This window comes from Oxyura jamaicensis, chromosome 1, assembly GCF_011077185.1.
Source record: "Oxyura jamaicensis isolate SHBP4307 breed ruddy duck chromosome 1, BPBGC_Ojam_1.0, whole genome shotgun sequence".
NCBI lineage: Eukaryota > Metazoa > Chordata > Aves > Anseriformes > Anatidae > Oxyura > Oxyura jamaicensis.
The window spans coordinates 188060147-188279885 of record NC_048893.1 but is presented as its reverse complement, the minus strand read 5'-3'; the positions used below and the strand labels follow the sequence as shown (position 1 = coordinate 188279885).

The following is a 219739-nucleotide window of genomic DNA, read 5'->3' as shown; positions in this document are numbered from 1 at the left end:
TGCTCCACATTGCTGCCACAGCTCTGCACAGGGACCTGGCGGTTCGGAGCCTCTGGGCTAGCATTTGGCTTCAGTACCTGGCAGGTTGTCAGCTGCTTGTGATGTGCCTGCATGAGAGAGGGAAATTTAAAAAGGTGCTTACAAGTTGCAGTTGGCCAACAGTATTTGACAGGGCAGGTATATCTCAGGTGAAACAAACATGCTTCCAAGACATAATTTATTTGGGATGAGATCAGAGTATTATTAATGTGTGTCTGACACCAAACGCGTTCACAGTTGCCAAGTAATAACGTTATTTAGGTACAGGTCTGAGCAAAGCATTTGGGTAATTTGTTAGCTATTTGCATCGGACAATATGTTTTCAAAGTGATAACAGTAATTTAATCATCATCTTTGTGGTGGTATTAAGTGCGTAAATTGCATTTGCATCTTTATGCTGTGTTTGATTTATGCTGTGACAGCTAACAACATCTCAAAAAAAACTGTCATAGATCATCCCTAGGTAGAGAATGATAACTGATAGAGCTTCATAAGCATTGTTTGGCAAAGTGGTACAAGAACCTCCTCTGGGGAGCCACCTACAAAGGAAACAGATGGATACAAAAGACATTCCAGCAGGATTGGCAAATGCCATGCTCACTCCATAGCTATCTGAAGCCAAGTACACTGGTTGCGAGAGGAGAAGCAAGGTAAGTGTATGCTTGGCTCAGTCAGTAAGGAAAGCCTCTTCTTTGACCATGATGTGCTCTTTTTTACAGCCGAACTGTTTTCTCTCCCTCCCAGCTCCAGACAACCCCAGAGCAGGTCAGGTGGGTGCTCCCTAATTCACTCCACGCAGTCAGGCATATTTACCAAATAGATTTATATTGACGCTAAACAGCAAATTGATAGCCCATGAGTTGATCTGACTACTTTTGACTGAATCAGTTTAGGAGGTACTTGGAAGAGCTACAGGAGAATAGAAAGCCTGGTAACTGACAGAAATGTGGTTAGCAACAGCTGTGGACAATTCCTTCTTCCAGGAGCAATAGTGAGAGCAGGGAATGCGTTTTCTACAGCAGAAGGTTACAGACAAAGAGAACTCAAAGCAGTGTGTGAGCTTCTGCAGTATTTGTTGTTATTTTTGACACCCGTAATCCTCCATCCACATCACTAATAAAGCAGCACTGTGACTTTTCATTTAAATCCAAGTTTCCACTACTCACAATTTTAGAAGAGAAACAATGATACAAATGCATTCTGGAATCTCAAAATCTGAAGAACAGTTAAAGATATTTTACAAATGTGATCATTCTGCTGTTGGTTTGTTTGAGAGGTGACTTTAATTCTGAGGTCAGCCATTAGGAAAAGGATAACATAATATAATCTCATTTCCTCTCCTCATCCAAGGAAAGGATTTTTTTCAGAGGAAGCAAGCAAAAAAATGAAACTTTAGTCTGATTTCTTTCAAGATATTACTGTCTGAGGACTTCTCACATATTCAGAAATCTCCAGTTCTTGGTACACCACTTCTAATGGTCAGCAGGGCACCTCTGCTCAGTCATCTCATTCCCACTGCCAACATTAAACACACTAATCAAACGATAATGGTGTGGAGATACTGATCTTTGCCGAACTCTGCTGACCTTGCAGAATGAATTATTTCCTATTTAATGGTGCATTTTACACTTTCCCTGAAAGAAGCTGGTGACTCTTCAGCTGAACTGTTTTATAAACATTCATACAGCTAACTTTCACTGCTTGCCTTCAGTGCTCTGATATTTTATTTTGATATGAAAAAGGCAGAAAAAAAATCCTCTCTGCTCAGTGTGATCCTACACAGTTTTTTTTTTAAAACTGAAAGGTAATGGCTCAATAGGGACAAGAGGCTCTTTACTGTGAGAATATGGACATTTTTTTCTGCAGTGGTGAAGAAGCTGCAAGCACATGGGTAAATCCTGCATGCAGTTGGAGAGAATTTCTTACCTTAATTTTAACAAAACATTTTGAAGTGTTCATATCAAAGAAGCACAGCATCCAGCAGGATGGTGGGGAGAGGACAGAGTGGGTACAAACAAGTCAAAAGGGTCTATGTTTTAGTTAATTCTCATTCTGCTCATTTTTTAAACCATCTGGTTGTCACTGGTACTGCTGAGCAGTCGTTTAGATTTGATTCTGAAGGATCATATAGACCAGGATGGGAATTTTCAATGGCTTGTCTAATAAAAGTGGCAGTCCCTTGAGAAATTATAGGGAAAAAAATGACACAATTATGGGAAAATGCGTATTTCTTTTATAGAAATTTCATGATGTCTCCTCAGCAGAAAATTAAAGTTGCTGTGTCTAAACTCAGTGTCATAAAATGATGGAACACCTTGCCCAAAAATCAATGCAGTAGCCATGGCCGGGTTATTAGTTGCTTATGCCTGAATTGTGCAGTGAGGTCCCGAATTGAAAACCAAGATGACTTTCCACTGTCTGTCAAAAAGAGCGTTCTGGGCAGCAGCAAAAGAGCTCCATGACACTGAGGATCCTGACAGCCTGCTTCAGGAATAGGAGCTGAGTTCACAACAAAAATGGAGACTGGTGAATCGAAGAATGATTCACCCTTTGTTCCATATTCAATAGCAAACCATGTGGGGTCTGCCCCTAAGCACTTATTTGGTTAATTTGCTCAGCTACATTGAAAACAAGTGATCTCTTCAAATATAGTACAGCAGAGCAGGGGTGAGGTTTACAAACACATCCCCTTTCTCTCTCCCCACCCCAGCTTCATGACTGATAATGAGAATTGTTCATCTGACAAATTCTCTAGTGACAACTACTAGCTAATAAATGTTTTGTGAGGAAGCTATATAAGTTCAAATTGCATTGTTACACATGTGAAATGATAAGATGTTCAGTTTATTTCTTGCCTTTTTTTTTTATATTTTGAGACTTTGAAAACAAAGGCTCTTATCAGTTGGCAAGCACAGAGCAGTGATAACACCTTTCCTGTCCTTTCTTTATGGAGTCTGATAACACATCTTCTTAAAAATCATTTACTTGAAGGAAATGGAGAGGCTTTTTCTATGCCTGCTCAACTTGGAGAGGTCCAGCAGTGCACATGACAGGGAGCTTCAAGTCAGCTACTTCCAAAACAAGACATACATACTGATTCAGACCACCTGGCTGGGGCAGAAATGAAAGCCTCAGGGCTTTAGGGCATCAGACCAATGCAACAAGAACTCAAACAACCTTAAGCAGAGCTTCAGTGCAGTGCAATGGGTTTGTCTGGTCTGTTTTTAAAGTGAGATCGAAGTATATCTTTGCTTTCGAAAGCCAGGCCAGTTGCATAAGGGAGCTTGTAGCCCAGTCCCACAGGCAGTTGTATCAGGCTGATAGTTACAAGAGCAAGAACACCTTAAGCTGGTATTACAGACACCCTGTACTGAGAAATCACAGCCTTTGGCTGCTCCTGCTGTTTCCCCATCAGCAGCCACCTTCCAGAATCACAGAATCACAGAATATCCGAGCTGGAAGGGACCCACAGAGACCTTGAGGCTGTCTGCCCTTTTCTCCTGCAGTGCTTTTGCTCATTCCAGTGCACACTCACATGGCCAGCACCCAGCAAAGAAAAGGAAGCTTCTGCCACACTCCTGGTTGGACTCAGGGTGTAGAGTATTTATTGTAGGAGAGCCTCCTCTTTTCATTGCAATCGAGAATCAGAAAACAGGTGGGGATGAGAGTTTTTCTTTCTCTAATGAGATGGTGAACACATCTCATTCAGTGAACACACTGAAAAAAAAATACTGAGACCACTGAAGTTGTGCTCCATGGAAAGGGCTCCGAGTACTACAGCACCATAACGAAAATTGTAAAGAGAATTTGACTGCCACCGAGAGTGCCTGTAATTGTCTCTTTTGGCAGCAACTTGAGCAATTTGCTTCTCTTCAATTTTCACCCCACAATTCATGAAATTGCTTTTCATTTTTCTTTATTTTACAGTACTGTGTTAAGAGGGAAGGGTAATTTCATACCCAACCCTTGCCTGAGCCCTTGACCCAGAAATAGCTGTATATATCGAGTAATTCCTCTAACTCAAAGCATATGGGTAAACTTTGTGATCAGCATTGCTTCATTAAAAAGAATTGATGTGAATGTGTGGCACTGCAGATCACTTTCTAATTTACATCCTTGCCACATACAGCCTGAGACCCAAGTGCACAATAAGTAAGCGTGTCTTTTTTCTATCTTCTTCATAGCATTGCCTCAGAAAGATGGGTTAAAGATCTTTTATAGTAAAAACAAGGAAAAAATCCAAGCCCATTTTTTAAAACATGCCTCCTGTACACTGACACAAGAACTATTCATGCAAAGAAAGGTTCAGCTTTAATGAACAGTATGGTAAATCACTGCTTTCGCTGAACGTGTTTGCAATGCAGAGTAAGTTGACATGGGCTAGAGATATCTTAATATGCAACTCATCTCTTTTCATTTAACTTTCATTGAATACAGACAACGTGATGCTGCGACTCCCTAGGAAATTTTGTTTCTCCATTGTAGGCTTAGGTTAATCTGGATGAGAAAGAGACCATATTACTTTGAGAGGAAGCAGAGGGAAAAATATTGCATTGAAGTTTTCTGGTCTGCATAAGCATGAAATCAAGTGAAGTCCAGGGACAGGACTCACATTCCTCTCACATTTTGGGTACCAACAGAAGCGCTGGCTGCACTTAGCCAGAAAATAGGGACCATTTGCTATCTGACAGGAACATCACATGGTGACCAGGCTTTCTGTGACCTCCACCTTGGATGTTTGTACTAGGCACTGCCTTTAGGCCCACATGTAATGTTAAAAGTTGCAGGTGACAGCCTTCTCTTGCCAGTGCCGTAGAAGTTCTTGAACCAAACTGCCTTCCACAACCAGATGCCTTTTAATGTGTCGTCTAAGGTGCTGTCTACAAATCCCAGTGCCACAGAGGCCAGAGTATGGAGCTTTGTTACTGGAGAAGAGTAATTCATTTTGATTAAAGAAGACATTAGACTAGTTGGAGGACTCAAAAATAATTCTTAGAGCTCTGAATATGGATGCTAGTTTCCAGTGTCTCTGCAGTAATTTAACTTCAAGGCAGTTTGAGAGAACATAATTTGAAGGAAGACAGAGAACCAAACAATTGGGCCAGATGAAATACACCCTCTCATTCTGCTGCCCAGGTGAGAGGCAGTGGTGAACTCTAAATAAAATGTCCTCTTTTGTCCATCCTTAAAATATGAGATGCAGGGTGAGGTAAGAGAGGTTTGAAATGAGTAGAGAGCAGAAATCACTAGAGTAGCAATTAATAAATAAATAAATAAATAAATAAATAAAAAAGAAACCATGTTTACAGAAGGGCATAAACCTTCAGGAAAAAGATCTTGCTAGAAACAGCTAAAAAGTGGGTTTTGTAGTAAATGAAAAACAGAATTAGCCTAGCTTTCAGACAGGATATTTACTAAAGGGCTTTGTGTCAAAACTGCACAACCTGAGATGGGGTTCTATATTTCAGGAAGCAAAAATTATTCTCTGAAGATTCATACAGATGTAAAGCTTAATTGTTAAATTCTAGATTAATTCCTTTAAGCTTTGTGGAAGTCAAGTCTTTGGTCATGCTTGACTCCTGTGTGGATACAGAATCACAGAATCGTCTAGGTTGGAAAAGACCTCTGACCTAACACTAACAAGTCCTCCACTAAACCATATCCCTAAGCTCTACATCTAAATGTCTTTTAAAGACCTCCAGGGATGGTGACTCAACCACTTCCCTGGGCAGCCCATTCCAATGCCTAACAACCCTTTCAGTAAAGAATTTTGTCCTAATATCCAACCTAAACCTCCCCTGGCACAACTTTAGCCCATTTCCCAGCTGACCCAAAGTGGCCAAAGGGGTATTCCATACCATCTGACGTCATGATAAACAATACATAGGGGTGGCTAGATGGGGTGGGGGGCCAGCTGCTCGGGGATAGGCTGGGCATCAGTCAGTGGGTGGTGAGCAATTACATTGTGCATCACTTGCTTTGTACATATTATTATTATTATTTTATTTTCTGTCCTAATAAACTATCTCAGCCCACAGGCTTCAGTTTTTCTCATTTCTCTCCTACTCCCAGAGAGGGAGGGGAGAGGGTGAGCAAACGGCTGTGTGGTGTTTAGCTGCCAGCCAGGTTAAACCACAATAACAAGCCAGGATGCTGTTGGCCTTCTTGGCCGCCTGAGCACACTGCTGGCTCATATTCAGCCGACTGTCAACCAATACTCCCAGGTCCTTCTCTGCCACGCAGCTTTCTAACCACACATCTCCCAGCCTGTAGCTCTGCTTGGGGTTGTTGTGCCCCAGGTGCAGGACCCGGCACTTGGCCTTGTTGAACTTCATACCGTTGACCTCGGCCCATTGGTCCAGCCTATCCAGATCCTCCTGCAGAGCCTTCCTACCCTCGAGCAGATCGACACACGCACCTAACTTGGCGTCGTCTGCAAACTTGCTGAGGGTGCACTCGATCCCCTCATCCAGATCATCGATGAAGATGTTAAAGAGGACAGGTCCCAGTACCGAGCCCTGGCGGACGCCACTAGTGACCGGCCTCCAACTGGATTTGACTCCATTCACCACAGCTCTTTGAGCCCGGCTACCCAGCCAGTTTCTAACCCAACGAAGTGTACGCCTGTCCAAGCCATGAATAGCCAGTTTCTTGAGGAGAATTTTGTGGAAAACTGTGTCAAAAGCCTTACTGAAATACCTAAAGATAGATACCTAAGACAGAGAGAGGTTTCAAGGACTCATCCAGCAAGTGATCAGCATTTAACCATTTTTGAGGCTTATGAGTAACCCACCCTTCCAGAGGAGTGCAGAACTGGAGATGGCCTTTTCTTTGAAGCTCAAGAATTCAGCATCTCATATAATTCCCCTACACAGAGCCCTCTCTAGGATGGCCAATATTCTTTCAAAAGCCACTGCTTGATTTAAACAGAACCAAATAAAAGCATATATGGAAACGATTGCATAAAGTCCTGCAGCAAGGAATAATCTGAGCATTTGAATGGGAAATATCAAGTATTATGAGTTTCAAGGGACTTAGACAAGACATTACTTGCTTTGTGAGTCAGAGGATCATTTTAGTTCTTGTATATTAGGAAATCTGATGCAGGGGAGAGTTTATAGGCCATGAGGCCCGAGAGAGGAAACCCGTATATTAATCAAGCTGCATAGACAGACAGCGCACACAAACAAGTCCTCAGACAGGGATGTTGTGCACAGAAGATTGATTTGGAAAGAGAAAACCATCAGATTTGTGTTGCTAGATTTAGAGAGAACAAAAGAATATATCAAGACTATATACTGTGAAAATCACATTCAGAAAATAAGAAAAATGTGGGGGGGAATAAGGGGGAAGAACGAACAACCAGGTTATCATCCTTGCCATCTTTAAGTAAAAGAATACAGCAGTGTGAAAAGCTGGGGAATTTTGAAAATTGAAACCTGAAGGCAGGATTTGCCTTTCAATAGCAGGAGTACAGGATTCACTGTAATTATCCTAAGAGATTTAGATATTGTCAGATTGCAACTTGAGTGATTGCTGAAGAGAGCTGCAGCATCCTGTGAAGGACTGCCTCCCTGAGATGAATGCTTTAGCAGTTCCACAGTTGAAAGTTTATATTCTGAACTCATCCAAGGGTATGAGAAGTCTGACATTAGGGACTGATATGTGTTTGAGCAGTAGAGTGTGATGAGAAATGTGCTTCTCTATCTTCTGCTTTGCAGAAGGCATCAAAGATGATCTAGCTGAGGAGACAGGACGGCTCAGAAGCAGACTATTTTAAATGTTAATAATTTCTAAATTCTGTCTAGGACTTGGAATCTATTTCAGGTTTGATCTAGATTCTAAAACAAAACATCATGTGAAGAAGCACAAGATCATTTATAAAAATATATATTTTGCACTTATTCTACTGCATTACACTTCAGCTCAATAGTTTTCCTTTTAATTTAAATGTCAGTACAAATATAAGACAAAGACATAGTTAAGAATAAATATGCCATTTGATATTGTTGATTGCTGAGATAGAACACTGATATTCCTTTATTTTTGTAGATATACATATCTTTTACAGCAAAGATCAGCTTGCCATCATGCTAGAGTGATAATACAGGGTATTTCCGCATTGGAGAAAGTTACTTACTAATATTACAGTGAGACAGATCTCCATCTTATTTGCTTGTGAATTCTTTTTTTTTTTTTTTTTTTTTTTTTTTTTGCCTTTGCTTTTGCAAAATCAAAAGAAAATCAACTGCAGTCATTGGGGTTGCTGTTTTGTAATGGTGATGCACAGACAGCCCACTCAAGAGGGAGAAATGAGTTTCATGTCAGACAGCGGTCTGTGTGTGTCTGATTCAGTCCGTATTTCCTAGATGTATTTCCATAAAGCTGCCAATGTGGAGGGGCTGCCCATGATGAGGTTGTGGTGCCCTCAGACCTACAACCACAAAATTGGTGTTGCTGGCCTCTTGTATCACATAGGCTATTTTTCTTCACTCCCGGGACTTAAGATCTTCTTTATCTTTCACTTAACATTGTGGTTCGTGATACATCCCGAAGATCTTGAAAACAATGAAAAACTGGGGTGAGATAAAGAGGGGGTTAGTGAAGGAACACAAGGAGTGTGGCAAGACAAAATGAGAATCTGGGAAGATAATCTGCAGTAGCACACTGGATACAGGTATCTAACCAGATATAAATGTGGTAACATTGCATTCCTGAGGCCAAAAGAAAATAAATGTTGCAGCACACCAGCCATGAAAATGTGCAGCCTGAGAGAAGGTAACAAACTTTATTTTAGCCACAGTGAGTTGTGTCTGATCCAAAGGAGAGACCATGAGTTTAATGTCACAAAGAAACAAGCCTGGAATGGAGAGTTTGACCTGCAAGTTGTCTGCATACCAATGATAATTACATTTGTATTTGTGGGTGAGACAACATCATGATAAGGAGAAGAGATGAACAAGGGCAGAGCCTTATGAAGCCCATCTAAAGGAAGGGAAGGAAGAAAAAACTCACTCAAGGACATGCACAGAGTGACTGGAAATGCAGGAGGCTCAGGAAGGAAAAGCACCACAGGAGCAAGGGGAGGAGAAGATTTCAAAATAAGAACATAGCTGGCATTCTCAAAGGTAAAATGAATGTCAGTGATGAGAATCAAGATCAGACTGCAACACTACTTCGAGATATGTCTGAGAAAAAGTCTTAGTTTTGTAACCCCGATGGGGTTCAGCCTCTGACAGGAGACATATTGAGCATTATGTTCAAAATAAATTCAGCCAGATAAATAACACCATCAAGTCCCTATTTGTCTCTGATAACTATTCAGAGTCTAGATGTTGACCTGAGAGGTAGGCGTCAACACCAGTGTCTTTCAAAGTTAGATGAGGTGGCTCAGCCTAGAAACCTGTAGATGAGAACACCTTCAGGCAGAGGCTGTCTGCATTCAGCAAGCACTCCTGCAGCAAATACCTGGTAAGGAAGCAGGCACGAGAAAGAAAACGATTCATTTTTGGCCACTCGAGATGTCAGGTATGGCCTTTCAGAGCAGTTTGGACAAAGCCATGCAATTTTGATTCTGCCCCAGGAGGACACATATTAGTCAATGCCAGGCAAGTTATTTGCATAATAAATTAGGGTCCAAATGCTGCTGTTGACAGCATAATCACTTCATATAAAGTGCATTAGCTCACATAAAAGAAATTTGCAATGATGAATTAAATGTCTTTCCCTCTTTTCTCCCCAGTAAATTATATAAAACCATAGTGACACACAAAGCAGTTATGAAGAAGTCCTTAATTGTAGTAGCAAGAAGAATACACAAAACAAAGCACGCTGGAGACAGTAACTATTAATCTTCTTCAGTTTTTCTATACAGATCTTTACCCTTTGCAAGTGCAAATTTTTCAGATGAACAGAACTGAAATTCTGAGACTAAATGTCATCTGTATTCCAGTAAACCTGAAAATCCTCTATGGAGGGAAAACATTGTTGCTCTAGATCTCTCATTATATAAGTGTTTGGGATGGCTCCCCATCCACCCAGTATCTCCCATACTTTGTCAGGGGGATATCTGGCGTAATTCAGAACATTTGCTATTTGCTATATGTAGTGACAGCTGCATGACAATAATTTCTGGCTCATGGTTCCCCAGACATGCTCATCGTCTTCTACTTCATGCGGATCATGCCCGAGCTCTGCTCAGGAGAGATTTACCTATGCAGCTGACTTTCTCTTTTGTTTTTCGGGAGTTCTCTTCATCCTGTATGCACACTAGCAGCCTGCTATCACTCACACTGATTGCTGTTTTTCCTAGCCTATATTTAATATCTCTGATAGACATTTACTTTAATTGTTCCTGTTGGGATCACGCCATTTAACTGATCACTATTGGTTTCCATTCTCCACTCTCATGCTCTGTTGTTATTAAGTCATAGTTTATAAGCTCTTTCCTATAAACTGTTCTTACAATTTCTCTGCTCTTATATCTCTTAATATATTAAAGCAACTTCCTGACTTCCTTCACTGACTTATCTCTTAAAGGCTGAAATGCACTCTAGTTACTTTATATCCAGTATCAACATAGATGTGATAGATGTCAACTCTCTTGGTCAACTTTAATCTCACTTGCATGTATGAAGCACATTCTTATTTGTATATATGTGGACTATAAGGTCCAGCACATGGAAAAGTTTCACATTCTGTAGTGGTTCTGCCAAGAAGAGATGACTAATCCTGGCATAAGAACAGGACATCACTATTTCCCAAGGCATGAAGAAAGATAATATCTCAAAGGAACAAATATTAAAAGTCAATAAAATAAATTTTAAAAGTGAGTAAAGGAAGGGAGATTATTTCAGTGAGAACCAAAGCAAGTTCCAGATATGGTTTAGGGCATAAAAGCACTGCTCTTCATGGTTCTTCACTCAAAAGGAAAAGCTCAGAAGAGCTCAAGTGGTCCATGGCTACATGAGTGAGGTAAACACCTCCAGGAGAAGAGGACTGAAACCTTTTACATCTAAATTCAGGAAATTGCATTGAATGTGGTTTCTTCCTTCTGGTAGTTTTCACGATGCCCAACTATAGCCACCCTTTAGGATACAGAAATGTAATAGGATACACTTCCTTGGAGCTGCATGAATTATTTCAGGAACTGGTAATACAGTCTCCTCAATGGAAAAAGTTTCTTACTGGTAATCAGCCCTATCAGAAAGCATCTCTGGTCTGCATCAAGGTTAATGGAGAAATGCCCACAGAAGTCACAGAACCTCAATCTTTGAAATTTTTTTGAAGTTAGCTGGACAAAGCCCTGAGAGCATCTTCCTCTAACTGAAATTGTCTGGTTTGAGCACTATGTTGGATTACATGGCTCCAGAGGTCCATGAATCTTTCTATGATCCTATGCCTGGCCTTCAGGCACTTTGTAACCCCCTCCATCAGCCATTTGCAGTACTTTGTTATTTCTACCTTCTGCCTTCCCAGCTATGTGTGTTTCATTTCTGCCTCTGACTCAGAGCTTCCATCCACATCTCCTTTTCATCCTCTGTCTCTCCGTTGTTACACTGCACTGGGCAAGAAGAGACCGGTAACATACGTTCAGCATTCCTCTTCACTCTCTGACCAACACCTTTCTCCTTTCCAGTTTTTGACTTGCAGCTTTTCAAGCATGAAGACAAGGTGCCCATTACATATAAGACAATGTTTTAGATCTTTCCACCTCACTGGCACCATTGCTTGTCAATTTTTGAGGGAGTCTCTGCATATACCTTCTTTAAAGCACACTTGCCTACACTTAACCACACAGCTCTCCCTCCTTCTGGTCATCATTCCTCCTACCCAGGTCTGTTTTGCTCTTTTGTACTCTCCCAGCACTTGGAATCTCACTAATGGCATAGGAAACAATTTCTCTCTTGGTTCCTCTTCTTTTTTTCTTTTTTCTTTTTTTTTTTTTTTCTGTAGGTCCTATCAATCATTGACCCCTTTACCACCTTTCTTTTCTTTCTTTAGTGTCTCCTGCAGGCAGCTGATCAAGCAACACCCATCCTTTAGAGGCTTGCTGTATTATATAGGGCAGGCCTTCCACCTGGCTCAGGGTGTCTGGATCTAAGGGCAGGGTGAGCTGAGAGGGGTACTGCCAGATCATCTGTCATAACCAGACAGATGCTGGAAGGAAATCCACTATTCCTTGACAAGAACCATGATTTCTCTACACCCCACTGTCCAAGTAAGAGGGAGAGGTGCCTGGGGGGAACAGGCTCTTAGTCCACATTGTGGACAGCACCAGGACACACAGCTCCTCAACCCCCAGCATGTGGCAGACAGAAAGTCATAGCCTTTTCTGTGTGACATGGCAGAGACGCCTGACTCCCACTGAAACCTGTTTGAACTGTTCTGGTGTTGAGAGGTCCCAAAACCAAGTTGTATAACAAGTCCAGAGGTTCAGCAGAACAGGGAAGTCCTTGGCTGTTCTATCAGTTATGGCAGGGAACGTGAGAGAGTTAGGAGGAATCAGCATCACCATTTGCATTACAGGAACTCCTGCTAACCAGCACAATCTCCCACAGCATTCTCCTGAAGAAACTGGCTGCTCATGGTTTGGACGGGCGTACATTTCATTGGGTTAAAAATTGGCTGGGTGACCATGGTGAATGGAGTTAAAAGCAGCTGATTGCTGGTCACTAGTGGTGTCCCCCGAGGGTCAGCATTGGGACCAGTTCTCTTAAGTATCTTTACCAATTATCTGGATGAGGTGATGAATGTACCCCCAGTAAGTTCACAGGTGACACTAAGTTAGGTGCGTGTGTTGATGTGCTCAATGGCAGAAGGGTTCTACAGAGGGATCTGAATGGGCTGGACCAATGGGCTGAGACCAACTGCATGAGGTTCAACAATGGCAAGTGCCAGTCTTGCAACTGTTTTGGGGGCACAACAACCACATGCAACACTACAGGCTATGGGGAGAGTGACTGGAAAGCTGCCTGGTGAAAAGGGACCTGGGATATTGGTCAATAGCCGACTGAATATGAGCCAGCAGTGTGCTCCGGTGGACAAGAAGGCCAACTGCATCCTGGCTTGTATCAGGAATAGCGTAGCCAGCAGGACCAGGGAAGTGATTGTCCCCCGTACTCTGCTCTGGTGAGGCCACACCATGAGTACTATGTTCAGCTTTGGGCCCCTTGCTACTAGAAGGACATTGAGGTGCTTGAGTGAGTCCAGAGCAGAGCAACAAAGCTGGTGAGGGGTCTGGAGAACAAGTCCTATGAGTAGCAGCTGAGGGAACTGGGCTTGTTTAGTCTGGAGAAGAGGAAGCCCAGGGAAGACTTCATTGCACTCTACAACTATCTGAAAGGAGGTTGTGGGGAGCTCGGTGTCAGCCTCTTCTCGCAAGCAACAAGCAATAGGACAAGAGGGAATGGCCTCAAGTTGCACCAAGGAAGCTTTAGTTTGGATATTGGGGAAAAATTCTTCACTGAAATGGTTGTAAAACATTGGAACAGGCTGCCCAGGGAAGTGGTTGAGACACCATTGCTGGGGGGATGCAAAAGACACATAGATGTGATGCTTAGGGACATGGTTTAGTGATAGGCAGTGCTAGGATAACCAGTTGGACTTGATGATCTTAGAGGTCTTTTCCAACCTAAACGATTCCATGATTCTATGAATTTAGCACTGACTCCCCCTAGCTGTGGCTTTACAGTCAAAGCATGCTGTCCACAGCATTGTGTAGACAGGTTTACAGGCACAAAGACCCACAGCCACTGCAGTCCCAGTTGGGCAGAGAGGAAGAGCAAAGTACAATATTGCCCGCAACATATTGGTTATTCGTTTGGATTATTGATTTTTCTGGCCCATAAGCCATTGTCATTTAAAAAAAAAAAAAAAAAAAAAAAAAAAAAAAAAAGCATAGCTCTAGAGCAACCTTGTAATTGATTAAAATAGTCCTTTAAGAGACAGGAGTTGGGGATATTTAGCAGCGGAGAAGAGTAGTATAGCATACAGTTATCTTTTTCTCCTTTTTCACCAAGTTGCAGTAATTCAATCCTCTGCTGTGTTTCAGACACTAAGACTACGTCGAACTGGCAGCATTTTCACCCATTCTTTATTCTCCTAGTCTACATTCAGAAATGCCTTTAAAAAAAATCTTCCTAGTAGAGCTTCATAGGAAGAAGTGAGCAGCAGCAACTCACAGAATTTTAAGAACCTACAGCCACTTGCCTAAGCCCAAACCCACACACATATCTGAGTTATTTCATTTCAGTTTTCGAATCTCCCTGGAACTATACAGAGAGCTTGCGGACCAAGTACCAGACTGATTCACCCAGCACAGGGCACCGCTGAATGGAGCAAGTGCAGTGCACAGAGATAAATCAGTTGGCAGCAGCCAGGTGTGACAGCAACTTTTGACACAGTGCCATGTAAACACCTCTGGGAAGACTTGCCAGGGACGTTCTCTCACCAATTAAGGAAATGTTACACACACTGAATGTTTGCTTTTGCCTTAATCTGCAAATATGTTAGCCAAGGTAAATGCCAAGGTGTTGGTTTGTTTGTTTATTTTTGTCTCTTCATTTGTTCTGATATTAGCAGGGAGGGTCTGGGAACCATTACACCATGCAGATGCTGATCCCTTTTAATAAACTGCTTGTATGTTCAAGCATTTTCATTGTGTGAGAAAAATCTCAAATAATTTTCTTCAGACAGGATCTTCTGTGAAGCTATTTTATTCGCGATTGCAATGGCGGGCGTCCTGTCAATCAGGAGCGCATTTCAGTAAACACATCGTAACCTTTTATTCCCTATTACCTGATGCCTGATCACCTCCCCTGTTTCTTCATTGGCTGAGTACTACAGGTTCACAAGCTACTTGATGCTCCTCTATACCATATATGTACAATTTTTCTTTTTTTCGACACTTTAATTTCTCCTTTCTTATGTTTTGAGAACTTGCGATCTTTGTTTTACTGTTCCCACACTGCTCATCCTCTTTTACTCAAGCTTCTGCCTTATTTTGGAACAGTGAGGACTTCTACTGTCCACTTATCTACTTAGTATTTCTCCTTATTATGACTACACATCTACCTTGGAATAAAGAAAAATAATTCTCTACTGCAAAAACACAACTTTGTTTCTCACAATTGTCCTGGTGGCTTCATGCAAAGCAGCGCCTCTGTGTCTGTCTCATTAAAGGGGGCAGAAATCGATGACCATCAGCCAGCACAGACCAGACCTGGGCAGAGGGAAAGAAACAGAGGGAAAGAGCTTTTATTGCAGCTTTCCTTCAGTGGGACAGAAATGCTGGAATTGCCTGGGGAGCAAAACAAGGAATCATGTCAAAATGGGCAAATTTCTAAACACAATTCAGAGTCAGATCAGGAATGCAGAATAAAAGAAATGTGTTAGACTAGCACAGCAGGCTGCTTCTGATTGCACAGAAATGCATGCATTTCTGTAGAGCAGAAAGCCACACTAACTGTTCCTGCTGGAGCAGAATCTGGGCACTTCCAAGGACTTTGCCCTAAATTCTGAAAATGTTCTACAGCAGTGAAAGGACTCATTGCCAAGAAAAAGGAGTGTATTTTTCCATCTGCTTCTCACATAATTCAACATCCCATGGAGGTCTGTAAACCTTTTTGAAGGCTGTAACTCTATCACCTGAAGTACCACACATCCCTGAGGAAAGGCAAATTGTGAAGAACAGGTCCTCACCCAGCCACCCCTGGAGAAGCATCCCAGACACAGTTGCCCTTTGTCAAGTGGCCACACTTTCTAAAGACATACCAGGGACTCATTTCAGATGATGTCTTGACCCCATGCTTGAGAAAAACAGACATCTGACTCAATGCCATACAAGACACCTATCCCTGTGGGGTTACCAGCCTTGTTCCCTCTCCTGCAGTTAAATCAGGCAGAAGGGGTCTGGCAGCCCACTGTAGCCATTTTCCTGGGCAGAAAGCAGTGAGGCCTCACCAGCGCAGAGCAGAGCAGGACAACCCCTTCCCTCGCCCGACTGGTAGTGCTGTGCCTGATGCACCCCAGGGTACGGTTGGCCCTCCTGGCTGCCAAGGCACACTGCTGGCTCATGTTCAGCTTTTGGGGATCAAAACCCCCAGATCCCTTTCTGTGGAGCTGCTCTCCAGCATCTTGTCCTCCCAGTCTGTACATAAAACCAAGGTTGCCCCTTCCCAGGTGCAGAACCCAGCCCCTGATCTTGTTAATCTTCATATTGTTGGTGATTGCCCAGCTCTCTAATTTGTCCAAATCTCTCTGCAAGGCCTCCCCAACCTTGACAGACTCAACTGCTCCACCCAATTTGGTATCGTCTGTGAACTTGCTCCAACAACCTTCAATTCCTTTATCAAAATCATTAATGAAAACACTGAAGAGGACTGGCCCTAAAACAGAGGCCTGGGGAGCCCCACTAGGGACAGGTCACCAGCTTGATGTAACCCCATTTACAAGAACCCTCTGGGCCCGACCCATCAGCCAACTGTTCACCCATCTTATTATACTTTTATCTAACCAGATTCTGGTCATTTTGTCCCAAAGGATATTGTGAGGGACAGTATCAAAAGTTATACTGAAATCCAGAAAGTCTACATTGCCTGGCTTCCTTTGGTCAACTAGCTGGGTGACCTTGCCGTAGAAAGAAATAGTCTGTTAGACGTGACTTTCCCCTAGTTAAACCATATTGGCTCTGACCAATGATTGCATTGTCCTTTAGGTGTTTTTCAGTAACTCCCTGAATAATCTTCTCCATAATTTTACCAAGCACTGAAGTGAGACTGACAGGCTTGTAATTGCCAGGATCATCTTTCTTGCCCCTATGCCCTTTCCTTCTGTCAGTTTTGAAACACAATGAGCCCTTTCTTCTGAATTCCTTATTTCACAGTCCAAAAGTTCTTTCTGAGGCCTTTGACTTGGCCTCCTCTGACTGACTCTAACATCAAGCTGGTCCAAGGGCACCTAACCCATAGCAGGCTGTTCTGCTAGTAGGCATGCGTTGCACCTCAATTCCCAGCAACAAGGAAACAGGGAGGACTGGGATGGTTGCAAAATAACACGACTAAAATTGCAGTGAGGAAACCTTCCATGTCATAGCCTTGCAGGCCTAAACATATGCACTGAGTAGTTGGAGTTCTGCTTTGTGTATTCCTCCTATCTGTATCTCAAGGCAGCGCCCAAACCTCACAAGTTGGCCATTTCTCAAAGCATCCTTATCACTGCCCCTCCTGTGCAGCATGGCCCACTTTGTTTGCAGAAGTCCTCAACCTCCTTGAAGCTCAGAGATAGTTCAAGCTTTTCTGGATGAAAGCACGATCAGTCATAGCATGGAAGGATTTAAGAGACCCAGCCCTGTTCAGGCCAGAGAGATGCAGGCCACAGCAGCAGCTAGGCCTGCTCTGGACCCATCATGTATGTTCAGGACAAATAATGCTATCTGCTCAGGAGGTCCTTTATTTTCAACATGAACTACGGCCGAAACCCCTCTGCCCCAGCACTGGACTACCACTCTGTTTGTCAAACCTTCACTAAAATACTGCCCCTCTGAACAAGTCTGTGACATGTCTGAGACAAGATGAATTACCCTCAGCTCCAGACATTTTGTTCCTGTACCTCTCAAACTGCTCTGAGTACATAAATTGGGAGAAAAGACCTTGACCTACATATCTGCATCTCTTGTACAGATTAATTGCTTTGTCTGCAAGGAGCAGACTGATGTCTGCGGGATTAAAGGGGACTACCTGCCAGGTTCTTCTGAAGTGCACATCTTCCTCCGTCTTCACTCGGCTTCACCATTTCCCGTCATGCAGCAGCTTTTCCAGAAGCAAGAAAATGGAGTGTTGTTTGCCAACACAGCAATTTCGGTTTGAATTTCATTCCCTTGATGGTTTGTAATTCATCTGTCACTTTTTGAAAAAGCTTATTATAAACACGTCATCACGCGCATAAAACAAACAAATGAACAACAACAACAAAAAACAGAGAGATCCGGCAAAGCAAAACCTTAGGAGCGGGTCAAACTGCATCTTCTGCTGTGTGGGCCCACAGGACAGATCTGCAGGAATAACCTTCATGTGGGGAATCTCCGCTGTCTCAGACCTCTTTTCTCCTGTAGATTATGCAGCTCATGCACTTTTTCATCTGTGCAGCTCTCTCAAGCAGTTTTCAGCACAGCTGAGGGATGGGATCTGCAGTGTAACAGAGGACACACCTCAGTGGGCCTTCGCCAGCAAAGAACATGCACCGTGGAACCAAACCTAATGAATACAGCCGCAGACGAGGAACCAGCAACACTTGCACTACACAAAGAGCGCACGCTCCAGAGAAGGTACAGAACGAGACAGCAGGAAATAGGGACGCAGACGAGGGGAGCAATGAGTCAGCCAGCTGTGTGGCAGGGAATAACTATTCATAGCACCCTGTTCCAGTGTTTTCTAGGCATCACTGCAAAGGAGAGAAACAAGGGGACAAGGCAGTACATACTACTAACCGTGTAGAAGGCAAGGCAGAGAAGGCAACCAAATCCCACTTTGGAAGCTTTCGTAAATACAGTCCCCCGTAAAAAAAGGAAATTTGTACATTTTGTGCATTGAAACCTCTCACAGATTCACGCAAAACAGGTAGAAAAATATCAGGCTAACCAGAAAGTCCAAGAGCAGAAGCATGACTTACTCTGAGGGAGAGAATTAGGATTTTTCTATATCTGCTTTTTATTTTCATATTTCGTGAGCAAGGAATTTACCTAAAATGAAAGTTTAAAGTTTCTTGCATGTGGAAGTGGCATTTTGTTCACACGTAGAACTTCTCACTGACCACATATTTCATCATAGATTTCACTAAAATTGTCTTGGAAATTGTGCACAGAAAAAAAAAATCCTGTCAAACTTCACTAAAAGTATGGCAACAGCTTGTTTAGTTGTTTTTTTAAAGCAACTAACAAGTAACACACTTAAGACTTCTATTGCTCAGTAAGGACCTGAACATTCTCTTAGAACGCTCTTTTGGAATCACCAGAGATAGGTTCCCAAGCAGATTTTGATGCTTTGATCAAGGACTGATATATGAATCTATCAAGAATTCTTCCATCATAACAAAATTACTGGTGAAGTTCCAAAATGGGGAAATTGCCTTTCCCACTGCTTTCCCCTCTCTGCTGAATTCAGTGGCCATGAGAAGCAGTACGGGAGCTCATACGAAAGAACTTCTTCACAGTGAGGGTGACAGAGCACTGGAACAGGCTGCCCAGGGAGGCCGTGGAGTCTCCTTCTCTGGAGATATTGAAGGCCCATCTGGATGCCCACCTGGGCAGCCTGCTCTAGGGAACCTGCTCTGGCAGGGGGGTTGGACCTGATGATCTCTTGAGGTCCCTTCCAACCCCTGCAGTTCTGTGATTCTGTGTGATTCATCTTCTGCTTACTCTGCTGAGGCCAGTCCTTCAAGCTCTCTGGGAAGAGGCTGAGGTCCCCACACCGCTCAGTATGCCACCCCTTGCCATCTGCTCTCCTAAGCCTCTGCCCACAAAGCTGAAGTTGAGCACTTCCAGACAAACCCAGCCTCCCTGAGACCCGGGGGAGGTTTGTCACAGGCACCACCGCACCAGGACGTGCCCTTGGTGCTTTGCAGGTTTCATTTTCTTGTCTGTCCCCAGGACAGCAAATGACATCATTTGCACACTTAGCTTCCAGCATGCCAACATTCTGCTGCTCTGGAGTGCTTGTTTTGCCAAGGCAGGACAAGGCGAGACATGAGCGGACAGATGTGTCTGATGGGGTGGGGTGGCCTTGGGGGTCCATGGAACCAAAGACTGGGAACAAGGGGGACAGTGACCCCCAAAACAAATTGCCACCTCTGGTCCCCACACCAGGTGTTTGCCTACATGTGTCAAGGGCTAAAAAAAACGGTGGTATTTGGGGCAGAGCAGGAATCCCCACCTGCAGGCTGCACTGAGAGGCATTTTGAGGATGCCTGCCTGGCCCTGGGGGAGGACTGCAGTAGCAGATGCACTGGCATTCAGAGCACAGGTCGTACCCACGTGGAGCTCTGCCTTCCCTTTATCTTCTAGACCACAAATGAATAACCATTTAAGCACATCTGTTATTTAAATAAGGCCAAAAAACGGATCACGGTTATTATGAAAACCACTGCACTGTGAAACCTGTAACATTTAAATCCAACTGTTGACCCAAAAGAGCTTCAGCTCATTACGCTTCCAGGAAGAAAACAGGGGTGAGCGAGAGCTGCAGAGGGCATCGGTGGTGGCACGTAATTCTGGTCTGTAATGAGCTCCTCAATAAAGCTCCGCAATAGATTTTGTTAACACCTACCTGTCGTCCTCCCTCATCATTTTCTCCATCAGCATTTGCATCCTCTCTGAGCATCTAAAGAGACTGTCTGGCTTTAATCAAATATATATTTCAGAATATTTCCAAGCCTTGGAGGATGTCAGAGTCATTTCAACTCTTCACACGTCTTTGAAGAGCTGCTGTGCTGCTGGGACCAGGCCTCCAGCTCACAGCCCTCGCAGATGAGCAGCACCCTGCTCTCTGTGCAGAACTGCCCTGGGAATGCCAGGAAAACCCCCTCTGGTAAGGAATTATGGCAAGTTTAACCTGCCAGCCAGCATTTCCCAAGGTGGCATTCTCCATGTGAGAGTCTGCTTTCACAACCAGTAACATCACTTTGCTACACGAAGTCCATGCTCAACTTCCAGGGTTTGTTTGCTGCAGTAGGGCCCTTGATTAGAAGTGTTTAAGTCCATGCTCAGCTCAGCACCGGCGGTGAATTTGGAGGCACCACCTCACAACAAGAGTACTTTGTGCCTTTGAGTAATGGAGCACTACCACAAAGCCACTTTCAGAATTTCACACAAGGTCATGATATGGCAGCTTTGGACTATTTCAAGCAGTTTTTCTTGCCAGCACCTTATATATCCTTATGGAAATGCACTCACAAGCAAGCAGAAAAGCTGCTGTGTGCTCAGCAGGCATCCAGGCACCCGTAAACACATGGCTACACAGATGAGGAGCATAAGCAATGCGGTCCTCCTCCCTTGTCCCGAATGAATACAATACAGAGTAACCTGAAATGACAAGGCAGCCCAGTTTAGTCAGTCCCTGCCCTCTGTCACCATCCTGAGGCCACCCGGGAGCTGTGTGTGCTGCTGCACCCAGGCCCCAGCAGCCGGAGCCTGCGGGGTGCCCTGCACCGAGCCCCTGCTCACACCATGCCCCACTGCCAGAGCAGCACACAGAGAGGGTCCTTCTGAAAACTGGCCCTGTTGGGAATAAAAGCTCGTTGGAAACTGTCCCAGAGGGAAGAAAGCATGCTGGAGCAATCCTGCAAAAATACATCATTAACAACCAGCAGGCAGGTTTCTCTGCAGCAGGTCATGCCAAGTAAAACACCAACCATGTTCTCACAGCTAACTGCCACAACTCCTTAGGTTTTCTTAGCTTGAACATATATTACTCAGTGTTTCTCTTTACTCGTGATGTAAGTAACTACCAGCACAGCACACTCCGGCATGTCTTCCCAGCACTGCCCTCTGCCCATGACATGTCAGCTGTGAGCAGAAGCAAGGATAAGAAAGTTCCCCTCTTGGCCAAGGGTCTGAGCTCAGCTTCTTGTCCTCTGTGGCTCTGCTGGGACACAAACCAAGCTGAAACGCCCAGCAAAGACCCAAGCTCCTACATGGGTACGTCTTCAGTTTTCACCTACACATCTCACCTGAGGGCACCAGGACTTGCTCACGTCACTCCTACAAGCAGGCTGACCACAGATGTTACCAAGGAGCAAACAAGGCTTCTCCTGCAGAAGTTCTCCTGCAGAAGTTCACAAACACACATGAAGACCTTGCTTACCAGCTACGTGGTATGTGTTGAATATATGCAAAACAACTCCCAAGCATGCCCACGAGGGCTCACCTGCCAAGGATGTGCCTCTTTGCCTCCATGTGGCTCAAACAAAAGAAATCAGCTAGGACAAGGCTGCTGCTCCAGCGACAGTACGTGCAGCTGAGGAACAAAATCATCTTCTCCAAGTGCTCTTTGGGAGCAGACACTGAGCAAGGCACAGGCCAGATGAATTGTGGTAGTAGCAAGCTCCTCTCTCACTCGCTGTCCTTTCCCTGAGATTTTCTCTGTTATATGATGGGGGAAAAATATCAGAACCTAGGGGAAATGGTAACTGGGAGGAGGCTGCCAGCACAGCAACCCCTTCAGCCAGCAAGCCTAAGGCAGCCAGGAGAAGGCCAAGGGTACACAGCTGACCTCTAAGTCCTCACAATTTGGGATAGAATCATGGAATGGTTTGGGTTGGAAAGGACCTTTCAAGACGATCTAGTCCAACCCCCTGCCATAGGGAGCTCACTAGGTCAGGTCACTCAAAGCCCTGCCAACCTCATTTTCCACACTTCCAGGGATGGGGCACCCACAACTTCTCTGGGCAACCTGTTCCAGGGCCTCACCACCCTCACTGTGAAAATTTTCTTCCTGATATCCAATTCAAATCTATTCCATTTCAGATGAAAAACATTGTCCCTTGTCCTGTCGCTACAGACACCTTGGTTCAGATGCCATTAATTACAGCAGCCATGACCTGCTTATCCTGTAGAGCTATCCACACGCAATGCATCAGTGAAAAGGGCAATGAAGGCATAAACTTGCAGTTCTGGGTTTCAGAGACACCAATAGCCATTCACCCTGAAAAAGCGAGTCCATTATATTTTAATTCTGGAAAGGCATTGCAGGTGGCGTGCCCCTTTGATAGCACGAGGGCTGTGTTAAATAAATCTTGCTGTGATTCTGTGCTGGTCACTGCAGGCAACGGCAGCAGCGGCTGCGTAACTATGAGTCAGCCAGCTCAGCGTCAGTTCTTCTGGAGCACAAATAAATAAAACTTGTTCCGCTACCAGCATTTATGGATTGAAACCATCCTGCAGAAAATTTGCACTGTTTCTGCCCTTAATTTACTCTTTTTCCTGAATTTTTCAGGGGCACCTAAGCTGGCACTACACCACAAGCTCTGGTGCTGCAGGGGCAGAGCCCTGTGCTCCCAGGAAGGCGGGCGTTTAGCTGAGCTGCTCTGGTAAGTCCCACTGGGCAACCTTACAGCTCAGAGGAGCTTTCAAACGACATTAGAATGAAGAACTAGAGGAACCTGGGGAGTGACAGCATGAATTGAGGGTGCTTGAAAGAGAAAAAACAATTGTGGTATCGCCACTGGCTTTCCAATTCCCCTTGAGGAAATTATTAGTATCACGACTCTGAAAAGAGAGTAAATTGCAAGCTGCAAGATATTTGTGACCCCTTGACAGACGCAAAACCAGGCAGGACCCTCTGCTAGACTTCAGGCAATGATTTGGCTCTTCAGCCAAACTGCTTCACAGGCCATTCATTCCCTCCTGTCTGACCCAAAGTTTATACTGCAAACAGTTTTGTACTTCCTGGTTGCAGTGATCAGCTCAGAGCTCCACTTCAAATAACTGGTGGTTTGCAGAGAGGCCACTACAGCTATATCAGCATAAATTGGTGTAACAGAAAGGAGAACCAGGCCGTTCTCTTTAAAAGCTCAACCCTGGCCTTACTGACTTCCATGGCCAGTATTTTACTTGTTGCATCCTCTTCCCTGTAATTCACAGAAGTGAAATAAACACTCCAAGGAGGTAATATCTGAGTTTGGTCATTATTTCGTTAACACAGGCACACAGAGCTAGTTATTAATTCAATAAACAATCTTTTATTCTGTTATTTTAAAAGAGGTAATGGCTATAGCCTGCACTAAAAGTACTTCAGAAAAAACAGGTAACAGAGGAAATACCACAGACTACAACTTTTCTAGAACCACACACCAGTTTCCCTGATCATAGTAACTCTTTTGAACCCTCACACCATCCAGGGATCTGCACGCTGCTTCCAGTTCACCTTCACAGAAGACATGGTAATAGCGGTGGAAAACAGGGCTGGGTCCTTGCAATTCCTTAGAGCCAGCTGGAAACAACACCGTATCAATGCTTTCCCCTCTCTTTTTAGTGCCAGCTTTGAGGTGCCAGGGAACCAGCAAATCTTGAGAGTGAAAGGAGGTTCGGTTGGTGTGAACAGGCAGTCTGGAGTCTGGCACTGGCTTTGCACCACAGCCTTTGTCCTTTGAGTCGTCAAGGAGTTGGTCAGTACACGCTGAGTCCTGGCTGCTGCTATCAGGCATCTGATCATCAAGCAGTCTCTGGGCCACGCCAGAACTGATTTCCTCCTCCTTGTCTTTATTGCCATGTTTTTCCTTAAGGTATTTAGACTTCTGGTTTTTGTATTCTTGTTCCATTGCCCAGACATAAATGAGTGCTGTTCCACCAGGTCTCAGAAGCCGGGCTAGCTCACGGATAGCTGCCAGCCTCCTTTCCTACAAAAGGAAAGCAGAAGTGGGAAGTTGGTATATAAACAGACAGACATAATAACAGACCTGGCAGTACGTCCTGCTTACTGTCATCCATCTGCCCACCCCCCAAATACAATGAAGACCAGAGGAATTTTTTCCACTCTGCATTTTGGGCAACGTCCATTTCTGTCCGACATGCATGAGTACAGAACACCATAATCCACTAATGGCCAAGCACTGGTAAATAACTCACAGAATCATTTAGGTTGGAAAAGACCTCTAAGATCATCTGGTCCAACCTTTAACCTAATACTGCCAGGTCCACCATTAAACCAAGTCCCTAAGCACTACATCTACACATTTCTTGAAGACCTCCATGGATGGTGACTCAACAGCTCACCTGGGCAGCCTGTTCCAATGCTTCACAACCCCATCCGTGAAGAAATTTTTCATAATATCCAACCTAAATTTTCCCCTGCTGCAACTTGAGGCCATTTCCTCTTGTCTTATCACTTAGTGCTTAGGAGAAGAGACTGACCTCCATCCCACTACAAGCTCCTTTAAGATCATTGTAGAGAGCAACAAGGTCTCCCCTGAGCCCCCTCTTCTCCAGGCTAAACAACGCCAGCTCCTTCAGCTGCTCCTCATAAGAATTGTTCTCTAGACCCTTCCCCAGCTTCGTTGCCCTTCTCTGGACATGCTTCAGGGCCTCGATGTCCTCCTTGTAGTGAGGCGCCCAAAACTGAACACAGTACTTGAGGTGCGGCCTCACCAGGGACAAGTACAGAGAGACAATTACAGGCTAAGCCATTTTCCTGAACACAGTTCTCCTGCCATTTGAAAACAGTGCTGTGTTGACCCAAATTTTCTGGACATTTCAGCCCAGTTTGAAATGACACACCGTCTCTTCAAGGAAGCTGATCGATATCTAAAACCCTAGATCCAAATCTACCATACCTAACAATACCTACACCAAGTTAGCAGCTGAAGGAGTTAGATTTACAGCTCAAACACAGTTCCTCTAACTACCCCAATAAAGATACACCAGTCTTCTCCAAAAACAGACCACTTCCTAATTTTTATACTGCATTTGGAAGCATTCACTTCATTTCTGGTACCAGAAATGGGCTTGCTGTACAGTTCCTCCAGGAGAAGCTTACACAACCCAGAGATAAGGCAGACTAATGACCACTGTCCCTGTTGATCTTTGTAGATGAAGAATGAAAGCACAGAGGAAAAATCATGAGATCTGTTCAAGATCTGAGCTAGGAAGTAACATATCTTCTGATTCCCAAAGCAAAGCCCCTTCTTAAAGTCATTAATTTTAAGCAGACAAGAATGAAACACAAACACCCAGAGATCCAAGTGCCAGGAGGAGCAAGTGCACCTGACAGGGAGAAGGAGAACCTAAAGAGAATGTCTCAAACTCTGATGACAAATCCTTATACCAATCACTAGTCTTTAATTTCACCCCATTTGTTCTTCCCTTTTGCTCCCATGAGCCCAAACCAGCATTTTTTTTTTTATACCATTAGTAGTTGTGCACAGCAATACAGCAGCACATCGGAGCACAGAGGGGCGACTTACTGCTGTTGAGAAATGGTGAATGACAGCGATAGAGATGCAGGCGTCACAAGAACCACTTCGGATTGGCACTGACAGGGCATCACCGACAAAAGCCTGGAATTTTTTTTCTCCACAAATATCCACAAGGTTTTTGCTGCGATCACAGCCAATCTGTAACAGAAAGCGTTTCATTAAGCTTTTCCTAAGAGGATAATTACAAGACTGGAAAATGATTTTCACTCGATGCTTACACTAATAGAGTCATCACAGTCTCCTACCAAGGTAACACAGTTTAGTTCAAAACAAAACCACAAGTGAGCATGAGAAAAGAGTGTCAAATAAGCAGCATATATGACTCCTGGGTACAGACAAAAATAATTTAAAAAAGTGTTTATTTAAAACCGAAAGATAACAGATGGGCTACTAGACAGCTCATTATAGCACCTTGATTTTTAACCAGCATAAGACAGAGCAGATTTAGCCTAACATTTCTCAAAACTGGTCTCAAAATAGCAGAACGGCCAGAAAATAGCAAAGGAAGAGATGACCCAACCTAACCTCAGTATTCTTGTTTCCTTACAACTGCCACTTGTAATCCGATGACATTTTAAGCAGCCAAATTCTGAACTCACAAATGCTGAATCTACAAGTATAAACACGAAACTGTCGACTTCAGTGGCATCTCTGAGGTATGTCACACAGCTTCATTAATCATACAGCTTTCGTCATTTCAGTGTAAGAAAGTACTTAGGTACAGTCCTTTTCAACCTCAGCACCAAAATGCACAAAAGTTAAGCTTTCATATTCAGCACAACATAATTTTCAATGTTCCTGTACAGTCCAAACAAAACGATCCCCAGAAAGCATTTCAGAACACCTCATTAAGTGTTTCTTTTGCCCTTTTAATCTTACCCAATGTCCAAGTCAAAGATAGTAGGAAAAAGCATCTAGAAAGTTTTTTACATGCTTGCATAAAAACAATAAATCCAAACCAGTCAAGACTCTTCTGTAAGAACAAAAGAAGCGAGGCATGTACCACTCTCATTTGCATGTCTGCCACGCACATTCACTACTCAAACCAAAGCCCCGCTACCAAGCCATATATATCAAACTCAGCCTGCATTAGAATATTACATTTATTTTGATTTTCAATGATCAGCAACGAGCAAATACCAGAGCACAGATTCAGGTTCCTAAATAAATAATTCTGACGGTGTTTATTTTGTTTGACGCGAAAAGAATACTAAGCTATCCTCGATGCAAGAAGAATAGCAAATTGCTCTGGCTAATCAACCCAGCAGAGACATCAGTATTGCTAAAATTAAAAATGTCTTTTGCAATAATTAGTAAAAATAAATATATTTTCCAACATAACTTCTCATTTTACCAGTTCAATTTATTTTAGCTTTCCACCTACCATCACAATTTTGAAGAAAACCAGGATTCTGTTCCAGTCAGCTGTCCTGAAAGCTTCCAAGTGGGCTTCTACCTACTGATGCCCCTGACTTTTGGTCCAAAGTAAATGAAACTGTTGTGGAAATGCCAGTCTGACTACCCAGGATCGTTTTCCACAAAACCAGAACTATGGTTATGTACATATCATCCTGCCAACTAGTTCTGAATGGACCTGAAAAGATCAAGATCAATCCTAGTACTGCTTCCTTCCCATTTATTTCTTGGCCTCTTCTCAGAATTTACTGAAGCACAAAGTGAATAAAAGAGGGAACTCTTGTTTACTTGGAAGTAAACATAAATCCCCACCATTTCACGCTGGAAACCAACTGAAGTGTCTTTAAATTACCCTCATCATGAGGCAGGTTTAGCTGACTACCTGCATGTTGGTGATTCCACGCCTCATTACCAGTGCCTTCAACTACTTTTGCAATTAAGACATTAGCATGGGGTACTTAATAAGACTCAAAGGGTCCAATCTGATGCAGACCAAAAAAGAAGGAAGAGCATTTTCAACTTCCACAGGCTTTTGCAGAAAGAACTGCTTGGGCCCTACACAGTAAAAACAGGCTGGAGAGTGAAGCTTGATCCTCCCCTCCTAAAATGACCTTGAAAAGGACTACCTTGTATATTGATGAAATTCAGTGAACTGAGAACAAGAACAAAGGCATGACTGCCAGAATGTGAAGTCCTCATTTGCATCTAAATTACATCAAATAATTATGAAGTCAGGCTTCCCTCTAATGTCATACTTGTTAAAGTGGATCTACATCCAAGCAAAAAGATTCCATTTTGCAACAAAAATGGAAGCCTTGAAATGGATCAGTTTGGATACAGAGCTGCTCTAAAACAGGTATATTAGGCTTACCTTTAAACTGGTTTTAATGTTTACCTTATAATAGGTGCTACATATACATGCATAAATGCTGAACATGGGGAGTCACCACAAAGCTGCCTGGTGCTGGAGCTAACCAAATTTAGCACCCTTATTAGCAATAACCTCCCCATGATATTTTAACAAGACTTCTAGTCACCACATTTCTGTATTTTGTAGCTTACAAGAAATATGCATTCATTCAAAACCAGTATCTATTGGCTTCAGTGTCTTAGAAACCAGTAACCTAGCAAAAAGCAGCTAACTTCAGTGGTGTAGTGCCAGCTTACAGGTAGAAATCGAGCCTATCTATGGTTTTTAACCTCATATGGGGCATTTTCCAAAACAAGATGAACATCCCATAAGAAAGCATTTACAGCAAGAGACAGAGACCTCAAACTCAACTTCTCCCAATCCTGTTACTAACTGATTTCTAGTTCTGAAGCAAGTAGAAGCTTTGATGTGATGAAGCTTCATTTACAGAAAACAGTTCAAATAAATGTTTTGACTCAGAATAGTTTTATTTTTTCTCTCTCCAAATTAAACAATCAAATCATTTAAAAAAATCTCAAAATGTAACTGGAACACTTTAAATTTCGCCAGTTCGTATTTCTAATGTTGATGTTTAGCACAGGATAATGTCCTTGCTAAGCTCTTCTAGAACTATGTAGAAAGGTAGAGGAATTGCTATTAGTTCAGTGTCCAAAAAGAAAAGAATCTCAATCTAGTACATTCGTTGATGAGTCACGTTGTATACATTTTAAGGTTCCCTGTATCTTGTTACCTTTGAGTCTTCTCTAACATTTCTTACACCTTTTCTCCGAGTTTTCCAGATCAAACTCCTTGCTTCAGCCATGCTATTTCTTTCATGTATCTCCAACAGCATGGCTGACTGTTCGGCTGAACCCAGCTCTAAGCCAGTCCACCTCTAAGGAAGTTGTTCTACTCCTTTTAGTATTCCCCCAGAGGAGGTCTGCTTCTCGGGTTTCATCAATTTTATTCCAGGCAGCAATTCCCTACATCCCTGCCTTTTTGGCAGGCACCTACAAACTTCTTCACTGTTTTTTTGTGATCACAGGAGCTCCAGTGGCCACTGACACCTATTTATCTGGGCTCACAATACACTTTTTTTTTTTTTTTACAGGTATATCTGCCATTGATTTTCATTTCATCTGGATAAAACCATCTACATCCAACTCTTGTTTTAAGCCAGGAAATGTGTATTATCAAACCTTTAGACAAACTAAACAAGCATCAAAAAAGACTAAGATAAAAGATGTGAAGGAAAGGGAGAAAGAAATGCAAAACCTGTGATTTGTTTGAGTTTCCAGCAGCTCTGCACTGGGTTCCTTGGAAATGGATAAGACAGGCAGAAATCCCATCCCGATCCCTCAGGTTCTCAGGCAACGTCACCTACACCATTTCAGCTAGAAGTAGCTAAACTAAATTTTATAAAATCCTGTTAATGCAGTGGTTTGGAATTGATCATTAGGGACCAAAAGACACTAGATAAATAGCTTGTTTTGTAATGGTACTGCAAATCTGCAACAGATAAATCTTCTTGCAGGCTTAAATAAAGATAGGTAAAGACAGGTCACCGGTGCCCAACGTTATGTATTTTCTTTCTGTGTTATCTCATTATTACTAACTCTACCTGGTTGAATTAGCTCACTTAAGTATCTGGGAACCTGATTGATTCAGCATATTAGGAACTGATGAAGAAAACTACATCTAATTCTGAAATCCAACTACCAAATGGAATTATGTGGCTCCCCAGAGAAACACCTCAACTATAACTAATAGTGTCAGAGCCTCAAGGAACCAAATTACATTCCAGCACACATGCACACACATAGGAAAAAAGAGACCAGCACAGACACAGCAAGGAAGACAAATCTTCTTGCTCCAGTTGGTCTGCCAGGCCTTCAGCATTCTCTTCACGCAGTGGTTTTTCCATTGCATGCAGTCAGGGTGCCTGTGGAAACTGCTATGACTAAAACGGGAAGCTCATTTCTCAATTACACAGCAACAGAGCCAAGTTGAGCGAGTCAGTGTTCATTCTGGTTTTGTGTTGCTCTTGCCCAGTTCCTTCTAAGCCCAGAACTCCCATCACTTTAATGGCTCCTATTCAGTGAGAGAAAAGGACAGAAGTTCCTCTGCCTCACCCTTCAATCACTGTAATATACAGTGACCTGGCTCTAGGTATACCTTTGTCAGCTAGTTTTGTCCTTCCAATTTTTACCTACTACTAAGTCCTTCAGATCGGTATCTGTATTCAAGCAACATTAATGTAGCTGATCTTCAAACGTCCTCTTCCCCACACCCTCACAAAATCAAACTTACCTAGTTCCAGCTGATAACAGTTTGGGACAATAATGGGGGGGAAGGGGGGCGGAATAAAGACGGATACGCACCTCACTGCAATGCGGTGACTTACAAGGTCCCATGAAATACAAGCAACATTACTGACTGCCTTTGAATGACACAGTACAGAAATAGGAATGTCTGTATTAAAACAAACCGTTTGGGCTCCTGTGTTGCTCCTGTATTTCTTCCTAGCATCAGTATTCTGGCAAGTAGAGTTATTTCTTTTTATTTAAGAAAAATAGCTACCGAATGCATGGTCAGTTATTACTGGATTTCCCACCAGTTTATCAGTTCAACTGCAAGTGTAAACCACAAAACTGAAAGGCTTCAATGTCTTCCACTCACACCCTAGCCCCACTGGGATTCTGCACACTCCTGTGGCAATTTACACATCACCACACCTGCTTGGACACTGGGAGACAGAGCTACAGCTCATAAAAATGGATGAGATACACTGCAACGATGTCAACAGGCGCTGGAAGGAAACCCTTGTGGTGATGGGCAGACAGGTAAGGCTGAAATACTGCATTCTGTAAAAATAAAAGCTCTGCTTATACATATGAACATTAAAGTTGAAAACACTGAAATTTATGCTGTTAAAGTAATTAATTCCCCTGAATGAGGTTGGGTAGGAAAACAAACAAACTATAGACATTTCTATTTGCATTCCTTCCAACAATAAACATAGCTGGGAGAGACAGAGAAATAAAAGTAATCTGAGACTAAAAGTCTGAGATCCTTCTCCAGTCTTTGCCCTAACTACATCAGACATGGATTTTCTCTCTCTCTCTAAGACTCTTAACCTGGACTTGTGCTTGTCATGAAGCTGCTGTTCCTTGACTGTGTCAGAACAATGCACCCATTGCAGTGCTGTCATTTTCGCTGAGTGTGGCTGGACTCACACGCATTTCACTGTAACGCAATGACACCCGGGTAGGTAAGGCTATATGTAATCATCTAAAGAAACTGAAGCAAATTCAACAGCTCAGGCCGGAGTGGAGACATTTTCAGGCAGTGCCCGAAGATTAAAACATCAAGAGAGATACCTTAGCTGTGACCCACCATTAGAGCTGCTACTTGAAGCATCCTGTCTAAATAAGTACAGTAACCTTTCAAGTACATCACTTGACCTCAGAAAGTGCTTGCCTCAGGTCCCTCTGCCTAATTTTCAGTATTTCAGAGAAAAACACTCCCAAGCTGCACAGCTGTACTGTTTTTTGCTTCTTTCCCAACTAGACTCAGAGCTCCAGTGCACTGTGCATAAAAACTTACCACGAGCCACAGCAATGCTGTGAAGGAAGAATGCAAATGAGTAAGTTTCTGCCTTGACTTTATGCTCACAAGCTAAGAGGAATAAACGAGGGAGGAAACGGATGCCCTGTATCTAGAGACCATCCTCTTACCCCAACAATGCACCTGGTATGTGAAGCATGAAGTACCCCCTCAGCCTCAGATCTGTGCCTAACCCATAGTCAATGGCCAACTGAAGGAAACCATCTCCAGATGCTATTTTTCAACTGTCTCAACTGCTTTAAAAGTTCCCTCTCTTTCACTGTTACTTTCCACTTCTGGGACTTCTGCAGGCATGTATGAAATGAGTTAACTCCTAAGGGAACAGAAGGGAAGGGCTGGCATTCAGCTGAATGCCAGCAGATGCACGAACTTTATTTCCCTCCGTTGATTAACTGTGGGCTCCAAAACACAGACTGGTCCTGGGAATTTCTGAATACAGCAACTCACAGAGATTTCACCTGAGAAGCCTACCACAAACCTATACAGCAGCAATTTCCCAAATTCATTCTAGTACTAGGTGACCTACATGAAGCACTGGAAAACTTTTTTTCCCCTCTAGTTAGGTTTGCTGATTTTTCTTACAGGAAAGTGGTTACTCGGGAGCAAAAGACTGAAATGTATTGAACATTAATAATTATTTTCAGGCCACTGCAGTCAGGCACAAACATGCCTACTTATAAATCAGTTGTTGTTTTTTTCCTAGCTTATAAGAACAGTAATGAAAATAAATGCATTACAAATACAGACAGGGCTGTAAATAACAACTTATGTCTTATAGCTGAATATAAATAGCAGTACAGAAACTCTTGTTTCTCTGTTGCAACAGACAAACAAGTCTGAATTTTATTATTGATAATGAATGTTTTGCCTTGCATAGAATTTTTCAAGCTTGATGGATTTTTAAGTGTTTCATAGCACAAACGCATGAAAGAATCAGTTCTGGAACAGGGGACAGCTTAAGGCACACCTCTCAAAGTCTTGTTTTGGGTAAAACAACAGAAAGTTTGACCCTGCAAAAAAGTCGTTGAAATATTTGCAGTAAAAACAGTCTGTTGGCCCACATTTGTATATGCTTCATGTTCCCATAATAGGAAAGGAGAGAAGGAAAACTGAGCTAAGCACAGACTCTGCGAGAGGCAAGGTGACGAGAACGCAGGAACAATGACATCAGGGCTATCGAAAAGTGAGGAAAAGGAGTGAGAGAGAAATTATAGAAATCTGTGCTGAAGTTGAGACTCCGCCACGCATTTTATGTTGCTGTATTTATTGGGACTATGCGCAGATTCAGGTGAGAAGGCCAAACGCGGTTGGTTATCATTCACAAATGAGCCATACCATCAGGCCAAAGGGAACTGAAGAGGATGTATTAAAACAAGTACTGTCCGTGAAGACTTCAGCAACCTGTACACTGCATTTCCCACGTCAGCCATTCTCCCATTAATAATCTTACTTAATAACAACAACAAAAAACAAAAACATCAATTACAAATTTTCAATCCACTATACCCATCACTACTTTTTAATTAACATATTCTGACTTGCAAAGCAAAAATTGTTTTGAAATACAGGTTAACACACATGGTGAATGGATCAGGAAGCCTAACACAATTGGTAATTGATCTTGGATCAGGCAACGGCTTTCTATTCTTGGCACTCCTCCTACAGTTGAAGCTCCAATGTAGTACAATTGCACAATGGAATAAACACTAGTACTAATGAAAACAAATGAAAACAAATGACATTGGCTACTACTTACCATGTACAGATCCTTGTTGATGCCTAGATATTTCCCATTACCACAACCAACATCAGCAACTATTGACCCTTCTGGTAGTGACCTGAGAAACTCCACAATTCGGGGCCATGGGCTATGCCTGGTACTACTGAAGTGTGTGGCAATCTCTTCATACACCTTGTGGACATATTCTTGCTCCAGCTCCGAGGCTTCCGTCTCATTATGGGGAAATGATGGCTGTACCTGTCTTTGCTGTCCTTTCTGGCTGTCACAGACAGATGGGTAAACTAGATGTAGCAACAGATATGCAAACAAGAACATTCTTCTTAAACAAAGTCATTCCATATTAAACTTAATTAGCAAAACAAAACAAAAGTAAAAGCAAAATATTAAATTGCAACAAGTGTTTCATTCCCTCTTTTACCTTTTAAGAACTGAAACACAGGTCAAACTGCAGCACTGTTTGATGATTTTATGGCAAGCAACCTGCCCATGTGTACCAGAGGCTGTCTACAGCGATCATTCATCCTACTCTATTAACAAGGTTTGTGTTTTCAAAACTGAGACAGTGCCCCTAGCATCAAAGACCATGCCATTGCAATTCTGCCTCTGAAATTCCCATGAAATGCTGTTCTGACGGCACAATTGGACTTCAGGTTCCACATAACGATTGAGCCATCTATCAATTATCTGTACTGCCCTAAGGCACTTACATGGTTCTATCAGTGTGGATCTGACTGCTTTTCCCTCTCTAATGTACTTATTTTCACAAAACTACAATCCCCTTAAAATACCCAGAACTGATAAAAATCTGAAGAATAGTAGCTACTTCTGTTATATTACATTCTTCCTGTACTTAAGGTCCCAATAAAATACAAGATTCTGTATTAATCATTTGACTCAAGTGTTAGGCAAATGCCTTCCTGTATACTGAAACTCCAGCAACCACGTGGATGCAACTAATTCAACCCATACGGTATGGCTAACCCCGCAGTGTTTAGAAACACCTACCAGGACAGCCAAAACTGTCTAACGGGATAAACCAATTTGCTCAAGAAATGTGCTTACATATTGACAATACGCAAATACCAGTTTTGACTGGGAGATCACCTCAAGACACTTACTGCAGTTGCAAGGGCTTCTCCTCACTTTCCTGAACGTAAACGATGTCCTTGTTTTCCTTTGATGTAGTGTTAAATCTCCCACATCAGCAGTGATTGTTCCAACTTTCTGTCCCAGCTCAGAGGCTTGAATGATATCATATTTTCTGGGTGTAATCCTAAAACAAAGTAACACAAAATCAAAGAATAATTAATTTAATTTGTATCAGAAAAAATAAACAATCCATCTTTATAACAAGGCAATTCTTAAATACTCCAACAAGTGTGATTACAACATGCCATTTAATGTACTGCTGCTTCTATTTTCAGCTTATTCAATTTCAGAGAACAAAAAAAGAAGTGCTGACACAAACTAATGATGTTAATTAAAGTGTTATTTAATTGAAAGGAACTACATTTCCCTTCCCTTACTTCCTTTCCCCGTAAGTTCAATTATTTTTTAGGCCTTTATCTGAAATACATTCGTTAAAGATAAAATACACTAGTAAAAATGGAGGCTATGGACTTAGAATAGTATTGACTAGCTCTAAACTAGCAGATTGAAGTTTCTTGTTACAAATGAGCCTTTTCACAAAGCCTGCTTTGCAACAGAATTGCTTTTCCATTTATTGACTGCAGAAGATGCAAAGACTAGCACTTCGGAGATTTGCAAAAATGCCTGAAGGGTGCAGCTCTGCTGTACATCTTTCTTGACCAAAATCTATCAATCAAGCGAACTGGGAACAGAGCTTCGTAAGCTACTTCTGGATATGACACAGATCTTAATGGAAAATAAAAACATTTTTGGAAGCATAAAATTCATAAAACGAAAGCAGCTTGGAACATTTTTTTGGAGATGAAAAAAGTTTCAAACAATTTGATGAAGAGATTTACATTGCAAAAAGGTACCAAAATGTAGAATTTTTAATAGCTCTACAGTAGATCTCTCTCAAAGTTGACAAGAGGAAAATGAGAAAGTAAAATGGGAAACACGACATGAGAGAAGAGATACTGCACCCACATGTGGCTTCCTATCACTTGCACATAGGATGAAGTAGATACTCTTCGAAGAAAACTGAAACTCTTTAGGGAAATAGCTTAGTACTTCAAAGCTGTTACTGTCACTGATACATTTCCCTTTCCTGAACTTAGTCATCAAGGAGATGAATGCAGAAATTTTCCCAAGGAAATAAAAATAATAAATTATCTCTACGGAATTGGCCTCTCAGTGAAGCCTCTTCAGAGCTGCTGACTTCAAAGTCCTTGATTCCCAGAAGGAAAAACTCTCAGTATAAAACTGACTTCCATATTGGTTAGCTGAGTTTAACCCTCATAAGCTGAGCTAGAAGCAGGGGGGAAAGTCTCTGGTATTTTTAATAAAGCAGAGCAGTCAATCTCAACTCACATTGTGACTGGAACTTTTTTGCAGGTCACACTAAACTGCTGATCAGTGCCTGTACTTAACCATGCAGAAGAATGATCTGAATGCCAAGAAGGCAGCCTGATCAGCACGTCAGTACTTTGTTCTGTGTCACCTTTCCTACCGCAGGGAAGCCAATCTTTAGTCCCATCAGAGAAAGAGTGCAGGTCTGTCCTGTCTGGAAATCACTGATGGTCCACGGAGATCTTGCACAGGGCAGACCTGGTAGAAATCTCCCAGAGACAGCCATGGGAAGGATGGGATCTAATAAAAAAAACTGAAACTGCCTTGTCCATGGCAGTTAATGAAACTATGATGAAATAACCAGCTGACGATGGCCAAGATTCCCTTGACAGCAGAACTTCAAATCCCAAGTTTGCAGATTTGTTATTTGATTTTCTGTTTACATAAAGTATTTTTTGTATCTGCAGCAATAAGCTGTGAATACTAGCAGCTAATATTTTCAGATATAAGTCTTCTTTCTCTGGGTTCTGTGGTTCCAATCTACATTTCTCCTTTTGTCCATGCTACAAGAAAGAATGCTAGATAAAGGCTGGACTGAAAACAATATTCTCAATGTTGACAATAAAATGCTGTAAAAAAACTTTTCCTGTGCACCTTTTGTTAACAGGGTTAATTAAAATAAAATCTCTAGTTCTCTTGGCATCCAAACATACGACATGAATACATTCCCAGAATTATTCAAAAAACGAACCTTTTGCTCTCTAATTTGATTTCTGGGGAATAGATAAGAGGCATCACAAATGATCTTAAATACATTTTGATGTTTGTATGCAAGTGAATTAACTCCACTTGTTTGCTGGATTATTCATCTCATTAATTGCAACAGTATGTTTCACTAGAATGAGAGAAAACTTGCTTTTTACTGGCAAACTATGCAAGCCCACCCTATTATCTCTGTTCTCCTTGGTTTCAGAAGATGCCTATTAAATAACAAAGTGCACCAGGTGAAGCTGTGATCTGAGAAATATCTGATGTTGCAACAAAGGTATTTCAGAAAAAAAAAAAATAGAAGAAAGGTAAAAGAACAACATAAAAATCACTACTCATTCCAATACCCATCTACCCCAGTTCAGTATCTGGACCCAGTACTGCTTTTAAAAATATTTATCATAGAGAAAAACTATTTTTAAGGAAGGCAGACAAGTACCAGGAATGGGAATATATGGGTAGAAAGTCCCGAGATCTCCATTTTTAATGTAGACTACTTCCTTGGTTCCTAAAACACAACCATAATTGAAAGTACAAGTGAATTAAGCGATTACTTCTTTCCATTTCTTAGTAGACAGATAAACTACCCCAGACTGAATGCCTGTTGGAAATCACTGCAAATGCACTGCACACGTCCTTCCCCCTCCTGGAAGTCTGACTGCCCGGGCACTGGGCCAGCTTGGAAAGAGCAGTGCTGGTGGCCTTGGAGAAAGCTCTTGTGAAGCAAGCCAGAGGCCTCAGCAAGGACTGTCTCTCCTTCCCCTGGGAGCTGCTTTTAAGCAGAAGCTGTCCCACAGCACCATGCCCAAGCCACAGCCCAGATGTGTCACAGCTGCGTCTGTGCATGGCCACGGCCCTGCTGCTCTGGGTCCAGACCCCTGGCTGATGCCCCTGCCTGGCCTCAGCCTGCCCTCATGAAGGTGCCTCCCCAGCCTGCCCCACACCACAGCTGGGGCAATGCAACATAGTTGGATACACCCTGCCAGCTCCCCGGGGCCACTCCTGGTCCCCAGGCCAGCAACATCACTGACATTGAAGCAACTATGCTCTCAGAGTTGTAGATAACACTTCCAAAAAAGGCTGACAGTATTTGACAGAAAAGAATAAGAAGTTTATAATGCTGGACTTCATTGCTGGACTTCTTTCAGGTTGGAAATGGAGACATTTCTTCTCAGAAAGAGCAGTCAGGCATTGGGACGGGTGGCCCAGGGAAGTGGTGGCATCACCGTCCCTGGGGGTGTTCAAGGAAAGGTTGGACGTGGTGCTGAGGGACATGGTTTAGTGGGTGACATTGGTGGTTGGGGGATAGTAAGACCAGATGATCTTGAGGGTATTTTCCAACCTTAATGGCTCTGTGATTCTATAACAAGACATATCAGGAGTACCAGCTTCTTTTTACATTTATTTAATTTAATGAGGGAATATACAGGTAGTGTAAGTGCTCTGTAAAAACAATGTAAGCGTCGTTGGGGAGTTCATATTCACCCTTCTTCATAATAAAAATTAACCGGTAAAATTAAAAGGCAGAAAGTCTGCCAATAAAAGGATTTGATGTTTAATTTACACAATGTAATTAGTCTCTCCAATTCACTGCTGTAACCCGTGACTGCTTGGGTCAAACAAAGGAAGAAACATTTACCATGGGCATTTCTGTCCAATATGAGGGTTTACATATTATTCTTCTGAAGTGCACTACCATCATTCTCAAAGCTCGCCCGCCAAGTTTTTAGCCTTTTTGTCAATTTCAGTGCTCCTATTGTAAGTATTTCCCAGTGGTGTATGATTTAAAATCTTATTGAAACTCTACAATAAGCAAAGCCTCAAGACACCTTTCAAGAAATCTCTTTTCCTAGTATCCCAAATTTGTTCTCTATACTGAAGCCTTATCAGTAGTTAAAGTGGTGCTAAATCAATGGGAAAGAGCCCAGGAAGACTTCCCTTTTTGACCTTGTGGACTGACAACTAGCTTCCTAAAATTCCCATTTTTTTCCTTCAGTTTAACCTGAGCAGAATCTAGACAGAGGAGGGAATGTGTATAGTTATTTTCAAACCTCTTGGTTTCTTTCAGAGTAACTTTAAATACAGAATATCATTATCAAAGCAAATGAATAATATACTTTCTCCTATTATCAGCATGCAGGGGCTCTTACACATACCCATGTGTCCACAGGTATCTGGATTCTCCAGACATCACCAATAAACTGCATCGGGGCAGCATAACTGCCACTGTATGGCCATCGGGGTGTTTGAAATCCATCACAATCTAAAAAGAAACAAAAACAACCACCACCAATGAGCATAGCTTACAGAGCATCACATACGTGCCAGGCATTTTCAAGTCTCAAGCTTTGTTTGTCTCCTCATTGTGTTAATCAGAATATTGCCACAAAACAGCTACATATTACCTAAAGAAACAAAAGCCTCTAGGTTTCTATCCTGAATCCTTAAGATCTCTTCCTTTGAGCAATGTGTTCAGAAATATAAGGCTGTCACAAAAATTTTATAAATATAATCTTATAAATAATACAATTGAAATACTAAAAAAAAAAATTTATTTTCACAATAACAACTTCATTTGCAAGATCATGGGAGTACTGTTTAATCTTAATATGTACCTGTGATGTAGGAAGAGATTACTACCTTACAACTAAAGGCAACTGCCTAAGGAGAGGGGTCACTTGCTAAGTTACACATCTGGGCTAAGGCAGTCAGCTACTATCTTTTCGTGAGGTTTTTGTAGAGAGAAACAAATTGTCTCCACAGGCAATTCATCATAGTCTAAAATGCAGCTAAGTGATGTGGGATGGCCCCATGCCCTCTGGAAATGCCCATTTATTCTCAGCAGATTGAGTTGAGACAATTAACTCAGGGTAGATACATAACATTTAAAGAACCACTATTAGAGCAGATAAATCATTTCCAACCTGCCCACGTTCTTAGAGGTCTGCAGCACAAAAAGGACAAGGAGTCTCCCAAGATCCTGACTAAGATGCCAACTACCAGAGCAGCCTTTTCTTATGTGCCACCTGGCTTCTAGCCATGGCAATATACTGAGGTAATGCTTTCAGCTTTACAAAATTTCCCAAATGAGAGAAAATCCTGCTGTGAAAAACAAGGAACAGGTCCTTTAAGCATGCCAAATGATTTAAGACTTAACAATAAAAAAATAGTTGTCAAAAATCATTCAAGTCATGGTTTTAGCTACACTGAGAACAAACACCAAGAAAAGTGGAGCCACCTGATTTGTAACCTACTAAGGATGCGATTTAAAAGCAGACTTACTACACTACACCAGGTTGAAACAAATTAAGCAGTTTTGCTTCTGCATACAGATGCATTTATCAAAAGAAAACAATGGTGCAATGATTAGTCATTCAGCACAAAAAACCGCAAGATAGACTGAATAAACAAGACTGTTTTAAACACTACAAATTACCACTTGCAACTATTGCTATTTATTGTTGTGCACACTGGAGCAAACTACAATGGCATTTACATTTTTAGGGAAAAAATATATTTATGCATTAATACCACCTACACAGAGCAACAGCTTCTGCTCCTGTTGAAACTACCTAAATCTGAGGAAGGAAATCAGCATGACGAACAGCAGGACAGAAAGGGCAAGAGAAATAGGGAAGAACAGGAATACAGCCTACCTGTGAGCTCTGATTAATTATTACGAAACACTTCAACAGCTACACAAAAAAATGAATGGCAGATGCTTTCTAATATACTCCTTCCCTTGCATGTTGCAATTTCTTCCAGGTATCCTCAAAGAAGCTTCACCAATTTAACACGGAGGCTGTGCCATACAAAGCATGGCTAGGCACAAGCCTCTCTGAAAAGTAACGCCCTGGTAAGGTAAAGAAACCAGAGGATGACTGATCAAGAACAGCAAGTAGGGGAAAAGCATGAGAAGTGAAGAGAGAAGTGGCTAGATTAAACAGATGAGAGGACACCTCAGCCTCTTTTGTCTCCCTGCCCAAATGCTGCTGAGGGACAGGTGTAAGGAGTATGAGACTGGGTTCTTAGGAGTGTAGCAGAATAATCTGAAAAAGAGATGCTGTCCAAATTCCTTCCTTGGAGGCTCAGTTACCCCTCTGTCCCGCCGCCTGGCAGTAGCAACAAAGCCCAGTTCTTGCAGATGACATTCAAGAGTTACACTTTCTCCAGGAGTCAATGCTTGCCAGCTCTGTGTGGTCTCCTACACTTCCAGTTCCCATCCCTCTCCAGGGCCTGGAAGAGGACCTTGGCCCCGTTTATATTTTCATGTGGGGATTCACATTTCAGGCTGGGGATTCTGTAGGAAGCATAAGGAAACAGTTCCTCTAAGCCTGCGCTGCTTTACCTCATGGATCTCCCATTTCTCTTCCCTGCCCCCCCCCCCCCCAACTGTATGCTTGTATGCTTCCCAGAGTGTCTTAGCAAAAGATGTAAAGGCAAGTAACAAGCGTGCACCCAAAACAGCAGAGGTTGAGGGTGCTCTATAGCAGGTAGCATGCTGGGAACGACATGACAAAAAACACAACCCCGGTATCTAGATTTTCAGGCAGAAGTGGCAGGAAAATAGACAGTGAAAGTGGAGATTATGCGCTCTTAGCTGAATTTCTGCTATGCTACGCTAACAAGAAATACGTAAAACAAACTTCTGATGGTGCAGAACTTAAGGCTGAAAAATAGATTATGTACTGTACATAGTATCTGGCAAATCTAATCCTCACCAGCAAAGGATCCCAGCTCTGTCCCTGCTCCCTACTCTCCTGCAGAGGAAACGTTTCTGTACTATCATCTCACAGTGTGTGGCTGTTCCCCTTCTAAATGAATTTCACCCTTATGTAAAGCAGTGATGATTTGGGGCCAAATATAAATAAAGGATTAATTTACTTGCAAATGAGCAATGACATTAAGTAATTAGCTGTAATGGGAAGAGTCAAAAATCCGAATTCAAAACTGACTTCTGCTTATGAAGCAGACAGATATCCTTAGCTGAAGGGTATTGAAATTCTGCAATTTTCTCTTAACAAATTAGACACTGCAATTCAGACGGAGAATCAAATTGAAGGAACCCACTGCGAACATTTGAAGAAAAATTAGTGCAATTTCTGTGTTAATGTTTCATGCCTTTATCTAGAATACCTGCACCTGAAGGCTTAAAAACCAAGCCAAAGTACTTCTAGTCTTTGTCTATGGTACAGTAAAGAACATTTAACCCAGAAGGGTTTTGAAGAACTCTGTTCTTATCTCTGAAAAGCCTATTACTGACTGAAGTAGATAACATTCCCACACTCCTATGTGTCTTTATCCTGACAGAACATTCTCAATTGTCACTGTCACACACACACACAAAAGATTAACGCATTCAGTCCGCTTTTTAATTTACTAAGGACTCACAGTCAATAAACTAACTCTGCCACTGCTGAATCAATCCGCTTCATGACAGCTTTGCTCCACAGGAGCTATTTCCAATTACCTTTTTTTTTTTTTTTTTTTTAACCTATTTACTTTCTTCTCTTAGGTGGCTGAGTCAATAAAGATCAAATTTCCTGCTAGCCCATGGTGCATCACCCAGGGATTACATTCAAAAATAAAAATAGTGGATGCTTTGATCTTACACAAGTTTTACCTTCTTTCTTTGTAGTGTGGAAGTGTCTCTATATATACACCAAAAACTTGAAAGAAACACAAACAGCTAATAATACCTACTCATGGATTTAAATATCTTGTCATGGTGCCAGGTTATTTAAGAGTGTTCATGACGAGGGAGCACATGAAGCAGTAAACAGCTTTCAAGGATGGCTAAACATCAAAGCAAAGCAACACCCACATCACAAACATTGTTCCTCTGGCATAAAATACAGCTAAACACACACACAAAAAATAAAAGAATCCAGCATGAAAGTAAAAGGGAAGAAAGTATGTTTTTCTTAACTCCTCAGGGAGTGAGAAGTCTGTGCTACCTTTCAGTGCTGCCGTGCTGTACCTCCCGAAAGTGCAGGGGGAAGGATGTGAACGACTGGTCTATCAAATAAGTAACGATCCAAAGGTAAAACAGAAATAAAGCAATGGGACTATAAGGACAATGCCAGTAAGAATTTCACTGTTACGGTGTGGAACAACAATTTTTGTCGAAGCTTCATCTCTGATGCAATTTGTATTTGATGTTAATAGGCTACCTTAGATGAAACATACTATAAAAGTCAAAAAAAAGTGCAACATGGAATACTTTTCAAGTCTCTGACATTATTTACTGAATTTTCAGAGAGAAAACACGCATTATTAGCCTACATAGCAGTTTCCCACATGTAAAGCAGATGAAAAAGAATATCTACTTCAAAGACAGCAGAGGTTTAAAGCCCACACACAGAGCTTGAACAACATGGTGCAGAGATGAGAGCCTCTTGGCCTGTACGGGACTCAGGGAATCAATCAACGCCTTTCAGAGTGTCTTTCATTGACTGCAAAAACCATACTAACTTACAAAATTTGGAATTTAGGAATATTCTGAATATTTAGGGGCAGAGAGTAGGATTACCTTTCCTGAACAACCTATTATCATAGGAAAGGTATCTTATCTTATAGGAAAGGTATCTTATGTAACCTGATACTTACATCCAATACCATGGTCGCTAGTCATACTTCAGAAAATGAGTGCGATAATGATGATCGTGATGATGAAATATTACCTCACTACTGCCTACTTCAAAAGCCTCTAATACATGCACCAGGCCTCACCCATATCAGATTTAAGCTAAAGCATGCCAACTCATGCTAAGCTTGCTTATCTATTTAGGCACTACGGTGACGCTCATCAGGTATTTAATATACTTCTAGGTTCTCTTTCTTCAAAAATTCCAGAAAAGAGGACCTGAAATGCTTACATTTGAGGTAATACTCTCACACCACTTACTAGCATAGCACGGACCTCATAGCTGGAGGTCACTCAAGTCCTTACAGGTTCAGGATACTTCATGGCATGGATAAAACACACTGCATGTTCATCATCCAGTACAGCGGAAGATCATCTTCCCTCACTCACCACAAACACCAGGGCTGTTCATCAAACCCTTCTCTGCAGGTCTCAGCTTTCTGCTTGTAACATTGTGGTACAGGAAGCCAAGATAACTCCAGGCAGTAGGGTGGGATTCAGTCCAAGATGAAGACAACTACATTTGGCCGTAAATTCTTAATGCCTACATTGAACGTCCTGTTAGGGCACTGGAACCTGTGAAAGCAGGCACTAGATGCCTACGTTAGCATAACCTGAATCCCTCCCTAGGCTGAACTGATCCAATCCCTGTTGATTACAGCAGAGCTCAGGCATGAAATGCACACGTACACGCCTACTTGCAAACATAAAATTTTAAGTGTCTTAATCCTGGACTGAATACCACTGATGACATGTTATTAATTATAACACTTAACAGTATAGATTCAGCAGATGCCTCAAATCTGTTTAAAACTGTCCTGCCTTAATTAGAACTTCTTCCTGCACTACCGTCACTATGAACTTGCCCCCTACATACTGAGGAAGTAGTATGTAAACAGCCTGGTGCTGAGTATCTGTAATTCAGCAGGATGAAAAGATGAACCTGCTCAGTCTGAGACTGAAGCAAAGGTCAGCTAGCCGTTCTCATGACTCCATCTAATGACTATCCCAAAAACCACTACAGTAACAAAGAACTGACAGAACACAAGACATACAAATCCTGTTTTTTCAAACTAATCCTTGCATCATACCTCAGAAGAGCTGACGAGATATAGGTTTTGATCTATTGGTACAGGAACTACCATATGGCCTGTTTCATAATCCTCTACATCTTCACTGTGGAAGGGAAATCTACTAAGGGACAAGGATCTGAACATGAATTCACAAACATGGCTTAAATACATATAGAAAAGTCATTCCTTAGCAGACAAAAGCATAAAACTAAAAAAGAAAAAAGCATAATGAAAGCCGTCTTCTTAGTCAATTATGTCCACTAGGGTCATAAAGCATAATTCAAAAACACAGCATGATAATGAAAGACTTTTAAAAAATAATTTATACATTGACACAATTGCTATGTTTTGCCCCAGGGAAGAGAAGAGGAGACCTTCTTGTGGCCTTCCAGTACTTAAAGGAGGCTTATAAGAAAGATGGGGAGAGACTCTTTACCAGGGTGTGTAGTTACAGAAAGACGGGTAACAGGTTTGAACTAGAAGAGAGTAGATTTAAACTAGCTTTAAGGAAGAAATTCTTCACTGTGAGGGTGGTGAGGCTCTGGCACAAGCTGCCCAGAGAAGCTGTGGATGCCCCATCCCTGGAGGTGTTCAAGGCCAGGCAGGATGGGGCTTTGGGCAACCTGGGCTGGTGGGAGGTGTTCATGCCCCTGGCAGGGGGTTGGAACTGGGTGGTCTTTAAAGGTCCCTTCCAACCCAAACCATTCTATGACTCTATTATATAATTCTACTATGAAAGTACGACACATCTGAAATATACATATTATTTTCAAGTAGGTAAAACAAGGAGAAATAAACATGTTTTGATGTTTGGATAGGTATTGTTCTAATGCTGCTGATTTTCATCACGAGTACCATATATTTCTTCTCTCGTACCCTCCTACTGCTTCATTAGCTCAATGTCTTCACACACTGCAGCTGAAATTTATGCACAAGGGCTCTACCACAGCATCAGCATCCGGCCATGAGTTTACAATTGATGGTTTACATGCACATGCACTGCATAGAGGTATAAGCTCTAAGAGAGGAGGAGGAGGAGAAGGAACTCCTCACAGGGAACCCTGAAACATGCAGCTGTCCCTGCTTTCAGCTGCACCATCAGCCTGGGTTCCCTCCAACACTCTCCTGCAGCCACAGCAAACAGACCAGAGCTTCTCCTGCACTGCACCAACAGGCTGCCTGTGCACTTTCTGCTCCTTAAAGAGCACAGCTCTCTCTGCCCCCATTCAGAATCTGTCAAGTGTGCTATCAACATCACAGGATTGATAGCTTTGGTTCCAGCACACATTTAACCTCTCTAAATTGCTAGTTCCTCACTCAAAATTTCCAGAGTCAACTCTACTGGATAAGAGCTCTGTGGAGAAACTATTAAAACACTAAACACAGCTGAAAAGAAAAACAGAAACAAAATCGGTGCAGTATACTAGATGCTCACAGAGTATAAAGGCAGGCCAAGTTCAAACCCCATTTGCTATACTTACTGGTATTATCTAAGTCCAGGGGAGACAATATACCACAGCAGGAGCTTAACAAGTTAAGATTGTTTCTTTGCTTATAGACTACTTGTGATTGTTATTACTATTTGTCATTTCTACATGAAACTTGCCACAGTCTTAAAATAGGCTCCTGTAACAATAGAGATGACATCACCACCTAATGAAATTAGATTTCTCTATTGAGTTCCAGAGCTGAACTGCTGCTGAAATGCAACAGCTAAAGATAACGACTTTTTAATACCCTAGAGCTCAGTCTGTTTGCTGTTAATTTGTGGCAGACACCAGGATTTCATTTCATGCACCAAGTACCAATCTTCTAAAAATAATGTGAGGAATAGGAATAACTTCCACTGATAAATCTCTTCCAGAGATTAAAAAAATCTTAAAAAAAAAAAATAAAGAAACAAGTAATTTACTCAAATATAGAGGCTTCTAAAGGCAAATATAGCAGAGCAGTATTTAAAGAATTACAACCTAAAACTTGGCTCAAAAATAAACTAAGCTGTAAATATACTAATTGTATTAGTTTTCTTCTGTTACAATGATTACATTTTTCACATGAATTAATAGTAACTTCATATTTAAATACTTAATCCAAGCCACCACAGAAGAGTTGTTCGTGTATCATAGGAAGGGTGCATGGCAGGAGTGAAGTGGAGCAAGAGAAAGAACAGATTTTAGTTTATAAAGAACAATACTAAGTTATAATCTAACCCTTTTTTTTTTTTTTTTTTAAGATTTTTAGCTAACTTCATACTTTATATGACATGAAAACCAATTAGAAGTCTCTAACAAAATCTATGGAACTGCAAGACAGTTTCTAGAGGGTCTGTTTGACTCCACGGAAAAATTCAATCTATATATTTGTGTGTTACAGTAAAGTATTAACAGACAACTAAGAACTGGAAATGAAATAACGCTGCCTCAGCATATGAAATAAGCACACTACAAAAAAAAAAAAAAAAAAAAAAGTAAGCTTAGGGATAACAGGTGGCATTAAAACAGAACCAAGTCGATAAAATAACCACCCAGTTTTCCTTCATTATTTAACAGCTAGGACTGCAGTCAGAAAATCTTAAGCCCTGTTGTGGACTCCAGACATTTTAGAAACGTGTTTCCCTCGTAGGTTTTTAAAATCAAAACAAAATCCTGCTAAATGAAACTGTATGTCATATTTTTCATAGCATATCTACATATTCTTCCATGCAATACTGAGTGAATTTCATTTTCAAATTATGTCATCCTAACTGCAGTTTCTTTTGTCTCTCATTCCAGCAGTGGATGCAAAGCTGATGTAACTGCCCAGAGGAGGGCAGGACAAGAACATTCTTCCCACTTGCCCTTCTCAACACCAGGGACTCAAAGAAAATGCAGGATGCTAAAAAGAGCAACCAACTGGGTGGAAAGAAGCAAGGTAATAGGAACTGGGAGGAGCTGCAGCTCTGCCTTCCTCTCTCAGCAGCCAAAATAATGGACCACGTGCAAGAAACACAAAAGTGCTGCAGAGGATAATGTAAGGCAACTTCCCACTGTAGCAGAGCCAAGAGAGAGATCTGAAGTCCCAGCACATTCTGCATATTCCCACAGCTATCTACCTATGGTCTGCTCTTCCTCAGGGCTGACAGAGGATTTTAGCCAATTTAAGAGTGAGCAAGTCTTGCACTGTGGGGAACAGCTTTACAGAAATGCAAGGCAGATTACAAGTTTCCTTCACGGAAAGGAAGGGAGGCTGGCACGAATAGCCTCTATCTGCAGAGATTCTCAAAACCTGGCTGGACACAGCCCTGAGCAACCCGCTGTAGGTGACCCTGCTTGTGCAGGGAGAGTTGGTCTAGGTGATCTCCAGAGGTCCCTGTCAACCTCGGCTGTCCTACAGATCTATGCAGTATGAGTCCATGAATCTGATAAAGGGAAGACAAGAGATAAAGCTTTCCAGAGCTACTGGCCCACCGGCAGTAAATGCCAGACATCTGCAACTCACCACAGGGACAACTCATTCAAAGAGACACACCTGGAAGCTGGAATGTCTCACCAAGATGGAAGAGCAGAAAATATTTTTACATACAAGACTTTAAAATACAGGTACTCTTATAGCTTAGCTTTGATTTTGTTCCTCTGATGTAGCCGAGGAGGTAGTGGGGAAGGTAAGATCTCCATGCTGCTGTCTTGTTTCACAGCAAATTACTGTCATACAGCTTCTACAATGAGAAGACCCTATAAACAGCCAATGCTACAGGAAAGTGGAAGGGGGTGATTAGGTATTGCAGCACATGCTCCCTCTGAAAAATGTACATGAAACTGGGCTTCCATGACCCTTGCAAAGATCAAAATAACTGATCAGGTGGAAATATCAGTAAGATACGTTGATATATGTGAACAGGATCCTGTATGAAAAAGGTAAGGCAATACCAAGCACAGAAATAAAAACTCAGGATAGTACATTTACTGAATATTCACCTTTCCCTGAAAACACAGGAAGACTATTATAAGAATTCCCATGAAGGGCTGCAGGCTTTGTTGCTTATCTTGGAAGATTCAATTCTGTATTCATTTATATCATCAGGAAGCTCTCCCTTGATTTCAATGGGTCTTGTTCACTTTGTTGGGATTCAAGTTCAAGTAACAGTACACTGTGGAATGACATGGACAGAAAGAGATACATAGGACATTTATAGAGAGTAAACATGGACAGCAGCAACTCATTTATGAAGTCTGATGCATTTAACTTGTGGTGCTCAGGACAAATTTCACACGGAGAAACTCTTCAATAGTTTTTTAAAATGAGAAACTACTTTAAATGGTAAAAAAAAAAAAAAAAAACTGCTAACTGATAAATAATTACAAATACAGCCCCCTTTAGGTTTCCAGCTAAATGATACGGAAACTGATGCAAACTGTTCTTCTTCAGAAGCAGATGAAATCCATGACTGTAGGATACATCTGAAAAATACACAACTGAGCTTCACGAATACCACCACAACCATCTGAGCAAACCTCTGAACTCAGCATTAGATTTTAGCAATTATAATGAATGTTTTCCATTCAGGCCAAGAGATGTTTCAGTTGTGCCAAGCCAATCTCATTTTAAACATGGATTGCTACTATTATAATTTCACCCACTACAGTTATGCTGCTAACATGGACAGAGGAAAAGCTTTGTCTTAGAGCCTCTATCAGAGTAATTCCTTAAATGAGTAAGATGTTTTGTGCCTTCCCCTAAAAGAAAAAAAAAAAAAAAAGTAAATGTAAGAAGTAAATTAAAATGAATCAGCAACTAAGCAAAATAAGCAAAATATGACTGAGACCACACAATTAACACAATAACATCCAGTACCTGCCTACCTTGTTAGAGCTCCTGCAAGAACTGAAACAGGTGCTAACTGTCAATGGCTGGATACAATCTTGGCTTTCGAAAGGCTTCTGATAAGATCTCTCAAGAAGCTTATTACAGAACAGCTGCTGTTGCTGCTACAACAGCTACAGATTTGTGTTTGTTAACCAAGACAGATTAGAAACAGATTAACAAATAAGAAGCAAAAGTGCAGGAACAAATGGTCAATTCCCAGCCTGAGAGAAGAGTAATAGCAGGGTACCTCACTCTATCAGTTCTATGACAACCACTGGTCATTCATGTTCCATACAATCTAGTGGAGTACTTCTTTCTAATATCACTCTGCCTTCAAGGCTTAAGAGAGCCACGACTTTTTACAGATCAAGGTCCTTAGTATCTGCAGGCTAGGACATGATGGATGTGTGTTCAGATGAACAGAAGTCAAGCAGAAGACAGGGATGATCCACACGCTCAGCCTCACTGTTTAACCTTGAGCCACAAGTCTGACTCCAAATGCTGAGGCTTCCCTTTCACAGAAGTTAGGGCAGGAGCCTCAGCAGGGCATTAGAGCAGTTCTCCTTGGTTATGCCAGGTTTCTGCCAGGGTGAGGCACGGGGACTGGAAGTAGAGTAAGGCACTCAAGGGGCAAAAGCAGAAGCTAAGGAAAAGAGAATGACAAGCCTGTGATTTTCATATTAGAGACAGATAGCAGGAAAAAAAGAACAAAACACCAAAATTAGAGCATGGTGCCAACACAATACACCCTTCAGGAAGACTACAACTGGTTTCACCCTCTGGCATGGGGGCACAGAGTGTCCCTCAGTAGTCTCTGAGAGAACAAAGCAGGGCTGATAGGAAGAGAGAGTGCAGTGTATCACTCTCTATTTACTGGGGGTAAGATCTGCAGCCAGGAATGGAAAATTCCTTTCTGAGTTTGATACTCTCACAGTGGCACTTCGCTTATCACGGAAACACTACCTCTGTCTTTATAAAACTCCAATGAATCAGGGTTTACATAACAGCATGTTAAATGGCAAATTAGGAAAAACAGAAAAATAGAAATCTCAATATTGATCGAGTTCCTGTTGCAAGCCTGCAAAAGGAAATTTGACACAGGCTTTGACTAGGATTTTTCCAAGACAGCTGCAAACTTGGCCAGGCTCCTAAGACAAGATATTGTAGAGTTGCGTACCTTTAGAGACACCAAATGGAAGCACTGAAAATAACACCCAAATCAAATCAGTACACAAAATTCTTAACAGAAAGGACTATTCCCTGTTTCGCAGCACTCTGTTCAAATTCACAGACACAGGGATATAAGGTTTACCCTTAAACTTAATAAAATCATTCTGGACTGATTTTACCCCATTGCCTTTCTTTACCCACTACGGCAACTTCTGAATTGAAGAAAACTATATTCAATATGCTAACATCAAAACTGACATTCATTAATATTTTTAGCAAGTCAGCTCATATTAAAAAGGGCGAGTGCAATAGTTTATAAAATGCCATTAGAAACCCATGAGACATTCTGCAAGACTGACTTCATTCTGCAGCTTCCCAAGAGATGCCAAAAAAATAGATCAAAACCCAAGAAGTGATTAGCCTGTCCTGACACTCTCACCTTTCCTGGAATACTGTGGGACAAGACACATTACGTCTCACTGCTTTGCCTTCAAACTGTATAGTGGTTTGTATAAGATAGACATAAGCCCAAAGTAATAGTGACATTTTCTCCTTCAAACCGTTTAATATCTTGTAAACTCCATAAAGCACAACATATTGCAGCAACTAGAACAAAATTGAGCCACTTGGTTTCACTGTGCCTCTTGATAGACCAAGTTGTTCCACGTGACTAAGATGGGAAAGAGAATCTCAGACCTACATTTCTGCCTCAGTCATGTAAGTTTGAAGACTTGGATTGCCGAAGGTTATCTGCTATACTACAAATGCAGTGTTGTGAAGAATCACACCCTTCTCCAGATTGTTGATATTTTTAAAAGAACATTCTAATGCCAGTAACTATTCCTTCTTCAAGAAGGCTGTAAACCTATGCTGCTGATCACTAAGGCACTTAGGCACTTGTGTTTAGTCCACTGGTCTGCCTCAAACTCCTTTTTCACATGCCAAGGTATTTATTTCAATTACTAGTTACTAGAAGCTGCCTAACTCAGATCCTGGATGGACAAGCATAGAAACAATAGGAAGAAAAGTTCCTTCCATGACTTAACACAAGAATTACGAGGTTTTCTAATTTCTTTTTTCCTTATGAAGAGTCTGGTCAGCCAACTTCAGAAAAAGGTTACACAACTAGTTGGGCTGCAAGGGTTTCTCTTTATGACACTCCTTATTTAAATGTGTGCATTTCCTTTGGAGAAGAATACAGAAAAGACTAGACATATGTATTTTTTTCCAGGAGGTTGCAGCCTAATTTATTCAGGTGAAAAAAAAAAACTAAGTCACACTACAAGGAGGATAGAGAACAGACAAGAATCAGGATTTGCTGACATAGATGCAACTCCAATTATTTATTATCAGAGAGTATACATTTTAAAAACTGTGATGGGAATAGAGTTGTAGGCTTTGAGAAACACCTAAAATAACTAACTCACATATTACTGCAACTGCTGTTTACATTTTAAAATCAGATGAAAAGTTAAGTGCACAAAGATATATTAAAGAAATCATAAAAAGTTATAAAAGTACCAGAAAGCAAAGGCATCAAATAAAGCAGCATTATCTGTGCCACTGGTTTGTTTTATTGCATGTGTGCTTTGATTGACTGAATCTGAAAAGTTCATTGATAGCCCATTAGGAAAAGGCACTGAAACTTGGACACAGTCTGTTAGTTCCCAACATCCGTGTCTGAAATATCTATAAACAGCCACAGTCTAGCTGTTTCACTGATTGATTTATATACATTCCAATTTTTAACAGCATCATAATCCTCCAGGCAGTCCTCTTCACAGAAAGGTTTGTATTTCTCAGGTGATTAAAATCACTCTGCTTTTGGCCATCTGTTTGAGACCATCACAAAGCTATGCTGTAATATAATCATCTGGAAATGTACTGCCTATGGTGCCTCACTGATGAAGTAAGAGAGCATCCAAGTCATAGTCAGCCTTTTAATTGAAATGGAAAAGGTAAGAAAGCCTGGGGCTGCAGAGTGAGGCAGAAAAGGACGTGAAATTACAGCACCACCAATACAGCTTTTATAAAGAAAACTAAAGTAATATTTTCACTTGCAAGGTCAACATAGGATTAGCGGTAAGGCGGGGTCACCTACTGCTTCTGTGCTGCTCTAAATACTCAGCACGTATTAGAAAATTAAACTTAGGATTGATAAACTGCCCAGATCAATTACAGATTTTTCCCTAGAGAAACTGCATGAAGAAATGGATGTTCTCACATGCTACCTAGCATGGAGGTGCTGACACTGTTAAAAGATACCACTGCAGTTGAACAGATCAGAACACACTACCACAGAAAGAAGGCTAAGTGCAGAAGCAGCATAGAGAAATCAGCCCTAAATTAGCACACACCAAAACAAAAGGAGTGAAAACTCTACTGACACTGTTCGTAACACCATCACAACTAATTCCAGACTTTCCTGTTCTAACCAGATGCTTTTCTTAATGTTTTCGTGGCTTAGATTAACAAATGCATCCATGACCCGTATGAGAGGACTGGCAACATAGACACCTTCCTTTCAAGGGATCAAGAACACAGAAGTGCCACTACCACACACAATATTGGGAAGGCTACTCTTACTCAGACTCACACTCAAGTAATACATCTACTAAAAAATGTTAAAGAAAAAAAGAAGTCTGTGTCAGAACCAAGATTAAAGATGCAAAGACCATCAGTGCTCGTAATAATCAGCCATGGTCCTCTCTCTGCCTAACGCGTAAGACAAACGAAGAGAAACAATCAAAGTTTCACAACAGAAGGACGCTGCCTATTGGTATGCAGGTACTAACTCTATATGCACACACATCTGTGTCCTCTACACACCACTGCCAGAACAGAAAAAAAAAAATCAAACCTCTAATACCCACTGCAATGACCTTTTATTCTTAACACTGTTCAACTTCTAGTTATCCAACACCATGGGAATATACAGCAATAGATATACCTTCCCTGTAACAAAAAGCACAAGATCGTAATGGAATAGGCCATGCAGCTATGTCTAGAATATGAACACCCTCAGGAAAACACAGGAAGGTGCAACGGCCAAGTAGAAAAGACTTGCTGCAGTAGGGCTTAAGGCAGAGTAGGTACCACTAAATTTGTAAAACAGGATGGCACAGGTGCAGCACATGAATTTCAATAGACAGAGTTGAAGTATGGACGCTAACTAGAGGATTAGATGATATGGACTGTTCTCAGCCCTACTACTGGGACATCGTATAGCTTCTTTCTACTTCACTGTTCTTCCACTTCCCTTCCTACTCTGCCTGCATCACCTGCACATGTTCTGTTCCTGAGAACAGAATCTACCTCTGCATGCATCATGACTAGCTCAGTAGGGTTCAGACTTTGACCAGACCCTCTTCAGGTCTACCCATCTACATTAGCTTACTGTAAAACACGATGAATATAAATACTACAGATGAGAGGGAACGGAGGATGACTAAGGGAAAAATGGAATTAGAAGCATAAACAGGGTGATAAACTCCCTAAGATGAATGCTAAATGAAGGAAGGTCAATGCAGCACTGGATGCTAAGATTTAAAAACAGGATATCACTGGTAAATCATCCAGTGACAACATCTCATTGCAGTTGCTTATTTAATTAGCATATCACATTACCTTGCATGCTTGAGATTGAACTCAGATGAGTGTGAATAGACACCATGGAAAACCAAATTAAATTGTATTAAACAATACAAAAATGAAACTTCTCAGTAAAGCATCATCAGAATATATACAGATATAAATTTACCTCAGCTCCTAAGCTAAGGGAGATTATTTCATCCTCAAAAGCAGAATGTGTATCAATATGAGGAGGAATTCCTGCACAAAAACAGAAAGAAAAGTCATTATAATAAATAACAGAGGGGTATCTCTTCTAGCAAGCTCTATTTACATGGATGTTCACATAGAATGGGACCTAGGGCTGAACAAACAAAATTTATAAAGGAGTCTTCCAAAACAATTCAGGACAGGATCAGCCCAATGGATTAGATAATAAAGCCCCCAGATTAGATAATAATGACACAGTTAACCTAAGTGTTCTCTATAATCAGTAGAAATATCTAGAAGACAATTCAGAGCACCCAAAGGCCTCACTCACCCACTGAAGACTCCTACTGGTCACCTCGCTGCAGCAAGCACCTGAAATCATTATGCTCTCTTCTTAGCTTAAAACTAACAGTTACACTGTGCTGGGTGTCTTTGGGCCTTAGCTCATCCACAATCATGTATTTCTCCCTCAGGCTCTTCCCCAGGAAGGAATCATCTCAAATACCCCTTGTGTTGCTAAGAAAATGAAGGTGCAAAGGGTTTCAGCTTCAGAATTAGGACCTACTACTACAAACAGATACTGTCAGGGTCAAACCCTGCCCCTCTGCTTTGCAGTTCTCAAGAGAAATCTACACACCATTGCTGGGCTAACCCCTGGGTAGTAATTCTTTTGGGTGTGTATGAGTAACCACATGTATTTGAGAATTTCCAAAAGGACAGCAATTCCTTTCTTTCATTCTTTTTATGAAAGAAACTGCCATTCCCTGAAACTTGTGCCACATATTTTAACACAATCAAATTTCTTAGTTGAAAACATTTTTTCCTAATACTGTCAGTCAGCTCTACAAAACATAATTATACACCAAATTTTACCTCCAGATATAAATAATCTGAATTTCATTCAGTTCAGTAAAAGCAATACTCATGTTTTATGAGGCCAACATTTAGTCTAATAGAAAATCAGTCAGACCCGAAAAGCAAGGACACATATCTGCTTGTGTTTGCTCATAATTTTTATTCAGTATGAAGCACTGAAACTTCCTTCAGACGCACACTGAAAGCAGCATAATTCACTGTACAACAAGAGGACAGCTCAGCATCACCCGAACAATTCAACCAAGACCACACTGACCTTCTGGCTGTTTACATTCCACCTGTGCAGCACATAGTAAGAGACAGTCACCTAAGCATTCAAATGTGGGTGGTTACTTTCAAGTATAAATCCAAAACTTTAATTATTAGGATCATGAATGAAAAAAAGTGTTTTCATAAAGGAATTCATTTAATGTGTCTTCAACATGGCCCCTACAGTTTAGATACAGCTTAGTCATCGCTCACTTTTTAAAATCTCAAGTTTAGTGTCCAGCGACAGAATCTGGCTCATAACACAGATACTAAAGGCATTAATCTGTCTGCACTCTATGTTCATTTATATTCTAACAGTTTGCACTTCAGAAAGGGTATTGCTTTATCTTGTTTTGTTTTTAAAAAACTGCTTCTGTTCTTGATAGAAATCTACAATTCCAGCTAATCTCCTGAGGTCCCTGCCAGGAGTACATGACTGTAGCAATTTAACAGATCGGCAGATACATAAACAAACCTGATCAGCTTTTCAGACTCCTGTTTGGCACACACTAAATTAGCTGTCAGACACTGATGCTGAAAGAAAAGCTGTTGTCCTTCTTTCCTAAGGACAAATTAGATATCCACTCTAGAGGAAGCCAGATAGTTAGCCTTGATGACTGACCTTAGCAAAAAGCACAGCACATGATTTATTCCCTAGAGGTGTGATGAGAAGCAAATTTCTCTCCAGTCTGGGAAAGATTATAGAAATTGAGAAATTTCTTATTCCCCAGATAAGAGAACACTTCTTGCAGCATACTTAAGAGCCTATATATCACATATACTAACATTATACCATGTAGTAGCAGCAAGAGCTGTTTTCTGGAGACGATGCACATCACAGGAAGCAAGGAGAGTTTGGGGAAGCAATGAAAAAGCACACAAGTGCAAAAAACAAATAGGACTACTTGTTCCTGTATCCTTTTTTGTTGAGTTTCCATGTTATGGTCTTGCATTCTGGAACACCATCAACTTCTGTAACAGTGTTATCAAAAACTGTACTTGTGAACACAAGTTCCTGGGTTCAGAAACCAGTATGAAGACATTAGATTTGATATAAAAGATCTCAGGTCAAAGAGTAAATACATTAAGCAAATTCTTACATCCTGTCCCATTAGATGCTATTCTCTTCTGAATTTCAGTTGAGGTAAAGATCAAAATTTTTGAAAGATAAAAATATTTACCTTGTCCAGGTTCATACTGATTTACAGTCAGTTGATCAGGTTTATGTTTGATATATCCCTGCTTCAAGCACTTCTCCAAGAACAAGCTACAAATTTCAGGAAGACCTATTTATAGAAACAAAACTTTAAGCAGGGCGGTTTTTTATACTTTTATCCTTTCCATTTACATTAAGTATAATAACTAGGCAAAATACACAGATACAGACAGCTTCATAGATATGTAAGGCTATCTTTAATAATAATCCCTATGCATTTGCTCTAACACACACATCAGAATTGTTGGTCAGATCTGCAAGGACGATGTACATGTAACACCTCACGTTTAGAAAGGCCATTCCTCCAAGGTCACATTTAGAGGCCAACCAGGCCCACTCCTAACACATGCAAACTCTTTTATCCCTGCATGTAAATAAAAGCATATCAAATCAGGGGCAAAATTTCCGCCAAACACTGCAATAAGGAAGCTGCAGACAAGAACCATAATTATTATGCAGAAAGTTAGAAGTTGTGCAGAAAGCTCACTAAAAGAAAAAAATTACCCCCTAAAAAGCTGCTATTGAATTAAGTATCACCAAGTAAGTGCTGAAGTCAATATGGTTTTGAAACAGGAACAAGAGTCCTTCAATGAATCTTTAGTGTGCTATTTTAACAGAGGACATAATTTATATTCTGTTGGATATAACACCCATAAACATGTTAATAGCAGCCCTTTCACAAACCTATTGATTTTTATGTTTTGTTTTCCCCCAATTAAGTATTTCCATTGATGCTCTTCTCACACATAAAGAACACTAGCTGTAAGACAGTTTCACTGCTAGAACCACAAAGTAACCAGAATCCACCCCTTGAAAGCTACACCCACCACAGTACCCATGCATGACCTTAAACACCTTCAGGTTTCATACGAGTTTAAACACCCCCCTATTTTACTATTTTTAAATCTAAGACTATAAGATGAATCACTTAATTTGTTCTGATTTCACAGCTCTCATCTCCAAATAAGAGTTAGTCAAACCTTTTCAAGATTGGTGTGCATCCAGCAAACTTCAAGCTCGTCAAGATAAATATATGTTGCAATACACACTGCAACCCCAAATTAATATGCAATTTTAAACACAAAATCATTTCATGGAACAAAAGAAAATTAAAAAGACAATTACAATCTCAAAAGCCTTATTTGATTTGACCTCAACAAATGGCAGCAACTCCTGGCCACAAGTGTCTGGAAAACAAGCTTCAAATACTTACAACAGTCTGAAATAGATCCCATTCACAAAAGCGCCGTTCAGTGTGTGCTTAAGATACAGTGAAGGTTCTCCTTTTATTACAATCTCAAATCTATACCTTAGTGAGGATTAAAGACTTTATATAATGGTTCAAATATCTGTGCAAATTACTATTTTATAGCAAAGTTCTCACCTCCAGGTAAAGGTTTGTCTTTATCAACATTGTTGTTATCATAGCGAAACTCATACCCAAAATGTTTTACTTTTCTATGCTTTAAAGTCTTCTGGGCTGTAAAAAGACACAAGTTTAAAGTAAGATTAGACTACATAAAATAGTAGAGGCAAATTGCTACGCTTCCCTATTCCATTTGACCTCCATTAAACCTAAACATTCTTTAATTAAGAGCTAAAACAATCTATGTGACCTTCTTTATTCATGGCACACAATTCTTCTGCCTCGTTACCTTTTGTAACTGTATCAGGCATTCACTGTTGTTTAAAGTCAATTTGACCCTGCTTTTGTACATGCAGGAAGTAGAAGAGCACCAACATTCTTGACTCCTGTTTAATGCATCTTTATTCTTGCTTTGACCTCTGGCCTAGCACTTGATTGATAACCTGGGGATACAGCAAGATCCTTCACTTTCACCAGTCAACAAGTTGTACGTTAACTAAGGTCAATATAACCATTTGTGTTGCTCCAAGGAAAAAAACCACCAAACTCTTGAAGTGAATTCCAAGACCGATTCATTTATTAAGAGATTTGATTCCACACAACTCGTATGAAAGCACAGAAGCATCCAGAATGTGTGTTTCACTAACTTATTTCTGATTTAAAAGAAGGTAAGAGTTTTTTAAGTAGGACATAAGTTTTTTTAGATAAGATTGTAGGTGGTTTTGGATGTGGCAATCTTATTCAAGTAAATCTGTATTGGGATATCAATTCAGACCACTTTGCCCCAGTAGTTTATCACTTGTAATATAACACCCAATTTCTAAAATACCAAGAGCAAATACACAATGATTTCAAACAATACATTTATCAACATACAGGCTTTCTTGTAAACTGAAACTGTAGGAAATAACAGCATAAATTCATGGGAGGCATGAATTTCTTCAGTTTTACCCACCATTTTGAGCATCTTCATCTCCTATCCAGTCAATACTTTCCAACATCCTCCTTTCTTCCTCTGGAGAAACTACCTTTTCAATGACTACGAGGCCTGGAGGCAAGTTTGTAGGAACAGCATTCTTCAAGAAAACTAGGGTGTATGGAAAAAGAGAATATTGTCACTCTGTAGGGAAAATAAAACCAGGTGTTCCCCATAGGATTATTTGTTATTTATGGGAATATATTATAGCTGTAGGAATATTTGCTTTACTGATACAATGGAGTATCTAATTTGGTGAATGAGTAATTCATTTTTGACACAAGAAAACAGGGTAAGGCCCAAGTTTTGCATCACAAAAAGCACTTTTTAGATTTTACTGCGTAAGACTGGTAAGACTCCACACTACCCAAACGCAAAACCACCTGTGATTTTCCTGTCAAAATAATGATTAAAAAAAAGATGATTTTAAAAAAAATCCAATCATTTCAGGATTATACCAGCATTTTAGTTTTCTACAATTCTGATTTACCTCTGCTTATAGCTGAAAAGCAGAGTGCCACTGTAATTCTAACATTCCACCTACCACTAACAGGAAAAAACATGATTTCTTATTTTCTATTATTTTTTGATATTTGGTGTCTAGGGAAGCAATTTGTAGCTAAATACAGACAAAAATACAATACAGTACAAAACCTAGAAAACAGAAAATGCCTGTGGTATACAGGCTTTCAATTTGATGTCCTTATTTTAAAAGCTTTTCACTGGCAGAATGTACAAACCATGACCCAGAAGTCTGTTCACTAGACACTAGAAAAACTTATAGACAGAGAAACAACCATTCTTGTATGAAATAGCTAATGGTCAACCATAGAAAAAAAAAAAAAAAAAAAGTTTGAGAAAAATGAAAAAAAGCAGAAATTTTATTCTGCCTATTTTCAGTCTTGGAGCTAAGATAGAGATCACAAGACCGTCACCACACAAGAAGTCCAATGAAGTATTCAGAGATCCACTGGTTCCCAATTTATCTCCTTAATCACAAAACCTTCAAATGCAGCATTGAATGGTCTTGAAACTACTTAAGTGGCCACCTTGTGCCTCCAAGTAAAATAGTTCAAATTTGAGTATCCTATCATGGAACACAAAGACAAAAGGTTATTTTATGTGCTGAATCTTAGATTCTGGCTTTCATTCTTTCTCTGCTTATATACTGCTTTTAGCTATATTTACTGTCTAAGAAGTAAAAGCAAAGAGAAGTATGCAAGAAGCTTATAGGTAAGCATAAAAATGATACCTTTTTCCACAAAATTACTATACAGAACAACGTTTTGGCCAGAGTCTCCCAGCATTAATTCTTTTCCATTGAGGGCATCAAAGGCTTTCTTGGCTTCTTCCATTGACCCATATTTCACAAATGAATATGGTTTATTCGGTGGCATTAAAAGTGCTTCCACCAATCCGTATTCTTCTACTGTCTTGAGGAGTTGTTGTCTACTCATCCCATTACCTAGGCCAGCGTTAGCAATAACTAGGTTCTATGTGAAGAGAAAAAAGAAAATTTAGAATTACTGATTACTGCTGATTGAACTAACACTCTACCAAGAAATCAACTCTCAAGAAAAATGAAGCAATGCCATAATTACTTTTTAATATATTCCACACAGAATAGTTATATTTCAATTAGCTAGGTATATGAACCTAAAGCAACCTTTGTCCAACACAAATTCTGGTAGAAATGCTTGCAAATGCTATTATAAGACCACTTAAGCTTCAAATTGGCATATGCAGGAAGTGTTCTGTACACAAAAAGTGACACCCACAGACATCATTTTGGAGTTTTCTAAAATATTTTTTTTCTAGAGCCCAGTTACTGCTAACAAAAACAAATAAACAAACAAACAAACTTCAAAGACTGTGATTCTTTTTCGTTGTTGTTGCTGTTATGAAAGTTTTCTTTGCCAAGGAGTCTTTCTAAGCACAGAGTGATTGATATTCCCAGTCACACCATACACCAGGTTCACCAAAAAAAAAAAAGTGGCCTCTGTAAACAGACCATTTAGTTCTGCTCCAACACTCTTATCTGAGAATTCACCCTTTTTATTATTTTTAATAAACAAAAGGGATTTATGCCCCATCCTTATTAAAGCAGATTACTTTGAGAACAATCATAGAATGTTTTGGGTTGGAAGGGACCTTAAAAATCACCTAGTTCTAACCCCCCCTTTCTCAGCTTTTCTTCATAGGAGAGGTGCTCCAGCCCTCTGATCATCTTCATGGACCTCCTCTGGACTTGTTCTAACAGCCCCACATCCTTCTCGTGCTGGGGGCTCAGACCTTGACACAGCCCTCCAGGTGGGGCCTCACAAGGGCAGAGCAGAGGGAGACAGTTACCTCCCTCCACCTGCTGCCCACCCCTCTGTTGATGCAGCCCAGGATGCAGCTGGCCTTCTGGGCTGCAGGCACACACTGCTGGCTCATGTGGAGCTTTTCATCCACCAGAACCCCCAAGTCCTTCTCTGCAGGGCTGCTCCCAATGAGTTCCCAGTCTGTGCTCCTGTCTGGGATTGCCCCGGCCCAAGTGAAGCATCTTGCACTTGGGAGTGTCATTAGGTTCACATGGGCCCACTTCTCAAGTTTATCCAGGTCCCTTCAGATGGCATCCTTTACTTCAACTGCACCACTCAGCTTGGTGTCATCTGCAAACTTGCTGAGGGTGCACTCGATCCTACTGTCTACATCATTAACAAAGATATTAATCAGTACTGCTCTCAGCATAGACCCCTGAGGACACCACTCACCACCAGCCTCCACTTGGACATAGAGCCATTGACCACCACTCTCTAGGTGTGACCTTCAAGCCAACTCCTTATCCACTGAATGGTCTGCCCATCAAATCCATCAGTCTCAAATTTGGAGATCAGGATGTCATGTAGGACCATGTCAAAGGCCTTACAGAAGTCCAGGTAGATGACATCGGTCGGTCTTCCTTTGTCATCATAGAAGACCACCAGACTGGTCAGGCAGGATTTGCCTTTGGTGAAGCCGTGTTGGCTATCTCAGATCAACTGCTTATCCTATATGTGCTTTGAAAACAATTAACTGCTTTACTCTAGGTCTTCATTGTGATTCATGTACAAAGTTATCAATGAGTACGCAGTTTGTAATACTGTTACTGGTTCAATACACATTAGAAGAAACACAACAAAACAGAACTTTAGAAATGACTATTATATATTTTAAAAAAAAAAAGATATCCTTTGCAAATCCAAAATCCTTTAAAAAACTTTTTTTTGACATGTAGAAAGCTATTTGCTATAACACAATGTTCAATCTAATCATGGAAGTTTAAATCCTTTTCTAAGGCCAAATGAGGATGCAGTCTTGAAGTTCTGACTGAGCCCTGTAACTCCAAACAACTAGCAACAATTTACTCAGATTGACTCCATGCAATGCCTTTCCAGAAAGCTTTCACACAATCTTTTCCTTAAATGCTATAAACGCTCTATGACCTTTTCTGAAAGCAGCTGGCAAAGCATTCAATAGTTTCAAATTGTAGTGTTGCACTTCCCTAAAAGACATAAAATTATGTTAAAACTGAACAGAAAGATTATTAACAAAAAATAAAATATTTTTTAAATCAGTGAGCACGCCTGAGATACTGCTGTGATTATGCTTTTTGTAGTGGCTCTGTTAAACTTGCCATTAGCAATGCATCAGGCTGTCCGTACGGATCACATTTTTCAAAGGTGACCATATCACTAATTATTGTTTTCTGGAATGTTACTAAGGGGGAGGCCCATGTGTGCAGAGGAAATGAGGAGACTCAAACCAGTGCTCTCACTGGCTGTAGGCAGGTCACCTATAAAGACCTTCACTACGCCACAGCAGCATGTGCAGAGACTGTTCACGTTCTCATGACAGCAATTTCAGTAAAATCACTCTTATTACACAAAGCCTGAAAGCATTTTCTGTACTCTCTGCACAAGTTTGTTGTGGTTTAACCCAGCAGGCAGCTCAGCACCACACAGCCTTTCACTCACACACGCCCCACCAGTGGGATGGGGAAGAGAATTGGAGGGGAAAAAAAAGTAAATGCTTGTGGGCTGAGATAAAGACCGTTTAATCTGCCAGAAAAAATGAAAGAAATAATGGTAATAGTAATAACATGTACAAAGCAAGAGATATACAATGCAATTCCTCACCACCTGCTGACCAATGCCCAGCCTCAAGTAGCAGCCGCCCCCAAGCCCTGCCAGCCACCCCATATTAATTGCTCAACATGGTATCATATGGCATGGGACACCCCTTTGGCCAGTTGGGGTCAGCTGGATGTTCAAAGGAAGGGTGCCCTCTACACATCACGCAGCTGATGCTACGTGGAGTTGAATAGGAAACCCCAGTCACCCAGGAATCTGGGAAATGATCATAGACTGGCCAGAAGACAGAGATTTTGGAATATCACCAGAGGAGGAGATGACACATGCTGAAGAAGTCCCACTGCATCATGAGCTACCAGAAAATAAGAAGCAATATGCATTGTTCACTGATAAGTCCTGTCATACTGTGGGGGTGGAAGGCTCCTGTACAGATTCCTACAAGGCAAGTTGCAGAAACTGCTGAAGGAGAAGGTGACTCGAGCAATCTGCAGCAATGAAGGCCATCCAGCTGGCTTTAAATACTGCTGAACAGGAAAAGCAGCCAGTGCTCCACCTCTACACTGACTCATGGATGGTGGCACCCGAGGTAGAACTGAATCAGACAATGAGACTTATTTCTGAAACAACCTCATAGATACCTGGGCCAAAGAGCATGGTATTGAGTGCGTATATCATATCCCCTCCCATGTACCAGCCTCTGGGAAAATCGAGTGATATAATGCACTGTTAAAGACTACACTGAAGGCAATGGGTGCTGGGACATACATTTGACAAAGGCCACCTGGTTAGTCGATACTAGGGGATCTGCCAACCAAGACAGACCTGCCCAACCAAACCTGTTACGTAGCGTACAAGAGGATAAAGTCCCTGTAGTGCATGCAAAAAACATGCTATGGAAGACAGTCTGGGCTATTCCTGCCTCAGGCAAAGGCAAACCCATCCGTGGGATTACTTTTGCTCAAGGATCTCTGTGCACTTGGTGGGTAATATTGAAGACTGGGGAAATCCAATGCGTACCTCATGGGGATTTTAACGTTCGGTGTGAATAGCCCATGATTTGAACTGCACGATGTTAATTACTATATAATACTGTATGTCATCACTACTATGATTGCTATATGTCATACTACTAATGGTAACACAGTAAGACTCACCCAGATAATGACAAATGAATTTTGATAGAACTCGACAAGCACAGTGGTGATGGAATCAGAATTGGCTTCAGCATGCAACAATACAACAGCACACACCATTTCTTCTGCCCTGAAAGACTGTTGTGGCAGGTGGAGCCCAAAGTCATTAACTAAACAAACTCAATGGGCATTTTCTATATGTATGTACATATTATATGCATATATATAAATATATATACATACATTTCTGTATCTGAATGGGAAGAAGTTTTAGGACCAAGGTGAACAAAGCTGGAGTAAGTGGTTTAGCTCTACAGTATGTTCCAAGCCAAGTTAGCAACTTCCCCCAACTGGCAGAGGGAAGTAAGACCCTCTTTAATTTTTTCTTTCTGCCTGAAAGTTCCCACCACTTTTCTTTTGCTACACCAGTATTTGCCAGTTCCACTTCTGATCTCTTGAAACTCTCTACTGTAGCAGAAAAGTAACAGATCAAACAGATGGGTAGTTTGCTTGTAGGTTAGGAAATAAAGCATCATACGGTAAAGTTCATTGACTGTCGTAAGAAAGAAGCAGAACTGCCCCCTGTCTAGTCCCCTTTTGTGCACGGGAAGAGAAAGTTCTCTTTTTAACAGCTGCATGTCAGTCAAGCAGTTCAACTGTCACAGTGCCACATCCTAAATCAATTTAGGTGAAGAAAACAATGTGGACAAGATTTCTGAGACAGATGTGGCTTTTTTATTCATTTGTTTGGTTTTTTACAAGGGATTTAACAGATAAGACAAATTATACTTGATGGAGAAGTATAGCAGAAAAAGATACAAAAGCTAAAAGCCGGAGAAGAAGAAAAGAAATCATATGGAAAAGAGGAGAAAAGCACATCTCCTTCAAAAGGTAACATTTCTCATGCCGTCTTCTCCTCCCCAAGTCAAGGAGCTACTGTTTCAGATACAAAAAAAACTTATCTAATGACTTTCAAAGCCTCTCTGCAGACATTAAACTGATGAAGTACACTTCTGCTTTGAACTCAAGAGGGAGAGAGAACCTTTAATCTCAGGAAGTGCTTCTTAGAGGAGAACTGCATTTTAGACAAAGTATATGTGCAGACGGAACACATAAACAGCATTTTATAATACCATAAATATCAGAACTGTCAATCACCTGTGTGGCATGGGAGACACACTCAATGCCCTCATGTCTCATCAACGTATGCTGAGCTCTGACCTGCTTCCTCATTATCTTCTTCTTCATTTTGTGGACTTTCAAATTATCTTCACCAGTTCTGTCAAATTCCATTTTGGTGATCTGGGAAGCAAAAGTAGCAACATATAGTAAGTGTCTTGCCTAAAAAATGAAATACTGTCTGCTGTAGAGAGATACAGCAAACCTCCCCATCTTGTAGTTTTAGGACATTAATGGGGCCTGTCCTGGGACCAGTGCTGTTTAACATCTTTACCAAAAGATAATACCAGACTTTATTAACTACTAGGGGCTAACAAACCAAGTCTGCAAACTCTATCATTCTTCAGTCAATAGGGCAATTTTCCCCATTTTATAAGTTTTGCTATTTAACTCTTTTATTAAGAAGTCCACCACTAAACCATGCTCCTAAGTTCTACATCTACATGTTCCTTGAAGACCTCCAGGGATGTTGACTCATTCACTTCCCTGGGCAGCCTGTTCCAATGTCACACAACCCTTTCAGTAAAGAAATTTCCCCTAATACCCAACCTAAAACTCCCCTGGCACAACTTGAGGTCATTTCCCCTCATATTATCACTTGGTGCTTGGGAGAACAGCCTAGACCCCACCTCACTTCACTGACCTTCTCCAGGTTTTGTTGCATCTTTTGCCACTCCTATCATTTAGACCACATAGCAGCTTCCTACACCCCTCTGAGCCTAGCTTCTTTTTCTTTCTCTCTTCACACTTCCTTCAAAGCCAAAGGAACAGTCGAGACCCCCGTAAGACTATGACAAAGCTGTAGACATTTATGTGGCTAGACTTTGCCTTTCTTTTTTTTTCTCTCCCTATAGCATGATCTCTTAGCCATGTTTTAGGAATTTATTTTCTTCTTTCCCCAAACTCCTCATAACAATATAGAGTTGGACAATGAAACTGCAGCTGTCTATCCTTTCCCATGTTTTTTATTACTGTTAATAAAAACTGAACTGATAACAATCTTTCTACCTCATCTTCACATCACCTCAAAAAAATGTTGTGGGGTTTCTTGGTCTTTGCTTGTTTGAAGAAAAAAGTTATGTCAACCACAAGTATATTTACTTATTTAAATGTCAGCTGCTTTCACAGTCTATCATCCATTTGCATATCTTCTGGCTTGCGAGACTTCATAGCTCATTCATGATATCTAAATTGCAGACACAATCATGATAATGTGACAGTGTACTACAGGAAAATGGTAAAGGTCAAAAAAGTTTCACAATAGTAGTTGATGCAACTTTGTTTTGAATGTCTTAGCAAATATTTTCTTTCAAACAAATGCAAATATGCTAGTAAAATTGTTACAAAAATATTAAAAAGACACATAGGATCCATAAGTATATATGCCTTGTGACTGCTGCAGCATTACCGTCATCAAAATGCACAACTACTGGCTGTACTGAAAGAAATATTCTTTAAAGGGAATGAGAATGATGACAGCAGAGGCAGGTAATAACAGATTCCAAAAAGGAGCAGAATAAACTCTGCTGAAGATTCAGTCTTTTGCCTCTCCTCACCATTTGTTGGTTCTTTCTCCTACCCTTACTCTTCCACTCCCAAACCCAATTTTACAGCATTTTTTACAGTCTCAAATTAATTCAAACAATAGGCAAAGAAATTTAAAACAAATTCTGGCAAAGCAAGCAAGTTACTGGCATAGCAGGCTCTAACAATTCTATCCTGATACTGTGTCAGATTCCCACTATCAGCTCTGAGATGGTACATGCATGGCCATAACAGTCTGAACCCTGACTTTCTGGCTAAATAGAATTATTGATTTTTTACAGAGATCCTGACCACATAAAACTAAAATGTACTCCTGAGCGTGACAAAAAAACTAACCAATTACTAAGCACCATGATCCATCCTACCACCATGAAACTTTTGCCAGTTCCTTGAGTTTCTTATTCAGAGCTAATTCAACAATAATCATGCTAACATGCTACGTACAATAACGTACAAAAATCTTCCTAGTGATAAACTGTAACAGGGAACAGTTTATGAAAAAGGAGACTACTGAAATCATTATTTCCTATGACTTCAGAAACATAAAGAGTAGAGGCTGAAAATCTCAATTGGCTATAGAACCAATCCTTCTGTAAGATTACTTTTCATTTTGAATTTGTTAGCAAACACCCTTACCAGGATTCATCCAATTTGCAGGCTTGTTCAACAAGCTCATCCATGAACAAGATGTCCAATCAACAAATGTGGTCCAAATGGCTTGGCCTGCTAGCCTTCCTTGCCACACCTGGATGAAAGGAAGCCAGTAATTTCATGGACTGCCCGCGTGCAGATTTTCATCTTCTCAGTAGTGGGGATAAGCAGTTCCATATTGCTTCAAAAGAAAGTATAAGAGAGAGACATCTTTGATTTGGTAGGATGGGGTTACAGAAATAGTAACAACATAGGATGGATTACTTTGTGGAACCACGCAAATCTGGTTCAGAAGGAAAAGCATGTAGCTACACTGCCCAGACCAGACAGATTGCTATTGGGAAGCCTCTACAAAAGTGACCCAGATGAAAAAAAAAGAGGTGGAATTGAACAGATCAGGCCTCTTACAAAGTATCTGTGCTTCCACACACTGCGTGACTCCATCCAATCCCAGGGAAAAGCAGCTCTGAGTTTAGTCAGGCCTCAGAGAAAAGGTTCTCAAAAATTCCCACAACCTCCAGGCAAAGGCTAAGTCATGGCCCAATACTTGGCAAACTACACAGAAACCATACCTGAAAAACTACTTTGTATCCTTTCACTACCTCTGAACCAAGCAACACAAGGGCCAAACAGGGTACAACTCAGAAGCGTAACCAAGGTAGTTAGAGCTGATGGGGATGCCACAACCCATTCTGCCTGGCTTTGCAGCTGCTGCTCAAAAGGCTGCAGACTTCCCCAGATGTTGTGTAACGCTTGTCAACAGCACCCAGACCTCTCCAACCCCTGGAGACATCTCAGACAGCACCACCTGCCTTTGCTGGGACAGCACAACCCTCTCTCCATCTGTGTCTAAACTGGCCCTGCATTCTCTGCCTTGTCAGTGGTGCTGTTACCTGAAGCCAGTTCTGCAGCCTCAAAACCCCACAGTCTGCCATAATTTCTGAGTTAAGGAACCACACTCACTTGTATGTAAGCGTGTGCAAGCGTACACCTGTATTTGGTGGCATCTCACACCCACTTTACAAAGCCCAACATGACTATAGGGGTAGGAAAAAAAAAAGCACGGAGCAGTGGAGGAGTACTTCGTAATTCCATCACCTCGTTTCACGAAGATTAAAAGCGAAGCTCCTGAAAATACACGGAGACAACCTCCCCTGCAGTTCTAGCTCAGGTTACAGCATCAGTGACCGGCTTGACGCTACAACAGGGGTTAATTTAAAAGTTCACCGGGGGATGCCGGTGTCTGCGGAGCTGAGCGGCTGCTGCCAGCGGGGGGAGCGCTGCGCCCGCTTATGCAGTTCGACAGCTTCTCGTCCGGGTTGGGGTCGGTTTTGTTCCCCGGAAACACACGTAGGCAGACACTGCGCACACACACACCAAAACTCGTGGAAGAAGTGACATTCACGAACTTTGATGGCGAAATCTGTATGTTCCAGCATGGCCCGAAAACACCCGAAAGCGCCAGCGTATTCTTGCCGGTATCCCTACCGCGTTTTCGCCACTGAAAGCCAGCACCTAAACCTCCCACCCATCTCCCTCAAATTTACGGGCTCTGGGCACGCGTGAAATATAGTAAAATAGCAGATATTTTTAAAATAGTAAAAGTAATAACAACCAGAATCTGCGCACGCTTTTCCGCCCCCCTCTCCGTTGGGGAGCTGCCACCCTCTCCCCCAGCCGGCGCCGCACGGTACCTGGCTGGCGGCCGCCATCTTGGGGCAGGCAGCCCCGCCGCTCCGCCCGCCGACATGGCGGCGCCCCGCCCTGGGCCCGCCCAGCGGGACGGGTCCCTGCCGGCCGGCCAAGCCTGAGGGAGTGTGTTCTCGGGCGAAAACCCTGCTGGGAGGTTGCAGGATGAAAAGAAAAAAAAAAAAAATCCGGCGGTGCTCGGGGCTCTATAATGGGTTTTCCCGAGAGTTGGTATGGACTACGGTCGTGTCACGGTGCTAGGGGACCGGGAGGCTGGGCGGTGTGCGGAGGGAGGGGAGTGGCCGCGGCCCTCTCGTTCTGTCTTCTGTCACGAGTTCACGGTTTTTTTTCCCCACTGATGTGCACAGGATCGTCATCGTCCTTCCAGTGTATCAATTCCTTCCAGTGTATGAATTCTTTCTCTGAGCCGGCAGCAGAAGCACAGCAACATTTGAACCCACATCCCCAGTGGGGTAGCGGCACTCGGCCCCGCGCTGGGCTCAGTTGTTTCACAAAGCACAGTGTTACATACACAAACCAGAGCAGACCCATCCCCTATACCCTACCCAGAGCTGGGACCCCAGAACCTGGCACAGAGCTATCACCCAAATATCACCTGTAACGCTATCAGTGCCCACAAAGGCCAGCATTGCAGCCAGCACTGATCAAATGACCTTTAGCAAGCCCTGCACTAGAGGCAGAGGAAGGCAAAAACATACCAATAAAGCTAAGGCCACATGAAGACTAAGCCTATGTTTGTACATTCTCCCATGTCACTTCTCTGCTCATGAGTAACCCCACTAAGGCTGCTTAGTAAATCTGCACTGCTGAGCCACCTGCTACACTTGCTGAAAGAAGTATCTCACAGCTCACTGGCTCCGTGTGCTATAAAGTCATCCTGAGTCAGACAGAAAACGCCTAAGTCTTCTCTTCCCTTCATTTTTCTCTGCCATCATAAACTAATCTAGCCTCATGCTACAGCACCACCACCACAATATAACCTCTTTCCCCCTTTTTTCTCCAAAACACTGAAGTTCAGCATTACCTACTTTCTTCTATTAGCAGGCTATTCTCACCATAGCTTATTATCCAAAAACCGCATTTTTTTTTTCTCTGTTTAACTACCAGGCTGGTTTATTTTCTCTCACTCAACCTCCTCTGTGAGTATTTAACCTTTTTCAAGATCAATTAAATGTGGGATTCCCAGGTGGGTGGTAGGCAAGGCAGCCAATGAGCCTTGTAGACCTGCAGTCAGAAGCCAGCTCCATGACTTTGTCCCAGATCCACACTCTGTATGAGTCTCTCCATGCAGTTAGGTAGTAGGGCTGTGCCTACCCAGGAAAAAAAGTTCTGTTTTGCTTGGGGTATATAACATGACCTGTGCTGCAGACAAAGCTATCCCATGTGCAGGAGGTACAAGCACACTGAGGGTATGAAGCTGATGGGGCAGATCTGGCAGCCTGTGAAGACAGTATTTTGTCAGAAAGGGAGTCCCACTTTTTTCCTTCCACCACAGTCAGTGGTCCTACATAACTCTCCATCTTTGACCCACACAGGCCATGTGTACCCTCACAAGATATTGTGATAGCAAAAATCTTATGCTTAAGTTTTCTCACACATACAGTATGGATATGGATGTCTACCTAATGAGAGTATGGCGGGGAGCTTGTTAACCCTTGCAGACACTAAGTATTAGCATTGTCTGGTCTTTTTATAAGCCAGAATGAATGGGGGAAAGAACAACCACGCAGTGCCAGCAGCTGCTGTCTCTATGAGAATATTCTGTGAGGCTCTCAGCCCTGGAAACCATGCAACCTGAAAACTACTGAAAGGATGATTTTAATGAATTCAGTTTGTACTTCATTACCATTTGTACTGACAAGTGGAAAATACCTGCCCAAAGGTTGTTTCTGTTAAGTGCCCACATTCCAATTCAAAGCCCTGACTGTGTGGGCTCTCAGTTCTTGTACTTGGCGGTCTATGTGTGTTTTATCCCACTGAGACTCACTGCTGGTAGGTAAGAAATAGAACATAGGCTTAGTGGGATGTTACATTTCAGAGCACAAACCAAGAGATTCTGGCAGCTTCCTAATCCTATGTTCTCCAGCCATTGTTTGGGTTTATTTTTATTATTCAGCTTTATTCTCTTCAGAATTGCTTTCTGGGGGAGAAGAGACATATTGTGAACTTTTTTTTCTTGAAATATCCCCATATGATTAACAGAAGTCAAGAATTCAGGATGCATATTGGAATAATCTTTCAGTTTTTCCATTGTAAACATATCAAGTTATATATCAATATAACTTCTATAAACAACATTTGCACATAAGAAAATTTCACCAATTAAAAGTAATACAGTTAAAAAATGACCATGTGGGTTTTTTTGTTGTCATAGTTATTTTGTGGTTTTTTGCTTGTTTGTTTTTTCTTAGTGCAACCTTATTTTGGTCAAATCAGAACCACCATTTCCTTTACAATTTAAGCCCTGAAGCACTGTGCAGTTCCTTCTAACGCCAGTTAACATGGGCACAGATTCCTCCCACAGATACCAGTGTGCTTATTGACCACAAGTAAAAATACATCTCCATATGGTTAACAATATCATCACTGACTAACCCACAAAATAGCTTACAGAAGAAGGGATTCAAACACATTTGCATTTCATGTTAATATAATCACTGATTAAAAGCACTTTGGGAGAAATCTCAAATTCTCTTTAAAAAAATCCAGTTTTAGAATAATATTTTGCTTTTAAAATTCACTAAATATTCTAGTTTGGAATTAATTAACAAATTAATTTCATATTTTTCTTAAGAAAAAGTATATATATATATCTGTTAGAAAGACCTGTCTTTGGCTCTTTTTTTTTATTTATTTATATATTTTTTTTAAGCATCTCCCGAAGCAGAATGTCATGCTCCCACTTACTTTTAGGTGAGGAATAAAATGCTGATGACTTATTCCAGGAGCAAATTACATATTCACTATGCTGTTAGCTGTTTCACCTTTGCCATATTTGCCTATTCTCTCTAATTCCCCATCCACTTCATATGATAGTAAGTAAACAGAAACAATTGTTTTCTACAACAAAACACAGGTTATGCATCCATCCATGGAAAGACAATCTCACTCCCTTTGATACTGCTGCAAGCCAAGCCATGCTTTAGCCTAATGTGATCACACTGGATTTCCATCACTTTCAAAGCCAATTAAAAGAATATCACAGGAAGGTAGCAGGATTTATTGTATCAAATCTCTTGATTTGAGAAGCTGCAGTTTAAGAATCATGACAAATAGGATATGTTTCAGAATAACATTTTGTTACAGAAATAAGAAACCTCTTAGCTCAAAATCACCCAAGAGTGGTTACTGTATGGTACTGTAAAGGAGTACCATAGTAAGTGATGAGACACAGATGGATTGTTTTAGGATAGCATTCATGTAATAGTGAGGGACTTTGACAAATATCTGTTGACCTAAATTCAAAATGTGCTACTGCTGCTGCTTACAATAGTAACATTCTCCGTAACAAACCTCTGCAATGCCAAAGGCTTATATTTTTCAGGAAGACAGCAAGGCTGGCTCTGTGCTGCATGTCATTTTGATTCTGTATTTGTGCTGTTCAATGCTAGATTGCATATTTCTTTCTAAACAAAGAAAAGCAATCCCCAAATAACTTTCAGAATATTTTAGCGATTGCATAAGACCAAGAACAGAGACAGGGAGAAATCTAGACCCTGGTAAAATCAATGGGGGTTGTGCCAGTTATTACAGTGAAGGCAGGATTTATCTTTATTTTCAAACACTAGCAAACAAAAATGTTTTATTTTCAATAGACTCAAAACATTAAATAATAATACTATGCTTGAATACTTTTTTTTTTCCTTTCCTTTAATATAAGCTGATTTTTTCATGAAATCTTTAGATTTGGTATCAGAACTTTTAGAAATACATTAAATAGCATAAATCTCACAATAACATTGTATGATTTGGCAACACTTTTGTGTCATAAACAGAAAATTATTGGCATGTTCAATTCCATCATTGTGAGGTACCATCCAACTGTGCAGCAAGTTTCTTTGACACGATGATACAACTTCTGAGTTTCTGAGCAGGCAGATCTCAGTGCTGTGTTGGGACAGCTACAGACCTCATCAGCCAGGGAACCTCAAAGGTCAGTGAATGTTTAGGATTGGGCAGAGGTTAGCTAAACCTAGCACTTCTGCTATGCATTGAGATTGCATTAATGTAGTGTAAATGTGTTATAAAACTTGTCAGGGAGGAAAATTTTAACTTCCATAGCCAGATACTGAGTCACCATCCCTGGAGGTCTTCAAGAAACATGTAGATGTAGAACTTAGTAGCATGGTTTAGCAGTGGACTTGTCAGTACTGTATTAAAGGTTGGACTAGATGATCTTGAAGGTCTTTTCCAACCTGAGTGATTTTATGATACGCTACAAAGGTGTGCCTGCATTGCTGGGTCACCATTAATACATCACTAGAACAGGGAGCACAATTCTGGAGGCTTCAATGAACAGCAAGTATTTGATCAAAATATTTGATCCTTTCCTGGAAAGACCTCAGAAAATTCTTCTGAACTTTCAGGCATAAGACAGAAACAACTGTAATTCTGATGTGCGTGCCACAGGTCTAAAGACCTTTCAGTGTCAGTACTGCCAGTACAGAACTCCAGCTCTTGCAATGTTCCTGACATGTGAACACAAATGTTGACAGAGGGTTTCCTCATTTGATTAAGGAAGACTCTAAGAGATGTAAATTCCCTAGGCACAATTACTGGAAAGCATAATGTCCATGAAGATCAACTAAAAGCTCCCAGTGCAGCTCCTGGCATGCTGTCTCTTGCCAGCTTTTTCTGCTCACATAAAACCTCCCAGTGAATGGTACCCTGCCTCCAAAATCCCACATGCACCAATACTAAGCAAATCACACTGTGTAAGCAATTATTTTGTCCTCAGTTGTAATCTTCTTAGTTTTCTCTGAACATAAGCTATCTTGGAGACTTAGAATTTTAAATCTTTCCAAAGCCTTGGCTCCTCTGCTCTAAGAATACTACTGGCATTCCCACTGCTCTAGAACAGCAGCCCTCATGCACTCTGAAGCAATGAGCCACTACCAGTTTCTCATCAGGCACTACACACCTTTATCATCTTTTTTTTTATTATTATTTGAAAATACTGTACAATGGCAGTACTACATGACACATCCATAGACCATCTACTTTAGGCTTGGAGATGATTACATCCATAAATCACTTTCAGAACCACTTCTCCAAAAAAAATAACTGAGTACTCTGTTGCCTCTGCTGAATAAGGAATGCTGCTTTCATTGCCTGGCAGACTCTTTCTCTGCAATTCAGGCAAAGTCTGGGGAAGATCATCTTGTGCTACTCCAGTATAATTTCTAGGGCGTCAGAAAGTGTCGAAGAATAATATGAAGTACTGAAAGAAACATACAAAATATTGATCTCCCTCCAATATTGAACACATCAACACATCTTTTAGTTTAGCCTTGAAAGTCATGTTAGATTCAAAGCACAAAGGCTGAAAATGATCGTCTCTTCTTCAAAGCCTGCACACGCTTTACATTCTCTTCTTGCTCTTTACACCTGTTCCCTATAATGAGACAGGTAGCATTATTTTTTGGAATTACTGGTTGAATTATATTATTCTCTTCTAGCCCTACAGTCAAAATCTTACACTAACCTGGCAAAACCCAGTTCTGTCACAAGCAATTAGGATTTAGTATGTGCTCAGAAAACAACTCTACACAGGGATCCTCCCTGATATATATCTATACTAGGTAGGCAGTCTGCTTTCCTGCATATCTGGAAACCACCGTTCTTACAGTTATCCTTCAGGGTATAAATGTAAGATAAAGACAATCATAGAATATCAGGCAGTGAATATGCCTATTTCATCAGTCAGTGCATTTTTAAGGACACAGTGCTTGCAGTCCAGACACAATCTGCAAAGCTAATTTTTAAACATATAGTGTTGTTTACATATAACTGAATATTATGAAGTTTTCTCAGGTCTTTTGCATTTCCATGAGTCAGATCCTCGGTTCTTCAATAGGACTGAGGAAAATACTGCAATTAAACAGGCTGGGACTCTATACTTGCAGCCCCTTCCAGGCATCATCTCAGGAGGTCTCATTAGCTCTTGCTCATGCAATAGATTGGCCTTATCTGGAAGAATCGCTGTGCAACCATAAGCAAAGGAATTTAAGTTAAATTTTTGAAACATTAACAGTTATTTGGGTCACCCCACTTGCTTGCTCTTGTAATCCAGTTTTCATTGACTTCTCTGGATCTGCACACATATTCAACACATCTGAAAAAAACAGAAGTCGCAGGTGTTTCAACTGGATAGGCCAAAAAATTGATTCATCCAAAATTAGTGGATTTTCTGTCAAACATCACTTCTCTGTGACTCAGTTTGTCAGTCTATATGACATTTGAATAAATATTTACCCAACTCACCAAGGGTTGTGAATCTTTATGAATCATTGCTTGTGTAACACCTTGTAATCCTTGAAAGAAATGTAGCATATGCATTCAGAGTATGGATCTGATTAACTGCAGAGGATACACGAAAAGAAGAATAGATAAAGAACATTCATGTCTCTTCTTTTCCCTTGATCAAAATTTGTTTTCAAAGAAATTCTTTATTATAAATACAGTTCTTTCTTCTTCGCACATAATGTGGTTGGTACAGATCTTAGTGAAGAAGATTAGGACACAGTCTGATGCTAATCAGCATATTCAAGATTGTTCACTTTTATTAGGATAAAAATGCAAGCACTTGTAGCATATAATAATTGAAATTCTTGTCTTTTTTCTTACTATTTCCACATGAAAATATCAAACACTGATTTAAGTTAAAACACAATGACATTAAATGCTCTTAATTCATACGAAGACAAAGCCCTTTCCTGGTAGAATTCTTTGCTTCAAGAGACGGGTAAGCTAAATGAGCATACTGGCTGCCTCACTTAGCTGTCATCTCTCTAAAGGCTATATGAGTAAACCTGACACACTTCATCTCTCTTGCTACCATCATCTACATGCTTTTGCTATTGTCTCCCATGTTAAACTTTACAGCATCTTCAGTGAAGGAATACGAGAGAAATAAAGTGTGGCACTGCAAATAAACAACATATCTAGGAGAGAAGTTTAAGAAATGATTGTGAAGGTTGTGTGTAAACTGCTGTAGTTGCAATAAAATCAATGCACGAGAGCCATGCAGTACACCATCTCAGGACATTTCTGTGTTTGATGCTTGTCCTGAGCTAGGCACAAAGATCTGCCAGCTGGTCAATATTTCAAAGCAGAAAGTTGATACAAATTTCAAATATTGCAATGATTTCACACACAGTAAGAAAATAATTCTTAATTTGGTGAACCAGATTTCTTAAGCAAACAAAATTATAGATGATAAAGACTGAAACATATTTTGTCATCCTACCATTCTCTTCATCACAGCAGGATGGTTCTTTACAACAGGTTTCTGTAGTGTTCTGCAGCTCACTTGTAGGAATGTATTTTGGGGGTGAATATCTGCAGGAAAGTCCCCATACATCTGTCACTTGCACAGGGCACTGTTCCAGGAATGGATTCAGCGCCTACTTGAATTTCCATGCAGACCAAAGAGGGGAATCCCTTACTGCATCACATAATTTGGGATCATGGTCATTACTTGGGCACTGCTTGGAATGGGGAGGAATGCGCTACAAACCCCAGACTTCACCCAGTAAATCCCAGCAAAGATATGCCACAATTATGTAGAATAAGAACAAAAGGCTTGTCGATCTGTTATGCAGTATCAGACATACAACAGAGATGCTAACCCAACTAGCACATGAGTATCCTAAGATGAAAGGCTCCAAAAGTGTGATAATTCTTACATATAAGCAAATCTGGAGATGTTTAGTTCTGCTTCTGGATTTGCATGGATCCCCAAGGGGCCTGCTTACTTTTTCCTCTTAAATTTATTTTTATTTATTAAATGCAAACCATAAAGCTTCAGGCATATATATAGAAGTTTCTGGCTATGATGATGTAGAAGTATGAACTGTACTGGGAGCACCTGTCCTGCATACTTGGTACAGAAAACAAATTACTATTGGCACCTTTCACTACCGAGCTTGTGCACCTCTCTCGTGATTCCTGCTCCCACTAGCAGCCTCACAAACTTCAGATTGCCCCCCTCCCCCCCGCCCCCCTTACTGTACTTTTTATTTGGCAGGGAGCTTACACCCAAATGTATGTGTGAAGAAAACAGTGATAAGCTGTGCTCAGACAAATGTTGTCCTCCTGTCTGCACTGTGACATGAGCATCCTGTTCACCTGGACCATATGACACCTCCCAGAAGACACAGCTGTGTGTTTGCTTGATGCCATCCTATACCCTGGGTAATCTGAGCTTGATTCTTCCCTCAACATCTTGACAAAAGCATTAGCATCAGACTTGCTAATTACAGCATTCCTTTGTCATCTGTTTGCGACTTTGGAAAGCCTCCAGTTCACCACAGACCAGTGTCTGGTCATTTCTTATGGGGCTCTAAAGCCCACATTCAGCAGTTTCATACAAAGCACAGGGTTTCAAACGAGAAGAGGTGTGATGTGTTTTCATACAGAGTGAGAGCAAATAGTCATTTTAAATGAAATCAGCCTTCTTGTCTTCCAGTAGGTGAGAGTACCATAGCTTTTTTAATACAGAGCTTTTCCCTACAAGCAAAAATGTTTGATCAGCTAAAAGTAAAAAAAAAACACAGCAGTTGGTCCTTCAGTACTTAATCCACTATTGTTCCTTTGATATCATGAGTATCATTATACTTAGCAGTATGCTTCCATTACAGCAATTTTCTTTTAAATGCACAGCACTGTCACCAATTGCCTAATATATTATAGACTTAAATCACATCCGTCTCAGTCGAGCCAGAAGATCAAGCACTAAGAAAGAAAATATACAAATTTTCAGCTGATCCACAGGTCCCAGGCAAAGTGCTAGCAGCAGGACTAAAGGCAAAGGTGTGGTTCATCACAACCCGACACTGCCCAGCTGACAAAAGGGTCCCCTGCAGGCTGGGGCAGCTGAGGAGGATTAAAAGCAGCCTGAGAAGGTCTTAATTTATGTTGAGAGTTGCATGTTTCATCCTGAGCAAAATCTAAATAGAATGATAATCTGGACTTTTGGCTTCTAAAACTGAGGTAAGAAAGTCCTTTATGTAAATAGGGGGTGTTTTTATTCCTTTCTTATCTTTCCTTACTATTTTTATGACTATTCTAGCATTAGGTAAAATATATTCTTTCTTCAATCTGTTTTAAGTAAAAGAATATAAACACAGCTAAGGCATTTAGCCATTGTCTGTATTACTAAAACATGAAAAATCTTATTTGTCAAAATGAAATAATACTATGAAAGCATTAGCTGAAGAGTAGCTCCTTATGGTGCGTTTAATAATGCTTGGGTGGCACTTCTTCTGGGAAAAGCACTGTGTGGTGTCAAAACACAGCAGGTTCTTCACAAGGGCATGGCATGCGTGCTCTTTATCAATCTTGTCCTTATCAGTGAATGGTACAACAACAAGAGCTTCCATCCAAAATAATGAGGGACTTGAGGTTTTTGATTTTTCACCAATATCTGAGCTATGTTGTTATCTCTTTTTTTTTTTTTTTTTGGCCACTTCTGTCACCTTCCTTCTAATAATAAATTAATCACACAGGTGACCTTGCTGTTTTGTTTTGGTTTTATTGCATACAGCAGGCTGCATGAGCTATTGCTGAGAAAGTGTGACATTGCTCAACTAGTGGAGTCCTCTATCCCTTTTTTCTAACGTACAGGCTGTATTTAGAAGTAGTAGAGGAAGGTATTTCTGCTGTAATGCACAGTTTCTTTTATTTGCCATAAATTAAATATAATTATGCTGTTAGATGGAAAGTACGGTGTAGTAGGAAGTTCTCTATTTATAATCAAAAGAGCTAGGAGCTTTTCAATCTGTGCCCCTGATAGCTTTAAAATGTTGCTTAGCTTTAGCTTTCCATAAGAGCAGTGATCTTTAACATAAGAGGTGTAAGTGCAAGTAACTTCCATCCTAAGATGCTGAGTGAATGGGTACATCACACTACAGCTAGGTAATGGGGGCTTTTCAGTAATCCCATCCAGTCCTAAATGGCATTGTATGAATTCCAATATAGCCAGGTACTGGGAATGGATAGGAGGCCCTCTGGAAACTCCATGCCCAGTGATTTAATCCCTTAAATCTTCTGTAAGAGGAAGGAGCTCCAATCATCAGTCCCTTCCTTATGTTTTAAATGCCTTCATGCTTGTGGGCAAGGTAAGATATGGCTTCTGATGCTCATGCTGCATCTTGCAGAATTATGAGCAAATTGTGGCTCACAGCTCAGTTTGCAAACCTATTTTGGGAAGCATCTTTGAACTCTGCTACTGAAGCCCCTGAAGGTAGCTTCTGTTATCTAGTGCTAGAACAGCTCCCAACAGGCTCAGAAACTGAAAGCAAGGGTCTGTAGTGGCAAAACAACTCATTGGGATATAGTTAATAGGAACACCACTGTAATGCAGGAGACAGGAAAATAAATTAGTTTTCTGTTTGCGTTCGCACATGGAAATAGGCTTGAAACTTTCCTTGGATGTGCAAGACATGACTCACATGAGAGATGAGGCAGGAAGGCTGCAGCCTGATACCCATCTCGCAGTGGGGTTCCTCTGGGCACTGGGCCTTGGCTGCTAATGGACAGCACAGCTCAATGGAGGCTGCTGAGGCCTGTCCCTGCCTTCCCACCAGCTCTGCAGCTGCCAGCCAGGGGCATCGGACACGCCGGTGTCATGAAGAGACAACGTAGCTCCAGCGGAGGAGGGTTAAGAAGCGGTCTGTTTCCCCTTCAGTGGGGACTTAGTGGCTGTAGTGTTTTCACCATACCTCTTGTAACAGTTGATAATTAGCTGGAGCTGGATGATCTTTGAGGTCCATTCCAGCCCAAGGCATTGGGATAGCAGGATTGAAGTGACTGGAAAAATACTTGGAAGAAATTAAACTATGTCCCTTTAACAGGCACACAGAGTGCTATTTTCAGGTTAGGCACGGAAAACACTTTGAAAATGCTAATTAACCTCTATTTCAAAGGACATCCGAAAACTAAGACACTATTGGACCAGGCAGGGATGCGAACGTGGCCTGACAGCGTGCTCACGGCTTCAAGGAAAGCTGCCTGTGGCAGGAGGGACGGGCAGCCTGGTCGCCCACTGCCAGCAGTTACAGCACGGGGCAACTTGAAACACCGCTGGGGCTACTTCAGGCAACGCCGGTGCACGCCTGTGACCCCCCAGTGACAGACAGACAGACGCAGGTATTTCCTCGGGACGGACTGTCCGGGTAATTAATTAATTCCCGGCCAGGCTGTTTAGATGCCCCTCAGAAGCAACCCTATTTACACAGCGTGCCCGGGGGGCAAGGGGCTCTGCCCTTGAAGGGACGGAGCCCCCCAGCCCCTCGCCCCCCGTTCCCTCCCCGCGGGGCGGGCCCGGCCCGCTCCTCCCGCAGGCTGCGGCTGGGCGCTGCTCCTCGCCCTCCGGTAGGCGGCACCGCCTTCCTCCTCTTCCTCCTCCTCCTCCTCCTCCTCACCTTCGCCGGGCGCCGCAGGAGCGGAGCGGGGCCCGGGCCGGCGGCTGCGCTGCGCCATGGGGCTGTAACAGCGCGGAGCGGTGAGTTAGCTCGGCACGGCACGGCTCGGCACCGGGGGCTGCTCCCTCTGCCCCTTTCCCCGCGGCCCCTCCGAAAGCGGGACCCCTGGGTTGGGAGCGCCTGGAGGGCTTCGGCTGCCCCGGCGGGGGCACCTGGCCGGGTGGGTTCGGGGTTTTTTCCGCTGGCTATCGCGGGCTGAAGTTGCACTGGCTCCCGAGTAACTCCAGGGCTGATGCTCGTCGCCCCCCCCCCGCGCCGTGCCTGCCCTCTCCGTGCTGCTTTGCTCGCCCCCGAGGAGCCCAAAGGGGGTGGTCGGGGGGCGCGCAGGTGGCCCCGGTGCCGGTCCGGTGGACACCGCAGCGAGACGGCTCAGTGACAAAGGCGTTTGGAACAAAGGAGCCATTTTAGCAACTGTTGGAAAGAAATTTCTGCCGTGGCTTGCGTGCTTTAGTAAACCCAGGGCTTCATTCATCTCCCCCGTCCCCGCCCACAGCTAGCCTAATTTATCCCGAAATGAAGTAAAAGAGAAGAAATGGCATCTCTCCCTTACATCCCGCATCATCCCCTGTGCTGCAGCCCGCTCGCTGTTTGCCTTCCCTCCCAAACATCTAGTTAGGTGTTGTTAAAGGACATTATTTTGTGCCGCCGGAGCCTGTAACAGCTGAGGCAGTTGAGTGTGCTTGTGGTAAGAACATCTTGTTTCCATAGATGAGAACAGCCAAAGACTTATGTGCAGTAATTTGGTATGTATTTATACTTAAACCTATTTGGCATTTTTAGCAGGACGCAAACCTGAGAGAGACTTATTGGTATTTAGGGGAGCCTGTTTTTTTTTCTTTTCTTTTTTAAAGTATACCACTGCATTTCTAAACAGAACAGGTGGAGTTGCATCTAGAAATATCTTTTGACTTGTTCAATTCTCATAACTCGCATATTTCCAGCAGTCTTTGAGCTGAAACGAATGCAAACCACATTCCTGCAACAATAGATTATCAGCGAGCCTAATAGATGCTCAGAGACAGGAAGCCTATGACTTTTCAGGAGTGAAATCATGTGACAGCGTCAGATACTGTGTGTATCACTGTTGACAGAAAGCCAGTAGAAAATACTTCCAGGAAAGCACTAAACAATGGGAAATGAGTGAACAACATACTTGTTAACTCTCCTGCCGGTTCACTGATGCATAGTAAATCGCATTCTGCTATGAAAACCTGCTAGGGCTAAGCGTATAACTCAAGTGCCCACAAATCCATTGCCTGCTCAGCCCTTGAGACAGGGCTTTATTAGCTATGGGACAGCATTGTGTTGGCTGCACGGACTCTTGTGAACCCGGACTCTTGCTTCTCTGATTGCAGATCTTTGCTCTTGCCCTGGAATTACAGTCCCTTGAGCTAAGCCATACTTATGCCAGGAAACTTCAGGGCTGTGTTGCATTATTTTATGTCTTCTCTCCTCACAAAGGACTCTTGCTGTTGCTTGCAGGAGTGTAGCTCTACAGGGATGGAGGCAGAGGAAATGCTGTTGCACAAATGCTGATGTATGTATGGCTCCAAGCTGCTGCTTGTATTTAAAGCTTCTTGTATTTTAATGCTGTCCGGAGAATTTGTACTTACAGTTAAGCTGTGATCAGCTGTAACCAATGTTAGAAAAAAATCTGTTTAGTTGTACAGACAGGGCATGAGGGGTAAACAGAGCCAGGCCTGCTTCATTTTTCCCAGGGGGTCATTTGAAGTGTTAGCAGAAAATTGCAAGGAGAACAAGCTGGGGTTGCCTGGAGATCAAATCTTGTTGGATTTAATGTCCCCTGGCTCATGAAGCTTTTTTTTTTTTTTAAATGAACATCTGCTTGTCTCCCTTGATTGGAAGGCTTATTTTATTTGACATTCCTCTGAAATCTTCTGCTCTGTGATATAGGCCAAAAGATGGCATGAAATATGTTACTCTTCCTGAATTCAGGCTTTGGGAAGGAGGCAAGAAGAGGATTCAGTCCTTTAAAGAGGGCACGGTTTGCTGGAATACCTGGAAGGAAGCCAGACTATGAAAATCCAATCAGGAAAGGAGGATACATTGAGGAAAAATAGAAAAATGAAACTTTGGTACAGCGACTGGTCACAGCAGCACAGCACTGATGCTGTGGTTCAGGCTTAGCATCTCCAGCATCCACGTACTGTGAGCTCAAGTGCTGAGTTGTGCTGCGCTGCGCCATGTGCCAAGTCTGAGCCAGGAGACGCGTGGCAGTGCCTGAGCTCGAGCTGGAAAAGCTGCTTGTTCCTGCCAGGCTGTGGAAAGAGAAGCATGATGGCAGGGGCTGTGGGAGCAGCTTCCTGAGTCACATCTTGACTGCGTGTGGGACTGTGCAAGCATTCCTTCTCACAGTGAAGTCAAGCAGCTGAGCAGTAAACTAAACTGCTTGCCTTGAAACAAATTATGGGTATGGTAACACCAGCAAGCTGGCTCACAGCCAGTTCAAGTGCTTGGTGCATCCTCTGGAGACCTTCTCCAGTTGCCACGAGCTGGTTCAGGTCTCAGAGCAGTCTCACTGGGAGAGAACTGAACTCTCCCAATGAAACAAAACCAGGAGTCCTGCACCAGGAGCATCCCCGTTCAATTACTGAGACTCCACAAAGTATGTTGGTTTCCTGAAAGTACCTCTCAGCTGTAATTGAGTGAGCAGTTCTCATCCACTTCAGCACAAAACCAATTAAGAGCCCCACACCAGCTTTGTAAGCTTAAAACACTTCTGGCAGTTCATCCTGGAGTGCTCTGTCCCCTGCTTCCAACAAGATGTGAGCAAGCGCTTCTCAGCTTTCTGTTCTGGCTGAGAGGCCCTTCAAGAAGATATATCCAGGATAAGTGCTGGAAGCTACTACCTGACTTAACCAAGTGGCTGAGCTTGGTGTTTTCATGTACTAATCTGTCTGCAGATCCCCAGTCTGAGTGCCCTGTTATGTTTTGGCCAGCTACAGTCACAGATGTGCAGGGAAGCCTGGAGAATTGGAGAAATACAGGAGGTGAAAAGACTGGAATTGAAAATAATTTGCAGATTGAGCAGGTGCAATTGTGAGTTGTGAAAGCAGATCTGGGAGGTACAGTCATGAGCACTGTGGCCATAGGAAGCTGTGCACCTGTCAGCATCCCCCCTCTGATGTCATTGCACCTATAATTATTTCACAGGCATTTTTAATCTCAATAGACACGTGTACACTGTTTTAGCTCATAGTGGTTTTTGAAGCAAATGTTCCAGTTGTCCCTACTTTTTGTTCTTCGGCTCACGTTGTAGACTAGCCTAGGAGCAGCTGTAAATAAACGAGAAAACCTGTTTGGGAGTACTCCTACTGCATCCTGCCTGCCACTGGGCACCCAGTCCCAGGGACTGAGCTGGAGCTTGTCCAGCATCTGCATCAGGTGCTTTTTTAAAAAACACCTTCCCCCCCTATCCTATCTCTCCCCCCCACTTCCTGCTATGTAGTTTCAGTTTCAAATACTTGGCACTATTTTTTTTCCTTGGCAGAGCCACTTCTGTTGGTCTGATGTAGCTGTAGCTTGTGTGGTATGTATGTATTTTCCTTCCTGGAGAAGGATGCTGAGACAGAGAGACTGGTAGGACCAAACCCAAGAAAATCAGTTATACAAGAACCTGCCTCCAGCTCTTTGTGCCATGCTGCTAATCCACTCACAGTTAACTGATACCTGTCTGAAAGTGCATAAGGAAGAAAGTCTGAAATAAGCATTCTTGACAGGAAGTCTGTGTACAACTGGGTATCAATTTCACAAGCAGAGGTGTTATTCCTTGTTGTATTCCATCTGCCACACGGTGTGCCTGTGTCTGAGTCTGCCAAAAGTGGACTGATAAGTTTCCTAGGGCCCCAAAACTGTGATGCTACTGGGATCAGTGTATTAAGCATGGGCTCCTGTGGCCATTTCTGGATTGTACTGATTACTAGCAGAGGTTTTGCCCCTGACTTTTTTAGAAGTATTATATAAATATTGAAAAGAAAATCCAGAATGCTTCAGGTATTGAGATGTGTCCATGGCGTAGGAAAAATTTGTTTACTGCATCCACAATCAGGTGGACAGGTAGGTGACAGGAATAGGCAAGTTAGTACAATGAGATCCTGTGGTCATGGAAATTCTAGTCCTTTTTCACAGCTCTGGCAGGCAGTTATAAGAGCAAATCTTTTATTCCCTTTCCCACTTTGCCTTCACAAAGCCACATCCATATCAACATTGGCTTGGATGCGTGCCATCAAACAGGTTGTGCCTCTGTGAAACATGAAGATCGATGTAGGGTTTGCTAAATCTGGGGTTGCTAGGCCTTCATGCTGTCAGTGTTAAGGCAGCCTGAGGAGAACAGATGGACTGAAGGAGGAAAAGAGGAGTTCTTGCTGTACCATTTGTGGAAGGGAGAGAAACAAAGGAAGGGAGAGGAGTGAGGCGCATGCCCTGGGTGCAAATTAAGAGGAGGACATACAGTCTACCCAAACTATTTGGAGGGGGACCACTATGAAGTCTCCAAGGATCTGAGGTAGTCGTGTTCTTCTTTGAACCTTGCTTGTCCTGACCACCTACATTACAAGTGCCTTGAGTCAGGGATTGGTGCCCTTACACAGCACTGATCTTTGTAGTCTTTAGGCTCCTATAGGCAAATAAGATGCTTGAGAACTACTAGATTTACGTTTCCCTTTGGGAGAGAAAATATTTCAACATAAAATGTTGATGCTATAGACTTTTTTAGCTAGAGTGAATTTTCCTTCCCCTCCCTCTCATTTATCATATTGTAGGGATAGTTAGAGATTCTGAGGGGCAAGCTGAGTGGCACAACATGAGCAAGGAGTTGTCTTGTTAACTAGGCGTGCATGAGAACAACAATTACAAACCAAGCAATCTGGGAGTAGCTTTGAAGCATGAGAAATGAAATTGTGGTCATCACTCAGTTGTCAAAAACCTGGAGGAAATTTGGGTATGCGCATTGTGCTATATCATATTGGCTACCATCTCAGGTGTGCTACCAGTTCATATTAGTGAATTATTATCGTGTGTCTGCTGCAAATATTTTGGAAACTTGTTTTATTTTGTTTCTTTAAAAAGTATTTTTAGCTATTGCTTTACCTTTGTAGTAAAGGGTAGAACTACAAAATGTTTGTGCCCTGCTATTCTAAGTAGAAAGAGATGTTGAAGGAAGAAGGCTCTTGGTGTTGCATTGTGTTAAGAATGAGTATGTTATGGCAGTGGTGTCAATCATTCTGTCCTAGTTTGCATTTTTCCTGGCTTTGCTTTGTTCTTCCCCCTTGGTAATAGTGTTTCAGGACCATTTTCCAATGGTCTTCATGTTTTTTCTTTTTCTCCTTCCCATGCTGTTTTTTCCCCATTTTTCAGTCTTCAGCCATTTAATCTTTACCAGGATCCTTTTCTACCTGAGAGTAAGCATCTAAAACAAAGCAAAGCTTCTCAGAACAGAGCAGGAGAAGGCAGAGGAAGGAGGGCAGCATGGTGTCTCACTCTCTCCTTGCTGCTTAACATCTTCCCAGTTCTTGAGAAAGAACATCTTCCACCATTACCACAGAAAAATTCTTTCTGAGCCCTGTATGAAAGTGTTTCATCCATCTTGCCTACCAGCTGGTATAACTGTATTAACCTTCAAACTATTCTTCCTGTCTTTACTAATTGCAGATTTTCATCATCTTTTCCTTAGTCATGTTAGTGGGGTGTCTTTGTTACCGTTTCCTTCCTTGTTGTGAACATACTTGTCACCGAACTCCTTCCTAGCTTTTTTCCATATCTGATAGAAGCACAGTTTGATTTTGATGCTGCCTGGGTTTAGCTTAAGCTACAGAGGGTGAAATTAGTCTAAATACAGTCAGTTCTAGTGTTCACAACTATATTACCAAATTGTAGTAACAATTTGTAACAAGGGTTGTGAATCTTGCAAGCTGAAGAGTCAAGTGGTAACTGCTGGTATGTCGGCCTGTCTGAATGACAGACCTGGGAAGGTGCCCGTAAAGTGAGTTTTGACCATATTACTGTTTGGTTTTTCATGCCAAGCATGCCAAAGCATGGGGTTTGCAATATTTAGAGCAGCAACTTAAAAAAGCTTTCTGGTTTCTGTGGGCAAATAGATTCTTTATTCCACTCCTCCTCACCCCAGACATTAGTAAAACCAGAGCAATCTACCCTGCAAAATTTAAGTGTTTGCAGTTCAGAAGACCCAGAGCATCTAGCAAGGTCGTGTACTTGGAACTGTCCTGGTTTCTCACCCCCTGGGATGCAGAACTTCTCACAGAGAAGCACACAGGAGATAAAATAAGCTATGAAATTTGAAGGAGAAAAAAAGTGCAGTGGGATTTTTAGTCATCTTGACTACAGATTAAGTATGCTGCTCATTTATCTCATTTATTGTGGTCCATCTGCAGATTGCATGACCTCGGGCAGCTAACAGTTGGAGCATAACCCTTGCCATAGGGTGCTCATTGCTTCACGAATATGGTACTTCATGACATTACTGACTTGTTTAAGGGGAAGTGGTTATTCTTGAGTCCTGTTTTAGGGAACAGTAGGCCTATAAAATCATAGGAGGGCATACATAAGCTCTTACATGCTTTACTCTTACATGTCTGCCTTGGCCAGCTCTGTGGAGTAGTTGCCACTGGCATGTCAAAGTAATCTGAATGCAGTGACAGGAAAACTGGGTACCACATAAAACAGTTTTCTGTTAGATCAGTATGACTTGTCTGACCCTCACCAAGTTCCAGGATAAATAAATTGTTTTGTGTTTCTATAGCCTGGAAGTATTGTCTGGCCTTTGCCCTGACACCTCTGCTGTCGTTGTTTTGCTTCTTTGTCAGCTAACCAAATGAATATGAAAGTCCATGGTTCTACATGCTTTCAGGCTGATGCTTGCTGTGAGGTTGTATTATCCGATAGCTGGATTTATTCTACGTAGTCCAAGTAAATACAACAGATGTTGGAAGGTAAAGGAAAGAACAGAGTAGGCATCCCTGGTGCAATTCTATCGATGTTGCAGATGTGTGTGACCCATTGATAGGATGCTTCTTCCACGTAAGCTACTATGTATTGGGAATTGGTGGGGCTCCAAAGCAAACCTGGACTTCAGTTAATTTTGGTAGCAAGTCCATACTTCATCTTTCCCCTTTACCTATACCCCCTGCTAATCTAGGCAGTGAGGTGGAAACCATGAAGGAAATGCGAAAGGGTGTCACTTCACTGAAAGTATTCACTTTGTGTGTGTTGGGGTGTTTTTTTTGGTGTTTTTTTTTTTTTTTCTTTCTTCCATGGAGCTTCTGCACTAATGAGTCTGGGAGCTAACCAGGCTGCCTCTTCTTGATTTTATGCATCTAGTCTTGTAGGATTTATTCTAAGCTTGAAGGAATGTTGCTACAAAGTGTGATGTTTTATTTAGAACAGACTTCCTTGCGGTACAAGCTGTTGTAGAGTATGTATGGAAACAGAGCAAGTAGGCCAGAAACATTGCACTGAAAGCCATGTAGTCAGACCTGAGCCACCCAGATGCTGCTGCTGTTCTCCTGGGTGAACTCATCAGGGGTCAAGTGAAAGTTCAAGAGACACAGCTAGAAATTATGCATTTTTATAATGCATGAAGCAAGAATAAACATTTTGCCATAGATTGAAGGCTGTTTTCAATTTTCAAGCATGAGACTTATTTTTTTAGCTGATATTATCTACTCAGTCTTCTGGATAAAATACTTAAAGGGGGAAAAAAAGCTTGTTAAGGATGGAAACACTGAAGACAGAGATGACACTTAAATTAATTACAATATGTAAGCATCTGGCTGTATTTCTGGAAGTTTACTGTAATCTGGGATGCAGAAAGCTTCCTCTCTGACTTTAATTTCACATTAGAAATAGGATGTGCCCAGTGAATTCTTCACTGCTGACCTGGAGCAACAATATATTTTTCCTCAACATAATTGAACACTGTAATACAGTGGAGCTAATAGAAATTAGTAAAAGTAATTAATGCCATAGTCCTGAATACAGAATAAAAGTATGTTTGTGTGCCTCTGTTACTGAGTTTCTAGGACTCTTTTTCTCTTTAAAAAGTCAATTCTGGAACAATAGTCTTTTTATTTTCAATGGCAGAGATCAACAGTGAATTGGTGACTGACTTCTATGATGTTGAGCTTTGGTTTGATGCTATCTGTTGCAAAAAGTGGCTTATCTGCTAAGTAGTTGCCAGGTGATTGTTATCTGCTGAGGATCTACTTCAGTGGGTAGACCTAACTGGATGCTGTTAGAAGTAACTTGCAATATGAGTTTGGCAAGTGAGTTTTCTTGACTCCGGAGGCAGTCCCCTCTCTCTCTGTGTTACTCTTACAGGTACAGTGAGACCCTCTTGAAGCTTCCTTGTTTCTGTCAGATCTCTGAGGCTATTTACCTCTTTAAAGAGACAGTAATGGACTGATGTGAAGTGTTGGTAAGACTAGTATTGGAGATTTTAAAAGCTCTGCAGTTTGGGGGGAGGCTTCATGTCCTCCCCTGCCTCCCAGCCCTGCTGTAATTTGAGGCTTTTACTCAGGGCTCTTTCTTAGTATTGGTTAAGTGCTGTATGCACTCATAGTCAAAGAATCTTTTAGACGGGGCTAAAATTGAGTGAAGTTTGTCTTCATATCTAGCCTTTCCTTCACTTTCCTAGTGAAATACAGAAACAAAATGTCAATGTGTGATTGAAATTAGGAGAGAAAATCTTATTACCTGTGACAGTGTGACCGAAGTCAAGCCTTGCTCATTAGCTTCATCAGTCAAGTGTGACATTTTGTTCCAAGGCTTCTTTCTACTTGAATACAGCCTTGTCTTGAACACATGGAAATGAAAACTCCCTTCTGTACTGAGATGGGAAACTGAGCTCACACAACAGGTATCAGCTCTTGGTCTTTGAGGTGGGTCCTGCCAGCAGCTGCATCTGTTAACACAGGGCAAAGCCACTTCCAAGTCAACACAAAGTTGAACTCCATAAAACTTAAGTTTGAGGTGACCTGTTCCCAAGAGCCATTTCAGCAACAGAGCAGTTTCCAAGAATGTCTGTTAAGTTGTAGAGGTCTACATGTATGTGCTGTAATGTTTAAAGACATATAAACGAGTACACTGCAGTTAAGACTGTCAAAGATCCTATGTTTTTACTGGGTCGCTAAATAACTTTTTAAAGTGAATTTTATTCCATCTTCAGGTTTCAATGCAAGTTGGGAAGTGCTGCCAATTATATATGATTTCTAGTGAGAAGTTGGTAGCTCTTAAACTAAAAAAAATAGCAAGACCTTGGGCACCCTGATGTTATTCTGTCCAAGTACTCTATGCAACAGACATAACTCATGACATCTGAGATCTCCCCATAAGAATGACTGGGAAGAAGTAGAAAATCAAAGGCTGGAAGGGAGCTCAAGAGGTCAGGATCCAACCTTGTGTTCACAGCAGGCTCAGCTCTGAGGTCAGCCCACGCTGCTCAGGGCTTTGTCCAGCATGAAAACCACTAAGGATGGAGACTGCACAACCTCCCTGGGCAGCCTGTGCCTTTTCCTGATCGTTCTTGTGTGTGTTCTGCCTTTCTATCCAGGCTGAACCTCCTCTTTCAGTTTATGCACACTATCTCTCATCCTCCTGCCCTGTGCAGCTGTGAAGAGCTGGGCTCTGTCTCCTCTGACCTTGTAGCAGTCACTGGGAGCTTCTGTTAGGTCCCCCCAAGCCATCTCTACTATGGACCAAACAAGCCCAGCTCCTCTAGCTTCTCTCCTGCCCAGCAGCCCAGGGTGCTGTTGGCTTACTTTGGGTACTGCTGGCTCTTGGCCAGCTTGCTGTCCCTCTCCATAGGACCACCTGAGACACTTCGTAACATAGATACTTGTCTCCTTTCTACTTCAAGCTATTGCATGTTGGTGTTCAGGAAGGAGAAGTATTAACACTTCCATTTCCAAAAAAATGTAATATACAGCAGGAAAACACTTTCTATGACATAAGACTTATGAGGGTTATCCCTTGCATATGTGTAGGCTGCTGAGGTCAATGAGGGGAAGGTGGCAACCTGCAATGCTACTGGAAACAGAAGTTGCCATCTGAACTCAATGTCATGATGGTTGCTGGTATTCAATTTAGAAGAACCTCCTTTAAAACTGCAACAACTAAACCTAAAAATAAAGTCTTTTTTTCTCCTGAACTTATGATGACTGTACAATTACTGCCTTCTACTTCAAACATGTCTTCTTTTTTTTGTTTGAGGAGGAGAATTTGGATGAACTGTAATCTAATCATCCACATTAACAAAGTCCTGTGTTCAGCCTGCTCATCTTAATGGTTCTGATGATTTGTCTCCTCAGCACAGCTATTCCTTCTTTATAATTAGGATATAAGCCTTCTAAAAATGTTTGCAATATGCCAGGTGAGTCATTAGCTTGCAAAATAAATACTGTAAAGATAACTACCTTGTATTATATTTTACTCTGTGAATATGGTGATTTACGTTAAATAAGACATCTTTTCCTCAACTGCATCTGCAGCTTTCTTGGAGGTAGAAAAAGTAAGCCATCAGCTCCAGAGAAAGATGTGACTTTTAAGTCTTTCTCTTGACTTCTTTGAGCCTACAGCAACTGATAACCTTTGAGATGGTTGCTTGTTTTGCTCTACTACTTAGAAGGCCATAAACAGCCTTGTGAGTCCAAATAGTTAATGCTTGTTTAAAGAATTTATTTTTTGATACAGAACTCAAAATAGTTTTGCTGTTCTATGTAATAGTACTGCATCTCAGTAAAGAAAAAATGCAGCTAGCCTTAGGAGCTAAAAACCTGTCTGTCTTAAGATAAACTGGTTGAAATCATTTACAGTCAATAGGGTACTTAGGTGTTGTGGGAGGGAAAAGCAGATGCAAGCTCATGGTTTGAGTGACACCATGTGGAAGTGTCATCATAGGCTCCAGGAGCGATGGATGGGTGCTGTGACCAACGTGCTGCTCCCCACTGGGGGCCTGCTGGCTCTTTGCATTCAGCTGTGACTCTGGTGCTTCCTGGCTAAAAGTGGTATTTCTGCAGGAATTTGAGTCTTGAGAAACTGATCTTTGGGTCTCCCCAAATCTGCAAGCGTTGTGAACTTTAAGGATAAACTGCATAAGAATCAATTCCCTCTCCTGGACCACAGATGCTTCTCCTTTTGGGAGAAACTGCTCTAAAGTTGTATAAATGTAGTCTAAAGCTATAGCTGCTTTTCTTGCTCACTCAAATGCTGTAACAACTTTGGAAGTAAATTAGAGTACTCATTTATTTTGTTTGGAGTTTTGTTTCTTTTTTTTTTTCCCAGCTTACATTATTGCATCTTGTGCAGAAAAGCCGTTTGTAGAAACTAGGTGTTGTGGCTCTACAGGCTTATGAATAATTGAACTTACTCGGCTGTGAATTGTGGCAATAATTTCCTTAGCATAAACATTTTCTACACACACACAAAATCTTTGCCAAATTCCACCATTGGATCACTTATAGAGGCATGCAGAAGTGGGGAATGCTGACCTCAAGTCCTACGTGTTTGAAAATGACTGGAAACTCCTGCCCTCTGATCTGGCATTGATTTCTATCACTGTACTAACTTACAGTTAGCTCTAGCTGATAATTCTACTTGAATAGAGGCTGCTTTGCAGCTCCTACCAAGCCATGCTTTGATGAGACAATCCTGGAGTGCAGGCAAGTGTGACTTCTCTTTCCTTTGCTGCTTTTTTACTCCTGATGTATTTCCAGCGAGGACCTTGATCAGAATCAAGAAGGAGCTGACCTCTGAGGCGGAGGCCAGCGCACCCTTTTAGGAGGCGTTGATCTGACAGCTCCTGGCACTTCTGCTGTATTCCTTACACTGCTGCCCTCGTGGGTCAAACATCACGGGGAAGCTGCCTTTGTTTGAGTTGATGCTAAAAAGCTGAGACTCAGTTGTGAGAGTCTTTCACAGACTATATTTTAAACAGCAAATTATTAGACTGGAGAAGGGGAGCAGGTTACATCCCCTCCAGTTTTTGCCTGTCTCCCATGCTGCCTGTGCTTGCTGTCAAAGGCCCATCAAAAGCTGCAGAGGGAAGCATTAGGAGCCTGCCTACCGTGTTCATTAACAAATCAGAGTTTGATGTTAGCCTCTCTCTGCCCTTGCAAGAAGGTGTCACTGAAGCCAGCACCAATTACAGCTGTATTCAGGGGACAGCAACATGATTCAGCCAGTCAAAAACAATATAAATGAATGAAGCTTTTACAGTTCAGGGATTATATATTTTTAGTAAATGGTATGCGATGTAATCCAACAAGATAGCTGTATTTTTCTCAACTTAAATGCTGCTTCTGTTCCTGTCAACATGCAACAGCATAATGTAAAACTTGCAAGTTACATATTGGAAAGAAAATAAGAACAGGGTAGGATGAAAATATTTTTATCTCAGTGCTGATGGATCCTGGGGGAAAAAAAATAATTTGAGGTTCTCTGGACTTACAGCTTCCCATTATATGACAAAGCAGGCCAGATTTTGAAGGCCTTCTGGTACTTTTCAGCAGGCTGCATGCAGTGCTAATGAAGAATGAACTCTTAAATAATTTCTTAACAGTACAGCTTTCAAGCCTACATGTGTGGTTTGTACTGGTACAGAACTCGAAAGTGTTATCTTGTTCTCTTTAAATCTTAGATTAAGCTGTCCCAACAGTGGGGAACAATGCTGTTTTCTGGCAGAAAACAAGGGGTTGTGTTGACTCTTGCAGGATATGAAGAACAGTCATCTTGGAAGTCTGAATCTCGTACTTTAATATTTCTCGTATGTGAATGCTCCATTTGGGAAACCTAAAGTAAAGAGGTGATGGGGAGAGGCTGTGGAGCATGGGCAGGGTTGCACTTAAAAGTTGGTTGGCTTTTTTTTTATTTTTATTTTTTGACCAGAACTCTTCTTGTTCTTCTCCACTCAAACAGAGATGTAATCATAATGAAAATTAACTGTAGGACTCCAGATCTCTGAATGGATGGTCAGCCTGGTCAAACGTATCTATTTTAAGATGTCATATGCATCACTTCTTCATAAAACATGACACCAGGGAAGCTGATTGCTTAACATTCCTTATATTGAATTATAGGGTTCGGTAGGTCAGGTTGATGGTTGGACTAGGTCTTGAAGGTCTTTTCCAAACTAGATGATTCTACGAATTAAATCGGGACCCAACAGTAGCTCTTTGCTTACAAGCTACTTTTAACTAGTGTCTCCAAGTGCTGTTGCAAATTCTGGAGAGCAAAGGGCTTCCAAACAGCTGGGAGAGCTGAGTGTCTCTTGAAACTGCCACTTGGAAGCTGCTGTAAGCCTTGAGTATTTAAGCACACAAGTGTTTGAAAAAGCTTGAAGAAAAATCTAAATGTTCTTAGTTTGTGCTCTTATTCAAATATTTGACTTGTCAGAAAAGAGACATGGACAGCCTGTTCAAAGTATGTGCCCAGGCTGAAGAGTGTTAAATTATGATTTTTATTTTTATTGACATAAGATTTCTTAAATACCTATGGAAATATGTGGGAAAGATGTTGTTTCAAGAGCAATGTAGAAAACATAAGTACCACTTATTTTTCTGTGTTAGTAAATGCATCTCAATTCTATTTCTACAGCACTGGTATCGCCTGCAAATAAGAGACTATCAGTGATCAATTGATTACGGCTCCTGTAACACAAGCAAAACCACCATCATGAAACACTTCCTGAGGTAACTGTTCTGTATTGTTTTTTTAAGTGTTAAATGATTATAATTACTTCCCTGCTGCTGTGAGTCAAGTGTTTTAGCTCTTTACTCTTTCCATACAACTGATAACTAATTTATACCAGATTGCTTTCTGTTCACCTAGATTTCACTAAAGCTGTTTAAATTTAAACTTTTCCTTTTCAGTCTTTTATAGAAACAAAGAATGTGGGAAGTGTCATATGGGTTTGGATTGCACCATATCAGTAGTGGATCTCTAGTGCTCAATGTGTTGGGGAAAACAGGAAAAACAGAGACACAGAACAGTGCTTGAAAAATGTTAGGATTTTTCCCCCTCCCCGTTCTTGGCTATCTGGATTTTGGAGCACTCTTTGTGAAAGCAGAGAAGGGGAGATGCTTGCTGATGAAATACAAATATTTTTGAAGCTGATTGTGCTCCATTTTAGGAGAAATGTCTACTGAGTACTTGCTACTGTGTATGACTTGCTTGCGAACGCTAACTTCCACTGCGAAAACTCATGTAATCTTTGTTCTGTAGTCAACGGAGAGAGTTGAACACTCCTATAAATTAATACTTTTCAAGAGCTTAACTTGTGTATAAGTCAAAGCAATCATATTCTGTCTGGTTGGGAGAAACCTTTTTCAAGAGGACTGAAACATATGCTTCTGTACAGAGCATCTGTCACTATTTTTCTCTCTTTTTAGACTGTTTATAGTAAAGAATATTTTATGCTATGGGTATCAGCATCATTACCTCTAGGCTGATCATCTGTAATGACTATTGCCGTGCCAGCCTTGCTCCAGGCATTTCTGTGGGGTGCTTGGATTGGTTTCTTCAGGTATCTTTGAGCCAGCTGCAAAAAGACTCTGTAAGCAGAACATGCACAGGTGAAAAGTGTAAAGCAATTATTTATTTGCTAACACTCACAAAAAAAAAAAAAAAAGCTAAGAATTAATGAGCTATTAGGCTAAGCATTAGCGTGTTTCCTCCTGACCTTATCAGGGTGGTGAGAGGATTGGCCCCTGCAGCTCCCATGCAGAACCCATGCTGTTTTGAATATTTAGGTTCCTGTGGGACTCCTGAAGAAACCAACTCCTACTTCTTTCCATTATATTTCTAAAATTAATCTTAAAAGATTTGAGGATAAGTCTTGGTGGTGCTGAGAGCAACAGTAGAAATCTTGAAAAGCAACTTAACTAAATGGTACAGTATAGGACTTTCCATAATAAAGTCCACTGCTCTGAATGTAGAGCAGAAGGTGAGGGGGAGCATGTGGTAGAACGCAGCTCCTCAAAAAGGAAAACCCATGAAATAGGAAGCCTCTATTCTGTTTACTTATAATAATCTGGATTTTTCTTGTTTCAGATTAATGCTTTGATGTAGGACTGAGTATTTCATTTGTCAAATTTCTTATTTCTTACTGTCTTTATATTTTATGAATAAGCTATGGTCATCCTCCAAGAAGAGTGCTTACTGGCAACAGTAAGCTCTTTTGCATGTGGTTGTTGTGGTTGCAGGTTTGTGATAGCAGATAAAGCAGTCCCTGCAGATCCAAATTTGTGTGCAAGACAAAGATATTTAGCCTTCCAGATTGGAAATCGGATGGCAAATGAACAAGTGAACATATATTGTGTACCCTGGTGTTTGTCCATTATCAATAATAGCAGCCCAGGACCATGTTTAAAATTGTCATAAATTGTCAAGGTCAAATGCCACGCTGAATGCAGGGTACTGCTGGTGAGGACTGCTCAGTAGCAAAGAGCTTTCCTTTGGTGCACAACGTGGAGCAGAAATGGAACTAGGTGACACTGATGCCATTTATAGTTCATGAGATTCCCATCTTACCCATTTTCCTACTTGGATGGTGTTCCTGTAAGTTTAGATACCAATATGATACCCTAAAACAATAGGACAGGGTAAAAAATCAGGGATGATAAGCAGGAGAGGAGCTTCAAAAGTTGTGGGGAGTTGAGTCTTGGAGTAGAGACTGTGCAGACGAAACAAACTGTCCCATGGTTAGTTCTGAAGGACTACGTGTAACCTGGGACTGAAATAAAGAATAAGATGTTCTGACCAAATAATGCTGCATAAGTGCAGATTCTGTGGCATGAAACTTTATTTTCAACTTACTATAGAGCCATTTCCTCTATTTTAAAGGCAGACCAGAAAAGGAACAGTAAAAGGGGCAGAACACTGGACTGATACCACAGCGACTTCCAGCATGTGAACTAGCTCAGATGTACTCGCGCAACTCCACAGCACAGTGTGGATAGATTATCTGTGTCTAAAACTGATGAGTTCATTTAAGTCTACACAAACTGCAAGTCATTTTGTTGACTGCAACATAGAAAATTCCAGTAAACAGGTGAAAAGAGGAGCTTTCATCTGTAAAGTGAAGACAGTCTGCACAGCTCTCTTGGAATAGTGACAATAGCTTACTTGCAGCAGCTTCTTGGGTCTCCATGTGACTACCTACAGCCAGAAGGACTTTCAGCAATGGCTTTTAAATCCAGGTTCTTGTAAGAGAAGACCTACAGTATCACCTGTAGGCAGACTTGCTGCTCATCTCTGAGTTAGGTGTTTGTACAGGAGACACTGTCCTTGCTGCTGCTACCAAAGGGCAAGTCTGCATATGTTGCATCAGGGCTTCCTGATATGGGAGTTTGTCTTCTAAGCAAAACAGTGCAGATGTGAATAGGGAAAGTAAGGAATCAGTGTAATTTTGGTGTTAATTTTGCTGTGGCTACTATTCATCTGTTAGATGCTTTTCATAACCAGATTAAAATCACCTGTCTCTCTTTTTACATAGTCTGTTATGTATAAAGTAACTGTTTGGGTCTCTTTGCTCGTTTTCCCCAAAACTATAACTGTTTAGAATGTCCTGTTTATTCTTTAACTGTTGCATGGTTCTGTGGTTAATGAGGCTGGAAGATGAAAATTGTCAAGTTCAACTCCCATGCTCAAATCAGTCATCTAACAGCGGGTTGCATCCGGTCAGGTTTTGAGTACCTCCAAGGATGGAGAATCAACAACCTCTGAGTAACCCGTTCCACTGTTTGATGAACTTTACAATTCAAAATAAGCAATATTATATTTAAACATATGCATTTCACTCCGTGCCCGTTGCCTCTTGTCCTGCTACTGGGCACCACTGAGAAGAGCCTGACTCCACCTGCTTTACTACCCCATGAGGTATTTATGCACATAAATAAGATTCCCATGAGCCCCCAGCTCTCAGCCTCTCCTTCTAGGTCCCTTAATAACCTTCTCAGCCCTTCTCTGGGCTAGTCCATGTCTCTTGTACTAGCAAACATGGCTGTGGACACAACATTCCAGATGCATCCCACCAGGGATGAGCAGAGGGGAAACATCACTTTCCTGAGTATGATCCACAAATATACGGAGCTTGAAGGACCTCACATTACAGGCGATGGACACATAAAACAATGTTGACTGTTCTTCTGCAATTGCTTAGTTTTGTACAAGTTACACCCGTACATCCTCCTATTTAAAGGAAAGCAGTAAGAAGTTTGCTTCATACTTTTTACATAGGTAAAGTGTATTTCACATGAAGTTGATGAATCTTTTCCTGCTGATATTTAAAACAATAGACAAGTACGCAACATCCCTTTTAAAAAACAATGGCATAATGTTTTACTGTTTACTCGAGGTGTGGATCAGGTAGTCTAGTTTTGTGGAATTTTTGGCTTTGTTTGCATGGGGTCTTTGGTTATGCAGGTTTTGTTGTTTTTCTTTTTTGTGCACATTTTTTTAGATATCCTTTCTAAGGTAGAAAGGATATGCAAAATGGCTTGACCCTGAAGTTACTGATCTCCACTGACAGTCACTATCTCTCCTCTAGCTGGAAAGTGAAATTGCCAGTGTAAAAAGCTTAAAAATGTAGCTTATAATCGAATTCTGACATTGAGTAAGGCCGTAATTAAAAAGATAGGAGAAAAATGTGTGCTTTGGTGCAATGTAATAAGACTGCTTTTAATAAACTTGAATCCTAAGGCATTTGGACAATTAAAATGCAAGAATTCAAAATAAGTCATAAATTTAATCAGTTGCTTATGTATTCTCCCTTGGTCTAAATTACTTTGTGCATTCCTGCCTGCCCCAGGCTATACTGCACATCAGAATAGCTAGGAAAGGGGACATGCTTACATGCTTGTGCTAGTAGTGGTAGCTACTTTGACATCCAGATATTTAATAAGAGTGTAATTTTTAGACTCATATCTGAAGTTTCTCTGCCTCATCATCTACCTGTTTTCAGCAGCTGTTGCTTTCCAGGGGAAAGAGAAACTTGTTTGGAACAGGCAGTCCAGTAACTGGAATAACTCCAGATGCAGGGGAGTGACTTTGGCCAGTAATCTACAGGACTCTAATGTTTATACCGCTAATCTAAGGCTATGTCTAAATGAAAGCAGCTGTTGTAGGTTTCTTTTCTTTCTGAGCTTGTTCTCTGAATTATTCCTGAAGTTTGAAGTATTATTTATGAAATAATAGAACTGTTTCTCAGTGAAATGTTTAATCCTTTGGTGCCTTTATTTGTAAAAGGTTGTTGAGGCATCTCTTAGTGACACTTCCACTTAGCATGTAACTTCTAAAAATCTGAAATAATAGCAAGTTGGAGAACCAGCTGTAGCAGGCAGTTTTTTTTCAATAAATCCTAGAAACCTTACACATTTTCTTGATCTACTGCAAAACAGTCTGTAAGCACTAGCAGGCTTTAAGCATAAGTTCTGTTTGACTGGAGTCACATCAGATTAAATCCTACCCAAGTCAGTAGGAAGCAAGAGAAGAGTGTAGAAAGCTGCTGTTAAAAACTACTCTTATGTTTTCTTAAGTTGCCATGGTGACTTGCTTTCATCTCTAAATGGAGAGCTAAGATGGGTTTCAGTTGTCAAGTCTGAAAAAGCACAGAATAAAAATCTCTTGTTTTAACGGAGTTAATAGCACACTTGTGTATGGCAAAAATCATATTGGTAGTTACTTCTTGGTTGAGCTTGTATACACAGCTTAAGGTGCACAGATAAGCTAAAGATGGTCAAGTTAGTTAAATCTTCACAATGTGGTATCACCCACTAACTCACCTATTTGTTCATCTTGTCCATCCATGGCTAACTTCTGTGTCCTCAACTTCTTGAAACATTATCAGAATACTCAGTAAGGAAATACTGATGTGCCATGCTTTCTTCATTGAGCTGAGTATGTCCTTCTGAAAAAAATAGTTGCAGAAATGCCTTTCCTATCCATATGACCTAAAACAGGACACAGGAAAGAAAATGACATGTAAGTAAATCTAGTGACTTTTATCTTTAGCTCTTTGGTTTGATTTTTGTAGTATTTAACTAGCTTTAAGTCTGATCATTTTAACTAGATAGCCAGTGCTAGTTTTCATTTTATTCAAGTTGTTTGTTACTAGCTATGAAATTACTGATGTTTTGAAATTACTGGAGAGGGAAATGAAAGAAGGGAGTAAGTACCTTCAGTTTATCACTTCCAAGAATGCTGAGCAGTAACTCTTTGACTTCTTATCATGTCAGTGGAATACTGAATGTTGCATTATGCATACTTGCAATTTAGACTGTGGTAGAAGCTTTAAATATCGCATAGCATTTCATAAGTCTCTTCTAGACATGCAAGGAAATACATATTCATTTTCAAATGTATTTTTGTTTTGTCTTGGAGCCCTAAGAATAAGAACAATTTTCTATAGTATTGTTGCAGCAAGGGAATTACCTGTTGCTTAGGCCTGTGTGCATTAGCATCTGGGTATGCACAGTTTTCTTGTTTTACTTGAGAGATTATTCATATGAACTCTTCTAATGCCCTTTGCGTGTATAAATGCAATCTGCAGATCAGTACAGTAGCATATAATACGGGAGGAGGAGAAGGGGCTCACATCAGGACTGGGAAGTGTTCTTAGGAACACTTTCCTTTCTGTAGTACTTCTGCTGTTGAAGCTCACCTCAGGAACTGAAGCATCACTGTGCAATCCCTTTTAAAAACTGTAAACACAGACTTCTAGTGAAGTACACTGTTTTCTATGCCAAGACAGCCTTCAAGGCCAAGCAGGGAGAAAAGCCAAAAACACTGAGATTCAGTGGGGAGAAAGCTTGGAATCAGACACTGAAACAAGGAAGTTGAGGCCACTGTGGCACTCAGACACGTGGCTCTTTGCAAGGCTTCCATGAGGGTTCTTGGTAATGGCAGTCTGTGTTTTGCTTATAGCTGCCGGTGTCTCTGCTTTGCTGAAGTGAGCTGAATTGCTTGGCAGCTAAAATAAAACTTTTTTATTATTATTATTTATGAGTGTGTTTTTATTACAGGATTTCTGCAAGCAAGAGTGCCTTTTTGTAAAGAACAACCCATTGAAAACAAACTTGTGTTACTTTTTATGCTGTTCATGTTAAAAATGGAAGATTTCAGCAGTCGTAAGCTTGAGATGGATGAGTAGTAGAAAATTGAAGGTATCCTCAAAGGCAAACTTTCTTTTATAAGTTAACTAGTCAAAACTAGTGTACTAGTCAAAACTAGTGTTTGTCTGCTTTCTTAGTAACAGTGGCTAAGTACATTTTAGTGAATCACATGTAGTGTTTGTGTGCTGTCGTGAAGTTCTTTATTAAGTTCTTTATTAGATGCATTTTTACTTAGTTACTCTTTTGTGCAAAACACCGCCAAAGCAAAATTTCAGTTGTGAATGTCATTTTACAACCCTGGAAGATAACAGCTCATCCCATGTGGAATTTTTTCTTTGATTTGTTAATCTGTCATTGAACCTTAAAGCAGCACATATAACCCAAAGATTAATTCAGATATACATAAAACATTTTTTCTTTTTCTACTGGGAATTCATCCACATCACACACCATGGTAAGAAAGAAGGTTTTGAGTAGTGAAATGAGTTGTGATGTTTCAGCACTAGAGGTAATTAAGTGTAGGTATGAACTTTCTTATAGGAGTTGCCCTTTTCTGTGGGTCTCTTGTTAATTAGAAGGAATTTTTTTCATATGGGCTGTTACATGAAGCTAAGTGAGTCTTTCCTCCTTTCTTTCCGTATAAATGAGCTCTCTGAGTAATGAAGTGCTCCAATTGAGATCTAACCTTTAGAAGCAAAACAGGCCAAAAAGAAAGTGCATGTAACTTCTGCTACAAATGCATGATGAAAGCCCAGAACTTTGTCTTACTACATTCCACCTTTCAGTCTGACATTAACCATCTTGAATAGGTTTCTCTGGACCTTCAGCCCGACTAGCTGGGGTGTGCTGAGGAGGCTGAGGGTTGGTTGTGCATCCTGTGCTGATTCTTGCTAGGGGAGGAAAGGGTGTTAGTCAACTCTGTGATGGTTGACATCAACCGAATATCTACTGAAAAAACTGAAACGCCCAGTGTTAGCCTGTGGGTTTGTTTTCAAGCCACTACTAAATGTTGCAGTTGAAGGCTTCAGCTGACTATATGAGACTTGCTCTTTAAATAGATTATACTTCTGTTTGGCTGCTCATGGACTTACCTTCTGATACGTGGTTTTGTTCTTTAATACTGAATTGATCATCTGCTGTGAAGCACATATAAAATTCTCATGACAGTGACAGCCCATCTGGGGATGGGAGGACCCACATATTTCAAGGTCAGCAACTGAAGCTTTTTTGCTGGCCTAAAGCTTGATTCCAATGTGGAATTTATTCCTTATTCTTTGGGTTTCAATTTGTATATACAGCAGAGGCTTCATGTTGCATAAAGACAAGGGGGTTGCCTACACACAGGCGTTCAGAAATGTTAAGTGAATTAACTTAAAGTGTGAAGATAAGGTGGATGTTTTTAAAGCATGTTAAATACTTGTGTGGATGCCCTTCATTTAGGCATAAAATGGCTTTATTTTTCTTTAGCTTAATCCCCTCCCAATGGGATTAAGCTAAAGTGAACATAAAGCGGATTAAACTCCTGTGTGGACATTAACATGAGTGAATTTATCTTTCTTCTCTTGAATGTCCTTTTGCAACATACCATTCAGGATGTGTTGTGAAGTGGTGGAGCTCTTTCAGCTTTAATAAAGCTATACTGATTTGAGTATCTAGAACTTAGTGTTTCAGAATAAGCAACAAACTCAATTGAAAAGGGTAGTATGGAGCCTTTTAAGCAACTAACTTTCCTTTGAAAGTGTCAACAGTATGTAGAAGAGATAATAGGCTACTAATGACTACACATACACAGCTGACAATGTAATGGATCAAATTATTTCTGACCATTCAACAGCAAGCTAGCAGCATATTAAAGCTCTATTGATGTTTTCCTAGAACATCATCACAGAGTATAATCACAGAGTGGTTGAGGTTGAAAGGGACCTCTGGAGGCCATCCTTGAACAGGGCATTGGGCCACCTTAGAGCAGCTTGCCCAGAACCATGTCCAGATGCCAACGTTTCCATTGTCAGGTCTTTGCAATTTGCCTTTTCTGAGATGTGCTTCTGACCCCTAGGGCACTGGGCTATTTGTGCCCCATCTCATGTTCTGGTGCTCCCGGCTGGGTATCGTGACAGGGCATGGTATAGAGGCTGGGCATTCATAACCGTAGAAACAAGAAAGTGAAATTTTTTCCAAATGAGATGTAGCCCATGAAACCTGTTTTGGGGGTATGTTATGTAATTGTGGTAGCACGTGGTGTGTGGGCTTTGGTAACAGCTGCAAGGGTTTAAAAAATAAAACCCAAAAAACTTTTAAAATAGACCATTTCTCATGATGTTTATTTTCCAGGCTTTCATAAGGTGACAGAATAATTCAGGCCAGGAGGAACCTCAGGAAGTCTCTAGTCCTTTAACATTTATTAGGATGAATGTTTGTAGTATGACTGCTGCTTTTGCTTTAAAGCTGTCATTTTGCAATGAGAATTTGGGGTGAGGAAGTACCTTCTATTTGGGTGGTGTCTTTTGTCTAAACAAAATCTGTTCAAGTCTTATCAGTTGTGTTTTTTTGTTTGTTTGTTTGTTTGTTTTTTTATGACAGGATGTTTATCCAGGTATGCCTATACTTCTACTGCAAGTTCTTGTGGCGGTGCCTGAAATTTGTGGTGAGGAAACTAACAGGGCGATGTGAGTTGCAAAGGATCTGTTACAGTACAAAGCCTGGAGCTGCCAGAACTATGAAAATAGGTAATGGAAAAACTTAGTTATGTATGCCTTTGTACCTTTCTGCATGTGCTAAAAATAGTATGACTTTAAGGAATAATAAGCTAATTTTATATTGGTTTCATTTAAAATTGTCTGATGCTCTGCTTTCAAATGCTGTTCTCTTACAGAGGCATCACTGAAAGGCTCAAAAAGTAAGGTGAGTGAAAGATCTCAGTTCAACTTTCCTGTTGTATCCAGTAGTTTTTTCAGTCAGCTATTTACTCACCCTACAGAATCGCTTTAGAATCTGATATGGTCCCACATTAAAAGCATCTCCTACTGAGGAGATGCTGTGACCATCACAGCAGGTGGTTTCCCAAAGCTGGGGGGAGTGTCCTGTGCCCCAGGACAGCACAATGTGGTGCTGGCACTAGTGGAATCAAGGGAGCAACAGGCCATGGAAGAGGTAAGGGTGATGTTTTGTAATTTAGGATTTCTTACGTGGATTCCTCATCCTATCCAAAACTTCTGTAATCTGTAGTCAGTCACTTACAGACTTTGCAACTTTTGTTTCTTTGCCTTTAAAGCAAGGATAAAAAGAGGTTGAAGTCAGCATTATTTTAGATTGCAAAGACAACTTAGATCTCTGCTTTCTTTTTAAATACACTAATGAACAAGACTTTCAATTCATCCTTTTGCTATAGCATTGGTTGTGCTAATATAAATGCTTCTCACTCATCTGGAAAAAAACCACTTGTGTATGCATTAAGATTACTCAACCATTCATTTCTCCTTGGCATGACAACCAGTGCTATTGAAAAGCTTACCTCAACACTAATGAGAGTTGTGTCACGTAGCGTATAGTTTGGCATGGCACTTCCAAATGTACTTTTAGCACAATAAGAAAGGCAGATTCTTATATAAGAAAATAGTTTAGATGCAGTAAAAATTTATGTAATTTTAAGGTGGAGCACCAGAAAATTCTTCCTCTTAATTTTTTGGAAGCCATGCTGATTTGTTTATTATTTTTATTTTTTATATATACTGAACTTTTGGAGGTATCTTCAAAGCAATGATGTGCAAGAGGAAGGAAAAATGTACTTCTGTGTTACTGCAATATGTGGGGAGAGGAGGGTATTGAAATGAAGGGTAGCAGTCCCACTGTAATTAGGTGGGTGGCTTGAAGCTGCTTCTCAACTGAAAGCCACAATGCAGTTTTTTTTCTTTGCTGATAGCTGTTGCAGACATGTAGAATGGCTCCAAGGGCATGGGGAAGCAACTCAAGTTCTTATGTGGGGATGGTGCTCTGAAGCTTGTCATTAGGGTTGAGTACGTTGGAAAGGTGTGCATATAGAGTTGGCTTTTCTGGGCTGTTAAGCTAGAAGCTTTTGGTATTCAACTTACATTGTTAACTTCCATTGAACAATAGTTTCCATAAGAATTAATGTGTTTAAAACCTCTTTTTAGCGTCTGCAAACTTCAGTAAGTGTTCACCCTGATGCTATTGAAAAAACTATAGATGATATCATGGAGCTGAAAAAGATTAACCCAGATATAAATCCACAGTAAGTTCATGACTTCCTTATGAAATAAATGGGGAATTATTGATTTCTTTTCAGTACCCAAGTCCGTGGACAACTCTTTTTTCATAGCTATTTTGGTACATAGTCTGAAGATGAATGTTGTTTCTCAGTGTAAAACTACAGCTTAAGCTTTGCTGTCAAAAAGCTGATGGAAAAATGAACAATCTTTTGTGGGGACTGTAATAGGCAAGTCCTGAGTTTCTTTGTCTAGCTGCTTCCTGAATCATGCTTAGTACATTGTTGATGCATTGTTTTTTGGGACCACTTCCCCAGTGATTAAAATACTGCCAAGGCAGGTGGTCATGGAAGTGACAGTGATGGCTTCTTAGCAAGGCTGTAGGTAGCCTTTTCAGTAGAGAAGAAATTGGTCTGTCGTAACTGGAAAAACAGTATATTGTTTCTGTCTTAAAACTGCTTTGAGTTATTCAAACACAAGGTTTAATAACGCAGGTGTTTGTTTTTTTTTTTTTTTTACATGCAACAAGATCTTAGTGGTAAGAAGAGATTAACAACAAACCACTAAATTCAAAGTCAGGCATTCCAAGAGTATGTAGTAACACTTCTGGTATTGGTATAAATATTGTGTATCAGTGGGCAAAGGAGGAGGGTACCACAGCTCTCAGTGTTGCACAGGACACTGATAGCTGAAATTCAGAGGGGAAAAAAAAACAGCAATGAAAAAATAGTGAGGGTGGCATACCAGGAAAAAATGCAGAATGTAAATGTGCATAGCTCCTAGCCTGACCTGTGGACGTCAGTAACCACAGCATTAGCAGTTAGGGTAATTGAAGTACTCACTTGTCAACATTGGACACTTGGGTAACTGGGTGGAACAATGCCAAGAAGAAACAGGGAATTCATTAAAATAATATTTGTGAGACACCAGAGATCATCAGATCTTCTTGTGGCTTTGCCTTTAGCCTATGAGTAAAAGCTGTCTTTTAGGAGAGAGGGAGAGCAGGGATGCAAATGGCTTGTGCTTGCCTGAATCCTGCACCTGAACACTGAGTGCTCTGGTCCTAATATAAGAAAGCAAAACTTAATATTTTTCTTTTAACCCAGTTGTTGTTCATATGCTAAGCATAGAACAGATACTTAATTGTTTTTGGACAAGAAATGATGCACTCAGCATCTTACAGGACTGAGTCTTTCATTCCCATGGCATCCTCCCCTCTTAGTTTGCTGAGATCTCTTCAGAGCAGTGAGGAATGTGGGGCTGGGATGTGTGAGGTAGTGCCATGTGCTTAGAAACAAACCCTGCCTCTAAATTGCTCCTTACTTTACATAAACCATAATTCTTCTAAATGGCAGTCATCTGGGCTGCAGCTTTATGTGTGAGGCACTCATTTTGTACTAAACTCTTCTGGAGAAACTTCAGCAAAAGCAGGTCAGCTATTTCTCTAGGCAGGATTAAAGAAAATCCATTGGTTTGCCTGCTCTCAAACATCAAAAAACCTGCATCTAAATTGTCTTGTTGGGAAGATCTGGCCTTCCCTTGCATAGCAGATACTTAAAATCTCCTTGGGTAAGGACACGGGGATGTATCATGCTATGTGCTTGCACAAATCTGTGTGCAGTCAGTTTTGTTCATGTAGCATCTTTGCAGAGCTGAGCTGGCATCCCAGGGATGTTTGCTCCGAGCTGTTCTTGATGGCACTGGGCTGCTGTGACCTGAAGAGCAGGAGGCCCAAAGTAGCTTCCCTTTGTCAGTGCCTTTGAAATAAGCGTGGGTATTCGGTGGTGGGAGCGAGTAGGTTGAATAACCAGGTGGTGACCTGTGCAAGCTGCACCAGCTACAGGAGCAGCCTGTGAAATGCTCCCAGTTTGAGGCTCCACGTGGGGTGGGGGTGTGAGCAGGTTGCTCCTGCACTCTAAGAACCACCACCACCAGCACAGGGACAGCAGGAGGAAGTGTGAGGCATCAGCAGCTCATCTGCATCCTCTGCTCAGTGCTGCTGGGGAAGGAGGAGAGCTCCCTCTCCCTCCATGAACAAAATGAAGAAATCCCTCCTCCTAAATAAAATAATAATAATAATCCCCTTCCTCCACAAACAATGTTGCACAGAGTACTTGACTGGCTTTAAATAGAAAGTTCAAATATGGCTTGGTTAGTATATGGTGTTCAGCTTGGAATTTAAACTGTTATTTTTAATATCTAAAATTGCACTGTTTTTCCACTGCTTGTGGTGTTTTGCTCTGAAGGTTACTGAGTAGTTAAAAACATGATGGCCATGGCTTAGTGATGCACTACGGCAATTCTGTCAGGCTTCTCAGCTTCCTTTGAAATGCAGCCTTTCTATAAAACTGTAGGGTATAGCAAGTGAAGCATGCAAAAACTAAACACCAAAAGGGGAAATGCTGCTTAGGTTATTCAAAAAGGGTTACAGACAGAAATAGCATGCAGTTGTGGCAAGAGAAATGGCCTAATGATGACATCTCTCTTATTCTGTGGGTTAATCACAAAAGATAAGCAGTGAAAATCCTTCTGTGAAGGAAAATTTAACAATCTTATGGAATAAACAAAGTATTTCAGAGTACCAAATAGGGCAGATAAGGAATCTGTGCAGCTTGATATCAGCACACCCTGTGTTCCACTGAGCAGTGAGGATATAGATCTAACTGTGGTCCAAATTCATACTATTTGGACAAATTCATACTAAGGATCATTTTAGCCTTTATTTAAAATAAGTTTTAAAATCATAATCCTATATATAATCAATTAGTCAAATGAAATATAAAACTGCCATGCTTATAACTTATAGGTTATTTTTTTATAACAAAATATAACTGAATAAATCTTTGTTATTTAAAGCCTTCAAAGCCAAGTTTGGCTTTTTTTAAGGATGTATCAAGTTGATCTGCATAATAATGAAAAGAGCCATTATTGTGATTCTTAACATGAGCCCAACAAAAAAAAAGTCTGCCTAGAGGCAGATCTTTGAACTGTGTTACTTCATTTTTTTTTTTTTAATCTTTATGCAGGCTATGGTGGCATGGAAATAAAATGAATGTTTTTAGCTTTTTGCCGAGTTCTCCCCTTCTTTTCGAAGTTAACTTACCTGGTTTCAGGGCATTGTTTGGGAAGCTGCCATTTGAATGAGGGGAAAGATTCAGTGATGTGATTGTAATAGGCTTTGAAAGCTGCTGCGTATACTTATGGGACTTTTCTATGTAGAAATTCGCCATTTAAAGTTTAAGTATCCATTTTTACTTGATTTTTTTTAATCAAAGCAGGGCGCTAAATAAGACTTATGCATTTCACAAGATTTCATTTAATGTAATACTGATCTCATGTAAAGTCTCTGACAGTAAATAAAATATTGGACTATTAATTCACTGATGTAACATTACTAGTGAATTAAATAGGTATGTATGCTGTAGCGCTGTGGCTTGGTTGCACATGACTTAGTTGGATTACATTTTTTCTTCCACCCCCAGGCTGGGAGTATCTCTTCAGGCCTGCCTGCTGCAGATTGTGGGGTACAGGAATCTGGTTGTAGAGGTTGAAAAGCTGCGCCGAGAGCCGTATGACTCGGAGAACCCGCAACATGAGGAAATGCTCCTGAAGGTAGGTGCTAAAAAAACACTGATAACGCGTCCTTTATTCCTGCCAACTCCAAAGGGCTAGTTTATAAACCTCTTAAAACATTGGGAGGTATTATCACCTCTCTCCACCGTGTATCTGCTTTGAGATCAGACTGTACAGCATGCTCATCTAGTCTGGTTGTTACGCCTGGCAGGCAAGTAGCTTGTTCCCCGATTATGAGCATGTGTCACTTGGCTGAACTGTGTCTAGGTACTGGATATACAGCTCTTACTGCAGGTAACAGCTCAGTGTTGAGCTCTGGAAAATCAGCAGCATGTCCTACTTCACTCCACCTTTCTTCAAGTTGAGAAGGGTATCTTTCTCTCATAACAAGAACAAAGTTGTTTTTTTTTTTTTCTCCTCAGTTTCTTGTGTTTTTAAAGTACTGAAATCCTTTTTTACTGTTTTTAAATAAAGCAAGTTTAAGTACTGAAAACTTTAAGCAGTTCCTTTGACTCTGCCCCTGCTCCAGGAAAATATTCCTAACTGCATTGTGCACCTGCATTGCCCAGCTCGCAAGAAGTAGCGTGTGAGGTGATCATGGGTGAGGAGCACTGAGGAGCTGGCTCTTCTTTTCTTGCCACCTGGCATTTGGGGACCTGATTCTTAGCTGCTCCTCAAAATGGTGGCTGTGATGTGTAGTCACGTAACATTTGAAGACAAAAGCAGAACAGAACCTGAGCATTTGTCAGAAGGGAAGCTAAACAGTGCAATTTACACTGTAAAATTCCTAATGCTGAAAAAAGTATCAGTGTCTCCATCTGTCTTCAGTGTAACCTATGCAATAGCACTTGCAAAAGCAAAAAGTCTGCTGTAAATTAATTGTCATGTCAAATAGAAAGATGTTCAAAGGTTTAATTCAGCTTCCAGTCCATGCTGGGGAAGAATAAGCCAGTAAATTTTCTTTGCTTCTAGGTATTTTGCTAAGTGATCTCTACAATGGGTAATTCAAGTTCCTAATGCCTATCATTTATTCGTGTTTACCAGGAGGGCAATTTATGAATGAGAGGAAGATTAAGTTAATGTGACTGAGCTAATAAATAATACTATGTTTAGTGTCGATGGATGAACAGGGAAGACACTAAATATGATTTAAACAACACACGATGCTTTATGCAGTCGTGGCAAAGTGAAATCATTAAAAGTTGTAACTTTCCAAAGGTACTTAACTTTAAATGCAGTCTGAATTGCTAAAATTAATGCACCTTCTGTGTGGATTACTTGGGAAATGTGCATGCTGCTCTTTCCATTGGTTAGGCTTTACCTAAGTGTGTCTTGAGGCCCTATTCACCAGCTTATGGGTAACACCTGACTTCTCAATACCCCCTGGAAAGCACAGGTTTGCTGTAAGGCACATAAGATGTGCAGAAAGGTGTGTATTTGTCGGATGTCAGGTTAGGCTGCTTTTAGGTGCCTAGCAACCTGATATTTAGGCACTCCAGTCACTGGGACAGTGCAGCTAAGTAGATTTATTGTAGCTGAGGATCTGGCTTGTTAAATCACTTCCTCCTTTTTATTTATTTATTTATTATGTGAGATCAATGAATGATTCACCCATTAGTTAAATAGAAAGGTGGAAAGTGCTGTTCTTGTATGTCTTTCTTTTTTCTTTCTATATTCTCCAATTAGCTTTTTAGCTCTGTGGTAGCCAAGCCAGCACCCTCGATTTATTACCCTTCTGGAGACTTGCAAAAGATGCTGGTGAAAAGATTGCTGCAGAGCCTTAGGGACCTGAGGGCTGATTGCCTGCCTCTCTGCCAGTGATTTACAACCAACTTCCAGCCCGTTCCTATCTCGGCGCTTGTGGAGGCAGGCTCTAGTTTGATACACAAAGCACGAACAAAATAAGTCCTTGTGCGAGATGTTGCTGCGCTTGCAGATAAGGTCAGAAGGACCTTCTAGAGCTGAAATGGCTGCAAAACTTGAGTGGTTTGGTTTCCCCCTCCAACCTTCCTCACCCCCAGGAATTTCATTTGTTCTGCAGCTCTGGTTGCTGGAATAGCAATACAGGTCTGTTACACGAGAACTTACCTTGCTTTAAAGAGAAGAAAAAGTCATACCCATGTGTCGAGGCTTAATTATATTCTACCTGTGATCTTCCTAGTTGTGGAAATGCTTGAAGCCTGATTCGCCACTGAAAGCTCGGATCTCTAAGCAGTGGTGTGAAATTGGTTTCCAAGGTGATGATCCTAAAACAGACTTCAGAGGGATGGGTCTGCTGGGATTATATAACTTGGTGTAAGTATGCTCCTTTAGAGATGTATTTACATGTATCTGAAGTTTTGAAAAGCAGCATTATTTGTTGGGTTTTTAGCAAGTCTGTAGGAATAACTTCGAAAAGCATTAGGGACTCCATATCAAAAATGGAAAAAAAAAATATTTTCTTTCCCTTTTTTTTTTTTTGTGGGGGGGGGTCTTCTCTTCTGGAGAGGCTCTCTTTTCTTTTAGTATTCCTCATTCAATGAGGTTATACTGCTTGCTAATTCTTTTTTTTCCTCCCTGTAACACAGTAAGTTAACACTCTTCCCACAGGAGAGAAACTGTAAAATATATTTTCACCAATATCTGGAGGATCTCTTTAAACAAAATGCCCTGGAAGTGAGTAGGTGAGAGGGTTATGTTACTGCTCATCTTTCTTGTTTTGGAGTTTTTATACTGAATTCTTAAGTAAAACACTTGCAATATGGCCACTGATGGCAGACATCAATAGTTGGACTGCTTTTTAAATTTTTCTATTCCCAATATTAAGAAGTGAGGTTTGCATAAATATTCCCTCTACCTTGTGCAGGCCAGGTGCTTGGTATCATCCGGGGCTAGCAATTTAGGAATTGATTGGTCCCTGTTATTTCCTCCAGCCCTTGTATCTGCTGCAGATAATAGATAAAAAATTTATTTTGCTAAAAATAACCTCTCCCTGGGATGGAAGGGTGGGGATATTTTTTGCTTTTCTGTGTTGAGGGACATTAAAAAATAAATAAATGACTGACTGTATGTCAATCTCTAGCCAAGAACAGTGAAGGATTTGGACTCTAGAGTCTGATTTGAACTTCTACTGGATGTGACTCTCTACCACGTATTTCAGTCTACTGTGTTGACTTTTATCTTGCTTAGAGAATCTGTCAGATCAAGGAGCCTGATCTCCTTTACCTTGAGCTCTGCAGTCAACATGCACTAGTAATAACCAATAGATCTTCTGTAGGATGGGCAGAAAGGCAAGTCGGGTAACGCACGCTCACTAGCAGCTTATGGGATTGCACTTGTCATTTCAGGCTGCTTTTATCTTTCTCTTTGGGGGCTCTGAGTGGTAGTTGAATGAATTCAACTTGTTAAAGTTACTAATACTGCATAGTGCATGTAGTAGTATTTAAAGGGCCTGGCACTGGCATGTATGGACAGCTTGTGACTTAACAAAAAAAAGGCAAAGCAGGCTTTAACAATTTAACCTAAACATCTCTTTTCAGGTATTTTGCCGAATGGGACAGTGAGGTAGCCCAACAAGTTCTTTCTGATTCTCTTCAGCCTAAATACAGGTAATGCTTTAGCCTAGAAAAGAATAATCTGAGAGAGTACTGTACTGGCTGTCGTTTTGGGAAGGGGACTGTTTTGCTTTTGCTGAACATGTGTGAATATTGCCACGTGCTGTTTTTAAGTGCTGATCTTGAAAACTGATCAAATTGAAGAGGAAAACTTGTATACTGAATCTTAGAAATAGTGAAACTTAGCGTTAAATATTTTCACTTAATTTCTGATTTCAATTGATTTTATGTTTACCTTTGTTTTAATTCTTTTGTCTTTTCATAATGAAGGGAAGTCTCTAAGAAGGAACTAAGGTATTTTTTTCTTTTTTTCTTTTATCTTAGTTTTGTAAGAATCTACTTGTAAATAATAATCAAACCATGCTGCAATTTGGTGTGTTATAAACTGAACATCTTTAATGCAACACAAAGAGATTCCCATTCCTTTCTCTAAACACTGCAGAGTTAATTCCAACTTTGGCTAATGGTGCAAGGTGGGGTACATCTGAATATGCTAATATATATAAAGAATAAAATCAAGCTTTCTTGATGTAGCTAAAGCGCTACTTTTTTTTTTTCTTTTAGACCTATTTAGTAACACATTTAACCAACAAATCCAACAGATTTCAGGTGACTTCTGGGGGTTGTCTCAGAAGTGCAAATGTGGTCACAGCATCTGTGACTGGCTTTATAATCAAAAGCACTCTATATCAAGAGTTTGTTAGCACAGTTGAAAAAACACTTTATTTATTATTCACATACTTTGGCTACCTTGACTAATGATTAGTCTAATCTGGCTAGTCCAATATACTGAATTCTGAGAGAACAGGTGCCTTGAGGGGCCAAAAAGTTTGTATTGTGAACAACAGTTCATGAGGAGACTTATTGCATAATTGGTGGGGGAATGGGTGCCTCTTAGCCAGTTCCATGGTAATCAGTTGTCTCAAAATACTTTTTTTTTCTCTTTTCTGCCAGTAGTGCTAGATACCCCCATAGCAGGGGTGTTTACATCTAAATCCTGTATGGCTTTTGATCTCCCCAGTGTTTTGTGCTTGAGGTACCAATGGTAATTCTGTGACAAAAAGTGTTTGGAGGGTTGAGGGGAATGGAAGTGCAATAGACTTTGATCCTTGACTTAAATCCTCAAATTTAGTTAGTCTGGCATTTCTTTTTATATGTTCACATTTACTTCCTCACTACAAGTATCCCCCCAAGTCTGATCTTCCCTTTACATATTGTGCTGCCAATGGATGCTTTAATTAATGTACCCTGATGAATAGGGGCTGTCACAATGCTTAAACAGCTTTATAAAAAAATAGCCAAGATTTTTGTTTAACTGAAAACAAGATTTACATGGGAAACGAAGCAATACTGTACAGATACTGAATATTTGCTGTAGAGCTGAGAATCCCATCAGTGTTCTCCACTTCTGTGTGTGATTTCCACGGACCATCTTTCAGTTCTGTGTGAGCATGTGCAATTTTTACCCCTTGAAAGAGCATTCGCTAGAGGATAGATGCTGCTTGTGGTGCCTGTGGTGTTTTCCTGGTGTGGTTGCTTAGCAGCAGTGCTGCTTTCTGATGTGATAATGATCAATGTAGTTTCTATTTTTGTTGAACTGCATTGCTTGTCCACATCCTAAGTGTGCCACCTTTTATTATTCAACACTTGCTTGGGGTTTTTTTTATAGATGGTATGCCACAAACTACAAAAGCAACCAAGTTTTTAGAGAATAAGCAAAGACTGGTGTAATCCTGCACACCAAACCATATAAGATGCAAAAGTTTGTTCCAATGTGCATCACCTGGTAACAGGTCAGCATGGGTGTGAACCTCTCAGCATCTTTAATACTTAAAGGCAACAATTATTAAATATTTTACTTGCCTGAAGTTCAGGGCGTGGTTTTTAGTATAATGTAAGCTTACTGTAATTCAAATGTAGTCCAAGAAGGACACTTGCATACATAGGTGTCTATAATTTGGGATCTAAAGCCTGCAATCTCAGAGCTGCCTTACAAAGACAAAACTCCCACCAGACTCTAAGCCTTAGCCCACTGGTGAGGGTCAGTCCTTTGCCTGCTTGCAGCTGGTGATAAATGCAGGCAATGATTTCTTCCAAATCTACACTGAGTAGATGGAGGTAAAACCCGGTTAGTGGAATATCAGCTGCTGATGGTTGCATCATGCAGCTTGCTTTTTTTTTTTAATGTTGAACAACAAATTTAATTCAAATGCCTCCCTATCCAGTTCTGTTTTATGGGAGGGGATTTTCTGTATTCTTGAAAACATTTGCATTATTGCGTTAAACAACAAGAAATTCAGTTCCTTAATTTTAGCAATTGAATGTTTTCTAATCTGGTTGGACGTGAAAAATTCTCCTGTGACAGAGAGCTTGTGTTTGCCTCCTCAAGTGGATTGCATCTCCAGTGATGAATGTCATGTATGTCTTTGAGAACATGAAAGGCTAAAGTCATCGCCCATTTGTTGAAAGAAATGTGGTATCTTCTGGGTTTTGTGCAGCTCAAAATTAATTGAGGTGGATTGTTTTTATGGCCAGTATAGAAAATAACTGGCTTTTACTGAGAGCAGTGATGTAGGCAAGTACTTTTGTCACCATTACCAAGTTAGCTATTTCTATTTTCCCTATACCAATCGATTCAGTCAGAAGCAGAGTTAAAGAGGATTAGCCGTATCAACAGAAGTAAAATAATTTGTTTATTTAATGTTGTAAAAGCAAAATTTGGAAGGAAATATTTGTCAACTAGCAATTCATGTCAATATCTGGATTTTATTTTATTCCAGCCAATTCAGCAAAGCTGAATGGGAGAAGAAAAAGTTTGATAAGGCAATTGGGTAAGTTTTTGCCAGGAACACAACAGTTAACACTGATGCTGCATATTTGAAGGGAACAGGGTATTGCTTGGTTACTTCTTTAAGGATTTTTTCAGTGTACATACTAACATACATTGTCTTAACCGTATCTTCATTTTGATCAAAGATTCAAAGATAAACCTACTTTGAAGTAAGAATTGGGGGTGGGGGGTGGAATCTTATAGCAAAGAAAAAGCTTTTTTGTGCATGCTATGAATAGTGCAGTTATAAATATGTTTAATTCTTCTTTAATGCAAAATATGATCAAGTCTCACCTGTCTCTATCAAAGGCAGGTTCTTATCTGCTTTCAAGAAAGTATAATTGAGTGTAACTGTGAATCTGTAATACAGTATTTTAATGCCGGTACTTCATTGTTCTGTGAAACTTGCTGTTAAGCCTTATGTTAAGGACTTCTTTCCACAACTAGTTTGCTTAGTTGTGTCTTCTTGGGAAATGGTCATTGCCAGAAATCTTGAGCATTTTATGCAACAAGTTTACAAATTAAGAAAGAACTTCAAATTTCTGAATTCTGTTGTGCCTAAATATACTTTCCTTGCTGATCTGTCTTAGCAGGACAGGGTGCTTTGTAGGTTAGATATCCTTTTTTTCTGTTCCTAGCATGCCATGATTTAGGTTTTGCCTATGTATCTAGTTCTGTGTTGGGAAGAAATTGGAGGTGACTCAGCTGGATCTCTTTCACAGGCTTCTTAGCCATATGAATATCATTATGGGATCCACCGTATAAACCTGATGTTCCTAACTGTGGGTACTAAATTCCAGTTGGGCAGACAGGTTAAAACAGTAATTGCGAGGTCACCTTGCAGACCCAGCCACCGTGTGGAGTGCTTACCCTGTATCAGAAGTGAGCTCAGGGACTCGTGGGCTTGTTTTCATTTCATAGGAATGAATCTGTGCTGCTCCACTGAGAACACTGGCACAGTGACAAAACTCCTGTTTTCACTCTGACCATATGTTTCACTAGGGAAACACTGCCAATAGAGAGTAGAAAGCAGACAGGATAAATGTTTTTCTAGTTTTCCATCCAACTTGGAAGCTCACAAGAGGGAGAATAGCTCACAAGAGGGAGAGTCAGTACACCTGCGTATCACAATCTTTAATGTCAGTGATAGTTTCTTACAGCCTGTGGACAGAAGACAAGATCTCTGCAAATATTTCTCTTTCTTCCAGCTACTCTTTTGCTATTGTGGGTATTAACATAACAGACCTTGCATATAACCTGCTCGTGAGTGGAGCTCTGAAGACCCACTTCTACAATGTTGCTCCAGAGGCACCAACACTCACCCACTTTCAGCAGACCTTCTGTAAGTGATGAAGGGGGTAACTACCTAGTTTGTACTCCTAATAATGCTTTTTTTTCTGCCCTTGCAGATAATATTACTGTAAATTGGTTGACACAGCACAAATATTGTCATGCTGGTATTGCTGTCCTGACTTTAGAGTACTTGGATCTAGTTCTTAGTTGTGATGCATGCCACCATCAAACCAGGAAGTAAAACAAAACAAAAAAAGTACCTGAACTAGTGACCTTCCTACCTGCTTAAACTGCTTTTAAATAATAAGAAATTTAAGGTATTTTTCCCCATAAATCCATCTGTATTAAGATACCTACATTCAAGTGGCTTACTGCACCTTTCAGTAGACTTGTCCCCCCCTAAGGATGAATTATTTTTCCAGCCCTTTCCCCTGTAATTGAACGTCCCTTCTGCAGCACAGACCTACTGCGCATACTTGACAGAAGGGCACTGCAGCAGGTGCTATGTTTCTAATGTTTTTCAAAATGTAGGCAAGGAACCGATAACAAGAAGTCAAGATGCACTGTTGCCCCTATTGATGCTAATTCAAAAAAAAAAATCAAAACTTTGCAAGCTGGCTATTTAGGTAGGTCTTTTTGTTTTGCAGCTATAATACTTTTTGTTGCTTGATTGTATAAATAACAAATACTAGTGACCTTCTCATCTTTTATTAAATAATGAAGGCATTTTGGGTTGCTATTCAAGACTCATTCACCCAAAATTTTAAGTGGGCAGATTCCATACTGCAACAGGGAGTCCCTTCTTGTGATGGCTTCTGGGTTGCTGCCCTAGATACACTGGCTGGTAGGAACTTGGGCAGTTTAGTTGTTACACTTCTGTCTTTGTCAGTGGTCAGCTTGATGAATAAAGGACAGATAAGTATCTACCTAAATATCTGCTAAGATTTGAAGCTGTGCTGAAGATACCTTTTGAATGAAGTTTCTCAAATTGATGTTGAAATAAAACAAGTGACTTTGCAAATAGAGAGTGAAATTTAAGTTAGAGGTATATGTGTTTTTTGTTTCTAATTACAATACAATGATAAATGGATGAAAGCAACAACAAATGCCATCGTTTCTTGAAAGCACAGATAACTTGCACATTTTGCTGTATTGGGATGAAAGGTTATGCATCCTCGATGCTGTGGAAGCTAGGATCAAGAGGTTGTGTCCAGTTCACTGAAGTCCTAGTGCTGGATGTAAGGTTTTTCAGGGTGGTGGTTCCTCTTCAAGCCCAAGGATGGCACAGAACTAAGAGGGTAAAGGCCTTAATAAAAGCTTGTGTGTTAAACACAATTTGTCATCAAGCTTCTTCCTAAGGCAAGGATAACTTAGCAAAGCTAGTTATTCTGTGTATCACCTTGTTTGTCTTTCCAGGACCATGAACATAAATGTTAGACAACCTTTCCTGCAAGGTCATGCACATACAAGTAAAACCGTATGCGGAAGCTGCAACTGTTAGTTACTTACCAGTATGTGTTTTTTAGTGGAGAGTAAGCACCATTTCTATGAGGAAAAATCAGTGAGGCAGAACTTTAATATAAACAAAAGGCTGGTGGAATATCATCAGTAGGATCTTCTACTCATTAGTTTAATGTTTTAGTTCATGTATCATTTAACATGGCCAAATGACATTAATAGCTCATCATCCGTATGTCAAAATGCTTAGCGATTTCTTCTAATTATTAGAAGTTCTGTCAATGCTCATCAAACCTTGAGTTTGCCCCGGAGTGAGTTTTCTAAAAAGTTTCCCTAAAATTCTGTTAGGGATAAATTCCAAAATCAATTAAACATTTCTAAGCGTGAGATGAGAAGCCTTCCTGAAATGAATCTCCAGCTGTTATGTTAAATGTCCAGCGTGCATAATGCCAATGCTATGGCAGCAAGCACTTCCAGTTGTTTTAGTTTCGTACACTAAAAGTCTTATATAGTGTTACAGCAAGGGTCTTGCAGGTGGATTTAATCTTATCCCTGCATAGCTTCATGAAGTGTCAGACCTGGGTGACCAGAATTCTTTGTGTGCATCATAATCATTAATTGCAAGTTTATTTCTAATTTTGTAATCTTTATTTCTCATCTTTCTTTTAATTATTATTATTCTTTTGTAGGCTACTTAATGCATGAATTTCACAAATTCTGGGTTGAAGAGGATCCACTGGATATAATGGAGTTCAACCGTGTCAGAGAGAAATTTCACAAGCGAATCTTGAAACAGCTCCAGAACCCTGAGATGGCTTTGTGCCCTCATTTTGCTGCATCAGAAAGTTTAATCAATATGTAGTTACTCACTTGATTTTATTTGGGAACACCGTCTCACTCTTGTGTTAGGTCACTGTTTAGACCATCACTAGCATACTGAAAGACCATGGCGATTGTATGCATGTTTTTGGTGCAGTATTCATCTATTTTTGTCACAAGTACTACATCCCCTTATGCTTCTCTTGGGGGATTTCTCATTTTAAATGGGTGCTCATATTGCGGCATTATGCAGTGTTACATTCTGAATAGATGTCCAGGTATCAGAGTTTTTTCTATTTTTTTAGACTTTTCCTCATAATTCAGCATTGAACAATTGAAATGTATTTCTCTAGCTGTGTTTTTGTATATGTGAAATAAGTAGCTGGATCTTGTATTGTGAAAGCTTTTTAACTTCTTGGTATGTTTTAAGATAACTATTGGCATTTCAAGCGAAATACATGTTTGGACCTCGTCTAGAAGATAATGTGTATAACTTAATCTGATGCGGATAAACACATTAAAGTCCAATTTTCTCCACACAGCCATATATGCTTAATGCAGAATTAATGAGGCTTATGAGATACAAGTTTCAGTAAGAGATTTATGCAGAATTACAATCAGGCTCCACAGCTACATGAATACCAAATGATCTGGTGATGCTAATACATTCCTAGTGAAGTGCAAACACACTCGCCACTACTGGTTGTCGGCACCAACACCACCATGCTGCAGCATAAGTTCCTGCATGTTCCTTTGGCTGTACCGGGGTTACTATTCTGTGTCACATGTTGGAAGGCAATGTGATTTGATCACACCATGCTTGGTGAATTCAGGGGAGCAGAAATGAATATATATATATTTTTGAACTACTAAAACTGTAGCTTTGGTTGTCAATTCAGTTCATAAGAACTGGGAGAAGTAATTGACTAGAAGGTTTAGAGCAAAGCCACCTAAGTTTCCTAGACTACTTAAAGAAATAAAATAAAAATGGCAAACCACATTTTTTCTAAACATGAATGAGTGAAAGTGTCTGACACAAAGATTGTGTAGTATATTGAACAGCATCTACCATGGCATTTCATACCCATGGTATTTTTTACCTTCTAAGCAAGCAATTTTAGTATTATATGTTTGTGTAAATCACTTGCATATGGAGATTAAACTCTGAGTAGTGTCCAACTACTTGTGAATTATATGAATAAATTATATGTCATTCTAAACTGAAGCACCATGTGTCTTATTTTAGAGATGGGCAGTAATACAAATGTAAGCAATTTTAATAGATCAGGCCAAAGGAGATGTGACAGCTCTGTGGTATTTCCTGAGTCTGAAGAGTGGTCTGAGTTCACATGGGTCGGGTTCATTATAGTATTCCTGATTATAGCTTGGGGCATTACTTACTAAGTAAATAAAGCAATGGGAATGTTTACACTCCTTGGGAAACTTCTCAGCTCAAATGTGAGGCGGGGATCAGGACCTTTCTGCAGGGCTAAGAAGTTGCAGTCTTTGAGAACTGAACTCTAGGGGTGTTGCAATAACTATTCTTCTCTGATGAGTTCAGAAATACAGAGTTGGAGAGATTAACTATGGCATATTTTTATGAAAATATAACAAAAATGTACGTATGTTTAGCTTGTAAATAATACATGGTAATACATAAAACAGGAGGTTTTGGTATCACTCTTGACATTTATAACATTTTCTAACAACAGTTTTCATTGTTTCAAATCTTACCCTCTCACCTTTCCTTCCCCATCTCTTTGACTTAAATTCTTTCTGCAACATGTTAGCCTGCACTGGTTTATTTTTAATCTTCTGCATGCGAGTTCATGGTGCTGGCGTGAAGGTCTCTGCTACCTTTTTACTGGTGTGATCTTCTCAGTTGTTATGCATTTTCCCAGGGTGTCAACTTCAAATAAAATCAGCAAATGTCATCTGGCTCCGTGTCAGATTGTGTCACTATAATCTAGCTGCTTTGGGTGGTTTTTTTCTTCCTGTCTTGCAGGAAGATGGGTTTAATGAAGCTATGTGTGAAGTTCTTTCTCCTGTAGAGCTCTTGCTTGCTCCCCTGTGGAGCTTATTTTACTGCCCACTTGTGCTTTAGCTGTGGCCTGTGACATCCTCATTCTTAAGGTCTTTGTTAAGCCTGGGCCATAGAGTGTTCCCAGTGGCTGTGCCACAGGCTGAAACCTAAAACCTAGAATGAAAACCTGGACTTTTCTTTAAAAAAATGATAATCATAATTTATTCTACCACTCATATATCTCCAAATTGTGACCTGGGAGGAACTGGTTGCTGCTTTCTCTAGAGAACAGAAAATAAAAGAAACAGCCAAAAAAAAAATGTAGAAGGTTGTTTCAATAAAGTAGACTCAGTGTTTATACTCACTGTAGGGAGCAGGTTTTGGTTTAATTAAGAGCAGAGGAGTTTTAGGCTGGTTTATTTCTACACACGCATTTATAGCAGTAGAGAAATTCCCCTGTACTCATACAGTGAGGCTTCAAGAAATATTTCTCCTGGCTGTCTCCTGCAGCAATACTGAAGCTGGACTGGAAAATTTCCTGTGATGTAGAGGGTAAAGAGCATTAGTTTATTGTCCTCATTAACAGAAGAGCAACCTTCATAAACACCTGTACCTGCTTTGTGGTGTGTGCTGTGTGCTCTGCACGGCAGTGCTGGCTGAAGCACTTTGCTGCAAGCAGCGAGTTGTCAGCATGTTCCATGTCAGCAGCTGAAAGAAGTGCTCTTAGGTGGATCAGGAGGTGTGTGAAGAGAGTGCTGATGCTCAGGTTAATGAGCCCAGGTCTGCTGCTACTCAACCAAGGAACCAGTGGTAGCAAAGTGCAGCTTTCCTTTTTGCAGCTGGTATCATTGGTTCCTTCTTGATCCTGCCCTTCATGAGCTATAGCTGGCTTTTAACATCTCATATGTTGACCTGTCTATTTTTGTCATAATGTGACCTGTGGTTTTGATCCATCCATGAGTGCAGTCAGTGTTGCAGGTTATCCACTAGGGGGGTCTTGGAAATCAGAGGCATTCCTGTATGAGCTCTAGAGGAAACCTCGATCTGCAGCTTTGCACTTGGACAGATCTGGCTAAGGTCAGAGTCAGTTACAGGCTGTAACAGTAATCACATGCAGTTTTATAAATGCTAACTTCAGGTGTTTGGCAAACACTATTGGGACATCTGGGAACTCTCTATATTTCCCTCTGTCCTACAGTTGGCTCTTGATGAGCTTGACATTGTCAACATATGACCATCTTGGCATCATAGGAAGAGGTCTCTGAGAATGACGGTCATAACCTTTCATTTTCAGAGAACTGTCCTGTTTTTTTTGTAGCTTGCTAATGGGCCTGACTTTCACCTCTTAGTCCTCACCTGGATTTTAGTCCAATATGGCCTGGAGTTTTGCACTAATGAATCCTCCAGGCTACGCTGCGAAAAACAAAATGTATCGCCTCTATGCGCTTGCACCTACAGCATGGTGCAGCTAAAAATTACATAAATTATTAAAATAGATGTTTTGCAGAAAATAATCCTGAAACAGATAAGAAAATGAATAATTCATTGTTTTCCTCGGTTTGTAGCAGTGCAGGCTTTTTATAAGACTTGCCAAAAATTAGACAGGAGTCTTCCTACAAGATCATGTAGAAATATAGTAGGACTGGCTTTGTGCGTTCCCCTGTGAGCAGCATGCATAGAAATCAGGTCATTACTTATTCTAGTAAAGGAAACTGTTCTTCCCTATATGTAGCTATAATTAGAAAAAGAGATTTAGCTTTAAAGCTCCGAGCAAGAACTGGGTAGAGCAGCTTAGATCATAAAGAACTACAGAGAATGGCAGAGGATTTATCTGTGTGGCCATATTCTTAGACCTGGGCTCTGTTGTATTGGAGGATGGTAAAACCACATAACTAGAGGTGGTCTGTGCCCCAAAATGCTTACAGTGTGAAGCAAGGGGGGTGAGCAAGACAGGGGAGCCTGGGGTTAACACCTACAGCTGGGAGCTCAGTGAAGCAGAGCAGCACAAGCAGAGATGGAGAATGGGACACGAGGAAGCTTGCTCTATATTTATGGCCTCTTTTTCCCAATTGCAAGGGCAACCAGAAAGGGACATGGAGATGACTGTGAAGAACAGGCAATGGACAACACAGCCTGCTACTGTAACATGCTGGAATTGAGGACAGATACATCCCTGCTGGATAAAACCTGGCTGGAAAGGTAATGTAATCTGAAGTGTGTGTTGAAGAAGGAGTTCACACAGAGGCAGGTCTGATTAATGTGGGGATGGTCCAGCTGACACAGATAGCTCCATATGGGCTGCCTGCCAGGGTCCTGAATGGGAATGAGCATGGTAACACACTGCCCATTCCAGGGCCTGAGAAGACAAGGACAATCTGGGGGCAAGTTTCACTGAATAGGAGAGGCTGTGCTTCTCAAGAGAAGCAAGTCAGGAAGCATTAACAAGATGTAGATATAGCCCAGATGTAAAGAAAAGGGATAAGAGGCAAAGTTGTAGCCTTTGGTCATGGTCTAAAAACAAGATGGCAGTGTTCTCCACAGTGAGAAGGAGCTTTGTGTCGCGTCAGCCTTAAGAAAGGGAGAGGGGATAGGAAATTGTGAACAACTTGGAACTGTAATATGGACATCAGGATAAAAGTCTGGAGTAGAGAGGGTTCTGTAACTCATTGCCAGAGCAAACAATATTAACCGATGTTGAAGCAGGAGGAAAAAAAAAAAAAAAAAAAAAAAAAACATTGGCAAAGCCCCATGAAGAGTCCCATGGAAAGAAAGGATCCTCCACTGGACTCAAGGCAGTAAGCCCAGGAAGGTGGGAGGCAGGAGAGGACTGTCTCAGAAACTAAGGCCAGACTAAATTTGAGAAAACTGATGTGGTAATTTGTGTCAAAGGCTTTTGGCAGCCGAGTGCTCTGTCTTTTCCCTGGTGATGTGCTCTGTTCTGAGCAGATTCCTTTCAGTCCAATCAGCAAAGTGCTTGTGCAGTGCCCATCTCACCACAGGCCAATCAGTAGCGAGTATATCCCATAAAATCAGTACAAAAGTCCTCAACAGCAGTAAATCAGCTCAGCTCCTTAATTTTTGTCACCTGCCCTTGCCCAACCAAGGCATCCTCTTGGCAAGGCTCAAGCCATCTGACCAAGCCATCGTCTGCCTCTTTGCTTTCTCCCAGTTTTCTGTTCACATTGGTTTACTAGTTTAAACTGAAGCCAAGGGACTTACACTTTGCTTTGGGTTTACATGTCTCTGCCCCCACTGCACCTTCAGCCTCTCTTCCTTTCACCCTTTCTTGCACACTTTTGGCAGAGAGATGTTTTTGTGGTGGATGTGGGTGTCACTAACTCTGTGGCCAAAAAGCAGAAAAAGAACTACAGGAGTAGAGGTCTGAGGAGAGAGCAGCTGATCTGGCAAGCCCCCTCCTCACATCCTGCCCTGCCCCAGCTTGCAGGGTGCCACCGTGACACCAGAGGCAGGAGGGTGGTTTTTAGCCCTTAGCATCTCAAGGCTGCTGCCTCCAACTGTCTTGCCCCTTTCACAAGGGCTGTGGGGAAGGGGCACACACATGTGGCTGCACTGGGAAAGCAGATCCTCTTTAGCTCAGCTGCTAGTTTGGTTCATGTGGTTGTTCTGTCCCTAAGGCACATTGAGACTCCCACCAGGTTCCCTCCAAGGAGAATCAGCTTCTTCTGGCTCACAGAATAGATTTTTATTTTATTTTATTTTACTTTATGCCTGAGATAGGCCTCAGTGTAAGTCATGTCTGCTTGCTGTGAAGTTACACAGATTTAGGTTGGCTCCAAATCTGGCCAGAAGAAGTAAATCCAGCAAGCAAAGGGTGGCAGACCCTGAGCCCCAGCAAAGTTACTCTCCCAATATGATGCTCTACCCTCATTTTCTGGATGAAGAGAGAGATTTAAGGGAGCTGTGAACATCAGCTATCTACTGACTGGGTCAGAAAATCTCCCTTGATCAGTGGTGTGAATGCCTTTGTGTTAAAAGCTAAACTAAGCATTCGTATCCTGGGAGACTATTTGAAAAACCAGGCAGTGACTCTGTTATCATGTAGAAATATCAGTTCTGTTGGAGCACTAAACCAGTAGAGATCCAAAAGCTGAAGAGAGGCATTTGGGAACCTGTAGCAGTTCAAGTCATTTTAGAGCTGTCTGAACAGCAAGTAGTAGAGAGAGATGCTGGCACTTACATGTTTTATTCTATATTCTTAATTTGCACCTATAAATGCAAATTAAACGTCAGTCTATCAGCAGTATCTTTTGTGATTCTCTTAAATTTATTATGGATGTCTATAATCACTGCCTATGAGTCTCTTACATAATGGTAATTAACTTCTATGCAGAGTTCTATTCCATTATTTTTCAGGTATAACAATGACAGCTCTTAGACGTGAATGATGGGAGTTAGAGGCTCCCTTCCTCCCAGAGAGAGAATTGCTTTTGGGGTAGAGCTCTGTGGGAGGGCATGCAGCTTATGCCATTTTGGTTAGGTTATCTGTGATACTACTGAAAGTGTAATCAATAATTTAACACTAATATCAAATCCTTAAAATTCTGAGAGGTTGATAAGCACAAAGCAGAAATTTTTACAAGACCATGTCCCTGCCTTAAAAAAAAAAAAAAACACGCCCGGCGGGGGGGGGGGGGTCGGGAATCTGTAATACCCACAGGCAGCTGGAAACCAGGAGTGATGAATTACCTGCATAGGCAGGGGGACTTCTATTCTGTCAGGGGTTAATTCCAGCATACAACAGCTCACTGCTCCTAGGATCAAAGCAGCTGTAATAAATCAATTTTCTTCATATTAAATTGCATGTAGAAAATATTTCTGTGTTTTAGAGAGAGTAAATTTTTGTTAACAAGCCCACAAAATATCAATGTATTTCAGCAAGATGCTGTTGTATGACTGATTACCAATAACCTTGTTCCCACCAGGGCAAGTAATATTTTGCACATCAGAAGGCATTAACTAACTGAATCCCAATAGGTGGACAAACAACACCTACTTATCACTTTGGGGAAAAATGAGCTGCACTGGAAATAAGCCAGGATTAAATTGCATTAGAAGCTGGGAGAGAACTGAATTCCCAATTTCTCTTTCTTTGCTTTCATGAGAAAGCCTTCTCAAAACACTAGCAGCAACCAAGTAGGACTTCCTTTGAGAGACGAATGCTGTGATTTATGGTTGGTGAGTAAAACTTTTGGGTAGAATCTTTACTAGGACTAGAGGGAACGGCCTCAAGTTGTACCAGGGAGGTTTAGGTTGGAAATTAGGAGCCATTTATTCTCAGAAAGAGCATTCAGGATTGGAATGGGAGGTGGTGTAGTCACCTTCCCTGGGGGTGTTTAAGGAAAGGTTGGATGTGGTGCTTAGTGATGTGGTTTAGTGGGTGACATTGATGGTAGGGGATGGTTGGACCAGATGATCTTGAAGGTCTTTTCCAGCCTTAATGATTCTGTGATTCTGCCTTGACACATTTACTCTAACATCTAATTCTCTGCCACAGCTGAAGTTTATGTTGGACAATAGACAATATATACATAATGGAAGACATTGTCTTGTGTAAGGCTATTACACCACCATTCCGCAACACCTGGGACCTGATCATCAAGCAGCACCTCGGTGTAGAAAGTTGGATCCCCAAACAGAGGGGACATTTATTTCTCCCACCTATGTCTCCAACCCACATACCCAGCCCGCACCCCTCAGCACCCTGGACAGCGCCGGGTATCGGTGCTCTGTGCTTCTGGGACTGCGGGACCCTATGGGACCCCGACTGCCTGGCACCATCATCCCATCATCTACACCCTCGTTGCCCCTTCCTGATGGCTGTCTGCTGGGACAAAAGAATTTGGGGTGCTTCTTAACTGTCTCCAAGAAAACTCCATTCATCAAATTATTTATACTTGAGTTTTCTGGTGGAAATCAGACTCTGGAAATCATGCTGGGACTGTGCCCCTTAAGGGGTTTGGAATGGTCTGGGGAGATTTGCATTCAATTTGCTATGTTGCCTCCACTGTGGAGATAGACTCCCACACACCAAGGCCTGAGGAGGCTGCATCAGGCTGGAGGAAATAAAACTTCTGTAGCACTTGTCTTCCCTGGGGCAAGCATTTTCCGTGCTGGGAAATGCTGTTATAGTCACATAAACACTTTCCAAATTCCACTTTGCAGATTGGCCTATTCACACACTCATTGTTAGTTCACATAGGCAAATTGCAGCAACACTCTAAAAACATTCTTCCCCATTGTAAAATACCCTCCTGAGCCAGGCTGGGGAACCATGACCTTCCAAGCACTTCAAGAGTAGCTTTTGTTATGTGTTTTAGTGGCAGCTCCATGAAGGGTGTCTCTTTCCAAGCTTGGACAGCTCTAACTATTTCAGGTGGATGTCTGGCCAACACATTCTTAAAAACCTCTGCGAATGCCTTTTGATATTGGTAGCCCCACATCTCTCAACAGTGTAGCACGGTACTCAACTATACCCTCTGTTAGTTAGTATTCAAAAAAACTGCTTGGAGATCTCCTTTGCTAACATTCAAGCCCATCATTTGCTGTGCATGGAAAAGAGTTTATTGTTTTCTTCTTTGCTGTTATGTTGTACGTATTTGAAGGCTGTTGTACTTCTTAACAATTTTATCTTTTTGGTGTGGCCCCATCCCCAGTGAGGTTCCTGGTGCCCTGTGCTGGGGCTGCCCCAAGCCTGGCATGCTCCGTGGCTGGGGTGGTGGGAAGGGCTCTGGCTTCTAGTCCTCACCCTGCTGCAATGAGGAGTTCCCATCGTGTCCTGATGATAGGTAAACCAGGAGCAATAACTCTTCAGCACACCTCAGTATTAGCAATCTGTGGCTTAACCTTTTTGTGGAGCCAGTAAGTCTGTCCTTATATTTAATAGCTCTTTATAGTTGTGTGGTGTTTTTTTCTTCCACAGATTTGTCTAAACATTTGAAAACATATTTGTGCTATTTTCTTTCAGAACATCTTGTACTTATAAGTTTTACAGTTCAATTTTGCTCATAGAAATGCCTTTCTTCATTTTATATGTCCCTATTTCATTTGCTGTTTATGCGATGGACTGAGAAAGAGCCAGTCCATACGGCCTTATTTGTTACTGCTCTCATCCTTTTTTTCAGTCATTTTTTCCCCCCAGGTTAAGGAGACCTAGTCTATCTAATTTGTTCTCACTGAAGTTGTTGAAATGTTTTTTATTATTATTGCCCCTCTCTGTGGTATTTCCAACACTGAGCATGGAGCTGATGTGTTCAGGGAGCTCTTTGCAGTGATTCCTAGATCCTTCTTGTGTGCCAGTATCTGCCATGCTCATAGTTCTATGTGTTGAAGGGATTTTCTCCTTGGGTGGCCTACTTCACGTTTGTCAATCTTGAATGTCATTTACCATTTTGTTACTTATCATTTGATATTGAGACAACACTACATGACATTTATGCCAACAGCATTTTTTTCAATCTTCTTCTTCATCTGCTTTACTTGTAAGTATGTTAAACAATGCAGTCCTTTACGGACCTCCTTCCATTATGCAATTTCATTCTTCATTGCCACCTTCTTTCTGTCTTCCAACCAGTTAAAGGGAGAACTTTCCTTTCTAATCCATGACATTTTTTTTTGTTGGTGGTTTTTGTTGTTGTTGTTTACAGTGTATTGACCAGCTCTCTTTTACTGACATGTTCACTGAATCTTTCAGATTTTTAAGAGATAAAGAAAGCATGATTTCCCCCTACAGAAGCCTTGCTGATTTTTTTTCACTTAGATACCTACAAATTCTATACATTTTCTGTGTTTGTCAGTTCTGTCTGTTTGTTTTGTTTGTTTTTGGTTTTGCTTGTTTGTTTTCCTGTGATTTTGTTTGTTTGTTTGCTTGTTTGTTTTGTTTTGTTTTGTTTTTCCAACAAGGAAATGAAAGTTCCTGGTCTGTAACTCCCCACCCATCCTCTCTTGTCCTTTTAAAAACTGGTATCTCATCTGCCACCTTCTGTTCCTCTGGTACCAGTCTGACATGAGCAATAAATTACACTCCACAGTAACTAGGCATGCAATTTCATATCTGAGTTCCTTGAAAATCACTGGATGAGCATCATCTGGTCCTTGTGATATATGACTGCTTATTCTATCGGCGTCTGGCCCTTTGGCTGAGATCACTTCTCCAACTCATCACCTGCAGATAAAAGTTATACTGTACAACCCCCCCTAAGCCCTTCCACAGTGAGCACTACTGTAGATCATTAATACACTTTTCCTGTATTAAACCTATATTCTCTGAACACTCCTATTCTGCATCTATCCTCTGCAGACCCTGCAGTCTCTGTGTCAGGTTTTCTGCTCTTGACGTCTTTCAATATTAGCTTTTAATAAACCTGGCCTGTTGTTACTCAACATCTTTTTCTTGCCGTCCTTATGATTCTGTATTTAACTTCCCTCTGTTCTTTTCAGTCTTTCCAATCTGTATGCAGTTTCTATGTTTTAAACAGCAGTATTTTCTTTGTAATTCCTTCCTGTGTTTTGCTGATTCTTTTTCTGGTCTTCCCATTCCCATAAGGATGTTTCACTCGTGGGCTTTGGTCACTCTCACACCATCTTTTTTCAAAAGTAACATTTTGATCCTGGTCCTGTGTGCTGGTCATGACTGTGAAGTCTGACTGCTCAAGAAACAACAATTTATGCATAAAAAAATTGTAGCTTGACGTAGAGCCCAGTATGATGCTTCCCCACTTTGTGGAGGGGGTGAGTAATCAAAGATCTCCATGACCACTGCACTTTCTGCATTACAACCCTGCTGGTCTCCTCTAGCATGCCATAGTCTGGTTGAGAGGACAAGACTAATTGCACTTTTTCTCTTTATATTTGAAATGTCAGACTAGAGGGGGTACTATATTATTTTTTGGGAAGTTTATTTACCTAAAGCTTTCTTTAATGTATGCTGCCACTTCTTACTGACACCATCTTTTTCCTTCTAGTTTACTGGTTGCCTTCTGCTCACCATGGCTCTTACAGCCTGGGTCTGATTTTAATCCAGGTGTTCCAGTCTACCCAACTTAATTTTGTAATTGGTAATATTTCCAGAAAAAAAAAAAAAAAAAAAAAAAAAAAAAAAAAAAAGCATGTTTACCTTTTGGCTTGATCCAATACTGGCTAAATAGTCCTTCATTTGTTTAAATTGTTTTCTGTGTTTCCCACCTGAAATTCATTGTTGTCCATCCTGTTCTTCATCAGAGGACACAGTATGACATGACTTTGCTTCTAGAAGATGAGAAGTATAGCTTTGGGACTGTTTCTTTATGCAGACGAGCTTTCCCCAAGCCAGTAGGGAAGTCTTCAGTATTTTCTGTACTCAGGTGAGTACAGCCTCAACAGAGAAAGACAAAATTCACAACCACGACTGTAAAGGGGAGCATGAGAGTAGTGTGACAGGTTCCTGCTTACTGTTCTTATGACAGAATTTATTTAGCTTCATCATGACATAGAGCTGACTATACCTTATTGAACAGTTTCAGTTTAATCTTTATGCTGGTCCACAACTGAAAGTAAAACTGACATACCCAGAGGTACGGTTAAGTAGGGAAAAATCCCAGGATGAAGAGAAAAATCTGAGGCTTTGTGCTTCCAGTGCTTATTAGCTTCTGAGTTCACTTAGTTTTAACCCTTATAAATAAATAAATAAATAAATAAATGGGCTAGATTTAAAGTCCTACTAGGACTGTAGAATTTAATTCATTACTGAAAAAAATAATAATTATTATTATTTATTCTATTCATAGGCTAATAATTTTTAGAACCTAGTAGCTCACATTTATATATAAGACACTCTCTTGTATTATTGTTTCCAATTTTTAAGTTCATTATATTTTTTACTCTGGATTAATAAATTTAGGATATAAGATTTCATATCGTGAAATTCTTGTGTTCAAACGTGCATTTGAGTGGAAGAACTAAAACTACATCTGATATATCCCTTCTAGGTGATGCTGAAACAAACTTTTGCAGAGAATCACAGAATGGTTTGGGTTGGAAGGGATCTCAGATATCATCCATTTCCAACCCCCTGCCATGGGCAGGGACACCTCCCACTAGACCAGGACCCACCCAGCCTGGCCTTCAATGCTTCAGGAATGGGGCATCCACTGCTTCTTTGGGCAAGACAGCCGATGAGAACTGGAAAAACATAAATGGGTTGGTCCCTGTCTGATGTAACCAGGTCCGGCTCCACCAAAATCCTATGACCCTAGTGAAACCAGCAGTCACCTGTGAAGCTGTGCTGCAGGTATTTAAAAAATGATGTCCTCTGCTTTCAGATATGCCAACAGATTTCTGTGGACAAAAAGCTGAAGAGCAGAATGGTCAAATACTGCAGGGAAAAGATGTACATGCAAAATCCATTCCAGATTATTTATTGCTCAGCATGTTCCATAGTCCTAATTAAAGAATTAGGTCATTCCCACTAGATGTTTTGCTGTGTGCATCTAGGCCGGTCTGTCACAGCAATGTGCAAGAGCAGAGCTGTGCCAAGTGCGTGTAGGAAAGTGCAGATTTCAATAAGAACCAGGCAGGATCCTCTCCAGGAGCCCTTTTCCCAGTGCACATCTATGAGAGGGATTAAGTCACCTCTAAGAAAGTGAGAGCACTGTTAGATATCTGGGTCTGTGTGAACATCCTGATTGACCAACTTGACCTTCATGTCATCTCAGCCAAACACATTCTAGGACTTCGTAAGCCATGGGCAGAGTAGTGGAGGGGTGTGGTAGTGTTGTTGAGCATGTACCACTGCCATGAGGACAAAAGATAAAAGGCACTGCCTGGCTCCCAAGCAGGGAGAAGTGGAAGACAAGGAAAACAGCCATTTGAAAGAGAAATGCAGCTCTGGTTTCTCTTCTGGGGACACAAAAGGGGATGTATACAAAAGGGATGAATGGCCTCAAGTAGCACCAGGGGAGGTTTAGATTGGATCTTAGGAGAAAATTTCTTTATGGAAAGAGTGTTCAGATGTTAGAACTGGGGACGATGTAGTCCTATCCTGGGAGGTATTCAAGAGATGTGTGGATATGGTGGTTAGGGACACGGCTTAGTGGTGGACTTGGTAATGTTGGGTGATGGTTGATCTTGGTGATCTTAAGGGTCTTTTGCAACCAAATAGATTCTATGATTCCACAAAGTCTCATCTCTGCACTGAGTAAACATCCTTCAGGACCCTTCAGTGCAGGCTGTAGTAAAAGGAAGCATATGTGTTCATTTAGCTAACAACGGCTGCCAAAGCTGAATTATTATTACTCATCGCCCTCATCCACCCGTTGCAGTGGAGAGCTGGCAAGTGCTGGTGCAATACAGAAAGCACAGGGGCACAAACTGACCATCACCATTCATTCTGCCTGAACTGATGCTTCCTACCAAACAGCCCAGCGAGCGAGCGCAAGCAGAGATTAGCATTAGCTGATAAGCATAATGGAGCCTGCTTGAAAATGCTGTCCTCTCTCTTTAGAAGCTGACAGCTGAACTGTTAAGCTAAGAGGTCAGAGTTGATTGGCTTGAGCGCCAGCTGTATACGGCAGGGAAGGATGCCAAAGGCATTTCCAGCCCTGACCTGTGAGAGGCTGATCTGTGGGCAAGCCCTACGCACAAGGGACGAGCCAGCTCAGCTGTGGAGGTGAAGAATGATTTAGGAGCCCCTGCAAAGGAATCCCAAAGTGTCAGCAGCTGTCAGTCTTCTTGATCCTTCCTAGCTTCTTGCACCAGTAAAATATAGATAATTACTGTGCAAAGTGCTTCTTGAATTGCAAGAGCCCCTATTGCCTTTGGGACACTGCCAAATGCAGTTGTATAAATAGAACAGTGCTGGACTTGCAATGTAGCAAGGGAGTTATATATGCTTAACATTTTCTTGGTTTGGTCCAGAGAAAAATTATATGCATGCAAAGGAATGCTGTCTTGATGTGGATGGGAATCTTGTTTTTGCCTTTTTTCTCTTTACCTTCTTTATATGTCATCTGCTGAACACACACACATGCAGATTTTACAGAGTGTGCATTTTTTTCCATGGGAAAGTCACTTTTGAGTGAGTTTTTGCAAACTAAAAAATGTCAGCAAGAAAACAATGGATTGTAGTCAAGCCACTTAGAAATGCAGCAAGTGTTGTTCCTCAGTGTCAATCATTTCATTCCTTTCTCTTCAGTTTCCTGCCCTGTGACTCGGAGGTGATGCATCATGAGAGTTGCTGGTCGTCTCACCCAGGACAGACATTGCCTGACCCAGAGCCTGGGCAACAGAGGAGAAAGGGGGCACGAGCTGCACAGCCTACAGCAGCCATAACATAACCCAAATGTGATATGGACACAGTTGGTTTTCAAGCATGGCACTGGTTGAAACTAGCAGTCCTTACAACCAAGATGGGGTAAGTCTTACAATGAGGACATTGAAATTCATAATTACAACTTGTAGGGCAGCAGAGGATAGATTGTGATGTACTCCAGAGTCATTACTGTTTCGGAATCACAAAATTTGAATGTATGTGGGCTAAATGTCTAACTAGTTTCACTAAGGATGGAGAACAGGCAATCTGGCTGAGAAGAAGCTGGGGAACATTTGTTGGATGTTTAATATTTTTTTGCTGGAATTTAATTTTCCTTGAGAAAAACACTCTTTTAAACAATGCAGAGGAACAAGTTTTGGCTAAAATCACTTTTGACAGAAACATTTTGGTAAACTCTATTTAACAATTTTTAGATATCTGGCCAAAGTTCAACATCCTGGTGCCTAACATTTGGTTCCTGTGTTGTTATCCAGGCACTCAAAATTATGGTCCAATTTTTCCCAAGAGCACATTGAACATCCCATGCCTCTAGTTGCTGTGGAGTGAATTGCTGAATGCTTAGCAGTTCTGACTTACCAGGCTCATAGCCAGACTTCTGAAGTCTGAACATCTAAAATTAGATAGCTAAGGTCTGGTCCAAAGCCCAGTAAATTGAATGGAAACGCCACTACTGAACTTCTGGTTCTGGGCAAGGCTAATTCATCTGTACTTAGATATGAGAAAAAAAAGTGCCGTGTTCAGGTCAGTTCAAGTTCATGAGCAGGCACAGTTTTGCCTGAATTTGGAAGTTTCTGAGGTGCCACAGAGAGTGCCCTCTTCCAAAGTAGGTGGGGTGGGAGAGGAAGCAGGGGAGTATAGTGTCGCCTTCACAGTCCTCTCCAGGAGGAGCTACTGTGCTGTGTTCATGTCCTATACACACTACATAAATCTTAGAGCACGTCAAACATTTATATGTATTTATATATATAATATAGATACAAACTCCAAAAGCATGCATATTATGCAAACATGCATGCGTATTATGCCTGCATAATAAGTACTTTTCATGGTACATCATTCATAAATTGTGATTGACTGTAAAGAAGGGAAGAAAGTCTGTAGCTTAAAATAGTTATGGGTTCATTAAAATGATTTATAGTATGCAACTGTATATATGTAAAGAATTTATGTACATAAAGATGTAAAGTAATGATACAGAACGAAAGGAGTGGCTGGCATGCCAGACGGGTGTGCTGTCATTCAGAGGGGTCCGGGCTGGTTGGAGAAACTGCCGGGCAGGAACCTCATGAAGTTCAAACCAGGGAAATGCCAAGTCCTGAAAGGGAACAACTTCATGCATGAGGATAAGCTGGGGCCACCCAGTCCTGCAGAGAAGGTCCTTACTGTTCTGGTGGGCACTGGGCTGACCATGAGCCAGGTGATCCTTCCCTCTGCTCAGATCTGGTGAGGCTCATCTGGAGTGCCGTGCCCAGTGCTGGGCTCCCCAGTACAAGAGAGACCTGGATGTACTGGAAAGAGTCCAGCAAAGGGCCGAGAAGGTGATTCAGGCTCGGAGCATCTGTCATGCAAGAAGAGGCTGGGAGAGCTGGGACTGTCCAGCCTGTAAACGAGATGGGTCGGGGGATCCTATCAGCATCTATAAATACCTGAAGGGGTGTGTAAAGGAGACAGAGTCAGGCTCTCTTTGGTGGTGCCCAGTGCCAGGAAAAGAGGCAATGGGCACAAACTGGAAGTCTGGAGATATTACATCCAAGCTTAAGAAAACACCTTTTTACAGCTGGGGTGGATGAGCACTGGAACAGGCTGCTCAGAGAGCAACTCCTAAGTATAATTTAAGTATGTGTTTTGCCTGAAATAATTATACCAGCAAACTAAAGGTAAATCAGCATTAGTCCAGAAATGCTCCAGTGTTCTCAATCTCACTTATGCTGCAAAGGGCTGGTAACAGAAACCAGGGGGGCACAGAGCCACCTCTCTCCTCTCAGGCATCTTTGGCAAGCAGGAAGATAATGGAGGGAGTTTGACACTCCAGTGACACACCAAGCACCCACATTAGGGTCCCTCAAACAGGGGCATTTGCCTTGGTCTTATATGCCTAGAGACCAGCGCAGTGCCATCACATCAGGGCATCCAGCTCTGTTACTGATGATTGAATTTACATTTTCTTCAGTTTTAGGCCAAAGGCAGAACTTAATGTAGGGAAATAACCTTCTCTTATTGAAAATCTGCTTAAAAACTAGAAATGCCTGAAAAGAGAAATAGTTGGACTAGTATTCTCACTTCCAACATGTGGTTTGGACTGTTTAACCTTACTCTTGTTGAAGGTAGAGACTGATGACTAAAAGTTGTGACTTCCCCAAACTCTCAAGGACTTTCTTCCTACCTGAAAATGGCCAGGTTCACCATGAGCTGTGACTGTCCCAGCCCCTGTTATCTCAGCCAGGGAACCAAACACTTCCATTTCTTCATTGCTAGCCTGTGATGAGCCCAAATGTGCTCACAACATCACTCTCCTTGGCCATGTACTCTGGGACTGGCTAAAAAGCCTCAGCCCTCCAGGTGGGGCAGGTGCACAGTGGTGAGGCCCCCAATGAAAGCTGTGACGTGTGGGAGAACCTGAAGATCTATTTTTAATCCATGAGGAAGGTCTGATAATGCTGGCTGAAGATGCAGCATTCAGATGGAGTAAGGAGTCACAGCCTGTGAAAGATGAGAGTCTTTGATATTGAATTATCAAGTATTTACCATATTTAAAAATAGATTTTTCCATGTCCATCGCCAGCCACTGCTGCGTGCCACAGCCAAGCCTATGCACACAAACAGACCGCGTAAATTAGTGAAATTACTGCAGCATCTGGTGCAAGGTGGGTCGTAGAGACAGGCTGCGAATTAATTTCAATGTCTCAGTTTTCTCATGGAAAATTTGTCATCCCCAGAAATGCTGGGAGGAGGTTTGCTCAGCCATAGCCACAGCCAAGAGGAAACAAGGGTTGATTTTTCTCATTGCACCAGCAATGAGTAGAAAGAGTAGGGTAGAGTAGACTAGAGTAGACTAGAGTAGACTAGAGTAGACTAGAGTAGAGTAGCATGGCATAGCATAGTATAGCATAGCATAGCATGGCATAGGGCATAGCATAGCATAGCATTAGAACAGAACAGAACAGAACAGAACAGAACAGAATAGAATAGAATAGAATAGAATAGAATAGAATAGAATAGAATAGAATAGAATAGAATAGAATAGAATAGAATAGAATAGAATAGAATAGAATTTTTTTGTTGTGGGGCCCAGAACTACACACAATGTTCAAGGTGAGGCCACACCAATACTAAATACAGTGGAGGATCACCTCTTTGGACCAGCTGGTCAGAAAGTGAAGAAACATCTTCTTGTAGAAGAAGCTCAGCCTCTGAAGCCATTAAAGCAACAAGGGGGAATGCATATGGGGAGCTTAACCACTGATTTCAACCAATGACTTTAGCTGTTTACAACTGATTTCAGCCACTGATTTTAACCACTGATTTCATGGGGAATGCAGGACATTGGGCTCTTCAAGCTGGCTGCAGATTTTTTAGCAGGCGACAACAGCAGGGCAGGCAGGCACCATGCAGGCTGTGCCCCCATGCCTGGCATGGCGCGGCGGCCCCCAGGGACCACCACCCCTTTGCAGCAGCACCGCGGCGTCAGCTCCTCTCCACAGGCACAGCTCCAAGCATAGCTTGGCCAAAAATAGGACCCTGGGAATCCCCATCCGAAATCCAGCTTCAGAAAATGCAATTATCTGACAATGTCCCTATGAGACAGAGAGTCTCTTTGAAGTCCATGTCCACAGCATAGGCGGTGTAAGTCACTCTGGACATAAAAGTTGCTGGAACAGCTGGAATCAGCTCATTCATGTGGTTTAACATTACTTAACCTGCAGGACTGGTACTGTTACCCTACAGAAATTTTTGATAAAGTGCAAATAAAAATCTGGAACAAGTAAACCACCAGACGTCATGACGCACCATGCTGCAGCTATCAGGTTTTCCAGTGAACAGCAGTCAGACCAGGAAAGCTACAAAAAAAAAATGGGTTTATATGTTCTTTATTTAAGTGAAACAAGAGCAAGCGAAAACAGAAGTTTCACATTCCTGCCTGCTAAGCAAGCCTGTGCATTTTATACTGGCTAACACAGACGGATCCATTGCATGCTGCAGGTTTATACCCTACCCTGACGCCAAAGAAGCCAGCACCGTGGGCAGAGGGGCACAGCATTCACATGGCCACGGGGGGAGAGCCACATAGGACATTTCCTAAGGATCTTGCATTTTACAGTTAGATCACTGCAGAATAGAATAATTACAACATCATAGACCCATTACAAACATTAGCACAGGCAACAGAGATGAGAGAGTAAAAAAATATTCACGGCATCCCGAATTGATCAAAAGCTGATCACAGAAGTGTGCGGTGGGTGTCACTGGTGTCTGCAGACACAGGCTTAGACCAGCCCTGAGAGTTTCTGACTGTCTTTTACTCCTGATAAGACTTCACCAGGAGCCACATGAGCAGCACAGTAATGAGGACAATCATGAAGTTGAGGAAAAGTTCCTGTGTGGATCGCTCCATTTTCAGGGATGTTTGGGGGCGGGCAGAGGTCAGCAGGCAGAGCAAAGGGAAGCCTTCGGTGACTTATCTGGGAGTGTCCTTGAGCTCAGCCTTCAGGTCACAGGCTCTTTTAAGGAAAAAGAAAAATATATGATGAACAGATGTTTGAAGGCAGCAAGCTCAGCAGAGCTGTATGTATTGGTATGACTCAATGTTGTTTCTGAGCCTACAAGTTAGTAAGCACTGTGAAGACTACAAAGTACAAACTATCTTGAGAAGCTTATCACCTTCTTTGATTTCCAGCATTCGACAAGAAAGTCTCTCAGTGCCACCCCAAAACACATCTCCGAGGGGTGAGCAGTCCCTAGAAAGTCACTCTGCTTCATGCAAGCATTTTAAAATAAATAATGCCAAAACCGTATTTATTATTTGAACTGATATACACTATAAATATAGTACTGTTTAACATTCTCTAAATTCCTATATTTGTTTGCATACTTTCATTTTTTAAAGAAACTACTTGCAAACTGTTCTCATATAAAGAAAGGCTAATAAATCTCTAGGATTTTTACCCCAGACACTTTTCCAACATTTCTTAAGTAATCTTTGCTGTAAATAAAATTTTGCACAGAAATACTACAGCTTGGGGAAAAATAATAATAATAATAATAATAATGAATTTTAGCCTCTCTTGTAAGAGTTAGAAGAAAAAGCAATGAATTATTTACAGTATCACTAAAAGTACAAGAAGAGCCTAAGGTTAGATGTTTTCATTTCTGAAGAACTTCCTAAATTTTATAAGTAAATCATATGGATGAAATAGGATTTTTGCAAGCATCTTCTGAATTTCCTGCACTTTCAAGCTGTTACAGATACTTTACTTCCAGAAATCCTGTATCTTACTTCCAGAAATCTTACTTCCAGAAATCCCAGTCAAAGACATGTTCAAAAATCTTCTGTTGGTTATTCTTTTCAATTACTTCATCACAGCAAGTTTTGATTTTTTTATGTTCTTGAAGTTCATGCAGATAAATGAGGATACTTTATCAGGAATGACATACACTAATCCCATCTGTATGCCAGATAAATAAAATAAAAACCTTTAAACAAATGAGACATAATCTCTAGACAAACCAAGAATTTCAGCCACACAACCAAAATCTTAGAAGAGAAGCTAGACTGGGCTGTAACATCTACAGAGCAAACAAGAGAAGCCTTGGGACCATACCAGAGTGAAGACAGAGAGTTTAAATAGAAACTGCTTTAGTTTGCAGATTAAATATTAAAAGCCTAGTGCAAGCAGTCAACAAAATTCCTCCATTCCCAAGCTGTTTTGCCAGCCTCCCACGTCCTTGGACAAGAGAAAAATCTGACCTAATAAGTAAGCCAAGTTTGTATTTTATTTTTTTACCTTAAGAAGGTAAATGGAGCCCAGCAGTTCTGCCTCTGAGGCTTTGGGTCACTGCAGATATAATTTCCTTCTCAGCTTCTGCCTATCTCCCACTCGGTCTGGATGCCCTGTCCCTGTGTGGGAACTGAAGTAGTCTGAGGGAGGAGAGCAACAAGTGCATTGGCAACCAAGGTGCTGACATCACCCCCAAAATATTTTAAAAGGACTAAGCTGGGCTTCAGGACTTGGTTAAGGCTTTTTCTGCTCTGGGGTCCACAGGCTGATTTACTCACGTTAGTTCTCCTGCAGAGAGCAGGGCTATGGGCAACCCTTCGGAGGCAATGGGATTTTACAGGGTGATTCTTGGGGCCCGTTGGTGTCTTCACAACCAATATGGGGAAAAGAGAAAGAAAGAAGGATCCACTTGCAGAAGCCTGCACGTTGATTTCAGCTTCCCTGAAGATCATTTCCAACTGCCTACACAGTTAACTTCTTACGTACAGTATGGCTGCTGCTCTCCTGCTTACAACTGCATACTATCCTTATCGTCCAACAGCTTCTCATGTTCATACACTTTTAAAAGAAGGTGAAGAAGAGCAAAACATGCTTTGTATTTAAATACAGTGTAAGGAAATCCATGAGCATTTGCTGGATATAAAAGTTTGGTACAAGGAAGTTTGAAAAACACTGTCCTTCGCCTTAGAACCCCTACTCACCTGCATGCTCCTCCCGCATCCATTTCCAGCGCTGGTATTAATACTCCATATTTTGGAGCAGACAGAGGAGTATTTCTGCCACCCTGCAGAATTTCTTCCCAGAAGGCATGCCGCTTTTCAGCCCAGGTAGCTGGAATCCCCACATAACCTTATCTTTGCCCACGGCACTGCTAGAGCTTGTAGTAGACATGAAAAAAAGGAAATGGCAACTTGTTCCCTTTAAACCTATACAGATGACATGATGCCTCAGCAGGGTGGGCTAGACTGAGTCAGGAGCAGAGTGCAGCCTTGTGCTGCCAAAGGTCCCCCTGGGCCGGGTGCTCAGAGCCTTTGCCTCAGATAAATAACACCAGTACTTCCAGAGAGGGGTCAGCTTCTGCTGCTGGCTGGGCAGGAGGATCCCGGTCAAGTCGAAGTGTGTAAAGCTAGCCTCAGAGTTGGCCCTCATCCTCACTGCCAAGCCCCCCTGGTGTACAGTATGGAGATTATTTCCTGATTCTGAAGCCTTTTTTGTATTTACACTCGGGAGTATCAAGGCTGGCTGGGAGGGTCCCCTTCCCTGGGTTCACCCATTCCCTTGCACCTTGCACGTCACTGTGATGCCCCAGTGAGGGAGCCTGGCTGGCTGGAAACCAATCCCAGGAAAAATAAACCAAAACAAATAGTTGTGGGTGGCCAGGGGTGGGTGGAGGGGAGGGTGGCTTGGTATTTGCTGGGTGAGCTCCCTAAATAGCATCCCCACATGATCACTGGACGCAGGAGGTGGACAAGTACCATGGAAACCTTGCCTCTTGTTGGCTTGGCTGCCTTTCTACTGCCCTCCTAGACATCCAAGCAGCAGGGCTGCAAAAGCCAACACGCTGAGTGGGAGTCCTCTGCTAAAATATGCAGAGGAAGGAGCTTAACCCATGCTTCGTTCAGGACTTAGATGTCTGTGTAGGTTTGCAAGGCCCTATAGTGATGTGTGCTGGGCTGGGCTGAGCCACCACAGCCTGATTTCTTAGGGAAGGCTTGAGCAAATTTGATTTCCTGATTTTGCTGGTGTCCTGGGGGGGTGGGGTGGGGGTGGGGGGGGTGGGGGGGCGGAATTGAGAAATCCATGTTCAAAATGCTCCCCTCAGCCCAAAGTAAGCAGGAACATCTTCGGGTCTCCACATGTTCTCCCAGCACTCCCTTCATCTCAGACTTCATCCACAATAGCTATATATGAAATGTAGCAAAGCAAATGTAAAATGGTCTTTGCCTGAATATCCTCAGATTTCTAGGATTCAGATTATTAGGACTTCCAGACTGGCTCTTCAGGGTTGGGTTTATAGCTCCCTCACTGCTCATAATGTCAGGGTGTCCCTTCAGTATATGGGTCTGTTCCTGCTGCTGTGATAGATCATTGGGTGAATGGTCCTAGCCCAGGGAACTTGTTCATAGTCAAGGTTCTCTACACAACATCCTCAATACTGCTAACATTGCAAAAATGAAATGGCAAGCTCAAATATTCCATATAGCTGAGAAATTAACTTTCTTCAACCTATCAGCAACTTGAAGGCAGCTCATTTGCTAGAACTGAGAACCTACTAGCTAGGAAATACTTTCTGATGGACAAAGCTAGTCCCTAGTAGCTTTAGAAGAGCCAGACTACTAAGTTACACATACTTTTGATGCCATCGGACAGAATGCTCCTATCTACATACAGATATATATGCATACATATATATTTCACAAAGACTTGTGAGAAAAAAGCATAACAGTGTATAGAGGTTACCAATAAACACAGATGAGCTGTGGGGCCTGCCTGGATGTTGACTGTAAACCCAGCCTGGAACATCTGACCCCAATATGCTGTGGATTAGAGTCTGCTGTTGCCAGAGGCTGAATCTTCTGAGCCATACCCAAATCCATAACCTTGCTATTTACAAACAAAGAGCCCAAAAGCTTTAAAGACCATGTCTTTAAAAAGGATGTTTTATTTAGCAAAGTTATGTAATACTGAATAGGAAAGCAGAATGAAAAAAAAAAAAGGAAAAAAAAAAAAAGGAGAATGAACTAAATGGCTTTATTTTAAATGCTACCCCAGAGGTTTAGATACTGTGTTAAATATTTTTCTTGTTGTCACTTTTATTTTTCCTTCTTTTTCTGACAGATCTGGTTCTCAGCTTTCACATGCCCTGTGCCAAAGCTCCCTCTTCATGCCTCACATACTCAAACTTAAGGCTCTGGTCTATATTTAAAGTTGCTGTGACTATCTCAAGTTCTTCCTAGCCCACTAATCAAGTAGTACATAATCTTTCAAAACCATTCTTATATAATCCGAGCAGATTGTGTTCATTTTGGCTCTCATCATTACCTTTTTCACTGCATGCAATGTGTATATATATTAAATCTACTAATAATCAGTTCATTTTTAAACTGGCACCTAGGCTTTCGTGTAATCATGAGCATGTTCTTCGAAGACTCACTTAAAACACTGATATCTTACTCTGTATGAACCTAAGTTTGCAGCAGTATACTGAAGTTGTAATCACAGTATGTATTTCATACATAGCTATCATGTCTCACCACAGGACCTGAGAACACACATCACTTAAGCCTGGTCAGCAGATAGCCCACATATCTTAAATCTGATGATTTACAGTACTTCTAACTGGGCACCACCACTGCAAAAAGCTACTGGGCAGAGGACATACAAAGGAGCCTGGACATCGCCACATCTCACTTGGCCTGGCTGAATTCACAACACCCACCACAGCATTCTGCCATAGTGCTGGGCATGTGCAGGACCCACAGCACAGAGCCTCCTGCAGAAATGGTTTCCAGAGGCTCCCTTAATAGAGTCAGTGAAGGAAAAACACGCAGTTGGTAGGTGCAGGTTGTCTGCCTGTTGTAGACGTCTGCCATAGGGTGAACCTCCCTGAATTCCACAGGTAGTACTGACTACCTCTGAAGGAAGCTTTGGGAGAACAGGAAGGATGGACCTAGTTAAAAGGCAGAGGTCTATATTTTTAGCAGATGGACCTACCTGCGTTCCCAAGAATGTGATCCACACCAGCCATGGCGTGAGAAGGCAGCAGGTTAGGTTAGATGATGGAGAACAATGTGGGCCAAAGCAAGTCTTAAATGCTGTCACTGTTTGGGAGCCAGGTGCCTTTCCTGAGGTTGTAGAGACACCTCATTCTGCTTAGACACAGGTGGTTTTAGCCTTCTATTTGTGTTAAGCCTTTTAGCCTTTTATTTTAAAAGCTGAATGTTTTGACACTGTTGAGCTGCTTCCTCAATGCAAGTAGTAAGACTTTACATCCTCCAAAGCCGATGGCACACCATGTCCCTGTCCTGAGATCCCATTTATTATTCCTATATAGAGTTGCCTATCCAGCAGATGATGAGAGACTGACAGACATTATTGTGTCTGTATGACATATACATTATCACCCATATGCCTTTTTCAGATTACTGAAGAATAAAAGAGATCTTAAAGTGGGCAGGAACATCAGATCAGCAGAAAGAAAGGAGAAATCATTAGATGTTTGGAATACCCAGTCACAAAAGGAGTTACCAACTACCTTTGCATCCATCTCAGTCACAGGCACATATGGGAGGTGGAGATCTGGATGCAGTTCTCTTCTCCCTCCAGGCAGATGGGCAAAGGACTGCACAGGCATGTGAACAGGATGCAGAGAGCTAACTGCCACTGCAGGTCATTCAGCTCCTAGGGAACTTCAGTGACGAAAAATGTAAGTGCATCGAGACAGTTTCTCCAGGAAGAGATGTCAGCCCTCTGAGGATCTTCAGAATTTATGTTTTGGGCATGATGAGCATAAGTGCTCCATATTGTTGATGTTTGCAGCTCACCAATCTTGTCCTTCTGGAAATCACTGAAACTGTCCATAAAACTTCCACATTTTAATGATCACAACACTCTCTCTTACAGTCATTCATTCACATTGAGCTTTGCTTCATGCAGGCTTGTTAGCAAGGCTGATCCTCAATGGGAACACAACAGGGAATCATCATGATTTTTTGGTGTCTGGTGAGTGGGATTAATCACTTCAAAGTTGAAATATCACACTGCAGTCAGTGGGGAAAAACAGTACTCCAAATGGCAATTCATTTCACATAAAATAAATATTTACAGTGGCCTGCAAGGTATTTAGCTCTTATATCTCCACAGTTATGTGAGATGAATATGAACTGAGAAGTCCAGGATAACAAGACAAAATGTTTTAGAGAAGATTGCAATAGCCAAAGTGTGGGTCACTTCACATACACATTTTTAATTGCTGCCAGATAACAGTCTCTTGTTCTCTGTCAGATTTTATCTATTTCTAGACTTGTTATTATATTTTATTATATTATATTTTATTAAGTTTAATGTTTTCATTTTTAGCTTTATTATTTCTAGACTTCTTTTCACAATAAGCCATGAGACAGAAAACATTCCTTTGTTATTTCCGTCCAACATTTCCAGCTGGACAAAAGCTGCAATGCTACGAGCCAAGTTACAAACCCACATGGTAACACAGAGACCAGGTCAGTGGTTCTGATCCACAGAAGGTCACAGGTAGCCCTGAACACAACAGGGAAAGAAGACAACTTAAAATTGCTTCTAAGGCAACAAAAATAGAAAGGTAAGGCAAGAAGGATGAAAGAGCAGGAGGCCTCAGTTTTAGTCTGTTATAGCTGGCTGTCTTCAAACTGCTTTAAATGTCAGGTCAAGAGTGATGAAAACATTAGTTCACCTACAATAGCAGTGACCTAGTCACCTCCAGGACAATCAGAACAGTGAATAACATTTAGGAGATTGAATATCAGAGGTGAAATAATGTGCAAAAATAATGTGCTGTTGAAAGTTTAGTCAAAATGGTTGTATTTTACATCTCAGCTTGAATACGCTCACACTTGCTCTGAATAGAGCCATGTTCTGGGACACAGGCTTTGTCTTTCACTAGGTTTAAAAGAAAAATGTTGAAAGGCGACTTCTGTGATGCTAAGCATCAGACCTTGCAGGTAATGAATTTCTCCGGGAAGATAACTGAAAGCCTTCAGGGGATTCAGGACTGTGCTCTGGGGCATGCTCTCACTGCACTCCCTTGCCCATCCAGTATTGGCTGAAGCTATGGAGAGGCTTTTGAGCTTAACTTTCTGTAAAGCTAATTTCAGCAACCAGGGTTAAGGTCACAGCAAAGTAGGTTACCGTGGCCACACTCCTCCACAGTGTTAGAGCTTAAAACATGCTGCTGGCTGGAGCTGCAGCCACAGCAGGCAGGTACAGGATCATTCCCTGTGCCTGCAGGCCCCATACCAACAACATCTTCAGAGGCAGAGCAGTTCTGACCACTGCCACTTCAGTAAAAGTTTCTTACTGCAATGGATGCAGTCTCCAGGTTGTATGTTTGAACTGGCAGACTTCCACCCACAAATAAAGGCCACTAAGAGAGCAGAAAAAAATCCAGTTGGCATTTGTTCAGAGGAAAAACAACCTGCAATGTAGCAGACAAAATCAAGAGAGGCATTGATAGCAGACTCTGTACTGGAAAGAGAATGTGTAGAAATTCAAAATAGGATCAGCTTTGTTTTCTGAACTGATCTCTACTTACAGGTGGTAGAGGAAAGTCTTTTGGTGCAGCAGGGTCAGAGGCACAGGCAGAGAAGAGCAGCTTTCTGTACACAAACTTTGAGGTCCAGATAAGCTTCATATGCCTGGCAGAGAGAAGACTGAAGAGTGGTTACTGCAGTCTCAGGCTAAGAAATTCAGCAGGTCTTCCCAGCTGCACAGCGTATAGTGTTCAGGCTGGGAGGTCTATAGTATAACTAGTGGCAGGTATGACTGTGAAGACACCCTTAATGTCAGCCTTTTCTGACCTGCTAACCTAACACAGCCTAGGGTTTCACAAACATCCTTTGGGGCTGGTAGCCAAAATCTTTTAGAATTGGTCTTCATCAAAAGCTCTTTGAGGTTAATGGACATCTCTCTACTCTTGTCAGTGGGCCTTGCATGAGAACTTTACACCAGGATGCTTCCTTGGAATGAGTATGAGAGTTTGCTGTGCTTGATACACAGATAAGTAAAGAAGTACTTCCCTATAACTCGTGTTTGCTTATGGTATCTCATTAAGAAAATAATTTGAGTGAAACTTTACAGTGCTCTTATATCAACTGATTGATGCCTCTGTTGCTATCAAAGTGGTGAAAGTCTCCAGCAACAGGTCCAGCTCCCCTAGCACAGGAATGGACACAAGGCAGCAAGAGAGGCTGTGAACTGGCTGTATAAGCACAGGCAGGGTGCTTTTCTCAGTGACAGCAGGGCAGGTTACTGTGAACTAATTTCTGAGTAGGACATGAGGTGCTGCCAATGTCCAGCAGGTTCTCCCTTCACCCTACCACAGAGTGAGGTGTCTGTGTGCCCACAGCCTGATTTAGTTCTCTTACAATGAAAAGAAGTGAGTCTTCAATAAACTATGGCCTGGCACTGCATAGAAATATAATTTTTATCTCCGTGAACAACCATATCAGCACTATTGCTATGTGAAAAGCTCTCAGCTCTAGCTCATACAGCTGTCGTGTGAGTTCTTAAATCTCCAGAGTCATTTATAAGGCAGCCTGTAAACATTCCCTGTGAGGAAGGTTTGCCTTTAGTTACTAGGTAGCCACCAGCCGTTGTTCCAACACACCCTGGTGCCTTCGGCCTGCGGTGTTTGTGTGGATCTGCAGAGCTGTGGATGGATGAACCTGCTTCTGAAAGCTCATGGCCTAGCTCTGCCCCAGCGTGCAAGCCTGCGTGGATGCCCTTAACCCAAAGCAGTGCTTCCTCCTCCTCTGTGGGAGAAGATGCTTCCTATTTGCCACAGAACAGCAAACACAGATGCTACAGAGAAGGTGCTGCATTTCAGGAAGGCAGAATTATTTCTCTTCAGATGGATGATATCTTGCCCAAATCCACATAGCTAAGCTGCAGCAGCTGCAGAGAAGTGGAACCATTTCTTGGTGGCTATAAAGGCCTGCAGAGGCATATGCCTAGCTGGGGTGCTGGGGGCTGTCCTGAAGGTCAGGGGCTACTGAAGAGGTAGCACAGCATTGAATATACCATCCAAAAGGAGTGGAGTCTGAGGTGTACTCCTGGGAAACCTCAGGCAGACCCATCTGGGTCCAATAAAGCAAAACCTCTGAAATTCCAGCTAAACCCTAGCCAAACTGGTCCCTTAAATAACTTTGGGGAGCCAAATAAGGAACAAATTCTGGGTGATACTCTGCCTGTTAACATGAGCTTTCATTTCCTCCCATTCTCACCACTTCACAAACACCAACAGGGAGTTCTTGGACAGAACTGTGTGGCTTGGTTAGATTAATAAAAAAAAAAAAAAAAAAAAAAAAAAAAAAAAAAAATGAAACAGCACCACCACGGTGGGATGTCATTCCCTCAGCTAAAAGATCATCAGGAAGATCATCCTGCCAGCAGTGAGCAATTTATGTAGCACAACATCCACCATGAGAACATGGAGCCCAAACCTAAGAACATGGAAGGGGAACCATGATCTTCCCTAGGGACACTCAGAGCAGCGTGCAAACAGAGCCAGCAATCTGAAACCCTAACCTGCATTCCATCTGGGGGCATAAAATACCAGATAGAAAGCGCCTGCCCTGCTTCTGCATTTGTAAAGCTCGGAGGTGGAAGCAGCAAATTTCCAGCCAGGAACCACTGCAAGAAAACATGAGGGGCTGCAAAGAAGATATGTAGGGATGAGCTGCAGGGCCAGCCCTCGAACCGTAGAGACTAGGCTGGATATTTTTGAATATTTTTGAACTGAATATATTTTTGAACTTAAGCAAAAAAATGTTTATCTCCGTAAACATTTCATAACATGAGCCACGATGTGACTGTGGTTCAGCAGTCATTGATTAGAAACTGTTTTTTACAGTAGTCTGAGTTTCTGGATACTGAACACAAGACCCTTGAGTTACTCTGGAGATGCCTGAGACAGGGGCAACACAACAAATCTTTTGCAAGGTGTAGTGCGCTCTAATAATGTAAATGGGAGTAATGAGTAGATAAAGTGCCACTGAATGGTGGCTAAACTATGTTCCTGCTGGCTCACCACACTCATAAAGACCCTCTGCAGAGAGCTGTTGATACTTACATTTCTAGTTCATTTAGTAAGCCAAACACGAGGCCAATATAAACTAGCCTCGCTCCAGTGAGAAAAGTCATGATCCTCATCTTAAAATATTTTATTCTGTGAACTAAAAGCAAGCGAGAGACAACCCTCAGTACAAACAGTATTGTTTTCATTATTTTAAGGCAGTCAGAGGAGTGCTGGAGTGATTAATGCTGTGTTTGTGGTATTTAGTTTTCAAATTGCCCACATCCAGCATTCCAGCTATAGGCTGAATTTGGTTTGCATAACAGCATCAAGTAACTATAGCAACCCAAATAAGTGGTTGATTCCTGAGAAAAGTATGAAATAAAATAGCGAACGTGACCTTAATTTAAGTGGTCATGGCCTAATCAGCTTTCCTTTCCACCTAGGGGTGTTTGGTGTTAATGAGCCCATGAAGGATCTCATTCTTCTCTCCTGAATTCAAGAGGAATCTTGCTACAGGTTGCAGCCAGGCCAGAAATGAGCCCTAAGTCCATGGCGGCCCCATTTCATGTTTTTTTTAGGACAAGCAAAGCTAATATGTCTGCAGTGACACCACAGGGAGGAAAGGCAGTAGCAGATCCCCTCTCAGCACTGACTCACCCTTCCATCTTTGAACTACTAATACACAGCCAAAGAGAGTCAAGAGGTCTCTAATGACTTTCTAATCACATCAGTCATTTACCCTGAGTGAATGGAAGCAAATCTGAAATGAAACTTGGCACAAGACTAGGCAGACCAGAATTTTGTACGTAACTATTCAAAAAAAATTGTGTGTTTGTTTTGTTTTGGTTGTTTTTTTTTTTTCAGTACAATTATGGAATAAAAGAGAAGCCAAACAGAGATACCCTAGACAATCCAGCAACCCCCTCTCATCCCAGGACCCAGACTCTTGCTCCAGGCTATCACTAATACTGCTGAGCCTTAGGGACTGTCAGGATCCAGCCCAGAAACAAAGCTTTGAACAGCCAGATCCTGGAGAAGCTGAAGTAAGCACCCTCAGTCTGGGTTCCCCCAGTGCTTCTTTCCTATTTGCTTGGTCAAAACCCACATCTGATATAAACTGATATAAACCATTTAGAGGTTGTTTTTCTCATCTCTTTTACTAGACATATGTTTGTCTGGGCTTTTTGCAATACAAGTGTTAAGAGTGAGCAGTGATTTTTAACAGGACTACTGGCCAGGAACGTACAGGCAGCAAAGTCTTTTAACACTCAATAGCTACACTACTAAAGTTAAGCTTCCTCTTTTGTTTGTCATAAATATCCCTTGCCCTCTTCCTGTCTTAGTAATCACACCTTGTGCGTCACTGGTGAACAGCTAAATCCACTTTTTTGCTTTCTACAAAATCAATTAACACATCTCAGCATGAGCAGATGGAGGCTTCGTTACCTGAGGGTATACAACTGCAGGCAGAGAGCAGCGAGTGAGCAGCACACAGACACCTACGTTTGTGCCTGCAGACTTCAGTGAGATATGGCTAAGGGAAAAACAAGGCCATCCGTTCCCTGCTCAGCCAGCATACCTTTCCTTGGAAGCATCATACCCTCTGTTAACACATTACCATTCATTCCCTTCTCTGGAGTGCTTTAAACTCCCAGGGCTTGATTAGGCAACCACTAAAATCAAATCTGCGTGCAACCAAACCAGCTGTCAGCGTGCCTTTCTCTGGATCCAACCACAGACAGTCCTGCAGCTGTGAACTGCCAGCACACGGTGTGTGTGGCATCTGGTGCCAGGCCGCCACCCTCCCTCCACCCCTGAGCACACTGCTCCTGCGAGCCACCTCACACTGTGCAAACACTTGCAGCTGGCCTCCTTGAGGGGCTGCCCGCTTGCAGGAAGGGTGAGCCTGGAAACCCACGGACTCTGTGACGTCCCCAGAGCACCTCCCTTGTTTCCCTCTCCATGAGCAAGGTGCTCTCAGCAGACCATGCTGAGTAGCAGCAGGACCTGCCCTTGGCAGGGTGCTACAAGTGGCCTGCTCTCATCGGACACTAGTGTAGGCGAATTGCCTATAGCAGCAGCCCACTTCTTGTTGTTAGAGCAGATACTAGAGGCAAAATTGGCCATATGTCTATTTTTCCTTGCATGCTGGCCAAACCAAGTGAAAAGGGGACCAAGGGCTGTTGCTTCCTTGAGCTGTTGCGGTGTGTGCATAGATCTCCCCAGCTTGTAAGGAGAAGTGTGGCTGGTGGCAGGTCTGGCTGCCTGTGTGGACAGACCACCAGTGGGGTGGTAATTTCATACTGGGAGGGGTAGAACTCCATGGAGAACCCACAGAAGAAATGAGAGAGCTGCTGAATATGGCCAGATGGCAGCACTGGGCCTTCAGAGCTCGCTATTATTTGCTCCCATTATTTCACTGTAAAGCAGTCTGAGCTTTGACACCTAGCAATGTACACTTAAATGGTGCCACCTAAATGGTGACCTGGACCAGCAGGAAAGTGGTTGACCTGTATTGTCTGGGAGGGGTGAAAGCACAGGTGGTTCCAACACGCTCTGCTAGAAAGCGCTGTGTTGACAACACTGGCTGAATGCACCTCTGGCATCCGCCCCTACCTGAAGCCCATTTCAGCACTTCTTCACTAGAAGAGGTGTCATCTGCCATCTCCCAGGTCTGTGTGTGGATCACAGGAGACTCTTTCCAGATTGGAGGTCAGGCTGAACTGGCAGCAAGACCGAATTCCTACTCCTCCATAACTTCTCTGACAGAGAGACGCAGGGACATGGGTCAGTGCGCTTCTTGCCGTGGCCTGGTCACATTAACAAAATCAGTTCTTTACCTAGTAACCACCTGCCCTAACAGTCCGCTTACACTGGATGACATGACATTGACCTGTGCCAGCCCTCGCTAACGCAAGCATCTCCGTCAGCAGCAGGAACAGGCAGTGAACCATGCCCTGATCCTCCGCAGAGCTCCTGCGGGGCCCGCTGCACTCTTGGAGAGAAGTGGCAATCTGTGCTGGGTGTGCAGACAAGAAACTCCATATCCCAGAAAACATAAGCAGGATGTCGCTTCATTATCTTGAGATAAAGTTCAGTTTTTCCACCCCTGACACGCTGGCAGGGATTGATGCTTGTTTGATGATTACCTGGGCAGCAAGGGCACATGCCCCGTGCTAGCTCATGTTGTTTTCTCTGTGCAGTTCTCCTTGCAATAAGAAATGATTGGTTCAGTGCCAATTATTTTCTGAGGTTTGCCGGCTCATGGCTTGGGTATGACCACCCTGGGAGAAGGGGAGGTGCTTGGGAAATGTCAGCCAAGGAGCAATGCAGAAGTGCGTGTGTACGTGTGTGTGTGTGTACAAGGGGAGACGGGATGCAAGGGATACTCTAAGCAAACAAGCTTCCCCCCTCCCTCCCCCCCAAAGGCATGGCTATGTGTGCCTGTGCATCCCCAAGGCATTTGACTTGGTAGAAGAAGGTCTTGCCCTCTCAACACCCTAACAAAGAGGGTGCATGAAGCATGGCTGCAAGGAAAAGTGGCAGGAAACAGAGCTTTCTGCATCCAGCCACAAGTATTTTTGGACAGGACTGAACACACAGCCAGTTTTCACTTGGTCAGCAGTGGTGCCTACAATGGGATTTACCATTGTGCCTGGCTATGGCTGGTCCTTCTCATTGTACTGCACTAGGCAGGGAAAGCAGAGCTGGTTTGGAGTGGTCAGGGAATTGCATGCCATTTGTGGCATCACCAAAATACTGCAAATAACACCATGATTATATAAATTACTGTCTTTTACCAAGTATACTCAAAATTGTTTCTTCAGCAGAAACTCAGACTCTTAACAATTTAAAAGCATGGTAGCAGAGAGATCAAAAAGACCACCCCCATTTCAGTCTTCAGAGACTTTCTAAAATCGGGGTTATTTGGGCAGCTTCCCTTCCTCATATCACTCCTCTGTTCTTTACTCCATATCAGTCCATATACAGGTTATCTTACTTGTTCAAGCCATGAATTTCGTAAATGCCTTTGGCACTTTAGCTGGCCTATGCCTGTAAAATAACTGTAATTTGAGCAAGAAATGTTTCTGGTCCCACCTACAAATCTCATGTTGAATTGGGGTTGCATCTCAGTACTGCCTTTGTTGCCCAGTCACACGCATCACAGATGCTGTAAGAGGGTGAGGAGCTTTCTGACCAGCCTTCTGAGTGCACGATGGAGATGAGAATTGCAGCCATCCATCTGCAGCATCACCAGTGCCCAATCTGTGAGCCTCCCTGGAGCACCTGCTGTCCACTGGGTCTTGTCTCCATGGGGGAATCAAATTTGGCCTTCTGACATCAACAAGTCCCTTTTTGAGACTCGGTGTTCATCAGCTCTGAACTTCTGCTGGATTCACTGCTCTATGCCTTTTTATACCCTGTTTATTGTATTTTATCCAGGTATTTCAGATTCCCATCCCAGGCTACTGATGATGCAGCGAGTGAGGGGAAAGAAGTGCTGTATTACTTGATCTCAGTCCCAGCAGACTTAGCATAAAACCAGAATTACCTCCTGCAGGAGGCAAGTTCTTTGTGTCATGAGCTAAGCCTTTTGGACAGATGTGACAGCCCAGTCTTGACACTAATTTCTTTGGCAGGAGGTCCTCATCACATAGCATAGGTTGGCAACATCAGATCATGTTTAGCATCATTTCTGGGACAAAGCACAGGTTGCCACACCTGACATTTATCTTTCACCATGGTTAGGTGAAAATCCCAGTTTACAGGATTGCTGAAACTTTAGCTAAGCTAAGTTTAAAAAAAAAAAAAAAAAAAAAAAGTGGGACAGGATTCACCTACCCATAAATTTGTCGGGCCTGTGTCTCTGCTGCTCATTCTTTGTAGACAAAGCCCTCAGGCACACAGAGAGGGGAGTCTCTGCTCCCCCCCCAGACCCTAGGATTTCTCGCCTGCCATAAGGATGCCCCAGCCTCTGTGCTCCCCACTAGTCCCAAATGCCCCATCTGATCTGTGATCCAGGCACATCCAGGACACACACTTGGCCAAGATTCATGGGCCATGCCTCCTGCCCTCAGGCCCCCAAACTGCCCTTCGGCTATTTTATTCAGTAGGTGCAGCACACAGGGCTAACATCACAGCAGGCTGGTCAGCCTCTGCCTTGCAGGACCTGCCTGCCCTCTTGGCTTTGCTCAGCCATGGCAGAAGAGCTGCTGTGCAGTGAGGATTTTTTTTCCCTTCTGCCCTGCGAGCTACGTGCTGAGCTCTCACATAGTCCCCAGAGCTGAGATGGAAAAACAACTGTTCAGCACAGGTTGCATTGCCACCTCCTTATAGATAATCACGTTCCCTGCTTAGGTATTCTCTCACAGCAGATCTGCCCGGACCTTTTTTTCGCTGCATTGGGACTGAGATACAAAGCAAAGTGTAAAATTGTGCTCGGGGCAGCAGCAGCACCTCTGCTCATCGATCACATGGGGGGCGGGTGGGCCAGAGGCAGCCTTGCAGCACGGCAGGAACAGGGCTCGCAGCAGAGAGGGTCTGTGCTATTAATGGTGCCGCGAGGGAACAGCTGCTCCACTTACAGCCCATGAAATATTTGCAAAATAAACTTCTGGAACGTGATAAGGACATTTAATAGGACGTCATCTCCTGGGATTAATGGGGCACTAGAAGAACCGTAAGGTCATAATCCTGCTGCAAAGAGTGACTCTGATGGAAAGTGCGCTGCTCTCTTCTGCTGGTTTGCAGTGCAAAGGCAAGTAGTCAGGAAACCCTTTGTGCCAAGCACTGGTCAGACACAGAATTGGCAACAGGCACAGGTGCAGCCCTGTAGTGCTCACACTACAGACTCACCACCCCAATGAAGGAAAGGGTTCAGTTACCCAAATGTTATTGTTGTACCTCTTGGTAACAATGTGCCAGTGGGACCCTTCAAGGTGTCAGCCTCTCAGCGCTGTGATGACCAATTTTACCATAGTGCTCACCTGCTTGGTGCACATGGCAGTGAACAAAATGCTTCACCCAAATCTGCAGGAGATGAACATGGCTTCTGTGCATTTGCTGGTGGCACTGCTAAGTCAGGTCTTTCAAACACCGCTGTATGGCCTAGCTGTTCCCCATGAGTCATTAGCAAGCGTGAGTAGCTTCGGGTATAAAGCAGCCGCCCTCTTGTCAGCGAGGCTTGCCATGTCATTTTTCCTGCATTCTCCATAAATCTCTGTGGAGGCTGTTGCAGCATATGGTGCTCCAGACCTCTGCAGGACTGAGGTCAGCGTGGGCTGGTCAGATGGGGACAGCGCATGAGCCACGGTGGGTGAAGGCTGCAAAAGGGGATGGGGAACTGCCCAGTGCCTGAGGAGTCTACCTGATGGTTTCGTGGAGGTCTAAAAGGCAAAATCTAGTTAGGCAAGTTCAGGCAGCCAGGCTATGTGAATCTTATGGCATTTTCCTGCCCGCAGTGCAGCTAGGCTAATAAATGCTTATCTGAGGAGGCAAATCATTCATAGCTCCACTTCTAATTTGAAGCATTTATAAAAGGGTGCAGTGTTATACAGATGGAAATTTGTACTGGGATGCAAACAGACGCTGCACCGCAGAACCGCCCTGGCCACAGAAAGCTAATGCAAGCAGAGGGAGGACCCCCTTCTCTGCCAACTAAAAAGCCAACTCCCACCCAGCATTCAGCCTAATTTATACATCGAAACCTAAAATGAGCCTGGTGGGAGGGAGGCAGTACCAGAAGGCAGGTCCAGAGGTGTGTTTGCATGGATTTTGCTTGGCATGATACCTCCCAATTTGCCTCATCCTGTACAACCTCAGCTACCAGAAAATGTCAGGGGTATTAAGTTGTCTGCACTGGGATTCAGATGAAATAATTCCCATCAAGAACATTTTCTCTAAACTGTTAGTAAAGACTATATTTTTAAGGATGGTTTGGGGTTTTGTTTTTTTTTTGTGTGTGTGCATGTGTTATTTTGGGCTAAAAGCTAGAGCTAAGAAAGCCCTGGAGAAAATCTCCAGCACCTTGGGTGAGATTTTAAAATGCCTTTTCTCCCATCTCCATTCTTGGTAGGATGGAGAGGAATTATTCACAGTTTATTTCTCACTATCTTTCATGAGAACTGTTCACTGAGATGATGAACATTTACATAAATTCAGCTGTTCTGTAAGTACTGTTCCATTTCTTAGTTTTCCTGTCGTATAACCATGGGCTAATGTGAAAATTTCAGTAGAGAAACCATAAATGTCTACTGCAAGTTGTAGCTGCAGTGTGCTCGGGGAGAAACAGCTGGCAAAATAACCTCCCTCGGGGGCTTGATTTAAACCCCAGGAAAGCCAGAGACACTTTTCCATGGTTTTTGGTTCAAGCAACACTTACTCTGTTTATCTCTTGGACCACTTATACTGTTGTAAAATTTGGATGGACCTGCAAGCCAAGAAAAAAAATAAAAGACAAATTCAGATCTACTTATTTCATTTGGACAAAAATCTTTGAAATAGAATGTGGACTTTTTATTACATTGAAAGAAAGAAGAAAGCTTGTAACAATTACCCCAATAAAGAAGAATTAGTTTTTCCATTCAAAAGCATGTTATTTATTTACTTTATATACAGCAAGTTCCTTTGTCTGAATTTCAAAGCTTCTGAGTATCACTACAGACCAAGCTATAATTTATCTATTTGATAAGCTGCATACTGGAAAGCTGTTTTGATATAAACAGTTCAGACAATGAAATGGTTGCATTGGCTATTCTTTATTCCTAGATAATGCCAGAGGAGAGAGAGAAAAAAAATGAGAAAGACACATACAGAAAACAAGTGTGATATTTTCTTTGCTGAGCTGTTTGCATGATTAAGATGTAGGGGTGTACAGAGAAAGCTCATCTCCAGCTTAAGGAGATCAGTCTTTCTGAAATGTCCAAAGGCTCTTTGGAGCTCCAGGTCTCAGCTGGTGCTGGCCACCACAGACAGGGAGGTGGTGGGCAGAGAGGTACTGCTAGGGGAAGGTGTCTGCCATGCTCCCAACCTCCTGTGTCTCATATGCAGCCCCTTGAGAAAGGGGAGAGGGTTTCCTGAGTGCTTCTCTCCAGCTCTGGTGCCTGCTCAAGCCCGTCATTGGACCAGGAGGCTCCCTGAATGCCCTGCATTTTCAAGGAAGGAAGTGTTTTGCTGTAATTCATAAGGATGTGAAAGCTTTTGTGAAATTTGCAGGAAAAGCTGAGAAGAAAACCATCCATAAATTCTCTGCCTTTGCACTAGGTGGCAACTTTGATTTCCCCATTGTATTGGTACTGTGGATATTTCACATTTATGGACTGGGGCATTTTACTCGAGCTCCAGAGTTTGTCACAGGCTGTGGGTAGATAATCCTTGGTGTTTTCAGACAGGTAAGGGACAGACTGCAATAATTTATTGAGGAATGAAAGCTACTTTTACAGATGCAAAATCCCAGAGAGAGCTTGGCTTTTCAATCATTAGCCCTTGCTGAAGCAGCATTTAAAGCATTCCTTACTGCATGAGGTTATATATATTCACACCAGCCCTGTACTGATACGGGCTTGAGGTTTGGCAGGTTTCCCAGATCACTGTTGTGCTCCATAAGTCTCAGACAACAGAGGTACAATGCACAGCCAGAGCCCACTGCAAGCCGAGTGGACAGGGTCACATCGTGCCACCACTGCCATGAGGTTTTGAGCTCTGGCACTGCCACCATGGCCATCCTCAGCTCTCACTTCCTTCCCTTCATCAGGACATCTGTCAGCTCGTGCTTCAAAATCTCATTGAGAAGGGGCTGGGCATTCTCTGATCCCAGAAAGACTTCTTTGGGTGAATTACTTCTGCAGTATAATGTTTCAGCTGCCCTTATTCTTCCAGGCATGGAAAGCAAGAGAACACGTCGAGAACGATTAGATGAGTCTTCACTTGGAGGACTGGTTAAATAATCCACTGTCATGTGCAGGTGAAGAAAGACATGGCCTGGCTACAGAGGCAACCCCAAAAAGGACACAGCAGATGAAATTGATCCAAACAACACCAAAAATGACTCTGTAAGTGGTCTGGGCCTGAAAAAAAAATAAAAAAATAAAATAAAAATGTCTCTCCACATAGCAGCAAAAGTGTCTGAAGCCAGTTACAAAATGCCTTCATTATTCAGTGGAAGGAAGGTGGATCTGTGGTGCAGCTTGCCAGGTGCTCGCAGCCAGGTGGACACTAAGGGTTTAAATCCACAGAAAGATGCTTTCGTCTGAGTGCCTTCTGAGAGCTGCAGAGTTGGAGAAGCTGGGAAAAAGAAGGAAAGTTCAACAGTGTCAGTGGCTTTTAGATACCAACGTCTTTTCTGCCTAGTGGCAAAAAAAATAATACTAATACAATAAATGCACAAGTCTGACAGGTGGCCGATCCATGCACCCACAGCCTGGCTGCGCGCCGAGCTCCCCAGAGGCGAGGAGCCACGCGACAGCATCCCGTCAAGTGCTCGAGTGCACGCTTAACTCTACGTGAGTCAGCTGCTGATTTCAGAAGAGTTCTTCTCACACAGAAAGCGGAATGCACTTGAGGGGTTTTGCTGAATCAGGCCCCAGGAAAATTGTGATAGGACATGTTAAATTCTAATAGTGATCTCCTTAATGCAAGATGGGTCTAGTCTTATTTTAGCCATCTGAGGTACGGCCACTGACCATTAGAGGAGCTCCCTGTGATCCAAAATGTGTCAGGAAAATGCAAATGCAGCTAAAGTGTAGCCAGTTTCAATATTTTAAAAGCTCTTTCTATTTTGTTAGCCAGAACCTGCATGTATGTGCACTGTGTCCACTGGTAAGGAAGAGGAGCACGTAATTCTGCCCTGTCTGCACATCTCTGTTAATCCAAAAGCTGCATCATTTGGTGAAGGGAAACACAGATGATCTGACGTAGAGTCAGCACATTTCATTTCAAAGAAGGGCTGCAGACTCCTCAGATGCACCAAGATGTTTGATATTAGAAACTAGACAGCAGGGAAGGTGGACAAGGGATAGAGTAACGCGGCTGTCTGTGAGTGTGGGGTGTGTTTCCCAGCACATTCGCTAGGTTTTGTGTCTACTTGGTGGAAAAGCTGAAACCAATGGGATTTGTGGCTCAAAAACCCTCATCTATCCTTTGCTGTTAATGTCACCCTCTCTGTCACCAACTCCTTACAGTCAAATCCTGTGGTGTTGGCTCCATGCTCTGCAATGCTGAAGAAGCAGGTCTTGCCGAGGGGCTGTGAAGGATGCTGTACTTGCTGTAGGGTGAGGTCGGGGTATTAATGCTTCCCCTGTTGAGGAGCTGCAGCTCTGAACTGGCTGAAATTCACTGCTGCTATCCTGTCTTCAACTCCCAGCCCTGATACCAAGAGGAAATGCTGCAGATCTCAGTAGCTGTTCTATGAAGACCACTGCAGATGTGTTTACAGCTTCCTACTTCCCAAAAGGGATGGTCAGGGGATCTATCTGGAAAAGGTATCAGGTCAAATGGAAAATAGTATGTGGTAATATCCCTGCTGCAGTCAGCACATCCCAGCACTTCTGGTGGGGTGAGACGTGTCTCCTCTCTGCATTTCTGGGCAAAGATAAGCATCGAAGTCTACCCTATTCTTTGACCAGCTTACAGGCTGAAAAAAAAAAAACCCTCTGTAGATCTGGGGGGATCTTGCTCTGTGTTTAGGCTGTGGTAGCATGCACCGTGGTACCATGTGACATGGTCTCCAGAGCCAAGGGGAGTACAGATATTTAGCCAAACCAGGTTAAGAACACTTCATTCATGTATTATTGTCCTGACATTCTCCAAATCCCTCTCATCCCATGAGCTTTGTTTTACAGTGCTGGGTGAAACATGTCCCCCACAGCCAGTGCAGGGAGAGGCAAGCCTGGTCTTCTTAGGCTGAGGGAACTGAATCCAGGTCTTTCATTTCCCAGGCAAGCGCTGGGGCCATTTCTTAATAAACTCCGTGTGGGTGGCTGCACAGCAGCTGCTGGTGCCAGCACTGCATTTTGTGAGGATCCTGCTCCCAGAGAGGATGCAGGCACAGAGGCCCATGCATGGACCCCAGGGGAACTGGGTAGGAGAGCTGGAGACTTCCAAGTGAGCTGCAGTGCCAACCTGCACGTCCTGTGCATAGCCTGAAGTCCCTGGAGCCAAACAGCATGGTGCCCAGCAAGCATGGATGGATGTACAGGCACTTACCATGGCATGGCCTGGATCATTTGGAGGGACACCTTGGGTCTCGGTTTTGGGCTGTGGTGACTCAGTTCTGTCTCAGTACCTCTCCAGATCCCTATAATCATTACCACATGTAGCTTGCAGGGTTTAATTTTGGGACCACTGACCATTTTTCCACAAGGCTTCAAAGTCATTCTTTGTTCTGGGAGTCCCGTTCTGGTGGTGGGTCAGGAAAGGGAGCTGCAGGCATTTGGACCACTGCTTTACCTGTTGTAGTGTTGGTACCCACTGGAAACCCCCAGGAGAATGTATGAGGTCACCCTAAGCCTCTTTCCAAGGTCAAAGTGCTCTAGAGAGGCACGCAGAGGAAAGGCTTTCAGGAATCCTCATTAAACCTCAGGAGTCAGTCCTGCACCCCCATTGGCCTTGCCAGAGGGCAGGACGTCAAACATTCTACCAAAAAATCTGGTTGTTTTTTCTAATTAATTCAGCCCCTGGTTTTTTTTGGTTGTTTGTTTGTTTTGTTTTGTTTTGTTTTGTTTAATTGGTTCTTTGAATTCTATTTCTGTTAATTGCTGTGATAGCTACCTCAATGTCATCTTTTTTAATACCTATAGATTTGCATGCTTCAAAGTTCAGTATCAGTATAGCATAGCCAAAACAGGGGCCTGTGATGACTACAGAAGTAAACCAATCAGGATATAATCAATATTATCTCGCCTTCATCCTGAACACTAAAATTAACACTAACACTAACACTAAAGTTAACAACAGCATACAAGTATTTTGTAACCTTGTGATGGCATAGGCAGACGTAATTGTTCAGAAGTATACGAGCAATGTGATCGCCAAAGGATCAAAGACAGTTGTAGATGCACATCAGAAACATCCAAGTAACAACAGTTGCCAGACTGAGGACAAAACAAGAACAAGGACACAGGAATAGGCGCGACAACCAGGATTAATGTCAAGACAAAGGTAAGGTAAGCAGTATAGGAGCAGAGGAGACTCACTGCCCCTTTCTGGAATAGAGTAGCAGCATGAAAACATTAGGCATAAACAAGGGAAAACAGAGAAGAAAGAAGACCATTTGGGCCCCAGATTCTCTTACTAATGAGTTCTCAGACCTGATGACCTGGATCTCAGTGACTACGAGTGATGAGGGACCACAGCCAGTAGTTCAAAGTATTAGCTCCACAGTATTGTGTCCTCACAGCTAATTTAGACTATGGCTGCAAAGGACTACGTTTTCTCATAGTAATGGTGCTTAATATTGTGTAAGAATTGCCCATTAGCAAGTGTGTTGCTGGTGAATTAATTTAGCAAGCTATTTAACGTTGGCTTGATTTGCCACTCTTCTTAACATTCCCATCACAGAGATCTCTACCAGCCAAGCTGATATGAAGATACACTCAAACAAAATGGCAAGACCTACCTAAGCTGCAGGTGTATCTTGTGTCAGCACTATTGAAGTATAGTTTTATCTGCACATTAAAAGCTGCAGTATAGCCAATGGCTACCTATGAACTTCCCAGTAATACTCCTGCTGCCCTTTGATTTAGGACTTGAAAAGCAAAACATTAGCTTGAAAGGTGAAACACAAATTGCTGGGGCAGGAGGTCATTTGCTTGATGTTTTTATACCTTAGGAGTCCTATTTGCAAGCTCTTCTGACTACAGTAGCTACACATTTGTTTCTCAGTTAAAGTGGAGTGTTTTTTTTTTTTTTTTTTGTTAAGATGATTCCAGGTGCTGAAGCTGCAGGGAGGAATTCAAACATACCATGATAATCATTATAACCCACATGAGCGGGCAACTCTATCCTAATTAAGAATGCAACTTCTTAAAGATTTAACCTGGCCATTGCCTGACAATGGGATCCCAACCATGGTTAGATTTTTTTTTAATCTGTTTTAACAAGGGCAAGGAATTAAAGTGGTCCACTGACTCAGCCACAGTTTCAAGGAACAGTCTCAGACTCAGAATTAAGACAACCCTCCTCCATTTCAGACTCAGCTAAGCCTCAGTCTTTTATGTGGGGCTCACAGATCAGTTTCCTCATGTTGTTCTGCCTACCAGCTTACTTGGAAACCTCCTTCTGCTGTACTGCAATTAAGCACAGAATTTTGTCTCATGATCAGAGTGAGCTCAATGTTGCTAAAGACATTTTGGTTTCAGTTCCTCCACCAAGGTGACTGTAAACAACTGTAGCACATCTTCTACATTTACAAGAGAAAATTGTCAGAGAAGAATATTATTTGAAAAAGATGCTATGCCTGTTTAAAAGGCCAGCTTGAGCTATAATTAGGCAGCACTCAGCTGGATGCAGAGGAGGTCCCAGAGCTGTAATGTAATACCTGTGTGGAATAAGACTAGAAACAAATTTATAATGCCAGCCCATAAAGCAACTAAAGTTGAGAATAAAATTGGGCGATAGAACAAAATAAGGCAGGAATGAAATTTACATCATGTTTACTACCTACTTTTCAGCCCAAACCTACCTTTTAGCCTACAAATGAACTCCCTCCACATTCAAATATTTCCACTGTAGGAAGGGAGAGAGGTGAAAGTAGAGTGTGGTGGCTCTGGGGAAGCTGGGACCATGCCAAGGTGTCCTGCAGCGCTGGAGATGCTGGCAGGGGCACAGCCACCCTTAGGAGGAGGCAGGAGTCACAGCCAGGCAGAGTCCTGCGGGTGTACCCCAGCTGCCCAGCACCATCATTCCTTACCAGGAAATTTGCTTCCAGCCAGCAGCACCTCAAAAACAGACCGCTGCTGCTTGGTGTGGTTTTCACCAGATAGTAGCTTCAAAACTCAAAAATGGGCTCAGATGAGACCAGGCAGTATGTAGGGCACTGAGGGGAAGCCCTGTTTCAGGCACCTCCATCCCCTGGTGGGCCCCTGGCCATTGTTGATGCCGTGGGGCATCAATTCTGATGCAGACAGGGAAGAATGGGTCCTGAAATTCATGCTCAGCCTGCGTGTCCTGGAGGTGGTCACTCTGACTGGCTCCCAGAGCCTGTGGGCAGCCAGCGCTGGCTGGGATGAGGAGTGAGCCGAAGAGCTCAAATTCCAGGAGTCAGGCACATAGCTGGACCACACAACCTGCACATCCATCTTGGGTCCGAAAAACAAAACCGCCACATTGTGGCTGGAGCTACCCTGCTCATGCATACCCTGTGTTTTATTAGCAGGTGTGAAGGACTTATCAAGTTGCAACTTCCTTTTTTATCTCATTAACTATTTTGCTTTACCATGGGATGTGTAAATAAAATGGCATCCCTAAGCTGTACTGCTGTCTTATTTCTGCCTGGTCTTGGGAGTGCTCATGGCACATCCCCACTGCAGAGAGGTCTCAGACCATGGGCAGCACAAAGGCACAATACATTTGTGTTCCAAACATGGAGATGAACCAAAAGAACAGGTATTTGGAGACTAAATCCACCCCCTTTGTTTTATCTCTGTGATTCAGAATATTACAAATTTTTGACCTTGTATCGATTTCTGGTTTTAGCAGGGATGATGTTTACAAGAACCAATTGTAACTTGACCTACTTACGCTTTCTTGGTCTAAGAATAGCTCGTCCTGGGCTTCCATTGCCTGCCAGGACTGACAGCTGCTCGTGAGATCACTATCAGACATACTTTAAAGGGTGTTTTCCACTTAAGGAGATCTACAAGATGCCTTTTGCCTTTTTTAGGTTTCACTTATTGCTAGAAAAAAATAATAATAATATTCATTTAGAAGAGATTGTGGCCTAAAAATGACCTTGCAAAACACATCCAAAGGAGCTGGTAAAGCAAAGTGGGAAAGAGAGATAGCAAAGCAGGAGAAATCTATGTCTGTTTCTTCTTTATTTTTGGTTTCTAGGGCCTCATCAGCAGCTTGGACATCTCTGAAGCCTGTTCCCTTTTTTGTTCTCTTTCATCCAATGCAGAGGTGTCTGTGTGAATGCGGTTCCAAGCCTGGGCACACTTACATCGTTTCTTTCTCAACCTCCTGCCCCAAACCCCTGATGCTGACACAACACTGACAAAATAAGGGGCACTTCCACTGAACAGCCATGCATGGACACCACTGGACCTTCCCCACTGCCCACCCCCTGTTCTGCCAACACAGCCGGCGGAGAGTGTGACAAGGCCCACGGCCAGCCCAGTGCTGCTGTGGGTGCTGGCACTGGTGGCTCTGCTCCCACCTCTTCACTGTGGGTTTCTGGGTTTGGGGCTTTTAAGCTTCAGCCTAATGTGTTTTTCCAGAGATAAATCTGTTCACTGGTACAGTGCCCAGAGAGGTTATGGGACCTCCCTCCCTCCCTGGAGATCTACAAAAGCTGCCTGGATGTGGTCCTGGGCAGTCTGCTGTGGGTGTCCCTGCTTGAGCAGGGGTTGGAGCAGGTAACCTCCAGAGGTCCCTTCTAACCTCAACTATTCTGTGATTCTGTGAAAACATGCATGCAGGGCTTCTGGTGACAACTAAATGTCTTTGCATTTCTACTTTTTCAGTTATAACTTTGTTATTTTCCTACCTTTGGGATTTTAAGTCACCTTTTAGGTAACAGCAGTCAGATTTCCTTCTCTGAGAAATGAGACTGACAAATAACGGTTGCAAGTTATGCGGGGGGGGGGTGGGGCAGGGGGGGGAGGGGGAAGAAAGCTGCAAATAAGACTTGAATTTGTATTTGAGAGCAATCAGAGGAGGAGCCTCAGTTCCTCCCCTCTCACAGGGTGGTGAAGTCCATGCAGCTCCCCTGGGGCATTTCCCAAGGGTGCACTCCAGCTGCACGGACCTGGATCTGCAGGCAGAGCCAGGCTGGGGTGGCAGCAGATAAATGCACCAGGGAATTTATCACCGGGCAAGGTGCAGACAGCTCACGTGCCAGTGCTAAGCTGCAGCAGTTTGTGGCAAGGCCATGAGACCCAGCGAGGGCAAGGCCAGGCTCGCAGCATCCCACCTGTGTCAGGGCCACCACCAGCAGCCACCACACAGCAGCCTCCTCACTAGGCCTGTGCCAGGGCTGTCTCCATCCCTGGCTAGGGGCTAACCTCCCTAGAGGTTCATCTTCCAGTTTGCTGTAGGATATTCATTTTCCCCTCTCAAGCACAGGCATCCACATGCAGTGGCTTGTCATCCCCTCAGTGAGGCTTCTGGAGGGACCATACACAAAAAGGAGGCAGGCACAGGGAAGCCCCCCTGTACAGCCAGGATTTTCAAGGAAACCAAACCAAAGGCATCAATACTGGACAGAACTCTCACCAGGGCTGTCACCAGCTTTTCACCAGGGAGCACAGCTTCAAGCATCCCCTCCCTGCTGCCCCTCAGCTGCACACCAGGCCCCTTCCCTCCCTCCAAGCCACCCTAACCACTACCCCACCATGCAACACTTTGCACCACTGCATACAGGAAAGTTGGAGTAAATCTATCCTTCTCCAAGCCTTCCAAGACCAAGGATACAAATTATCTGACCCTGTCCTGAAGGCAGGAGCTGGAGAATGGAGCACCCCTGCCTTCTTCTTCTTGCTTCCACTGCTGTTGTGGAGACTCCAGGTGGCCAAGCACACACCCTGCTAGGCCATGGCCAAAAACTCATCCTGACATCTGTCTGAGACAACAGCAAGAAAGCAAGATTTTATTTGAAATATGAAGACCTCATCAGCAGAATGTGATGCCTATTAATCTGACATTTATTTTCATTAAGCTAGTGATATTTATTAATGCTCATAATTCAGAATGGACATGTTTTGCAGAGACACGTTTTGATCCATCATTCGTTGTCACCTGATTGCTGTTATTAACTGCTATGGCTTTGTGATCTGCTGCTTTTGTGTATCATAGATCACCTGAATCACACGTGATTGTCATCTTCCTGACTGAGCACTGTAGATTTTATGAACAGGAATCTCTTTGTGTCCTCAAGAAGTGCATATAGATAAATTAAAATTCTTAATTACTATCTCTAATTTATAAAGTCCCTTAACTATTTGGTAAATAAAAGTTGTGCACAACACCCAAAAAGCAATTTCATCATGTGCCCTTTCAAAGACATTATTTCCATCACTATGTTTTTTAGTTTGTTTTTTACGATGGTAGTATCTGAGTAACAGAACCACTTGAGAAAGCACTGAGCAGTTAAGTAACAAGAATATTTCTAGCCTGAAGAACTTAAACCTATGTACAAGAATATAAAAAGATATAAAACATACAGATCTTATTTGGATCTGATGAAAAAAAAAAAAAAAAAAAGCACTTTTCTAATGCCACAATCCAACATATTGTGTTTCATTCAAATTACCCATCAGAGAAAACTTGTGCATTCAAATACCTGGAAAATTTGTGACTCATCTGATGTGTACTGATAATAATATCTTCCATATCATTTTTGTTTTGCTCTGTTTACCCAGTCCTCATCTTCAGGACAACCTGCTTCATCCCACTGCAGGACCTGAGCACTCAGTCTTCTGCAGTGATACCCAAGGAATCTATGGCTGTAATGATGAAAGAAGGAATTTAGCCCCTTAAAGCCTGGTCTGAACTGGTTAGTTAGATCTTTTGACATGAGAGCTTAAGCAAAATTGCAAACTGTTCATAGAATCATAGAAACATGGACTATCCTGAGCTGGAAGGGACCCACAAGGATCATCAAGGTCCTGACTCCATGCAGGACCACCCAAAAATCTGACTATCTGCCTGAGAGTGTTTTCCAAGCACTTCTTGAACTCTGACAGGCTTGGTGCCATGACCACTTCTCTGGGGAGCCTGTCCCAGTGCCCAACCACCCTCTGGGTGCAGAACCTTTCCCTAACCCCCAGCCTGACCCTCCCCTGTCCCAGCTCCATGCCGTTCCCTCGGGTCCTGTCGCTGTCCCCAGAGAGCAGAGCTCAGCGCCTGCCCCTCCGCTCCTCTTGTGAGGGAGCTGCAGGCCGCCATGAGGCCTCCCCTCAGCCTGCTCTGCTCTGGGCTGGACAAACCAAGGGACCTCAGTTGTTCCTCATACATCTTGCCATCTGGACCCTTCACATTCTTCTTAGCCCTCCTTTGGGTACTCTCTAATAGTTTTATGTCCTTCTTGTACTGTGGTGTCCAAAACTGCACACAGTGCTCAAGGTGAGGCCATACCTGCGCAAAGGGCAAAGTATAGTGGGAGCACACACTAGAGTGCTTCTACAAGGAAAAAAAAAAATGAGAGGTATAGTATTTTCCTAGTATGTAAAGTGTTTTTTCCCTGAGTATATTAAGAGTCAGCTTGCAACACACACAGTCTATGGCCAGGACCTTCACCCAAATTTTCATGCCTTGTTTTTAATCCTGGTTTCACAGAAAGCACCTCCCTGGTTGTCTTTAAATCTGATCCTTTGTGGTTTCCCTCCTCTCACAAAAAAAAAAAAAAAAAAAAAAAAAAAGCAGCTACCACAACTTTTCTCCCTCCTGCGATTTTCACTCAGAGCATTAGGAAACACCTTGGACCCCAGGGTCCAAACACATGGCTTTCCCCATGTGCCTTATTTTTCTGCTGTACCCCATCAAGGAGACATTCAGTCTTCCCTTGTTCTTCAGAATGGAAGGCAACTGTCATGCCTTCATCAAAATGTGAGCTACTAAATCGTATTCTGATGTGAGCTTCTTATACCAAAAAGACAGAGAGAAAGCCCTCAAAATGACAAGTCTTGTTCTGACTTTTATTTACAATTAATATGGAACTCAGTGAATGAAAACAAGCTTGAAAAATGAAGAAAATACTTCACAGAATTACATTATGCAAATTGTTTTAATGGAAAAGCCTGCTTGCTTTATTAGAGCCCGTACTGCCTGCTCGACAGTCATGTTCTTAATCAGATTAATTGCTCTTGCTTCTGCAGTTTAGAGGAAAGCCAGGGATGCACACAATTGTTAATGTAGATTAAAACTAATTTACAACCTGAAAATCTGCACCGTGATCTGCAGCATCTCAGTTGAGCCACAGACACCCCCCTCCTCTGCCCAAGGTTGATGAGATTGAGAGAGGCAACAGTCTCTTGTAGAAATGCTGAAGTGTGGTTGTGCTAATACTCTTGCTCCTTTTTTTAATTTAATCAGGCTCTCTCTCACAAGATGACAAGCAAGTGCCCCAGGAATTGTGTTGGATATGCATGGACATCTACTGGGTACATAGTAGCAGGACTAAAAACTTGTCCCCTAGATTTTGAGGACCTCTGTAGTAAATTCACACATGCAGAAAAATTGCTGTATACATGCACAAGGTATACTGAATAAAAAGGCAGTTGCCCATCCCTGTATTTGACTGTTTAGGAAACATGATTTTATTTAGGAAGAGAGTGTTGACACAGAGTGCTGTTCTGGAATAGTTGATTCAAATAGTGTTAGTCAATTTGCCACCTACGGTAAAAGCATCCAAGAGGTCACATGCTCAGGTTACCTATAAGAAAGATTTCCATTGCAAACCCAGTCTGCATATGGGCTTTCCATGTGAGAAACAAAAGCCTGCTCCACAAGATTGGATCTTGCCGTGCTTCAACATGATACTATAGTGCCTTTTTATGCAGTAATAATCCTAATAGCAGACATTTCTGGTAGCTCCAAAATAAAGTATCTGCAAAATGACAAATTATTGTCCTTCTACTGTCTCATGCAGAAAATAACACGAGAAACTTCCAATGTCCTACTTACAAAGTAGACCTGTTGCTAGAAGAGCTGAATCTCAGTTTGAAACATGAAGTAAGCCTTCAGATCATCAGGTCCAGCCCTCTGCTCTTGCAGGAATTTATGCCCCCAGATCACCAGGAGGGCTCCAAGCCAGTTAAATCAGCATACTATTGGATTTGGAGCTTGGCTTTGTTTTTCATCTTCTTTCACTTTCAAAGCAGCAAAGGTCAAGGGTGTTCCGTTACTGTGAATTCACGCACAAATAGGGAAGACTCAGCTCCCTGTGTGTCGTCAGTACTGTGATTACTTTGTGGAGAGCCTGCGGAATTGTTAAGAGGAGAAACAAAGACTTGCTTGGGTTAGTACTGCCAGTTTCAAATATTTAAATAGCATGTGTAAGATCCTGGAAAAAAAAATAATTTTCTTCAAATAGCAGCAAATATAGAAGTCTTTTGATTTAAGCCATTATTGTTCCCTTGGATCACATTTCATCTGCAAGAGCAAAGGTAAAAAATATATATTTTTTTGTAAAAGGCAAGACCCTCACCTCAGGTTGCCAGGACCCACAGGTCTAAAAGCACCCTGAGGTGCCTAAAAAAAATCACAAGAATTAGTAGCTTAGTGCTAAATAAACTTGTCTCCAAATGGAGTTTTCATTCCCAAGTACATTGACTTGGCTCCTATTCTCTTTAAACCTGGAACCTAAGTGTTGGATTTCTCTTCTCTTCAGTGCTCTTTTGTTTCATGTACAGTCATTATTCAGAAGGTAGTGTGATAACTTCCTTGCAAGTAAGTCAAGAATCTCTTCTTCCCCTTTGAAATGCCTTGGATTATGAGATAGCTTCAAGTTTAAAAAAATGCCAATGAATGAAATTTCTTCAGAAGTGTCCTTTGAGTCAAAGATGAAAGTGATGCCCAGCAGGTACAGGCTAGCTGTAGTTAAAGAGAAGATGACCTTCCAGCAGAAGCTGTGAAATTCACTCTGTCTCGTTTAGCTACTGTGTAAGACTACACTGTTCTCTATTAATAATCCTTTTTTATTTTTTTCCTGCGCAGTGTTAATACCAATAAATATGTAATAAATCTGCCTGTGAATCTGCCCTTTATCCTAATTATCCTGGTGCTTATGGTGCTTTCCCTAAGAACAGGACTTAGATCACCAAACACTTCATACGGTGACCAAGTGCCATTAAGAGATTACACATCTGCACACCTCTGCAGCAGGTGAAGGACACCAGGGCTGTGAGAGGGGGCACCAGTCTGGACCTTGGTAAGATGATCTTCCAGGTTTAGCAATGATCTGCTGATATATCTGTGAGCATTTAGCATCTCCTGCCTCGGTAAATATGAGATTCTGGGAAAGTTCATTGATATTCTGTGGAATTATATGTTTGAATTCAATGCTATGAATACAGAAAAGCTAAGATCCTCTTGCAGGAGGTGGAAAATTAACATGGAAAGGCAGGGTAAGCATCCAGACCAGAGATGCTGCTGGTAAGAGGCGTGTTTCTGAGAAAACTTCTTTCATCTCCCACAAGTCTGTACTGCCTTTAAGCCCATATTCCTTGACAGCCCTCATGCCAACCATACTGGTTCTTACTCTGACTTAAAGGCAGGGCACGGAAACAAGGGAAGCTCGGGCTCAGGTTTGTGTCCCTGACTCTATTGCCAGCTCCAGCTTCCCCAGGAAAGCCTTGCACACAGAATAAAGACACGTTACAGCCTGTTCTGGTCAGGCAAGTTATAATGCTCAATCTGTTAGTGCAACAACATAATATCAATGTTGCACAATCAAGGGTCCTCTAATGGATATCAGGAAGGAAATGTCATTCTTGTCTGACTAGAAAAATTACTCTTAAAAATTAACAATGTTCTTAGCAGATCTCTAACTCACGGTCCTCTAAGACTGTTGAGGATCAGAGCGCTCCTAGGCTACTTCTCGTCTCTAACTTCAGAAGTATTTACAGAGGAATCTGGTATCTTCTTATCCCCCTCTAATACCTGGGAAACATGAGTTTGGAAGATCAAATGACTTTCCCCAACCACCTAGCAGTCCCGTGACACAGTCTCCTGGCTCAGCTCCTGGGGTCCTGCCTATCATCACAGCTCTTCAGACCACAGCAGTTCCATTGTGTTATCTGAGAAGCTGTAATAAAATAGCTTATTTCCATGCTTTCCGAGTATCCTGTACTTCGTGCACCTCCATTGTGCCTGTATGGCTGGCAGTAACCCAATAAGCCTGTGCTGACTGCTGCATACGCAACCAGACAATACCATAACCCCGCTATGCAAAGTGCTTTAATGCACTCCTAAGTTAACTAAATGTTGCTGACGTTCTCTGATAAATAAAAGCCCTCTAAACTGTTCCCAGTGGTACAGTACTGATCAGGGAGAAGTGTATCTCAAGGCAACTCCTTTACGTTGAAGTTTTATATAAAGAATATGCTGAAGCTTCACCATAAATAATTAACTCTCTTTTTAAAATATTAATGCAGTTTGTTGATAGCTTCTGTTTTGCTTATGGTGTTTCAAAGATGTTGTCTGTAGGCAAGTATAGATCTTATCTCTGACGAAAAAAAGCTTTGAAAATAGTCTAACACCTTTGCAGTTGAAAGTCTTTCTCCAGACAGGGACTTCTAACTGAAGTGTGCTGTCTGCGAGGCAGCGCTCCTAAGCAGGAAGACCTAAAGATCAAAACAGAGCACAGCAAAGTCACTGCAAACAAATCTGTTCTGTGTTTGACCAGCTAATGTCAGCCACTTACAAATCCCAGACTTTTGGTACTAAGGCCACAGTCAGAAGTATGCAAGTCTAGATAGAGATGGTCTGAGGCAATATTTGACATTATTTCCACACTAACTAATACAAAAAGTATTAATTCAAGGCAGCTCAGTGCTGAGAAATGAGAGAGCAGTCTGTAGTACATCATTTTCTTTACTGTAGTTCCCTTCTGTTTAGAAAAAGCATATGGGCATCAAGGCTGATGGCACCTAACAAATGAGTACTATTCCTGTTTCTGGAGCCAATCATGAGGCTGCAGATCATTAGAACTGCATTTTTAAGCTTGTAGAAATGTGACAAAGCTTTTCCAATTATTTTTCTGTTTGGAAAGACTCAAGGTTTCCAATCAGCTGATGACGGGGCACCGAGAGGAATCTGGAGCATTCCAGTCTCGACCCTCCACAAAACAGAGGGCACAGATGCCACAGCTCTGGTGCCAGCTTTATGAGTTAAATACTTCTCAAAGCTCACTCTTCTAAGAATGGTCCCACATGGCCAAGAGCAACTTTTGTTGTCAGCTTCATGTGCTCTGCTCCCGATAGTCTCAAGCTGATCCCTCACAATATTTCTGTGCTGTTTCTTGATGCAGTTTGGTAACAGCGTCTGTCTGGCCTGCACTGAACATTAGAGATTTCATTTTTTTGTATATAAGGAAACTGAGGAAAATGAAGTATAGAATCAAAAAAAAAATCTTCCTTAGGGTTGGAAAGTTGACAACTGCCAGCTTATAAGCAGAGTTCCAGATGTGGAAAAACACCCCAGCACATCCTTGCCTTTGTGCCAAAACAGTAAAATAACCACTTTCAAAATGCAGAATTAAATTGCCTCCTGTTACTGCAGTAAACCTGCAGACGAGCGTGGCTAATCTGTTGTACTGAACACAGGCATCTATTGTTTGTGTTATTATCTGCTGAGCACAGCTTCCAGCACTGAACACAAATGCAGGGCATTGGTATGCCGGAGCTCCTGTGCTCCACTGCTTGTGTTAAATGGGTCCACACAAGTACTAGTATAAATGGTCAAGCTCATTATTCCCTCCTAGGAATGTGCTCCCTCGATTTCAGATGAGAAGGAAGTGCTTCTGTTGACTCCTGAGGCTTTTTCAGACACCCAGAGCAGCGCTTGCCTGCAGACCTGTCACTGCAACCCAGCCTCAAGTCAATGAGGCCATTTCAAAATGCAAAAAGAATATTCGGTGTCACCAGCAGATGCTGAAGCTCTGGATGTAGATAAAGTCTGGATACATTTTCAGGGAAGAAGAATGAAAGAATAAGCACATAAAACTGAAATGTTGCTAGACCTTAGAACAGAAATGTGGTTTCCTGGGTATGTTCTGCCTCGGCTGAACAGTGGTGTATGAGGGGGGCATTTTCCTGCACTGGATCACGGTCCTCTCTGCAGCAGTGAAATTTCCAGGAGACCAGGAACAGCCTAAACAGAAAAATCAAAGTCCTAAGAGCTCCACACCTGTATAAAGATGTGAACAACTTCTCCCCTCCTCCTGGTGGTACAGCACCTACCTGTCTCCCTTCAGTGAAGTCGTGTTTGTACTGGGTCTGGCTGGGATGTTAACTTTCCCTGCAGCAGCCCATACAGTGCTGTGCTCTGCACTTGTATCTAGAACAGCAGTGGTATCACACCAGTGTTGTGTCTGCTGCTGAGAAGTGCTGGCACAGCATCAGGACTCTCTCTGACCCTCCTAGGGGATGGGCAAAAAGTGAGAAAGAAACATCAGCAGGGCAGCTGACCTAAACCAACCAAAGGGATATTCCATACCATACGATGTCACACTCAGCAATAAAAGGTGGAAAAAGGAAGAAGAGGGGAGGGGTGGGCTCTCGTTGCGAAAACGTCTGTCCTCCTCCCGAACACTGGCTACGTGCGTTGAGGCCCTGCTTCAAGGACGTGGTCAAGCAACGCTCATTTGTGGGAAGTAATTTCTTTCCTCTGCACTTCCACATAGCCTTTACTTGTTTTGTTTAGTTATTCCCTTTTTTCCTTTTAGTTAAATTGTTTGATTAATAATAATTTTTCCTTAATAATTATTTTTTCCCTTTAATTAAATCATCCTTATCTCAACCCGTGAGTTGTTCCTTCCTTTACTTCTTCCCCTCCTCATCTAAGGAGGGGGAGTGAGAGAGCGGCTGTGGTGTTCAACTGCCTAGCACGGCAAAAGCACCCCAGTGCTGGGGCAATGGTCTTTGCTGGGTGACTGCTCCATCTTCCAAATGGGGCACTTTTCGAAACTACAATATTACCTTTGGGTTGCTTTTGTATCACACTATTAGTCCAGATCCTTATCTTAGCAAGTTACCATCAAAATGTCACCACATGATCAAAGCACTGGAATTCATACTACTTTCCCTCTTTGCTTGAAGAAGTGAAATTATTAACTAGGTTATTAAAATAAAATTTTAACACTGTAAGCATTTACAGCATTTTCCTTCCACTAATTAATTTCCAACTGAATCCCCTGCCACTACCGAAACAGAGGTCACAGCATACAGAAGCTTAACTGGAGGGGAAGAAGTCCCAGAGGGACACAGCCCCACTGCATCCCCACCCCGGGGATGCCACGGGCCAGGCAGAGCTGGAACCACATGAGATTGTGCAAATGCAGCTGCAGGGCTTTGCTGCTGTGGGGCTCTGTCCTCTCTGCAAGCATCAGAGCATGCACAGGAATGTGTTGTCTTCATAATTAAGAGCACTTTAAATAGCTTGTCCTATCCCTGGAAGTAGGCAGGATTGCATTTCAGCAGCAGGGTAATAAGGTGTACGCCAGCACCATGTCCATACCAAGATGCTAGCAAGCCTCCAGGTCTGCCTGTGCAAGAAGCAGCCTCAGGACTGCCAGTGGTAGCTGTGCCTTGGGTGACTGAATGGACCCATCCCTCCACAGCATCCTTGCAAACCACCCCTGTCCACGTGGCCTTCAGCAGAAGAGGGGAAGATGGTGGGAAGAGAGATCATGATCCTCCCACCTGCCTGACCACACTGCTGGGAGCCACCATAGATGTGGTGTGATTCCTCAGCCAGGACATGGTCATAGTCAAGCAGGACTAAACTGGCTACCATGGAAAGGAGATACCAGCACACACAAGTTCATTTTAGAGAACATTAGTCAATATGACCAGGCAGATGACAAAAATTCATCTGGCAAAGGCACCCATAGGTCAGTCCCTTACCGGGATAAATTAGATTGGCATCCATCATCTGCTCTCTCTTCCATTTTTTAAGGGAAGCATGTGAAGGACTTGGTTTCAGGGATATCAGTCCATCAGTTTTGTCTGCAGGATATGGGACACAAGCCTCAGAGGAGTTCTTCCTTGAGGCTACAGGCTGATCCACTACTGAGTAACTCAACATGCAACATCCCCAATTTATAATCAAAACTGAATATTGGATTATTTTAATGAAATTTCTCAGATCTGTCACTTCTGCTAACTTGGCAGTCAAATGACTCGGGAAATTTCCCTGTGGAAAACTTCGTAGTAGTACCACCAAATTAAAAAGCAAAATTCACATCTTCTTCCAAAAAAAAATCATAATATTAAAAAAAAAAAAAGATGCCTCTGAATTCTGCCAGCAGCCTTATAATACTACTAAAAGACTATTGTACTCTTTTTGCTGCAGAAAGAAAAGGTAGCAATTCTTTAAATTCTCTTCTTTTAGTACAGAGATGAAAGGTCCTTTTCTTTACAAAAAGTTGCCAGCTCTTAGTAGACCATAATCCTCATAACGGAGTCTTGAGGTTAACTGCCTGGGATGGGATATTTGTCTTTTGAAATGTCTTTCATGTTTGGATAAATCATTCCCTTCCCTCGATGCAGTACCTTTTTTTCCCAGCCGCCGTTCAAACACCATCAGAAAACCTGTGAAGGAACTGTAGAGGAGAGACAACAGACACCTTAAAATTACAAGGACTTTTGTAAACACCTATAGAAAATGCAGATGGGTGTTTGATGCAACATTTTACTGAAAAAAAAATATATATATATTTTATTATCTATAGTCAAAGTAGGTCACTAGAGCCTTTGAAGTGGCTCTCTCACTCCACAGAATTTGCAGAATTTGCAGAGCAGAATTAAGGGATGAGGAGTGTGCTCTCCAAACTCACTGGCTGTCCTCTACTAATAATAGATTTCAGTGAAAGAAAGCAGGACCCAGGTATGCACATGGGCTTGACATTTAAGAGGCTGTCATCACACTGGCATTGATGAAGTTTGCACTAACACTCGTCACTGCTTGTTCCTGGATGAAGTACATACGGATTCCTGGCACCCGAAAGATTCACTGCAGAAACGACACAGCAGAGGGGAGAAAAGGACATTAAGAAGGCACCTGTACTGGGGGTGAGGTGGGACTCAGTCTCCTGAAATGGCATCACAACAGACTTGTGCTGCTCATCCAGACCCTGGACAATGGAAGAACTGCTAAGACCTCTCTGTTCTACTTCACCTAAGCCATCTGGTGGTGCAGCTCACCTCTACCACAGTTTTCACCTGATAAAACACAGAAAATAAAACTAAACACCATCAGATCCTGTTTTGCTTTGACTGGTCTTCCCCAGACAAATATGGGGAGGATGAGCATAGACCAGAAGCTCTTCATGGAAGGCAGATGCACGAGGCTCAGTTTTAAGGCAGGGATTTGACCCACAGAGACATGAGATGTGTCACACCACCTGTAGGCAGGGGCTTCTTCAAGCACCACTCCACATGGACAGCAAGGGCAAGGCTCACATCACCCTTGGCAGACTCCAGCAGTCTCCTAGAAGACTTTGCCCACCAGACAGCCCCTCAAAACACATGCCAGGGCCTGAAAGATGCATCCTGAGTTTGAGGACATAAAACCATTCTTCTGGTGGACTACAGCTCAGTCTTCACACCTTTTCAGACTGTGAACAAAAGGAAATCTCAAAATAATAACTAACATCTTAGAGCTACTGAGGAGACCAGGGAAGACCAGGACCAAGTACTGTACAATGTACATGGAACCGAACATCATGTGGACACCACACGGGCAGGATCCGGCATCACTCCCCACTGGATGCAGTTTGCTCCACTTCAGCAGACCTGCCTTCCAGGAAACCAGAACTTGAGCACCAGCCACACCATGTGACACTTTTCAGTTCCCCAGAAAAACACTTACTGCAAGTCTGAGTGTGAGGAAACACACCTAGTTGGAGAGTTCCCTCTTTCTCCATCCTGGTAGACCTTCCTCCCCCAAAAGAAGTTGTTTTTTACAGCATATGGCAAGAATTATATTCATACCAAGCGTATCAGGAAAAAAAAAAAAAAATACAAGGCAAAGACTTAATGTGGCAATCTTTTGGTGTTACCTGGAGCCTGCTACATATTGACTTCTGTGAAACTATCAATGCCTTTCTCTTTGCAGAAGCAAATCCTCTGGTAGAAGCTGCAGCTTCCAATTGTGCTAGAAAACTGAACAGACCAAGTGTGGTGGTTTTACCCTGCTGGGCAGCTGAGCTCCACCACAACTGCTCTCTCACTCCCCTTCCTCAAAGGAAAAGGGAGAGAAAACACAATGGAAAGAGTTCAAGGGTTGAGATAAGGACAGGGAGATTGCTCAACAATTACTGTCATGGGTAAAACAGGCTCGCCATAGGGAGATTAATAAAATTTATTAATTATATTTATTAGAAATAATTATATTAACTATTAATTATAATTTATTGCCTATGACTAGCAGACTAGACTAGCAAGAACTAAAAACAAGCTAAAAACACCTTCTCCACATCCACCCTCACCTACCTCCTCCCCCTGAGCAGCACAGGGGAACAGGGCAATGGGGGCTGCGGTCAGTCCCTGATGCTTCGTCTCCGCCGCTCCTTCTCGGTCCCTCTCTGCCCCTGCTCCCCGTGGGGTCCCTCCCACGGGATGCCGTCCTTCCCCAGCTGAGCCTGCGGGGGCTGCCCACAGGCTGCAGCTCTTCAGGAACTGCTCCCACACGGCTCCGTCCCACGGGGTCCATCCCCCAGGAGCAAACTGCTCCAGCACGGGTCCCCCACGGGCGGCAGCTCCCCCCAGACCCCCTGCTCCTGCGTGGGCTCCTCTCCACGGGCTGCAGCTCCGGCCCGGGGCCTGCTCCTGCGGGGGCTCTCCATGGGCCGCAGCCTCCTCCAGGCCACATCCACCTGCTCCCCCGGGGGCTCCTCCACGAGCTGCAGCGTGGAGATCTGCTCCATGGGGGACCCATGGGCTGCAGGGGGACAGCCTGCTCCACCAGGGGCCTCTCCACGGGCCGCAGGGGAACTTGTGCTGTGTGCCTGGAGCACCTCCTGCCCTCCTGCTGCACTGCCCTTGGGGGCTGCAGGGCTGCTTCTCTCTCAGCTCTCACCCCCCTCTCCCAGCTGCTGTAGCACAACAGGGTGTGTCATGGGCCAGCAGTGATTCCCTACAGGCAACATTGACAACAATGCCAGTGCCTCTTCTAGGGCAAGTCTACCAGCGCCATGGGGGATGTCTTCATGTTGTGTCTGTAGGAGGTCCTCAGCAGGCCAGAGGGCTGATGTGGCTCCAAATCCTATTGCATGGGCCTCATCTCTGCCTTTCCTGCTGCTGCAAGTCCCTTCCATTAAAACTCATCACCTGTGTATTTCAAAGTGGGCTCCAAAAAGTGAGGCTGGGCCCGTGTTTAACTGGGATGTGAAGATGATTTTCAGCCTCATACCTTCACCCCGTCCCCATGAGCACAGACCAATTCATGCTTCGTGACACCCCAATTGCTGCAGTGGCTGCCCTCTGCAGAGCTGAAGGGACACCTCCCTTTGGCAGATAACCCTCAGCTGGAACCTGAGACCCAAAGAGAGTCATCCCAGCCATTAAATGTCCCAGCTGGGATGGGCCTGTGGCTCCTGCCAGGCCTGGCAGTGGGTACAGCAGCATCCTAGTGCAAGCCAAGCAAGCAGATCCCTCCTGCCTAATGACTCAGATTAAGGAAAACAACCAGAATAAAAGCCGTATCTCTCCAGTGAAGCAAAGTATGTGTCACTGTTCACAAGTTCGCGCAGCTCAGAGATGAGATGGCATCTTGAGTCTGCACTCATGAAAGTCATAGGTAGCCCTCTGATTGTTTCCCAGTAATACAGACATTTCTCATGTCTGCACAACTAGACAAATACTGTAGGGAGGAAGGCACCATATCTTTGTGAATGCTGATTCCTGTTTGACTAAATTCATAACCTTAATATCGCATTAACACGACACGTACATTTATGCTGTAATTGCATTCCAACTGCCTGAATGCTCCTCTTAATTTGCTCATGCTACTTTAGTTTTTTTGTGAGTTATAAATCATTCTTGCTCTCAAGAAACAAATTAATTTATGGATGCTACAAGAGATAGGATTACCGAGCAGGATTTTTATTTATTTATTTATTTATTTTTGAGCACACGCAATGTATAAATTTTATTAAATGAAAGTAATTTCTTCAGGGAAGTCCAACAGGCACTTGCACGATGGCAGAGGAAGACAAATTACACAGATTTTTTAGCTTCAAAGAGCATGGCAGTCGCCTTGTGACTGATTGGAAGGAGCTCTGCTGCAGATAATTCAGCAAAGCAAAAATACCAGTGTTATCGTGAACTGGTCCAGCTTTTAAAAATTTACAGATTTTTCCAGGGCACAGGTATTATGCACACATATGTATTATCATCAGAAGCAGTGGCTTGTGTAAGGTTGGTTGGTGCTTCCTACTCCAAGAAAGCTTGGAGTCATGATTAAAAATCATTTATAATTTTTTGTCATGTTAGTTAATTTTTCAAGGATGGGGTGTTTTAGTGGTTCAACAGTTTGAGGCTAAAATGTAAAACATCCCTCATTACAAAGATGTGTGGCTGAGATATCTGGTTTCTTAAAAACAGGAATAATCTGTTAAAGCTGTCTTTTCTGGAGGACTGGGAAGCAGCCATGCAGTCCTCTGTCTGCCACGTTTAACCTGTTTGCTACCATCCTCTCGGTCATGCACTGTTGAGTTACATCGTTGACTTTTGGAAGACGCACTTGCGCCTGTCAGAGAGCTCTGTGCAGAATCGAAATAAGTAGGTGTGGTGTCAGTAGATGGTGCTGAAGAGCAGCAACATCGACCTGGACTGTTGTAGCATCAAAAATATTCCTGGAGAGTTGCAATGGCTTTTGCTAGCTGCTATTTACATAAATTTTCTGTGACCTGCAATTCTGGAGATATTGCACTATTTCCAGCCTTTGATACAAAAATCACCCTTAGTATTTCTATAAAATCAATTTAACATTCCTAAATAAACATGGCAACTTCTTTTGTACAATAATAATATGCCTCCATATTTTTTTTTTGTCATCTTTTCTAATGCCTTCTTGGGATGCCATTTGTACCGTAGTTCCAGTATTCATTACCTGCTGTCTCAGAGTACTCTGGATGTTCTGACACTGTGATTTATGAAAACAAAATACACCTTTATTACAACATTTTTACCTATCTATTCCCAGACTTTTTATGCCTTTGGGAACAGAGAAGCTAAATACAGTTGTTGTTTTAAAAACTTGGTCTGAGACAGTGAAGCAACACACCTACACATACAAACAAGTCCCAGCCAGCCAGCACTGCCTTATGCAAATAACTATTTAAGCCTATTTTAGAAGAGGATCTAGAGATGATCTCACAACTTTTTGTTGGTACATAAAGAGATGCTCTCACATCCAAGCCAAGGTTCATTTCAGCTGCATGGAGCAGGTACAGCATGAGATGGGACAGCAGGCAGGAATGTGCAGAACGCATTTCACCTCCCACATCTCCCAGTGGCGGGGACGTGGGCCACCTTCCTCCCAGCTCTGAGCCTCGGTGTGCTCTGACCCACCAACCAGCCAGGTGCAAAGGTTTTCCCTCTTGATTTTCTCTCAGTTCAGATGTCATTCTGCAAAACGTTGCAGTCAGCAGTGGTGTAAACACTGGTGACCTAATGTGGTAGGTATCTGGTAGGTATTCTCTTTGCCATCAGCTGTAGCTGCAGTCATCTTCCTGCCTTGCTGCACGAGCTCTGCTGTTGGTATCAACAGCCAGGGAGATCAGCTGGAGATGAGGTGGAGAAATAAAGTTTATTTTGAATATGGTGATGTCATGAGCTTGAGTTTGGTGACACTGACCCCAGGTCCTACATTTAAGATGAAAATATCACAACTGTTCCCAGTTGGTGGCTTAACAAAAATACACCAGGCTTGAAGGGCATGGGAACCTGCTCCCAGAGACTGCTTACATTCAGAGAGCTCTGAGCTGTAACTTTCTCTCTTCACTCTTTATATGACCAAAAAGCAGCTCGTGAAAAATAAATAAATAAATAAATAAATAAATAAATAAATAAATAAATAAAATAAATTTCCTACTTCCAGAAAAAGTGAATTCAACATTACTTTGGGAATTTAATGTCATAAAGACATGCTACAGCTTAACTAAAAACTACAAAATTGATTCTGAACAATCAGCTGCAATGCTTTGACCTGTGTTTTACAAGAAAGTGGATTTTCCCTTCTGGCTCTTTCCCATAAAATGTGTAACTTGCAGTCTTGAACAGTCTTTTATAAGAGAAAAAATAAATTGCATCTGGAGAGAAGTGCAAGAAGGACGTTTTGGATACCACTGCACACAAATCTTGCTGAACTTCCCATGGGCTTGCATAGCTTCTAACCAAATCTCTCTTTCATCCCTCCCATAAATTGTTAATCTTCCAGCTCAGATAATCCCTTACTACAGACACTAATGTGTGTAAGAATGGGGCACTGAGCTTGGTTGGGATCTCCAGACACAGTTTGATCCCACCCAAAACTAAGCACCCAAAATAATAAATCCTGATAAGGAAATATTTGCATCTCTAAGGGAGAGCTGAATAGATCCCAGGGGATCTCTAAAGAGAGAGCTCAGGATGGTGAGGCTCCAACACCTTGAATGCTGCTCATTTGATAATATAGGTTTAGGTGTAGCCCCAAGTTAAAAATTAAATTCTGTAACATCACAGCTCACCAGCTTCACGTCAGCTCTAACACGTAAGTTGCCAAGAACTTAAATTGGCTGTATTTTGGTGAAAGACCAAGACAGTCCCAGGAGACTTCACTTTGCATTTTTAGGAATCTTCTGTCTGCTTGCCCCAAATTGTTCATGACTGATCATGTAGCCTGTGCTGCTTCTCTCTGTCAAACTTCCTAAATTGATTGAAATAGATATTTACAAGACAGATATTTATAACTCGATGAAACAGCCCACAATACGTAATGTGTGAGTGAACGCTGCTGACAAGGACTGATATGCTTGTCCCAGACATCACATCATATAGAACCAAGCGTGTGCAACATAGGAAAGGTCAAAAACCTTAAAATAGCTGATGTCAAAAAGCTCATCTTCTTCCTCAGACTGTAGTGCAGATAATGTCACCACTCAATTACTGCCGCACTAATTTTTCCTTTTCCAACACATCATGACATTCTGATGCCAGATAATTCTTGATGTCCTTGTAACCAAACCTTGGAGGGAGGCTGGATGTCACACATTTTTATTTGGATACTTGGGTTTAATGCAAGTGACAGCTGGACTGTTTCTCCAGCTTACTCCAATATTAAAAAGATACATGTGAAGGAAACTTCTACACACCTCCTCTCAGAGGTGCCAGATGATCTGGCATCTGTGATTCATTAACTGAACATTTGTTTCCCCAGGGGCAATACGCCTGTCACTTGTCTTCTGAAGCGATGTGCCTTTCTTGAAGACTCTGCACCTACCTCCTTCCCACCCGTGGGACAGCCGGCAGGAAGGGCAGCGTGTCTGTCCCCCATCCCATGGAGAGCAGGTGCCAGGGGACCAGCACCCTGGGCTTTGGGGATTGCAAGGCCAGGCTTCAGGTACCTGTTCTGTCACACGGACACACACAGGCAATGTAGAAAGTGCAGTCAATTCCTTTCTCTTGGGAAAACTCCTTTTCTTGACTGTGGGCAGCATGGAAGTGTAGGACACCAGGCATGGACAACCACTGAATTGTGGCTGGCCGCTGTCCTGGGCTGCGCGAGGAGGCCCCAACCCCAACAGGGTCACAAGGGGAGAAACGAGAACCTTGTAGCATGGGGACAGCAAGGGCATGGGGTCAGTGACAAAAGGATTGATGAAAAATATCAGCCTCTTCCTTACTGAAAGCATGAAAGACCTTCCAGACACTCTTGGTGATGTGGATACACACCATGTTAGCAATCACCAGCGTGGCACAAAAACCTTTTGGCAACAAGCTGTATGAAGTTAAGTCAGACTGTATCTGTGAAACAGTTGGGAAGTTTTCAGTTCCGACTATAAACGAGCCAAGAAATGAACCTGTCCCAGTGCAAGCGATGGGGAATTGCCACAGGAACATGTGGGCTGCCACACTACAGCCCTGCTCCCCGCTCTGCGCGGCTCAGCATAAGTCCCGCTAGGCCCCATTTTTCTTTGGGGCCTGTTTTTTGTTTGAAGCAGATTACAATCTGCTATTACAGTCCTATTTCCAAAACCCTAGAAGAACAAATCTGTACTTGATAGCCTGTGTTTGTAATCTCACACGCGCTTTACCCAATTCTTTTTCCAGTGGTCTGTATGTTGAGAGGATTAGTTACTGCTTATCAACACACCACACCACACGATGGCCCCGTGTTTGAAGGCCAGCCAAAGCCTGAGCCGGTACAGGCTTCCGTGTACTTTCAGGCAAAATTGATTGTACCAGTAATTATAAAGAATAAAATGCCACCCCCCTCAAAGGGAGCATTACACATTAAAGTTAATCCAAATGTGTAAATAATACCACATTTAGAAATACAACAGACTGCACCCCCGTAAGCATGACCTTCATCCTACAGTGGTAACTGTATTAACCACTTAATTAACCACTTAATTAAAACTTTTGGATGTTTGCAGTACAAATGTAATGCCATCCAAGCCAGTAATCAAATGTGTCTGTTTCCCCCTTGATTCTGCTGCAATGGAGAGTTCACACTCTGGATGCAGCCTGATCACGCTGATGGATTTACACAGCACGAAATGAGTGAAGCAAGCCCAGCCACAGCTCAGAGAGCAGTGAGGCAAAGACCAGCAAGTTGGGTCTTTTTCTCCCCAATAGGCAAATGTGATTTCTACCTCTCACTTGCAAACCTCACTGAAAGATGTTCTTCAGATAGGTAAGACCTCTCTGACAATAGCTACGAAAATACTTGTGCACCTAGACCATGGGCTTGCTCAGACGCCCAGGAGCATTGCTCCAGAAACACATATTATTACTGAAGATTATGGAAGATTATTGAAGTCCGGATGACTTTCTGTTTGTATTGCAAACACTACTGTTTTAGTTAGATGGTTGTCCTACACCATCACTACTACAGGACAAAGAGCATTCTTGTGGGAGTGTAGTATGTTACACTGATAAGCGTGGTATGATTTCCAGGTCTGTATTCATCTTCATTATAATTTGGGAGCATGGCAGCCTCCCTGTGAGCATCAGGTAGCAAAGGTTGCACCCTGTTTTCAGGAGAACAGAGCTAGGTGCCTTCCTCTTCAATAAATAATATTTCCCCTGGGGAAGCTGCTAGGTCCCCTCCTGCTTGACTCTTGGCCACTCTGGGCCACTGGCTGAGCCTCCTCTTCTAGTGGAGCTGCTGTGACATGAGTTGGTGGTCCAGAGTCCCCTTTGATTCCTTTATATATTTATTTATTTACCTATTTATTTGTTTATTTTTTGCACAAAGGAAAAACCTCCACCTGCTTTTCTCCCAGTGGGAAATATTAGAAGGGATGCTGCCAACTTCAGAGCTAACTTACCTGCCAAGGTCAGCACACTTCAGCACGCTGTTGCCAACTTCTGACTGGGGGCACTTTCAATCACACCTCCCTTACAACTGCAGCTGCTGCCTCGGGCTTTCTCCTGTCTGCTCCAAGATTCAGAGCCTCTGCAAAGGGCTCTGCTGTTTTTCTTGCAGTGCCTAAAATGAGACTATATTTTCATGCCACACCACAAACGGGATGTGCAGGCACACCAAAGCCCAAATACATGCAGCTGTTTTAGCAAAGCCCACAGAGATGCTGAAATGCCACCCAGCGACCACAGAAAGAAAATGCTGCAGGTCGGGCCACAGGCTTCACCTGGGATTCGTCAAAGCCAGCTTTAGGTGTGTAAATGTTAAACATCTAAATTAATCACCTATGGGCCATCACAGTCATCAGGGAAGCATCCAGTGGCTCAACCACAGGCTGCAGTGTCATTTTGGAGATCCTAGGTCATCTCACCTGGCCTCCACCTGCTGCTCCAGGCCAGAGGTCTCCTCTAGAGCCTGGGTCCTATCTTGCCAGTCCCAACAGATTCCAGACTCCACAGGGTGTCTCTGTTGACACCCTTTGGCAACTGACTCGTGCCCCCCAGAGATGCACTTTAGACATGACCCCAGCACCTCTATTACACAAACTACACAGCTTGCTACATTTAGAGGCTAAATCCCACTCTGCACCAAAAGCTGCAGAGTTTTGGAGCATTCACCTATAGATCTATAGATTTGCTTTTCATTTGTTTTGTAACTGTACATAGTTAATTAACAACACAGGTAACGATGGGATTTAGCTCCAGGTTGTAGGCATCTAAAATCAGGTATGGAGAACTACAGCTTCATCCAGACGGCTTCTGTTAGGTATCTGCTGCCATCAGACTTCCCTACCCCAAATGGTCTCCAGCTCCCTGTTCAGCTTTTGATGTACAGATGCCTCAGTTTGGGTGTCTTAATCTGGAATCCAAATCTAACCGAAATTGTAAAGCAAAAGATAAAGGGGCCCAAATGCTTTTCATAAAACATCAGCACGTCTTTACCCTTCTGTGCATGAGCTACGCAGAGAAAAGATGATGTCTGTTGCTTTAGTATCTGCTGAAAGTTTGTTTGCTATTGCTAAATAAATCAAGTAAGATTTTTGCTGAATCATTTTGCTTGAATAAACTACATCAGAAGTACACGAACAAGTCTGTCATTTGATCACCAGTATCTTCAAGAAATGTCACATTTACTCGTTATGGTATGACGTTCGGTCATTAAAAGAATCATTTGGTCAGTAAAACCAACTAATATAATTTTGAGCAATAAAAAAAACCTGAGCTTATAAAAACAAACAAACCAAGAGCCAACTCTCCAGCTGCTGAAAACTTTATTCATTGTTATTTCATACGCCTAAACTGTGAAGATTTGTACAAAAAAAGATCCCCATATGGTTTTACTGATGTGAAAACTGCAGCTTCATGAATTTTAATCATTTTATTGTAAATACGAAGAGGGGGAGTAAAACTGCAAATGAACCTACAGAAAGCACTTAACCTTCGGGAGATTATGTCATTATCGTTGCAATGAGGATTGCCTAAGACCTCAAAAATTTTAGAAATGCAAATTTTATTCAAATTTTTCTGCAGAAATGTGTCCCATTTCAAGGAGAACTTCACTAAGTGAACTTCAGTTTAAACACTTGCTGTTTCATCCAGAAAAAAAAAATAAAATCAGTTCTTACGGGATAGAGGACTGTCTGTCTCCTCCACCTAGTGGGAATGCACCAAAGAGCAGGCTACTGAGAGAAAAGGAAGGGATTATAAAAACACATACTCAAACTGCCTTTACAAGCAAAATTGAAAAATAAAATACTTGTTCTCTGTAGCAACCCCAGCTGCGACAAAGAATGCAGGAATATGAAGAGACAAACATTTAGCTGGAATGTCAGAAGCAAAAGCCTCCAGCAGATAAATGAGGTCCATCAGCACGTGGAAGGTGTGTGCACATAACACGGCTCGCAGCGCTGATCCCATGAAAAGCTGAGTGGCTTTTGCAAGATGCTATGTGAGGGTACCCAGCACTGAGGAGTGGGAATCATGAAGCCCTCCGATAGCATCTTGCAAATTTAGGTCCTAATGCAATAAAAAGTGTATTTGCTCTAGTTAGCAACCTGAGAACATTCTTTGGCTTTTTCCCCCAAGCATTTGCTGTTAAGTTAATTAAGCATTTAAAAATAACAGTCTCTCACTTCCCAGAGACTCCGCATAAATATTACTCTGTCTTCTTCAAAGGGCCAGATTTTCTGCAAGGGTAAATCAATACAGTTTCACTGATTGAAGATCTGGCCTTAAAAAGTCTATCCAGTGCATTAAAACCAGCGCAGCATGACATACGCCTTGGCAGTAGAACAGTTCTCCAGATTAATATTTGAAGGAAACTTTGGCAGTAAAATAAAAGCTCTGTTTTGAAACGCTGCCATTTTTTTAATCAGTGCTGACCACCACAGATTCATCTCTTGTGAACTGCACGGTTACAACCGGCGTTTGGCTGTCGTTTTCCTCAAGCTTCAGCCCAGCGTTGTCCAAGCCGGTGCTGCGCGGCTGTGGCACAGCAGTGGGCTCTGCAGTCCGAGTTGGAGTGGAGCAATACAAGATGAAGCCCACCATGATGATGACAAAGGACAGGATATAAAGACCTGAAAACTAGCAGAGGAAAAAAGCGTGTTAAGTCTTGTCTGATGCCAAAACATGCAAATGCAGCCTTGTTTTATGAAGGCAAAAGCCACCCTCCCTGTTAAACATATTTTAATAAGGATTACCACCACAACCTATATTCAGGTCTGCAAAACAAAGATGAGCACCTCTATTCACTGATAGATTCAAGCCGCTGATTTTCTCTGCAACTTGTCCTTAAAACTGTTGGGCAAAGAATATATGCAGAAATCTTAAGAGATAGGACAAATGTGGACAACTACCTAAGGATAGTTGTTCACACATGTGAATGCTGGAACACTGTTCCTCTCAGTATTTTTTTCAACGCAGACAAATATTTCACGTCCTGGCAAGAGATGGATCTCTCCCTCCTCCTACAAGTCACCAGAGCATTTGGTTCTCTGCACAACTCTTAACCAACTGCGTGGCCAAATAACTGTTATCGCTGGTCCAGAATTGGTTTGTTCCCTACACACATCATGTTCTTGAAGAGATGGAGACCGTGGCACCTTTTACAAGGTGGGCATCTCTGCTCCCTACTGGAAAATGAGCAGTCAGTGGCATGAGGTGAGGATATGAACTGCTGAGGAACATCAGGCATTTGGATCACTATCAACTTGACTGTTGAAAGTCTAACAATTGCCAAGATCCATCCACCTTGAAAGAAAAATAAACGCTTACTTCATAACATCAAATTCAATAGAACAAAGTGCTCAAGCTATGCACAGCCAAGGACGCTTTCTCAGCAAATTTGGTAAAATCTTCTATACAGTCTTTGCCAAACCACAGATTAAGGAGTAGGATGACGGACACAGCGCATCTTACATCTTATTGTCACACCAGTGGAAGCAGTATCTTTACCCAGGCTGTGGGGTGACAGTCTGAATTCTCAACACAGCCTGAGAAATTCCAAAATATACCCAAATCTCCTTAGCTTCTTTAGATTTCTTTGAAAAATATGTTCCGGTTTGTCAAGCAGCAGAGCTGGATGAAGTGAATGGAGCTGGAATGGCACTGGACTCTGATCCAAAACCACCTGAGGCATCCACAATTAAGGCACTGCAATTCCTAGCTGGTAGTCACTTGGCCTGGAAACCTTTGTGAGGCACTGTGCAAAAGGAAAAGCGGGCTGAAGCACCCAGGCCTTCTGATAACTCATGCTGAACCCTGAGGCTGCTCAGAATTAACTCATCTCTGAGAGGATTCTGATTTTACTCTGTGCAGTTTATATCCCTTTATTCAATACCAAGCCTAAAGAGTACTTGAGGTGTTACTGGAGGAGTACAACTCCATCTAGTGTCTGTATTTGCAGTATACTCTTCCCAAAGGAGTTTATACAACAGAAACCTTCTTTAACATCTCTTGAGGGATTGCAGATATCTGTGTATAATGAGCTCATTAGGAACAAGCACAGAAAAGATTAGCAGTGGAGTAAAAGGAAAAAAGAGCTTTTTAAGACAGATGTGCAAAATTCACATTTCACCTTAAGTGGATTTAGTTGGGCTGAAAAGTTGGCTGTGTCACCAAAACACTGTGCTCAAGTCAGAAACTCAAATTCCTGGGCTCAGTCTCTGCTGTAGCCACTGTATTTTTCTACAGCTTCTGTTTCACAGCAGGCTCAGACACCAGGAGCTCAGAGCTCTCCACACCTCATTCAAACCCGCAGCCCAGTCAAGGCTTGAGTGGTTCACTGTGAAATATCATCTGGTAATGGGGAAAATCTTTCTTTATTAAATAGAGTTTGATTCATTGCATTTTTATGTGATCTGCTCCCAGGAAAACCTCTTCCCAAATAAGCTAAAAATCCTACAGTTTATTATATCTCTTCCAAAGCTCTTGCTTACTTCTTTCTCTTCTCTATTATGAATATAGATTCATAACGTATAAATGCAGCCTAGTGAGAGGTTTCCCCCAGGGGTCAGTACTGGGTCCGGTCTTGTTCAACTTCATCATGAGTGACACAGATGAAGGGTCAGAGCGCTCCCTCAGCCAGGTTGCTGATGACACAAAACTGGGAAGAGTGGTTGATAGCCCAGAGGGCTGTGCTGCCATCCAGAGACCTGGACAGGCTAGAGGGTTGGGTGAAAAAAGGAACCTCTTGAAGTTCAACGAAGAGAAGGGCCCTTCACTTAGGGAGGAATAACCCCAAGCACCAGGACAGGCTGGGGGATGACCTGCTGGAGGGCAGCTCTGCAGAGAGGGACCTAGGAGCCTTGGTGGGCAGCAGGCTGACCGTGAAGCAGCAATGTGCCCTTGCGGCCAAGAAGGCCAACAGGATCCTGGGCTGTATTCAGGAGAGTGTTGCCAGCAGGTCAAGGGAAGTGATCCTTCCCCTCTACTCAGCCCTGGGGAGGCCACACCTGAGTACTGTGTCCAGTTCTGGGCTCCCCAGTACAAGAGGGACATGGACATGTCAAAGAGTCCAGTGCAGGTCTACAAAGATGATTAAGGGACTGAAGCATCATATGAGGAAAGGCTGAGAGAGCTGTGAGGGTGACAGAGCACTGGCACAGGTTGCCCAGAGAGGTTGTGGAATCTCCTTCTCTGAAGCTATTCAAAACCCTCCTGTATGCCATCCTGGCTACATGCTTTAGGTGACCCTGCTTGAGCAGGGGGTTGGGCTAGAAGATCCCCAGAGGTCCCTTCCAACGTCAGCTACCATGTGACTCTATGACAATTACTTCTTCAGTTAAGCTATCTGGTGCTGAAATGTTTGGAAGTGACTTAGAAAGGGTGTTTTTAATTGTTAACATGCAAGTACAGGTCATTTCCTACATTCATTTTTAATGGATGCTTTGTAGTTTCTAGCAATTTGGAGCAAATTTTGGAACCCAAAACAAGGAGTAAAGCTGAGCCAGGAGTCTCCTGAAAATGAAAATCTAGCTATCATTGGGTCCTACCATTACCAGACCTCTCTGCCATAAAATAAATTGTCCTTCATCATCAGAAACAACTCTGACATAAAAGCTTCTGGCTCTCTATAATGCTGAAGAGAAAGTAACCACGTGGAATAACACAAATTAAGTGTCTTAAGCAAAGCTCACAGGCTTCTCACTGAGCCCCTCCAGTCACTGGGCGATTGACTTGATTTCTCTGGTTGCTGTAACGAGCTGCGTTCTCACGAGTGATTCTGGATGGAATGACGAATCTGAATGCATTCTGGGATGAAACGTTTTAGCACTGTCATTCAGCTTGAATAGACACTACAGAAAGTATTTTAGGGAGCAGTAAATGTAAGCGCATTTTGGAAAGCATAGGGAATAACATTTATCTGCACTTTTTTAGTTCGTTTAGTCACTACTAAGCAGCAGTACTGAGAGAGCTCAAGTCTGAGACATTTGTAGTACTGAACAGATTAAATTTCTAAAAGAAAACTTTGATTTCTGCAAATCCCACTAAACTGCTACTCTTTCAGGATAGTTAGATTCAAATCCTCCCTTTGGACGCTCAGAGAGATGAACCAAATCTAACTTACAGCTCCACACAGGGAGTACAGCAAGAACTCCACCATTTACCTCAGGAAATTATTTACTATCTCTCAACTAATGTATTCCATGAAGTGTAAAATTGTTTTAAAAAATCATTAACTGCCTAATGGTGCAACATGAGGTAATTGACTATGAGTCCTGACTGACATCTGTCAATGACAACGCATACAAGCTGTAGAAATTCACACGTCAAACAATTGTTCAGGTGCTCTTAAAGTGCTTTATCTGTAATGCTGGAGTAAATACTTACTGTAAACTATAGTGAGAGAAAGAAGTGACTTACTTTGTAGTAAAACAGGAAAAGTCCAAAGAAAAGACTGTAGAGGTCGGCAGTCAGAATGCCCAAGTTGACCGAGGTTGCACTCGTAACTTTAATCACTACTGGCATGAAGCTGTACAGCCCAAACATACACAGGGCAAACACTGCGAACAGTAACGCTGAAAAATAAGATGACAAGTGACTCCTAAGGGATAGAATAATGATTTTAAAGAACACCGATATTCTTCAGATGTGTCAAAGCTATGTATGTTCATCTTTCAGGATCAGGTGTCCTAAAAGATATGGAAATGTAAATTTAAGAAAAACACAGCAAAAATATTTCTCTTCCCAAACTGCCCTGTACTGCAGAAATTGCTATCTATACAAGGTTGTTCTTTCCTAGCTAACATTATGGCTGACTGAAGAAATTTAGAGCCTTTTTTCTTAATAACGTACAGTTCTGTACATACAGTTCTGAGATCTAAATGTGTCACAGATCCCATTTTCCCGGTATTTCATCTAGGAAGGACCAGAGAAAAATATTCTTGCAATGTTCCAACACCAAACACGTTTGTGATTAAAGGGGGTTGATTTTTGCAATTTATTTTGAAAAATGATTTCATGTTGTATGTAAAATGCAAAATCTGAGCTCAAAGTTTTAACGTTCAGCCCTGCACGTCTTATGTCTTTGTTGAACTGCAAAGTATGCAGAAAATAAATGTGCAACAATATGAATGTTACTTAATAACTAGAGAAAGGAAATGAAAACCCCAGCATTTCAAGTCTAAATGATTATCATTTTTTCAGTGTTCTGTAAAAATGCACATCAGTTTGCCATACACATACCAATTTTCCAGTTCCATTGAATTCTCATTATATCCCTATGTTCCACAATGGCTCTAGAGTTAGAGAAAAGATATAATATAGTAAAAAATTAAAAAAAAAGCACACATATTGTATTCAAATAGAGAATTTAATTAGCAGAACATACAAGAGACATTTTGATTTGTAATCCCTTAATTTTTGCTTGAAATGTTATTGAACTCCAACCTCTAACAAGCAAAGACTTGAAAATTAAAGTGCCTGAAAGTCAAGAGCACTTTTATTGAATTCTTATGCCTTCTTCCCAGGCCTTTTCATCCTTCAGATTCATTTTTATTTGAAATATAATTTGAGGAAATTATTAGCTATAATGATGAGAAATGAGGAACATAAAATTCATTAGATAGGCTTAAGTGTATGTGCTCTGTTCCTCTAACGTGGTTATTTGTAAAAGTATACATGGCTTCATTTTAAACTGAAGTTTAATATGGAAGACCTCCTGCTAATGATTATCTCCTAAAACTATCCACTGAGAAAAGCCATTAAGAAACACATTCCCGCAAGCAGTCCTCAGCGTACTGCATGCCCTCAGGAAGGTCAACAAAATCGAAAATAAAGCCAAGTATCACTTGTATTCAACTGTAGGAGTTGAGCTTTACAATTGCTGTAATAAGAGCAGTGCAAACCAAAAAGGATATAAAACGGATACTGATCAGCAACAAAAATAAAATTCAAATAGAAGGACCCCAACGTAGTCCAAATGCAGAGGCAACAAAGAATTAACAACAACAAAATTTCATTGAAGACAAGCAATCATCTGTAGAATATTCTTAATTAGTTTTAAAATAAATATTAGATCCTTACAGCTGTAGACCGCTGATAATAGTCCCAAACAAGCCCACCATTCCTAGAAACTCCACTCTGCTCAGATTTTTCACAATGTATTCCTCACTCACATTAGATATGGCATACAAAGAAGCACCCAGAAGAACTAAGACATCTCCAATCACCACGTCACTTCCTGTACAGAAATATTAATCCACAATAAGGGTAATGCTGCAAACACTTTCGTTTTAAAAACTAGACAAGCAAATTTATCTCTAGCATCTCTATTTTCCTTGCATTTTTCAGGGTATGGGGGAAGGAAACATCTGTGTGCAGGCAAGTTGCTGGCTGACTCTGCTAACTGCTCGCATCCCCCTGCACAGTCTGGAAGGAGCTGAACTTGGCATTTAAATCACATCCTGACCAAGCTGCTGTGTAGGTCCAGGTCTGTTTCTGCTGACATTAGGCGCTGTCGGGACTGCAAAGTCCAGGTTAGAGATGCTCTCTGCCTTTCTCAACATCATCCCGCCTTCAGCCATAAGGCTGAAATCAATCCAGCTATTGATTTCAGCAGGTCCTGGACTGAGCTTCAAGTTTATGACAGATCTTAAGTGGGCGCTGCAGACAGGTGGTATCAGGTGTCACGCTGTGCTACGGGTATGCTGTGCAAATGGGACTCCCTGTAATCCAGCTGGTCATCAGTCAAATGCCATTATGCATCAGCTGAACAGCAAGACAATTGCTGTTGTTTAAATCCTTGAATTGATTTAAAATTTCCTTCCCTGAGCCAGTTGGCAATCACTGTAGAAGTACATCTGGAATATGAGGGTAAGCAATAGTAAGGATGTGCATGTCAGTGAGTTGTGCACAACAGGCCTGAAGTCTAAGGGAAAGAGGATTTTTTCTCCCTTAGGGCTAAGAGGTTTGTAGCACACAGCACCACAGCTAAACCTCAGTTTGTCTTTCTACCTCACCTACAGCTGTGACCCCAAAAGGCTTAGCTTTACACTGCCTGATGAAGGCAATGCTACTTTCCTGTCTCTCTGAAATTTGCCTTGCCTCATACCCTCTGGCTCTGGAAATTCTCAATTCTTATTCAAAGTAAGATCACTGGGATTCTGGGCATCCTTCCTCCCGGCTCCTCTTGCTTTCCTGCCATAGGACAGCACTTTTCAGGCTGGGGACCTTGGGGACACAGGGACTATTTCTGCTGGGTCTGCCAAAGACAACCAGAGAAGAGAGCTTGTTGGTAAGTAGCTTCTGATTTGCTATTTGTGCTCAGAGAAAACTGCCCACCAGAAAAGTCTGAAGCATCTTTTATCAGACCCCGTCATATGTAAAATGAACAAGCTTTCAAGAATAAGGCCTTTCATCAGGTTTCATAAACAGCAGCAAAATTAAAGCTTAACATGAGTGTTTCCCTTTTAAGGTGGAAGAAATAATCCAAAACCACAAGTAAACAAAGTTTCACAGCTCTCTGTAAAACCAACGTCTCCTCAGCCACTATCTTCTTGAAGAATAAATACCAATAGCAGTGTGTCTTCTCCTTTTCTTAAAAAGAAACTACATCCCTTCCCCCTGCGTTTGCCTCTCTTTCTCCTTTGCAAGTTGGACAAACTGTGACCCCGCTTTTCCCCCGCGTGATAAACAATTCCTTACCTTCACTGTCTTGCCTCCCTGCCAAAATGTCTGCACCCACCATTGTTCCTACACCCAGCAAGCAGACGGCAACCGCGATAAAATGGATGAGTCGGTATCTCGCACGGAGAATGAACCAGGACAAAGCCATCAGCACAGGGATCCCAAAACAATCCAGCAGCTGTGAGCACAGAGAAATGAGTTTCACCAGAAGCCTATCCCAATTTTGGATTTCACTATCCTGAAAGCAAACGTTCAGGATTTTATCTTCCATCATCCCCAGATGCTACTGAAAACCACAAAACAACCCCCATGGGTTTGTTTAAATGCAAGAGGGGTCCGACCCACATTTTACCACAAAAAGCACATTGAGAGCAAAGGGGTCTGTGGGGGAGAGGAGGAACTGTCCCCTCTCTCACTGACCTAGACGCTCTTCCAGTGATGGATCTCATCAGTCTTAGCAGCTTCACAAATTAATGCTAGGACGCTGCACTGAAACCACACCGCTCCCCGTGACACCAATACGAGGAGGTGGTTCAGCCACACCAATCTGGACCTGCTAACGGATACAGCTGATCTGATCGTACAGCAAAGTCAGTAAGGCAAAAATCGGACCCTGCAGTTTTGTTATTTTTTTTCTTCAAGTGGATCCTACTGAAAAAGCACTGGTACATGTGCTGGAAGCCATGTGCAAAATTGGGGGAAGGAAAACAGGATGGGAAGAAGGGGTTTTCCAAGCCACCTTCACAATCTTCCAGCTTCTCAAAGTCACGTACAATCCACCAATGTTTTTTCAGCCCACCTCAGTCAGAAGCAGGTCACTGGAATTTATCCATGCCATGGCAGCAAAGACACACAAGGCAGCTGGAGTTCAGAGGCACTTCAGATGTGTTTGCAGACGCTGCCCTGAGCAGATTTAACAGCCAAAGTTCAAGGATGTCTGTACTCCATGACAAGCAGTGACACTGACTTCTCTTTCCTTTCTTCATTACCCTCTCCCTGTGTGTTCTTCAAATCTTAAATATCTTTGCCTTGCTGTAAGCCTCACCCACGTTATGGGGAAAAAAAATAAAAATCAAAAATTAGCTAACCACTTAACGCAGAAAAATAGGTAGCAGCATAAAATGGACTTAATGTTCTATAATAACCAAATAATACCAAGAACACTGAGCTAACCATAATTGGTTCAATATTTAATGCGACAAAATAGATTTTGTTTCCAAATTTGTCCAGGGAAAAAAAAGAGGTGGATTTTCTGAGTACCATATACAAGGGAGCAGGCTATAGCAGACCAGATAGTCAGCCTTCCGAAGACTGCTCACAAAATACTCTTAAATGTCAACCCTTAACACCTGGCCTCCTGAAGTCAATAGGAAGTGTCAGGTTCAGGTCTCTAGGGCTGTGGCAGAAGCATTACAAATTAAGGCAAGAGCGCCCAGCCCTTCTGTAATGTTTCTGTCCAACTTCTGCCAGCTTCTACCCACCAGCACAGTCTTCTACTTGTTAGTTCAGCCATCACCCACAAGGGTTACAACCAAACTTTCTTAAGCCTGTTTTTACATTTGTAACTACAAATATTGGAGCCTTACCAGCACAGCATTAAGGGGGTTGTTACAGATTAAATCCTAATGGTTCTCTCTAATCCTTCCATTTATTTGTCTGTTTCTTGGATTGTCTCCAGCTTGTTCAGCTTCAGAAGTCTGTGTAAAAACACAGGTACTAGCCCAGGCTGTATTATCAGACATTAGAAGCACACAAGTCGTAATACATGACAGCATGTATTTCAATACAACATTGTTCTTTGTTCAAAAAAGTATCATGCTGTGAGTTTCTATTTATCATCCTTTTTCTCTACCTCACCTTTTGTCTAGGTTAAAAAAAAAAAAAAAAAAAAACAGCAAAACAACAAAAACTTCAAAGACTTCCTCCAAATTTGGCTGTTATGACAAGTATCAAGTGTCGATTTATCTGTTTCAGCACCATGTATGATTTAGCTCTCATAACTCTGTTTTTTTCACCTCTTGTCCGAAGCAGTTCTGTCCTGGATACAGCACTGTATTTGAAAGCACTGAGTCTTAACCAAAGATCTCTGGTATGAAGTTGTAACCATGGAAATGAAGAAATATTACAAAAATAAAGGAGAAAAATGTTTATCCCCCTCATAGTAGAAATCTCTTCTGTTAATAAATAGGCTTTCGTTTCCCCATTGTTGAGTTGTTACCATGCAGCTTTCTAACCTCCCAGCAGTTTTTCAACTCAAACAGAAAGAGCGGAAGAAAAAAACCTTCAGAAAAAAAATACTTAATTAGGATGTAAGGAAGTAGTAGATAATGTCCTCCTTCAGTAACACCAGATGGGGAATTGCTGCATCCAGACCAATAACATGCTGTAGAGCTACCGCATCCTGGTTAGTGGACTGGCAGCCAGGACATGCAGGCACCAAATGATGAAGAACACACACTGGTAATCTGTTGCAGGGGACAATTACCCTCAATTACAGACAAAAACAAAATCTGATTTCCAACTACTGGGTCTTGACTTCCCTTCATCTACCACGTTACCAAGCTCTTTGGTGGAAAATGCTCTCTTCTGTACATGATCAAGATCAAAGAAGTGCAAAGCAGATGCAACATCACAATGAATTGTGTCAATGGAGCCATTTAAAAGAATGAAGTTTATTTATTCCAGCTTCATGACACTTACAGCAGTACCGCGGTTCTGATTACTATTGCCAGCAGAGCCTCAGCAAACTCTCATCTTCCTCAATCCTAGCCTGTATCTTTACACAGGGAAAAAAAAATAAAGATAACCTGTTGATTTGATTTACAAGTGTTTTTCCTCAAGCCAGGCTTTGGCCACACTGTTTATAGGAAAGTTTTAAAGGTAGGGTGAGTAAATTATTAAAAGATGTTTTAATACGTGGTTAATCAATTATCCCAGATTGCTGGAGGTTGCTGCTTTGTTGTAACCGCCAGCTCCAGACAGCTTTGAGAGCACTAAAGCTCTCCAGCTCCCGCTGCTCACTTCCCCGCATGCCTTCCAAAGGGCAGCCTGCAGCTGAGCCCCTGGGGCTCACACCACAGTTTCTCCTGTTGAGGCTCAGACTCTTGCACAAACTATTCTGCCTATAAAATTTCCCCATCTGAATTATCAACGGTGAAAACGCTAATCGTGCCTCGTAATATGCTGACAACATGAAGCCACAGCTGCACTGCTTGCTTTTTGCTGTGAAATATGTGGTCAAACAACAGCAGTCAGGTCCTGTCTCCAGCCTGGAGCACACCAACGCTGAGGAAGTCTCAGCCACAGCCCAACAAAAGGGGTTGCGGCTGAGACCAAAGTCTTTCTCTGTATTTACAGAGCAGAGAGCTGCCATCCTGATGGTATCTCTGTAAAAATCTCCCAAACCCCCCCTTGCAATGCTAGCTTTTGATAACTAAAGAAAACCACTTTTTTTTTTTTCCTGTGTTTGCGTGAAAATACATGGAAGTTCCTTGCTGAGCGGAAACTTGTCTTTGAAGAAAACCACTGGGCTGAGCTAAGCTCCAGCCAGCCAGCATTTTCACAGTGATTTCACTGTATTCAGGAAGGTCCCACATACTCCTGCTTTGCTCTTTCACTCCCTGGGCATCCATTTACAGCCGCTACTAAGGCCAGAAGCTCTGAACGACAGATTCTAACGTAACTGCTGAACTGCTTGCTGCTGACAGATAGCCAAAGCCTCGTACTGGAGCAAATCACAGGCTTTTCTTGTCCTGAATCTCGTTTCTGACAGTGGTGAGAACCTGGTAACTCCAGAAAATGCGCAAGAAACCTGGCTGCAACTGGCAGTTGCAGCAAATTCACAGTTGCTGAACTGGCACTTGAAGCATCAGTCTGAAGATTATCACAAGCAGAAAAGGTTCAGCAAATGCTTGAATTTGGCAATTGAACTCGATGACCCACCGTACCTATTCTTTCTTAATTTCCATGAAAAGTCATGGGAACAGCTTTATTACTGCTGAGAATTTGGATCGAAGTCCTGTTTTCCAGCAGTAAAGTACATGATCAAACGGTATCTCAATTATCAGCTTAGCTTGGTCTTGAGACTGAAACATGTCATTCTTTAGACTAATTTCTGAGGCATTATTTGTAGGTAAATTAAAAGCTCAATGAGCCATAACACTTAATTACAAAGTGGAAATGTGACAATAATAACCCATAAGGAACATTGCTGTTCTTTTAGCAGTGCAAGGAAAAGTTACTGCAGCTCTCTAAAAGGAGCCCAGACCACAGGAGTTTATTGCTTTACAGGTAATTCTTTTAAATATTAACCCTTGTTACTTTGACTCTGCAAAACACTGACACCTAACCACTCTTTTTCACCTAACAGCTAATTCTGTATCACACATTATGCCTTTATTCAGGTAAATGGGGTCCAAGCCACAGCTCCACCATCGGTAACAGCAGGCATAGGCTGGCACAGCTCCATCACCCTCTGCTCTTGCTGCCGCGCTGTCCCCTCCTTGTCCCAGCAGAAGCAGCTGATGTCTGTGGAGGGTAAGAAAAACTGCACCCTTGATCCTCCTGCTGATTCAGAACAGGAGACCTGTCCTAGTGCAGCAATGCAGCACCGAGCACTGGCACTGCAAGGGACGTTACCATTAACTGGCATTTTGGGTGCCCAGCACACCGACCTCCCTCCCTCCCATCTCTTGCAGAGAGGGGTCTGAAGTGCCACATCTGAACGCTTTGCTGCATGGTCAGAAACACCAGCTAACTTCCAGTATGTCCTCACATGTGGAATTGCATCTCACAAAGCCTCCCACTGCCTCTAGAACTAGGTAGGAGATCTACTTCGCTCCCATCAGCAAGAACCCGAGCTGAGTCAGTGTTATCCGGTCCTAAATCTTTATTCTGTCTCACGAAAACAAAAACAAAAACAAAACAAACAAAAAACACCTGAGTGGCTGTCAGCAAACTCTTAGAAGTGCTTTCTATCAAAATAATTAGAGTTCAACTCAAGAGCTGGCACTGGGCAATACCAGCCAATCTTCCCTGCTTCCTGGAAATGTTATTCATGAGGCAGGATGCTCTTCTTTGTACTGCAGAGAAAACAGATATTGAAAAGCTTTTTCAGGCTTAAATAGCTTCCCTATCTGTCCTATGAATCTCATTTCAGAAACAAGACCAAAACTGTAATCAAAGCAACAGTCCAAATAAAGACTGGTCCTTACCTGCACGCTGGTGAGGGTCGTGTATTGGTAGGCCTTTACAATCGTGTAATTGGCTTCGACATCAGCCAGTCCCAAAAACAGGTACTTCCACCACCTCTGTTTCAAAATTTGAAGAAGACTGTCACCACCTGCTTAGAAGAAAGCAGCAATCAACATGCTTATTTCCATGGAAAGGAAGGAAACTTGTGTTTTTAGAAGCATGAGTAATACTGAGGTGTTCAGTTTGGATTGTCTCTGCTTAAGAAAGGTATGACAACAGCAAAACGTAGCCTGGGAAAAAACAGTGGAAAGCACAGAAATCCTTCCATGTGAAAAGAAAAAAAAATACAAATTAGGAATGCTTAAAGAGTAAATTAATAATATAGGAACAATATTAAATAGCATCTGGTTAAAAAAAAATAAATACAACAATGCCTACTTTCTCCTAATATAACAGAGGACTTCAAACCAAATATAAGAATTTTAAACAGGTATTAATAGAAATCTAATTAATTGCACATTTAACCTATGAAATTCATTCCCATGTGTTATTATAAGGCAGGAATTTCAGCAGGATCTCTAAAAGAAGAAGACAAATATTGAGTAAGTTCTTTAGTTTCAAGAAAGGAAAATGTAGAAGAGAAAGAAAAACAAAAGCAGCATAATCTCCCGTCCCGTATTTCACATACCAGTCCTAAATGCCAGCATTGTTGTATAAACTAGTAGAAGCAAAAAATAGTTGATAAAACTTTGCAACATTGGAGTATTCACTTGGTATTGTTCCGCTAGGTACTGGCTTGTAACAGCAGTCCCACAGATAAACAAGGAGAGCATCTGGCCCAGAAGGATGGTTTTCAGAATATGCCTGTAAATATAAAAGACACAGTAAGCTTAGAACCAAATGTTTAAGCTGGTTTTGAGAATGTTTGGTCATTGTACAGGGAAAAAGATGTTTTTTAGATTGGCAATTATTTTTTCACTGCCTACCAGTGTTCCTCCATTTCAGCAGCAAGCAGTGCTCTGTCTACACAGATCTCATCCAACCTCATGACAGCCAGTAAAAATAGGTGAGGCCAGTCTGAACCAGCAGCAACTGAGGCTGCAAAACATTTGCAAGGATCTTCACGCAGCTCAGCCGGGCAGGCTCAGCCCAACAAGAGGATCTATTCTCATCATGAGAGATTTTGATAAGCTCAGCCTGAGTTACATCCTCCATCCTTTTTGCTATATTCTGTTACATTCTGGTATAGCTGAGGATGCAGTTAAGAGCATATTTTGGCCACAGATCACATTAGCTCTTATTGTGATTTCTAAGTCCAACCCTCAGCTGGGGAAACACCAACAAACCACCTCCTGCTCTTTTAGCAGTGATTCTTCACTTAATATGAAGTGGCCTTGGACTATTTCAGATGTTCCCAGATGAATAAAAGCATGCAAAGACGGCTGTGTATCCTGTGGTGAGGCTGGCTTTCCTGTCACTGGAGCTACGCAGTCGTACCACCCTGGTCCCCGCCTGCCTTCTCACAGATGCTGTCCAGCAAGGTTGGCTCAATGCTGTGCTGCCTGCGTGGGTCTGCTCAAGTTCACATTTAATTTGTTTACTCTGAAGACTACTGATGACAGTTTAACTGCCCGCACAACTAATTCATTTGTTGCTACAGAGTAATTGAGCAAGGAAAGAGCATCCCCACTAGGATTTTGCACCTATCCACAGCTCTCCGCTGATAATTTCCAAGTCACTCCCGCATGCCAGACACACCACAGGACAGACACCGGTTGTTTTTCCAACGTGTGTGACTCCAGCGCAGTAATTACCAGATGACCCAGCCACGATGTGCAATCCAGCTGCCAATGTCATCCGTAGGAAGGGTGTGTTCTGGGGTGCTAAAGCCAACTCTAACTGTGCAATTGATCCCTTCTTTTGGAACCGACACATCATCTTTGCATGGACTCAAATTCAGCTGCTTGCATTTCATTTCCAGTTCAGCCTGACGCCAAGGCCCATCTACCTTTAAAAATGCTGCTAAACTTAACAATTCTGTCTCCAAATCCATTCTGATGAGACAGCAAATCTCTGTGAAGTCCAACAGTGCTGCACTTCCCAGAGACACGAGGCCATGTTTTGCTACAGCTTGCCTTGAACATCCCAGCAACTCTGCACATCCACACTGTAAGTATTCATGTATCTTGTGGCAACCTTTAGGATCCTATCCAGCCTGGTGTGAACGCCTCTTCCTGGCACATGAAAGAACAAACATTCTCATTTCCAGCATTTGGAAGGCTGAAATAAGCAAGAGAAACCATGTTTCAGACAGAAATTTATCATGGCTACTTTGTGGCACAGCATTAACTGTAAGTAGTGCTGTAAAATGCACACAAAGCAGAAGGAGTGGTTGCTGGAAAAAAAAAGAAAAAAAGCTTTGGAGCTATCCCATTGTTGTCATACTGGATTTCTTTTCATTCTGGCAAGTACCATCTGGTGAACAAATCAGCAAAGACTGTGCACACATTCCAGCTAATCCTTCAGACTGATGCAGAAATGTCTCTTTACGTACACCCAAAGAACTCAGGCCATCAGGTGCCATTAAGAAGAAATCTTAATTAAGAATTTCAGAGCTGAAACTACCTTTTCTCTCCAGCAGACACGAGCACGGCTCCCAGCTCTCCCTTTGCCAGCCCTGCGAACTCTGGCTCCTCTCGTAGGTGGTAAGAGAACAGAAGAGCCACTGAAATATCAAGGAAGAACTAAGGTGGTGAACGAGAGTAAGGGAAAATGAGGTTCGAGCAGCACAGGCAACACCACGCCGCAGGCAGCTGGCCTGTTTAATATGGGTTTCTGTGGAGCAGGTTTTTAAACATCCTCCCAGGCCATGTAAGAGGCAGCTTTGCTTCACCTGAACTATTGCACCTTCTTTACAGAAGAAACCTGGACTCTACCTACACAGTGTTTTGGCAAACTGGGTACTGACCAAGCTCTGGTGAGAGGCTGAAAGGACAGAAAATTTGCTGATAATCAAATTTGTTAAGCATTAATCAGCTTCAAAATCAGCTTCATTTATCGAAATCAAGGATGACCTGATTGTCTCAGTGGAGCTGATTCTCAGCTTTCATAAAAACTAAGTTTCTCCAGTTTCAAGTACCTAGGGAATTCTGTCTTTGCATGTTTGCAGGTGGGAAGAGAAGCAGGTTCAGAATCTGCAGGACGGTGTGTTTGGTGATTACTGTACCAGCAAGCATTGCTATTTAGTTAATGTGTGCCCAGGCACTCCTACAGCGCTGGCTTCTGCAGTGCTGAGGGCTTCTGAGAAGGCAAGCAGTCAGCCTCACCCTGCCTTCTTTATTTTTCTCCATTTTAACTCAGGGATTTGTCTTTCCCCTCTCTGAACAGATTCAAAACGCTGAGATCAAACGAGGCAAATACAGACACTGCTCAGCGACGGTGGAAGTCCGTCCTCAAAAAACGTCCTGAGAACCCCAAAACACTGTGTTTCTGGCAGCTTTCTCAGCTGTGCATACAATGTTGGCCTCTTGCATGGACATGACAAGGTGCATGCCTGCCAGGAAGCAGCAGCGCTTCCTCCTCACTCCATCTATCCAGGTGTCAAAGTGAACTTCTTCCAAGCGGGACACCCACAAGGTGCCTGCAGCGTGACATGGCAGCGAGGCAGCGGTTTGACATGGCAAGGTTACTCGTGTTAAACGTGTGCTCAGGTGCTTTACTTGAGCTTCAGTAGTTCAGTGCTCACCAAATTCCAACAACAAATGAAAAAACTTTTGCACAAAGTGCTCCTCTGCAAAAATTTGAGAGTAAACTAAATCCTACTGGTTTCATTTTGCAAGACAATTTCTCATGGGAAAAATGCTTCAGAGACATGCTTCCCTTCATTCTAGTATTGACATGACTATTGATTACTGTGATTCTTATTAATAATTCACCTTTTCTTTAAAATATATTACCTTTTCCATGCCAGAAATTGGTCCTCTCTTCTTTTTTGTGTGTGTTTTTAAATGCGTTGGTAAGGACTAAACCATTTGGGACTCTGGTGACACAAGGTAAGTGGTCTGACACGGCCTTTTAGTTTTATAGCTGTTTTTTTTTTTGGTAGCATTTTTGTTTTGTTGTTGTATTTTTTTGATGAGGGTGTTTTGGTTTTTTACTGCTTGGTAATTGGCTACTTGGTAATTACTTCTCCTCTCTCTTTAGACAGTATATCTTATCTGACTATACCTGTAAGCGGCTCTGAGTCCTTTGGGGATTTGCAGAACATATGATGATTTCCCACAGAGGTCTGTGGGAGGCCAGTGCTGACCCAGCCTATTCAGCGTGCAGAACCAGAAAGTATACTTTCTGTTTTTTTCCCCAATATATTTCATTTAAAAAAAAAGTCCAACAAAAAAACACAGTCCAACTCATTATTACATATAAGTATTAAGCCTCCGTATACTCAGGCTTCTAAGAAATCTCAGGTGGCTGAGCCTCCAACCACCTGGAAAAAAATTAAAATTCAATTCAGTAACTCAGAGAAGACCTTGCAGAAGCCAGCAAAAGCTACTTATTTTCTTTCAAGTACCAGCAATAGACTCAGTACAGCCCTTTGGCAACATTTTGGCAAAAATACTAGCACAGGTGAGGTTACTGAGCAGCTCATTCCAGTCCTATCCTGCCTTTTGGGGCATTCCTGACACGTAGGAGGAACTGGAAGATGAAAAACTTGTAACCAAGAACAGAAAGGTGGGTTTTACCCTCTGGAATAGGTCTCTACCTGATCAGCACACTGCTCTGTGTCATCCAGATGCCAAGTGTGATGCCGGCAGGACAGCCAGCACCTCCTGCTTGTCAGCTGAGGGTACCTGAGGACTTCACAGAGACTCACCTGAAGCCCCAAAAAGGCTTTCAAACAGAGATCCCCTCCAGATGAAGACCGAACCTGTGGGCAAGGGGTAGTTCTCGCAGGCAGTCTCTGCTCGCTGAAGGCAGCCCTCGGCCAGCACACGAAGGTGTGTGGCACCTGCACAGCCCGGCGGGCTTCTCCCCCCAAATTTTCTGTGCTTTACCAGTACTGCCAGCGAGGTGACACACATCCAAGGGGCTCTGTCCCAAACTGATTCAAGGGATAAGGGGAAGGGGGACCTTGGTCTTTGTGGACTCCGCACTCTCCGGTATTTTGTCCTGTTACCTGCCTTTTCCCACCCAGCTTTGCCACAACGCCGATAAAAAGAGGAAAGTATGGATAAGGAGAAAAACGAAACATTAAACCAGACCTACCAAAATCAACCCAACAACCCCAGCACAGCCCGGACCCTCTCCACGCCGCTCCCAGCGCCGGGAGCTGCAGCACATCACTCCCCCTACGGCGGTTCCCTCAGCGGGGCTCCGCTCCCCGCTCCCCCCCAGGCTCGTCCCCGAAGACCCGCAGCCTCCTCCCCCGTTACCGAGGAGGCCGAGCGGCTCGGCGAGCAGCCCGGCTCCACGTGGAGGCCGGCGGCCGCCGACTCACCATGTGCACAGCTTGGCCCCGAGCAGCGCCAGCAGCCGGCGCCGAGGAGCAGCAGCAGCGGCCTCGGGGAGCGCCTCAGCCCCGGCCTCAGCCCCGGCAGCCTCCATGGCGCGGCGCTGCCCTGCAGCCCCGTGCCCGCCGTGAGGGAAGGAGCTCCGGGGCGCTGCCTGCCGGCCCTGACCTGGCCCAGCCCGCTGGAGGCCGGGCCCAGCTTTGTGCCGGCCGAGGGGCCGCCCCCAGGCGGGGCACGGCTCGTCGTGAGGCGGGAGGTTTGTGGAGATTCGTGCCTGTGTGGCGGGAGTGCCCAAGCTCTGCCTTCCTTGTGACAAAGTTACCCTGGAGACTTAGGTTTTAGTTGTTCCCCGATTTCTGCCACAGCTCTTCCAAGTCTCCAGTTCACACTGATGAATCCCATCCCGATGGATTTAATCCTGCCCTCGTTGTCTTCACCCACATCTCTCCCACCTGAGAACTCGGTGGTGTTTTGCGTTGGTGTCTTCTCAATGACTCTCACTTCTAATGATATTCCATCTGCATCGCAGATGATGGAAAAACGAAGAGGTGCCTCCAGGAAGAGCAGCCTCCTGCCCTTGGTGCAAATGTCTGTCCTTGTCCCGGCCATGCCGGCATCCATTCTGCCACAAGGTGCCTTGTCTCTGTTCACCACAAAGTGTGACGGTTTGATCTCCATAACCTAAAATAAAAGTAAGATTAAAAAAATAGAAGAACTATCAGCCCCTGCATATGTTGTCCTATCTGATTTCTACAACTGAGGTACTATTATCTTTGCCTTACATTTTATTTGTCATATATTTGCAATCTGCTGCTGATTCACCACCAACGGAGAATCATGGTTTTGGTGCTTTTTGTCTCCACCTAAGCTCCAAACTTGGGGTTCCACAATCCAGGTAGGCTGTGGCTGCCTCACACGTGGGAGCTGCTCTGGTGTAACAACCTTGCTATCTTCGGAAAACTTTATGGTTTGTGGATAAGCATGGCCATGAACACAGAGATACTGGGATATCCAGGAGCCAGAAGCGGGACTCAATGATCCTTGTAGGTCCCTTCCAACTCAGGATATTCTGTGATTGTGATGACTTTGTGCTAAGTCACTCCTGCTTCAGGCTCCTGCTTTTACCACAGTTCTGTATTCACCTCAGGTGTGACCAGGGCTGCATGGTACTGGCGAGGCCAGCAGGCTCCTGAGACCCAGCCCAGCCCAGGACTGGCATTATCGCTCCCTCGTGCTGCCTCATCAGCAGAAACTTGTGAGTGTGAACACCAAAGGCTGTGCATCCTCCTTCAGGTGTGAAAGCTCTGCTCCTGGAGTTCTACCAAAACAACTGGTCTTTTCCAGGGTGAGTGGTTAAGTTTAACTGCATTCAGGATGCATTTGGATTTTCAATGGTCCTCTCAAATAGCAGGTATACATCTCTACTGACTTTGAAAAAAAAATTGCAATGTATTTGCAGAATTCTTTGGAAAAAATAGATATATTTAAGATTTATGTCAAACTATTTCAAAGTCTGATTGAAAGAACAAAGTATCTAAGTAATTCTTACAGTTGGTTATCTTCTAGAATGGCTGAAGGCTACTCCGAAAGTAATGGCATAGCTGTTTTTTAAAAAAAAATAAAGCAGAGAGGATATGAAAGTAGTAGCACAGCCCTTACAAGTGAGACTCAGACGTACCTCTCATATCGTTATCTGCTTTCTTGTCCTTTTTGTTAAAGTTTGACTTCAGTGTGTTGGATCAAGCTGTTAATGCTGCTAAGAAAAAGACAAATTTGAGCAGGTGATAGGTAATAAAAGTAGGGGTGGGGGGGTCTCTCCTGGCTTCTTACAAAAATCTGTTCAGTGTCTGGAGTCAATCTGTTCTCACCCACTGCCCTATTTATTATTTTCAATAATAGCACATAAAAACAAATAACATAATTTTTAAGTTGACAGCACCTACTTTAAGTTCCATGGAACTTAAAGCAAAGTGCCATTGTACACCCTGACACTTTACTGTATATTGCTATTTTCTGTTTTTACTTTATCTACAACAAGAAACACAAAATATCATAGGTGAATTTAAAATCTTAAACTTCTGCAGTGATTCCTAATAAAATTATGAGCAAGCAGAATAGTTTTTTTTATCAAAATCATTCATACCACTAGGGGTCCTTCATGGTCAGATCATGATTTCTTCCACATCTTTTCTCCATTTCTTTATGCATGCTACATATGAGAATTACTATCTATAAAGAAATTTATTTTGTTCACTATAATTATAATCTTAGAAAAATGGTGATTTTCCTTGCTGAATTGTTTTATGGGAAAAAAAAAAAAAAAAAAAGCATATGGATTTTTCAAATAGAATATTTAATAGAAACTCCTTTTTTATGAAGTAAAATGTCATTTTATTTTGTAGCTCAACAACTGCACATTTAACATTTTCAATTCTTCATCAACTTCAACACTCTACTTCTCCAACAAAACCTCTCTTCTCTTAGAAAAAAATAATAAAGGAAGCAAAGGTCAAACTACTGAGACAAATCAGAATAAATAATTCAAGCAACAGAACAATATATAAGGTAGATTTTGTCTGCCTTATTAGCATGACTTCTTATTTTTCCAAGTTATAAGCTGGTTAATAATGTTTGAAAACTGAAAGAACTGTGCAACCTTGGGAACTTGGGTAGTAGGACTGAGATTAGATGTATCTTTACAAAACACAATACTGCTTATCTGGAAACTAGTAGCAAAGATTTGTAGCATATGCTCATCATTTGGAAACAATTAGGTCCTAAGACAAAGAAGTACTTGCTGTTCCCAGGATGGCCATGAGCTGGAAAGGCCTAGTAGCAGCACAAAGGGCAAATGGTAATCCTAGGATGCGTCAGCACCCAGAGCCAGGACAAGAAGCAACGGGCACAAACTGGCACGCAGGAGGTTCCCTCTGAACATCAGGAAGCACTTTGGTACTTTGCAGTACTGTACTGTGCAGCACACCCGTACTGAGCACTGTGCCTCGTTGGCACAGGTTGCCCAGAGAGGCTTTGGAGATCCTGAAAAGCTGCCTGGATGTGGTCCTGGGCAGCCTGTTCTGGGTGTCCCTGCCTGAGCAGGGTTCAGAGCAGACCTCCAGAGGTCCCTGCCAACCTCAACAATCCCGTGATTCTGTGGACCTGTGATCAGCTTGAATCAAAACAGAGATGCACTAGGCTATCATCAGTCCTTGGAGAGAATTCTTCTGAAATATGGCGTACACGATGATTACTTATGTTCAAGATGAATGCACAGAAAGATGCAAAAATGGAGGCCATGAGAGCATGGCTTGTTAGTCTAGCAAATGATGCTGAGATGGACAAGGCTGCTGTCAAAAAATGCACTGAGAACAAACCTCAAACAAGGAGATAAACCTTTAAAAATAAAAGACAACGTTAGCAGAACAAGCATGTATGTATTAAACATTACTAATTTTAGGTTGAATATGAGCGACATGCAGAAAACAGACTCCACAATCAGTAAGATTGTAAAGTAAGTATGTTTATTCAGCGCTGGGCAGCACGGGGGTAGTCCCACCAAAGTCATGCGCACCCCAGTGCAGCAAGTTGCCTTGGTTATATGCAGCAAAGAGTTACATATGCATGAAGTTTCCCAATACGTCTATACATATGCATAACCTATCTACACTTCATATTAAAATTAGTTCCAATAAGTCATTTCCATAAACTCCTCCCCAAGCCTTCTGTGCTTGCGCAGTCTCCTGGTGGTGGTCGCCGGGGGTTGTGGGGATGAAGGCTGACAACTTTTTCATCACCACTAGTTGACCTCCTGCCTTTGTGCAGACTCAGCTGCTCCTTGGCTCTTGTCTTAACCACAGGGTCAGTCTCAGCTGGTTTTTGAGACAGGTTCCCCGTTTTTGTCAGGAACCATCCTTTGTGAGGGGCCCCAAGACTTCTTGTTTCAGTTAATTTGCACAGAAGTAAGCAAAGACATTAAGCAACATCTATTTGCATTCTGTGTAGTTTATCCTTAAATCTTAACACATGCATGCAGACCAAGGCTGAGAAGACACTAACCAGGCACTGCCAAAACCAGGTTTAAGGGTATGATAATATTTTACAGGCAGATGAGCCCCGTCTCACACTCCCAATCTAACAGAAGAGTTGGCAGTCTTTCAAAGGTTTTTTTGCACCATACTGGCACTATAACTTTTTCTTCATACCTTGGTGAAAGAGTAGCAGGTAACAATGTCTCAGGCAGTATTGTGACAGCCCATAACAGGCAAAATGTGATTTGCAGAGAGAAGGTATCATTTCATTAGGTCAAGTACTAATATTTGAAGATAGATAGACACAACAGAAGATAGAGACACAAACAGTTCATCCAGTTGGGTTTGCAGTGTTCCAGACTTGGGCTGTGGTATTATTAAGATAGAGAACTGAGAAAGAAGTTTTCTGAAAGAGCTTGCAGCAGCATATTGTACCTTGTCAGTGAAAGACTGGACATGAGTTAATAAATCAGCTGCAGAGTCTGCGATGCACTGATAAATGCTCATACCTGAGAGAGGAAGAGGACAAAACCTAGTTCTTTCCTACTTGTCCATTTTTGCTATATTCTTGTTTTCAAGTATTAATACAATCAGTACTATGAGAATTGAAATACATTCTGAATTTTATTTATTTTGCACAGGCTCCACAAAGAAAGTGAATATCCTAATTGTTATAAGGTAAGCACATGAATGGAGATCTCCAACTGCTCCGGCCTAATGAATGTTGCTTTCAAAGTGTTTCTTGGGTTTTATCAAAACATATTTTAGAATCGCAAACTAGCTTAGGTTAGAAGGAATCTCTGGAGGTTATGTGGCCCTACACCCTGTTCAAAGCAGAGTCAGCTAGAACAGGTTGTTCAGGGCCATGTCCAGTTAAGCCTGAATGTCTCCAATGCTTGAGATTCCACAACTCTCTGGCCCCTGTCTGGTGTGTGAGGGAGAAAAATATAAAGAGAGAGAGAGAGAAATTACCTTATCGACTCATAAATTCCCTTGCTGTAAATGGTGACGGTTGTCCTTTGTCCTTGTGATGCGTGCCTCCAACTAAAGTCAGGTTCTGTCTTCTCTACTTCCTCCCAACAGGAAAAGCAAAGACTGCAGTAAGATCATGCAGGGTGGTTTAGTAGTTTCACCATTTAATGTCTCAGAAACATGGTTTCCGCCAGTTTCTTTTCGAAGTCTTACATTGTCTTACTTCTTATTAACTGTTTCTTAGTTCTTTTTTTTTTTTTTTTTTTTTTTTTTTTTTTTTTTTTTTCTGTTCACATCTACACTGAAAGAAGGGTTACTTATTTTTAGGAAATACATTGTTCTTAAAATCAATGCATGCCTTCTGACATTAGAACCAACCTTGGAGGAAGAGTATTCTGTAGAAGAATATTTGGTGTTACACAAGAAACATCAGATATTGTGTATCAACTTCAATATGGAACTAAGATCAAATTAGTTTTTCTTCATTTTAAGTTTTTGTCAATATCAACAAGACATTGAGTAGTAGCAGACATTCAAATGGTGTAAAATAAAGCTCTATTTTACATATTAAAATACATGGAAAAAAATAAATACTGTAAGCTCATATAAATAATGCAGAAGTAAACTGAAAGAAGAAAATTTTTCCTAATTTTCCTACATATACAAAAGAGATTTTACTCATATTGCCTGCTTGAAGAATTTCTAGTTAAATAACATGATCTTGTTTAACATCAATTCCCTCTTAGAAAAATCATTATTTTTTCTCAAGACCATTCTATTGCAGTATTAAGTATTTAAAGATTTTGTTCTATTATTAATGTTGGATCTTAGGTTTTGGTATTTTTATTCTGAAAAGTTCCTAAAAACTTTCTTTAGGAAGAGAGAAAGGAAAATGTTTCATAACAGTAGAATAAAAGATAAAGAGATCAGGTGTCAACCAGACCTGTGGAACAGCATTCCAGTCTTTGTTTTAATCTTGGCAAGACATCCGACTAATGAGTAAATGATGCAAGCTGCACCTTTAACACAGCATTACCTTAGCTGAACTTTTGCTGCCTTGGCAGATATTGGAAGACATTTGGAACCTACAGTTTAGCATACATTCAAAGGGGATTTTGTTATTGTTATTGTTCTCATAAGTGAACCCAAAATGAGCAGGTTTTGTTTGATTGTTTTTGTCAAAAGGAGCCCCAGAAAATAGTAGTCTTCCAGACACCCAGGCAAAGCTCAGCTGCCATATTAGAAAAACATTGAGTACTTACTTCATGTGCTGAAGTGCTTTCCTAAACATTTTTACTAAGAAATGTAACCAGATTGGTTTAGCCATTCGTTTTCCCTATTGCTAGAAGTAAAATTTATCACAACCTTCCTTTTATCTGACAGTCTTCACATATACAAAACCTTAGTAAAATCAATATTTTATTGAAAAAATAAATCAATAAAGAAAGAGTAATTCTTGGAGATTTGTTAGGAGGGGAGAGTTTACAAAATAAAATATGCTCCCATCTAAAATCTCAACTGTTTCATAGTAAAATGCTTCAGGATTTTATCAGGATTTTATCTCACTTAAAGCAGTATAAGGTAGCAGTGCTCTATGAACTTTGATAGTGTTTACACAAAGATACTTGTAACATTGAACAGAATTTTGTTTGATTGTTTGCTTTATTTTACAACTTTTCCTTATATTCCTGGCCATCAGTTCTGGAAACTACAAGTTAGACCTTTCCACAGGAAACACACAGGCAAAGAATCAGTATCCAAGCCATAATGACCACATAACAGATTGCTATGATTATTGTTTGCATTCTGTTTGGGCATGATAAATATAACAGACCATGCCAGATAAATGCTTACTATTACGTCTGTGAGAGAAGAGAAAAATACAGATTTACAGGAACTGCTTACATGATTTTACTACAAAATCACTGTTTAATGAAAATTGTAATTTTTTGTTGTGTGCACAGTTTATTATATTTGCAGGGTGGGATTTTTGTTTGTTTGTTTGTTTGTTTTCTGTGTGGTGCCTCTTTGCTTGCATTTTTTTCAGGTACACCCCCCTCAGCCACTTGATCCACCAGTATGCCTTAGACCACCACAACTACTCAGCCCACTTATACCACTAGAACCTTTGCCACCATTACCCAGCCTAAAAAAGCAGACAGTGGTGTCTGCCACAATAGTCACAAGGTGACACCTCAGTATTGCAGTGATCACTTCCAAGACACCTTCTATTTCTATAACCAGTACGTACAAATCAATGGTTATTCAGTTCTCACAGCATGCTAAATTATACTCCCTTGCTATCTGCATTTCATTAGCAGTGACTCAAAACTTTTTCAAATAGCTCTGATTTTTGCATTTTGAAAAGACCATTGTGCTTCCTGGAGCTGTAAAGAGTACAAGGTATTAGAGAATGCATACTCAGGAAAAAGGACTTTCAAAATTTGTAGACAAATATGCATTTACTTGTATTTTGGCTCACCTGGAACTGTCTGACAATTTCCTATTTCTTAACAGGTAAGTCAGAACTTCACGAAAAGAAAGAACAAGCCCATTCGTTATTTGGAAATCACAAGCCAGATGTTAATTTGAGCTACACTGGAGCAAATTCAGAGTGACTGCCAAGACTGTAGGTATACATCTGAACTCAAACTTTGATCTAGCCATTACTTTAGGCTTGCATTCAGGCTGACCTAAATCAAACAAAGGGCTAGGTAGCCAGCTGCTCACCTGACCTTGATGGGCTGTAATTACTGGGTATCTTCAAGGGAAGATATAATAAAAACTGTTCCTATGAAGCAGATATAAATGCTTCTAATTGAATGAAGTATGAAAACCAGAATGTTTGATAAGGCTTAATCACTGCTAACCAAGGCAAGCTAGCTTTTATCTCCAGGTCTGGCATGAAGAGAGCTGCTGAATGACCTGTGCCTGCCTAGAACTTGCAAAAAAGGGGTCTTGTTCATAAAATAACTCTCTTTAACTCAGGTAATTGTCTTCCAAATTGTTTCTTAGTCTCATAGTGTCAACTGCATGTACTAACAAACATTCATTACTGTGTTTCTGTTAGAGCAGTCAACGTGATGCTGTCATTCAAGGAGACTTCAGCAAAGACAATGGGGGAAACCCACCTTACCACAGCTATTGGAATTTATTTCTGGAAAACGTCACTTTTCTAAAAATGGTTCATCTATAAATCTCTATGTGGGTGCAGTCCTACAAAACACTGAGAATCCCTTCAGCACAGATGGTTTCTCCATTGGTTTTGACAAAAGTAAGAGGAACACTGCACTTAGTCAAAGTTCTGTTTTTTTGGTGGTGGTGGTTTGGTTTTTGTAATCTTCCCTACCCGCCCGCCCCCCCCCATTTTAAAATGACATCGCCTACAAACAGCGAGTCACATCTCCATGACACACACCTCTGTGACATCTCCGGCATACCACCTCACTAGCACAGTGTATCATTACAACTTAACAATTTTAATTATTGCCAAGGCACCCCCATAAATCCAGCATGCCCTCTACGGCACGATTGCTAAACAGAATGTATCTGAAGGTAAAGCACAGATTTTGGCAGGCAAGACGTGATTTTTTTTTCTACCACTGTGCTCAAATGTTTACTTTTATAAACTTTTACTTCATAAAGGATTTGCAACACCGCCCCTCCGCCTCCCTCACGGCAGCAATGGGAGCGCTCCGGGGCCAAGATGGCGGCTCCCCGGCGCCCCCTGGCGGCTGGAGGAGCGGCGGAGGGCGCGAGCGCGCGCTCGCAGCCCGCCTTGCGCGCGGGGGGGGGGGGATGGGCGCATGCGCACTCGCGCAGTTGCCCAGCGCGATGGCGTCCGGTTGCTCGCACAGCTTGGGCTTTGGCGCCAAGTGTGAGGCGTCGGAGCCATCTTTGGTGCTGTGTGTGTGTTCCAAGCTTCAGAACTGTACCGGATTAGTATTTGTTAACGCCCTCCACACCAGTGATTAGTGTTTATGTATTGTTGTTAATAAACTGTGGAAATGTTTATTAGTACTACATCCAAAATTAGGTACCGGTAGGAAAATCACGCAGCTGGTGCTGTGGTTTGAGCAGCGGTGACCACAGTTGTGGTGTCCTCCACCATGGAAGCAATTGGGCTCAAGAGCTCTCGCTTGAGAAACCACCACTCCTTCCGAGCAAGAAAGATGATATGCAGGACTACTTCGGTGATAACTGAGAAGATAAAAGCCCGAGTACCCATGTAACAACTATTACTAGAATGAAAAAAAGAAAAAAAAAAAAAAACTTTTCTGTTAAAAAGCTCTACCTGTAATTCTGCTATCAGCATAAAATATTAAAGTGTAGCTAATGGCAAATATTAACTCTTTCATTGGTAATGTTTGTTTTTTAAAAGAGTAAAGAGCCATTTCCTCAGTATACATCACACTTGCTCAGCATGCCAGGCCGTAGAATGTGTTGAGGAAGGAAGAGTAATTTCATTGTTTGCTTCATATTGTCAATGTTAAAATGTGAATTCTGCCAGTAATACACTCAGAAGGCACACGTGGCAACATAGGTACACAGATGTTAAACTGTCGTGTTACGGAGTAGGTATACTTTAAGAACTGAGGGTGTGGACATACTCAGAAATTTTTCCTTAATTTCTCAAGTGAGCTAGAATGACAAAGTCAGTTCATGCACCTCATAGAACGTGAATCATAAAATATCCTGAGTTGGAAGGAACCCCACAAGAACAATAGAGTCCGAGCCCAACTTCCACACTATAAACAAATTTTGTGGATGGTAAGTCTTGTGAGTTGAAGTTTCAGCAATGTTGTGTAGCATTGCATTCACAGTGACCTTTTGTTGGTGGATTTAATGACTTGTGAACACAGTACAAACTCTCCTCTGGACAGAGACCTGGATGCATCCATTTCTAGCACTGGTACTCCAGAAAGTGCATATGGCTTGCTTCCAATTCTGCCTATTTTATCCATTTCTCTGCCTCCCTGCCTACATCTCTGCAGACTCACAGAGAGCTCCTCGTACAGCTGAGGAGGGAAAGAGATCTCCCAGCCTGCATGTGGTTTGTGCTGCCTTCCCAGAGGGACCCAGCAGCTCCTCACCCACTTCTAGGCCTGAATTCATCCCCAGGCTGAAACCTCCTTCGGGGCTATACCTGCTCCTGCAGGGGTTCCTTCATCAGCTGCAGTCCCTGCAGGGAGGACTGCCTGGGATGTCCTCATAAGCCTCCTCCTGCATTTCCCATCATCTCCTCTTGAGCCTCCTTCTGTATCACTGCTTACACATCCTCATGTCTCCCATTGTATTTCCTACCTCCAGCATCTGCTTTTTGTTTTTGTTTTTCTTAAATATGCTTTCACAGAGGGCTATATGCCTCTCTGATCGGTTCTGGTTTGGGTGCAGGATGGGTTGGTGTTGTCCATGCCAGCTGGAACTGGCTGTGACCGAAAGGCTGCCAGTGACCTGTCCTACACAGGTCACCCCTGTAGCTCCCCTGCTACCAGAACTGCCAGCTGTGCCCAGCATACCAGTTTCTTTCACTCCTGGCAATTCAAGATCTAATTATGGGCCGTATTTAGGCAGAACTGTTTTCAGTCTCAGCTCTGCGGCTCCACTGGGCAGATTTCCTCTGTCTCTCACTGCCACCTGGTGGATAGTGCTGCTTGTCAGAATTGTCTGCCATGGCACGTCGAGCAGACAGACCTAAGGAGCTTCCTTTCCTTCCACACAGTATCCTTTGGCAGATACAAAGAGAGCTACATACCCATCACCGTCAATATATTGATTCAAAACAGTCGTAGCATGTAAATAGCAGCATTCCAAGACTGACCATTGAGAATCCCTAAAAATCACAGAATCACAGAATCACAGAATTTCTAGGTTGGAAGAGACCTCAAGATCATCGAGTCCAACCTCTAACCTAACACTAACAGTCCCCACTAAACCATATCCCTAAGCTCTACATCTAAACGTCTTTTGAAGACTTCCAGGGATGGTGACTCCACCACCTCCCTGGGCAGCCTGTTCCAATGCCTCACAACCCTTTCAGTAAAGAAGCTCTTCCTAACATCTGACCTAAAACTCCCCTGGCGCAACTTTAGCCCATTCCCCCTCGTCCTGTCACCAGGCACGTGGGAGAACAGGCCAACCCCCACCTCTCTACAGCCTCCTTTAAGGTATCTGTAGAGAGCGATAAGGTCGCCCCTGAGCCTCCTCTTCTCCAGGCTGAATAAGCCCAGCTCCTTCAGCCGCTCCTCGTAGGACTTGTTCTCCAGGCCCCTCACCAGCTTCGTCGCCCTTCTTTGGACCCGCTCAAGCACCTCGATGTCCTTCTTGTAGCGAGGGGCCCAAAACTGAACACAGTACTCGAGGTGAATCTTTGACTGATTCCTAAAAAGAGCTTTCCTTGTGAACCCAGATGCTTTCTGGGCCATAAGAACTGAAATGCTGAGAACAAAGATGTATGGGTGATCTTTCCGAAATCTCAGGCTGGCGTTAGTGTGAGGGTTTGACCTGTTGATAATAATTTTCTTTTTTATCCCAGGTGTCATTCAGATTCAGATTCATCCCTGGGACCAGGAGCAGGACTTGAAAAGAGGCTTTGCTGATGAAAGGCTTGTCTGTGTTTTTTTTCTGAACCAGAACAGTCTATTTTGGAGTGATGGTAATATCCCTGACAGCAACAAATGACTCAGAAGGGGTAGTGGAAGTGGAACCCTCCCTTCCTGGCAGGGATCTCAGAGAGCTGGTTCTGCAATGGTATGCAAATAAACCCTTCAGGAGAACAACCTTACTTACCTCCACACCCCTCTCCCCCCTCTTGTTGTCTTATCGCCTCATGCACATTCCGCTCAGTCCCTTCAGTGAGACCATGGGCAATGCAGGAGGCTGGGGTTGGCACATGGTGGTTCCTCCATCAGTAGCTGTCCCTTTAGAGTCATGCCTCTTCTTTTGCCTGCTCTGGCCTGGTGTTTTTGTCCTTTGTTCTTGCACTTCCCATCCTTTCTTAAATATCTCTTTCATGAGGCACTAAAAAACTCATCTGCTTGGCTCTGATGTGCCACCAGCTTGGCTGATGGGCTCAGCTGTGTCCTGTGATGGGGCCACTGGAGCCAGCTGGGACCAGCTGTGTCCAGCAAAGGGTAGCCCTAATGTCTTTTTCCACACAGATCCTCCTGCAGCCCCTTCCTCTCAAAATCTTGCCAACTATATCCAATGCACAGATATTTACAAATTGCACAACTTCCTTGTGCCATGGGAGAGGTGATGCAGTCAGGGAGAGAAGCCGGGCGGGTTGGATTTTGGGTTTCTTTTGCAAGCTCCTCATCCTGTGGGAGGGATGGTGCAACCCTGGAGGGAGGTTGGGTGGCTCAGCTTGATGGTTTCTGCTGTGCTTCGTGTTGTGCTGGCACAGGGTCATGAGGTTGTGCCGGGCTCCGTTCACTCCCTGGGCTCCCCACAAGTTGCAGAGATGATCCTGGTCATGGGTCTTCCCTCCCTGTAGTCTTTTTTCAGCCACATCCGATTACCCCAGTACCTGTCAGTGCCCTTGGGTAAGGGATTTGCTAGAGAATGCATTGTTGATAATTAAGCCATTTCTTCTCTGATTTGCTCTCACCATTGCTTACGTTCACAGTCTGCTTGCTCCAGTCTTTTCTGGATGCTTTTGCAATTCATGGTGGTCAATAGGTTGTTTGCGCAGCTTGGCTGTGTCCTTGAGCAAAACCAAAACCATTCTGTTGTTGGTTGATCATGCTTTAACTAAGTAAAGTCAGTTAATGTTCACAGGTTCATGCTAAGAGCTATGCTAACTCAGCTAACCTGTACTAATACTCACACACAATAGCTCGGCTGCTCTCTCCAGCTGCTGAAGTCCCAGGTGCACAGGCCGCTGTCACTCGGGGCTTCTTCTGTCTGTTACACACACTTGTACACAGAGAGCCTCCTTTCCCAGGAACATTTTTAGAAATGCTGTTTTATAATGAGCTCGGACTAGATCTTCCTAGATGAAGGGAGACAGAAGGTAGGTTCAGGGTATTGCCAGACAAGCTGTCATGGTCCTGAGGACTCTAACAGGCCTGAATTGCCCTGACCAGCCTCATCTGGGGCCTCCCCTCACCCTCCAGCCCATGGGAAACTTTATTTAAACTCTACTCAGCTTTAAATGGCTTTCCAAACCCTACCAGAGTGTGAAGGTTCCCATCAGAGGTCTGCCTCTGACAGCTCTATGGAAGCTGTAGTTACAGCTCTTCAGAATCTCCAGTAACACATTGGGGTAGCAAAAAGTGTTGTGCACCATAAACTATTTCCACAGCTTGGATTTCAGCATTTTTAAAATGTTCTGTGGCTGAGCCTCTCACTTCACTATGAGTAACAGGATGGGGAACACAACACTCCTTTAACAACTTGGTTAGAAGGCAGTTTGGAAATTCTTTTCCTTGGTCTGTCTGTAGTTTCTGATGCATGCACTCCCTGTTAAGAATAGTTTTTAAAGTCCCAGCTATCTCAGAGCCCGGCTTGCCTTTCAGACCCAAAGTTAAGGCCTATTTGGATGATACATATATATCACTGCCAAGATGTGCTTAACACTGTCATTGTATTTGGAAAACTCCTGAATAACTACTGAAATACACTCTCCACACATTGAACATCCCCCTTTGGCACAATAACTTTGTTTCTTCTAAAATGCTTTCGTGCAGGTCTGTGAAAACTTTAAGCACTGCTGGTTTGTGAGCCATTTTGCTCACCTCGTGTCTGTCCAGATCAATGGTTTGTATTTTAGCTGCTTCAGAAAATAAATTTCAACACCAACACTCCACATCTCTCCAGGAGCTCTTTGGACAGGCACTCTGGCATAGGCATGTCTAGTAGCACACTGGTGGTGCACTTGTTTGTTTGTTAAAAGAAAAGAAAGGAAAGCACCAGACAGGCAATTTAAGTCATGGTTAAAGACACCATTAATGAGGTATCTGGGATTTGGGGAGTTGCCTGTGTGGCACCTTCAGACTTTTTTCACCACTGTTTTTGACCTTTCATTGAATGCTGCTGTCTCAGGCAGAACTAAAACTGTTCAGGTAAGAAATGCTGCCTTTTACTCAGTCAGACAATTTCAAGTTCTGAAAACTTTCTTCAAAATCTCTATTGACCCAATGACAAGGAAACACAGCACACATATGTAGGATGTTAAGGTATTATGAGTAACTAGAGTGGAGATCCAATGCTTACAATTTATTTCTCTTTCTATCAGGTGATGTTCCTTTGAGATCACATCTCCATGCTTAGATCTGGGGCCTTCAGCAGAATATGCAGCTTTAAGAACTGCATTTTTATTTATTTATTTATTTATTTTCCCAGATGTCTCATGAAAAAAAAATGGCAATGCGTGAGACTTCAAACTAATGGAGCCAACTGTAGGAGGAACCTCTGGCTGTGGTGAAACTGTGGACTTCCCTTGGGCAGAGGGAGGCTTCCAGCCCTGAAGGCACTTGATCTACCTCCAGTGTAAGCAAGGTGGGCTCCAGCTGGCAGCATAGAGTCTGGCTTTGGGGTGCAAGACCCTGGAACATACTTGCAGCTCCAAAGCCTGAGATAAGCCTTTGCCCTAGAAGGATGCAGGGCAGCTGACGCTTTTTTAGGATGTACGTTGCCCCTACACTGTTCATCCAACAGTCAGAGGGAGTTGGAAGTGTGGTCCTGTGCTCATTCTGAGTGGCTGATATGCTGGGTCTATGGATGACAGCTTAACTCCTGTGTTGCAGTTCACCTTGGCCTTCAGCTTCTACACAGTATCAGATGACCACATATGGTGGTGTCCCTCACAGGACTATCCCCTAAAACTGTTTATCACTTTCTGTATTAGATCATCAATACGTAAGCTGGCAATGGCTCTCTCTGCTAGTCATGTGGCCTGAGGCCCAATGTCTTTGATGTTCTCTGTCCCTGGGGCTAATTAACAGTTGCCACTGCAGTTTCTGTAACCTTTCAGCCTTCCACCCAAATTGCAAGAAAAGAAACCTTACCTGTGCTACCAGCTTCTACTGGCTTTATCTAGTCAGTTCAAGCTCAGCAGATGTAATTATGGCTCATTTGTCTGGGCAGTTCTTCTGGGTAGGTGAAACTCAGTGACACCTACCATACATGGAAGCTCTTTGTTTAATTTTTGTAAGTGGTGCAGGGAGAGTTGCCTTCCCATCCTGAATTAATTCAGCAATTCCATTTATGTATCAGTGTCTTCTATGTCCTTTGTGAAGCCTGAAATAGTACAAAGCATAAGAAGAGTTGCAGGCACAAGACAGGGAAGAGCTATTGGGAAGGCAATTAAAAATAATATTCCTCTTTAGAATTTATCAGAGAATGCATCTGGAGCAAAGGTGGAAGTTTGTGAAAAACAGATGACCATAAGAGTGGGCAATGACTTATAGGGTTCCTTCAGAGATGCAAGGCTTACAGATGAAAGTACTGACTTTGACCAGCATACCCAGAGGGTTGATGGCACTAAGCTAAGACAAAAAAAAACCAAAAACATTCTCTGTTAGCTGAATTCTACATTGTTTCATGCCCTGGCACTTCCCAAAGAGGAAAGAGGTGTAGGAGGTGGACGTCACCAGTGCAAAGAATGTGCAGAATCTCAAAAGGATTTATTCCAAATGATAAATGGAGAAGTTGAGTGAGGTTACAAATAGCAG

The 219739-nt window shown here is 42.3% G+C and overlaps 4 protein-coding genes and 3 long non-coding RNA genes across 21 annotated transcripts; 2 read left to right on the top strand and 5 right to left on the bottom strand.

Moving 5' to 3' along the window:
* Positions 1-23746: 23746 nt before the first annotated feature.
* ALKBH8 (alkB homolog 8, tRNA methyltransferase) lies at positions 23747-69567 on the bottom strand. 5 transcript variants are annotated; one of them, XM_035327338.1, is made up of 13 exons: positions 69456-69494; positions 67747-67942; positions 65545-65688; positions 60391-60631; positions 59118-59249; positions 58181-58276; positions 56762-56866; positions 54436-54506; positions 39101-39207; positions 34817-34971; positions 33714-33979; positions 25993-26142; positions 23747-24429 (listed from the first exon to the last, which is right to left on the bottom strand). In XM_035327338.1, the coding sequence occupies exons 3-13, from the start codon at positions 65677-65679 to the stop codon at positions 23860-23862; spliced, it is 2028 nt and encodes a 675-aa protein (XP_035183229.1). In that variant the 5' UTR covers positions 65680-65688; positions 67747-67942; positions 69456-69494; the 3' UTR covers positions 23747-23859. The 5 variants fall into 5 exon arrangements, with proteins under 5 accessions (XP_035183229.1, XP_035183219.1, XP_035183238.1 ...); XM_035327328.1 differs by lacking the exon at positions 67747-67942 and having other exon boundaries at positions 69456-69567; XM_035327347.1 differs by lacking the exon at positions 69456-69494 and having other exon boundaries at positions 67747-68726.
* Positions 69568-74907: 5340 nt separating this feature from the next.
* LOC118167703 lies at positions 74908-76583 on the bottom strand. The gene is made up of 3 exons (XR_004751232.1): positions 76529-76583; positions 75955-76050; positions 74908-75805 (listed from the first exon to the last, which is right to left on the bottom strand). It is a non-coding gene; the product is annotated as an uncharacterized LOC118167703 (long non-coding RNA).
* Positions 76584-78624: 2041 nt separating this feature from the next.
* ELMOD1 (ELMO domain containing 1) lies at positions 78625-120331 on the top strand. 7 transcript variants are annotated; one of them, XM_035327402.1, is made up of 12 exons: positions 78625-78684; positions 94803-94897; positions 103898-104043; positions 104190-104218; positions 105469-105566; positions 109023-109152; positions 111275-111408; positions 112632-112700; positions 112977-113000; positions 115487-115537; positions 116745-116878; positions 118977-120331. In XM_035327402.1, the coding sequence occupies exons 2-12, from the start codon at positions 94881-94883 to the stop codon at positions 119147-119149; spliced, it is 1005 nt and encodes a 334-aa protein (XP_035183293.1). In that variant the 5' UTR covers positions 78625-78684; positions 94803-94880; the 3' UTR covers positions 119150-120331. The 7 variants fall into 7 exon arrangements, with proteins under 7 accessions (XP_035183293.1, XP_035183301.1, XP_035183283.1 ...); XM_035327410.1 differs by lacking the exon at positions 78625-78684 and adding an exon at positions 80712-80841; XM_035327392.1 differs by lacking the exon at positions 78625-78684 and adding an exon at positions 81028-81196.
* Positions 120332-132985: 12654 nt separating this feature from the next.
* Positions 132986-149051, top strand: LOC118167659. Its single transcript, XR_004751219.1, has 3 exons — positions 132986-133199; positions 133317-133535; positions 148802-149051. It is a non-coding gene; the product is annotated as an uncharacterized LOC118167659 (long non-coding RNA).
* Positions 137526-139590, bottom strand: SLN (sarcolipin). Of its 2 annotated transcripts, none has more exons than XM_035327294.1 (2): positions 139457-139590; positions 137526-138172 (listed from the first exon to the last, which is right to left on the bottom strand). In XM_035327294.1, the coding sequence occupies exon 2, from the start codon at positions 138064-138066 to the stop codon at positions 137971-137973; it is 96 nt and encodes a 31-aa protein (XP_035183185.1). In that variant the 5' UTR covers positions 138067-138172; positions 139457-139590; the 3' UTR covers positions 137526-137970. The 2 variants fall into 2 exon arrangements, with proteins under 2 accessions (XP_035183185.1, XP_035183195.1); XM_035327304.1 differs by lacking the exon at positions 139457-139590 and adding an exon at positions 139420-139442.
* Positions 149052-174447: 25396 nt separating the features above from the next.
* LOC118160311 lies at positions 174448-176114 on the bottom strand. Its single transcript, XR_004747415.1, has 2 exons — positions 175971-176114; positions 174448-174702 (listed from the first exon to the last, which is right to left on the bottom strand). It is a non-coding gene; the product is annotated as an uncharacterized LOC118160311 (long non-coding RNA).
* An 8870-nt stretch (positions 176115-184984) lies between these two features.
* On the bottom strand, positions 184985-204280 carry SLC35F2 (solute carrier family 35 member F2). Of its 4 annotated transcripts, XM_035327280.1 has the most exons (9): positions 204051-204161; positions 202977-203039; positions 199242-199417; positions 198574-198701; positions 193379-193538; positions 191759-191915; positions 190919-190971; positions 190097-190251; positions 184985-186316 (listed from the first exon to the last, which is right to left on the bottom strand). In XM_035327280.1, exons 3-9 carry the CDS (start codon positions 199384-199386, stop codon positions 186098-186100), a joined length of 1017 nt encoding a protein of 338 aa, XP_035183171.1. In that variant the 5' UTR covers positions 199387-199417; positions 202977-203039; positions 204051-204161; the 3' UTR covers positions 184985-186097. The 4 variants fall into 4 exon arrangements, with proteins under 4 accessions (XP_035183171.1, XP_035183156.1, XP_035183147.1 ...); XM_035327265.1 differs by lacking the exon at positions 202977-203039 and having other exon boundaries at positions 204051-204280; XM_035327256.1 differs by lacking the exons at positions 202977-203039; positions 204051-204161 and adding an exon at positions 202781-202942.
* Positions 204281-219739: the final 15459 nt, after the last annotated feature.

Bases quoted from the DNA above. Each gene is read 5' to 3' on its own strand.
- SLN (XM_035327294.1), bottom strand. From the start codon at position 138,066: ATGGAGCGATCCACACAGGAACTTTTCCTCAACTTCATGATTGTCCTC.
- ELMOD1 (XM_035327402.1), top strand. The intron at 104,044-104,189 runs GTAATGGAAAAA...GTTCTCTTACAG, and splicing joins TGCCAGAACTATGAAAATAG to AGGCATCACTGAAAGGCTCA. The intron at 115,538-116,744 runs GTAAGTTTTTGC...TCTTTCTTCCAG, and splicing joins AAGTTTGATAAGGCAATTGG to CTACTCTTTTGCTATTGTGG.
- ALKBH8 (XM_035327328.1), bottom strand. The intron at 33,980-34,816 runs GTAAGTGTCTTG...TGCTACATCTAG, and splicing joins GAGAAGCCCTTGCAACTGCA to TTTACCCATCTGTCTGTGAC. The intron at 26,143-33,713 runs GTAAGTAGTAGC...TTTCTGTTACAG, and splicing joins TCAACAAGGATCTGTACATG to ATTGGCTGTGATCGCAGCAA.
- SLC35F2 (XM_035327256.1), bottom strand. From the start codon at position 202,926: ATGAAATATATTGGGGAAAAAAACAGAAAGTATACTTTCTGGTTCTGC. The intron at 199,418-202,780 runs GTATAGTCAGAT...TTATATTTACAG, and splicing joins GGACTCAGAGCCGCTTACAG to GCATATTCTGAAAACCATCC. The intron at 198,702-199,241 runs GTATGTGAAATA...TCTTCTAAGCAG, and splicing joins AATGCTGGCATTTAGGACTG to GTGGTGACAGTCTTCTTCAA.